The sequence below is a fragment of the Pholis gunnellus genome (genome assembly GCF_910591455.1).
Source record: "Pholis gunnellus genome assembly, chromosome: 1".
Classification (NCBI taxonomy): Eukaryota; Metazoa; Chordata; class Actinopteri; order Perciformes; family Pholidae; genus Pholis; species Pholis gunnellus.
In genome coordinates this window covers 19,726,351-19,954,374 of record NC_136528.1, presented here as the reverse complement: position 1 = coordinate 19,954,374, position 228,024 = coordinate 19,726,351, and the positions used below count along the sequence as shown (strand labels likewise).

At 40.1% G+C, this 228,024-nt stretch overlaps 9 protein-coding genes across 13 annotated transcripts in view; 3 read left to right on the top strand and 6 right to left on the bottom strand.

Moving 5' to 3' along the window:
- The window catches only part of aqp9b (aquaporin 9b), a gene marked incomplete at both ends in the record, with an annotated part of 11,228 nt that extends 1,434 nt beyond the window's left edge, over positions 1 to 9,794 (bottom strand). Inside the window, 5 exons of the mRNA XM_079170362.1 lie at positions 3,709 to 3,926; positions 4,898 to 5,016; positions 5,352 to 5,489; positions 8,783 to 8,909; positions 9,693 to 9,794. Of these exons, the coding sequence (XP_079026488.1) occupies positions 3,709 to 3,926; positions 4,898 to 5,016; positions 5,352 to 5,489; positions 8,783 to 8,909; positions 9,693 to 9,794 (704 nt within the window). The remainder of the gene's footprint in view (positions 1 to 3,708; positions 3,927 to 4,897; positions 5,017 to 5,351; positions 5,490 to 8,782; positions 8,910 to 9,692) is intronic.
- Positions 9,795 to 13,393: 3,599 nt separating this feature from the next.
- On the top strand, positions 13,394 to 35,564 carry aldh1a2 (aldehyde dehydrogenase 1 family, member A2). The gene is made up of 13 exons (XM_079163007.1): positions 13,394 to 13,552; positions 21,376 to 21,480; positions 22,185 to 22,325; positions 22,757 to 22,886; positions 25,060 to 25,121; positions 25,847 to 25,975; positions 28,006 to 28,119; positions 30,483 to 30,585; positions 31,208 to 31,392; positions 31,528 to 31,692; positions 32,243 to 32,400; positions 33,406 to 33,480; positions 33,714 to 35,564. Exons 1-13 carry the CDS (start codon positions 13,436 to 13,438, stop codon positions 33,784 to 33,786), a joined length of 1,557 nt encoding a protein of 518 aa, XP_079019133.1. The 5' UTR covers positions 13,394 to 13,435; the 3' UTR covers positions 33,787 to 35,564.
- Positions 35,565 to 65,723: 30,159 nt separating this feature from the next.
- polr2m (RNA polymerase II subunit M) lies at positions 65,724 to 70,430 on the bottom strand. The gene is made up of 4 exons (XM_079161654.1): positions 70,111 to 70,430; positions 68,706 to 69,296; positions 68,349 to 68,571; positions 65,724 to 66,504 (listed from the first exon to the last, which is right to left on the bottom strand). Exons 1-4 carry the CDS (start codon positions 70,218 to 70,220, stop codon positions 66,361 to 66,363), a joined length of 1,068 nt encoding a protein of 355 aa, XP_079017780.1. The 5' UTR covers positions 70,221 to 70,430; the 3' UTR covers positions 65,724 to 66,360.
- A 1,245-nt stretch (positions 70,431 to 71,675) lies between these two features.
- On the bottom strand, positions 71,676 to 83,929 carry myzap (myocardial zonula adherens protein). 2 transcript variants are annotated; one of them, XM_079161635.1, is made up of 14 exons: positions 83,436 to 83,929; positions 82,666 to 82,740; positions 78,812 to 78,904; positions 77,920 to 78,084; positions 77,730 to 77,822; positions 77,514 to 77,627; positions 77,258 to 77,422; positions 76,749 to 76,874; positions 75,901 to 76,029; positions 75,726 to 75,820; positions 75,154 to 75,259; positions 74,488 to 74,571; positions 74,114 to 74,220; positions 71,676 to 74,010 (listed from the first exon to the last, which is right to left on the bottom strand). In XM_079161635.1, exons 1-14 carry the CDS (start codon positions 83,511 to 83,513, stop codon positions 73,293 to 73,295), a joined length of 2,148 nt encoding a protein of 715 aa, XP_079017761.1. In that variant the 5' UTR covers positions 83,514 to 83,929; the 3' UTR covers positions 71,676 to 73,292. The 2 variants fall into 2 exon arrangements, with proteins under 2 accessions (XP_079017761.1, XP_079017762.1); XM_079161636.1 differs by having other exon boundaries at positions 77,258 to 77,410.
- Positions 83,930 to 89,298: 5,369 nt separating this feature from the next.
- Positions 89,299 to 118,577, bottom strand: cgnl1 (cingulin-like 1). Of its 2 annotated transcripts, none has more exons than XM_079158784.1 (19): positions 118,438 to 118,577; positions 113,982 to 115,668; positions 113,712 to 113,806; positions 111,818 to 111,923; positions 111,209 to 111,310; positions 110,733 to 110,869; positions 109,217 to 109,355; positions 108,376 to 108,588; positions 98,577 to 98,783; positions 98,331 to 98,435; positions 98,092 to 98,244; positions 97,246 to 97,416; positions 94,763 to 94,924; positions 94,555 to 94,644; positions 92,083 to 92,166; positions 91,745 to 91,869; positions 91,240 to 91,348; positions 90,958 to 91,121; positions 89,299 to 90,842 (listed from the first exon to the last, which is right to left on the bottom strand). In XM_079158784.1, the coding sequence occupies exons 2-19, from the start codon at positions 115,614 to 115,616 to the stop codon at positions 90,689 to 90,691; spliced, it is 3,951 nt and encodes a 1,316-aa protein (XP_079014910.1). In that variant the 5' UTR covers positions 115,617 to 115,668; positions 118,438 to 118,577; the 3' UTR covers positions 89,299 to 90,688. The 2 variants fall into 2 exon arrangements, with proteins under 2 accessions (XP_079014910.1, XP_079014911.1); XM_079158785.1 differs by having other exon boundaries at positions 111,818 to 111,920.
- A 5,279-nt stretch (positions 118,578 to 123,856) lies between these two features.
- On the bottom strand, positions 123,857 to 194,819 carry tcf12 (transcription factor 12). Of its 2 annotated transcripts, none has more exons than XM_079178491.1 (20): positions 194,675 to 194,819; positions 193,853 to 193,941; positions 193,538 to 193,610; positions 184,092 to 184,165; positions 176,761 to 176,863; positions 159,182 to 159,243; positions 157,068 to 157,203; positions 156,535 to 156,587; positions 141,532 to 141,631; positions 141,109 to 141,248; positions 140,500 to 140,641; positions 140,241 to 140,311; positions 137,175 to 137,319; positions 133,119 to 133,192; positions 130,966 to 131,157; positions 128,421 to 128,535; positions 128,165 to 128,327; positions 127,571 to 127,815; positions 126,875 to 127,028; positions 123,857 to 126,283 (listed from the first exon to the last, which is right to left on the bottom strand). In XM_079178491.1, exons 2-19 carry the CDS (start codon positions 193,922 to 193,924, stop codon positions 126,886 to 126,888), a joined length of 2,103 nt encoding a protein of 700 aa, XP_079034617.1. In that variant the 5' UTR covers positions 193,925 to 193,941; positions 194,675 to 194,819; the 3' UTR covers positions 123,857 to 126,283; positions 126,875 to 126,885. The 2 variants fall into 2 exon arrangements, with proteins under 2 accessions (XP_079034617.1, XP_079034618.1); XM_079178492.1 differs by having other exon boundaries at positions 127,571 to 127,800.
- Positions 194,820 to 196,198: 1,379 nt separating this feature from the next.
- On the top strand, positions 196,199 to 204,894 carry LOC306695036 (uncharacterized protein). 2 transcript variants are annotated; one of them, XM_079158146.1, is made up of 7 exons: positions 196,199 to 196,524; positions 202,833 to 202,922; positions 203,144 to 203,227; positions 203,360 to 203,419; positions 203,520 to 203,630; positions 204,047 to 204,153; positions 204,483 to 204,894. In XM_079158146.1, the coding sequence occupies exons 1-7, from the start codon at positions 196,283 to 196,285 to the stop codon at positions 204,770 to 204,772; spliced, it is 984 nt and encodes a 327-aa protein (XP_079014272.1). In that variant the 5' UTR covers positions 196,199 to 196,282; the 3' UTR covers positions 204,773 to 204,894. The 2 variants fall into 2 exon arrangements, with proteins under 2 accessions (XP_079014272.1, XP_079014273.1); XM_079158147.1 differs by lacking the exon at positions 196,199 to 196,524 and adding an exon at positions 201,493 to 201,616.
- Positions 204,895 to 206,582: 1,688 nt separating this feature from the next.
- On the top strand, positions 206,583 to 222,067 carry LOC306697053 (zinc finger protein 280C-like; the record flags this gene model as incomplete). The annotated part of the gene is made up of 27 exons (XM_079160795.1): positions 206,583 to 206,723; positions 208,516 to 208,643; positions 208,794 to 208,990; positions 209,090 to 209,189; positions 209,316 to 209,537; positions 209,624 to 209,698; positions 210,526 to 210,632; positions 210,853 to 211,040; positions 212,183 to 212,340; positions 212,441 to 212,541; positions 212,635 to 212,781; positions 213,217 to 213,351; positions 213,449 to 213,675; positions 214,348 to 214,488; positions 214,565 to 214,633; positions 214,727 to 214,842; positions 214,934 to 214,958; positions 215,810 to 216,131; positions 218,679 to 218,891; positions 219,550 to 219,677; positions 219,816 to 219,918; positions 220,129 to 220,358; positions 220,574 to 220,790; positions 220,897 to 221,004; positions 221,315 to 221,572; positions 221,736 to 221,861; positions 221,957 to 222,067. Exons 2-27 carry the CDS (start codon positions 208,523 to 208,525, stop codon positions 222,065 to 222,067), a joined length of 3,945 nt encoding a protein of 1,314 aa, XP_079016921.1. The 5' UTR covers positions 206,583 to 206,723; positions 208,516 to 208,522.
- A 268-nt stretch (positions 222,068 to 222,335) lies between these two features.
- tex9 (testis expressed 9) lies at positions 222,336 to 226,880 on the bottom strand (the record flags this gene model as incomplete). The annotated part of the gene is made up of 12 exons (XM_079160784.1): positions 222,336 to 222,413; positions 222,517 to 222,651; positions 223,468 to 223,602; positions 223,677 to 223,850; positions 223,942 to 224,033; positions 224,427 to 224,590; positions 224,687 to 224,769; positions 224,916 to 224,961; positions 225,210 to 225,286; positions 225,389 to 225,452; positions 225,879 to 226,006; positions 226,824 to 226,880. 12 exons carry the CDS (start codon positions 226,878 to 226,880, stop codon positions 222,336 to 222,338), a joined length of 1,233 nt encoding a protein of 410 aa, XP_079016910.1.
- Positions 226,881 to 228,024: the final 1,144 nt, after the last annotated feature.

Here is a 228,024-nt window from a genome sequence, read left to right as displayed (position 1 = left end):
ATCAGACAGTTAGCTTAGCTTAGCACAGAGACAGTAGACAGAAGAAATTAGTTAGTCCAGCTCTGTCTATAGGTAATGAAATCCACCTGCCGGCACATCTAAAGCTCACTAATTAACATAAAATATATTGTTTGTTTAATCAACCAAAGTATAGAAATGTGTAAAAACATGTTTAAAGTTGGTTACGTGACGTACTACTTTTTTGCTTGTAACAATAACTTCCTGGAATCTTAAACTAAGCAAAGCTAACTGGCTGCTTTATATTTCCCGTATTGACATGACAGTACATGCAGGACACTTTATTTTTAAGAAATAAAGACACTTTAACAAATAAAGTATACTGCCTCTCCAATTTGTATGCTTATGTTAGTATCATCCTACCAAAGGTGAGTTATATGCAGTTATCCCAGATTACAGTAAAGTCTTAAGGAGCTCTGTGTGTCAGACCAACTGCATGTGTCCTTATTTCTCACTCTGGCCAACCTCAAACAGAGCCAGAGGGAGATTAGAGTCCTGCTGGTCAATGTGGCTGTTAGGAACCTTTACTTCAGGAGAAAGGGCTTCGGTTAACAGACCTGATGCACAGGCCTGAAAGTAAACAAGCGCCTGAGCGTGTCATCTCTCTCTTCTGTAGGCACTCAGGAAGTAGACTGGGAGGCGGATAGATTATAGACTTTAATCTATGGTCACCACTAAGATGATCAAGCCAGGAGACAGTGGGTCACATTGACGCCATGTGGACAATGCATGGAGCCAAGTGCCACCCTCCAATGGATTTGACTGCATTTGTAGCCGCTGTATTTATATCATGAATGTATAAGATTACGTCAGATTCAGCACACACGTGCATGATATGAACATGATAGCATCAAGGGCTTACATGTGCATTAAAGCAATCTTGGTATATATCTATAAAGCTATATGAGCCATCTGGTGATAGTAAGCCTTTAGACTGCCTTTAATTCTTCTTCTTTATATTATGTCATCAGGTCAAATAAGTCAGATCAGGAACTCCTTTTTTAAAAGCACTCTGCTTTTATAAAATGGCATATTTATCCAAGTTAGATATATTACTAAGTTTGACGGCCACATACTCTTAATGCATGTCAGCAATGGCGTGCACAGACACTTTTGAGCACATTGTTTAAAAATAAAGAACCAGAGCAGGCCCAGTCACAAACTGAGGGCAACGACAAAAACAGCATAAATGTATATATTTCAACACTTGAGTAAAAGAAGCTTTGATTACCTAGTTAAAAAAGTCAACTATGGCAGTGAATGCTGTAGAAATAAGGTTTCTGAGATCCATCATCAAGCGAAAAAGGTTTCTATTTGTAAGGTTGTACATCTGTAAACGCCTCCAAATTTGAGAGGCTATACAGAGAACATCTGTTGATGTTCAGCTCAGCAACTTGGAGGATCTGGAAGCTCTTAGCCTACAGTATCCCATTGGCAGAGTTCATCGGTTAGTGAGAAAGCTCCTCTGTGGAAAGGTGCCAGGGGTGGTTGAGATCAACTCCTGAAATGCTACCGGCTTTGGATATTTTAGGGTGCAACAGTTAACATGCTTTATTACTGTCACAGAGATTTTGTAAAAAAGAGTGAGAACTGGCACAAGAGTCAGACCGACTGACCGACTTGACCATTGTCATCCTCAGAACTAGGTGACCAGAGGAATGCGTTCCAACTTTCCAGGGTATCACTCTACTTTGCCTCAGTGATAATTAAAGCTTAAATCATGTAGGTTGTTATTCGTACTTCTACGTACAAAAAAATTATAAAATGTACTTTGTATATAAGCCACGTAATCATGAGCCAGGATATGCAGGGCTGCCTCTAAGGAAGTCAGGTGACATAGTATAAAGAGAGACAAAGTCTATTAGGGAGGAGGTTGGGATGGATGGATGGATGGATGGATGGATGGATAGATGGATAGATGGGTAAAAAAACAAACATTTTGATTCCCAACTCGTCAAATACGGCAGCATAGTCAGTGGCCTGTACACCTCAGACTATCCACTCTACTGTGGGTAGCCCGCTAGTGTTAGGACAGCGTGTCAGTTTCCGCTCATTACATGAATAGTGTCTTTTGAAAATCCACTTCCCACTTTACAGGAAACATACAATTTTCCACTCTTTACATGCATACAGTTCAACATACTTCAGATTTAAGTTTACTCAGGTTTTAGAATTACTGAGGCAACAAAACTACTTGGTTACGTTTGGCCAACTAAAGTACTTGATTTGTTACGTAAAATAATGATGTTTGATATCACTTGCTCTGAACAGCTAATAATGACAGAGATGTATTTACAGTGAAGTTAGTTGAAAACCCGGTGCATCTTATACAGATGCCAAAGCATATCAGACCATGAGGGACACTGACCAAGCAACAGTATTGGATGAGTTGGGAGTTGGTACTGGTTGAACAAACATGTGCTTTTCACCTCTATTCGTGTTCTGTGTGAAACCAAGTCAATGTTGACATATTGTACCTCACTTTTGTTTCGAATCTTGCCTACTTAAGCAACGCCATGTGAGTGTGATCTTTTCCTAAACCTAACCAAGCAGTTTTGTTAACTAAACAGGTTCTTCACTGTAGGGGCTTATGCAGTCGCACTAAACACTATTGTTGGTGGACATAACTTTTCAAAAGATATTATACTTTTGTAGAGGGGTACATTGAATCAAGATGCTGGAAAGAAGACTTGACTTCAGAGAGAACGTGTTCTGTGAAATATGTCACAGAACTTTGTGAAAACAACGTTTTAGCCCTGAGCAGACCATCGAGAGGTCATACCACGCTTATCAGCCTATATGTGTTTGTAGATTTTGGAAATGGTCCAAGAGGTATCATAGTATACAAAGTCTGCTGTTGTGAGCCATTTAGTTTATATACATGTAGCATGACAACTTTGTTTGCATTCTTGACAAAGTCCAAAGTAGACGCTCTCTCCAGTTTGCAACATGCAGACAGTATCTGAAATGTACTTTGTGACATTAGAATGCCACCCTTTTCTCCATGTGATATTATCGCTTTTTGTTTTTTTAAATTGCGATCTCACTTCAAAATTTAATATCCAGTTGTCTCTCAGTGAAATATGACACTTAAAACTGAATATAAATTATATAACTTGTTTTTGAAAAAGAAAAGAGGAATCTTAATGAATACCTCTGGTTTGATGAAATTAAATCAGTATGTTTGTACAATAAGAAAGAATAAAAGGGTAAAAGAGAGACTGAGGAGCTCGGGAACTGAAGAATATAGAATTGTGTAATTTGAGTAATGAAGCATTGAATATTTCATATATGTGTGCTTGTATTCTCTCCCTATTCACTTAAATCCCAGAGCCCTTTTTCAAAATGAAGGAAATACATTAAATATTCATTCAGATTGTCAAGAGAGCAGAGATGGAGCTACAAATGCTGCTCTTCATGTGGGATAGAAAAGAGAAGCCACTTGGTTGAACTGAGTTTCTTACATAACACATCTACTACGTCTCAGGCAGTGGTGAGAGTGTGAGCAGCAGTAAATAATGGAAGCCTAGTTCTCTCAGGCAGGCGACAAAAATGGCTTTCCTCTTTCTGATAATAATCCCAACATTGCCCTGGAGGATATTAGAGACTTTTAAACTCTTCCTTTTATATTTTCATCACTGTTCTTTATGTGGAAAAAGCCCCTTTTTGTTTCTTTTTCAGTAGAATTACCTGAATACGTCCATCCCCCACCCAGCTACAGCCGTGAAGAACCGTGGGCCGAGGTCTCGTGCCGGATTGATTGGATAGCCGCAGTTCAGACCCATGGACACTCCGATGGCCATGATGATCAGGGCAATGCACAGAGGCTCCATGCCTTTTGGAGCACCGATATTCCTCTTGTCAGTGATGGCCAGGATGCACAGGATTAGTGCTGCAGTTGCAATTACCTTGAAAAGAAAAGCATCAGACAATTAGCACAAATCAGTAATTTTCACAAAATTCAAGACTACAACAACATTTAAAAATGAAGTGCACAATCTTAGAATATAGACATAAAAGAACATAACAAATCACTCTTTTTGGTGTTGTTGTTGTTGTTGTTTTTGAGTTACCTCAGTGACCTCTGCCCTCTGTTATTTTGTATAAGCTTTTAAGGGGCTTCCCCTTTCCCCTGGTTTCAGTCTGTATTAGGCAGCTTTACTACACAGCCCCATATAGCTATATATTTCAAATTAACATATTATCTAAACATTTTTATTTAGTTTGATTTGACAGATTCTAATTTGACCATTTAAAGGCAAATGGTCTGTGATCCAAATGCCCATTATCAAATGTCCCCATGTTTCTGATGGTGTAGCTGCTTTGTTTATATCACTAATGCATGTAAAAATGGTTTAAATCTTGGCTTTATTGAAATATAATCAGTTAACAAACATAATGCTCTTCATCTAAAATACAACCTCTTATAAATGTGAATGTAGCTCAAATTAATATGATGAAGGGAAACATACTGATCATTAGACCCTGTCTTCACAAATACACAAACTAACATTTGTACCTCGCCTCGTACACTTTCATAACAGATGGCAGCTATTCTCAGCATCGGAGCAGAATTGTTCATACATCAGCAAACAACTCTCATGTCCATTTATGCTTACAATCATCCATGACTGCACTGAATGCACGCTCACATGCATCTCTGTATGCTCTAGTGGATTCCATTTACACAGAATGCTGTTGGAAAATGTCATTGACAACATTAATTCCAAATAAAAAAGGAGCAAAACCATCCAAAGCTTTTACTTTCATGTCATCAGGCAGCTTGTATAAACTGGTTAAAGTGTTGTTATCCATGCGCATATCAGTGTATTTTCCAGGGGAAATTACTTATAGATTGCAAGTTAGCCTTAAGCCCCACCTGATCTACAAACCCATTCAGGACTGAGAGATGTTTTGCCGGATAAGATGCAAATATGTTGGCCGTGGCATTTGCACCAGTAACAGCAAATTCTCCATTGGTATATTCCATCAAAGCATCTGTAGAAAAGAAAATACAACAAAGAAAAGCAACTGTTTACATAGTTGTTAGAAACAAGCTCCTCCAATATTTGTGTTTTATTACTCATAAGTCAGACATAAAAACAGTATTTAGATCAAATAGGGCAATTTCTTTGCAGGAGCATGTCTCAAGTCTTTTATCAAATTCAGAGGGTTCTCACATGAAGCAGGATTATAGCTGGATAACCTCACTTCAGTCAATGTTTCACACTTGATAGGGTTCTCTGTTTCCTCTGAAACGTTATCTGGATAACCTAATAATCCTTTCTGAGACAGTTCTCTTGTAGTGATGACATTTACACATTTACACCCACCATAATACAACCCATAGACAGCACAGGATCCAGCAAAAGCCCCCAGGAATTGTGCCACCACATACACAGGGAACTTCTTCAGAGGAAGCTTCCCCAGGATCACCATGGCCAGAGAGACTGCTGGGTTCACGTGGGCTCCTGGAACAACGCAACAAAAAAAGATGAGCAAAATCTAGTAACCACAACAATAAATGACAAAGACAAAAAGTACCAAGAATGTTATGACTCAAAAATATTTATATAATTTGGGCTGCAATTTAATAGTAATTTCATAATCACTTAATCTTATTCCTTTATTCCACACATGTATCTTCCTTGTCAAAACTTGGTACCTACATTTCCCTTAATGCAACTCTACTGCCAACCGTTTGGTGAGAGATTGAAGTATGTTATTATAGTAGCAGCTAATTTAACTTTGAGCTGGTAAACTCACTTCTTTGTAACTCCATACCTACTATTTGTTTTTTCTATTTTCAAACTTGTAATCTTCAGATCCAACGATGCTGACTCAAGTGACATTACTTGAGGTAATTTATCCGATTTCACGAAGCTTAAATCAACATATGCAGCAGTACTCCCCAAGACTTTTGACCTTTTGTGTGACATAAAGTTATCCTTTAAATAATAGCTGATTATTAAAATAACAGCCAATAATTGTTTTTCTGTCCAATTACTTATTTAATTAAATTGCTAATCATTTCAGCTCTAAATCTAGAGAAGAATGACTTAGCAAAGCATTTTGGAAGTCTCTTGTCTTCTCTTACCAGATAAAGTAAACTTTCAGTTCAGTTCAGTGGATTAAAAGAAAAGCTGTCTACTCATTTAGTGCCTGTGTTCAAACCCTCTGGAGCTCATTCATTTCAAACGTTCAGGATATTTTCAAACAAAGAGTTTGTGTGCCGTCAAAGTGGTTCTGTTTTCCTACATTCTATATTGTCTTTAAGAGGCGTGTTTGAACACATTCCAGTCAAATGTTACTGGGCTGTGATGACAGTGTGGGGTCGTTTATTTAACACTCTGGGATCTTGGCTTTGACCCCACTGTGGTAACACCACTGGGGGTATCAGCCATGCGCCCATTGTTAATCTTCCCGTCCTGTTCACAAACACTAACCAAGACAACCAGCCAGACCAGTCTATCTGAATTGCTTCTGACATAATCTGCCTGAATCTGCTTAAGGCACACGTAGACTGCAGGTCATTAGAGTGACCATGATGTGTCACACTTACGGTACACTGTCATCTAAAATCTGAGACTACAAAGTGAAAACAATTGTGTTTTCGTCTCCTATGGGGCCGTCCTGCCAGGGAAGCCTAGTAAGCCAGGCTTGTCACACCTGACCCCCCTCTCTCCAGAGACCCATGCCCCAGTAAAGCTCATTAGTCCAATACCTATGATCATCTTCAGAGATGTCGTTGGACAGAAGCTTCCCACTGAGCAGTGGACCCCGGGGCTGAATGGCCCAGTCATGCAGCAAAAGCTCTCCATATATTAACCTCCCTGTCCTCAGGCTTTTCTGCTTTTCCTCTGAAGCTTTACAACTCTTCTCATTAAACATGTAGCACGAGTAACACTGTATAGTCGGGACGATCAACAACAACAGCCATCATAAACTAAATGGAGATTGAAATACTGTTTCACTTCTCTTTTTTTCCCATTGTCAATCAAAGTTAAATTTCTCACTGAATCATTTTACATTTCTAGAATAACACGATTTAGTTTCATCAAATCCCTAATGGGCTAGAAGTAAAACACTTGACACTAGAGAAGTTGTGCCACCCTGAGACTGTCAGGTTTTTAAGGAATAGTTCAATATTTTAGGGAAACATGCTTATTTGCTTTGCTTAAGAGTTAGATGAGAAGATTGAAACCACCCCTGTGTCTGTATGGTAAATATGTAGCTAGAGGCAGTGGCCGGTTAGCTTAGCTTAGCTCGAAGACTGGAAACAGCTAGCCTGGCTTCCCCAGCACTTCTGAAGCTCCCTTATTAACATGTTATATGTCTTTTGTTTAATCAATGCAAAAAAATGTGTAAAAATGATTATATACTCTAAGCCTATAATATTTGTTGGCCGGGATCAATAACTGTCTCCTGTGGGTGCCTAGCAACTCCTCAGAGCCAAAAGTGAGTGCAGACACAAAACCCTAGTAAAACCGTGAATTATTGTTTTTACACTAAACTAACAAAACATTGTTAATTAATGAGCTTTACAGGCGCTGGTAGTGGTAGCTGTTTCTCCCTGTTTCAGTCTTTGTGCTAAGCTAAGCTAACTGTCTGCTGGTTGTTACTTCATATTTAATCGACAGATTTGAGAGAATAAGTGTATTTCACACTTTCACTTTCCAACGCTGATAGATATTACCACAAAACAGTCTATGAGCCTGCACAACCAGACTCATATCCTTCAACATAATGAACCCCTTGACTGTTGATTAATTGACACTCACCATTTGGGCTCAGCAAGCCAATGAGAAGCACTGTGACATTTCACAACTATCAGTCCCTATCATTGCTGGCAACACACAGAGGGCTCTCCTTGCTGTAATCCTGGAGGAATGCAACCGAAAAGGTCCCATTTGGACATCAGGACACAATATCTCCAGAGATTAAGCACACTGACACCACTCTTACACTGGAAATCCTTCCATTAGGGACGGTAGAAAACATAGTTTACTCTCCAGAAAAAAAACCAACTCCATGTGTATCAGTAAGTATTGACTCCCAGACCAGAAAAGAGGAGACTATATGCTGAATTTACTCCATTATGTAACACTGCAAGTCCATACCAAACGTCTATGGTCTTCATAAACCATTACTTTATCTAGATCAGTGGGCAGTTATATCAATCATAATTGTGCTGTGAGAGCAAAGAGACAGTCAGACATCCGCGACCAAAGATCGCATCTCCACCACAGACTAACGCTGAGCGATGACCTTTGTTACCAGCCTGTGTTAGTAGCTCGCTACATGCCGATATATCAAATAATTATCTTTTTTTGTTTTTCTTCACTGAGAACCCCACAGACCTGAGAAAAATACTTAATTAATTAGAAAGCATCTTTGGCATTAATGTCAACATGCTTGCAGGTATATCTGAAACAATTAGTCACTCAACCATCTTAATAATTGTTTTCTTATTAAGAAAATGTGCCAAACATCCTTTCAATGCAGCTTCTTAACTGTGAGAATGTGTTTTTTGCTCTCTTTATATCACTGTAAAGTGAATGTCTTTGAAAGCAATATATAAACGTCACCTTGGGCTTTTGGAAACTTGCATTTTTACACCATTTTCTGGAATTTATTGAAAAATGAATCGATTACTCTTCAGAATAATTGATAATGGAAATAATCATTCGCTGGAAAGAGTTGAGGATGATGTAGTATTGTAATGAATGCGAGCTGTGCATGTGTCCATGTGGGCTACTTTTACCTGACACTCCCCCTGCTATGTAGACGGCCATCATGACTCCCAGAGAGAAACCAATGTGGATGGTCAGGGGCTCCCCGAGAGCCCCTTTACTCAGCACCGTCTGGGCCACTGAACCACATCCAAAGAGCTGGGACAGAGACAATAACAAAAACACAAAGGGTGGAGGTAGAAAGACCCATTGTTTTTAATTATTCCAATTATAACAGTCATTAACACTAGCACTCTTGTCTACCGACAGCCTCCGACTGCCAAAAACAATTTGCCATTCTTGGAGCCTGGAAAATAAATAATGAATCCCCCATTTATTAGATCAAAGGCAGAAGTAATTCAGACAAAAACAAAGTGTTGGTAGGAGAGCAGTTGTCCAACAATAAAAAGAGGCTGCTGTGGAAGCTGCATCTCTTTTCTGATATGGCATCAGGCATTAATGTGGAGAGAGGTGACAGGTGGAGCTCAGGGGTGACAGGTGGAGGCGAAGACAGTCCAGACTGCCATAATAAATGAAAAGCTGGCAACTGTTTCAAGGAAGGATCAGGAAACATTATACTCTGGACAGCAGATCATTTGCTATACCTAATTTGATTCCATGTTTATTTTTTCCATAACCTAATAACTGAGAAACAATGACTGATTACAGTTATAATGAATCATCTTTTGCACTTCTGGAAAAGATGTGAGGACGAAAAACAGTCCCACATCAGTCACATCTTGTTATGATTGTCAGGAGCAAATTACAGCTGCAGCACATCAAAGAGAAAGTCTGTTATTCCCATAATATACTATCTGTTAATAGAGACGTATGAGAGACAGCAGTCCCTGGAGACGCAGTTTGACACCTTATTAGCATACTGGTTCAAAGCTTTAAAGCGGCTGTTTAAGCTGGATGACAGGTGCAGAGGGAGGTACTCACTATCAGGACAAATATCCCTAGGAATTCCGCCAGGAACTCCTTAAAGATGTCCCGCCTCAGGCCAAATCTCTCCTTCATCTTCCTCTTGCTTTCATTTTCCATTTTTTTTTGTCTGCGGCTCCTTGATGTCTTCCTCCGATCAGAACAAACAGCTAACAACTATGAAGGAGTCTCAGTGTGATTGTCGGTGCAGGTTGCCGCCTCCCACTCGGTGCGCTCGGGCCGTGCAGGGCTGACAGGCACGTTAAGCTTTCTGCATCTATTTCCCTTTCGAACCACAAGGGGTCTACTTTCTATTATATAAATAAAGGCTCCAGGTTATTGCCCTGGCATCCAGAGCAGTTGCTGAAAGTGTGGCTGACGCCGACCGGTTTATATACATTACCGTGGCAACAGTGGACGTTGATTGACGCGATTTGTATAATTATTAAGTAGTTTATTTATGCAATTATAATACATTGCGTTTACTGTAATTTCGGGTACCTTGTGTTAAACTCTTAACTGTTTTGCCTTTGTTTTACTCGTGATGATAAACGAGCTTTTGTTGTTGTAACGTGACCTGACCCGGAAGTTTAAGCAGAGCTCAGAAAGACGAGAAATAGGTGAAAACGGCGAACTGTTATTTTCCCGTCTGTTATTCTACTGCTGGTCTACCAGGCGAACACGGTAACATTGATTAAGATAACTTTATTTAGTACTGTTATAGCCTACTTGTTGCAGGTATTGAGAGACAGAGTATTTGTTTATTTGTTATTTGTACATGAAGCTGTTTTGTGTCTTCTAGTTTTCACGGTGTTCCATGAGGGGGCATTAATAAACGTGAGCATCAGTAAGAAGCGTGGACTCTTTTATGGATACATGTTTGATTTACATTTATATACATATTAAAAGTATTTTTTAAGTACTTTTTTTTATCAGATACACAAATTGTTTGGCATCTTTAAATGCTTTTATCCTTAAGAAATAACGTGCTTTGGCAATAAAACTATGAAATATAAGATAACATAGTCATCCCAAAGGATATTTTATTAGATCAATAAACTCACAGCCATGAGACACTGATGTCCAATATGAAATGTGAATAAATTAAAATATAGGAAAACATCTCTCACTTAGGATTGATGGCTTGAAAGTCTAAAATGCATCCATTAACCATTATACTACCATCGCCATTTAATTAATGTTAAGCATTTGGCAGTTTAATCCTTCCTTTATTATTGACAGGGAATATATTACTTATAACTTATTTTGTTTTATTGTCCATTCAGAGGTTCAACTCACACTCATTTAGGATGATTTAGAAGTTTTCAAATATAAACTTGGCTCAGTGCTAATTAAAAAAAAATTAAAACTTTCGGGTCCATGTAAAGTTTAATTTTAGAACAACAGTCTGTATATTTCAAACAGATTTTCATGTGGATTTAATTTATTAAATTACTGATGATTGAGCCCCTACCTTTTTGCAATACAGGCAAAGTATTTCCCTCAATTCAGATCATAAATGTACTTATTAGTTTTAGCTGATAATACATCAATGATGTGTAGCTGTGCTTCATTTTGGTATTTAAAACATTTCAAATACAAAACAAAAATAAAAAGTATATACAAATACCAATTCGCCTTATCGGTCTGTTTAAATCTTTAAATAATGGTGGTAAAATATATTGCTGATTTCCAAAAGAAAAACTAATTCGGCATATACATCTATATATATATATATATATATATATATATATATATATATATATATATCAGACTTGATGTGAGTTGGTGTCAGTTTTCACGCTTTGTTTGCCTTTAGGCTATTGTTGTAGAGTCTTTATATAATGGCCTCTCATGTTGAAGTTAACACATAACCAAGTAGCGTATATCGGCCAGAAAACAACTGAGCTAAGACGTTCCTTACGTCGTATCTGCATATTTTTGCTTTGTTGTTTATTCAACCTGAAGGCCTGAAAACAAAGAAGACGAAATTACAAATAAAAAAAAAAGCCACATTTACATATCTAATGGATCATCTTTTTCTTTATCATAATTTTTTTCAACTGCCAACTTCCCAGAGCTCGTTGCATTTCTGGCACTTTTTTTTTTGTCATATCAAAAGGTTTTCTCACTCACCTGTCTTCCTGAAGCTACTGTGGTTCCACTTACCAGTCATATTTCCATTTATCTTGCTTTGCTCATTCCTTGTTGTTACAATTCCATCCCATATAGCGTATTAAACCGCTCTTTGTAAATACTGTTACAACTTTGAATATGTGATATCTGACGTGTCCGAGGCCCGGTCCATCCAACAGAGGGAGCTACATGAATACATTTGAACTGCCGCCTCTAAAGTTTGTCACACCGGTATGTCTTATCTTCCGTTCACTGTGCTTTGTGAAAAGGTGAGGCGACAGGCTGAGGATGGGATGTTTTGAATGCATTAATCAATGTCACTGTTTTAGACACGTCCTCTTTGATGTGAAACAGACACGTTGAGAGTGTCGCCCATGCTGTGAAAAAAGGCTGATGTGCTGATGGAGAAACAGCATCCTCCGGGAATTTGCAAATGATGGGCCTGCATCTGTCTCCACACTCCTTTGTCCTGTCAAGAGGCTCCGATTATGAAATCTAGAATGTAAAGGCCCTTCCGCTGATTGAGTATCAACAATCCTGAGCTTGTTTTAAAACTACATTGTTTTTGCAGTGACCACAGGTAGATTTCTCTAAACCACAAATAAACTTCTGATTTGCCCTCTGACTGTTACATTCGTGTGAGGAAATCGAGATGTGCTTTAATTCCTTTTCTGAGACAAGATCGCCACAACTAATTGGTGGATGTTTATTGAGAGGTTTAAAGGAGGCGCTGTAAGGAATTATCACCTGTAGGACAAATCTCTGCCAACAACACCCCAGCAAGTAGCAGCAATCCCTCTAGTCTGCATTTACATAACATCTTAGACCATGGGGAGGTTGTGTTAGGCAAATAAAGACCACAGGGTGATAGCGAGCCGAGGAAAGTAGTTTGACACCTCTATGTCACTTAGGAAATGGTTAATGATGATGTAAGAATGTGACTTAATATGTTTTAGTAAAGAGTTAATGACTATATGCGGATAACTTGTTTGTTATCTAAGGTCAAGGATGAACTTTCAGTCTCAACTCTTCTGCCAACATGGGCGAGAAAGCCGTATAGTGCTCGTTATAAGATCGTTTGATACCATCAAACGTCCACAACAGCTACTAAATGGACGTTGTGAGATTTATTTTTGCCAGAAAAACATTTAGGCTTCATAAGACTATTATGCTGCAGTAAGGTTTTGCAACGATAGTCTGTTTCACGAAAGGGGCCCAGTTATAAACCCTTAACAAATTGGTCCAACGTCATTTAGAGCCTCATTATTTAGTTCAGATAGCATAATACACAATGTTTAGGTTTACAATTTTAAGGCGCAGTGTTTTCTTTTTTGTAAAACTATGAATTAAAAAAACGTCGACTGCTGGTTGGTGAAAGGAGTGTACCGGGAGTGTTAGGTGGGTGGGGTGGAAGTGTTTCTCCTCCTCAACACGCATGGCTGAGGTCGTTTATGTAAATGCATGAATTTAATTTTCAAAAGGACAACCCTTTTCTTTGCCCAATGAAAATGAACTGCGGCTGACACCTGGCTATAAACCCAGGAAGAAACCCAAAGTCCTAATCAGAAATCTGTTGAAAAAACCCCGAGAGGCGCAGCAGGCAGACGAGTGGAGAGACAGCCGCGATGACTTCCAGTACGATCGAGATCCCCGGAGAGGTGAAGAGCGACCCCGCTGCTCTCATGGCATCCCTCCAGCTGATGCCCTCACCGGTGCCCAACGCGGAGATCAAGTACACCAAGGTCTGTTTCTCTCCACACTCTCGCCGCCGATCGACTCGCTTTGCGCGTAACGACTCAGATTCTGCTCGTAGATGTGGGATCATGTTTGAATCTTTCACTACAACTTTTTTTAAACTCAACTCTTCGTGTGTCAGCATTAGACCGTGTAGCTCACTCAGAGCTGGAGCTGAAAACACTTCTCCTGACTAAACTTTTTCACTGATTAACTGACCATTGTACGTTTTAAAGTCCCGATGAGTCTCTTCTGCGTCCACGTGCTTGTTGTATCTCTGGATTAAATAATCAATAACCCCTGGACAAGATAATTTAAACTAAATAAGTTGATAACAGACTCTTATAAACAATATTGTTATTTTTGCGTTTTAATGGTGTCACGTAACTTGACAAAAAAGTATATTTTTACATTTTCTAATGTGAGTCATTGCATGAAACTGGGACTATCATAAAGACTGATAATTGATTTTCTATAATTTGGCCCCTTATAATTGTTACAACAGCTTTTAGGAGGCACGATAACGTTGTAAAAGACATGCCATAGTTTGAGCTAGTTTAGGAATGTGTCTTACAGTTTATACAACAATGAGTCACGAGGACAATTTTACTTTACTATATCATATTTTTTAAATATTTATTCCACATTGCACCTGAAGACACATACCAACGTCATTCCATGTTACTGCATGAAACGATACTTAATAAAAATGTATTTTTCAATTCAAGTTGAAAGAAAGTAAAATAGCGATATTGCAAGATTAGAGCCAAATCTTTCTCTTTATTTCAATTTTTCATCATGATTATAATGTTTCACTTCAATAATTTTGTGGTATCCAATGAGTCGTAAAGCTCTTAATTTAATTTGTCTTTGAATGCTCTCAATGAGTGGTATCAGTGGCCACGGCTGAGTTTGTGGGCAAACAAAACAGCCCAAATTCTTTCTGCCAGGTCTTGAAGTCTTTTCTTTCAAAAAATCTACAGACATTTTAGTCAAGTCCAAAGAATTGGCAGTAATTTAAGGCGTAGTCTCATTATTACCAGCAAGTTTGTTAAGTGAGTAAATGTATTCAATTCAAAATACACGTCAAAGAGGAAATGTGGTATCAGAGCAGTTTTTGGATTGTCGTTCAGTCAGAAGTGTGTGGGTGGGAGAAAAAGGATGCAGGAACAGCTGGAGAAAGGAGCTTGAGTCAAACAAAGAACTCTATTTGAGTCACGAAACAAATCATGTCGCAGATACAAAAATATGCTTTCAGAGAGATTTTGATTAAAACATCTGGTGAGAATAGTGCAGGTCCTATATTGGGTGGTTAATTGCTTCAACATCTTGTCACCATAATAAAAACATAACAGTACATATACTCTTACATAACTGAATCAATCATTAATCAGTAAATCACAGTCTTTAAAGCATTCGTGCTTTGAATGTGAGTCTTGACCCACCACAAGTCATTATCCAATACACACATGTTGAAAATGGCTCTCATATGTTTGATAACATCTCTGCAAAGTCTCATAGTTTTTTGTTCTTTTTCTTTTCATAGACATATACATATTTGACACTTTGAAGTACATTTAAGTCATCAGTCAAAGATCCTCTGAGATTCTTGTAATATTTACTGTTTGTTGCTACTGAAAGGGTCTTTTAGCTGCAGAGCAAGTGTTTTGTGATTAACAAGATTAAAGGGCACGTCTCATAGAGGTCAGATTCTCGATAGTGCGGTGTAAGTTCAGTCACTGCTATAATTGCGCAGTGTTAACACATACCTCGGTGTTTTAAGTGCAAAGGGCACGCTGCTGCTGCACCGGGAAGATACATATAGTAAGCTCTGTCTTGTTGTAAGTTTTCCTTTGCTTCTTAGTGCAGAGTGTTAGTTAAAGGGTTGGAAAAAACGGTGTACAGGAGGAAATTTAGGGAGCGACTTGGTGAATTAACCCCTTGGAATTTGGATCATCCAGTCCCTGTTGGTTTGGTGGACATAGGGGGCAGAAGGGTCCTGATTTATGGGAACCCCTGGCGTGGGCTCTCCTCACACCCTGTTCCTGTTCTCCACCCCACTGACTGTAAGGGAAACAAGCAACGCTGTTCACTGGCCGACAGGACGTGTGGATAGAGCTGCAAGCTTCCAAACACAGATTTATTTTTCCTCAGATACTGTTTTTACACTGTTACATTCAACTCTTCTCCAAAATGAAGGCTATATTAAGCTTTTCCTAAGTTACATAAAATTTGAAAACAAATCGTTTTGCAATACAAAGATTACATGTGAGCCACCCTGGAGATAGAGATATGGCTGATACAGTATCACTGCTTAACAGTTTTGCTTCTATAACATGATCATGTGATACTGCAGTCAAGGTTTGCCCCTTGTCCTTTTCACAGAGTCATGAACTTCTTACCGTCAGCGAAACGCTGATAGTGTAAAGATATCTTGTGTGCATTTATTTAAGATTGAAGTTCGGTTTATATAGTCTTTTGAAACCCACATATGCAAAATTGTAGTTTTCATACTCTCTCTCTTGAAGCTTGAGGAGTAAAGCTGCCTCTCGGTTGTCCCGTCCCCTACCCCCACATTTCTATCGCTAGAAGGCTCCAACAGCTGGGTTACAAGACAGAAACAGTTTAAAGGTTGATAGGACCACGAAGGAAGCCATAAATAAGAGAGCCATGATAGCTTTTTATTGATGTTTTCCACTTGTGGTAGAAGTAGAGAAGAGAGACTGTTTATTAATAATTAAGGCAAACAGAGAAACTTTTCCTTCTTTTTTAGTGGGTGATACTTCTGGCCCTTGTGGTTTTTCACACCGTTCACTGATGATGAGTTGTTAAACCGTTTAGTGGGACAACTTTTACAGGGGTGGTAATAACTCTTTTAAGCTTTTACTTTGAAGGAGCAGTCTGTAAAATGTTGTGTGTTGTGAAAATGCAAGTGTAAAGTAAAGCTAAATGTTTTAACGACATGATTGCAGTTCAGTCAACTAATAAGAATGTATGTCGAAAAATAAGCTTTTTAAAAATGTGGTTTGTAGGTCCAGTTTGGTTTTATTGTAGCCTAATTCTTTGATAGGGTAATAACATAGAAAGTAGTGCTACGAATAGAAAACTAACAAAGACCAGATTGAGGGGTCTAATTCAGTGGCCTTGTTCGTTGTCTGAGTTACAGATCTCTTAAACTAATCAATAGTTATACATTTTCTTTGTTGCTTTGCTCATGGTGACATTAGTGCACTTTCACCATAGGAACCTTTGCAGAACCTGTCTGCCGAAGACCAGAGTATTTGTAAAGCAGTCTATGCAGAGACAACCACTCAATTTGGATGAATAAGAGGCTCCATCAATCTGTCACTGATTGAGATAGCACAGATGGAGGCTTGGGGCTCCCCGATGCTAGGTGCTGTCCACCAGGGTATAAATTATGACCCTGTCTCACTGTGTGGGTTAGTGGCCCTGCTTCGCCAGACCCTGACCTGCAGTTCTGGAGTTTTTCACTTCAAAACCACCATCTTACTGCAATCAAGATCAAACAGAGCCCAAGTTAGGGGATACTGTGCAACTAAATGATTTATCACAACGAGCACAGTGAGAGCTCTCCCCCTTCTTCTCTGCCTTTGCTTACACAATCTCCCTGTTCGCACACACATGGCCACATACTCTCTAAAACACATCTCTTTGATTGTGACAGGGTAAGTGTGCACTGTCATTAATATGTCCATTGGTGTGAAATGCCTACTTGTGCAGCGAGTGTAAATTATCATCTTAGCAGACACGTCAACATCATGTCCCCTGTCTCTTAATCACTGTTTAAGGAAGAGCAGTGACAGCAAGGTTACCCTGTTAACTTCCCATACCTTCAGTCTGTGGCCCTCTTGACAAGCAGCGTGTAAATCCTTACGGTGTCACTATGAAAAACACTTGGCTTCATAAATCTGTTGGAGTATTGGTTCTTTCTCCACCAAGCACGAGACACAGTAGAGACAGAAGTGCTTTTCTAGATGTTTATTTGTCTGTGGAAAAGCGTCACATTTCTTTAAAAATTACTTCCTCTCTGTCCACTGATCCCACGAGTGAAACTACTGTTCTTTAAACATATCCTTGACCTGAGATTTAGGGGATTGGTTAAATACACAGAAAACCCATCAAACCTCAGATGTTCCAAGGGAGAAAAACACTAGTAGTGAGAGGAGAGGTCAATTGTTGCCTCTTAGCAATTTTAACATTTCATCAAGATTGTATGTATTTGATATATTTTGTGTGGATATATATATATATATATATATATATATATATATATAAAAGTGTTGTTTTCAGTTTTTTTTTGCTCCACTCAGATATTCAAAAATGGAATCTGGATGGAGATTGGATAAATTAATGACACAACTTACTACAGACTTTAAACATGCATTTATCGGAAAATAATCTGCCCAGAAACTTTGCCAAAATGATGTATTTAACTGTAAAATGCTAAATCTAATATCCCTTTCTCAGGTTTTAAAAAGGTGTAAGAAATTAGCATCATATGAACCTGAAAAACTGTCTTATACTGTAGTCTCTCTGACTACTGGAATCATTTTATTTCCTGGGTTGTTTGTAATTACAGCCTTATTTCAAATAAGTACTTCTCACATAACTTCAGAGTCAGAATTAACAACTTTAACCACTTGCCCACACACAACGACGAGAGAAAGACGTTTGCCAGTCAGTGACAGCGAGGCCGCCCTCACCAAACCCAGGAGCGCATGATGGCATTGTCTGTGGGTGTGTGAATAAAAAACATGAAGGCTCCATGGTGTCAGACATGTGGAGAGGAGTAGGAGAAAAAACACCAGCTGGTCTCCACTTTCACATGCTCTCCACTAACTGGTGACAGTAGTAATTCTAAGACTTTTGAAACGCATCCAAAGAGGAAATAGAGTTCCTGTGATAAGGGAAGGATATGAAACTTCCTGTGCAGACAAGTGTTTCAGGTGCCTGGGAAGCTAGGACTTGTCTGGCTGTGGAATCTTGGCATGATGTGAACACACACATATATATATATATATAAACCTTTACATTAAAAGCCCCATCTTACCAAATTACCCCACCTCTCATCCTCAATCTCCCCCCTTTGAAAAGTAGTAGCATAACATATTCCTTCAGCTGTTTGCATCTGAGTTGTGAGAAGAAGCAAAGAGCCAAACAGATGTGTTGTTGGCTGCAGAAAGTATTTTGGCATTTCTTACATCCTATTACAGTTCACTCCCAAAAAGTAAATTATTACAAAAAAATCATGCAAAGTTTTGTTAACATGAAAAAAAAAGTCAAAGACAACAAATCTTGATTTTTTTTATTTTGGGTGTACAAAACCTTTTGTAATGGATGACAATAATTAAGAAACCTGCATTAAATGGCCAAATTAGCAAACGGACAAAAACACTTTGAAACGTGTTTGTGTATATCATGTCTCATCTTTTCATTATCCCCATGGCCAGGCTCTCCTGGTTGAAGTGATTGACAGCTTTTGCAGAAAAGCCTGGGAGTTGCTAAATGTTTGCAGCTGCCCTGTGGCCCATGCAAAAAGTCTTGACCTATATGCTTACTGCTCAGCTTTAATCCACATCAGGCCTCCTCGTTATGCATCAGGCATCACAGATCACAGCTTTCTGTCTGTTCTAATGCGATTTTTTTATCAAAGAAGCAGCACAAAATATTTAAAACCTTTTCATTTTTAAGTTGTGCATTGCAAGAGCAAAAAATATTATTATATTATAAATAAATTATTTTGAAAACGTTTTTGGACACCAAGTTATTTCTTAGTACTTACTGGCAGTGCAGATTTGTATGAACATGAAACCAACATGTGAAGGGATAGTCACGACCCCGCAGGGAATGGGAAAGAAAAAACGATTTGTCATTTGAAAATGTGCACCCTTGCACTCGCTTTTTCATTGTTGTGTTCTTTGCCCCTCGCCCAAATGATCCTAAAAGCAATTTTAAGAAACCTCGAGAGTTGATTTACAACTCTGCCCTGTCATCTTAATCAAGTCTCTCAATGGAACGAGACAAAAGTCTAACACCAGTCCGAGCCCAGAGAGAGGGCCGAGCCAAACGGCGGCTGACATTTGTCCTTTTCTAGCCGTGATTTAGGTGGCGGCCTGCTCCCCTGTTCTCGTGCTTCATCCTTTTTCCTTTAGCAGCGTCTTGTGAGAGGGGTTACGCCATGCATAAAGCTACCCATGGTCTGCATTCTTGCTCGGACTGTTGAGGCTGTCAGGGGGCTCCTCTGATTTAGGGCGCCCCGCTTCAGTGGCCCCTATAAATTTAAAAACTAATTCAGTGCTCTACAGGACTTTCTGTTTTTGTAGCTGGCCCTCTGCTCCTTATCGTTACTGACAATTTTATGAAGTGCTCTTAATGAGCGTCAGATTAAAGGTGGCCTTTGATGGAAGGCGCCTGAGAACGCTGGTCTGGTAGAGAGAAGCCTCTCCGGCCTTGTCTATCTCTATGTGTGTGTGTGTGTGTGTGTGTGTGTTAAGGTGTGTGGGGGATGGTGTGTGTGACCAGTACAAAGGAAACGTAGAGGAATGAGTGTGTGACGTATGGTTCTGTGGGGTGGTACACACAGATACTGAACACCTTAAACGTCTGCATGTGAGTTATTCATACGCAGAGAGACCGCATTATGAGCCTGTGAGCCGTGGGAATGAAGAGGAGGAGGGAGGCAGAGTGATGTGTTTGCTGCGACTCCAACAGTTCTCAGACTCCCTGGCATTTTATACCAACCCGAAAGTAAACACGGGTAACAGTTTACAGCCAATTAAATAGTGCTTAAAACCCAGCGTTTATGGAGGTAAACATGTTGGAGAGTTTAGGGAGGCTTAGGCCAGTGGGATACTTGAACTCTGCTCTCAGGTTTGCTCTCAGTGCATCTGAACTCCTCTAAAGTAGAAGGACGGTAAGAGCATATGTATACACAGAGGGATTTATGCCAGCAGATGTTCTCCCTACACTCTATCTATCAGGCAGACTGACAGCCATTAAAAACAGTGTGAGAGTAGTCTGTCTAATGGATGTAAACATGTCAGCAAGGAAGGAGCTTTTTTCTAATGATATATTTGAAAATTTCAAATCACACCTTGCTTTTTGGTCCACATTTCATCAGCTTATGAAGGGGTTGCTTGTATTTTATGTGCCATAATTCTCAGCGTTGTGACTCTGTAAACATTTTTTTTCCTTTGGTCTTAATAGATGTTAAATATGTCCTGTTTGGAATCCCAGGCGGTTGTTTAACGGAAGACCTGCTTTAACGCATCACAGAAACCAAGAGCGGCACGTGTTTTATGATCTCGTAAACGAGCAGCGATGTTGTGAAACGTGTGTCTGTGTGCTTGGGGGTGGGTTGGTGGGTGGGGGTCTGGTGTCTGATAGGGATTTATCTGCACCCCCCACAACACCCCCACCCCTTTGTCTGGATGGTGGAGCACTCCCCAGAGAGCAATGCAGGACAGGCAGGAATCTCTGTCCAGATTTCCAGAGATTCTCCCATATCCCTTACACAACAGCCTGGAAGAGCAGAGAGTTAGTCTTTCACAGTCTCAACTACAAGCATGGGATGAAATCATTACAAAACATAGAATAAATATTAAAATAAAAAGTAGGATAGTCGTCATCTTCCACTCAGGGCGGTTTGCAAATTGTATTTTTGTAGTCAAATTAAGTTAGTTTGATTAAGGTTTTTAATCACTTTGTGCATGTAATTTATACAAAGGAAACTACATTCATAACCTAACATTCAGATTATTTGTTGCATCTGCTTACTAAAATACTAAAAACTGCATTTTTTCCCCTACAGATCTTCATCAACAATGAGTGGCACGACTCTGTTAGTGGGAAGGTCTTTCCTACCTACAACCCGGCTACTGGAGAGCAGATCTCTGAGGTCCAGGAAGCAGAGAAGGTAAATACTCTACAGCATGACATCTTCCGTCCGTCTTTTTCATTGAAAACAAGGTATTTTTACATATCGGCATAAGTATGAACATATTAGTATCATACTACATAAATACGCCAGGTAAAAGTCGGGTACTTCAAAGTATAAGCAACAAAATGTACTGAAGGTATCAAAAGTAAAAGTACTCATTATGCAGAATGGTCCCTGTCAGTGTTATAATATTATTGGATCTTTATAATTGATACATTAACATGTAAAGATTACTTTAATGTTGTAGATCAAGATGGAGCAAACTTTAACTACTTCATACTGCTGAGTGGCTTAATCAATAACAAGCAGGTACAACATTTCCCTTTGAAATGCAGTGGAGTAGAGATAGAAAACAATCCAAATTGTACTTGTATACACTTTACTTTACTTAGTCACCTTCCACTACTGGATAGTTTGACAATGAAAACCAAGTTTCAGTTGTTCTTCTTACTACAGCCTAAACCCTTGTTTGAGTTGTGGAAACTAGCTGCTTCCATATTGCAGAAGTGCAATTTGAAATCAATCTCTTATGTATTGGTGAGGTAACAGTTGTTCTTTCCCTTCCTTATTTAAATGTTGAGGAAAAGTAAAAGAATCTGAGAAACTATTCAGGTATATGCTACTGTCATACTGAAAAGTGCAAAGCGACACCTGTTTAATGGATGTATATTGTCTCGTAGGCTGATATTGACAAAGCGGTGCAGGCGGCTCGACTTGCCTTTTCTTTGGGCTCCGTGTGGCGAAGGATGGACGCATCTGAGAGGGGTCGTCTGCTGTCCAAACTGGCTGATCTGGTGGAGAGAGACAGTGTCTATCTAGCTGTAAGTTATATGTCTCTAAACTAATTAATGTGAATAACTTTTCAGTTTGAAGCAGCTATGTTATTATCCACATGTATATAATAACAAAACGTCCTCTCATCCACTTCATTGTTACTCTATTCATGTAATCATTTATAGCAGAACTGTAACTGTAGAGTAGTATAACAATTATTCCTTTGTCTGTTTATATCATTTCATATCTTCTACATAGCACTTTGAGTTGCCGCTGTGTGTTTGAAAATTCTAATAAACTTGCTTTGACTTAAAGAGAACATATAACTGTAACTTACGGGCTGTATTTGTAGGTTAGTGTTATCTTAGTGTCACATTTCACCCATGGGAGAGTGTAAAGACTGGAACAGTAAGGAATTATGTGAGGATCACAAGGTTATATCACATATTTCTCAAACGTCTCCCCCGTCTCTCTTCAGACTATTGAGTCACTGAACAGTGGGAAGCCTTTCCTGCCCACCCTGTTTGTGGACCTCCAAGGAACCATAAAGACACTGAGATACTTTGCTGGATATGCAGACAAGATCCACGGCACTTCCATTCCCATGGGTAAGATCCCTCTAAGAGTACTACAGCAGAGTTTTAGTGAAATAGACAAGAGTGTTAGTTAGTAGGCTAGTAGGGCTAGGTATCAACTGAAATACTTTCGACTGAATTTTACTAAGTTTTAAAAACTACAGTACCAAAAGTTTCTTGGTCAGATTATGACAATCAGATATGTCTTAGTTTGAAACTGTGTATTCTAATACCCATACTACCATACTATTTAGTATGCCAGAAAAAGTTGTAGTATATTCCAAAAGATGGTGTGACAAAAATACCAGGATGTCCTATTGCTTTCGGCCACATTTTGTAGCATAAAAGCCAGCATGCTTTTCTGGCTATTACCCACAGTCCTCTGCGCAGCGAATATATGAGCAAGAGGCTCAAAGATCAAAAGTATGGGATTTGGGACCCAGAAATAGTTTTGTTTATTTTTCTTGTACAACTGTTTGTGTTAAAACATTATACAAACATTTCAAACCTGCAATAGCTGATTTTGGCCTATTGGGGTCACTGGAAACATACTGTAAATACAACACTGACATATCATCACCTTTTACGTTGACATGCCAAACTTGGTAGCAAACAGTTGCTTATTAACACAACCAGCAGTTACAGAGCATCATTATTTTTTTTAAAATGTGTTTCTGGTCACCTGACCAATGGAAGTACATTTTTCACTCTCTTTTAGTTCTGTTTTTGGTCTCCACCAACTCCTGGGAGAATATCTGACTCTTAAGCTGCTAAATGCTCCACTATACTCACCAGCTAGTTGCTAACTGTGTCAGTGTCTGTTGTCTGGCATATTATTCAGTTGAATAAAAGAAAAAGAAAAAGCACAGTTATACTCAGCAAAGTAAGGTATCAAATTAGCGATCAATCCAAACACTACATTTATTGTCCTGAGGAGGCTGCCATCAGTGTCCCCTCTCTAAGGCAGTTGAATTTGGGGGTTAGGAGAGGAGAAAGTTGGCTGTCTGTTTCAACAGGAAGCACAAAAAAGGAAAATAGAATAAGAGAGAGGACATGGGAAACCTCCTGATACCACCGTATTGTCCCTCTCAAAGCTTCTCTTGTACACTGCTGCCAAACCAACCGTGCTAAGCATTTTGCCAGGGCTTTGGTTTAAGCTTCAATGCTCTAGTAGACTTTCAGAGGAAATAAACAAGGGTATTCCTGCAGCCTGTATGATATAAGTCTGTCAGTAATTGTGTTTGTTCACCTGTCAGGATGAAGTGCAAGTCATTTCAACAACCTGTCAGCATTTATGCACGTTATGCTAAGATTATTGTGTTAAATTTGTCTTCCCAGACGGTGTGAAATGAAAGAGGAGTGACATTATGTGGAGAACCTTTGGCTTCACAGTTTAGTTTACATTGTTTCTTCCAATTTGAAATATAAGTCATCTTGCAGGAGTCATACTTCCAAACAAACCTCACAGATACTTGAGCTCCTCCTGAAAGTGTCATGTCTATTAGGTTTATGGTTTCATTCTTCAAACAATAACATACCCAACATCCACTTTGGTACTAAGGAGAAAGGTTAAAATATGATAATCTGTACTACAGTTTTGTGTCCATTGTTATACTTTACTGCATCCCATTGAATTGAATTGAATTATTATCTGGCTTGTCATTGACCATTGGTCATTCCAGTCCAAATGCAACATGAGGCAATGTTTCATCAGCTGACGACTGTTGTAACTAATTTAGACACACATTTCTCAATATCAATTGTTTTTTGTGGAGAATGAACAAGCATGGCACACCCTCAGCAAGTACCTCCTTTTACTTAAGTAATGCAAGAGGAATGAGCAAACATTTCCAGCATAACACCCATCTCTATGACCTAAAGCAGTTACACACATGCCTGTGCTGTAGGAGGCTCGAAAAGAAATGTAATCTCTCACCGGGGTAAAGAAACCAGGAATGTTGCGTGTGGATTCATTTACAAATTAACATGTTGAGTCAACAACACCGGGAGTATCAGGTGGTGACATATTTCATGTCTTCCAGGCATTTTACAAACTAACAAAGCTAGAAATGATTTACCCTGTTTTACCTTTGTGTGTGTGTGTGTGTGCGTGTGTGTGTGTGTGTGTGTGTGTGTGTGTGTGTGTGTGTGTGTGTGTGTGTGTGTGTGTGTGTGTGTGCGTGTGTGCATGTGTGTTCCTCCACAGATGGAGATTTTCTGACATTTACAAGATTTGAGCCCATTGGAGTTTGTGGACAAATTATCCCTGTGAGTATTACGCTTCCTTAAAGTGACATATGATGAATATAAATGGACATAAAAGCTTGGAGAAAAACAAAACTAATAACAATGAATTGGTAAAAGAGATGTTGTTGATTTTGAGTCTGTTCTTTACATTCTGCATTTTCCAGTAATTCCCAGACAGTCACTGTTTATACATGTAAATCCTGCTGGTAAGCCCCAAAAGTTACGGTGCTAGTGAGTTTGACTAATAGAGAGCGAGAAGTGAGAAGCAGAAGAGCTAGGGAGGGATTTAGTGGGTTTGAGGAAAAGAGAATGGTGAGAAGAGAGGAAAAGATCAAGGAGAAAGAGACACTGTTGATTGTGCAAGAATTCAGAAAGCGTGTGGTTCTGCATTGAGCCCCATGGGCTCCTGTGTAAAGCAGAAATAACACAGGCCTGTGTTTTGTACAGTGATATGGGTCTATTGCACATGTGTTGCAATTTCCCGGCTTTCTGAGAATACTGTGGGAAGAGAAAATACTGTACAAGTGCCGAGAACATTTTCTCACTTGACTATGTTTAGACAGAGTGAAAATGAGAGTAAGTGACTTAAGAGCGATGAGTTATTGAGCTTGACTTGTGACCACCCAGTGTGTCAGTCAGATGCATCATGTCTTTTTCCGCCGTGTGTGTGTGTGTGTGTGTGTGTGTGTGTGTGTGTGTGTGTGTGTGTGTGTGTGTGTGTGTGTGTGTGTGTGTGTCACGCACAGTGGAACTTCCCTCTGATGATGACAGCATGGAAGCTGGGTCCAGCAATCGCATGTGGAAACACTGTTGTCCTCAAACCTGCTGAGCAGACACCGCTCACCTGCCTCTACATCGCAGCTCTCGTCAAGGAGGTAAATAATCTCTTTGCCAACTAACCACACGTATTCACGTGGCAGTTAGCCAACATTTTATTTGGGCAGTCCAACGTCAATACTCCCTATAACTGAATGCGAACCACTTACAGACTTCAGTTTGCCAAGAACACAATGTTCACTATGAATCTGGCCAACACTTTATTTGGATAATCCATTATTAATGTAACCACAAGGCGACAAAGAACAGATGTTTGACAAAGTGTCACTTGTCAATCTGGATCATCCCTTCAGAGTCTGTAATCCTAATTTTCCACCCTGAGATTAACACCAGACAACATGTGCTCTAGAGTTAAATGGTTAAAAGGTCTAAAACACAAAAGAATACATGTTTTATCACTTACTCGTAATGGTATTTAGCGATGCAGATAGTTCTGATTTTATGAGCTAAAGTGTTGAGATTTTAATCTCTGAGATTTTTCCTGCTACCCCAATACAATGAAAGCCAATAGAATTTTTGTTGTGGTGTTTAAAGCATTGAAAATTCCACTCAACTGCAACATGTCTTTGATGAAACAATGCTCTGGTTGCTCAGGATAATTCACACACTGCAAACACTGCACAAAGCCACAGAAACAATCAGAATGTTATTACTGTTGCAAATAGTTGGCTGTTGAGCTATTGTGCTGCATTCACGTCATATCGATTAAACCACAATAACGAGCTGCTGAGTGGGGAGGAAAAACGTGCACGCCAGTATTCGACTTGTAATTCAGTCTACTGCCAATTTCTGACATTGTGTGGCTAAGGTTTGCACTAGGGCTAACACCTTGGAGTAAAGCGTAATCCTTTAATAGTGCTTGTTTAGTCTAGTGTAGTACCAAACTGAACACTTAAAACCAGGTTAAGACTGAGCGTACTACTCAACTAAGGTTATTCTGAATTAGTGCTGAACGTAGCGACGGTATAAACAGTGATATGTTCACTTAATGATGTACATACTGATGTCTGTTTGAATGGTGATGTGGGGAAAAAAAATGTAACGAGCTTTAAACTGAACTTAACGAAACATTTGGAATCAGCAAAGTGTAAAGCTAGGGTTGGTAATCTTGAGAAACTAGCAAGAGTACGCTAGAAATTATTCAACAGAGAAACCCGGCCCAATGTTGCCAACTCTTTTCCAAAGAAAGAAGCTAGCAGCACTAGCTCCAAAAATAGCTAAATCTAGCATAAAAGTAGAACATAGAACGTTAACAAAATATATGGCTATTGTTAGAACTCACAGCTGTTAAGCTGGCAGTTTGGGGGAGACTCCGGTTACGAGCAATGAGTGCACAGGCAACATATGTGCAGGTTAGCAGGTAGGCAGGCAGGTAGCCCATCCAATCATTTATTTCCGGCCGAATGAAATGATTGGATGGGCTTATTACAGTCTTGAGACAGTCACACATACCAGATCTTTTTTCCTTTTATTTGTCGGAGCATTTGATTCATTGATTGCTGTCAGGATGTAAAGAGAATTTCAACAAATCCAACTAAAATGTATTTGAAGAAGATTACCAACCCTACCTGTAAAGTCAATAGGAAATTGAATAGCAGTGCTGACAAATTACAAAAGAGCACTGACACACAGAGCTTCATTTACAGTGCAGCTAAGACGGTCAAGTCAACACAGTTAAATATGACTAATTATGCAGTAAACCCACATCCAAAATGCGGTATAGCAGTGCATTGTATTGTCAATGTCAGTAGCAACAGGGATAGCCAGTTGTGTACAATACAGGCAAACACTAAGTTAAACAAGATGGGAACAATCCAGTATCTAATGTAGAAAAACCTAATCATGCTGTACAAATCTCAGTGTCCACATCCTCCCCGACTCCCCCCTGCCCTCTCCCGCCTCTTTCTGGAGACTATCTGTCTGTCGCCTTCGTCTTTTTGATGTTCTCTCCGTTCTCTGCTGGTAGGGAGGTTGGGTTGGGTCCGGATTCCCCCACACCGCCTGTGGTTTTGCTTGGCTCTGCTGTCATCTCCACTAAAGCTTGTTTCCTCTCATATTGTTTTGACAGGCTGGGTTTCCACCGGGAGTCATCAATATTTTGCCAGGATTCGGGCCAACGGCAGGAGCTGCGATTGCTTCGCACATGGGCATAGACAAAGTGGCTTTCACAGGATCAACCGAGGTACTTTTCTCTAATAACATAGCTCAGATCAACAGCTGCCTACTGCTCTCCTTTGTCAGCACAAGTGACACAGTGACCAACATGTGCAGAGCATAAGAGCAGGCTGGGTAATTAGGGGACGTTGTGTGCCTCTATTGAAGTCTAGATGACAAACAAATGGGGTCTTATGCTGTGTGCCCTGTCATTACTACTCATGAAAGGGGGCTCTGATTTTATCTGGCACACATGCACATATTTGTGCTGTCAAGAGTATACAAACACATCTCTGTGAAAACACTGCCACTCTTCTGTTTGCCCTCTGCTGTATTAACACACCTTCACAGCAAACTTCATTGAATTTACCATCAAGATAAACCCTAGTAACTTTACAGAACAGGGGGCTGTTAATGGAAAGCTAAATCATCAAGGACATACACCATGTTAGGTGTTGAGCAGTTGGAGGTGTTGCAGTCTGAACGCATTCCTCAGACCAGAGGAAAAAGCCAGACTGACAGCAGATTATTCTACTGCAGATCATTTATAAACATTTGTTATTTCTAACTGCAAGCTAACCCCTCTGATAAAACTATTTGGTGCAATCCTAGTGTAGAAGTTATGTTTTGCTATGTGCAGCCAGTACACCCATGTACCTTTGGTAAATGAGCCAGGTTTACTGTATGTTATGTTCAGGTTAGCCTTGTGGTTTATGGAGATCTCTGTTTTGACTCTGGTGGTGTGTTGGAGAGAAAGTGAGTTGTGAGCAACCCCTGATAAGCTTATACAGGTACAGATTACTGTCCATGAAAAGCCATAACAGAAACAGTAACGAACGCAAAATGAGGCAGCATGATAAGAAATATATGTTCAGCTATAACGTTGTGTCTTTATGATTATCCAGCACAGTATAACACAAAACATTCATTTTCCTATCCCGGTCTGTCACACACACAGACACACCCAATCAGTGAGTGCACGCGAGCTGACATAAATGCACCTTCTAACACAAACATCTTCTTTGTTTTATCATCTCGTCTTGATTGAACATTTCCTTTGTGAGTGGCCCCGGTTTTTTATACTAGTTTTCCTGTTGTTTCATGTGATCTGGAGTCAATTACTGAGAGAATGAGCCAGTGCTGTAAGAGTCTGCTGATGCCCAGACTGTGAGTCACCACACTGTAGTAGGAGTGGTGGGGGGATACTGGCCCCCCCGGCATCTCCTCACAGGGTGGAGGGTAGTGGTATAGCTACAGGTGGATTTTAGGACCACAACTCATCCTCATACTGATTCACATGTGGTTGTGACTCCACATGGAGGAGTCTCGCAGCCCAGCATGTTTCCTTTATCCCTGAATAAACACATGCTAACCTCCCCTTAGTCAGCTGCTTTGTGTTTCCCATCAAAGACAGACAAAACACATCAGAAAAATTGAAGCCAAGCCAAGTATTGTGTTGTGTTGCTTCGGTACAAGTCACAGCACAGCAGATGATACTGTTCTATTCTCCCGTTTTCCATTATAGTCTATTAAAGGGACTCAGACGCAAGATAAGACAGTAAGAGAAGATGAGTCTTTTCCATGCTGGAGGTGGTTTTTTTCAACTGAAGACTGAGAGGGGATGTTTCCGCTTTATCTTGTCAGTTCTCTCGGAAATTTGAACGGACTGTATGAGTAACAGGAAGATGAATACTTGTTTAGGGTGTACGGTTCGTGAGGAGAAGATGTGAGAAGTTTCTCAGGCTTCTAATCTTTTGAGTTGATACAACATTTCACAACATTCAAAACATACCATTAACATCAGCTGATTTGACTCAGTAGAGACTCATGAGAACAATTTTGACAGAGAAAATAACATGAAAAACATTAAAAAGAATCTAAAACTATGTATATATACTGTATACATACACTTTATGCATGGTCAGAACAAATGTACACATTAAAATGAGCAAAAACAATGGTATGGTTCTCTGAAGATGAGTCAACCTTATCAAACAATCCTGTTCTCCAGGTTATTATTTATGTCAAAGAAAAAACACAGCAAATCCCTTGCTGTCTATCATATTGACACACCAGACTCATTTCAAAACACCCTCAGGTAGTTACTTCACCACACACACCTTGCGGTTGCTTCTTCCTGCCCGTCACTAGACATCAGATGCTGTTCCTGGCTGAAACATCGTGATATTTCCCTATTGCTGTCTCCAAAAACCTGTAATAGATATTCATTCTGTGTATTTGCAGAACTCATGTTTCAGCTGGCCAACCGGTGCATTCCCTGTTTGGAGCTAACCAACCTCTCTAAGCTATTTAATGACTTCAGCTGATTTACTGATCTGGCTGCTGGTCTGCATTTCTGTGAGTAAACTACAGATCTGTTTCCTTCGCTAGGTCGGCAAGCTGATCCAAGAAGCAGCTGGGAAGAGTAACCTGAAGAGAGTGACGCTGGAGCTGGGAGGAAAGAGCCCCAACATCATATTTGCAGATGCTGATTGTAAGTGTTCATGTTATGTTTTATTCAGTGCTCCAGTCACCCTCACTAGGTGGTCCGTCACTATCACTATTTAGTTTAGTCATATTTCCCATTCTCAGGACGTCCAGTCTGAATAAACACACATGGAGTGAGAGTCTTAAAATGCTCAGAAGCTTTGTAGTGCTATGAAAACCTGTGGATGGATGGGTTTCATATGAATTCTAAGTGGCTCACCAAACTGGGGGTGCCGAGGCTTTCAAATGCTTTCAGCAGCCGTGAGAGGGGCTCCCTAAGGCCTGTAAATCAGGAGAATGGACCCTGACTCAGTCGGGTGCTTCAGTCGAGACCCATAAATCACAGGGGTCCGTTAACCCTTCGTGCGCAACAGCAGGGTCCTGTCTCTCAGGTGTCAGGTGTCAGATTTGCACAGGAAAGCTCCAATAAATATTGAAGCAAATTTTGTAACAATATACTATGCACATTACTTCTTTTTTTTTCAAATGAAGTTTATGCATATAGATATGATGATAATAGTTTCTGTTAGCATAAAATTCGGATTTATTTCACAAGAAAGACTTGATATTTCTTACTTGATAATTAACCTTTTCAAGCTATTGATTTACAAAAATCCCTTTTTCCCCAGTGGACCTGGCTGTAGAACAGGCCCATCAGGGAGTGTTTTTCAACGCAGGCCAGTGCTGCACAGCAGGCTCTCGCATCTTTGTGGAGGAGCCCATTTATGATGAGTTTGTTCGGAGGAGTGTGGAGAGAGCCAAGAGGAGGATAGTCGGCAGCCCCTTTGATCCCACCACTGAGCAGGGTCCACAGGTGAGGTCAACAGATCTACAGTTGAATCTCCCTTTTTCTTTCACTTTCAAAATGTGTGTTTCTCTGTCTTGTTTTATTTGTCTTCTTTGTCCTGGCCTCTCATATAAGTATATAATTTGTCCTGCACCTCCACAGATCAGCCGGGAGCAGCAGAATCGTGTGTTGGGGTTCATCCAGAGCGGCATCAGTGAAGGGGCCAAGATGGAGTGTGGAGGCAAAGCTCTGGGCTTGAAAGGGTTCTACATTGAGCCCACTGTTTTCTCTAATGTGAGGGATGACATGCGCATCGCCAGAGAGGAGGTACGATAAGAAAGAACAGGGATTTTTTATAACTCTAGGAATGTAAAATGTATTATATATACTATACTATATATGATATACAAAAAGTATCCAAGATTTAATAATTCATTGCATATCAATTGCAGTTGACCAGGAATTTCTTTTGGTGACACGACAGTAACCATACAATAAATTCAATATCAAAAGTAAAAGTTCACATTATGCAGAAGGATCCCTTTCAGAGTGTTATAGTATCATATATATTATATTATTAGAATGTTATTATTGATGCATTAATATGTAAGCAGCATTTAATGTTCTAGCTGGTCGAGGGGAGCTAATTTGAACCGCTTTATAAAAAAATTCAATACGTTAAGTTTGTCTGTACTTGATTAAATGTCACTTTCCACCATTGGTATAAAATACATACTGGATGAAATTTTTGTGCAAGATTGGTGGTAACCCCTATCCTTAACCCTTCACCCTTATTTATATGTGACCAGTAATATATACATATAATGTATACAAATAAGGTAAGTATATGAACCTGTATGTTACTATCTGTTTACAGATTTTTGGCCCAGTCCAGCTGATCATGAAGTTCAAAACTATTGACGAAGTGATAGAAAGAGCCAACAACACAGATTATGGTTTGGTTGCGGCTGTATTCACCAACAACATCAACAAAGCCATGACCATAACCACAGCCATACAGGCTGGCACTGTCTGGTAAGTTTCATTTGTTGTGTTTCTTTAGCTACAATCAGTAATATTTCACATGTGGGAAATATCAACCATTTCAGACACTGGCATCCAGAAACTGTAAACTGGCAATGTGCCACCTTCCTATCATTACACAAGCCACAAAGAAATGTTTTACTTCCTTTTTTCACTTCTTTCCCTCAGCTCAGATATTTGAGATATAAAAGCAAACATACAAAAGCAACATGGCAGTGCAAGACAACAGTGGAGAATGTAAATTGTTAATGTAAACTGAAACTTGTAATTACCTGCAGATGGCTACGAGTAGAGGTAGAATTATATCTAAAATACAGCATCTGCCAAGAATTGCTCACCACTTGTCATACTTGACTACAATCCTCTGCTAGCTGAGACATTGCTCTGCCTTGTCTGTCAGTCTTGATGCCGCCCAATCACTATCCCCCTTCTTTTCCTCTGTTGAGGATTGTGTTTGGTACCAATGGTTTTTTCTTACCATCTTTTTTCCTTGAAAAATCCTGTCTATTCTAAACACTATTACCTCAAAGCTGATACTGACCACAGTGACCGCTTCTTAATAAAAAGTAGCAGACAACCAGGAATCGTCTCCTGATCATATAGATATGATGATTTTTGCATTGTCTGTTGTTTTTAACCTCATGGTCATTTTCTCAGACTGAAAACTCTTTGTCTTCAGGCTGCACCTTTCCCCTGCTCCCACAATCCCAAAGTTTCCCCACTTCTACTCTACCTCAGCCTCATTCTTCTTAGCATCCATTCACCCTTTCCTTCCCAAGCTGGTGCAGCTAGTAAATTCACAAATAGACAACCTGAAAACTTTCAGCTGTGTTTGCTAAACAATAATGGAATTATATTGTTAAATCCAGACGGTTTCAAGAATAGCAACAACGATGAAGCTTGAATACTTTAAACTCAATGAAGCTTTAATACTTTGGGACAAAATAATGCACCATTTTACAATATCAAACCATCAATGTTTTATGTATTTCCCAGGATAAACTGCTTCAACGCTCTAAGCACACAGTGTCCATTTGGAGGATATAAAATGTCTGGCAATGGACGTGAACTGTGAGTATGACTTGTCTGCCTGCCCACTGAATATACACAAATTAACCACAATATTACTAATACTGACTTTGTGTTTTGAAAACCTACTTTCTAAAATTGCTTAACATGTCATAACTCTTAAGAGGATATTGCAATATTTCCAGCAGTGTATACCCTATATTTCAATGCTGCTGTCATTGATATTTTAAACAGAATGAGCAGCATTGTTTATATTTTCTGTGTTCTGTTTCCAGGGGAGACTGCGGCTTGAAGGAGTACTCAGAAGTGAAGACCATCACGATGAAGATGGTCGCCAAGAACTCTTAGGAAGCCACATCTATTTTGGGAGGAGGTAGCATCTTCCTCATCACTGACCATCTCTCATCAGTCCGTCCACAGTGGCAAACCACATAAACCATCCAATCAAGTTATCCCAATGGTAACTACAGGCTGTGACCACTCGCTGCCCTCCCAGTTCCTCCATCCCCGCCGCATTGCTCGCCACGGACAGTCAGCCAATCCCTGTCCAGCTATCCCTACCTACCTTGAGTTTGTGACTGTCTCCAGTCTAACTGACAACCACTGAACTGCCCCCATAATGTATACCTCCTCCACTAACTCCACTAAAGCACTCACAGAGACGATGGGGGAGGCTGCTCTGACTGCAAACCCCAATAACAACCACCCCGTCAGCCGCTACACCCTGATCCTCACCACCCCCCCAGATGCTGGATGCTCAGAGACTCAGTCACCGCACTTGAAATTAACCCTTTACTAGCAACTTGTCATGTGTTGGGAGGAAGTTTCTCTTTGTACTGTGCGGTATGATCGTCAAAAACCTTGTGTCATTTTCTTGGTAGAATTTATGCAAGCATGTCAGCTCATTCAAGACCACTGATGTTGTCAGCCTCAGATATGAATGGATGAAATGTTAATTCAGAATTAAAATGCATTTCTAATTGTCTTTGTTTATATTTTAGCTTGTATGACTTAACACTGTATGTCAACCTTTGACTGATGTAAACGTGAAGAGTTTAACCTCTTAAAAGCATTTTACTCTCACCTGCTAAAAGAGGAGTAGATGTATTTTAAACATTATGTAACTGATTTTCATTGATGTTCATCTATGTTTATGTTTATACAATCATATGCTATAAAATTATAAAATGACCATAGTTTGGTTTTTTTCAGTAGAAACTTTTGTACTGGAAAACAATTTGTTGAGTTTACTACATTATTAGGACTTAGTTATATAAATATTGTATTGATGCATCTCTTTTGGAAAGAAATTGGTCCAAAGAGATGATTTAATTGTTTGAGTAGTAATGAAATACATATTTAAATAGATAAGTAGTAATACATTCTACAATGTTCAGCTCTATCTAAGGTAGCCTTTTTTACAGAAGGCATTTTTGACATAGAACCGTAGGAAAATTGCTGGTGTAAATAATTAAATGAATGTCGGCCGAATTCCATTTAGCTGCTTCAGGTTCAGGGTCCAGGTGTTGTTAATGTTATTAGTAACACCTGTGCTTTTCCTACCATGAAACGCTAATACAGTACTTAAAATTACAACTACAGAAAGGTCAAAACAGCAATAAAAAAATAAGAAATAAAAAATCTTTAGGAGAACTGTAACAAACAAAATAAAAACTAAACATGCAGCAGATCAGATACTTTCAGAAACATGTAGATTGGTTGAACGGGGAGGAGGGTGGTATGAGCAACTTCCAAGGCCAGAAGTTGCTTAGTAACTTCTGACGCTTACATTTATGACCTATAAACCTAGTTACATAACTGCACTGGTGTCTAAATTGAAACTTTGTCAGAGCTACTGAGTAAATGAAAATGAATAGGTAACGTGAACATTGATCACAAGATTAAATACAGATATTTCTACTATACCAAGACCCTGTAACTGAAGTAGCTCAATGGAATTTAACCACGATTCATTTTGTTATTTATTCTTTCCTGCTGTTTCAAAATGTCATCTGTGCAAAAGTTCTAAAACAACGATTTGCCTTTTTAGGCTAAAACATGTTGATTTCAAGTGTAAAAAATGTAAGCATGGCTAATGCTGTTTAAATTAAACTACAAAGGCAACAGTTCAAGACAAATCACTTTTCTTCAGTATGTTGTACAAAAAGATTATTGGTTCCTCCACATTAACGTTAGCGTATTGACACACACGCATGCACAGTTACATTAATCCACTGCCATCTTAAAAGAAGGAGGTGTGGACGTGTGTCCATTGCGAGGGGCTAAAACAACAGAAATATGAGTCTGGTTGGTGTCGGTATGCTTGTTGGAGATGAACAGATATAAAGACACTGCACTGCAGTCTGTCTTTGGCTTACAGCTTTTAAATGATCAGGCTATTTTCCCACATTTCCCTTCCCAGTTGGTATCTGCATTATTTCCAAAGAGAAGATGAAAAAGTGTGCCCTTATTGCAGCACTCAGTTAACACAACAGGGAATGTCAGTGTAGACCATGAACACACACTCTCAAGTTAAAATTGCACATGCATGAACCTTTATGGGTCTTCTGGCAAGATAATAATGAAATAAGGCCGCACTGGGTCTCACACAAGAAAGTCCACCATAAAATGAAAAGTAAAATAGTTGTATCGATTCTTAATTCAAATATATCTATTTTAGCTTCCCCTTGCTGATTGACTCCTCAGCTCCTTAATACCTTCCTTCATTTTTTCCCGCAATTTATTTATGACAAACATATCAAAGAGACTAAAACATTACACATTGCAAATTATTCAAAATCATTAGAATGATATTTAAAAGACAACTTTAAGAATACATTGTCTGCATGTATTAGTGAAGCTTCCTGGATTAATGTTTCAGTACTGAGTGGAAAAGTGCTGTAGAAATCTTTTGCATGCAAGCATTTTGAGAAAAATTAAATGAAATCAGGCCAACATCTCCTTATGAGAACCTTTTTAGAAAGCCTTATTTTCTTAGTGTGTTTAAGCATAACCCTGCAGTTAAGGACATCAGCTTGGAAACAGACCACACACTGACAGGGACACTCACCCTTTGTCCAGATGGATCCTTATCTATCAAAAGCAATGTTTATAGCTTCTGTTAATATTCCAGCAATATAGCGCTGCTTTTCCTATTATCTGTTCTTTCATAATATTCTCTCACATGAGTTAACTGTCCAAACAGACATGTCTCTCTGTGTCTGGTTGATCATGTGTAATATTTGTCACTAAAAGGGCATTTGCTCTTTTGTTTTTGTTTGTTTTCAGAGATTCTTTACAGACATGTATGGCATTATAACACTCCGTGATTGCATGCGTGCACGAAAGGTCTGATTCTTCTCACTGAAATGTTGAGCAAGCGTCTCTGTGCATGCCTCTCATTCCAGTGTAGTATGAGTCAGGAAGCACTGGCTGAACAGATCTGGAGAGCAGAGACTCCTCCACACAGAGCTGCTGTGACAACCTAATGTCTGCAAGGGAGTGAAGATGACAAGACTGTTTAACGTCACAGCAAATAACAGCTTTCTAAATCTGAGAACACAGCCCTCTGCTAATTTAGTGTAAAGAGAGAAAAATATTTAGTCCTCATTCTGTGCAAAAATGCATTACAAGTTCAGCTAAAGCTAATCAAGACTTTTATGGTTTTTACTTAAATATTTAGACAACTATCAGATGGATTGCCATGCAATTTGGTGGTTTGAATGAAGACTGAGGGTTTTGTCTCCCCTCTACAAATTCACATTCATGGTGGGTATGGAGAGGAGGAATGATTACAGCAAATATTAACTCTCTCAACATACATGTGAAAATTGTATTAAGATACCACTGTTCACTAAAATAACTTCCCTGAAGTTAATAGATGTCAATTATGACCATTCTCCACTGAAAATTTGCATAAGCGTAGCCGGCAAATCAGGACATGCCTACCCAAATACAGGCAGAACACACCGCTGCCTGAATCCTTTTTATTCTTCAGCAAATGGCAATTTGCCGACTGTCTGCCTACTGCCACAGATAGAGTCGCCTCTTCAAGAATATTCTCAGTGACTGTCATGTCCTGGCCTCATTGCAGAGACAGATTTTCAAACCGCTGTTTCGAGTTTCTTGGTGCAGACCAAGCAGTGAGCGGTGTTGCGTGACTGGCCCGAAGCGCTGCCCAAGATTTGACAGCAGTAGTGGTGGGACAACTTCTGATGCCTCGCGAAGATGCCTCGCTGAGATACCTCGCTGAGATGCCCCCGCTGTTCCACACAGCCTAGTTGATCTTACATTTAACCAAGCTAGGGTTCACGATCAACTGGGAGAAGAGCGGCCCACTGCCACAGCAACAGGTGGAGTATCTGGGGGTTGTGCTCGACGTTTGCAGGCTACGACTGACAGCGTTGACCGTCATGCAGGTGCTGGGGTTTGCCAGCCTCTGCTTGGATGCCAAGAAGCACAAGTGGCGCTTGGTTGCCATTCCCCCGATGGTAGAGAACAATCTACGCACCTGGGGTTCCCCACAACACCTGTTGAAGGGAAAACCGCTGGTAAGAGAGACCTCCTATGTCAGGTTGTTCACAAATGCTGAACTCACCCTGAGGTTGTGAAGCAGATTTGGACCTGGTATGGGAAAACAGAAGTGGATCTGTTTGCCAACCAACGCAACACCCACTGCTTACTATGGTTCTACCTGGCACAGCAGGACCATCCACCCCTTGGGGTGAATCATTTGTACAGTGCCATGGCCAAGAAAGCTACTTTACGCCTTGATGCCACTCTGCTCATCCCTCTCCTGTTGGAGAGAGTGAGGCAGGAGTAGTTGTCGGTCGTTCTGGTAGCCCCAGAATGGTTATACGGCACCATCCCCCAGTTCTGGCAAGCTTTGTCTCAGAAAGTGCAATAAGCACATTGGCCACTATGGGCCATCCCTTCCAGGGTTCACTCCTGAGAGGGACAGGCTGAGGAGGGCTGAACTGTATGTACAGGTCAATCACAATCCAGGCAGCAAGAGTGGGATGCACCATTGCCTGTTACAAGGCAAAGTTGTAAGGGTTCCAATGCTGGTGCGAGGAAATGAGGCTAGATCCCCTTTCCTGTGCAGTTGGGTCTATTTTCTGCTATGGTGGATAGAGGGCTGTCTCATATTTTGTTAAATTGTATGGAGCAGCCATTTCACAAAACAATCTTTGACCACCCCTTCGTAAAGAGGTCCTTGCAGGGGGGTCAGGAGACAGCGCCCGATGATGCATGCTTCCTCCCTGCAGTGTGAACTGCCATTAGTGCTCAAGGCCTGGGTGGAGGGTCCCTTTGAGCCTCAGAAGGTGTTGTCATTTAGGACAGCTTTGCTACTTGCACTGACCTCAGCTAAGAGAGTGTGTGAACTAACCACCATGTCGGTGCAACCCTTAGACCAAATACCTCCTTTGTTCCCAAGAACATAAGGGGTTCTGTCACGTTGAAGGTTATTCAGCATGATGCTTTATGTCTTCCACCCCACGTCCGGGACAGGGAAAAGGTTACATCTGTTTTGACCAGTTCATGTGTTGGCATGTTATGTTGAACACACAGCCCCCATCAGATGCTCTGAACAGCTGTTTTTGTGCATGGTATGGCCGGTAAAGCCCTATCCAAGAAATGCTTGGCAGGATGGCTTTGTGAGTGCATCTCCCAAGCCTATAGGCATGTGTGAAGAGACCCTTCCACTGCGGTCCACAATATTGTAACCCTAGTTCTATAAGCACAGACAGAGTCCTCTACCAAGGGGTCCTTGTCGCTTCTACAAAACCTGCTGAAGAGGGTGTAGGATGGCAGACTTTGGTGTGTGCTGCATTATTCTGTGGGATACTTATGCACATTTTCAGTGGGCAAATGCATGCTCCTGATAGGAAGAGTGTTGCCCATAGAGGCCTGTAGAGGGCTCCGCCTGTGTTCATAGAACAAAGGTTACAATACCGTAACCTTCGTTACGTCTCTGAGGGATCATGTGTAAGACCACATTCCCCCCCCCCCCCCCCCCCCCCCCCCCCAAAAAATGGTTATACAGTGTTTTGGAATGAAACACCTTCAAATATAATTGTGGCAGGCAGGTTCAGGGTCAAGTGTTGGTTGTGAAATGAGAGCTGGGTCTCTGACAAGAAGCACTTCATAATAATCAACTTTCATATATCAGTGTCCTGCTTTGTTAGTAGGCAGAGCCAAACCTGCTTAACCTGAAGATAAAACATGTTTGAGAAGTGTATTGGTAAATTAATTGTGCTTCCTGAACAGGCAACATACAGTGTCCTTGTTGTTTCATATCCTGTGTGCCATGCACCAAATTCAAAAATAATAATAATCACAGGACCATTGTTATCCAGAAAAGATACAGAAACAACCTTTTGAAAATAAAAGGATTGTCATTCCCTGTCACGTTTACGTCTGTGTGATTAATAGGTCACTAACACCTCCAGTTTAATTTATCACATAAAACATATTTTACATTAAGAAGTGATATCCTTAAAGACTGGTCAAGCCGTTATGGGATAGATAATAGATTGGATGATTCAAGCCGTGTCTTGGAATTACTCCAAGGTTAAGTGGTAATCCCATATCAATCATCACTTGAGTCCCAATACAAATGACCTGGACTATGTATTTATTGGAAGGTGCACTTATGGAGCTTGATAAGTATCATTCACCAGCCATTACCCTATGCTCAGAAAGATGATCTATGAGATCCATTTGCATGCTAATCTCTCCATCTGCTCAATAGCTTCAAAGGTTCCATTTTTCAGCACAGTTTCTTAGATTCAACCACTTGGATATAACTTCCCTAAGAACAGAATTGCTGAAGTGATCTATTGGTTTTCCATGGTGTGCCAAATTCATTCTGGAACTAATGAAATGACTCATTTGTACCTTAAGGACTTAAATGAGTTGGTGACATTGCGGCTTTGAATGTCATCATAAAATTTGTGCTTGACATGTCTATGGCCAAGCGTGAGTAGTGCTTTCTTCAATACAATGGGGGCAGAGAGGTAGAAGATGACGCCTATCATACTGACCTAAAGGGAGGTTTGATACTTCCCTACTCAAGACGAACACACCCAATTTTGTAGGCTTAGCTGGCTTGGAATTATAACAAAGTCTCACATTGGTAATAACAGTGTAGCAGCTAATATATCATATATATTATACTTTACACCATCAGGAACTATTTTTGAAAGTTGGGAGGGGTGTCAATTTGGTCAGAAAGCAAATCCAAAAATAACTAGAAGCCTGCGTCTAGTGTGATGTCAGTGTGATGATCATAATGTTGTCAATGATGTCGAAATAGTTTCCATCTGTCTATAAAATCAAGTATGAGTCAAAGAAGGAAGTATGGATATGATGTAAGATACTCGTCTTTTCTTTCTGTCTGTTATACTTTAAATTACAGCCTGCAAATTATAGTGTGAGGATTGTATTGGTAACTACAGTACCTCAGGGTACAAGGGAAGATGTACTGCAAAGATTATTGCTATTACTGTTGTATGCAGAAAATTATGTCCGAAGCTTCCAACCACATGTACATTATAATGCATACACATTTAATTGTCACGTATCAGTCCTGGCCTTTTATACTGTCAATCTCAAACAAAGGCTGTTTATATATCCTGAAGTCTCCCTCAACCAATCAAATCTGTTTTATAAATACTTTCTCTACCAACTTAATAATTCTGGAAACAGTTCCCAACATGTGCTCCAACCTTATAAAAACTGTAGAAGAAAATGTTTATGGCAGTTTTCAAACAGCAAAGTGAAAAGAAATAAATCTTTCCTCTCAACCTTAAAAAATAACTGCAAACCAAAGTGTATAAACACTGAACCTCAGCCCTTCTAAATGTTTACAACAAATTAGTGTTGTTTACCATGTTTGGTTGTTGCAACAGGCGGAGCTGATCTCCAGTGGATCTTTTATTGTACACAAAACTATTTGTTTCTGTTCATAATACAGCGCTACTGGAGTGTATCATAGAACCAGGAATGGTTTTACAAATAGAACAATAAGCCAATACGTTGGTATGAAAAGTACTATTTGGTCGATTTAACTCTGTTGTTGGAAGAAGGGAAAGTAACGTGGCCACTAGCCAGCTGTTCCGCTCATTTTCTGTAACCAGTGTAACTTCAGCCTGAAAAACATGACGGAATTAGCAAGCTAACGTTAGCTAGCTAACTAGCCAGCCGCTAAATGAGAAAATCAAACAACTAAATGGTTCTTCTACACAGCGCAGGAAAGCATTTTGATATCTCCAAATAATCAGTCATTAACAATTCACCAGATTTTTTGATGTGTTGATAGCTTAATTTCGAGTACACCGATAGGAACAGGCTTATGCTGTGCTGTGATTGTATCAGTCACGTGATGCCATGAAGCCCAAAATACTTTTTTCCAATAGACTTACATCGGGAAAGAGACATCTGTAACTGAGCGAATTATTTTTTTGTTTGGTAAAACTTTCTGGTACGAGCAGTTGAATAGCCCTTATTAAACTAATTACTTCCTAGTTGTAAAATGCACTAATTGCCGAATCCATGAGTGATTTTCCTTCCTCTGTTCATGTGAATGAGCCCGAGAACGATGCTGGACCGAGGGATGGGAGGCGAGTTTAAAAGGACACACTAGTCACATTGGCTCCATGGATGAAGAAGATCGCCGGAAGATCCAGATTATTTGAATTTTATACTCAGAAGTCAAGCTTTTTTTGCTTTGTGCGCCACTGAGCAACTTTCTTGGTTAATGAACAGGGCGCTGCCTCCGACGCGTTCCAGTTCTCTTTATAGGTTCATGGTAGAGGCCAGGAGGGGGGTCTGATTAGCGCGCTTTAACCATTCTTTTATTTCATGACGTAGATTACTCCAAAACTGTTGACTATCTCAGTATTGGCCTTACAAGATCGGGGCTGATTTAAAACAGTAGATGGAGTTTTGAGCCATGTTCAATCATGAAATGCCGATTTTGATACATTTGGTAAGACATGTTGTTGTCAACACCAATATTCATATGTTTCATCACAGTACAGTCATACCATCTAGTTAATATCTTTAAAAAACATGTTTAACTGTGCAGTTACCCTTAAAGATGTCCTTTTATGACTCAAGTTTACAACAATTGATACAGGGTAGTTGCAGGAAGTCATTAAAAGCTATGGTATTAAGTCTCTGCAGGGCCTGAAATCAGTTTAAGCACATAATAACTGCTACAGAGCTCCCATTACTCCTTCCTCTCCAACACTACTGCTCTCTACTACTCTGTACACTGTACATGTACTTAATCACAACTTGTTTGCACGGTATCTGAGGCCTTTTATGGTCCAAGACTCAGATAAGAACATGCCCAAATTACAGTATATTCTGCCTGCAGGTCGCCAGGAACCAAACATCAGCCCTCTGCCAAAATATATCTGCTGGAAGGCTCCTAACATTTATCTTAGTTTCCAAACAAATTAGCATTTAATCAAATTACCCAAACTGACAGAAATGTGGCCAACCCGGGGCCATCTGGAGCCATCAATAATCCAGTCTTGGTATAAAAAGTATCAGTGTATGTCCAATGCTATACAGGTGTACTTCCTCTGAGTGAATTGGGTATTCTGCTAAAATGACAACAATGTAATACCTGCCATAAAAGAATCTCACTATATGGCCTCAATTTAGTATTGTATCTCTTATGCTGACAAACAACCCTCTCTATCTCTATATACAATATCTTTCTCAATCGTATATTGCTGTTTATCACGGCAACAGAAGATAGTACCTCCTCTTCACACCTGTAATGATTGCTTACTCTCAATAAAAGGAGTAAAATACTCATAGTGCTCTGATGAAGGCTTGTTTGCTGAAAATCTTAAGTGTAATAAAACGCTAAACTGAAGCTACAGCATTATCACGGTGCCTTAGTAATCGTGTACATTTTGTAAACCTCAGTGGATATTGGGTGAACCTCAAGGGAAGGAAATACTGGCTCAGTTAAGGTTAGAAACCCATTCCTACACACCCTCACACTCTTGGAATCACTAAAATGTATCTTCTCGTAAGACCAATACCTCATATTCCTCGAATAAGTTTCCAGTGATCAAAGAGTTGCTGTTGTAAGCTGAATTGTGACACATTTGATTGGAGCCAACTCTTTCCCTCCCTCCACAAAACTGAGATTTGAATTTCTAAAAAGTCTTCTATGATCCTTCAATCCAGAAGAGTGATACAATATAAACATCCAAGAGACACAAAACGATCTTTCACGAAATAGATTAGCTGGTGTTGATTTTTCATTACAGATGATGAAAAGCTTGTGTTAATGTAGCGAATGGATTAGTTTGACCATCCAGCCATTTGTCTCAGTTTCATCCATTTACAACAATTCCATCAGTGCAGAGCCATCTCACAGGATGTTCCATTTAAAAAAAGCTGTTATCTTTAACCCCAAAATGACAACTATTACTCTATTATGATAAATCAAAGCTCATAACCAGATATATGCCAGAGGAAGCAGCATCCTGTCCATGCTAGCCATTTGGACAAAGTGACTATGCTTTTAAGCAAAAGGAAAAGAGAATATGTTAAGTCTTTAAGCCAATCTGGGTCTCTGCCAACCTGCCTCTAACCTTTGCTCTTTTGGTTTGGGAGTTAGCTAGTTTCCTTTTTCCTCTGACATCACTCTCCAGGATTCACACAATGATAACATGGCCCAGATTGCATGACATTACTGCTTCCTTGAATGCACATGGGAGATTTGTGTTAAAAGTCCCTCTCCACTACAGGCTAACTGCAGTTTCCAAGCAAGCACCAGCTGCACAGCTAGTGTCCATGGGAGAGACAGAACGGATACACAAATTCCAGACTGTTATGAGGCAGGGAAATACAATTCCCTGGGCAAGATGTATCTTACAATACACTACCCTGTGAGTCCTTATGATTATGGTATCAAATGGCAAATGTTACCCTCTCTTAAACCACAGACATGCAACTGCACAAAATGTAATCTGTGCATGATGTTTTAGCTGTGAAAATATATATATATATGTAAATGTATATATTCCAACAATGTCAAATGTATTTAGCTTCTCTAAATAGATATGTTGGGACTACTATTTGAAATACAGCTCTACATTCAAATTAGAGACACATACCTCTTTATTTACAAGTAAATGGATTTAACTACAAACAAATTGGAGTCATTCCTTGCCAGCTTTGAGATCTGAACCCTCTGTTTTCTTAGTAAACTAGCTTTACATCGCAATAAATCTTACAGAGCATTTAAACTCCTGCATTTAATATGTCCAGACCCCCAGGGAGTCTGGTTTTGAAATTTAAAGCAAATTGCTCTTTAATATAAGTGTTTTTTCTCCATGTCTCAGATCTTAATTTGTTGTTGTAGCCTATTTTAGAAATATAAGCCAAATAATAAAGTAAAGCACACACAAAGAGGGAAGAAAAAAATGCACCTTGTGTGATTTTCCTTTTCTTTTTCTGTAATGCAAGCCAGATGTGCCCGGGACCATGGAAACAGGTGATGATAGCATTACACTGGGATTGCAAACAGATGGAGAAGGGCTTGAACCTATTCTTGTGTCATTGTCGGGGTCATAAATAAAGATTTTTTTTCCTCTGATGAAACGATTTCTGTATAAATAACACGACAGCAACTTTATATAAACAAGAGAAGGCCTCTCACTGGGGTGAAATCCTAATCATAAGCACCAAAAATAATATTTTTTTACTGTAGCTAAATAGAGTGTTGCGTCTGCCTGAGGTGTAGCTTGGCTGGCAGGGGTGCTTGTAGCACCTCATAGTGACAAAGCTGAGGATTAGTTCCACTGAGGCCCACAAGACCTGTGTGCCACCATGGTTCAGTACATCTGTAAGTTCAGAGTGAGCAATTGTGGCTGCGAGTGTGCAGTTATCAGTTGTTGTCAAGCTCTTTCACCCTGTTGTTATGCCAAACTGGACCCTCCTTCTGCAGCAGGGAGACTCCTCTTGTTTCCCTGCCTCAGTAAATGTTCAGGACACAGGCCTGCTTCACATCAGGTGAATATATCACTGGAAGAGGAATGTCTCCAGCAATCAGCCTTGATGAAGCGGCTGGTGGGGCTGTCCTGGGAGACAGAGGAAAGCCACTGTACGAGTTGGACTAGCCTCAGAGCAGTAGAGGACACTGTGCAGACCTGTGCTGAATGGCAGACTGGCCACCCCTGAGAGATGGTTATTTAGTGAGCAATTACATCTTGCGCCATTGAGCGAAGCAATGACCCCCCCCCCCCCCCCCCCCACACACACACACACACACACACACACACACATACACACCTACCTTCCCCACCCCAAAATGGCTTCAGTGTTCATCTTGTGACCTCATCTCAAGAAGTAAAGTTTTGCATGCTAAGTACGAGTGGTCAAAGCTGATCGTACGTGCAGTTACATAAAAAAAGCCCAGATGCAGCTAGACCATTGAGTCACAACATGTGTTACAAAGAGTTGTAAAGTGTTTTTATATCCGTTTAGAGAATAATGAACAGATAGAGTGACTTAAGTGGCTTACAGAAAAGGGAATTTACATTTGAGGTTTTCCAGGCTATCCCTGGAGCTACCACAAGAGAGCACAGCTGGCCGACTCTCCCCCTCACTGCTGAACCTCCCCTGTGTCACACACAGGTGTAAAAGCCCAAGCCTTTAGCACAGATTCATGCTGTCACAGCTTCAACCAGCCACCCCAAATGGGGCCTCCCATTCAGCCATTTGGGAGAGTGGACTTTCACAGTAATGGACACTTAAGAAAGCGACACCTTGGCCCAACATGGTGCCGCAATGTGACAAAAAGCGAGCTCTTAAATCATTACATTACAGAGTAAAATGATTTATTGGCCCCTGTAGCAGACAGCGTTATCCAGGGAGCATTAAAGATGCACTCTGTTGTAGATTTCACACATTCTGTAACATGTTTATGCAGCTGGATTGTTTTATTGGAGCAATTGAATTAAGCTGTGATAAGTGAGCTGAAGTACCATGCTCAAGGGTACACTAGAAATGCCACACCTGTCAAAGCTGTGAGGATGGGCTTGGCTACATGTTATGAAAGCTTTCTCTCAAGTGTTCTAACAAAACACAGAATTTTGCCTTTGAGATTCATATTTCAGTTTCCAAATTCACTCAAGTTTGTAAAAGCTTATAAATCTTTTAAAGACTATGACAACAACCTACTTGGATCTTACAAGACCTGTTACACAAATTCATTTTGTTCCTGAGTTTTCCCTTCTCCTGAAGCTGTGGATTATGTGCTACTACGGTTTAAAAAAAAGGCAAAGCTTAGTTGCGGTCTGCTGAAGAGGATCAGCTCATTTCCCTTACCACACAACACAGTGTGCTGAGAGCAGAGCTTGTCTTGGAAGATCAATGTCTCCTCTTTTGTCGCATCAGTCATGCAGCTTCTGCGTCACACAATGGCATCGGGGTGGTGGGACGCTTGACTGGAGAGCACAGAGGACCACCTGACCGTCTACACACACACACACACTACTGATTGTGTCTTTATCTGTTAAGTGACAGCAGATTTGTTTGAATGTTTCTTTATGTCTCCTCCCCCTCCTATAGAGTGAGCTAACATGCTTTATTCTAATTTGACATACCAAACCACATTCGCTATAATGTGTAATAGGCTGCTACTTGCTCAGAGGATTATTTGAAACACTCAGGTACAGACTTCTTTCTCGGTCTTGTTGAAATGATAAAGCTGCTGTCCATTATTAAGTCTGCACGTTCATTAATCTTGCCATTCATGAGACTATCCCCCCCTGACATTTCCATCCACCTCATCTGCCATGTTATTATAATCTATAAATGTTTTGTCTGTTCATAATACATGTCAGATACGAGGCCTGTGGGTGTAGAAGTTTCATGTTGATTTGTTTATTCTTGGGATATTCATGACTCACGTTGTCCCTGCAGTTTATAAGAAAAACATTGAAAACGGATTTTCAAATTATTGTGCAAATTTAAGTCGTTTGGACTGGATAAAGAACTATTTGAATTTGAATTAAGTGTTTTTTTTTATTATTATTGTATAAGATTCCCAGTTTCCCACATTTCTACAGCTGTGCTGATACAAAAAACAAAGATTATTTTCTATGTTTATCTTTCTCTCATAGCCTCAAAAGCAGTTAACATGAAAGGAAAGAAGATCCGAGCTTAATGCGCAACTGCACATTCTCATTAAAAGGGGTTGCTAAGACAAGATAGAGAAACAAAATAAACAATCACCAGTCAAACCATTTTTCATCCTGAGCAAGAATGCAGAAGCTGTCGGATCGCTGGGATCCAGGGCCTGTTAGTGATGACACTTCTGATCTATTTTCTCTGTGGCCTCTCAGTCTTGACAAAGTCCAGCATCAGTGGATTTCTCTCTTACTCTCACCCTCTCTCTCTCTCTCACACACACACACACACACACACACACACACACACACACACACACACACACACAGGCCATTTGTTTTGTTAAGTACATGCTAAATGCTACAAGGTGATTATCAGGAAAGGGGTGATCTTCCCCAAGTTTTGCAGGAAACAAAGAGTTTTAATGATTCTGGCAGGAACACTTCGGCTCGATGACTTCTCAGGACTCCTTGAACTTCACAGAAGTGGTTCAATGTTGATGAGCCCAAAAGGGACTCGGAAAATAATTTATAGCTACATGTCACAGATGCATTGACATTTTAAATTAAATACAGCTGATGAAATGTGATCAAATCTTAAGAAAACTACCTATAAGAAAATGACCTATGTGACACTTCATGTTAGTTGTCTTGAAAAAGATTACATAACGCCATTTAAACTTCAAAACAGTGCTAAAAAGTCAAGGATATTGTAGAAATGGATGCTGGAAAGGTACTGTTGTAAATGATGTACCTTCCTGAAAATTCTGTGCGTCATATTCAACAAAGTGTTTAAGTGTTTAACAGTACCAGTTAGGAACATTTTTGTAAAAACATTTAATAGAAAAGATAGAAAAGTTTTATGCTTTCTGTTTTTTTACCTCTGAAATCTGTACAAGCCAAATGTCAGTGGATAAATCCAATAAATAAACTGGTGGGAATTGAGAGTTGGATAGATTAGAGTTACTTCTGTTGCCTAAGATGTTTAAAGACATTAGTAGTGCTAGAGAGTCCAGTGCAGGAGGCTGCAGCTAAAACAAGGCCCCTAAAGAACCTTTTTTTCTCTTTTTTTTCAAAGTGCATTTATTCAGAATTGCCAGCGTTGCTCTTTCTACAGGTCGATAAAAGACTGGTTTTACACTGTCTACACGCATTACTCCCATAGTCTGTTGAAGGCTGATCCTGTCACCCACATCTTTCCTGCAGCCGGGCCACCCAGCCAGGATGTGCCTCCAACATGTCATCCCTCTGTGTGGTCCTTCACAAAAGAGAAGCAGATAGAGACAGAGGGAAGCACAGCAGTGCCAACCAAGAGAGAGATGTTTCAAAATATGACAGTGTCATCTCTGGGAAGGGAGTGCAGAGAAGAGAAAAGGAAAACAGCCTTTAGAAAAAAAAAAGTGTGTGAAGAATTGCAAAAAAACTAAGCAGAGCCTGAGGTAGGTTCATTGGGAATTCAAAGGGAATTTTAACCTTTTAACTGATGAAAATATGAAATACATAAAGTACATCAAGAGTAGAACAAGAGGTGTTACATTTCATGAATTTAATTAATCACTTAAAACCAGTTATGGTAATATTTGGGCATTATTCAGCTCATCGTCATTATGTATATTTGCACAATAAAACAACAAAATCAAAGTGTCCAAAAAACAAAGAATGAAAGTCCAAAACAAAGGGAAAATATATATATATATATATATATATGTATATATATGTAAATGCCAAAAACTGTTTTGCATCCAAAACTTATGCGAGTAGGTCACTCTAAGCCAAAGAACAACAGAGAATTCTCTAAAAGTTTACAACAGATTCATAACCAAAAATGGTCTCAAAAACAAAGTGACTATAGAGCTGTGATCCAAACCTGTATTATGTAAAATTCATGGTGCTCTGTTGCAAACGTTTGCATTTTTGTAGTGATTCCAGTGCTTTGTGGTCATTTCTGGTTGATTTATTTGTCAGTTGATGGATATTAGATAACCCTCCACTGCCATCAGGCTGATTTGTAATTTGCAAGATAAAGATCTCTAGGTCAAAAGATAGATATCCAGTGTCCTGAACATGTTTTGTGTTAGGGAACCATTTTTGGGGCTGATTGATACCAGCCCCCTTCTGTGATTTACGCAACACTACATTATAGCACAGAAAGATAAAGAGTGGTGGAAACAAATGATCTGCAGGGCATATCCAACTCGCCATCTGAGCTCCAGTGTCGCGTTGGAAAGCTTTTCTCTCATTATACAGTTGAAGTACTGTAAGTCAGACAATATTCAAACACATGACACTCATTATCAATCCATGTTTCATTTGGCTTTCTGATTTCTGATTAGTTGAACATTTGTTTTCAGCCACACTGTAATTACTACAAAGTTTAAAACAACATTTCAAACTATCTAAAAATACTATACTATACTATAAACTATCTTGAATACTTTTGCCTTTCGACGTAATCAAACAACACTTTGTACAAAATAATTATTAAAAAAATACCATAGACTTAATGCCTCTCCGTAAACGAATACTTTTCTCACCTACAGACATTACATTCCCACCGCTTGTCTTCTCTTTTCTTCCCACTAACTGTAGTTTAGTGAGATGCAGCCAAGTGGAATGAACAATGACTTTATAAATAAAAACACAACACTGATCTGATTGCATGGTCTGTCTGATATAATAATGGCATCAAAGCATACTTCGTACACAATGAGGCAGAAGATGATAAATGTGTGGGAGTTTGGGTGGCAGCACAGTAATTCTGGTTTTGAATCGTATTCTTATTTCTCACACTGCTAAGATACTATGTGCTATATCTCTGCAATGAGTAAATTACTTTTTACAAAAGTAAAATATGAAATTAGGTGTATGCCACAGACGCATCTATCATTTGTGTATGAGCTACTCTGTTGAGTCTGCTACGGGCTTCATTTAAAGATCAATTAACACAGTGGAGATAAACTGCATCCTTGCTAAAAGTAAAGAATTACTCTTAATTGTACCCAAACCCTCTCAATATGGTTTGAAGCAAGAACATTTGAGTTTGGTAAGAGAATATTAAGTAATTATTTTTTATGAGATTGCAGTGTAATACCGCTTGTAAGTTGCATGCTAAAAAATGATTTTGCCACAATAACATTACAACAAAACTGCATTATCAATTAGGTTTTGAGGGAAACCTATTTTCTCCCGGATTCGTTTTTGACTATAGATTTGTATCATAGTCTGTGGAAGTGTCCGAAAGAAGGAGGTCAGGGGAGGTAAAACAAATACAAGACTTTCACTTAGGAGACAGCTGTTTGTGTCCTGTGCGAAACCAAAAGTCAACGTTGATTTATTCTAATTTACATCTGTATCTTAAAGAACGTAACAAACTTACTTATTTTAAGCCAAACCATGATGTTTTACTAAACCTATCAAGTACCTTGACTAAACATAACCGAGTCATTTTGTAGCGTTTTCGTTTTGTTTCACTTTGCTACGTTGGCCATGTGTTTTAAACTGCGACCGTAAACCGAGATAAAAGACGTTTTCCTCAAAATGTAATTGAGAATGCAGTTTATTTGTATGACAACTTCATTCTGTAGGAGACAGGGTTGCTATGCAAGAACATTTGTGGACATTTGTTCTTTAAAGGTTGGTTCAAAGTCAGAAAACTTTTTGTCGTCACTTATTTCTTGTTGTATTTAGCCATGCACTGCTATGTTGCTAAAAAAGAGCACTTCTCAGAAGGTTAAAGGTTTTGGAGCCGATAAGTTTGACGGAGCTGGTAGGATGTTTAGGACACACAATGAGCTCTGCACACGACACAGGTAGCGATGCCACTGGAGCCCAAGGATCTCACTTTCCGTTCATTCATTCCTCCACACATTACTGGTTTTAGAGAGCCGAGTGGCAAATAAAAGATTCCTCACATTATGTGTTTTTCTGGGCAGACTTGGAGGGGTCGATGTAACGGTTGGGGATTACTATTAAATGACGCTTTGCAGAGAGAGTAAAGCTCTTAATTCAGTTTCTTAGAGTGTTTTTTTCATTTTCCAGAACCTGGGACAACCTAATTGAGCCCACTGAACAATAAATAATAACATATTTCCATCATATTTATAACTGGGCAGAAAAAAAATAATGTTATCTAAATAACAAGTATTTCAACTACTTCTACTTCAATGAATGAGGCAATGATTACATGTAATGTATGTTTATTCCCCAAAAAATGAATTTCTCAACATGAAATTTCTTCACTTACTGTAAGTCCTTGCAGTCTTTGGGAATAATTGTGTTTGTTTGGATAGGACAACTCAGCTAAATCCTTTCACCACATGTGAACAGTGTTTGTCCCAGATAATTACTGCTGCTACATTACACAATACAACACATTCAGTATGTCCAAGCCTAAAGTAATTCAGCATGTGGCGAACTCACACACAAGTAATGACATGAGAAAGTGAATGGATGTAAACAATACCATAATATCAAGACATTATGGGTGAGCAGCTGGGCGACTAAACGGTGCTTCTCTGGTCTGCAAGGATCCTGCTAATGATCATTCATGTGAACTCCATATCCTGTCCCAAAAACCTCCAGCCTATTTATCTTTACTGGGTCTCTCTCTCTCTCTCTCTCTCTCTCTCTCTCTCTCTCTCTCTCTCTCTCTCTCTCTCTCTCTCTCTCTCATATTCATTCATTCAGTCACACTCTACTCTCCTGTCTCTTTTCTCTCTCAAACTTGAGACTGAGTACATTAATACAATGAGCATTCACACAGTCTCCTGAGAAGCCTATTCTGTAAATGCTTTCACTGTCAAATTAAGCTATCAATGTGTTTGTGAACAACACACTACAAATGCCTTGAACTGGAAGAGAAAACAGTGTGTTCCCCATCATTTGTTGTGAAAACAGTCCCTCTGGTGGCCTCCCTGCCCCCAGCCTGCATTTCCCCCACTGTAAATCATGATGAAATGGTTTGCAGGTGTCAGGATTAAAGAATACTCTCAAAGGACTTTGGGCCACAGACACAGTCACAGCTGCTTCTCTCCTTTTGCCAGGTCCTTTATTGCCATTTGTTTTCTGTTTAGTGTGATGGTCTTGTAGTACCAGTGCTGGGGTGGACGAATGGCTGACCTCCAGAGGTTTGAGAACACAGTACATGGAGCTTTGCCATGAAGGAACGATAAACAGTCTGATGCAGTCCTTTAAGCTAATGATCTTTTTAAAAACAAAAGGATCCAGCCATCCCAAGATGTTTAGGATATCTGCCTGTCAGTAAACAGTGCTGTACGTAACTTTGTTTTTGTTTTTCTCAGAACCAGTTTTGCCAGAACCATTAAATACCTGTCACTTCTCAGCAGAGAGCAAATACATCACTGTTGTCTTTATGCGATTATGGTGCCCCATGTACTGACTGGCATCACTGAGAATGAACCAACATGTGTCATAATGTTTCCTCGAAGAATCCCCCTTCTCTGGGCAACATCAATGACAGCTAGAACAGCTTAAATGTTTCTGTAAATGGCCTTTTCTTCAAGGAAAATTATGGTTTTTGACAACTTTATTCTCTGTTGTGTAATTTCCGTAGCTCTGGCCATCAGTTCTGTCAGTTATGATAACAATGAAGCTCATGCAACGTTCTCATACTTTTTTTTTTTGTCCGTTGGGTGAGTGTGCCACGTCAGACTCAGTACACGCTCCTAGCATCACATAACTGAGTAAATGACCAGCGTAAACATGATGAATGCCACCTGTGCGTAAATGAGTGTGTATTCATGATACATAAGTAACGCCCCTATAGCAACATATATATTGAAGTCAATCTTTGGTCCAATCAAAAATTGGTTAATGCGGCAAGTAATAAATCATTATAAATTACCCGTACAAGAACAAATCTGTCCTAATGAGTGGCTGCTGCATGAGGCATATTGTATTCACCAAAGTTATTTTCTAAATAATCTCTTAAAATTCAGACAGGCTGTCAGAATATGACACAGGTCAGATAAATTGGTGCGGAAGAAAAAACAAAGACACTGTTCTTTGGAAAACCGTTACGGTTTAGAGATCAACTTCCTGGTTCAACTATGACCTACCCTACTTGTCATAGTTGTGCACAAACACAGTTTTCCTGTACAGTGAGCAGGTGACAACCCCCGGCTTTGAAAAGTGACGCCAGTGCGCCAGTGCTCCAGTGCCTTGGACTTGCATTCTCTCTACTGGCCATCAGGGGGCTCTGGTTGCAAAAAAAAGTCTATGAGAAAATTACCCTATATCTCACTTGATTTATTCCCTCAGTAAACATTGGAAACATGGGTTTATGATCTCAATCGCTGGTACCAAGTCTTCTTCAATAAAGCATGATGTTCATTTAGTAAATTATGGTCCCATTTAGAGTGAAATAGACCATAAAGCAGAGTATGTCCTACTTGTGAAGGACAAATCGCTACAAGAGCCGTAAACGACGTCTCTACCACGGCGTCGTTCCAACGCAGTCCAATTATGGTCACTTCATTCACTGATTGTTCAAATCCAAGATGATTCCTGAGCGAAATGACTGACTGAGTCTTTAGCTGTGAAATGTCCCACTATTTTATTATATTTGCTCACTGTTTGTGTCTGCTGGTAGTGTAGAGTCAGGTTGTTGTTGTTTTTTTCAAACCAACAGCTGATTACTGACCAAATACAACGCTGAAAGGAACAGTGAGAGGGAACCAAAAGAGTACATTTACAGGCCAAAAAAATCTAAACAAAGAGCTGAAGCCGACCGGTAACAGCTGCTGACAAACAAACCAACAAATCAAGCCAAAACAATCTCCTTCTTATGGGAGTTGATATTACAGAAATACATAATCCAGGTTCATTCTGAAGTAAATTCTACCTGACACAACAGTGACCATGCAGCTCAAGCAGGAAATGATCACAGCTTTCTCACGCCAGACAATTTGACTTGTCAGGTGTAAGTAACATTAATGATGGCTCTGTAACATTTCGGTGCCTCAGAAAGACGTGCCGGTGAGCCAGCATGCACATTAACAGGACCTTGGTACTGGAGCTGCCAAATGGAGCGCAGCCAGCGTTAATGTTGATAACTCTGCCTGCATTTGACAAGTCGAAGTGCTGTGAGAGATATTTATTAAAAAAGATTAGTGAATATAAATAGAATCGTGAGCATTACATAATTTGTAATATCACACTCTGTAATCTTTAATGCCATTTACCTATCAAAACACAGAATTAAGTTTGATTACATTACGAGATCTCTAAAGAATATTGTGAAAACAAAATCACTCTTATTAATTAATGAGACTTGGAGGAACGTTCCCTTCAAAACCTCACTGACACCAAAGCAAACCAAAGGAAATATAATTTGTTGAGGGAGTTTGGGTTAGTATGTAGGTGTGCCAGTGAAATGAGATTGTGCAGATCAGGCTGCTGAGTGCTGGACCACTTGTATGTAGTGTAAAGCTGTTCCAAGCACGTACAAGACATACTTTCACATGCAAGTTTGACGCAAAATGAGCGTTTAGAGCCCTAGTTGTATCACACTTGGGCAGCGTTGTAATTACAATTACCTTCCACCTTGGGTCGAAAACCACTATAATGTATTATATGAAGCTGTTGAGCAGTGATGAGCACAACTACTGCAAGGCCAAAGGGAAACTGGATATCCACTGGGATTAGATAGGGTGAGTGAGGTTTTCTTCAGTATACATTCCTCGCAATGGGCGCATTCTGGACGTGTTCTAGTGTATATTGTCCTTCTTTTTTCATTAGTATAAAATATTTTTGCATACTTGTACCGTCTAATCTACTGAGTATTAACACCAGACTTTGCAGCTCTACACCTCTTCTACACCTTTATCCTCTTACAGTTGTTTAGTTTTGTCCACACAGACTGAATGGTTGACTCTCACAGTTCTCATCATCAAAAAACTATTAGCACACATTTCCAGCCAAAAAGAAAAAATGCTTATTGTATCCACGTCACTATACAAGCCGACCAACTAAAGGTAGAAACATTAATAAAGAGCATCACTGGGTGTACATAGTTGGGTTAACAAATGAAATATATTGCCTCGCCACACGTTTAAAGCTTCGGAATGATCGTGGTCATGCTTTTAAAAATATAACAACGCTCTCGCATGTTAAAGTCTGATGTTCTGTTGACCCAAATAACCACCCTGACCTCCTCCCTACGTAGTCCCTCTATAACTACGTACCCTCCAGACTTCTTCCCGTCAAAATTCCTATTGCCACTAGCAAGCTTAATCATCACTAAAACATAAAGATATGTTGTTTGGTGAACTTGATGAAACATCTACATAGGGAGTCGTTTCAAACACTGCCCGTTTGTTACGTTGCACCTGTTTGTGAAGTACAATTTACACTGTAGATGGAGTCCATGCAGTGACTTCATTTGATGGCAGTCATGGCTCCGCCCATCTTCAACCTGTCTAATCAGCACAAGTGAAAACACCTATGTGGGCATGCAGGGCCTTTAAAGTAATGTCATACACGGAAATCATTTGAGCACCGGGCTTTCAGCTGACTCCAATGTAAACCCACTGGGGTCATTGTTGAACGGTCAGAGCAACTGATGTAGTATAAAGAGCGAGATAGTCCACACAGTGCGGGTGGGAGGGGAGGCGGATTATTCAAAAGACTTAGGTTGATGTGGACGTAGTCATCGTGACGTCACCCATTGGTTTGTGGACTACCGTTTTGAAACCTCGAGTTTGGTGATTTCGCAGTCGCCATCTTGGATTAGATCAGTCGCCATGTTTTTTTCGCAACCAATGAATGGAAATTACCTTGCTTGGAATGTGGAAGAGTGACGTAGAGACGCCATATACGACTCTGGTAGCGGCAGCAACCTGTCAATCACATTAAGCCCGCCTTAAAGCATACTACACTTTATGGTCTGTTTTACTCTAAACGGGACCATAATTTACTAAATAAACATCATGCTGTATTGAAGAAGTCTTGAAACTAGTGATCGAGACCATAAACTCATGTTTACAATGATTACTGAGGTAATAAATCAAGTGAGAAGTAGAGTCATTTTCTCACAGACTTCCCTACAATCGGACTTCCTTTTGCAACCGGAGGAGTCGCCCACTGCTGGTCAGTAGAGAGAATGCAAGTGTTAAGACTTCCGCATTGGCTTCACTCGGCAGAACCGGAGGTTGCCGCCTGGTTGGGAGTATGAATGTGCTTTTAGAATACTGTCTGTTTGGAGAAATGACTCCCAGAACATGTTTATGACCAGCTCAGTGTGAGTGGTATAAGAGCAAAATAATGAAAAAAACACATGAAAAAGGACTTTGAAGCGGTGGCATCAAAATTACAAAGGTGATTACACAGTTGAGTCATGTTACATTCACTGTCTATCCCAGCATGTGTCAGTACTAACAGTAATCACCTTTAGACCTGCAAAACACAGACAAACTGCTCTGGCACAGCAGAGCACCTGTTGTGAGATAAAACTCATAAAAAACGAAGGCCTTGAAAATTACGATGATATTGACTAAAACGCATCGATAACAGATTTGATTAAAGCAGTTTGTCTGCTGGTATATTTATGGCTGTCCTTTGAAAAACCTCATGTAGCATTTTTTGCATTTTGAGTATTTCCCACTACCTCAAGCAGTTTACATAATTTCCATTCATCAGATTTCATCATCATTAATCCCTAATGGAAGGAAGATTTTCTAATGTCCCATATCTGATCTAAAAACAATGTGTGTGACTGCAGCCTAAAGAGGACTGAAGCTGAAGGGTGGTCGGGACCGATTGTGGACAAAACTTACCACATTGTGTCTCAATGTTGCTGTTTTTAACTGACATCAATTTGGGTTGCAAAAAGTCAGTGACAAATAAGGTTCAGAAGGATATTCACACTTATAAAAGATCATTCTGAGCATTAGAAAAAAATATTTTAATGTGTGATAGTGTTTTTTCCAAATCAGTATGTCCTGAGCATTAGCAAGAAGAACTTTGAGGTTGAAGGGGTGTTATATCTACAGTCTGACTACGTGCACCTGTCTGAAGACGCACGCCATGCAGCATGTAAAACATGTCACATGGAGCGCAGCCTTGTTCTCTCCTCCACCTCTTCATGCACCCAAAACTCCTCCACACTCTGCTTTTTATTACCCGGTGCCGTGGCACCTGTAGGGGCTGAGACAGGGATGTATACACAAGGCAACCAGGACCATCTGCAGCCTGTCAATGTTTGCCAGAGTGTGATACATTCTTCATTGGTCATGGCCCTCTTTGTAATGTTATGTTTTATGCTGACAGAGAAGAGAGATTAACAGGAAGACAAACAGCCTTTAATGATTTAGTTAAGGTTCTGCGTAGATGACACTGTACAACAGAAATCTATTCTCTTCTGCCCGCTATCACACAGATGTTATTGTAGTTATGTCAGAGGAAATGTAAATGGAGTGTAATTGTTTTGAATTTCAGTATCTGATTGGTAGTTTGGTGGGACATTTGTAATGTGAAGACAATTTTATTTTTTCATTTAAAAAAGATCACAAATACATGGACCCTTTGCTCGACACTGTGGTAGTATGACCGTGTCTGTCAGTTTTAATTTCAGTTTACCTTATGGGGTAAAGAGTTAGAGAAATAAAAACCTACGTGCTCCCTTTTCCCTAGTGCAGAAGGTAAACTTAAATTTGTACAAATTTACATATTTTTTATTATACAGTATATGTATAGCTTATGTTACATTATAATGAAAGACAGAATTGAAGAAGTGAATATATTAGTTGGCTTTATTCCATGTCCAGAACCAGTGGTCTGAACCTCTATCGCATCAAACAACAAACAGCAGCTGAAGTGGCTGTAAGACATACTGTAGAAATTGATAACTTGATCATACTATCAGGTTTTAATTTTATACAGATTAAAAGTGGCATAAAGTCATATGTTACATGTAGCTCGATAACTTCTGGTGACCACTCATTGATATTTCTATTTCAAGAGTGGAGGAGGTTAAACGCAATTCAGAACAGAACAGAACAATCTTGTGTCAGGAGAGACTTCAGAGCTTTGGACCAAAGTACTCTGGAGCACATTGATTTAAGTCAACAAACTTTCTTAAAAGACTTCAACGCCATGTGCGTCTTCACCAGAGTCAAACAGCTCAGAGACTCACATTCTCATAAACAACCTCCCATCATTAGGAACCCATTCAGCACATGCTGGAAAAATAGGGAGGAGACAATGAGATTCTCATATTTTTCTTATTTTAACAATAAATGTAATTAATGCATTATATAAAGGCATCACTCATGACGCACCAACAAAAAAATAACATCCAACCAACTTTGCAGCTTAATTTATCTTGTTAAGCCTCTTTTAGCTGATTTCTTTGGTCTAATCTAATAGCTACACATTTACTGAATGGTTCAGTCTAGTAATAAAATGTTTATGCAGTCTTTAGGAATGTAGGAATACTGGCAGAAACTATGAAGACAAGACAGGTTTCTTACTCCGTAATATTAAAATGTTGCATGAGATATCTATTTCTTTAAATAAAATTACATGGAGGGCATAGACCACTTCTCCCTGAGGTAGAAAAGCCACCACCAGAGGGGGCTACTTTCGCACATTTTCTCCCCACAGCTATAACTAACGCTTAATCATTCACTGGATCGTTTAACTTTGGTATATTGCTCAGAGGAGGATTTTGATGGCAGGTTGCTGCCCATGTAGCCAGAAACACAACTATTGCAGTGACAGCTGAGATGTTTGCAGAAAACAACAACCAGGAGAGGGCAAGAAGGAAGAATGTATCTGGAGGGAAATGTAAAATTGGTGGTAATGTCTGCACCCCAGCAGTCTAAACTAGCACATACAGAGGAAATGTACAGATTGTTTTCAATAGAGTGAAAGTGAAGTCATTGCAGTGTCTAGTCTATTATGTTTTTGCCCCTGAAACAGATTTTTGCCTGTTTTTGCCATAAAATGCAATGTTGTCCTTGTCTGTAGTTTGTCCAAGACATTGGGATGTTACATCTCAGCTGGAATGTATTTACACAGTGACGGAAGTCATCTAATAGGAGGGCGTAGCTGGCCGTCTGTCTGACAGCTCGTCTCAGAGAAAACAAAACATTAATAAATAAATAAGGAAAACAGTCTGGGCCTCCCACTCCCACTCAGTCTCCTCTGGTTTATCATTGTATCCAACCATCCTGTGGGGCCAGAGCCGTAATGCAGAGTCTGCGCTCCAACGTGCTGCACTGCAATCAAAAACACCTGGCCTCGGGTCTTGGAATGGTCACAACATTACAGCATATAAACGAGCCAACTACTTCATATAGAGGCCCCATAATTGTTGGACTGAAGAGGATTTCTGCTTTTTTTTTTTTTTTTCACTGCACGGTTTTACTATTGTTGTAAGACACAAGACCCAGGGCCAGACTTAACCATCCAATACAGACTTTATGAACATCATTTTACAAACAATTAGGGATTACCCAGAAAGCTACGCTGACTCACCAGAGCTGTGAGACTATCTGGCAGGGGAAGTAAAGTGAACTGTCCTTCAGCTTTAGGTGATTTCCAATACCCACACATGTCTGTTTCACACCTGCAACATAAAGAAGGACTTGGCATGAACACTTTTTAAAAATATTTTTATGAACCTGAAATTTGCACGATTTGGCAGGAGTCAGAATGGCTGAATTTACACTTCTGGTGCTTGTTAGTCGGGATATTCTCAAATTAAGGAGCATGATTTCACTAAAGCAGGAATGAAAAACAATATTATGTTGTTTTGGTCCGCCCTTGTTTCTGGAGAGCTTTAGATTGATGTCACAAACAACACTGGCCAAGAAATTATACCTTCACAAACTGGTACTCTGCTTGATTGCAACAACTGACATTACCCAGAGTTTTATAATCCTTCAACCAGGCGTTTACTGAATATAATACACTGAGATAATCAACTTGTATTGAAAAAGGATGGCTCTGACTTTAAGAGTTCACTGAGAACAAGCAGATTCATGTATCGAGATATATAACTTTAATTATTACAATAGATACCTTCATCAGGATGTGGAAGCATATGATATAATTTAACTATAAAAAATGATTCAGGGCTCAAATTTCACTGAATGCAAGATGAGGGGCGTAAACAAAGGAAATGTGTAGATTAAAATGCTTGAGGAGAGAGAGAAAAAAAAAGTTGGACAAAAGTGTATTGTTGTTGTAACATTAATGGGGATGCAAGAATAAGAATTTCCCTCCTCATTATGACCAAGCTGCCGGGCAGGGTCTCTGGTTTCTCCCCCCTGCCGTGCCCTGGCACCCCCGCAGCATCCCCACAGAGACGGCTTCCTTGCCATGATGAGCTTTTGACAGGCCCCAACACAGCCCGCTTAATGCTGTGCCAGGCCAGACATGGAGCGGCTGGGATGCTGGCAGCTTCTTGGCCCACACCATGCATCACGGGCCTCAACCCATTTTCCCCCTAGTTTTCCTCCCCTCTCGCTTTCTCTCTGTCGGTCCGCCCTTTCTTTTCTCGTGCCTCGGGATTGTTATGCAAAGCTTTTCAAGCAGAGATGTGGGAGTTCTTTTCCAGCACAGATGTATCCAAATCATATTTGTACAATCTCCTGTCATGGCGGGATCTGTAGTGTCCGGGCTGAGAGCTGCTGTTATCTGTGGCTGAGCAGCCAGGTGCGAGGCTGTGGCCTCACCTGGGAAATGCACCAGACCTTTGAAACACAGAGACTCACAATCTGGAACCAAACAGTAATTTTAGGTCTTTGTCACAAATGACAGCTGTCGATCCTTCAGATATCCTCAGAGATTGTGACTATGGCTTTACGATTCATAAAATGTGTTCATATCTATTGATAATGTACACAATAACAAATTAAAAACATCACTGGAAGAAAGTGCTGATGACATTATGTCTGTAAAACAACCGTTTTTTATTAAAGATCTAGCATGAAGCAGTTGACATGAGAATAAAACCCCAAGCTAAGAACAATGATACACTACTGCCACCCAGTGGTGTACTGCAAGAACTACCTGCAGAGAGTTCAAATAAACATGTAGTCCATCTGCTGCAAGACGTGACTACACAAGGATAACTCATTACAGCTATACAATGCCTTTTCCATTTGTGGTCAGTTTTATGGCTTTTGAACTGTAAACATTGTTCCAAGGAAAAGGAAACACATAACGTGTGTGTTGTGACATTCTTATCTCATTGGTTTACTGCGCTTATATAAAACCTGGTCGCTTTACTATGGGGGGGAGAAACACACACTACGCTTATAAAACCCTGTCTTATAATCAAAACAGCAGTGTGTACAGTAAAATAACAGTCCATGTGCATTTTATTGAGCTTTACAGATTATTAGAAGCACATGTGCTCATTCTGAAACAAAAACAGAATCCACTTAAAGCTGTAATTCATTGTTGATTACACCTAATAAATCAAATTCATTAAAAAGTGGATGGAGATGATGGAGGCTCTTTTGAGAAGGATGTAAGACATGGGCTGTTGTTATTAGGGACGGAGAAATGGGCCTTTGCTCTAAACAACATTTAAAAGTGTGAAATAAAGCAGGGCTGCTGAGATTTTCACACTCCACAGTTTACCATGTGTAAAAACAAACGCACACGTTGGATACGGCTGCCAGTGACCACACACACTTCCCCTGTGTTCACAGAAAGTTGATTGTTGAAAACTAGGAGTTTATCTAATGAATCTGTGTACCACGAGGGACTACGGAAATCTATTAACTTTATGCATATTTTAATTTACAATCATAATTTAGTTTTCAATAAATAACACACGAGGCACACATATGCAACAGTATATGCAATTTTCTTTATCCAGATGTGGAATGCAACAAAGGATATTTACTGAAGTGCTACTTGAGCACAATTTTGTTGTATTGAAACATACCTGAAACTCTTCAGGTGGAAATACTGCAAACATTAAGACTACGTAGTAAATAATTACCATTAGCAACAATCATGGAAGGAGGAGTGTATTGATATAACATGTATTTGTGTGCAGCAGGATGTTGTACTGAACGGGAAGACTCAAGCTCTTGATTGGATGAATATTTAGCCTTCTGCTGCTATAGAGGTCCATTTACAATCTAACAGATTATTGGAGAAAACCTTACACAGTGACATCTTTGTAGAGAGGGACCAGCGAGACAAAAAAAAATGTTAACAGCATTCATAACAACATTTTACATAGCAAAGACCCACCATCTGCACATCTGATCAAATTGTGGTAAGCATCCAACATGAACTAAATCTGTGTAAAACACCTGGTACAGTTCAGGCTACATAGAACAGAACATGGTCTGATTCTAATATACTGTAATGCCAGTGTCTGAGTGCAGTATTTAACAGACAAACACAAGCTCTGACCACATTCATATGCAATAAGCTAGCCACGTCTGGTGAATGTAAAACAAAACGAATCAGAAAAGTTAATCTTAAGAATGTAGAAATGCAATAAATCATTCCCCTGACTATGTTTTACAACCGGCACTCAGTTCAAGGCACCTCTGTCTTTTCCTTTCCTTCAACAGATTCACCCACCAGTCAGGGAATATTTTCCTATCGGCAGGCAGCTGCAGGACTCTCATGAATGTTGCAGCCACATATCACGCTTCCTCTGGCAGTCAACAGTCATGACATGAACTATGTGCGAGCTTCCTCTCACACACACATTTCACGTTGAGATAAGTGGAGACCTCAGCAAAGCCCTGTCAGGAAAGTATTTACTTTCCTCGTCGCCGCGTCAAGAGAACACACGCACACACACACACACACGCACGCACGCACACACACACGCACACACACACACACACACCAAAAGTTTCTTATTCACAGCTAGAGGCATTTGCATATGAAACATTTGTTCAACTTTCACACTTTAGAAAAACACAAATGAGCCGCGTTGTCTTTTTTTCCAACCTGCTGTGAGGTTTGTCTTCCACATGTTAAGATTTAGTAAAACACATTTCAAAATGTTTAAAAAGAAGTTTCTCTTGACTCGGTTCTAGTCAGTGCCGGAGAGTACAATTACTCAAACACTGTACCTGACAGTTTTAAGAATTTAAGATTCCAACAGTAAAATTCAACTTCAACATTAATGCATCAGTATTATAATAATGTCAGATATAATCATACTAGAGCAAGTATTTCTACATTAAAATATTTTACGGATATTTAGCTGATAACACTTTTGTATTTTTACTTATGTACAATTTGAAATGCAATACATTAACGTGTAGCAGTACTTTTACATTGTTGTATTTGTACTTTAACTGAAGTAAAGGATCTGAGTACTTCTTCCTGGTCTCAGTGCAGTAAGAGGAGGGAGCACTGGTTCTAATTGGGATGAAGAGATAGGCTGTAACCTTATCTGCAGAAAGCTGCTGTGTGCTGCATTATTTCATCTCCTCATGTGCCGTGAAAAAATATGACAAAAACATCAGAGAATGGAAAAAGCATGACCTCAGACTTTGTAACCTGGCAGATATAATCCAATCATTCTGCTGAGGGCCTAACTCGTGTTTAACGCCAGTCTATACATCATACTGTATATCTAGTTTAAGGCTGAGCTGACTGGTCTTTGAAGAGGCAGTTTTGAAATCACATTCCAGTTTCCCCTCCCAAACAGCAAATTATTTATACTCCCGCGAGACGTGTGATTTCGGACTCGGAGTTGGAGCAAATCACTTGCAGACTACTTCACGAGGAGTTTATTAATCTGAGACAAGGGGCCTGGGATTCAAGTTGTAGTATAAACAACCTCATCATCAATGGACAACTTAAAGCTTCGACTAGAGAGAGTGTGTGCTCGGTTCCACCTCAACAACGTCAACATACGTTCAGAGTTAGCATTGAAGCCAGATACCACAGAGAAAAGCTGCAGCAAAAATGTGCCCCATAATTGGTAACAGTCTCTGAATTTATGTAAGCAAGGTAGGCTGTAATTAATCCCAGCACAATGAGGATCTTCTGCGGAGCGTGCTCATGTATTTGTTATTGGACGTCACCACAGGGCCACTCTGGAGCCCATCAGATACAGTGTCTAAATACACAGCAATCAGATGCCCCCCCCCCCCCCTAAAACATCTCCCACCAATAGCTCAGCAAAAATTACCAAAGGTTATCAAGGGGCATCTAGCACCAGAGTCTGACCTACATGAACCCAGGCTCATTTCCCCCAAAACGTGCCTCATTTCTTCCTCATTAAAATCCCTGAATCAGGCTGTTTAAATTAAGATAGCCTGCAGCCTTCTGCCAGAGTTGGAAGAGCGATGATGGGAAAGGCAGTTTGGAAAGACGCTGAATGTAGCTGGCACTTCTTATCTACCACATATTAGCAAAGTTGAGAAATGGTATTTGCCATGTTGCATTAGCCTGCTGCCGTCCCATCATCGCCTGCCATTCCCGGCAACAACATGATCCAAATGCAGTCCAGATGTCTCAGCCATCAAGATTCAATATTTCACTACCTCTGCATTAATCTTATCAAGTGTGTCACAGATCTCTGCTTGATAACATCTCGCAGGGTTCAAGGAAACCAGTGCCTGCAGCTGACCACAGCTTCATCAGAAACTGATGGCACCTATAAATGAGCTAAAGAAGCTGGTTTGCATCTATTTATCACTCAGAAAGTAAATAATCTGCTTTGGATAAACAGGGTCTTATTTTATCTGAATTTGCAAAAGAGTCCAAATGTCAACATCGCTTATAAATATGAAGTTTATAGAAAGCAGATAATATATGAGGAGCGATTGTCGTGTGAAATGACTTGATATTTCCTTATCCAGATGAGAGTTACAAAGCACATAACTCTTGAACTTTAAGGACAATTTTGTCTTAAAATGTTTTTAGACTGGACATCTATTTCAGTGGGCCATAATGCACACTATGTTATAATTAAGAGGTGTGTTAAGCCCTTTAAATACAACACAGTAACACTCTTAACTTGTACTGCACATTATCACACGGTTTCTCTTCCAATTATTAAAACTAGCGTATGATGGTGGCAGATGGATTAATATGAAGACCTACAGATAGATCAGGTACATTAAACACTCAGACAAGGAAACAATGTTCTTTCATCACTAAGCAGTTTAATGTTTCTATATAAAGCATCTGCACTGAAAAGGCTGATGAGGAACTTCAGTGTCTGTAATTCACACACAACAATTTGGGAAATCAGATACATTTATTGAATTCTTTAATACTTAAATCTGACGCAACTATCTGCCTATTTTTTCAAGAGTTTTCAATCAGTCGCCGTTGTGCCAAAACAGTCTGCTCCACCTGCTGATGCATATAAGTGCAAACACACTAAAATAGTAACGTTAACGTTCAACCCTCTCAAGCTCAAAAAGCCATGACATTATTGACTTCAGTTTACTGACAAGAAACATTTCCCTCATGATACATGCTTCAAGTGTAGATTTAAGACTCAGAGTCCACAGCAGGTGTTATTATTCCTGCAGGACACTGAAACAACAGAACCCAATACGATCTGAATGACAATTAAGGAAGCTAGTTTCTCAACCCGCCATTCAATTTCCTGAGACTGGGATACCAACTATGTCTTTACACGGTGCAAAGACTCTTTTCCTCTCTGAACAGTTCTTGTCCTTGGAGTGAAAATCCTGCTTGATGGATCCTGATTGCGAGGTCCAAAGCCTGTTTCTCTCGGGGCCAAGGCCAAACCGGTTTCCCCAGCTCCGGCCTTCCAGGATCAGTCCTCCTCTGAGGAGAGCTGGGCTCCTTCGTCGTGAACCTCTCTGTAGGCAGCCATGGGGCCACTGTCAGGAGTGTAGCTCCCCATAGAGATCTTCAATCCCTCAGACAGTTTCTGGGCTGCCAGCTTGGCCTGCAACTCCTGAAATTAAACACAGAAGAAAACGTTGACATGAATAGGCTGGTAAACAGAAAACAAGCACATTATTATAAAGCAGCACAGCCATAGCTATTAAACCCTCGACAAAAGTAGGACTGATAATGAGCTTAACAGGCCTCCGTGGGTTGACAGCAGCACACTGTTTGACGTTTGGCTCTAAAGTCATTACTTTGGATGTGAAGTGATACACAGCTCCTACACTGCCCTCTAGAGCTGATGGAGGGATCTGATACGGGACTTTCATTCAGTGCATGCTTGGATTCATTATTAATTAATTCTCCATTTGATTGGATGAGAACATGTCATAAGTCACCATTGTATAAACTCCATTTTTATATTTTGCATCCCGGTGAAATATCAACACAAAACTGTAAATACATTAAATTGTTGTAAAACATTTCCATAGAAACTCTGAGTTGCTATTTTCATCTATTACACATAATGATGCTGTATGAACAAATAGTAGTAATCACTGGACAAATATATTTACCTTTCTGTGAGTGTTTTACAGAAAGTAAAATGAAGGCCATGTTCAGAATGACTGTGTGAAAGCACACAGCGCTCTCATTCTTCAGAGGCGCCGACGCAGAGAACTCCAGCAAAACAGTTGAAGCTGCTCAACTTTTGTTAGATCTCAATGCAATGTCAATCAAGTATGTCAACTTAATATATGTCGTTTCAAATTAGGATGCCTCCTGGACGCCTCCCACTGGAGGTTTTCCAGGCACGTCCAACTGGGAGGAGACCCCGGGGAAGACCCAGAACACGCTGGAGGGATTATATCTCCCAGCTGGCCTGGGAACGCCTCGGGATCCCCCAGTATGAGCTGGAAAATGTTGCGGGCGAGAGGGAAGTCTGGGTCAGCCTGCTTGGCCTGCTGCCACCGCGACCCGACCCCGGATAAGCGGAGGAAAATGGATGGATGGATGGATGGATATGTTGTTTCAAGTGTTTGTTTTTTTTCTATCTGTTTGCACTTTATTATTTGTATTCACTTATATGTTGGACTAGAGAGAAAAGTTTTTTCAACTTCTCTGTATGTTAAGTACTGAGAAAATGACAATAAAGCTGACTTTGACTTTTGACTTTGAATGCTGCTTATCATTTAGTCGCATGAGCGTCACATTTCTACTATCGATACAATGATGCTGATACGACCACCGAGAGTGACGTCCTTTCTCATAATACAAAACATTTTATGTGTAAATACATTGAGAGAAAAAGACTTTTAAAAATGATTTGTGAGTCCACACATACTTGAACAAAATCGATTTGCTATATTAAAATTTCATGGATATTTTTTGTAACACAGAGCTGTTTTTGATTTGAACTCAGATGGCTCAGAATGCATTCAAATACTGTCCCCCAACATGATACCACCAGCATAGTGAGAAGTATTATTCCTTCATGTAAAGTAGGGCGGGGCGATATGAAGTAAAATCAAATATCACAAGATTTTTCACCAAATACCTCAATATCGATATTGGGTCGATTATGTAGGGTTGACCACGGGTGCTTTAACAAAATATTTACACAATTATATTTTCAAATAATCATTAATAATGTGGATATAATGACTATGTGAGTAACGGCATATAACAGCTAGAACAGTCCAGTGAGTTTAGACATCACTTTACTGATATGCAGCCTTTAGAAACAAGAAAAGACAACACTTGTGCCATATTACATTTATAATATGTAGTCTCATATCACAATACCGTTATGATATTGATATATTGAGATTTATGACCCCGTCTGTCTGCCTGCAGTTTAATGTTCACGCTGGATCTATAGGATGAGTGTGTGGGGGACTCGGCTGCACTAACCTGCTGCTTCTTGGCTTGTTCCTTCTGGAGGACGGCCGACTCGTCCAGAGACAGAAGCCGGGCCGGACTGTAGTGGAGCGGAGGGAGGTTGGCTGCAGTGATGTCATCCAGGTGTTTCCTGTCCCGCTCCCGCCTCGCTTGTGCCGAGAGGGGCGATGAACCTTCAGAAGACCGGCTGGGTGACGAGGATCCTGAGGGAGAGATGTCACTTCTGTGAGGCAGCCTGGAAACACGGTTGAGAAGATGTTTGTTTATATTAACAACTATGATGTTGCTGAATGAAATCCACGTACTAATGTAAGTATTTTGGGCATAAATGTTTACAAAAGTAATCATAACATCATGAAGTCCACTCACTGATTTGGTTTGAATCTTTGCTTCCTGAGAGCTGAAGTCTTCTCTGTTCTTTCCAGGACAGTGACATAGTGGGGCTGTTTGGGCATCTCCTTTCCCAGAAAGTAATTGTCTCTTGCTGTGCCGTTTAATGGGTCTTTGGACTCAAAACCAGAACTAGTTTCAGACAGTTTGACCCTGCCCAAGGCCTGCACAAGGTCTCCCTCTGTTGTCTCGTCAGAGTTCAAAGAGGCCCCAGCAGCGGCCGTCTCCATCGTTTCACCAGCAGCTGCGCTGGAGACAAACTGGTCCCGTTGCTCATCCAAAGTGTTCTCCAGCATTTGAGCTGAGACAGGTGAGGTCTGCTTCTCCTGTACCACATCACCTGCAGCAGCCTCACTTTGCCCGTTTCGGTGTGAGGCTGCTGGTGTGTTGGGGATAGCCCGTTGTTGCAAAATGAAAGCCTGCCGATACTTGGACTGTAACTCTGTCCTGGCAACAGACTCCAAATTCTGTCTCCTCTCCTCTTCATCGTGGTGTTCAATGGCAAGGCGCAATTTCTCCGCAAATTCTTGTATCTTTTTTCCTTTGTCAGGAAGACTCTGTAAAAACCTCCTATGAACAACACAAATGCATAATTTGATGCTAAATTCAAAACAATCATTCAAGATACAGATGAGAGACAAACAAACCAACACTAGTGTTTTGGACAGACAGATATTTTTGTCTCTCAAAGTCAAACAAATGAACACCCTTCTTTAAGTTATTCTCTAATTGGTTGGCTCCAAACTCTCCCACAGGTGTTCAGTTTAGTTGATAATGGATTCACATCATTTTCTTATTCATGAAACCATTCACTAACCCTGAACGTAATTATCTGCATTTGTTACATTTATCCATTCATTTTCTTCAGCTATCTTTTTTCTTCACCCATCTATCTTTTGGCTTATGTCACGTTGAATCCTACTTTTAAATCGCTGTATAGTCATACCAGTATTGTATATTCTTATGAATATGCGATCTAATACTGCTGTATATAAATATAAGTTGTGTGTGACATATTGACGTATTAGTCACATTTGAAATTGGATGTGTGCAGTTTGAAGGATAAAGCTATGTTGTAATGGTAGTATAGGCTCCATATCATAAACACACTTGTTTTCAACCATAAACATTTGTTGCAATCAGTCCAACAAGGACAGAGAGAAACCTGTACTCTGGTCAACAATACAGCAGGGTGGTTCAGCTCAGTCACGGTGGAGCAGCTTTCATCACAACTAATCAAACTTTGTGGGAGCTTCAGTCTCTTCTGTCATACTGTCACTGCTGTATATGAAACTACGCCACATATCAAGTCACGCATGAACTTAGCACTCCCATATAGCCTAAAGACGGGAGGCACAAACTGGAGCTAACAATGTGAACTCACTTGTTGGAGAGCATCTTCTCCTGTCGCAGGACCAGTTCTTGGAGCTCCTCTTTGCTCTGGTTCCTCAGGTCTCCCACCTGTCCCTGGCGCGCAGTCCACGCCGAGGACATCTCTGCTAGCTAGTGACAGCTAGCTACAGCCATTCACAACCAGCTAACGTCTCAGTGTAACACAGTACATACAAACTCTACATTAACCGTTAACCAGCTCAAAACTCCACCTGTTAACTGACTCTTCTATAAGTTAGAGAGATTTAGAAAGCTCTAAAGGCGGCAGGTTCACTTCTTCAACACACGAGACAACAACATTTCAAAGTGGGATTCTTCTTCTTCGTGTGCGGAAATCCGACATGTTAGATGTGGCTGTACCGCCCCCACTGTACGGGATAGTGTAATGCACCACTTCTTCATGTCACAGCCAGTGAAGGGGATTTGCTGCCCTCTAGAGGCCAAATATAGTCATCAGCAGCAAGTTAGTGCAGTCAGTCTGAGCAGGCCTCAGACTCTCAGATTTTCCATAGCTGCATTTCCCAGTCCGGATGTTTTCCAAACACTGTGCCAACCAATTTCTCATTCAGTGTAACAAACAATGACCCAACTTCAACCAAGAGGTTGCAGCTGTATCCTCTCTATCCCCTCTTAGAGTTCAAAGTCATTTCAACTTTTGGCTGCAGCTGCACAGTTGGGGAAAGAAAAATGATATATATAAATATTGTTTTCCATACATACACAGTATGTATATATATATATATGTGTGTGTGTGTGTGTACCAAGTCAGATCACACCATACACTGTAAAACATTGATGGCATTCTTACATTTTGTAGTTTATTTCACCTGTACCCTATACTCCTCTTTTATTATCAGAATCCAACAAACTAATCAAAACAGGTGTAGCACGTGTACTTTGTGATAGTGCCATCTGAAGCACAGGGTGTATTTTACTGATAATATCGCCTATACTGCACACTTTATATTTTGTCCCTGTAATCCTGCCAAATTTCTATTTTACCTCGTTGTTTTAATGTACTACACAAAGCTTTGGAGAGGTTTTTTTCATGGATCTGCAAATGTTTTTGCAACATTAGTGATGTGAACAAATTCTTGCAACACCATGTTTGGCCTCACTCTGAATTGGTCTATCATCACTGTACAACATATATAAATCAAAATTACAAGTGAGGTTTGGTTCGGTGAAATAGCTGAAATAGCTTGCATTGTGAAGCCTATGTATATAATTTGCAGTAAAGTATCTGAAATCTGCCAACTATACAGAACAGACAGTTCCTAAAATGTAGTCACTGAGGTTTTGCATATTTACATAAAGGTTATCTGGAGTTCAGTGTTTATGCATGACATTAAATGTGAAATTGAATCATTAAAAATGGATGAAATATACAAAACATTTCTTAAAGCTTCTTTTGTGTTTCCAACGAGATAAATTCAGACAGAGTGATCCGAATCGATGAAAAATGAAGTAGTCAGACGTATATACTGTAAGCTTCAGGCTTTAAAAATGTATGAGGTTGCACAGTATGAAAGTGCTGACACAATCAGGATGTCTGGTACTTATACAGTAAAGTCTTTATTATCCAAACATACGCTGGCCTCTTATCATTATTCGCAGTATGATATGTATCATTAAGGAAAAGGCACATCATAAAGCTTTTTCAAACAGTTGTGGCAGTGCAGATAACAGCTGGATAATACTTGTGCCTGTGGCTCAGGAATGGCAGTCACCTAAATAAGGTCAATATCTTTAAAGTGATTGAACAGTCTCATCATCAGCACAGAAATTGACTTAACATTATATTAATACATTACCCTGTTGCCAATTCAAAGGTATTCATCCCACCCCCAGTATCAGATAGTAGGCTGTTCACAAAGGCACAAAGCATGTTAATAAATATGTTGTACATAATGGGACAAAAACTAAATAATATTCCTTAAATTTGTACAGTGCCAATATAAAATGATATGAATATAGACATAATAATTGTATCAGCCTTCATATAAGACTGAATGCTCATAGCTCTGTGAGCAACACCAGTCGGCTACATTCAGTGTATACAAAACAAATATCATCTTTCAGTACATTACTTACAAAATATCTATACAGAGCATCAGATTATTTACACCCTACAGCAAGCAACATTTCATTTTCATAAATCTACGTTAAAACTACATAAGACCTTTTACACAACCAACCAGACTCAAACATATGAAATAGTGTTAGAACTAATATGCATATGTGTCATGAATGGTGATTTCGAAAAACATAACTCACAATAAAAATAAGAGTAAAGACAAGTGAGTTTAAAGGATTCGTTCAATATTTTAGGGATCACGCTTCCTTGATTTATTTAGAGGAAAGGATCAATACCACTGACTACGGTAAATATGTAACTGCATTTAGCTTAGCTTTAACCACATAAACACTTAACTGTACAGTCATGATGTACAGATTAGCTAAATGCTAAGATAACTGCAGCTACATATTGTTTAGCTGAGCATAAAGACTGGAAACATGTCTCAAAATGAATCTACCAGCACGTGTAAAAGTGTAAAAGTATTAATTTTCCATTTGATGGGGGTTTCTGGATCGGACTATTTCTTGACTCAAGTCTCCACAGTCGCTCCCATAACCCCTGTAAAATGGAGAATTGGCGACGTACTTCAGTTACCCTTCCGCACCAGCTTTAGGAAGTAGTTTGAGCCACAACGTGCATCGTGTAATACATCCCCACTATGTGTCTTGTGAGACTTGGATCTTTTTACGAGCTTCTGACGAGGGTTCTGAGGATGTGTGGTGAAAAGTAGTGAAAAGTGAACGAGGTTGCACTGCAGACCCACTCATTCCTGATGCCTCCACTGCCACTTGGGTTATCTTTCCAGACAAAACGTTTTAGAACCCAAAAATACGTCAACAAGCTGCTTCTTAGATGCTTCGATGCAATAGGTCAGACTGATAGTGAATTTCACTTTGTTTGTTACTTTTGAACGACACCTGCAGGCTAGCACTTTCCTCCTGTTTTCAGTCTTTATGCTAAGCTAAGCTAACCAGCTGCTGGCTGTAGTTTTGTAGTTACATTCCAAAATGTTAGTGGTATCAGTCTTCTTATTTAACTTTTGGCAAGAAAGCGAATAAATTAATTTCCCAAAATGTCGAATTATTACTTCAAGATCACTCTATGTTTATATTTTTCGTTATTTCCATAAGTTTCATGAACGGTGTATCAACTTGAGGGTTTCTTGATCTTGGTCGAGAAGAGAGCAGAGAAGCAGAGGATTCCTCAGGATTTGGTCGTGTGTCTGTGTTTGTTTCTGCGTCGACCTCATCTCTGCCTAACTGGACTGGACTCACAGGAGGCTCAGACTCAGACAGACGGGTATGGGGGAACATCCCACTCGATACTGAGGGGTTGTGCTGCAGAAAACGGCTGTACTGGCCAGGAGTGTACCTCAGTAAACTGGACTCCAGCCTGCTTGGTGGAGGATTATTAGACGTGAACGTCCTTGGTTGGGTGTTCGGTGTTAGGTAGTGGAATTGATGTTGAAGGGGAGATGTAGGGGATGAAGGTTGAGTGGGGGATGAAGGTTGTGTTGGGAACTGAGATTGTATTGGGGATGGAGGTAAAGTGGGTGATAGAGGCTGTGTTGGGGATGAAGGTAGAGTGGGTAATACAGGTAGAGTGGGTGATAGAGGTTGTGTTGGGGATGAAGGTAGAGTGGGTAATACAGGTAGAATGGGTGATAGAGGTTGAGCCGTTGATGAAGGTAGAGCAGGTGATGGAGGTTTCATTGTTGATGGTGGTTGAACAGGTGGAGAGTGTTGTATGGGATGGAGATGAGTTGGTTCATACGGAACAGGAGGTTCAACATCATGCCTTTTTGCTTCACGTCTGCAGATGCACAGTCAGACATCAGAGTAATAAACCACCTCTAAATGAAGCACCAAATATGACCTGATGCTACTGAATATGTTTCTCTGACTTTGCTTCTTACCTGGGGAGCAGATCGCAGCCTACTGCAATCTCCCTAGTTTCCAAAACCTCTCGTGGTCTATTCTGTGTGGACATAAAATACTTCAGCTTGTCTTCTAATTCATTATTCTAGGAAAGAAGAAACAGGAAACAACACTGTCAGGTCAGGTACATGCAAAGAACTGCAGGCACATAACATGTGCAAGCGACTAGATAGGTGCAGTGACGCGAGGAAACCACACAGACATTGCGAAAAGTTCAGGTGATCAATTGCTCAGCAGCCCATGCAGACAGATTACCACACCACACCAAAATCAAAAACACACAGTGAACACACAGTGAACACACAGTGAACACAGTGAACACAGTGAACGCACAGTGAAGGATTTGACTTACCTCACACTCCACTATCGCGATTCTGTCCAGAAGCTCTGAGATGAACATGTCCTTCTGAGCAACTTGACCTCGCAGTGATTGAACCTTCACAAATTAAGATTGAAAACAATTATCATGTGTTTTCAATCAGACCTTTTCTCTGCTCTGCAATATAGATTGTTGGCATGATTTCCTCATCATTTTCTTTCAGGAAATAGCTATGTGATTTGGTAATTTAGCTAATTATAGGAAAAGTAGTAATGGAAAGGAAAGCTGCATTTAAACCACTTAGTATTCATTCATTATTCATGTATCAATGGAAACTTGTACGCTCGCCTGTAGACAAATTTGACATAGTTGTATGTCTGACTGACTTTTTAAGTTCAGTAGCAGTTCATTAGAATGTATTGAAAAGTGTACTAATTGAACACTGTCTCTATTTTACTCTACTGTATATTCGAAATAAATCACATAGTTATTTCCAGGAATGTTCTTGGAGCACAACGCTCTACTCTTTATTGACTTTGGGTCTGATTATGTTTCATATTTCTCGTGTGCATTGACCTCATACACTGGTTGGTAAACAAACGTCCTCTACTTCAGCCGACGTTGCATCGCATTGCATCGCAACCCATTACCAAAACACAAGAAGAACAGAGGTACCACGGATAAATAAACTCTCCTCACCTCCTCGATCATTCCTTTGACTTTTCTCTGCTGGCAGAACACCATGTCGTTCAAGTGTTTGATTCTTTCACGGAGATCCACAGATTCAGATTGCAGCTCTTTGGACCTAAGCAGAACCGGAAACCAGGTAAACCCACAAATAAATCTATCACGCTGGTGAAAAGGGTTTTTATTTTTTCTGGAAATGTGCAGCCGCTTCAGCGATTCTCCGATCGAGGATAACAAACTTCAGAAGGAAAACAAGGACTGCAGCATACTGATTGATTTGCAGTCTCTAAAGGAAGAATGTGTAACATTTAGGGGGATTAATTGGCAGAAATGGAATATAATGTGTAAAACTATGTTTTCATTAGTGTATATTGACCGGCGTCACTGGTGTTTTTTTATTCATACTTTTTATGTTTTGGTGTCATTTAATATCACGCTGAAGCAGCATTTCCACAGCTCTCTCTGTCGGGCTGAACTCCTCCAACAAGACCGTTTCATACAGTTTAAATTCTCAGAAAAAAGCTAGTAAGTTGACCTTGAGTTGGGATTCGTCATACTGGTTTATGTGGGAATTATTTTGGTACCTTTTGACAACAGTTGAATCAGTTGTGTCTGTCAGCTCCATCAAGCGGAGACGCTGTTCACATTCCTGCAGCTTCTTGAAGAGTTGACTCTTTTCCTGTGAAAATAAGTGTCATTGTAAATTTTGAATATCTGCAAGAAGTGTAGTGTCTTTGTCATGTTAAAATGTTGCCTTACCTTTCCCATACAGTCCAGTAGGCGCTCCACTTCAATGATCCTCTGGTCTCTCTCAGCAATCTTGGCCTCTGCAATTCTAATGTTTCTCTCTGCTTCCTCCAGTCGCCTGATGTACTCATCGAGTTGAGCCTGTGTGAGCAGACATACATTTGGGGATTAGATTTCAAACGGCTCATCAAACGTCAGTGTTGTGGCATTGTAGTGTTGTAGACTTCCTGAACCGAGACCCAAGTTATGACCAAAACCAGACCAGTGCGAGTCCCTCAATGTATGACACACTTATGATAAAAAAAAAAACAGACGTGCAAACCATATGGGTACTCTTCAAATTGATCCGAAAGATCCACATTCCCATAAAAACACCAACAGAATACAAATACTATTCCTCTTGAATTACCTCTTGTATCGCCATTTATACTGTATATGTGCGTATGTATAAGTGAACCATTAGAAATGTCTTGATAAAGCAGTCAAAGGGCTCTGCAGAGGTGAATTTTATGTGTGGGAATTTTCCTTTGTTTTTTTATGAGCAATCACAATAACGATAAATCTGCACAGGCAGTTTAGTGATGAAATAAAACCCAAGAGCCTTCTTTGTCTGAGACAAGAACAAGGCCTTCAAAAAGTGGTCTTGAGACCAAGACCGATCTCGAGTACTACAACACTGAATGTAGCATCTACAGTTAGAATTAATTTTTTCTCGAGATAAATTTTCACTGCGTCACAATCTTTGTGAAATGTGTCATGGAATCATCACACGTTCATCCTGTTCCTATGAAACATAAAGGCGGGTATCTATTGGCACTGAAACGTGTTCAGTAAATGAATAAGGAGTAAAGAATGCAGACCTGTAGGTTTTCAACCTCCTCTCTGTGTTTCCGTTGCTCCTCCTGCATCTTCTCCTCGTACTCCTGCTGTAGCTTTGCTGAGAGCTCCTGCAGCGCCTGACTGTTGGCCTCCCGTGCAGACTCCACCTGGAAAATTCACAGCACAGCAAAAATTGATTATTCCATACTGACAGAAGAATAGAAGATGCAGCTGATGTGTTAGTGTGCTGCAGTGAGCTGATCTGTTGTCAAATCTGCTGGATCAAAGCGTACTACTTTATCTGCTGATTCTCATACGTCTTAAATCTTTGAAATTGGGGTTGTTTGCTGTCTAATGGAAAGCGAGCGCACATCTTGACCCTCTCTAATGTTACTAACTCATCAGATCATTTTGGAACAGGCCACTTGTAACACCTGCTGGGTGGATTACATCTCAATAAATGTGCCAGTGCAGGTGTTTTTACTGTCATGTATTGAGTTGTGTGGATGCATCAGGGTATGTCTGAATGAGGATGAAGAGATGTAATTACCTGCAGTCTCAGAGTCTGGTTTTCAATCTGCGTGGCTGCCAGCTCTTTCTCCTTGTCTCTGAGTTTTTCTTTTGTTTCGTCACAGGTGCTCCGCAAACTTTTCACCTCGTCTCTCGTGTCCACTCTTCTCTGACAGTTCTCCAGAAGAGATTTCTGCAAAGGAATCTTATTTTACTTATCAAGCCAGCTCTCTCTGTGATGGCATGCAGCTGTCATGGAGCAGGTCTTTACAGACTCAGTGACATTGATTTGTTACCTGCAGGCTGATGTTATCAGATATAAGGGAGCTGTTCATCTGATCGAAGCTTTCCATGGCTGTCGTCCGGACCCTCACCTCTGACTCCAGACTCCTCCGATGTGAATTGGCAGTCTGCATACACACATGGCACATTGCATTTTCACATTTATTCACAGCTTCACAGACTGGAGTTTGATGAGGGAGTTCGGAGCACGGTGTTACATAATTAATTACCTTGATTTCCTGTGAAAGCTTTTGCATTGATTGCTGCATTCCTCCGAACTGCCCGTACATCCGCTCTCTCACCTTCTCCAACGAATCTCTCACCTGTATACACAAAACATACAGATATTAACCACACTACATCCCACACAGCCTTGCATAGATGACGTAAAGGCCCGGCTGTTTGTTAGTTTCCACTCACCTCCCTGATGTACTTCATCTCATCCTGAAGGTGAGTGACTGTCCACTCTCGCGCCATCACCTCCTGCTGTCTGTCCGAACCCGTACTCTGCACTACGCCGTACACTTTGGGCCCTTGATTCTCCTGCCCGGTCTCTGGAGCCCCATTGGCCATGTCTCTGAGGTGCTGAGGGAGACAGGATCGCACCGGTCAGGTTTCTGCAGCCACCCTTCTCTGAGGCTGACTTCTACCGTCTACCGCGTGTTTGCATATTTGTGTGTTCGCTTACGTGCACAAATGCACACTTTCAAGTGCATCCCATGTTTGTGTGTGTGTGCGTGGATGCACATGCCTGCGTATGTACTCTTGATCAAGTATTTCCAGTACTACTGCTGCTGAGCACTGGAAACAGGAGGCTGGGAACAACCAGGGTGTATTGAAGGTGTCATGTTTCTGCAACCCAGTAAATGAGCTGCTGCGTGTCTGCCTATTGTACCTCTAGCAGCCAGGCGACTGATGCACTCCAGCTGAGAAGAAGTGCAGCATTTTAAACAATGCACTGACTAAATAACAAATGACAGTTATAGTCCTGGGCACAAATAAATTACAGAACTGAAACTTAGAGATTAAATTTCTATAAATATTTTAGTACCGTAGTGGAAGGGGCAAATGTTTTGTTTGGAGATTAGAAAGAATTATCTCTATACAGCTACAGAGACAGACTTCAGACGTGGAATTTGTTACAGTCATCGACAAGCATATGCTCATGTTGAATATCCGTGAATACATTATTAATGACAGCCTCAATGTGCATGCACAGAAAGGTGTTTTTACAGAAGGATGTCAGTGACACACATGCTGAAGCAGTGGCGGTGTCATGCCTATTATTCATGTGTTGGATGCGGCTGTCTACCTGCAGAGGTGACTCCCTGCCAGCTGGCCTCTCTCTTTGGATCAGCCCATTCTTCTTCTTCCACGCCCCATTGACATCCTTCTCTTTCTCAGCCTACAGAAAGAAGACACAAATAACAATACAACACTCACACAAATGTTTAAAATAAGTGTTATTATTTTGTGTTGCCATTATGTTGCAATAATTCACTCTAGTCTGTCATTGTGTTTGGTCACATCTAGGTGCCAAGAATGAAGACAAACAAACTGTTTTGGACATTTTTGCCATTTTATTATCTTTCATATTTAAATTATTTTGCCCTCATTCTGTCTTAATTTGTATATGTTGCATCGTTTTCTACTATATGTGTATATTACATGTTTTATAGTGGCTGGAGTCTCTATATATTTTAGTTTAGTTTTAGATCATTTCTCCAAATGTTTTTGTGTATGGGTGTGCATCAGTGTCAGTGCGACAATGTTGACTTAGTTATCTGGAGATCATACTGTGTAGGAAGGGGACCTTTAGGGAACTGTAACTGTTCCACCAATTAAGGTCTGTTGCAGACTTTGAATTGAAAAGCTTTTTCCAGCCAAAATAGATAGATAGACAGACACACAGACAGATATATAGTTAGATAGATAGATAGATAGATAGATGGATGGATGGATAGATAGATAGATAGATAGATAGATAGATAGTTAGATAGATAGATAGATAGATAGATAGATAGATAGATAGATAGATAGATAGATAGATAGATAGATAGATAGATAGATAGATGGATGGATAGATAGATAGATAGATAGATAGATAGATAGATAGATAGATAGATATTGATAGATAGATAGATAGATAGATAGATAGATAGATAGATAGATAGATAGATAGATAGATGGATGGATAGAAAGATAGGCGTCAGTCTCCCCATCTCTCAGAGATAAGAGTGAGGAGGAGCTGGAACAAAGACGCCAGTGTTGTCGTGTGGACAGAGCCTCATATTTCTCCACCTCTTCATCTACAGAGGACTTGCTGTTGAGGAATGTTGAAGGTATGCTAATAAGCAGATGCGAATTCCAGCAGATGGGAGACAAGAAAAGCCATGTTTATGTTTTAACAACACTGCAGCTCAGAATAACAATGCTCTATGTGCTGTCACTTCAGCTCTGACTTTCACAATGCAAATACTTGACCCCACTGCGGTGGACAATGTTAACCTGACTGTAACTGAAACTGCAGCCATGTAATATTGGTGGAAGGAAAACGCTGTTTTTTGTTTTGTTTTTTTGCCTTGAGGAGCATGACCTCCGCACATGTCACTGACTCCCAGAATCAGTAAAGAAGTAAAGACTACTCAAAGATATCCCTTTGAAATAACTATATGTCGTTGTCAAACATTTTACTATGTCAATTGCTAACTGACTGCTTTGTCTTACCACATCATTAAGAAGGACTCGACGGATTAGATTAGCTCTCATGTATCTCTTTGTGCTGAACTGTGTTCACATTGAAGAGACTTTCATCCGTCGTGGAGATGAAATTCAATGTATGTGTAGAAACTTCTATATGTAGCAACTGTGTCTAAGTCCTCTGTGTGTGTGTCCTCGTGCAGATGTTTTGCATCTCATCTAGGCCATAGTCACTGGTTGGATTGTGTCCATAACATTTCAGGTTGCAGGACACACCCTTTCTATTTTTATGGTGAACTACTTAACCCAGCATTCCTACTGATGCATAATATCTCTAGCAGAGGATGTTTCTGTCATATCCTTCTTCCTTGATGAAGTTCACGCCTTCTCTTTTTCCTTTCTTTTCACAAACGAAAATGAAATGAATACAAAAATACACAATCAAAAAGATGCAACTGATCTACATTTGACCTGCCCTCTAGATTACGTCTCAAATTTAAGTTTGAGCAACTTCAGTGGAAATTTGTCAAAACACATTAGCTAAAAAAGAAAAAAAGGACGTAAATGCTCCAAGTGTAAATGAAGGAATTAAAAAAGTGGACCGTAAAATCATTCCTGCTGTGCCACTTTTGAACGTTGTGCTGGTACTTGAACTAAATGCTGTTGCAACAACAACAGAGTTACGTGTCACAGCAATTGCAGGAGCGCCTGCACAGAGCCCTATGCTCAGCGCTGAATGCATAATGAGCACATGAAGAGGACACAGAGAGGTGAGTTTTTAACCTCTTGAACCCTGATATTCTCCTTCAGTTTCCCCTGAAGTGACTTCAAAGTTGTTTTTCCACACTGTTTTACAGTTTTAAATGCACATTATGGTATATTAAATGGTTATACGACTTCAATGAATTTACATTAGGTTATATTGTGTTAGTGGGCCAGCATCATCACACTTTTATGTTTGTGGAAACCTTTGGACCTTATAGCAGTGGTTTAAATTGTCCTTTTGGGAAATACATTTATCCCCTTTCTTTCTGATTCTTAGAGATTGATAACGCCGGCAGCTGGTTAGCTAAGCTTAGACTGGAAACAGGGAAACAGCTGGCCTGTACCTATCCTAAGTTAACAAGCTTCTAAAGCTTATTAATTACACATAACCCTCTGCCATTGAACAGCAATTTGTACAGGTTTTTGTAAGTATAAAACAAACAAGATACAACATAATAATTTGTAAGCTATAAAGGTGCTGGTAGGCATATTCTGTTACTTTTGAACTGAGCCAGGCTAGCTGTTTCCTCCGGTTTCCAGTCTTTGTGCCACCTCTTGGCTGAATGTACCTTTCCCACAATGTTATTACCCCTCCAAGGCCATTTCTTACTATTGTGTTTTTACTCTCTACATTTATTACCACCAATTTCATTGCACCTCAGGCCTCAGTTTATTGTCTTAAAAAAAAGTAAAAGTGCCAATCTGCTGTTAGAGCTGCAGGTCTGTGCAGAATGAGCTGCACAGTTGCAGTGATGCAGAGTTTGTATCTTCACCAAACACACACTGAAGTACACGTCATCATCGAGCACATGGCTGTTACTCCACTTCGTGCTCACTCTTGACCAGACTGTCCTCTGTCATCAGTTCCAATAGTCATGGTCACACCCTCTCAAAAGCAAGCACATTCAGAGATTGTGGTAGCGTGCTATCAGTGGAGGTGTGGTAACTCGACGAATACCATACTTCCTGCCTAAGGTTCATACAAAACATACCACTAGGGTTCTGAAAGGATTCAGCACGTTAAGGACCAGAAACCCTCTCAATGCCAACGATAAGCAAAGTTTCACAATCAGTTCTCACACTCTCCCTGTTAATCTCCGGCCTCTGGACCGCAAACAAAGGCAGAGGCAGAGCCACCTACAGCAAACACCCACACAGCCTGCAGCATACTCACAATCATAGTCCACCCAATGTGCACTAACAGACATGAAGACTGTACTCACGCACTCCAACATGTTTGTTTAGTTACCAGCATTTGTCTTCATACTGTGTCTAAGATGTTTCATGTGGGATACCAAATATATTGTCTTTTCATTTTAAATATGTTTTATTGTATGGAATAGATTAAAATACAGAGTTGGACTTTAGCTTTGAAGTAAATGTGAAACAGCTGTGTGTGCATTATCACACTCACACACCCATCTGTCATGATTGTGTAACTGGTCCAGATGATAAAATACACATAAATCTCGGTGGCTCCACCATCTTTCTTTTATTTGTATCATATGATGAATTAATGTTGTATTTTCAGTGCTTATCATTCTCCTAGATCACTATTTTTGAGAGTGCCTTGGTGAGAGTGGCTTAAGTTAACTCTATTGATTAAATCTTTATCTAAATAGTGGCGTCAAGCAAGACTTATAGGCAGGATGCAGCATGGTTAATTGTAGAATTTCAATGAGGGATTTATATACGACTTACTGTGTCTGAGTCTGTGGTTTTTGGCTCCTTGTGTCCATTATCTCCTGCATGTAGAGTTAACCTGAGGATCCTCCTCTGAGAAAAACAAACAGACAAAAAGCAAATAAATTATGTTCTGCACACAAGTTGATGTTTGCATTATGTCATCGTGAGAAAATATAGAAGGGTTGACATTGAAACATCACTGAAACTGAGGCAGAGAATGGTGTGTTTATTTATAGTCAATGGCAACAGAGCTGTAAACAAAGTTTATGTAAATGCTCCAAAACTGTGCTTACGGATTCATTTTGAAATGTACACCACAATGAGTACTTTGTTTGGTTATTCCCCAAAAAACGTAACAGTAGTGATGAACATCCTCAGTTTACTAAATCATAATAGGTTCTTTCTTCGTTAGAAAACAATGGGAATAATTTTAAAGGCCTGTTTAGTACAAAGGCCTGTTTTATCAGAGAGCTGTTCAAATAAACATGACAGCCCTGTCTCCGGCACACTCAGCTCACATTACACACTCCAGCAAGTGAGTACATCCTATAACAAACTTTTAGATGATTAGGGAACAGAAAATGTTTGTTGGGACTGGGAAAAATGTAACTCACTGTATACAGACAAGAAACAAGTGGCTAAAGAGTTAAAAGGAAACGGTGGACAAACAGAAGAGGGAGGGGAGAAAACACTGGACTGGTTGCAAAACACAGAGGAGACTGAATAGAGAAAAGGGGGAGACAGAAGGAGGGTTTCAGTGTCCTGACTCATCTAGGACTTCTTACCTCACTTAAAGACTCTGGAGAGTCCTCTGTTCTGGTGGTGGTGGTGGAAACAGTTCGTCCTGCACCGTAGCGAAGCATGTCTCCTCTTCTGTCCACTCCTCGTTTGTCTTCCTCTCCCTCTCCGGACCTCCTCCCTCCCTTCCTCTCACTGCTCCTTCCTGAGTTCTGCTTAGACTCTCTGTGCGACCATCTGCCCCCGGGTCCAGCCAGGGACGAGGAGGGAAATTCCACTCTGTCAAGTCTGGTGCTATAGAGGGAGTCCACAGGGCAGAGGTTCCCTCTCCGTCTGTGAAATGATCAGGTGAAATCCAGTCCTACACTCAGCAACACAAATACAACTGTGTCATTGTCTTAATTCCAGCCTGACTGATCCTAACTCCACCTGGTTGACAGGCTGGTCAGTCTATCAGCAACCTCCCTGCCTCTTTCGCTCTGTCTCTCTCTCTCTCTCTCTCTCTGTGTCTCTGCATTCCCATCAGACCTGTCGGGCCACATTTCAGTTGCCTCCCTGGTTTGTGCCTTTCTGCCCTGAGAGCATGACTTTCACAGGGAGGGGCCTCTTTCTTAAGCAGGGACAGGTGGAGCCCTTCTTATCAACAGGAGTGGCTAATAGGAGGCGTTGGTACTTACTGTTCACTTCACAGTTTGACACCTACATACATGCAAAATCGTATTAATGCTAACAAGTATTGTATTTAATTAAGTAGAAATGTATGGAACTTTTAATTTACTTGAGCTTATCCTACTTTACACATTCAGTCCATTACATTTCAGAGGTGAACTATTATTCGGCTTTCGTTACACTTTTCAGATTAGGATTTTACAAACAAAACAGATGATAATCGTATAACACTAGTGTGTTATAACAGATTAAACTATCCAACACCCTGACTAATTAAAAGTACTGTTCACACATTAATACATCAATAATTATGTTCCAGTTATACAATAGAACTGATACTGCAGGGATCATGCTGCATTATGAGTACTTTTACGTGTGATACTTTGAATAAACTTTGCTGCTGCTACTATTAAGTAAATATTTGAATGCAGGTCTTTTACTCATAATGGAGTATTTGTATAGTGTTGTATTGGTACTTTGAATAAGTCTCCCAGCACTGCCGCTGTGAGAATGAAAAGCTCTTCTTCCAATTAAATAGAGGCAGAAAATAATAACCTTATACTAAAGGTACAGGAGGCGTCATGTAATACAGGAGTTGCTTAAGCCAATACATTATTGATACTGTTGATGGTGGATAGCGATGAAAAGTATGACAACACAACAAACATTGTTGTTACCTTCTGCCTCAAAACTACAACGTCACTCAGTTTTACATGATGAATTTACACTTATCAGCTTATACTCACTCATTCTATCAAATATCTTGAAGGAACAGACAGACAATCATGCTAACAGCCAGATCACATTCCTTGCATGAATGGACTTCAGTCACTCCCTTCTAATAGAAACTAGAGACTCACTGGAGTCACAGAGGAATGGAGAGTCAAGTTTAAAGGCTGAAGTTGCCAAGCAAGTGCTTGTTCTACATTATTTTTCAACAAAGATCAGCTGTTAGCTGATGTCAAAATATATGTCAATAAATATAAAAAGAAAATTTTCCAGCACAATATAAGAGGTATTTCTACAGGTCTGCCAGGTTAATCAGTAACCAGACATCAAACAAATGGTATTTCTTTACTTATGAAACCAGTGAGCCAGGCCTCTGGCCAAGTCCAATGGCATGAGGAACTCCTCTCCCATAAACATGTCGTATTTACTTCCAGTTGGGATTGTGCTCTCACTGTTTTGTGATCGGATCTTGATTCAGTATCGGACTAATTCCACGGGGCCGGTCTTACAACAAGACCAGATTCATGTGGAGAACACATGACTGAAACAGAACAATTGTATGTCAGTTTAAATCATGCCAAGAAGCAGAAAAGCAAAATGAAAACCACAGAAGAGGTAGGGAGTAAAAATGTATGGTAATTGTACTTTAATTGAGTACTTTCATTTCATGTTACTTTTTACTTTCACTCAACTTCAATTCAGAAGGGAAATTTGTACTTTTTACTGCACTAAATTGAATTACTGGCTTTAGTTAGCTACTTTTCACATTTAGATTCTACATGTAAAACATATGATGAGTTTCTAAAATATGATGCTGTGTTATAGATTAAACTGACCATCAGATTAGTTGATTGATCATGGTTTCCAACTTCTTAGGTTTGATGATTTGCTGCTTTTCCTTGTTTTAAATCATAGTATACTGAATAATTTGGGGGTTTGGAGTATTTGCTGCAGAAATCAAGCAATTTGAAGGTGTACCTTTGAGCTCTGGGAAGTTATCAAGGGCATTCATGAATATTTTAGTGATGAATCGATTGTTGCGCTACCTCAACCAACTACAACAGTACAATTCAGCAAACACATTAATGCATCAGTTTTATAAACCTTATTATATTATAATAGTTTAACAACACTCACAGGGGACATTTGAGATACTTTAACTTGCAGTACATTTGCGAGTAGTGCTTGTGCTTTTGTGTCTTGTGATATTTTACTTGTAGTGTTATAATAACAATAATATTTTACTATTACTGTGGGGTATAGCTAGTGCTTTCTCAACCACTGAACGATAATAAGTGACAATACGACTAATAAGTGATAATTACGAGTAAGTTGCGTGTGTTGTTTGTTGCTGCATGCAGATCAGGTGTTTGATCTTCTCTCCTGTGTGGGAGCAGTTGCTTGTGTAGGACTAATCTGTTGAAACCAACGACAATCACTGTTGTCTGTTCAGATTTATGTTGACTTGTATTTTTGCTCGACAGAAAAGCACCATTACAACTGCTGACAGACAATGTGCTGTCTGTGATGAAATGGCACAGCTTCACAATGCTGCACTGTTTTCCAGAATGTGTGGAAATCTTAAAAGGCTGCAGTTGTAATAGCTACGTTCTGTTCGCCAGAGAGATAGAATTAGTACAATTTTAAAGGCTGAATATTGTTACTTACTGCTGTACAGACAAATGCGTGCTCTTTAAAGGTTTATATTTAAAAAAATTTTCTAACCTGTCTTAAAACAACAACACTAACATCCATGCTGGCTGCGAAGACATTCCTTCTAAAAACAATTCATCATGTTAAGTGATGAGGGACATACTCCACAGTCCTCATTCTGTGTGAAAATGTCTTCTCAAGTTCAGCTGAAGCTAATATGAAACTTTAGCAAGTGGGGATGCTCCAAAGTTAGTCTTTCCCTCTTTGTCTTTCCACAAACAGACTTTCCTTGTTGAGGGAAAGTAACACTGAGGAAATGTGGGACCAAAAACAGGCACAAAATTAGATCTGTGGATTGTGTTGCCTGAAAGTATTAAAATAGACTTGAACCAAGCATTGAAAAAACCTCCTTGTGTCTTCAATGGAAAGGAAATGACAACAGCTTTAGATAAATCACTTGTTCAGTGATATAAGTGACCAAAAGGGGAGGAGCCCATTGGACCGGCTGGTTGCTGATTGTACAGTAGTAGTTACCATAAAGGATAAATGATCCTCTTCTGTTATCTCTTTTATAGCTCAGGCCTTTGATGATTGATACTGTGACAATGTTGTGTGGAACCTTGCGATCATCTCTTTTTTTTTTAATCAAAATCTATATGTCAATTTGTCAAAAATAATTCCTTCACATAATTGATTTAATTCTGAACAAGATCTTCCTTTGTTACTTTTTAAGAAATGGACTCAGCCATGTAAAACACAAAGCGTGGAGATGCATCAGAGTGACTCAAAACACACGAGGCCTGAAAGCAGGTTTGTCCTGCTGTACTCAAGTATTCACTGCTTGAGGTGCCGAGCGGATGTTTACCTTGGTGTCATTGTACAGAGCCTGAGCAGCATTACTTGTATTACTCGACCCAAAAACTCAAGACAACTTTGTGGGTGTCGATCTACAAATAAGATTTGAGAAGATGAGGATATATTCAGGCCGGACCACAGCATGTAAAGTTGCTACAAAAAGGTCTTATACCTCTTATGAGCACTACATTCTGTAAACGTCATAAATATAATAATCACTCACAAAAGTCTTATAGCGAGCTATTCATCGTCAAGATGGAAGTATTTGGGAGTTACATATTATTTGAGTGGGAGACAGACTCCCCCCTTTATGTCCCTCTGGGTCTGCAGAGGTCTGACAGCTCTGTGATAATAACCAGCCTCCACCCCCACTTATAGACCATTTACTGTTTACCATGTCATTATTAATGCTGTATATACCTGTAGAAACATCATTTAACTCAGAGAACCCAAACTATGAAACCTAGTACCGTTGTTACAGCTAGGGGGCAGCACGGCACTGTGACATTTGAACAGAAATGATCACAAGCTGTTTTTAGTATTTCTGTCCACGTACACTTAACCGCCAGAGTTGTCTCTGGATCCCTGTAAGACTTGTTATACTTGTATGTTTCCTATTTAGAACTGTGAAATAGAGAGCTCCATGTGAAAACGAGAAGCTTTTCAAACCCTGTACATTAGAAAACTCCCACAGTTCCCTCTCTCTCAGCTGCTTACCTCTTTCTTCCTCAGCAGTCTCTCTGGTTGAAGTCACTCAAGCGCATAAAGGAATCCCAAGAATGGTCACCTTGTTAAGCATACACAACTTTCCCCTCTTAAGCCGTCCAGTCTGCAGCCCCTATTAGTTTACTGCTTGGCTTGACACAAGAGAGAGAGATAATACTGTCGCACTCGAAAGGTTGATTTGTTTGTTCTACATAGAATAGCAACAAATGAAGGTCATGCCCTGCAGCCAACAATAGCCAGTAGGCCAGTGCCAATAAGAAAGCCCCGTCTGTTCACCTCCTTGTTCTGCTGTAATCAGCTGTAGATTATAAAGAGAGTTTTTCAGACTTGGAAGTCTACGCCTCCAGCTTTATCATTTTAAAACATGACATCAAAGTAGATTAATGGGGCTTTTTTTGTCACATAAAAACACTCTTTAATATCAAGGTATAAAAAGATCTCGACAATGTGACCCACATCAATCACTTTCAACCGCTTGCTCCAACTATTCACCAGGATTTTTTGTTTTGTTTTAACCCAGAGACTGAAGGAGGGCAAAGCTCTGCACTGAAAGGTGATCAGGCCCAAACACAGGATTCATATGCTTCATATGTTCCAGCAGGAAAAACATTGACACACTGAATACAAAATGAAAGATAAAGAGCCGCTATTGACACAGCTGCTTTGACCCCACCGAGATTTTATCGCAGGATGAATGAAGTCAGTGTACAACACTCACTAGACTGATCCAATCGTCTCAGTCAAAACCTACTTTACACCTCTACTCTACTAGATCTCAGAGAAAATTATTGTTCTTTTTATTCCACGACTGCTGTAAGATTTTATTCACGTATTTTAGGAATAAAACACAAAATTATCGGCATAACATAGTTCAAATCAGCTCCACATTGAAGTAACTGCACACATTTTAATAGGTGATGAACATTCAATGTTATCTATTAAAACACTGAAAAAGGCCATTTAGAAGGAGCTCTTATTTACATTTCGCTGACAATATTTTACTTAAAATGCAGGAATTTTACTTGTAATAAACTATTTTCACACGGCGGTGTTGATTTTCTTTTCTCAAGTAGGGGATCTGAAAACTGCAACTAATTATAGACACATATCTTAATTTATTAATATTTGCATAATAATAAATATATTTTTCAATGACGGAAAATAAGGAGATGTAGTATTAAGAAATGTAAAATATGTATTTGGACCTTTTGTGGAAAAAACCATAACAGACACAAATTATCAGTTAAATTATTCTTCATTATGTAGTTTAACGCCTCTTAAAACATGTCTGGAAGGGATGTTTGAATGTTAAAATCAGCTGCCAGGAATTATTTAACAGGGAAAAGCATGTGAGAGTAACTGGAAGTAACTTTATTTTAGTCTCAGCAGGATTTATGAACATACAAATGTGTACAGAGAGGTAGTGGCAGCAGTTTCTCTCAATCCACTCCACAGTTGTAACACTCGGGCGTATTCAGCACGGAGCCAACAGAGAGTGCAAATCATCACAGTGTAGCAAAACATCGAATGTCAGTTTATCTCATCTGAAGAAATTCCCTTATTCACTTCAAGGAAAATTAGAGGTCTGCACATGTACAAGGAATTGCAAGGCTTTATGTGCAGAGTGGCACAATTCAAACACACATGTATGAGTTTAAACAAAAAGTTAGGCCATGTTCAGTATCAACACTGCCCCATTCAGGAGAGAAACCACCAAAGATAGAAGGTAAATCAAAGTGTTTCCAGTATGAAAATGTCTTCAGAGATTAAATGTTTTTGACACGTGTGGCTTGTTCAGTGATGTAACTGCTAGAAGTCCGATTCAGAATCAATAATCACAGAAAAGACTAGAGAAAGTTAATTTAGGTATTGCCACATGATGTTAAATGAAATTAAAGCAATACTGTGATTTGACTAATATTTGGAGTAACGTGTTCGATAAAATTAAAACAAATGCCTGCTGATAATATTTTCATGGATCTATTATTTGTATCAAACCATATAAAACTGTATAAAAACAGATGTGTACAAAGTCCCTCATTTACTGTTCCCCCAAAACCCTCAATGAGCCAGGATATTGTGTATTAAGCCGTGAATAAATAAGAAAATCATCCTGGCACTCATCACTTCATATACTTGGATTTGATCTTAATTCATAAAAAAAAAAAAAAAGGTAAATATATTTAATTTAATTGAATGATATAAAAATGAATATCCATATACTGTAGGTAAATTTAACATATTTGATAGGCATAAAAACTGAGGGTTAATAACCTCATATTGTTCACAAAGGCAGTACTGGTTGCGTTGCTTTACAGTGCATCAAAGAGTGCATTACAAAGGAAAATCCACTCAGAATAAAACTGGCAAATTTACATAAGACTTCATTTGGGAATGTAAAAATACCAAATTAAACAGTATATACATTTAAAATCTACGGGACAATCTAAAACATCAAACTTTTACGATTTCATACATTAATCTCAAAGCTGCTCAAATAATACTGAGGGGATTTATGGACATTGAGATTGTATACATAATGAATCACACAGATGTTTCGGTGTAATATCTACAGCTATTCTTCAAAGAGCACATGGCACGAATCTCCAGCTGTTAAGACCAACAGTGATGCATATAAAGCAGCTTTATCCTCCACCTCAGGGTTTGTTTACAAAGTGAAGGTGGACAAGATGTTGTCCTGACTCGAGGAGCGCTTGTACCCCAGTGATGAGCTGAAGTACGTCTCCCCGTCAGTGCTGATGTCATCGTCGTCGTCGTCATCGTCCAGAGTGTTGAGCAGCGGAGCAGATGTGCCCTTACGCCTGGATGACACAAAACAATAATAATAATTAGGACACTGACAATGTCTGTGTATTATATTTAAACCTTTTCCTATTTTAGTCTGTTACGGTTGACAAATTGCTTTTATGCATTTACCTGATCTCACTTCGCAGAGCTTTGAGTTGGCTCTGGAGCTGCTCGTTGGCCTCCTGTTGCTCATCCAGGTCTCTCTGCAGCTTTTTCTTGCTGTGCTCCAGTCGGTCGATCTCTTCTTCAGCCTCATCCATCTGCCTTTTTAAGGCCTTTAGACGCAGATTCAACTTCAAGAAGAACCAAAACGTACAGGGTTCAACACAGATCAGCAAATATGTTCACTATGTGGATATTAATCTAATTCAAGGTCTGTAGTAAATTGAGTTAAATGAGTTGGTTACGTACTTGATCCTTTTGATCTTGCATTGAGTTGTTTTCTTCTTCACCTTGCATCATCATTTCTTTTACCTTCCTCTCTAGCCTGCGGTTCACCAGCTGCAGGTTGGCACGCTCCCTGAAACATATACGCCATGCATCATCATACTGTACATGTAGTGCAGCAAATCATTCACCTAGATGTATTAAGAGCTGGTCAGATTCTCCACAAGGTTTGTTTACCCAGAGTTGGACTATTTCTCTCAATAAGAAAATGATTTTAAAGTCGCTGTCACAATTCCGATTGATCTACATCATTGAAATCAATATTCTAGTTGTGTTCCCTCATATAAGCTCCAACATTGTAGCCTGAATCCATCAGTGTCTAAGTTTAACTCTAACTTTTATCTGGAAGACACTACCTGGCTTGCATACCCAACCTAATCCCTCTCTACTTTTCAGTCAACTTTCCCTCTTCCGTCACTTTGACCACAGCACACTTCATCTTTATTCCCCATCGGAGCCTTCATCTCACCTTTCCTCCCCCTCCAGCCTCGCCTCCAAATCCTGTATGCGGTCCTCCAGCTGGGAAACCTGGCCCTCTTTGTTGGACTTGTGGGAGCCCTCTAAATTAACCACTTTGCCCTTCAGGTCTTTGGTCTAGAGAGGTTACAAAGAGAAGAGTAGTGAGTGAGTGTGTTTGTACCATATTATCAATGTATCTAAAATATGAATTAGAAATTGATGTGAGAATGGATACAATCAAATGAAAATGATGAAAAGACATGTGAATGAAATGGGTTGGTGCTTTGTTCTGAGTTTGTCGAGCAACACTGTGTGTAGTTGTTTTCCTCCAGACAGGAGAGTGTGTACCTGTCTCTCCAGAGTCATCTTGTCACACTCCAGGTCCTGTCTGCTAGCCCTCTCCTGCAGGAGTTCATTCCTCATCTGCTCCACCTGTCAAGCCGAGTCCAGACACTGTCATCGCTACACTTCCAAACAGTCTGATGACAATTATTATCAGACAATGTCTGTGTCTCAGTCACACCAAAAACTACTGTAGCGCTCAGTGACTCAAAAGGCTTAAACAATAGAAGAGTTAATGCTCAAAGGGCTTTAGTTAATTGGTGATCTGGTTTTCCTTGTTTGGCACCATTCTATCATGTCTACTCAGTGACACAGGGTTGTAGCAAAAAGGAAAATATATAATAAATCAATGACCATCATTTTTTTCTGTGAAGAAAATATAGCTGTGGACTTGGCAACACTTTTGTCTAAACATTAAAGGAATAGTTAACGATTATGGTTAATGTGGTTATTCAATTTCCTGCTGAAAGTTATGATCAATACCACTCTCATGTGCAGAACATATGAAGCTTCCACCTGCAGGCAGTGATCTTAATTGACCAAATCCACCTATCAGCACCTCTGAAGCCCACTGACATGTTATACATTGGGGTTTTACATGGGGGTTATGTGAATATAGTATGATTATGTCACCAGGCCAGCTGTTTCATCCAGTATCCAGTCTTTATGCTATAAGCTAAGCTAAGTTACTGCTGGCCTTATATTTAACAGACAGATAAGAAAGAGGTACGTAAATCTTCTCGTCCAATTCTCAGCAAGAATGTGAATGAGTGTATTCCTTTAATACTAATCTGGTGTCATCATATATCCACTCTCTGAACACAAAATCAACCCGGAGAGACCTTACTGCATGAACATGACTGCTCAGTGACAGCCTGGTTTAAAAGAACGAAGGATGAAAAGAAATCGATACAGCGGTGATGGTTCTTTCTTTGTGAGGGGAGCTTAGAATTGGAGATATTTTATGCCAATTAGTGGGTGACAGTGGGCTGCTCTGATGAACGATGGCCCCTATAACTGGTGCACCCAGCACAGTGCTTGAGGGAGCTGAATCAGCAGACTGGAACATACAGCGAAACTAATCTGCTTTGTGAAAGACGGCAGGAGAGGAGAGGGGAGATTACTCTCATTTAGACAGGAGAAGAGCACCTGGTGCCAGGAGAGACGCAGGTGTTCTTCCTGCTGCCTCTGCTGCAACCTCACCACCCCTCCACCCCATAGCCATGCATCTCCCCCCCCCCCCCCCCCTCCTCCCCACAGACATTAAAGCACACACACCAGCACATACCCGCATGCATGTGTGTGTGTGTGTGTGTGCACTGACAAACACACACCACTAGCACTCAACCATACTCCACTCTGAGTGCACAAAGCTCAAGTGTTGCCTTGACAACCGACCTCAGCCTCATGCTGAACCAACGCCACTTTGTCCCAACTTTTTTTTAAACAGCGAAAGCATTTAACGAGATTTAAAGCACTCTACTCGACCACACTAAGCTACGCTACGCACATTAATTCATCCTTTTGGTCACAACTTTTGAATCTGTGTCAGTTCCAGACTGAGAGGAACCTGTAGCCAAACCTTACAGGCCTGTGTTTGGATGTTTTACATTTAATATTGAGGAGATACAAAGGTCCCATGAAACTTTGACCACAAGACATAAACATTTGCATAAACCAGTAGGGTTGCAAAAAAGCTGTGTTACTGTATTTCAAAAACTCCAGAACCACCATCCTCCCTCTGATTAGTAAGCGCTCTCCCACAATCAATCAACAATCCTAAAAGCACATGTACATTATAGGAATCTCACTTCATAGTGCTTCTGTCAGCAGCTTTATCGGGGAGAATGGATAACTGGAGCATTTACTTGCTAGGGTATAAAAACTGACTTCAAGCACAAGAACTGTATTTGTTCTCAAGATTACTGAGGGGGAGAGCGTAATTTCCAAGTGAACTCCACAACCTGAAAACTTGAGACATTTGGCAGCTCACATATTTTGGCTCGAGCGGCGCATTAAGAGGGGTCTTTTGTGACTGATGCATGAAAATTGGACAGGCGCTCTTAGACCACACTGGCAGGCTGCCAACCTGAATGATTATGCAAGATCATCTTACAAAGCAATAACCAGTCCACTTTATCCAGACCAGAAATAAACTAGGAATTTTGCAGTGTGGATATTATATGTAAAGAAACAGACACCTGAGAGTGAGCACATACACCATCAACCTGCATTTTAATCGTGTAAATTGAATCTTGCGGGATCATTTTTGTTTTTGTGGGGATCATATGTCTTTTTGTTCAGAGATTAGTGTTTTGCGGTCATGATGTTAGAGGTGGAAGACAAAGCAACAGGAGATCTGGATATCATTTACAGGTTGAGATGGAACAGAGACACGTCTGTGAGAACTAAAGTGGACATGGACAGCAGCAGCAGGTCACCGTGACAGGCGAGCACTGATAATGAGAATGGGTTTACCTGCTCTCTTCCTCGGTCTATCCTGTTCATCAACTGGTCTCCACTCTGACGCTCCTCATCCAGGTCCAACTCCAGCTGAGCGATCCTGTCCTGCAGAACGAAGCAGTTACATCCGTACAGTCAGTGAGTGTTACTATCTAATTCAGTTTTCTATTAATAGTCATCAACAACTGAGGTTGATAGGCTTTTATTTGACATCATTATGCACCTCTAAGAGTTTGACGTGTCGAGCTTTTTCGTCTTTAGCTTGGGCCTTCTTGTCGGCCTCCAGCTCCAGATCATGAACCTTTTTCTCCAGAGTCGTCTCCCTGAGCACGGCCTCGTCTCGTTCTCTCTGACACTGCCGCAGGTCCTCCTCCCGGAGTGACAACTAAAACAAAATGAATCAATATACTTCACACATACAAATTACTGAAACTTGCTTATTGCTAACACATTGCATTGCCCTGTACAAATACATCACATCTGTTTACAGAGAATATTTCATTTTGTCCCCGACGGTCAGTGAGTAGTAGGGGTTCAGTGTCTCATTAAAAGGACCCTCAGCATGGTGATAAATACTTCTTGAAAGTCCATCTCCCTGTTAAATATCTCATCTTGCTTCTTATCTTAGGTAGCCTAAGTATTTTAAGTATCACCACTGTAGCTATGACCAACAATTTAGTTGCTGCTTAGGGAAATTATTATATGGTTCCCCTGAGTGACTAATGAAGCCAGTGCAGCTAGTTTCCCCCTGTGTTCATTCAGCAGCTGTGCCCCCCCACAGCTGGAAAATTGCCCCCATTGCTTAATGCTAAGACAATGAAAAATCATCATCTGCCCTTATGTCTAACCCAGAACAAATATTTGGCCATTAGTGCAGAATAGTTCCATATTTCATCATGTAAATACTTAAGTAAGACATAATCTAAGCCATGGAGCTAAGCATGCAAATACTTAATACTTAGTAATAAGTGTAATGGGATAATTGTGCATCCTCACTCAGGTCCTGAATATCAATAATCAAGTTAAGAGATGAATCAATTACTGTGATGACCTGATAGGGACTGAAACCTGGCAACACAACATACTGCTGTTATTATTCAGCCTTCCCTCTTGAAAAGAAAGACGTTTAAAGAAAAAGCATTCATGTGCCCTGCACTTGTAATTTTAGTGATAGTCTGCCAAGTTCACATGGGTGGAGACGGACGAGGTATTTGAGAGCAGCTGGAAAAGTGGACTCACTAGGCCCAGTCCAGAGCAATCTGTGTCTCGGGAGAGGTGGAGGAGGAGGAGGAGGATGTGAATCCTGCCAGCACAGCTTTCACAACAATGATATCACAACACTGACATCCTCCTCTTCCTGTGCACCAGCTGGATGTAGACAGGAAAAAAGGATGCTGACCATGTCCTTACATACACACTTGCTTAAAGCCCATATCAGGAACAATTAGATGAGTAAATCAGTCAAATCTAATGGCAGCGTGTCAAATATAGGCTGAAGGCGATGACAACAGTTTCCAGTAGATAGTTCCTTTCAGAAAAGGAAATGTCAATAATCTTCTTTTTTCGTTGCCATAAAGCCTCATGAGCTTAATAAGAGCGGGGCATAGCCTGCCAAAACCTCTAACAAAAAGGTGCCCAGTGGAGTTTTCATTATAAACAGACATGGCTTTGTTTACAGGGTTAGAGTTACGCTACATTGTGTAACAAACATGCTGAATGCATTTTCTACCTCAGAAAACATTTGCAAACCCCTTTTTTTAATGTTTTGAAATCTGCAGCGTTTGGATCGGCTTGTTTACAGTTTTCTTCTCTTCCATTATTGGCACATTGCTTCCTTTTGGAGCACATTATCTCTAACAACTGTGCAATCAACAGTACTTTACTACATTACTGACTGCACAGTCATGTAACATTACATTACTTTACAGAACCACTAGTGGTCGAAAACTCATTTTTTTGTTTCATCCTTGTCTTTTAACATGACGTCAGGCACTGAAACCAATTTCCTTTGATGTACCGTTGTGTAATACTTCTTTGTGTCTATAGCCCTTTTTCTTCCTAAACAGCATTATATCTATTATACATGTCCTGAAGAATTTCTGCTTTCGCTAAACTATAATGTTGTTTCTGTGTGGGTCTAGTTAGATAAATGTTATAACATAAGCCATCCTCTTTCTAACATAAATTATTCACCTTTATCTGTTCTTATCTTCAACAAAAACATTCTTCACATTCTTAAGTCCTGACAAGGATGAATTGCTTGAATGGAAACACTGCAGAGTGGTCACAGGTTAAGTTTCACCGTTATGGTGTTGTGGCCACAAATCAAAGGATTATAAAGGATTTCTCCACATTTCCCTTTTAATTCTAACTCTGAGTGTAAACATTAATTGAATAAAGAACAGAGATTTTCGACGGCTTTACTCTGCTCAACTGCTTCACTTTAATACTATGTTTTGGGTTTGAGAGGACAGCAGGGAGCAGAAATACCTAAGTGATGACATCAGGACAGGATGATGTGAGTGGGAGGGGTCAAACAAAACGATGGCTCATCATCTGATGTTCTGCATGGGAGGGCTTAGATGAGCTGACTAATGATGGCCTTGATGTGACCACTCTGACCATGAAAGCTGTGTCAGCATTCAATTCTGTGACTCCTCCCTGAGGGCCCATTACGTTAGACTAGGCTGACGTAGCCCACTGTACCTCTTCTTGCAGGGTTTTGGTAGTCAGTAGGCACTTGTCCAACTCCTGTCCTCGCTCCTTCAGAAGCCTCTGCAGATCAGTCAGCTCCCGACGGTTGTTCTCTTTATAAATATCAATCTGTTCCTGGAGCTCCACAGTGGACGACTGGGACGCCACCACAATATCATTCATCTGTAGGCACAGTGAGGTAGAGCACGGTGAGGTAGAGCACGGTGAGGTAGAGCACGGTGAGGTAGAGCACGGTGAGGTAGAGCACGGTGAGGTAGAGCACGGTGAGGTAGAGCACGGTGAGGTAGAGCGCAGGGCGAGAGACAGAAAGAAATGTGAGGAAAAAAGCAATAAGTCCACATATCCGAACCTGAATCCTTTAGAATCCCTTAATTAAAAAAAAAAAAAGTTAAATACTTCAATGGTTCAAGAAAAGAAAATGTTTTTCAGGCATTCTTACCACTTCCCCCTGAAAAAGACCCTGTGAGGTCTAAATCAGATGGCATTTTAAACCAACTTGCATGACTAAATTAAACTTTTAATATACCCATAGCTCTCAAAGAGTGCCCGAAGAACAATTTATTGTCTGTGACCAGTTATATTTTTCATCTTCAAGAGCAAAATAAGGTCCTGTGAACTGACTGCATGTGAAACTCAAGGAGCACTTGGCCTCTGCATTGTTTTAAATAACTCATTATTTAAGAGCTCGTCAACTCAACTCTTTGATAAGAGACTCATTAGACTCAAAGATTAATAAACGCATTTTACCAAAATGGAGCCTGCCATCTGAGACCACCTCCACTAATGCGTCACCTGCTGGGATGGATGTCACTGTACTATAGACTCGAGTGCACTCACCTCCCTCTGAAGTTTCTCCACTGTGCGGTCCAGCATCGTCCTCTCATCCTCCATGTCGTTCTTCATGTGCTTGAACTGTTCCTTCTGAGTCCTCTCTTCTTGTAACCTCTCCTCCATGTTCTTGTGTTCAGTGCTCACTTTGGAAAAGTTCCTCTGTAGAAGGACACGATTTTAAAGATGTCAAACCGTCCTTGTGAAATTTCTCTACATGCAGTGTAGCACAGTGTCGCTGATCTCACCTGCACATCCTCCAACCGAACGGTCAACGCTCGATTGGCACGCGACATCTCCTCTTCTTGCTCCTTAATTTCATCCAAAGATTCTTCCAATTGCTTTTTCTCTCTCTGTTAAGCAGACATTGTGGCATATAAGACTCTCATAGAGTGTAATATGATGTGTTGGCAGTGTAGAACTAAACCCAGTAATATAACTAAACTAGCAGCGGTTCTGTGACTGACCACTCTTTATGCATCTGGACCCCTTACCTCCAGTCGCCCAGCTCTGTCGCCCTGCTTGCTCTCCTGTAGCTTGGCCTCATCGATGATGCGGTTGAGTTTGGCCACCTCATTTTCCAGCTCCTGTGCACGCCTGCGCAGCCGATCGGCCTCTTGGGTCAGGCGTCCTGCTTGGCCCTCCACTGCACCCTTGGCTGCCTCCACTTCAGCCTTCTCACGGACCACTGCTGCGCTGCTCTGCAGATCACAGCAAGACACAAAGCTTCAGTACAAAGGAAGCAGGAGTCTGTGACACTAAACAACGATGCATGATGGAACATTTGAAAATCTCTCAAACGCCTCATGCAACAAAAGCTATTTGAAGCCCTCAAGGTTCTCACTGAACCTTTGTTGCTGTAACAGAGTAAAAATGTCCTCCTGTAGTTCTCTCACACTACATAATAAAGCACAAATGAAGGCAACTAAATCTGAGCATTCATTAGCCTCTGTTGATTGAGGGCCACACAAAGGAGATCTGCTAGTCTCCTGTGTCACTAGATTCAGAGTTTTTACACCTGACATACTGCTGTGAGATGGCTTTTTAGACAAGTCTTGTGACCAGTGGCGGTGCAGTGGCAGGGACAGAGTTAATGGGGAGTCCTGTGAGCTCTCCCCGTGCCCAAATTTGTGAATAAAGACTTTGTTTTTGGGTTTGACATTTCGGGGTGGAATGCTGTGCAGTAGCGAAAGAGCGGGAGACAGACGGAAACACATTTCTGTGCGACAGGAGACTGAGACAAAGAATGCTGACAACAATCACACAACTCAATCAGTGTGACAGAGAACAGGTTTCAGTTGTGATGACACCCATCCAGTGAACAACAGCGTCTGTAAACAAATGACGTCCAGCACGTGTTTTGGAACGGAGGTGGAATGTTCGGAAAACTGGTTTGCCAATGTCCTGTTGCTCTCAGTACAGTGAGGTACAACACTACGCAAGACTCTTACAAAGTGTATAGTTACTGTTTGATTTTATAACCGAGCTGAAACATTCAATTGAATTAACACTGAAGGTGTTAAAATGTGTCAAAGGGTAAATACAGTTCAATGCTGTCTCTCTGCACAGGCAGGTTACTCTCTCTGACATCCAAGTACGTCACAGCATGTGTACGTGCGCAAAAGCACACACACACACACACACACACCAGCTGGTGAAACACTGATGAAAGCCGGCCCAAAAAAATGCATCAATACAAACAGTAGAACTAAAAACTAGTTTGTATTTCTCGAGCTGTACCTAAATTACATCACAATCAGCAGGTAGAGGAAATCATGAAATATGGGTTCTTTCGTCTGCCATTTATTTATCAGAAAAAAATCACATGCCTCTTTTAAAAAGCACAAATAAACAAGTTATCATAGCAGATTATATATGTCATTCATTTTTAATTGCAGCCGGCAAAAGTGTGTAGTTTTGTGGGTTAAAGCACTCTAGTTAGTCTCACTGGGCAGTTGAAGGAGGTTTTGAAGGCGGTTACTTATTTACAAATGCAGAATTGAGTTTCTGCTGAAATCCAAAGTCTACTGCTCTTCACCCCTTAATTCTCTTTGTGACTAAGTAGAAAGGCACTTGTTGATCAAGTCGTCCTGTCGTCATCATGCGTGAATATAGACACATCCCGTACTAGAGAGTTGACGGGTGCCTCCCTGCTTCAGTGGTAGCGGGCCAGTAAGACCTGTTTCCCCTGTCTCCACAGAGCCGCCCTCATCTCTGCCTGACTGGGTCACTTGTTCAAAGGAGCGAGGAGCCTCGAACAGACACAGTACTGCGAAATACAGAGTTTTTACCTCTCAAGATAAGCCAGACAAATAAGAGGTCATGTTAGAAAACAAACGATACATCTGCAGTTTTCTGGACTGAAGTATCTGCAGTTTGGGCCCAGACGATCTGGTCTCTTGTGTTATGTTGGGCGAAACAAAGCTTTTACTACAGGCCATAGTAACATAGAACAAGGCCATGCTCTATCTCGCAATGGTGATGAAAGTGAAAAATAATTCATGTATCTGCCCTGTGATTCTGATAAATTGAAAGGGTTCTCCCTTGATCTATTCTACACACTTCTAACAAGTTTCATGAAAATCGGGCAAGTAAGTTTCATTTCCCTGACAATCAAACTAAGAAAACGAACCTCTTCAGTGGAGGTAATAAAGCATTGACAGTGTGTGTGTCAGTGCTCCATTTTAACAACATATACAACATGTTCAGCCCTCCTACTACGCTGCCTGTCCCACTTCCCACACTGGGTCATACCAGTTAAACACATGGACAGAGCCACCCAGCCAGAAAGAGGGAGACCCTGCTGCTGCCTACCTCTTTTTCATTACTTTCCATTCTGCAACGCTCATTTATTTGGACTGATTTAAACAGACCTGCATCATGATCTGATGCATATGTCAGAACATGAGCTTGTGGAAAGATCAACTTTCCTTAAATTGTAAGACAACAACATAATTAATCATTAATCATGCCTATTGCCTATTATATTGCCCATTCATATCTTTAAATTAAATTTCTCATTAGGCTTCACTAACTTTTATGCTACTACAAAAAGTAAATCATTTATTAAAAGTGTTAATGTGTTATTAAAGATTACCTAACAACCACTAAAGGTTTAGTGCTAAGACAACAATCACGTTATCAGCTATTAGACAATGATTTGTTTAATTTGTCCATTTAATACAATTCTTTATCACCTCTTTAAAAACAAATCTAACAAAGAGACTAACAACACAAGCTGATTCAGAGTATTAGTACAATATCATAAAAGAATATGAGGTAATATTATACCGCTTGTCTTTTTTCCCTCCTCTACACTAACTCAAAGTTTGACTTGGTCTCTCTTGTGTACTCAAACTGTTTGCATAAAGTTGCACATTAACTAACTTGGTGCAGTCTTTGAAGCGCGCCACAAATGCTGAGGTGAATTATGTGTCCCAAGTCGTGTGCTGTGGTGAAATCCTGGCTCTCTTAGTTGTTCCCACCGAATAATCCTCCAGCATAACAAAAGAGCTGATGGTCTAAAGATAAACACAGCTGCAAGTAACCTGCAGAACAGAAATCTACCACCCGACAGGGTACATTGGTTTCCTCGTTCATTCCATATTTATACAAACTGTATTTTCAATAAATGTCAGCAGGATTAACCCCTTTATCAGATATACAGGTAACGCCATTACAACTCACGATACTGCACATAAACTCCCATAGAAACATTTCAATAACAAGTAACCAAAGGCAGAGTTCAAATGCAACTCTGAGAGACCCACTATGAGCGGGTAAAAAGGTAGCCTAAATATCAATCACAAGTACTGTAAACACACAGGTAGTTTGTCCAAATGAAGTAATTTTCCACAAAGCCAGCTGCTTATATGTTGTCATTTCTCTCCCCTCCCCATTCCCAACGTTTCTCTGCCTGAGCTTTGTGTTTCTTTTTGAAGACCAACATGTTGGAGCCAGAGCGCCATCTTTGAAAAACAAACTGTGAAAACATTTGTTCCACAAAACCCAACAGAGTGGCGGCAAAAAATAACATGCAGTGCACTAATACATTTAAAATGCCACAGCAGCTGCAAAAACATGCGAACTGTGATTTGGCTTACAAAAAGGACAAGACTGATAAATTGATGTCACCAAATGAAGCTTCTGTAAAAGTTTCACAAGGAAGATGTTTTATCTCACATTTGTTCTTTGTGTTGTCAAAGCTCATCTTGTTAACGAAGTGCATACATCACTGATATGTATCTGTGAATTTAACTTTCCTACAACGCACTACAAACCAATCTGTATGATTCTCTCTTCATTCCGACCAATCGTTGCAAAACCATAACCTCCACCTCCATATCACTGGCATCATCTGCCGACTGCACTACTGATTCAACAGGAAGCTTCAACATCCACCTGCTGTCTCTACACTATCACAAGCATCTATAGACTCCAATAAGCATACGGCTATATTATTGAGCTTATGTTACGCTTTCATGATTTAAAAAGAAGTGGACTGGAGTAATCACCAAAATGTGTTTTTTTTCGTTTTCTAGTTGTCATCTAATTTAAATACATGTTATTTCCTCACAAGTCTAAACAAAGAGATTAGAACTTTAAACAGATTACATATGTGTGGCAGGCTATAATGAGCCGTTTAACTCTGAGACCGGCGGCACTGTAAGTGTTGTAGACAAGCATTATATGTTTATTGGCCACTCAGGCGTTTACTCTTTTGATAGCTGGAGATAAAATGTCACCAATCCTGTTTTTCCTTATCGTGGGTTTGAGGTTTTTGACAGCTGAAGCTCGTTGTGTCACATAAAAATGCTTTTGTTGCCTTTGACGGAAGAGGCTTCAAACCCAAACTTCACCTAATTAAATAAAACTGTCCAACGTCATTTGAGAGTACAGGTCATACCTGTGTGGTATGTCACCTTATCTGAACTTAATCCTCTTATCAGGAGAAGAACTTTAATAAAACATCTTTGGCATTGTGGAAGCCCTGATTTCCTTTGCCAGCACAAAGTGTGTGTTACAAATACAACATCATTCTTCATTAAAGAAGTTACCCAGACCCGAGGTTAACTGGAACAGAAGGCCTGCCACGGACTGAAAGGAAGGATTGAAGTAGAAATGAAAATGTGACAGCTGAGAAGCACTGGCATCTCTTTGGTCAAAGGAGGGCCGTAATCAAATCTTGTCCTCTGAGAAATGTAAACAGAAACCAGCTTTTAAAGTCTCTGTGCAAAGCCAAACTGCAAGCTCAGGGGTGTTTGGATATAACATGGCATTATTGAGACTAGTGAGACTGTAACCATGCAGATGCTCTGAGTGACTTGATGATTTTGATATTAGATTTATAGAAACATGGCTTTTTAAAAATCACAGCTGTTGACATCACACACACTAACGTCTGCAATTGTTCAAGCATTGCTGTAAGACATGGAAATGTTTTGATGTGCCTTCATCACAGTGCTTGCAAGATGAAAACAACTAATTCTGAAAGAAAGGGTGACCACCCTATCTGAAGTGAGGTTTTCATGATCTCAGGGCTGCCCTGAAAAACATATTCTCGTAAATTTTAATAGTTTTTTAGTCTTTGACCATCAGTACAGTCACTGACAGCTTTCACCCCCAAATAATGTAGGGACACTTACTGTAGCCAGTGCAGAATTATATCTAAAATCAATCATATATTTTGGGCGTTTACTGGGACCACATTTGATCAAACTGGATTCTGTGATCTCATGCACATTAATTTGGGGTTTCTGAACATCAAAAACGTTAGTATCATCTAATCTATAGCCTTTTTTTCCTTTAAAATATTCCGCATGCATTCTCAAATGTAAAACTGGATCATGCAATGTGACAGCAGAAAATATGGGGTGGAGCACTGCACCAGCTGGAGCAACTCATGAAAATAATTACATTAATAAAGAGTATTTATTTAAATCATGAATGTTATTGAAGTGAATGTGACTCAAGACTTTGACTTTTAGGCTCCACAGGGTCAATTAAATCATGCACCACCATCCTGGCTAAAATTCAAAGAAAGGCTTCGTCTCAGCAGAAAGACAAAACGGGGGGGGGGGGGGGGGGGATCCTGTTCCAGTGGTCCAGGCCTAAGGCCAAAAAAGAAGACTAGTTTTGAATAAACTTGTGAGCAAGAGAAGGAACGCCCAAAATCCACATCCCTCAAAACTCAAACATGGGAGATCTCAGCCCACACTTTACACAGTTACAGTGAAGTCCAAAATGATGTCCTGAAAAGGTCAGCTGGCATAGTTACAAATACAAGATCAAAATGTAATCTAAAATGCCAAGAGGCTGCCAGGTTCTGATTCAATATTTTATGGTCATGTGGATCACAAGAAGGCAGAACATTGAACATAAAATGAACAATCCCCGACAAGTTTACAAGAAAACACACTACCTGCCTTTAAAAGCAGTGCTTGGTGAATGCTAACTCTCAGGTTCTAACCACTAGTCTCAAATGTTATTGGGCATCTCTATGGGAGATGTATATTTAACTTGACACCTGCAAGTTGTTTTGGCAGATTAGGCTCCCACCACATCAGCGCTCACAGGCAGCGAGGTAAAGGAACAACAAACACTAAAATCCAGCAACTGCCTGACTTCACACGGACGTGACCCTCATATGGCCGTGCAGCAAAATGTTCTCAACCAAACCTTTTCTGACTGAACTGCTGCTGTATTTAATTCTTGTTTTTAATGTCATCAATCTATAAAGTTATCATTAAAGCCATTTGAAGACCAACAAGGATAAATGGCTAATTCCTTGCAGTCTCTGTCAGGATCCAGAAACTCTCCATCCTTTCCTTCCTCACTCACTGCCCTGCATCTCCTACCAGCTCCTAAAGCTACGCTTGGAAATATAGTGCTATCATCAAACACACAGACTTGTGCGGGAGTCCTTACTTTCAAAACAAGCCTGAGGGGGAACTCTTCTGTGTGCCACGTAAGTTTGATGATCAGACAGTAAGACTTCAGTTCACACACTGGCAGAGATTACTCAAAAGGCAGGCTGAGATACGAGCGAGAATGGCCCAGGCCAGAAAATGAACTGTGGTGAGCGGGAGATCACTGCTGAGTCTTGTGTGGAAACTGTGGAGTTAGGAAATGAAAAAATACGGCATTTGGGATTGAGGTTACAGATGAGAGCGTGATAACAATGTGGCCGTGTTACACACTGTGCCTCGGGGCTGTAGGTGAAACTTAACAAGAGCTGGAAATGGTGTGATAAGCACAAGGCTCTGTCTTTACAGTTAGGAAGGGAGAGTACAGCTGAGACCTATTAAAGCCTCTAACACTGAGAATCCGGAGCGCTGCGGAGATGGAGATGCAACTGCAGCACCCCGAAGAGACATAAATGAAAAGGCCCAAGCCTCTCCCGCAGGTCAGAGCGGGTGCACTGTAACAGAGCTGGAGTTGAGTGAAAAAGGAGGTCCGCAGGGTGCACATTCTCCACTTCGACCCCGACATTCCTGGAAACAGACCCTTCTCTCTACTCACCACACCTCATCTTTCCACATGTTTTGCATACCAGCCCACGCTGACACACAAGATCAAAGCCACTTCCAAAATGTGCAGACGCCTTTTGCTACAGAGCATTGAGAACTCAGGTACGTAAAACTCAAAATAAGCAAATTCATATCTTCTTAAAAAAGTATGACCAACATTTATCAACCCTGATGACATTCCACAGATTTCAGCTCATTGTAAACACAATGCAGCTTTCAATTTAAGACACAAAACAGGCCCCCCGCTCCTTTCAGGGGGTCAGCCACGCATCCCTTTTTCTACAGCACACTGACCCACTTATTCAGCATGTCCCAACCCCCGCTGCTATTATTGTGTGAAACAAACTCATCATTCATCATCGACTGAGGTCCGCAAATTACCCCCACTCTTTCGGGGCACAGAAAGAAGAGGGGGACACGACGCAACTCAGGAACGGCCGCTCATTAGATTAGTGATGGCTTGCCACTGCAATTAACTAGAATACAGAACAACTCAGTGCTCCAGTTTCCAGCATTCTTCTTCGCATGGGCTGCTCTGGTCAACCCAAACGTTAGGGCCACTCAGAGGGGGTCGGTTTGAGATGGGGGCACAAAAATAAAAGATGCACAGTTCACTCTGGCTCTCTTTCTCCTCTGTCTGACACCCTCATACAAAGTAGAAGCGTACATGAGATAATAAACAGCTTTCCCTTTTAATGCCAGGCTTTCTCAAAACCTGTAGCCCAGCCTACTGGCCACATGCTGTGACCATTTGAGCTTCAAAAGGCTTTGGGTTTCATGGTGATACATGCTTACTATTCTTTTGGAATGTGCATATCACGCAGTATTCTCATTACACAGAAAACCATAATGTCTAGATTAACAGTAGTTATTGCCCACATGCTTTCAATATGCTTATTTTGTAGATATGACGACAAAATGTCTTTTATGTCCTAACTTGTCCGGTCTTATTATCTGTTTTCACATTGCCCCGACATACACAGCATATATAAATAGCTAAATCATAAAAGTGCCACTGTATCGATGAAATTGAGTTCATGTTTCTGCATAATGATTGATAGTCACAGTTTTCTAATCTCTAAATGCCTCGGTGTATCCTGAGGACAGAACATTAATTCAAGGACATAAATGACTGAGAACTCTTTCATATCTGAAAAGAGAAACAAACAATGACTTCATCTTGTCAAGTGTTTACAAAGCACTGAGGGTAAACCCCTAATGACATACTTTCAACCAAAGGAAATGTTCTCATAGACTGTTGCTGCAGAGTGCTGCCGTGGACCCCCACCAGGCCTGCAGGAAGCCGAGAACAAGCACAACTTCCACTCTTTGAGACAAACAGGACACACGTGAGTCACACAGCGACCTACTGAAAACAATGTGTCTTCAGTCCTTTCAGTGTGCCGTCTCCTGACATGCACTGCTGCTCCTCTTATCTTAACTCACCTCCCTCCATTTTACAAAGGCTCTCTGCTCGACCAAAAATGTACTGCAATCATTCACTCTTAAATGATGGCTGGTTCATCACTAGTTCAAGGTTTATAGATCTTGATGTTCAGGTTTTCAGAAGTTTATTTCTTGTGACCGAGTATAACAGGGCCTTTATTTATGACTTGCAACTAAGCTACAATAGTGAGATGCCAGCAAGACAACTTGTAAATATAAATCTCCAGATAAATGTCTCTAAATGTTAATATTAATCATCCTTCCTGTAAAATGTCCCTCCCTATTGGAACAAGCTGAGATAAGACAACACCTCCACACTCCCATGAACAATGATTACGAGCTACATTTAACTGTTACATAGTGTTTCATTTTTATCAGTTTGCTCTGTTGATGCAGCTCAAGTGTGTGAACTCAAGCTGAACTGAATTTCCACTCGCGTCGTTTGAAAGAACTCGTACAGCTTCACACTGCTGTAGGTGAATATCTTATTCTCTGCTGATCAGAGTGTTTAAACTACTTTGTTTATGCAGTGCGATTACATCACCATTCAAAACTAGGATGCTTTTCAGCTCTTTATCAGAAACAAAAACAAATCACAGAATCATGATTTATGACTAACGCAGAAGCAGCAGCAGCAGCACAAAGCCATGTGCTTATGAAATTATGAAGCTATGCATGTACAAGTATTACTGGAATTTACGGGGTTAACAGAAATGTAAATATTGTTTAGTCAACTGCAGGTACATGAGGCTACTTTAGTGCTACTGAGGCATGTTGTTAGAAACTATTAGTCACCAAAGTATTATGCTGACTGCGGGTCTGTGGAATTATGTTGTTGAATGATAATATTTCAAAGTTTTTGTTGTATAATATAAAAAAATATCTCATCTTGCTCATGTTAAACATTTAATAGAAACAAAAAAACAAGACCTCTTTGCCTCCATTGCCTGCTATTTTTGCAAATTCTTTCCACGGAAATAAAGTGATACTGATTTAAAGTGCCATGCTTATTCTTGAAACAGTACATCCTGCCGCTTTTAGAACCAGTGTCTCAGTATTTTAACACTCTTGGGGTTGGGGCTTGTGCCACAGATAAGCCCCAACCTCTGGTGATGAACATATGGCATAACTTAAAATGCAAAACACACACACACACACACACACACACACAGTTACAGCTCCCCCGATGCGCTGCTTATCTTGACTCTCCTCTGTGACAGGGTGTGTTTCTGGAGTGGGGGTGGGCGAAAGCTAAGGAACACAAGCAGTCAAACTGGAAGAGAGGGGAGGGAGGAGAAACTAACGGGAGGCTGATTACCTGCTTGGCCTCCACCAAAGATGTCTGCAGCCTGCTTATTTCCTTCTCATACTGATCCCTCATCTTGTCCACCTCCTGATCATGAGCGGACACTTCCTCCTTCAATGCTCCTTTCAGAGCAGTGAGCTCCCTCTCTCTCCTCCTCAGCACCTCCTCCTGCTCCTCCTTGGCTAGGAGAACTTCCTGCATCTCCACCTTCAGTTGCATCATGTCCTGCGGGAAAAGGAAGATAGTTTGGAAACATTTTATCACTTCAGAATTTGAAGATTCAGACTGGAGTTCACCGTGACCCTTAAGTTTGCTCTTACCTTTGGTTACATAGACATTTCTCACTGAAACCATTGATATTTTACTGTTCATAGATCAAAAATGTAGAGCTGAAGACAAGACAGAATTTGGGCCTTTTGGAAATATAAATAACAACAAATGAGATAGTTTAGTCTGTAGCGTTTCCAAAGAGAAATCTTTCAGATAAAGCCGTCACCATACTGACTTAGGTATAACAGAAATGTTTTCAGCAAAACTAAAATGCATTTGCTGTTATTTGAGTGTGATAATCGCTATCAGCATTGTAGTATAGGATGGTACAAATCATTAAGCCTCTTCCAGACAGGCTGGTCTCTACACTGGCTGCATTACAGTTTAAACTTTAAAATACAGTGTGAAACAGCACCTTAATGTCAACTCACTCCATCGTGGTTTATGTATATGGTTTTAATATTCAAGAGGCAGAGTACCTTTTATCTTTCACGGTTGTTTCAGTGAGGTAGCCACATGTTCTACAAGCTCAGAGCAGAAAAACTCAACAACTTCTTCTCTAGAACAATGAACACTGCATTACCACCATAATGATGTCTCTCTCTTCATCTGCGGCTGACTTCTTGGCTGAGTCGAGCTCGTCATGCATCTCTGACAGCTGGTCCTGCAGGTCTCTGATCTCTGTCTGGTGTTGCTCCCTCTCCATCTTCACCTGGAACAGCCTGACAAACCATGTGACATGTCACAACACACAGTACAGGCACTCTACATGCTGCGTATGTACATGCACATACACACCCGCACACCTGCACCTTAATTCACACATAGAAATGGCAGCACCTGTGCTGGGTCTTAATGTGAGGCCTATAGAGCACAGGGGTTAAAACGAATACCTGAACGACAGCAAAGCAATAATGTGTAAACTGCCTCTACACGACTACACAGAGGAGGAGGGTGATAAGTGATGTGAGGAACCTCAAACAAATCACCACAGTAATGTAGACTGAAGCATATTCCTGCTGTAAAAAAACACTAAATGATGTTTGGTATTGGGTCATTCATCCTGAGAAAGAAGCTCAGTAAAGCTGAAACTACAGATGATAATCAACTGAGACACAAAACTTCAATTAAAACTTGGATTCGAAAAAAGAAATTAAAAATGAAGGTACGACAGAGAAGGAGGCAGAAAAAAAGAGCGTAGCATTCAATAGCAAGGAAATTCACAAAAAGTACCAAGGACAATTTAAAAATGCTCAAACATTATTATGTTTGAGCATTATGCTCAAACATATTGTGTTAAGATATTCCAACTATACCCATCCAAAACATTGACAACTGCCAACAAAACCAGCAAGCTATGGATAATACCAACACTCCAGACATCAAACTGAGCAGTCCAATGACATTTGTATAATATGTAAAGGAGCAGAAATGGAGCTGGACAGTTAGTGCTGTCAGAATTAATAGTAAATCAGTCACCAAGCATGCATTAATATGGAGGATGAAAGATGAACCCAACAAACCAGAGGAGTCACAAAGGGCTGTATAATAAGACAGAGCAACTGACATGGTAACCACTTTAGTAACTACCAACAGTCTGAGTGGTTTCATCAACAGACATCCTACACTGCTTTCGGAGTGACAGTAGATGGAAATTTAGTGTCACGCTTCAGTGCAAAGCAACAGCTGATGAATAACAAGTCAAGCTAATTATTATCATTATTATTATTATTATATGGCCGAAGGAAGGTGTTAACAGCAACATGGTTCTTCTGATACACCACTTCTTCATTTCACCTGTCAACAAGGAGCTTCCCAAGGAGGGCATAAAGTCCCTGTTCCCACCAGCCTGTGTGCAAATCCTCAACAAATCATTAGAGATCAGTAGCGCAGCAACAAGATCATGGTTCGTCACACCACAAACTGCCAGTTGTGTTGGCTGGAGCATGCAACCAAGATGGAGATGCCAGTGAAGGGAGCTTAACTTACTGAACCACCCTGAAGAGTTAAAAATACTGGCACACAACAGAGATACGCTAGTTGATTAATACCGATCATTAGTGACCTGTCATTCTCCAGAATTGTCACTCTGCACTTACTCTTCCACTGTGGCCTGGAGCTCGAACTCTGTTTTGGCAAGCTTCTCCTTCAGACGCTTGCACTCTTCTGCACTCCGCTCCAGCTCCTGCTGCAGCTTCTTCAAACCTGCTACTGTCCTCTTGTCAGCCTGATTCCTCTGTTGGTGAAACACACAAGTATTACTGTTGACGTTTCAGTTTCAGTACACATATCTAGTCTTTTACATCCACTGCAACAAGCTTTCGGCCTTTGGATTGAATTGATCTGATTTGTTTGATAAAAACATAAAGTCATGGTCATTTTTTATCTGTTTGAGGGAATCTGAGAGGGCATGTTGGAAAAATGAACTGAAAAGTAAATGCATAGCAAACAGTGTTTTGAATTTAGTCCCAAAATGCTCTTTAGGATATTCTCAAAGAACAAGTTTAGCTATAAACCGATCGGCAACATAAACAGGCTGGTGTTGGAGGCAGAGTTGCAGTTAGACTGTTGTTACCGTGGTTTGGTCCTCAAGTTGTCTCTTCAGTTCGGCCATTTCTTTCCCCAGTTCCTCATTCTGCTCCTGCAGAGCTTTGGTCTGTGCACCAACGTCTAGAGACTGACAGAAGAAGACAGAAGTTTTAGTGTTTCTTAATTCTTATTAATCCATTATGAATAAAATTACAAGATGAATATTTGGACTCTGGCATCAGCACTCGGTTACTAAATAACGGGTATATATTCAATAGCTGACAGTGTCTGCTATGCCTCAGAGCCTCAGAGATATAATATGTAGTCTCAAAGTCTTAAAAAGTCGCAAAAATCACAGTTTTCTTCACTGTTTTGAATCAAACAGGATGTTAAAGAAGAATTTACAGTAGAAATAAATGTTAACACAAATAACTTTGTTGCATTTATCAACTTATCAACCAGTTCAGCTTCACTTTGGGAAGCTGAACCCCAAACACGCATCTCTCACCCATTTACTGGTAGATAGCTAAATCACTGCACTTTTACAACCCCAAGTTTATGATTCGAATACAAACATGTGCAAAAACTGCAGGGGAGAAGTGGCATACTTTAGTGGTTAGTGGTGCAGAATTACAATGATATAACAATGTCTGACCTTGTTATCGCCTTGTGCGCTCGCCGTGGCCCGAGACTTCAACGTCTGTATCTTCTCAAAGACAAGGTTGACCTTTCTCTTCGTCGTATCATCATTATCGGTGCTTCTGCAGACACACACACACACACACACACACAGACACAAACAAACAGACACAGACACAAACACACACAGGTTATTAAAGGTATAAAAAAACAACTTTGCTCAGTGTTTGGGGGCTCAAGAATTAATTGCAGACTGTTCTGGGAACAGAGTAAGTCATTCCCAGCTTAGAAAGGGTCAGGAAGGATCAAGCTGCTTTGATGTGTCACCTCACATCACAAACAGCTTCATTACACCCGTCCAATAAACTATGAGGCACATGAGGAGAAGAATGAAACGTATGGGCAGTTTAATGGAATTGCTGCATAGTCTCACTTCATCGCCAGGTAAATTAGTAGGAGCCAGAGCTAAAAATGTTTAAAAATGCAGTAATCAATGCATGGGTTAAGAAATATCACCATTTCTAAGGCATCTAATGCTAACTGTAATATCAAATATATGATATAGTAAACATTTTATGGTCAAATAGTACCCTTGTTCATATCATTAGTTACTGAAACAAAACAAGATTTCTTTTTAAGAAGCCTAAATTCACAACATTTGGTCACAAAACCAGCCACACCCACATATTTTCTGCCTCGAGCCCATTCTCTCTGATGGTAACATATTTCATGTCCTATATCTAAAAGATAGCAAAGTGCCAAACATTTACAGTATTGTTTTGCTCAGTCGAAACCTTCCTAAACCTAAACAACAACATTTTCAGAGCTAAGAAAAGCAGCTTTGCCTTTGTCATTAAACACTAAGCATTTCTGAGTTTATCCCCAGTCGTCTGAAAGACCAAAGAAGGGAGGATTTTCTCAACCCCACAGAAGAACAACAATTCCTCCAGTTAAAGTGAAAACATCGGAATTCACAAAACTGGAGTTACACCACTTTCATCGCTGACACAGACAGCCAAACCCCCCCCCCCCCCCCCCCCTCCCAAACCTCTTTTCTCCTCATACAGATGATTTTCATTAAACCTTTATAACCCCTGTTGGTGAATGTTTGTCTTCTTAGGCCTTGGGAATGTAGCTCAGTTTCAGCCCCACTTCCATCTGTGTTTCCTTTCCTTTGTCCTGTGACTCCTGACCTGTGGCCCGGCACACCCAAGCAGTTTCCTGCTCTCTTTCTACATGATCACAAGTCTATGGCACATGCAAGAACTGTAAAAACTGGCAAACTCTTTTTAACTGTGAAATCACGCGCAACTGAATCAACTGCTGTAGAGTACAGTTTAACTGGCATTTGTGCTTCACTTATACATTCTCCAAAAACAAGACGTGGCAGTGACTACCTACTACAAGTTAAAAGACTGTAAAGAATGCATAAACCATTATATTTGGCTGCTTTAAAACCTGAACCACATTTCACCTTTTAAACCCAACATGCCTTTCCTTGACAGGCAGTGAGTGTCTGATTACAGATGCAAACAGAATGTTTTCACACTGCAGCAAAGAGAAAGCAGAGAGAGAAAGAGGGATTCTGTGAAAAAACAAACTCTAGACAGCTGGATCTCTCACAGCCTGGATGGGAGGGTAAGATGAGCACATTCCTTAACTTTTATCACAAACAGTCCAACTCTGATAAAAACACACAGAACAGTCTCTTCCTTCTTGATCATGTTATGTTGTGAACATGATCAATTTGGGTATTCGAGTAAACAATATGCTCAGTTCATGATTCAACTAAGCCAAGGAATTAAGACTAAAAAATGTTCACAACATTCAGTCTTTTTTTATTAATATGAGCAAATAAAGCTAAAAAGTATATTTATAAGATACAGCAACAAAAATTCAAGATAACTCACCCATCCTTCAGGTAATTGAACAAAATTTGTTTTGCTGTTTCTTCGTGTGTTTGTTGTGAAAGCTCCTGTTGACCTTTCAAAAGATCAGGTGTCGCCTGGCAATGACAGGAAAGGAGATCTTAATGAAGTTTTTATAAGACAGAACAGACGATCATCTGTTGGAGAATATTCTTCTAATTCAAGTAAACTAAGACGCATGTTAAAACAAAGACATTTCACATTGAAAAGGTAAGATCCAATCATAATGCTTCAGCGTAGATTCCTTTTTACCTGAGCATCTGCCTCTGTAGGCTTGGATGGCGATGTTGACGATGTTGCCGACACCTTTCCAGCTGAGAAGGCACTGTCCTCGCTTTTGTGGCTTTTGAATGGTAGTGAAGAGGTGCGAGTTTGTGGCTTGCTGTAACCCTGTATGGCGCCTACACCTGTAGAGATGGTGCTCTGAGGGGAGCCAGGCTCGCTGGCCACACGAGATGAAGCCCTTGAGTCACCCTTACCATCTACAGCCGTGAGCCAAGAGTCCTGACTGCCGCTTGTTTTCTGCAGCCGTAGCTGTGAGGGCCGCAGGACATGCTCCATTGATGTGCCTCGCTGGCGGCTAAATCCGTCCACGCAGCTAGAGCCATCTCTTAGGCCGAAGGCACTATCCACACTGCGTGAGCGCTTCCTGTCGTCTGGATTGATCCTGTTCCTGCGGCCCGCCCGGCCCCTACGCTGGTGGCTGCCATCTTTGGCGTCAAACTTCTCAATGAGTTCATCAACACCAGGAATGGAGCCTGTGTCAATGTCTCTGCCTGAACCTGGAAGGAAGGGGATGTAGCGGCGGTTCTCGTGGCGATTGATGGTGTCAGCGTATAGGGGGTCCATCTGATCCTCCACCAGAGCTTTAGAGGTGGAAGATGAGGAGGAGTGGCGGGAACGGGTTGTGGACTGAAGGACTGGACCGCTGGAGTCAGTCCTACGTAGAGGAAGGACATCAGGCTCTCGGTGGGAGCGCTCGAGGCTGGAGTTGGTGCTGCTCACCAAAGTGGGGGATCGAGATGATGTCTTGCTCTGCTCACTTGTTGGACGTGACACGGTGGAGGGCTGAGGCTCGGCTGGAAGCACTGGTCGCTGCTGCGTTTTAGAGCCTAGCTTGGACTGAGGTGGATTCAGGTTGGCAAGACGAGCTTTGGACTGCGGCTGAGCTGCTTGTGATTGTGGCCTGGTCTGAGACTGAGCCAGCTGGGTAGGAGGCAAAGACTGGGGCTGTGACTTCGGCTTAAAAAGGGCTGTCTCACTCAGGCTCTGGGATGGAAGTTGCCTTTTCTCTTGCTGCGCAGGAGCTTTGCTCCTGTCCAGGCTTGATGCCATGGCATTGGACAGCGCTGGTACAGCAGATTTGGAGGAGGAACTCTGGTGTTGGTTCTCAGTCTCATCCAGAGGAAGAGGCCTTGAAGGCAGGCTGTGGGAAGCATCAAGGTTCAGGGAGTTGTTCTCTGGATCATACGGCTGCAGTATCTCAGGGTGCTTCTGAAAGTTCAGAAGGGAGGAGTGTTTCTTTCCTTGTGAATCTGCGACACCATTTTGAGGACCAGTGTAATGGGTTATCTTCTGAGACCTGTACTCCATAAAGGGGCTGTCGGATCCAGCCTCCTTTCCTCCCCTGAAATCATACTCCTGGAAGTTCTCAATAAAAGAGCCCTCTGTGTCGATGTACCCATTACTGTTCGGGTCCGCAAAGGATTGAGGACCCCTGTCCTGGTTGTTGAGAACTACATATGGGTGTCCATCTATACCCTGGACACGGATGCTGAGACCGTATGTACCAGCTCCATTGCTGTGCGGCCTGGAGGGGCGGGACGGCTGAGTGTGGCCCTGCTGTGGTCCACTGTTAGGAATGCCAGTCACTCTGTATGACTCCATCAGGAATGCAGAAGGAAAATAAATCCCACTCCCTGGATCAGGTAGTCCACCTCTGCAAGCAAAGATTCAGACGGGTTCATTAGTCAGAGATGAGACACTACATAATTCAGTACTATCAACAAATGTTTCCCAGTTCCACACTCAGCCACTAATGAAACATTAAAGCCTCACTGCATTTAATTATGTTGTCCGCTTTAATTAGTTTTTCTTGTTTTGCATGAGTCTTAATGTTCTGTTTGCTCTCCACTGAGGTCCCTGTGTTGTTCATAACATCTCAGTCAGAACACATAGTATCTCTGAAAATATGAGTCAACATCAGGCACATTTTTTGCAAAAATTAGCAGGTACTGTTTAGAAAAGCATGACAGGTGTGTGACTAACAGGTATGGCATAACAAAATGACTGTTTGCCATGCATGACAAAGAATGTAGGTTAAACAAGTTAAGAGAAAGGTATTAACAGAAAGAAAAGTCAGACCTGAGAGAAATGTAAGAGCTCTGCAATCTCTCCACAACTTTGAAGGGTGTTAGAGTTGGAGTGAACGTGCAGTGTGTATGTGTGTGTGTGTGTGTGTGTGTGTGTGTGTGTGTGTGTGTGTGTGTGTGTGTGTGTGTGTGTGTGTGTGTGTGTGTGTGTGTGTGTGTGTGTGTGTGTGTGTGTGTGCATACACAGTGTAATCAATCCTTGTAAATGACATTGTAATTGCAGCCCAGGCTCATGGGATATGCCATGAAAAGAGAGCAACAAAATCTTATTTGGCTCAATTTTGTCACATTTATAATAAATGCGGGGCTGTCTAGGTTTGACTGATTTGCGGCACGACCGTGAGAACACAGCTGGCAATAAATATTAAACTCTGTACAAACATTAAAGTAAGCTACTGAATGTTTTCAGACACATTTATGCCTGGAAAGCCAGTGAAGACAAAGTCATCAGCAGCAAACATGTGTTTCTTTGGACAATGGGCTTTGAACAGGTTCCTGTTTGCCTTGCTGATAGCGTCCCATTCCTCCTGATGTTACAATACAAAGACAGGCGAGATGGGGCTGGAAGAAGGACACTGATAAGACAGGCAACAAAGACACAAGCAGGATATATCACATTAGCATGAAATAGGTAAAGGCAGACAATACTGAGCCCCACTGAGCCAATATAATCAAAACATAGCACCATGTAAAGTTTGGAGATATGACAATATACTGTGAGAAGATGTACAGTGGTTAATTGACACAGGCTTGCCATACTGGTTGTCGGGTTTCATTATGTCATTGTGGGAAAAGTAGCAAGTATACAATCAATGAGCAGGATAGCTTGACATCAATATTTGAGTTTTTGTTTTATTGTTTTTGCTTCAATATGAAATAGATTTGTCATGTATTCAATTGGCTGGATTAGCCAAAAATAGGCTGATTTTTTTTCTGCAACAGTTTCTGAATTGATTTTCCCCAGAATGTACTATATTGGGTATATATCAATAGCACAACATGTATCAAAGGTGCATGTACCCTGATAGAAGATGTCAGGGTTTCCCCAGGAAATTGGTTCGCCAAGATGGTAAGACACATTTTATGAAATATATAGAATTTACAGCATGATATAGCACCTTTGCTGTTTCCCCCCCAAGGGTAACATTGAATTTCAATAAAGTGTATTAATCCATTTGTATTAGCAGAGGCTGTCTTTGTTTCATATTAGGTGGCCTGCCTCCGCTATAAAACATAACAGAATATTATAACAATTATTACTTATTTTGTCTATGTCGGTCACTCCTATAGCACCACATGAGAATAATTCATGTCAGCTTGATGTTGATAAGTCAACTGGGTATGCTGACTGTCTGATCCTGGTGCTTCTATTAGTCAGAATCAGTCAGCATCCTACCATTCAGTCTGTACAGGAGGGAAGAAGGAAGCCAAGGTAACGTGTCCCGTGCATGAGGAAGAGCGCTCTCAGGGAAAGATTAAAGCTATCGATGACGCACAATAGATTCTTCCATCCTAAGTGTCACATGTATGTTCCAACAACTATCTTCCTCACATTGTATTTGTCACTGCAAAAGGAGGAATCCTTCACTGAGGCAGTGCTGCCTTCATGGCCCTGTGTGCTGCCAAGCAGGGAGGTCAGCATGGACCACAGGTTGGATGTCAAGGCCCTTGCTTTGATCTGTGCAAAAGGGGGAGACTCTGCAAAGATTTAACAAAGCAGATTTTGTATCTCCTCGTGTGAACTAATTAGTTTTCTGTGTCACAGAGAGTCCAGACACAGCGTCTCTTGCAGCTGCAGCGGCTCACATGACTACATGAAGAAAACACTTCGGTTCACAGCAGCCGACTTTGAAAGAGCGAATGTAAAAGGTGAAGCGAGGATTTACACTGTGGGAAAATATGATTACGTAACATGAATGGGAGTTCACTAATCTGAAGCGTCAGGTAGATGCAACGTGAGTGTACGGGATCAACTTTTTAACAAATAAAATAAACTTACAATAACATGAATGTGTTAGTGGCAGACAGTGATTTAGAGGGAAGTCGTTAAATAGTTAACGTTAGTTGACAGAAGTGAAGAAACGAGTGAGTTGACGCAGTTTCTGGACTCTTTCATCGCTGCTAAGAGCAACAGGTGGCATGAATCACAAGCCAGAGATTTACTTTAAAACTGCTTTCTTTCCTTTTTTAAGTCAAGTTTGTAGCGCGTCAGTGGTCCTCACTGCGGTTAAATGTTCAATTCTTCAGCTTTTTTGTTGAGTTGAACGGCTATTAGCGCTCTCACAGCATGTAACGTTACAATGAATATTGTTAGCGGACGTAACGTAGTTACTCACCAGCGTCGTTCTCTCTCGTTCAGTGATCGCAGGTCATACGCGTTTGTTTAAAATGATTTTCGAAAAGATGAACGGTTGTGCAAAGTGCCCACGCCACTGCTTGCTAACTTATTAAGTTCTGTGTTGTTTTCTGGGAGAGAGAACAGGACAGTTTCTGCAGGACGTCCGACCCTCCGGGCCGCTCCGCCTCCTGAAACAAGCCCCCCCCCCCCCCCCCCCACACACACACACACACACACACACACACGCACACACTCCACACTCACAAACAGTCGGCTGGTCCAAGAACAGATTTCGAAACCGCAAGATGTAGGCGAGGCCTGACACTTACTTCGTAAATTATCTTCCTTATTAGCTCATTATAAAACATTTTAAAATGAATAAACAACATCATAAACTTTAAGCTGACAGAGAGAGCAATGAAATGGTTTGCTATATTTGCTTGTACTTGGAAGAAGCTGGCCCAACACAATAATAAAAAAACGTATCACATATAACCAAAGGAGCCTAAATGACGGAGCTCATGCTTTTTAAGGTACAAGCATACAGTATATGGGTACAAGTCGCTTTTTGGCTATGTGGGAAAAAAGGACATGGTGGACCCAGTAGTCATAGCTTTGGGGGAAATACTACACGAAGCCAAACTCACCCTGCGGAAATATTTCAGAAATATTGGGAGATTCAAATAACAAGTTACACACTTACATGGATAGTCATTTATTGTACAAACACATTTATGAATTATTTAATGCCCTGGAGAATTATACACGTATGTGCTCCGCTCAAACTCGATGTTAGTTTAATTATTAATTACACTCTGCATAAATGCAATTTGCAGCTGCATGTCTTTAAAAACCGAGAGCGTCATCTAGTGGATAGAAAGCTGTCCTGAATGTGGTTAGTTAGTGAGAACCTGTGGCGGCGGTGGTGCTGGTGCATGCATGTTACCCACAGAGGGACAGGGAAGTAAATGCATCACCATAGATATAAGTGTGCATATTGTGTGATGCACAAGGATGGTGGGAGTCCAGGAATACATCGTGAAAGCAAACAAGAGGCAGATATTATGCTGAGTGGGATGAAGAAATGTTGAAAAATGCCCTGCATATACTGAAGAATGGGTATTATTTTGGAAATAAAGCGCTGTGTGTGTGTACTTTAAGAGTAAGTGCAAGACTAAGCAAACAACACTGAGCAGTGATAAATGATGGCTTAAAATATGGTAGTAGCAGGAGGAGGGTTTACAGTCAGCTGCACTGAGAGATGTATACTGTATATAAATATGTTATAGAACAAGAACAATATGTGATATTAGTTTTCACAGCATCTTAAAAGGACCATACCTCTATACTTTGTATAACCTGTTTTATTAAATAAACCATTAAAACAACTTGATTGATAATAATAACCGAATTTGCTTCTGTCAGTATTGTTTTTACTCTCACAAGAAATAAATTACAGTTCAAGCTAAACACTGAGTGACCAGACAGTAATTAACACCTGTATGACATGTCATAAAATCCCACAGTCCCGTAATACATACTTTATGGTAACATGTTTTATTATTGTTGACAATGTGTCAGAAAGATGTTCATTTAACTCCACAGGGATTTGGGAGGCTGTATTTTGTGATGTTGTATCTGAATGCATGATATTGTACGGTGTTTCTAATATTTTTTCTCTTCCATGTATAAATATGAGGTGGCCAAAATATTAGAAACACCTGTCAGGGTGTTGAATTTGAATACTTTTGTAAACTTGTTCCTGCACATTCTTGCATGGCTGCTTGTGTTCAGACAACAATACACTCAGAAAATTTTGGCAACAAAATGGTTTTATTTTTTCTGGCCATTCATGTTAATTTATATTGGATGAAATGACCCAATATAAGTACCTTTAATTTCACAGACAATATTACAATCAGTTTTCCTACTTTCACAATCTCAGCCTGTATACAAATTCCAGTGAAAAGCACTCAGATTACTTGCTTTAAAAACAGCAGCGATACCACATACAGATAAATAAAAATAGCATGTTTATTCAAAATACTACTTTACACACTGTTGGATAGTTGAATCTGCAGTGATGCATTGTACAGTATTTTATACAGTAAATTAATCAAATGTTTCGAATGAGAAATCCTCATGTATTTACCCACAAATTGTACTGAAGTACAGTACTCTAGTAAAACTTAATTACTTTCAAGCTCAAAACAGCACAAAAAAATAATTTGTAATGCTCATTCTGACATTAAGATTTTGAAGCAATGATAAACTGAATGTTTTACAGTAATACACCTCGTCACTGCAGCATGAACTTTGTAGCTTTGTTTATATTTGTGTACGCAGAGAGGCCGCACAGCACCGCAGCCTTTAATCTGAGCTCTTTGCCACTGTGCTGGGTTACAGCAGCACACAATGAGAGCTCTGTACTCCACTGAGGTGCCACAACTGGGACCTCTGGGCATGCTCAGTACACAGCTCAGTCTTATCCTGATTATAAGAAGGACTGCAGGCTTTCCAGCGACATGCACCAGAGATGTCGCAGAGGCACACATTTAGCTCATTAGATTTCATCTTTTACGTTGTTGATTTATGACAGGAAAATGTTGGAAAAGTTTATCTAAACTGGTTCTGCACCAGTGTGTCAGGCAAAAGCCACCACTGAAGACAATGTGGTGGAGCAATAACTGAATGTCCGTCTCTCAGTCTGTTAAGTTGTTTAAGATTGCAGATGAAACCCATTAGAGCAGGGGTGTCAAACTCATTGTTGCTCTGGGGCCGCATCGGCATCATGGTTGCCCCCAAAGGGCCGGTTGTCGGCGGGGGGGGGGGGGGGGGGGGGGTGCTGCTGCTCCTTCGTCGTCGTCGTCGGCGGGGGGGGCTGCTGCTGCCACATACGCTGGTGGAGGTGTGTGCGCGCGGATCGGGGAGGAGCTCCGCCGTGCGCGATTTCCATTTTTTTTTTTTTTGCTGGTAGATTCGCGGGCCACATAAAATGACGTGGCGGGCCGGATCCGGCCCGCGGGCCGTATGTTTGACACCCCTGCATTAGAGGGTCTACATTTTTTTTGAATGAGGCAGCTAAATAAGGCTTCATCCCTGGTGGACTGGTGTGCAGCCAAGAACTTTCCGAAACAATGAAAGTGGTCGTGGACCTCCATATGTTCAGGATCAATGGTCAGGAAATTCAATAGAGGGAGTACTACAAAATTACAATTTCCTCTTTTTCTTCTTTTCAGCATAGACCTTTTCTTTTTAGGACATCTAGAGATTTTTCCATATTATGGTATAATGCAATTTCATTATGCTGGTACTAAGAGCATCCTCACCGTTAACTGTATATGTGTACAACACCTCAGAACAAAGTGGTGCAAACTGCATCAAAAATCATAGGCAAGGAGCTACTGTCCCCTGGACAAAAAGGACAAAAGAGTCTTAAAGACTCACCCCACTAACCATCGTTTTAACTTCCTCCTTTCTTTTAAAACACTGAAAAATTGAACTGGGTTCAGCAACAGCACTTACACAGAGGCTGTTTAACTCCACAACGACCAATATTATTCTTGTCCAAAAGACACTGTAATTGTATCATGAGATTATGAGACAATGAGCCCCTGGGTATTGTCACGTAGAAGGCCCCTCCACCAAGACATCAAGGCTGATAGGGATGCGTCTTTTTGTGTCTCGTTCAGTGACATTTTGCAAGTGAACCAGAACTCTCAGATGCTGATGTTCATTCGGAAAACTGCACCTGATCTCGTATTTAGTTCACACTGGAGATGGCGGTGTGACTCCTGGCCAAAGATTCTTGCAACAACAAATCCACACTGACACTCCTCTGCACAGATATTATACAAAATGCAACAGCACAGTTAACAAAACATTAAAGGAAACCGTCAAAGAAAGCCTGAGATGCAGGTTCTAAAAACAGAGCTTTACTAATAATTTGCTTTGCTAATTTGACTGTATTTGAATGAAATGTTACTGTAGCCTCTGTTTGCTATGCAGCTGTAAAATAATGGGAAAAAAACAAAAACAAAAGGGTAGCACTTTCAGAAGTGCCCATAAAAAAATAACGTGTACAAAGAAATTTGGGACAAATTATCGGGAAAATAGGAATGTCCTTTGAAGATAAGCTCATTTTTAACCCGTGTGATTTTTCAATCAAGAAATCGAAACAACAAAGTGGAGAGAAGACAAAAACCATGTTTAGTGCAACATGCGTCCTGAGATTAGCAGAGAGGCGGATGATCTTACTGTTGAGCAGGAGGAGCAGCAGGCTCTTTGGTCGAGCTTCAAGGATGTGAGCCAAGGACTCTCTGTCAGCTGGCCCAGCAGCCATGACAGGAAGTCAGCCTACAGACATGGTGGTCCCACTTCTACAGAAAACATGCCCACCCTCCACCACCAGCCCAACACACTCACACGTTCTGTTTCTTCCTGCAGAGAATATTGAAAAATGACATCACTGGGCTCACCACAAGCAGAACAGCAGTCAGCAGAGTGTTCACCTCTGTCAGAAAAATAAGCTGGAATCAGACCTCTCAGGATGTAATGAGTGCTCTCATGCTCACATCAGCATGCAAGGATAATGCTGTGCAGATGTAACGGGGGTCTGAGATTTACAGCACAACGCTCCTCCAGGTTTAGAGCATCATTTACACAACACTTTTGGGATTCATTAACTTCAGGCAAAGCACAAGTAGAAGATTGAGAACTGCAGTCGACTGAAAGCTTCTTCCACCAAAAACATACATAAGGCATTACAGTTTGTTCTTTTCACAATGCATCAATGCCATATCTGCACTCTAGTTTCAGTTCATCAATTTGTTATTTATGTTTGCCTCTGTATTAACACGATGTATGTCAAAACAGATGTAAACAATTAGCAATCTTGAAATTAACACTGTAAAAGAAACTTTACCAAACAAACGTATGTGTTCTAAACATTCATTTAGTTTTCCCTTTTGAAAAAATATTGGTGCATTTTTGCTGGAGTAGCTTTCATACAGGACCTGTCCATAGCTGCTCTTCAATCTGCATGAATCTAAATGTTTTAAAAGTAGGACCACAGCACATGTACAGTAAGCTGCTATCACACTTTATTAAAAATAGAAACATATATTCATAGTACTTGTCATACAGATGGTCCACTGATATTATTTAAAATTATTATAAAATGAGTTACATACTAAAAACACTAATTTGACCTAGATCCACTGTAGAAATGTCTTAAAAAACAAAAAACAATGAGGAAGTCTAAATTAACACCTTACGTTTCTGAGCTCATCCCACTTTAACCTTCTTGTGTCTTTTAATAAAATAAAACTATGGAGGGGAAAAATGCAAAGATGGAGCAGAAACAGAAAGAAATGTGTTTTGTCAGTGAGAGAAATAAATGGACATACAACTTTAAAAAAAGATGGCACATTTATTGCAACATAAATGTTATTTACATTGTTTTTCTGTTGAAAGAGACAGAAAATTCTAATTCTCGTTGCCGCAGGTTTTTTTGATGTGCATCGACAATACCTTTTCATTTGAAACAAGAACAAATCTTTTATCAATCAACAACGAGAGACTGAAAAATAAGATGAAGGTCGCCGTTTTAGGAATCCAGAGCTCGTACGAAGCCTTTTGAAGGACTAGACTACGAGCAACAATTCAGCTATGTTCTTGAGATGCCATTCGTAGATTTATTGTAATAATGGACAGGCTATTGTAAATAACCCTACGTTTTACTATCTAATATAGTAAAATAAAGTAAGAAACTTTTTACTCAAAACTTTTGCTTTCAAAAATCTAGAAAGAGTAATATTTAGAATTCAAGAAATATTCTTACGGTATTATTGTATAAAAGACTAACTACAGTGAAAAATAAGCCAATTTTTTTTCTTTTCATTTTCATTTTTCTTATATATTATACAAGGGAAAGCATCTTGGAATACAGCAAAGTCTAACTCGGCAAACAGAGGACCAAAGAAACATCGCAAGAACAGGAAATTAAGAATAAGAGCAGGAAGTACTATTCCCTCAATCAAAGTCTGCCAACATGAATACAAGCTCATGAATACTGAAATGAAGAACAAGGTCACGTTCAGTCAGAAAATACATGAAAATGGTTTGTTTTTTTCTTCTTCACAAAAATGTTTTAAAATCATAAATCTTTAGTGAAAACTCTTAATGTGGCATCCTTTATTCTAATTTAAGTCCCTTTTTTGTACAGAATATTAATGATGAATGTGGCAACCTTGTTTAAGGTGTAGATAATGATAGAAGACAATATACAAAGAAATAAATGGAATATAAAGCAAGTCTTAAGACCAAAGACAAACATAAAGCATGCACCCAAATAGGAAAACAAATTAAAGATATGAACGATGTCTTGAAACATAAAAGACAATCCTATTAAGTGTTTTTGTTCATTATTGTGCTACGGTTCTATGATATTCAACAAAATGCATATAAATATCTAGTCCGGCTCATTGTATGTTTGATGAAAACATAAATGAAAAAGTTCTCTCCACTGAAACTGGACATTATAATGCTGGAAGCCTTAAGACATAACTTGTAACAAGACAGAAATACGCATCAATACAATTTTACTGAATAACTGCATTTGAACTGTAAGGTCTTGAAATATTAACAGAAAGAAAAAGAAGTGACATGTTCATCAGGCCAGGAGAAAGTGTGGTCGTCGTCGTTTATTTCATTTTAAACTAATCAAGCAATCTCTGATTAGCTGGTGGCGGGAAAATGACAAAAACAAGCCAATTGTGTGCTGACGTCAGGAGCGTGTAAATGAGGCTGAACAAAGACAAGAATCTGCTAAAATATGTCACTGCTTACGTTTAACACTATATGGCAAAGGGACGGGCAAAGAAGTCCCCTTTCTTTTAGTTAAGACACTAACAATATGCAGGGAATGCTAAGGTTTGCAAATAGTTTGCTCACTTCATTTCACTGTTCACTACCAAGGAAAGAGAACACAACTACATCTGAGCTTTCAGTAAACCTCGAGTTTGCCATCCGCCTGTCACCTTTTAGACAATATTGTTTATGCTTACGTAGTCGGGCCAATTATTCTGCTGGTTAGCAGCACAGAAACAGATCTAAGCTACACAGACACAATCATAGGTAGTTTTGGTAACACATGTGGCCAGTGGCAGAATTAATAAAATATAAATATAAATAATATCCTCCTTTTTTTAAATGGGGCGCGTCTATCAACTAATGATAATTTTCATTTGGGTATAAATAGTCCTCTCAACTGGCCAATAAATTAATCTTCTCAGTGCCTAAATATTTTCCCCTCATCTCGGACTCGCCAAATATTTACCAGGGTGGAGTGCTCAGTATTAATGGTGACCCTGGCAAACTATAGATCAACTGAAAAGCACCATACTTCTCTTCGAATTTGCTCAACTTTCCCTTTAGACGTACACTTTATAGCTCAATAACATAATAAATAGAAAAAAAGAAACAGACAAACAAAAACAGTTGCTGTTACAATGCATTTGTCAATTCAGTTTAGGCACAAGGCAATTTCCACTAACGGTTGGAGGAGATCGCAAAGTCTCGGATTGTTCTTCTTGCAGACAGTGATATGTGCTGAGGATTTTTATCTTTCAGGTGGGGAGAAATTTGCAGATGGAAACTGGTCACAGGGAGCTGGACGCTTGGCTCTTCTTCAATCTTTTTGGATTCGATTGTGTCAGTCTCGTAGATTTGCTTCAAGTGGTCTGTCTCCTTCGATTGGTGTCACAAACTGTGAGTCCTGTCTGTCACTGGGAAGCAAGGTCACCGACTCAAAACGGGACAGAAATGATGTGGATCACTTTGATCTGGAGAGACGAAGGGGGAAATACGCTGATCAGAGGTGAGGTGCACATCAATAATCAGACAAGGCACAAAACAACTTCGATATACCTTCGGTTCAAAATGATGACGAATGGTTGATTCTAAAGTGCAGTTGGTGCTGTTTCACATATTTATAGAAGAGGTGAGTAGATCTGAAACAATTAGTCAATTAATCCATTTTATCGATGACCATGAATTTACCTGCAACTAATTGATTAATCACAAGTTGTTTATCATGCAGCAGAGCCAAATATTACAACGTTCTAGCTTCTCCAAAACATGCTGCTTTTATTGGTTTATTTTGATTGTAAAGAAGATATCTTCGGGTTTTGGACTGTTGGTTGAAAAAAACAAGCAATTTGAAGCCGACACTGTAGAATTTAGGAAATTGTGATGGACAATTGTTTTCACCATTTTATGACGGAATCAAAACATTTTTATAAAATCCAAATTTTTTTTCTAAAGACAAAATAATAATAAAAATTACAAGAAATTCCAACCGTAAACAGAAAGTATAAGGTAAAAATGATTGACTTTGCTGACGATTGGTTGCAGCTCTTGGGTTGAGAGTATACCTGTCTGCTGCTCAGAGGTGGCCCATGGGGTTAGATGCGTCAGTCAGGCCTGGATGGACCCCTGTGTTGGCTTGTTGGGCGTCACCGGAGCCCCCGGACATTTTCTCCTGCTCCCTTCTCTTAAGGCAAGCTGCTTTGGGGTTCAAATTCCGCTCTGTGGGTTCAAAGAGACAGAAATCAAACTTTTCTGCCACTTTTCTTAAAATAGTGAGAGCTTTGATCTGTTTCTTCTTTTTTTTTTTTATACCACATCATAAGTTTAAACAGTTACATGAACATCCAGCATTTCAGTGAATGAATGAAGCATTGAGAGGCTTTATTGTGACACCATTTTTGACATACCAGTATTAATATCTACAAATATAATGCTACAGCAAACCAGAATGTCATCAGCCAGCGTATTTTCACTCTTGAACAGCTTCCCAGCAGTTTCTCTAGTGTTGTGATATCTTGGCTGATTATCCATATTTGGCAGCTATGTCAGTGAAATAGCTCCCTATAAATCAGAGTGCAGCTCTGTTTACTGCAGTTCTCCTTTTTATACCTCCATATGTGACACTAAAATGAAATGACTGCCTGGAGGAATATTATGTGAAGCATTTTAAAGAATCAGTATTGAGTAAATGTGATGTAGCGTGGACATTTCAGTTATTTGCAATATTGCTATGGAAAAGCTTTCATTAGCTGGACACTGACCTCTGACTTGGTGCTCCAGGTTAAGTATGACGGCCACAGCCTGATGAAGGATGAGCAGTTTAGTCTGGGGCTTCTCGCTTTTCAGGTGCAGCTGGCACATGCGACCCAGCTCCTTGAAGGCCCCGTTGATGTCTCGCACCCTTAGGCGCTCACGGGCGTTGTTAGCCATCCTCCTCTCGCGCTCACGCTCGGCCTTCTGCTCCGGATTCAGGTCCTCGTCCTCAGTGATACTTTGGGAGAAAGAACTGTTTTACAGTTAAAATCACAGCAAAAAACAAACATAAGTAAACTAACAAACTAAGAAGAATAGAAGTCTGAAGATAAAAAATATCTAAATCTCCATAGTATGTAATGCACTATCTGAACAGATTAATGTCACTGATTGTAGACAATGTCCAGGCTACTGCTCAGGCCTTATCCTCTCTTTGCATTTTACATCTTTAGAAAAAATCAAAGTAAATTGGTGGACAAAAAAACAAAATCCTCAAGATTTGTGCTGGTTTAAGCCATTTTTTTAAGTCCAATAATAAACAAAAATTCAGTTATTTCACTTTTAGAAGTAATTTGTTTGTTTGTATCTCAACATGTTCTTACCTCGTACGTGTGCCTGCTCTGGGTGTCCTCATAGCTCTTCTGTCACTCTCATCATCTGATTTGTCATCGATAGAGAGGTTATCATTCATGTCATCCTTGTCCTGTTTCTCTATCTTCAGCTCCAGAGCAGCAGGCAAATGGCCAGCCAGGGCTGAAGCAAGACCTGCAGTAGACAATGTAAACGCAAAGGTAAGACATCACACACATAAGCTGTCAGTCATATAATGAGTTGACAAGACTGAGGGGCGCATTGGACCTCTGAAGGTTTCCAATTGGTGTTCCAAAAGTTCTGTGCTGGATGTGGAGCCGGCGCTGGGAAGACCTCCATGGCTGTTGTTCAGACTGGCAGCATCGTCAGCGTGGGCACCACCCTGTTGCAACACAGACAGGAAGGACATCGTCAAGAAAGGAAGCAGACATTCAGAGGAGAAGATGCATAAAACTATACTTTTGAGCAAGAGAAGAGCGATTAATAAGAGCCAAAAATGGAGTAATAAACTTCATGTGCCATGGCAGATAGTTATCAGTGAGATTCTGTAGTAAAGTAGATCCACACAGGTCAAGGATTTTAAGAGTTTTAAGTGTTTTCAAATTATTTTTAACATTCAGATAGAATACTATTTGACAGCCTGTATATATTGGAATTTGTTTTGCAAACAAAATGTTTATGTGTCTAATATTACATGCAAGCATGTTATTCCCAACGCTGCTGCTTTGGTGACTTGCTTCAACACTTTGCTTCACATGTATGTTGTAGAAAACATAACCATGCGTGCTGTTGCATTTTCAGGCTTAGCTCTCCGGAACCACAACTACAACCACGTCTGTTTCTCACGTTTAAAATAAGACAAATCCTTCTGTGTTGTGCTTCAAAAGATGTCGAACTGAACCCACTCAGCAGTCTGAATATTTCATACTTATTTATTCCACATTCATAACATGAAAATGGACAACTCTCATCGAGTTGTACCACAAAGTCCCTCCTTCCCGAGGTTCAGCACATGTTCTTGAGCTATTTGATTTCCCCTCTGAGAACCAGAGAAAGGCGGGGAAATTGTCACTGAGGGTGGAGGGTGTCCCCTCCTTTTCTTAAAGGAATGTGATCCCCAGTCACTGTTGGCCTCTGTTAACCCCGCCACCCCGAGACCCTCCCCTTCCTCAGCACTACGCTAATCTTTGCTGTGCTCTCAACAGGTGTCCAAACAACTCTTTGTCTGCAGGAGGAGGAGGGAAGCCGGGCTCTGGCAAGAAAAGAACGCTGCCATTTTCATGGCCGGGCCTGATTACCATACAGCTGAGGACCTCTATTTGGGTGGAGGCTGCGGGTTCAGACACACGTTTCCAGCGATTCAGATTTCCTGGGTTGTTAAAAAGAAGTGATGAAAAGGGGTGGAAGGGGGTAGAGGGTAGGGTGTCAGCCGGAGTAAAAAGCCTGTGGCTGTGCCGTGCCGAGGCTGGTGAGCTCTGTCTGAGTGGACCTCTTCCCACACAAGAAGCGCTGTGTTAGTGCAGACACAGTATGTTCTATCTCACAGTCGCAGTCGGTCAACATCACTGCCACCACCGAGCTCTCTGTAACAAATACATCAAACTGAGCTCTTCTGACAACCACAGGGGAATTCTTGTGAGGGGACAAAATAAGTGACTCTGAAAGATCCAACAACTTTAGCGCCAGAGTGAAAACACAGAGCCTTACAACAAACAACAAACATTCAACTGTGTTCAAAATAAATAAATAAAAGTTGACAAATGAGATTTGAGACCACAGACCAGAGAGGGCCATAAAAAATCCTGATTAAAAGTTGGACCAAAATACAGTGCAGCTTTGATGATCATGCCAACAAAACACAAAGAAATCTTTATGCCTCAATGAAAACACGATTCATTCTTCCTTTTGGTTGCATTAAATTTCAAATGGACATCAGAAGAAAATATTTATATTCATCAGCTGAATGCCTGGACTGGGTTAAAAAGGAAAATATAACAGTATTACAGCTGATTGACAAATTAATAATCTGCATCATTCAATTCACTTTACAAGCAAAAATGCTAAATATTCTCTGGTCACAGTTTCCTAGTTGAAGGATTTGCTGCTTGTCTTTGTCTAATACGATAGTGAATTGAATGTGTTGGTGTCCGAAGAGCAAAACTAGAGCACATCGTTTTCATCAGAGGACTTAAAATGATATTAAAATGATTCATCATGTTGATGATTAATTTTCTATGACCTTTTGCTTTCATCATTTCCATCCAGTATCTTTCCAGATACGTAATCTGAACTCTTTAGAGCAGATTCAGCATTGATTTTGTTTGTGTGTGAAAATGATTATTTCCAATCACCTCTGGATTACAGTTGGACGAGCCGCCACATTTTAATTTCCACAGCAGATGTTTTCAAATCTCTTGGCTCTTTAGAATGAAATACTTCAGATTAAGTCATGATTTATAATAAGACCTGCATTCTCCTGTTTCTCAAGAGATTTAGAGCAACATATAAACACTTCCTGCACCAAACTTTACTCGATTATGCCTGTTTTTCTCATTTCTATTTCCCCCTTGTAGCGCCTCTCAAGAGCAGGGTGAGCCTCAGGCCAGCCATGACACTTATGGAAAATATGTCAGGGTAAACTCAACTGTTCAAGTGAGGGAAATGTCTAGTTTTTACACAGCGGACCTGTTTTGAACAGGTGGCGTTGTGAAGTTTGAAATAACATGAAGGATTACACCAATGTTTTCTCCCTCGCGTTCTGCAATATCTATATAAAAATAAAGATATAAACACTTGTGGGAAGTTCTCATACCATCGCTGCTGTCCGACTTGGAACCAAAGCAGAAGCAGGGAAGTTTGCTCCGAGGGCTGCTATTGGCCCATTTTGCGCCTGTCCCAGCAGACTGTGTATGTCGCTGGGCAGACTGGCGGTGGAGCCCACTGCATGGTTCCTCAGAACAAGGATTGCATCATCCAGTCTGTCCAGACGATCCTCCATTCGAGACTGGGAAGACAGGAGGGATTGAAGAGTGAAGGGTTAGGGAGAAGGAGAAGAGAGGAAAAGGAGGACAGAGAAGCTTAGTATAAGCACATTAGGACAAAAATTGAAAACTCTGATTGTATGGTGTGGACTTAAAAAGAAAAAAAAACATCTGAAACACAAGATAAAGTTGGCAATTCAAATGCAAGATCAATTGAGCTGTTTCAGCTTGAGTTGTAAAAGTCAAACAAATGCCTTCATTTCTGTTAAACTGAATAATTGACAGACGCACATCAGGGGTGCTTCAACAATTAATTTAGTATTTAACATTTAAGAATAACTTAAGCTGATTACTGCAAGCTGGAACCGCTACAATGACAATACGGCAACAAAGGCAATACAAATGAAACTGCATTACACAGTGAGGTAAGTGGACTGCAAGTCAAAAACAAAATAAGGAATGCAAAGACGCATGGGACACGTAATGAGTAAAGACTCTATCGGAGGAGTACCTCGCAGACATCCTTTAAGAAAGACATGGCATCCTGGAGATGCTCATGTAACTGCTGATGAACTCTGTTTTTCTGGCAAAGTCAAATAAGAATAAGACAGGATTATGAAAAAAGATCAGTTTCTATAAATACTAGAAACACACTGTGGATAGAGATTGTTTCTGTAAAGACACACAGACAAGAAGGGCAGGATTTGGAAGGAAGCAAACTGATGCTGACCAGTCACTTTGAAAGGATGTTTGCACATTTAATAACCACGTCTACAGTATTGGTCTATTCCCCTTTTTGGGGGGTTTGTAGGAGGTGTTCCACATTATATTAATACAAATCACAAAAATGTACAGCAGTGGCTCCCAAGTGTAACATTTATCTCTCTATTGAAATAAATGTAATAATGTTGTCCAGTATCACCCTTAGGTGATAGAAATATCATGCATAATATTGCTATTGTTATATTCATTATATAAAGCTGTGCCTTTCACTATACTCAAGTGAAATGAAGCAACGGGCCACTTTAAACAAATGTTTTGTGGATTATCAAAGCCGGATACTTTACAGAAATTATTACAAATAAGTTTCAAACTAATGAAAACATATTCACTCACAAGATTACAAATTTCGACTATAATCTAATCCTCAAACCACATGTTTAGACAGTGGAATAATTTATTCATTAAAAACTGTAATGGAATCTTTTTTAATTATATTTAGCCACTTATGAGCCTAAATGGCTCGGGAGTCATTGGGCATAAAGATTAGGCATTCTCACAGCTCAATGTTTTCCATTTTTACAGCTTAGACTTGAAAAATATAAAGTGATTTTCTCACATATTTTAGGATCACGTATCCAAAAGTTGTTGTTTTTCAACAAGCAAGAAGTTGATGCTTACCGCAGTTTATATCTAATAAATAATAATATGTTTACTGTAGTAAACACATGGCTTAATAAGTTAAATGATCAATGAGAACATTTTGAAAATAACCTTGAATCTTGCTTTGACTTAGACCATGGTGGTGGTTTTGAGCAAACACGGTTTTGTATTATTTATCTGTACTGCTACATTTATAGCATATTGTATGTTTAGCAATAATAAATCTCCCAGCAGAAAATGTCAATGCCTGACATTTGCATCAGGTAGTAGGCTGGATGAAAGGTGATCTGCAGTTCTGGTCGCATGGCAGCGAAGGAATCTCGGAGAAATTGTTCAGCAAACAGCTGCCACCCCAACACCAGCAACCTGAACTAAACCCATCCCCCAACTGTCAACCCCGTCCTGGCCCACGGAGTGGAGGACAGATGGCAAGCCCCCAAGGGACAGGTATTGTTCAGTTTGGTTATCCCTCTACCCCCACCTTCCTCAGCAAAACATTTGTCAGGCAGGAATCTCCCTGTAATGCTAGCTCAGTCCTTCCCGTGTAACTTATCCAAAGTGAGCATCGATCATATCAGAGGGAGGCAGACGGGGAGCTTACCAGTGAGTGAAGAGAGTTCTCATAATTTGGAGAGGAGGGTGTTTGTCCACCAGTACGGGGCCACTGGTTGGTACCTGATGAAGAGAGGAAGAGATCTTAAGGAAGCTTTAGCAATCCTCTGATGCAGTTTCATATTAACATGGCTGATGGCTGTATCCTGCTCCACTGGGTACACCAACACAAAAGCTAACTGACACACACAATAACACGCAGTCATAACACACTGACATCCTGATTTTCTGGGTTCTTGTTGTTGTATGTGGGTTATTTTGATCTTTTACTCAGTTGCATCACTTCCTGATGGCTGGACTGCATCCTGACACACGAGCCAGCGGAGGGTTTGTTTAATACCCACTTCCACCCTGAAATGTACGCTGCATCTGCACATTTATAAGCAAAGCTACAAGAGAACAAATTGAGAGATCTGATTTTAGACACTAGTTTTCCTTAACACTCCCTCATTCCAGGAAAGTTTGAGTCTCGAAACACATCAGAGTGATTTAAAAAAGATGCGGTGTGGTTGAGTATTCTTTCAGTTCATGGCCTTCATCAGGGGATTTGATGAAGGAAATATGCCAAACATCTGTGTTCAATAAAGCTCTTAATTTTCCACTACATTTTCCAGTGTTGACGAGTTAACTTTCTTTTTAGTTTTTTGTCAGTCAAACATTGATTTGACTCGTGATGCAGTGGCAGTACAGTCAGTTGGTCTCAATGTATTTTACAGCCTACACATCTGGAAACATTTGGGTTCCATTATTTCATTTATAACAATACATCCCATTTAGCCAAATATTCTGCTGAATTCTTCCTCTTTTCATTCAAAATGAAACATCTTGCATTTTAATCATGTAATTTAAAAATAGAGAAACATAAGACACTCTGCTCTTGAAATTACAATTTACCTTTGCCGGGAGGAACTTCCCAGTGGATTTTGTACATTTATTTGAGCCAAAAAAGTAAATCTACAGGCGAGAACAGGAAAGCAAATCAAGCTGATCTGATCTGGTGTAAATTAGTGCAAAGGACACGGAATCCACATCTGCTCATCACATTTCCAGTTCAACGTTTCTTTCATTCTCTTTTTCGAAAGCTCAATCGTCTATGTAACCTGCCGGCCATTTGCAACAGGAGGCAATGCATTATATAATCAAATCACCTCAGTGGACAATAATGCACCTTTCCAGGTTATTCACAGGATAGGATGTGTGTGGATCTTTCCAACACAGTGCTCCTCTTGTGTCTATAATGGTGGAGGGATGCCAAACCCAACCTACATCCCGGTAAATGGACTCAACTGTAGCACACTCTGCATGATCGAGATTTTCTTTTGGTTATCTATCCTGTAGGGTAAATTTAAAAAAACGAATTCTTCTTATAATAGCAAGGCTACAAGGGGTAGAATGGTATTTGAGTCCCATGTGTGCGCAGACTAATTCAATGTTTGTTTGTTTTTACAAATGAAGGCTTATGTGGACAGACAAAACCCATAATAACTTAACACCATGGTTTTCAAAAGCAGCACAATAACGCTGACATTAAAAGAAAGTAAATGTATATTTGGTTTGAAATATGTTTTTGTCTTAATTCTTTCCAATGAAATGTCTCACTAAACTTCTGTACAGGAGTTTTCATGTTTCTTTACACTCACAGCCTAAATCAGAATTTAATTAAGAAACTATTAAAAGTGGCTCTGACAGAGAAAATTAAAAATCAGCTTTCTCCAGGTGAGTGAGACAGAAACTTCACATGAGCCTCTGCTGGCTGGCGGCTATGAAAAATTAGCTCTGTTCTCCGGTTCCCACGAGCACAGGAGAAGGCTAATTGAACAAACCAGTCTTGAGTAATGTGCTGTTTATTGGTGTAATCCTAATGATGAATGGATTTTCAACAGCAAGCCAAAATGTTGTGCCAATTTGAAAGTATCGTTCTTTTTCTAACCCCAGAAGCATAATAAGAGTGAATAATTAGCGACACAATATCAATTTCCTACAATCCCAGAAGTATTCATTTTGCAGAATGTGTTTTCCTATTTCTTACATTAATTAAAATAAACACTGAACTTGAATATGTTAAATAAAAACACTGATTAGAACATCTAGTAACATTGTATACTACAACATAAACTGGACTATAAATGATATTGTTTTGCTGCCAGGTGTGGTGGCATGCTGTACTGTAAATAGGTCAAAAGGGGGGATCTCCCTTGGTGAGGCCGTCATAGTCCTCATCGTCAACTGAGTCACAGCGACCCTCCTTCATCCATTGGCAGATAAACGAGGCCTTTTGCAGCCTGGTCTGGTTGCTTGTGTGTGGTATGTGTGTGCGTGTGTGTGTGTCTGTGTGTGTGTGTGTGTGGTGCGGACAACAGCTGTCCGTGGGGCAGGGCAACAGCTGAGGATGAGGGGGGGCATACGTAGAGACAGCTGTCACCACTCCATTACAGCACATGACACAACTGCCCGTTAAAACAACACGCTGGGCTTTCCCTTACTGTCTCCCCTCGTTCACTTTCCAATACTCTCTCACCTCTGTCAACATGTCTGACAATCCATATTCTTCTTATACATGTCTCTTTTTACTGTGAAAACCCAGTCTCTCACAAACAGGAGCCTCCACTAGCTGCTCTCTAAACTGTATGGGTTTGTCCTCTTGCATTTGTTGAACAATAAAATTCAGAAGGAGGCTTGTCTGTCCATCCTCAAAAATGTAAGCAGACATAAAACACAAACTGCCAAGCACTTTTGTGTAAAAAAGGATTATGTAATAATAAATCTACTACTACCAAAATAAATAAAAATACATCTTAAAAGCTTACAACATTTTACAATCCTTAAGCACCGTAAAAGCCACAGCCCCAGTCTTTTATTTACACTGTCATTCCAGGACTTGTCATTAAAACTTAATTTCCATCACTTAAAAACAAAACACTTCAGCTAGATCTTACTTCATGAACATGAACAAGGACCTTCTAAAAATCTGAGAGCCAAATCTGGTCTACGATGTCACAGGGTGTCTGTGCGGAGCAGCTCCCTCGGTCATGAAAATAAAGATTTGTGTTGTGGACAGTGAACCAGCCAATCAGGCACCTTTTTAAGGTGCAGGTGTAACTTTTACCTTCAACATGGATTTCAAGCATTTAGTGCAACTCACATCCCTTTGTGAGCTCAGGGACTGCAGATAGAAAGCAGCAAGTAGCCTAAACAACGTACAGTTGGTATTAAGTAGAGATGCACCCATCCGACTTTTTACAATACCTGAGATTTGGGTATCGGATGATACCGAGTACCGATTTGATTTCCGAGCTTAATTGATCAGCTGTATGCCTCACTGTGTGGAGGAGACTGGGATCATTCTCTTATGTGTGCAGCAACAACAGGCTTGACTTAAACAATGCTTTTTTAACTTTGTAAAATAAAATATAACAAATAAGTACATAGATATAAATGTACTGACTTGCTATTTATCAAAATAATGTCATTCAATACCAGATGGGCACATTGTCACATCCAGCTGGATCAGTACATCTCTAGTACAAAGCATCTCTTCTCTTTGCTTGAGATTCATGTTTGTTGTGCATACAAGAAAAATACATTTAATGAAATTAAAAAGCGACATTTTTTGTACAATTTCAAATACTTGCTAGACTAAAGAAAGCTTTCTTTTACAGTGAATTAATGTTGTTTTTTTATAAGGTCATTAACTGCCCTGGCATAGATAAAGCATTGAGAATGAGTAGAGAATGATTAGAGCTCCTTCACAACTAAAAGGGGTATTAAATTAAGTTTTAGGGAAAACTCCGCACTTCACTCTGCTTAGGCTTAATTAATCCAACTAATGCACCACATAGTCAAATTAATTAAATGAATAGAAAGCCATCTTCATGAAAGCCTCTGAATTAGTTTGGCTATTCCAGGTCGAGGCCTACAGTAATTCTGTCTGTCACTGAAACTTATAAAGTAGTTTTAGAGAAGTACATGTTCTATTCTACTGTTAATAGTAGTGTTGGTGCATAGGAGGTGTGTATGTAATTAAAATCCAACATTGGTGCTCTACCTGGCCTTCCAGACGGGGGGCCGGCAGCAGTCCCCACAGTGCCTGCTGAGGCAGCACCCGCTGTGGCTGTCAAGGGTGAAGGAGAACCCACAGGTGTCGACGGGTTGGATGGAAAACTACTGCTAGTGTGGTCAGGAGAGTAAATCTGTAGGAGCAGAGAGCAAGGGAGAAAAGTAGCATTCATCATTAATGCGTTTCTTTTTAATTCAAGTCAACATTTAGTGTCACTTTATAAACAAACATTAGTATTGTGCATATAACTCATATAAATACGACAGTGACACCTTACTTAAAATATAATGTTTAATCCCCCTCATCACTACAGGAAAAAAAGATAAATGTATCTGAAATGCTCATATCTTAATGATTCAATAAATAAACAAATGTAACAGGTTGTTACCCCGTTCAGCCAATGAGAGTAAACCTTAAAGGGCTGCACCAGATATTGTATTGTGAACCATATATCAAAATCTAGTATGATTCAAATGATAAATTTCTGTATGTTTGTAAACTCTATAAAGAGGTCAACTGTGCAGATGGCTTGGTTTTCTGCCACAAGTAAAGTTTGAGTTACTTCAGTGTTTTTTCTACACTAACGTCATTGTGTCAATGCATCCTTTGCTGGTTACACACAAGGTCATTGAGTTTCAGGATGATATGTGAATCACAAGGGACCGAGGAGATTACGTGAATTTCCACAGGGATTTCACTTGTTTAAACAAATGCTGGATTAAAGCACAAACACATCCCTCACATCCCTGTTTTATCCCCCTCCTGTAATAAGAGGATATCGTGCCATAATGGGACCTGTCTCAGAGAACTCAGGGTATTACTGGTGGATCCTGACTAATTAGCAGAGAGAAAAAAACACAGATCCACAGAGGTTTCTCCTCCAAGTTAAGATCAAATTGAGCTTGCAGGAAACTGTTTGACTTCTGCGGGGATGATAGAATGCACTCATTATTAATAATCTCCTTATTCAATCTTGATCTCTGGGCTTAACTTTTTCAATCAACTTAGAGAATCAGGATGGAGGTTACATTGAAGTGTGGAGGAGGAGGGATTGACTGTTGTCTAAAGGGAGAAAAGACTATCTATGCTTTTCTACACTCTGAGAACAAATATATCCCAATATTTCTCAGTTTCTCAAAAGCCAGCTGTTTATTACCGTGACTTCTGACCCGACAATATATGACTTTCTATTCTTTTCACTCACTGGCTACTAACGCTGCATTCAAAATGAAACATGGCTTATTTTACTGGAATAAATGAAAGCCCCGCCTCATCATCAGTCACGCTCCCGCAGGCAGCATGGGGCCAATAAGCACGGCCAATTTAAAAGGGCGAAGAACAAAAGCTCTACAAAGGGCGGCCCGTGGAGTTGAGCCACAGCAGTTATAAACTCCCCTGTGCCCCCTGCTTCATCCACCCACCCCCACCCCAGTCCAACCGGGTCCATTTCACTCCCGCTTTGTCATGCTAATAGAATTGAGTCTGCAAATATAAAGGACTTAATTTGTTATTAGCATCCCCAAACTCTCATAGTTTGTCTTTACACTGATGACAGATATCCCTCCTGAACGTAAAGCTTCTTCTGCTGGGGCGTGTAAATAATAACTTTTTGCAAAATCCAATACCAGTGTCAATGCACAAATTATGTCTACGCTTAATTATTATTATGTTTAACAGAATCTAAGGACATTTGTTTGAAGGTGTAGACTTTTAGATTCAAAAGCAGCATGTAATAAAGCAAATTTGATATATCTGATATCCAATCTGATATATGGAAAGAAATACAAATACAATCCCAGAGACAGAATATTATTCCAATTAGACACTTTGGGGACCTGTGAAGGGAAGTATTGCCCATTATTTTATGCTAACTTCAAGGATACTTTCTACATTTCTATATAATTTAAGACGTTGTCATGTTGATCAGTTCAAAGAGTTACTCCTTGTGTTTCAGCTCTACCTGTTCACTAAAATGTAGGTTCAAGGTTAAATGTTAAACCTGTTGATTTCCTTTTTAATAAATGGGCAAATTTCCTTCTTAGGTGAAAAATGAGGACTGAGTGAAGCGCTCTCCAATCGTATTTGGAAACGAGTACATTGTTATATAGTTTCTCTTATACTGCTACTATGATATGATGGAGCTTTAGGGCTCCGTTGTACATAAAATAGACTGAATCGATCAGCTGATGTGTGTAAGCAAGTAAGCAAGACACAATTCCTACAGCAAATTAAACACTTAATACGATACATGACAGGATGTCACAGATATTCAGGGCTGGTTTTCCAAAGTGAAGTGTAATCCACTGGCTTTAGAAGCATTTCCAATATACAATTCCCTTTCTTGAATGCTCTTAGTTTAAGCCCACAATTATCCAGGCTTAGGCCAAAAAAACATCTACAAACATGTCCTTTGGGCTTTTTTTTTTAATCAGCAGTCAGTATAGCACTTAATTCCCTGCATGATTACTGAGGTCAACTTCTTTAGAGACAGAAAACGGACCATTATTTTATTTTGCATAGAAATCCAAAAAGATTTGAGGGAAGTGCAGCGAAGACATGAGTGTCACACTCTGAGAGCAGGTCAGACTTGAGGTGCAGAGACTTCTGTGTGGTCGACAGAAAATGCTTAAGATAGATTGAGTGTGTATACATGTGTTCGGGTATCCTGGCTATAATCAGGTTTTTCTGAGTGTGCCTGTCACATATTGCCAATGTAAACCCCATACCCTGGTTTTGAGAAACCTGATTATGCTACCTGGAGTACTCCAAAAGAAACCAGGATACTGTGGCATGTAAACACCTAAATCATGTTTCCGAACGTCGTTTGTTGGTGCTGAACATGATGACTAAGAAGATGATTATCAGAAACTTGAATACTGTTAGAATCACATACATAGTGATATGAATCACCAGGTTTCTCTCGTTCCATATAAACATCATATCCTGAACAAGGACAACACCCAAAACCAGGATACTAGTGCGCTTTGAAACACACTCACCGATGGCATGAAAGAATAAACTGAAGTCCAAGTTAAATGTGGGGCTGTAACTCACCGAGGCTAAAGCCTTGCCCAATGCATCTCCAGTCTGTGAGCTTGCAGTGGTGGTCCCCCGATTTGCAGCAGCTAAGAAAACACAGAGGGAGGCTTTGTGACAGCACACTCAGACAAATGACGAGTGGTCACGGTATACAAAGCAGCTGTCTAACTGCCTGACTCACTGCTTTTACAGGATGGATGTTCAGTGATGATTACATCGGGGGCATTGGATTAGTCAGTGAGCAGGTAGCTGAGCTGTTAACACGAGAACTTACCCATGACCCCATCGACGGTATTGACGGACGTGGTGTGCGCTGCGGTGACGAATGGAGAAGTGCTGGGGTTGCTTCGGTGGAAGCTGGACATGGGAGGAAGACTGGCATTGATGTCTGGAGAGACTGAGTGTGCGGGGTAATTCTGGAAGATTAAAAAAAAACGTATAAAAAAAAAGCTATTTTTTCAGGCACAAATGTGTGTGTGAGAGAGAGAGAGAGAACTTATTTATTCCCTGAATTCTATATTCAGCCTGACATCTCCCGCGCTGTGATAAAGCAAAAGTTACTGGGGGGAGGGACAGAGATAAAGAGAGGGCAGGCAGCATCTGCAGGCTCCCTGTGATGCCCAGCCAGCTGAGGCAGGCAGGCGGAGATCAAACACTGACAAAAAGGGTCAGCAGTGTCTTCACTGATAATATCCAGACAACAACTTAAGACGCACACACACTCTTAACTGCGAGCGGGTGGAGGGCTGAAAAATGATTTACATGCTGAACACATTAGATCTCTTATGTTAATGTGATGTAAAATAAAGTTAATAATCATTTATCACTTGCGTTTATATGCTTACAATATTAGCTATATCACCAGCTGAGAGGTGCTGCTTACCAAACGGTCGTGTGAGTGCAGGCTGCCGTAGTTTCCTGACTGTGGCATGTGAGATGAAGATCCGGCGAGCATTCCTCCATAGCCGGGCTGACTGATCCCATTGGACGAGTTCCAAGGGTCAGACGAACTGTGGGTGCCATCTGAAGATAATGCACAAATCATTTCAGTTTATTATTGTATTGCGTTTTGCATGTCACTGTGATAACTGACACTAATGAAGAAATGATGAGAAATTTACAAATTATGATCTTGGAAACAAAAATCAAGCCACGTGGGAAAAAAAACTACTTCATACTTTGCATAGACCTCAATTTTATATAATAACACAAAGCAAAACAAAAACATAAAATATTGGAATATAAGAGTAGAATTTTTAAAACCTGTGGTGTAAGAATCGGATTGCAAACATGCTTATGAACTTACCAAAGAAAGTGCTTGCGAACATACTGCTGGAGGGTTTAGGAGAAGAGTAGGAAGGTGCATCTCTGTTGAAGTCTTCCGAGTTTGGAGATGGTGCGTACACCTGCCGTGAGAACATAAATGTGATTAGTAAGATAGCCTACGGCCCACCACACAGTAACGCCATAATGTAACACTATTGTGAAGAATGATGAGGCTGAAACCTATAAAAAACAAGTCGTGTTTTGAATCTTAATTCATGTTAAATATCACAATTAAGATTTTGGGTACATAAAAAGTATGTGATAAAAACACATGTACTGCAGATACAGCCCTAAAACCACAAACAGACTTTAATGACAAGCAAGCAATCAAGCTGGGGAGAGGAGGAGTGGATTATCAGGGGTATTTGCATTTCAGAGCAACCTCTAATGGAAGTGTAATGATACCCGCTTACATGCGTAGACTAAATGCCTGACAAATTACAGCATTCCCAGAGAGGCAGAAATCAAATGAGTGCTACAAAAACAGCCTGCTCTGCTTTCCTTGTAATTCTACCTGCAAGCTGGTGGTGGTACAGTGAGAGGAGAGGCACAATGGGCATGCTGTTGTACAGCTGTGTGTGTGCCAAGCAAGGCGGGAGGATCAAAGAGACTGGAGGCCAAACACCAGTGATGTGGTCTCTGACTTCATCCACTCCAGATGGAGGGAGGGAGGGTGAGGGAGAAAGACGGAGCACGCGGGAGAGAAGGTCTAAACAAACTCGTCGTCCCACAGACAGGACTGGATGACCCTAATCAGAGCCAGACCTGCCCGCTCGATTCCACCTGCACATTTCCAGCCCGCGTTAGAAGAGAGTTTGGTTTCTAATGGCTGCGGCTGTGATGACGGCCACAAAGGTTGTTTACTTGCTTAACTTGTTTTATGACACAGCGCTGATGGAAAATGTGCCACAAAACCAAAGTATATAAATGAATTTGCTCGCACGCGCAGCACACATGTGAACATAATATCAATACAGAGTGCAGCCTGAGTGAGACGCAGTGCTGTGTGGCTTTGCTGAGTGCTGGACTCCAGCATGTTGTTGCCTGGGAGTGTAATTAAAGTGCTCTGGGAGGGGTGGAGCTCTCATGGGTCTTCTGGTTTACACATGTGCCCAGGGTTGATAGTAGTTCCATGGAGATCTCAGGTCAGGAGCCCGGGCTCAATGTGCAGCATATGGCGGTGGATAATGCTAATTGTCCTTTTTTACCCTGGGCTAACCAGTCAAAGCATTAATAAACCATCCCCAAACACTGGGTGCCTCATTCGGCCAGCCTACGGAAGAGAGGGCCCACCTGGGTTTCCTTTTACAAGACCATTAATTAAAAGCTGTCACTCACACGGATCAGCACACCAACACAGACCTACACCAGTTGTTTGAGCATCAGCAGGTATTTTTTATTAAAAAATAAATTCCCTTCTGTACCCAGTTCACATTTCCTGAACTCAGGCTCACTAGTACAACAAGTATCCTTGTGTTACACAACACCAAGTTAACAAATTAGTCAACACCAAAGGTGCATTAAGACAGCTTATATTTATGCGCCAACACTCCACCAGGGGAAAAAAAACAAGATAAATGAAAAATGAATACAAATAAATAATAATCTATTTATTTTCCTCTCAACAACAACCTGACAGCTATTTATAACGGACTATAAATAACAGTAAGGCTAACAATGGGGTAATCATTTTCCCTCTTGATAAGTGAATGTGACTGTGAGGACTTGTGATTTAAGTTAGTGATGGTAGAAACAGTTTGAGCTGTTGGTGAAAAATAACCTGCTTCAGATTAAAGATACTGTATTGAGTTATTTGTTCAGTTCTTGCCTGTGTCATTCAACAGGACTCGACTAAGTAGTGAATAAATCATGTACACCTTCGCCCCCTGATCAAAACATTTAGTGTTAAAACACTAGCTCTCAACTTGCACTCAGGATGTAACGTAATAACAGGAAAAGAAGGGAAATTCCCCAAAAAATAAAACTTAGGGAAATAAGGCGTATGGCCAAGAAGCTCAAAGAGAAGAGTTCAAAGTGCTGTATGTCATTATTTGGAATCGAACCATAACACTGGGGAATTTAGTTTCAAGTCCAAATCTAACACACTTGCGAGGCTTAGTATGCACGACAGACACAATGCCTCTTCAAACAACTGCTACGCTCAGCCTGCTTGGAGGGGCGTTGTTCAACGTTTGTGCGTAATACTTGCCAGTTCTATCTGGAAAAAAAGGGCTCAGTATTTTCATGCATTAAACTGTGACATTAAAACTATAGCCTTGAAAAAGACCAACATTCACTCGTGAGATGTTTTGATCGATAAAGTTAGTTAGACATGAGGAATAATCTGTTTAGCAAGATGCAGACGTTACCAATGCTATACGTTTATTATTTTTTACTTCACTCCAAAAAGTGTTACTGTCCTAAAAGTGTATTAGTAAGGAAAGGATACCTTATATGATAATAGAGCTCTTGAAATTACAATTATTTCAACCCTGTTTAATTTACCATATGGAACTGGAATATAAATAACACAAAAACAAATGAATAGATCTAGATATTTAACAAGTAAACATTAAACCACAGGTAGGAAACAGCTCACAAGTAGAAATAGAACAAGAAGAAAATATTTTTTAATATAAACAATATAAAGATATATCTTACTAACCAAAAGCCAAAAGCTCATAAATATGAATTTGGATGCACAACGTCAGTCAAACACGTAGTTCTAGCACGTATGGTTGTCTTTCTCTTTAGCTAAGCAGTAATATATTTGAACCAACTGCACATTCTGACAGCAGAGCAGTTTCTCTGAAGCTGGTCCTCTAAAAATAGCACAACCAGCTGACAGAATAACGCCTTCCCGTCGTTAACACCACGAAAATTTGGTTTTGGCATCAATGCAACCTCATTCACCACTTACAACATATGTGACGTGTATATACAGAATAGAGTATATGATAGGCCAACACAAACACAGAGACGGGAACACACCACCACACTGACTTTGTGTTGCACATGCACATAAGCATGCACACTTCAGTGCATGTGCAACACACGTAAGGATTAGCTTCAGGCAATGCGTGTGAACCTGTTGCACTACAAAACAACAACAGGCACCTCAAAGAACACATGTTGTCTGTTTTGCATTTTTCAGATCAAATTTTATGACATTCCACTTTTCTTCTGTTTCTGTTTAGTAGAACAAGGATAACATGCTTTTAACATCCCTGCAGGGCTTTCATTACACTTTTTTCTTTCTGAATGGAAGAAAGATCAGTGAGCTGCTCCATCTGTATTGGTTCTGTGCCACCGGCTCTCAAGCCAATGGCCCACTGTGAATTCTCCCAGTGCTCCAGATGGTGAGCCCGCTATGCAACTCTGCACTATAGCAAATTAATGTGGATCAAGTTGATGCAAAGAATGAGCGCCACCTTTCTTTTTTCCTCGCAAAGAACATGAACAAAAAAAAAAGTGATTTAACAAGTGCTTTTGATCATTAAGTTTGTCCGTTCTTTCCACATGCTATCAATTTTCTCCACATCATCAACTATAACACAAGCCTGTTAATACTTAGTATTAAAAAGATCAAAGTCATCTTTTATGCAGCGGGAACAAAGAGAAAATACCGTAACAGGTTATAAGGAAAAGTTGAAGACAAGCATGAGTAAGATTATCTTTTCAATAGAATAACTTAAAAAGACTGCTCTTTATTTTTCCTTATGTGCCCTTTATGTAACAAAAAACACACAGGCGGAATGACAGGTGGAAATCTGCCTGTGTAGTTTGCTTAGGAGAGGATCATCACTTAAGGATTACTGAAATGCACTACAGACCTCATTCAGCCATCGTCAGAACTGTGTCCTTGAGCAGATTCATACTGTAAGCTCACTGAATTTAACAGTTATATTTACCATACAAACAGGAGGATTCATTTCAAAGGAGAAACTTCCCCACGCCACGAACATCTTTATATCAATACCTTAAGTTTTATTTAAAACTCAGTTCCATCAAGTCCAAGTGCAGCAAACACACACACGCACACACACACGCACACACACACACACACACACACACACACACACACACACACACACACACACACACACACACACACACACACACACACACACACACACACACACACACACACACACACAATGATTCCTAAAGTATTCCTCACACAGAAAACATTTCCAGAGTAACAAAAATCAAAGAGATCTATACAGAGAAGTTCAGAAATCACATTAGGCTCCCTGTGGCGTCAAGAATGCCCGTATGATTAAAAACAGATGGAATAACAGCAACACTCGTGCTTAAAGCTCAATCTGCAAACAGGAAAGTCTAACCTCAACAGGCAGCTTCTTTCCCTTAATCATTCCCAGAATTCCACTTGTTATTATTTCAACAGTCTCGGAGCTGAAGCAACAAGCCAGTAAAAATAAATTCAAGGCTGCAAAAATCTTTTTCTGCCAAAAGGTTTTATTTCTGTGTATGAGAAAAAGTTTTTAAAAATGGCATAACTTTTTTTTGATGTGTTGCCTAGCATATTAACTTGCTTGTACACAGCTATAAAGCAGCATAAAAAAGAGTTTAAAGTTTAAAACAAAGTTAAAACTCTTAAATTAAAATTAAATTGTACTGTCACACAGCATTAACTGATGTATTGGAAAATCAGAGAGGGGAGCCTCAGACACATTCACACACACACACACACACACACACACACACACACACACACACAGCAACACAGTGCTTTTATGTTAAAATAAATGAAAAACTAAAATTATAGAGGCATGGACAATCAATCAGATGGACAAGCACACTGAGACCGACAGCCACACACACACACTTCTTCCAGCTCTTCTCTGTCTAACACACACACATTCCCAAAGAGACTACTCACCGATTTTCCGTTGTAGTAATACATTAAAGAGTTACTGCCCATTCCTGGGACAGGGTAGGCGCAATACATTCTAGCTTTAACAGTTTAAGTGATACACATAGACTACAGCAGCACACTAGCTGTCTCTCTGGACATACATCCAAGCCGTTCAAAAGGGTTTAATAATTCTTCCAGTACTGGCCTCCAAGCACGACCCACTCAGAGGAAACTTATGCAAAGCAGGACTGTGCCATTCCACACTGTGGGAAGGGGTGGCTGTCAGAAGGGAGTGGCCCATGTGGTACATCCCTCTCTTAAGCCTCCAAGTGCTGAGGCAAAGAGGAAAAGGACGGGGGGAGGGGAGGCGATGGGGAGGCGGGTGTAGAAAAGATAAAGGGAAGTGGGCGGGACAGAAAACAAATGTGTGAGCGGATTTAGTAAGAAGAAGAAGAGGGGAAAAAATGAATTCCAAGCATAAAAATTGTAGATTTTCTGCAGGGGAACCCCAACAAACTGGAACTAAAATAATTAAATTCTAAGCAGGATTTCATTAATATGTGGAATTAAAAGGCGTCCAAATGAGTGCATAAATGAGTGTTATCTTCCACACATTTTAATCCATGGTGTCTAATCTCTTTTGTTTTTGTGATGACTAAACGAGTCTACAGGCAGGGAGGTAAAAATACGACTTTTTGTCAGATCCCTTTTCTCGCACATGGCTCACACACAAAGTAGGGAACAATGAGAGAAAGTGAAGGCTCAACATGTATGGCAAAAAAAATATCCATGAATATAAATCCAGGTAATAAGAGAGAAAAGAAAGATGGACAAACTGTATTTATGAAATGTGAAATATGAGAGTGTTGGCACGGTGAGTGCTTTAGCTGAGAAGTGCTAAACACAGAGTTGTAAAGCATGCAACAGCTGCAAAGGGGGCTGGCTCGTGACGTAGAAACATGAAAATAATGCTTAATTTCCTGAACCCTGGGGGCCTTACGGGGGGGGGGCCAAGCATCGACAGCCAATTTACCATGGTTTACTGTCACTGCAAGCCACAGAGCTCCCCATTACCTTTATCATCTGGGGGGGGGGGGGGGGGGCAAAGGAGAGGAGAAAAAAGGAGAGGAGGAGAGGATAGATACCATATTCTAGTGAGAGCCAGGTCTGTACAGTCTGACTGGAGCCTTTCATGTCTGCCACTCGAAGCTTCCTGGACTAAACACAGGCCTGGACCTAGACTCATTGAGAACATTATTGTTATAGAGAGATGAAAGCTTCCACTTCCCTAAGAAAACTAGACCTTTATTATGCTTTACCTTTTAGTACTGTCATTATTTATCCCCCTTTCTTCTCTAGGACTCTTTTAAACTCGTCCAAAACACTGGCTCTACATGCGGTTACTGCTTTATATCCTGCGCCGTTTCAAGTTGATGCTTTAAGGAAAATGGCCATGATAGAAGTGTTTGAAGGGGCCTAAAACAAGTCCAGACACACAGCCCAGTGTTGTGAGGAAAACACATGAAAGCAGGAGGAGATGGGCATTCATTTGGGAAATGATGCGCACATTTCATTCCAGTGCTGGCTGACTCAGGACACTGGAAGCCCATTTCTTTTAATACTGACTCTGCAGGAGACACAGTGAGAAGGACTTTCTTGAGGAGTGAAAAGGTTTAAAGTAATTAAACTGAACGAATCAACGATCATAACGCAATTCACAGGAAACTCAGTCCAGGAGTTTTTCAGACTGTGAGGCAAAGATAGTGCGTGAGGGGAGAGGCACAGGTGCATGCCGGTGCTGTGAAAACAACAGGAAGTTATAGTTGTCGTAGTTTGGCCCGCTGATTTGGCCTGTTTACCTACACAGTCAGCAGCTGGAGCGGCAGCAGTGGCTGTGACACGCAGTCTAACACACAGACATGATGAAGATATTTTTAGATTTATTGGGACTTTTCGAGGATATCATTATCCCTGATGTCCGTCACAAATTAACATCCATAAATCCCCTTAGAAATCAAAGGAAGGAAGACTCTCATAACTCCAGAACTTCTGAGAATCATTATCACTTTTTATTCAGCAATTCAGAGGTAGCTATCTGTACACCTATGGTTGCGTTGCAAACAGGAACTGCTTATAGCTTATTCATGGACATATTTGACTCAGTCTTGTCTGAAGGTGGGCTCACAGAGACAGACTTTGGAAACCTCTTGTCCCACCTGTTCACACTCGCCTCTGTCAAGACACTCGAGTCATCACAAGGTGCTTTTCTTGGGATTTGTTTGGGTGTTGAAAAACACAGAGCAAATCCACAGGCTGAGGTCACCCCCATCTAACGATTGGATTTAGGGATGATCTCATCAGACAGGATCGTTTCCTCTAAGAAACTGGTTCTAATTAGAGAAGGCTGACTCTGTGTGTGTGTGTGTATGTGTGTGTGTGTGTGTGTGGGGGGGGGGGGGGGGGGTACATGGGGAATTCAGACCCCCACCCTCCCATATGTACGACTTTTCAAGACCTTCTTAATGACACATAGAATGCACCTGCTTAACTGTCACACAGCCGACGTGCTAAATTAAGCTTCAATAAGAACTTGAAAAATAGACTGATTAACCAATTAAAGAGGAATAATTCATCGAAGTTCAATAAGTCTTGCAATATGAGATTTTGTGTTATCAGATAATAATGTTTTTCTAAATGTCTCATCTAGAATCATTTCTTACTAAATGTGTAATCATCGTCACTTATTATGTTTATAATTTAATTTCATTTATAGATTTATTTATTTGCATATTCAACTAAAACATATGAGACGATTTAAAAGATAATAATGATAGAGACCCCATAAATCAGTCTTTGCTTACTTCAGCTGAAGATGCTTTTTCCAGTTTGTTTTCCATTCGATCTTTATCAGAAATGTTGAATATTGAACATTAAGTCCAGTATAATGTATCGAACCAGAAGATGAGCTGACAGTGTTGTTAAACACCTCCTCTTTAAGATCATGAACTGTATCATGTAAAATGCTCAATCACTCAATCACTAACAGTTCTGTGACTTCACTCCTGTGAGACACATCTACAACACTGTTTCTGTCCGCGAGCAGACATGGAGATGTTGTGATGGAAGAAGAAGAAGAAGGGAAGCAGAAAGGGAAACCTCTTTGTCTGGACCACAATGCATCACAGGGTATCTGAGTTTACACACAACTGCTGTGGAAGAATGCAGCGGTGTCACAACTGTAAACGATAAATTCATTGCCACTAAACTCTTGACTGACTGACTAACGGTGGTTGATGTGGACAAGCTTCCCCGTATAAGAACTAACAGAGAGAATGTTGAGCTTGTTTGGATTCACATACTTTAATAAACTTTAATAAATATGACATTTAAATGAACTTCAGTGACTGCCACCTCCTTGAGAGGTTAAACACAACATCCTCTTTCTATTCCCTGCTCTCATAAAGCAGACCCAGCCCATTAGTTTGTGGTAAGAGAGTAAGCTGAAGTATATTCTGGGATGTGGGGCCTGTGTTTGAAATGACATGTTAAGCTTAACAACAGGCGAGAGGAGAAAAAGAAAACAACTTTTTAAACTGATTTACTTTACCAACAAATCTAACCAATTTCCATGACTTTCAATTGTTTATGATATTATTTATTACTCTGTCATCTTAACAAGAAACACAGGTATCCTATTTGCATTTGTTTGATTTTTACAAATACATTTTTGAGATGTGAAAACTGAATTTATTTTGTATGGGTTTTGTGAAAGAAATACAGTTACAATAATATATATATATATATATATATATATATATATATATATATATATAATTATACAGTTTTAAACACAATGGACAAGCTTTGGTTAAAAAGGTCCAAATGTCATAAAAATAAAATGATAGTGATGGTGGCATTCATTAGGCAGCAACGTTTTCCCGTTCCTGCCAATTATAATTTAGCTTTGGTGTATATGTTGCATGCATTTATGTTTTAAATCATACTTAAAAGGCTGCAAGAAAGCTATACACAGATTAATAATTGGGCACAGCAGCCTTCAAACAAAGGCTATTTAAAGTGCTCTTAAAGTCTGACGGCAGTAAATTTATGTAAAAAAGCTACCAACTACTTCCATCCCCCAAGCTGGCAGAAATCAAAGTTAGCACATTTGTTGGACATCTGTCCTAAACCATTTGCTGGAAAAACCCTGAAACCATTGCTTTTCCTGACAAACAGCTCGCTTTGTTTACATTCTCATATTCACAAAAACATAATTCTATTGTTTCACATTGTAGAATTAAATGCGACAGTGAAAAACAGAAGGGCATAAGAGACATGTGAAAGAAAGAGATGGAGATTCAGTTGCGGGAGAGCGAGGATGCATTTCTCCAACGGTCACTTCGTCATTGGGGAGCCAGAAATGACAAGAGTGAGGAAAGCAATGACCAGGTTGATTCAAGAAAAGACCCAGTGATACTAACACCGTGTTTAAGTCTCATAAAACTCTCATCTTCTTTGTCGGTGAATTAGAGCTGACCTTTCTATAAAGCAGAAACATCACTTTCATGGCCTTTTACAAAATCTTCTGACAACAAGCTCATTCAGGCTGCTCACAACTCTGTACTCATGTTAGGCCCGTGTGTACTGATGTACTGTACTTAAGCACAGTGGAGCAGAAATGTAAACCCCTGGGAATATTTTAAGAAATGTCTGCGTAATCTATTTTTAAACATATCAGAGACACTAACACTGTTTTTATGAAACCATTTTAAATTGAACTACATGAAAATGCTCCAATAGTTCACTGGCGCTGTTAAAATGTATATTTGAAAAGAGGAACTGGGCAATAGCAAAACAAGAGAAACAACTAACTGACACATCCTGCACTGAGCAGGATGGTCACCCACCATCACCATCACGTTGTCACCATTACATTGGACTGGTGTGATTCATCCCTCACACACATCACATTACACATAACCATCCTGGAGTTAAGAACGTCCGGGACGACATGAACCTCATGTGGTTTGATGATGAACTCTCCAGGTCACAGCAGCCGGGCTTAGATGGTCTCTAAATAACAAACACTCTACCGATTGTTGACAGGCTGTGTTCTTGAGCCTGCCAGCGATCTGAAATCAAGGTTTGCATTAATGCTGTAAACTCACGCAAGCCCTACATGAGTAATTTACAACAGGCCAGAATGTGAGTAATGACTTTAATCTGCGCATTATTTTTGTACTCTTTGTCCTTTTAACTCCTTGTTCTCCTGGTAGATGAAAGGGGTCAGGCCTCTGGCTTGTTTGCCTGATCCATTATCTGCAGCCTCTAATGTCAGTGGTAAATTTCAGCAACCCAAACAAAGATAAACACAAAGGCCAGGGTCCCAGAGGTGGCCGCGACTGTTCAGCATCATCCCTGTCAAACCAGGGGAGTCTATCTAATCAGCCATCTGATGAGGCCATCTCTGGGGAGCTCACTAACTCGGGTCAGTTCGGAGCCTAAAATACTGTCCCCTGACAGTTGCACAGGCAGAGCAAAAAGTAATAACATGTAGAGCACACATCATACAATGTGTAGCACGCACTGAAATCCCATGCAGTCATGTTTCTGCAAAACTAACCCACACAGAACAGTCCATTTGGAAAAATAACCTATTTATCTAGATATAGATCACACACCACATTTAAGAATTTCCACACACACCTAAAATGAATTAGAAATAATTTACAGCAGCATTACAAATGATTAAGTTTCAATGAATAAAACAACAAATTGAATCACTAGTGCTGCATAACAGCTGTCATGTACAAGGGCTGAACTATGTGAAAGCCTTTGTACACTATCTGGGACCTTCTTACACATCCAGACCCAGCACTCACTTACATGTCTGGTGTGTCATCTTGAACTGGGTAGGAAGCTTATACTTGGCTTGTCTGAGCTTGTTTGCTGCCTATGGTTTTATATCAGTGAACTCAGTGACAGTGAGACTCAACCACACAGTGTGGAGCAGCAAAAACAAAAACACTGATCTAAAGGCAGATAAAAGCTGAGACTTTCAGTGTGTTTTAGCAGCATGAGCAACTCTTTCACCGTACATTTGTTTCATTGTTAATATCAAGTTTCTCTGGCACTCTCATATTAACACTCAAACTACACAACGTGTCATTTGTAGAATGAGCATTCTTCTCATTCTCAACTTTCTTTTAAATGATCTCCTCTGCATATTTTGATCAAATTAAGCACAAGTGAATAATGAGCGTTAGTGTACGAAGAATTTCTGTGGTCGAGGTTAGCCCCAATAAAAACTGTGAACAATCCGTTGGCTCGACAGAACATGCACTGCTGTTTCAAACCAGTATAACATCCGTGAACTCACAGAAACTGCATCGCCTAATATTTCCTCTCCTCACTGCTCAACTGGCTGCACTGTAAAATAATGACTGGAGTACCCGGCTCTGCCTAGTGACTCAATAACAGTTATAAATACACTTTTTTGAAAAATGTGTGGATTTTCCAGGATGTAGCGCATGCATGTACATTGATGAATTGTTGTGCATGTGCAGCTTTACACCATTCTGCTGTTTGGCACTGAAATCTAATTTTGCTTCGAGATTGATAGAGGCCTGGGGTGATCCTGGCTGTTTACATGGGGCTTTACTGATGCATTTTATCCACAGTCTATTCACCAAGCCCTGATACTATGTTCTGGCCTGCTGTGGTTCAAAGAAAAGAAACAAAATAGAGCTGCTTCCTCAGCAAAAGGAACATTAGGTTACTGATGTAGTACAATAAAATGATCTCTTGTCTTTGAGCTGTTGCAGACAGATGGAGAGAGAGAGAGAGAGAGAGAACATATATCTCTTGAATGTCATGCACCAGACAGCATTGCAAGGAACATCTTAGCCTAAAGCAGGCTTCCTTTCTTACAGCTCACACAGTACAAATCTCTCAGAAACAAGGGTGTCTGAGTGATCTGTCAAAAGCAAATGTCAATCTATTTTGTCATCGACACTCAGGATTCTTGCTTGCAAAAGTCCCTGAGGGCAGCTGAATCTCAGCCCACCACTTTCTTTCTCTCATCCTGCAGCCATATCATCACCAAAGCCAGGGAGGAAGTGTCACATCAAGCCGCTGTGCCTCTGACAAGGGTTTGTAGGGGAGCGGAAAAAAACACTATTTACACAAACAAACTGACACACACATACACACCATGCCCTTGCAGCTTCCCATAAATATCCTACAAGATGAAACTTTCACCCACAAGCCACAAAACCCTCTCTCTCTCTCTCTCTCTCTCTCTCTCTCTCTCTCTCTCTCTCTCTCTCTCTCTCTCTCTCTCTCTCTCTCCGTCTCCAGTCCTCCCGTCAGACAGGTGCCCACGCAGCTGCCCATCAGCATCCTTCAGCGTAGCAGCCTGTCTGTCCAATGACAACATGCTGTCCTTCGCTCTCAGCGCTCACTTTATACAATCAAAAAATGCAGCGAGCCAATTATAGCAAATGTATCTACTGTAACAAGGGTAAAGCTTTCCAGCTTGAGCGCTTTGAAGACGTTTGTCTGTCACACCGAGATGTTAAGCTATACTCTAAAGTTGTTGGCAACGTTTTTTTTAAACTCCTAGATTTGCCAAGGGGGAAAAACTAGGTTAAAACAATCCTTAGAATAATGCCGGATAACAAGGATTTGTTAAGCATCACACAATTAATACTAAAACTGCAGTATCCCATGTCTGCAAGCACATATCCAGCAGACCACAGAGGAAGGTATTTGTGTGGCTGTGGGAGGAGGGCGTCTGTATATAAGTTGAAGAAACATTTAAATGTTTGCAATCTGCCAGCTGGCCTGTCTAGATAGCCTTCACATCCTGGTGCACTGCAGTGTCAAAGCCTAAATGCACAGAGGATGCGCTCCCGTAAATATTTTGATTCAGCTCCATCATGTAGTGTGTACACACACACACACACACACACACACACACACACACACACACACACACACACACACACACACACACACACACACACACACACACACACACACACACACATCATGCTTGGGCTTGCAACTTACATTGCCCATCTGATTCAAAACTACAACATGTATTTTTAGACTGAGAAGCGAGAATACAAGCTGGAGGAAAAAGGGGATTTGAGACTGAAATAAATAAATAAGAAAATTCCCAGCAGTAGACATAATGATAGGAAGCACTGTGTTGATTTTTTTTTTTTTTTTTTTAAATCAAGCATCTATTCAGGTCTCTGGTGAGGCTCTCACGCTTGCTTACACAAGCAGAAGCTTTCAGTGGCATCTGCAGCTGCATTCATGCTTTACAGGTACGCTGCAGGCTCTTCACACAGCTGCCTCTGGCAAAGTAGCTCTGACTCCAGGTGCGCCTTCCCTCGACACCTCAACACCACCCTCACTGCTTCCAGTGTCGCATGCCAGAGACAGAAACATGGGTCTTGGCTGATAACCATCAGACATACAGCAATCTGAAACAGTCACTTTACACATTTTCAAGGGCCACAAGTAGCTCTTTACACCATCGAATAGTTCATGCCGCCATACCTCACCTACGCCTCTAATACCAATATCCTAACACCTCCTAAAAGCTGCCAGACAACCTCCCACTCAAACATTTCCCACATATACCACCTTTAAAAAAAACAGCTCTATGTTTTCCTTTCTCTGTCGGCAGGTTATAAGAGACCTATAGCCCGTTATTCAACACTAAAATCTTTTTTCTTTCAAATGGGATCAAAGACTAACTGGGACAATTCCTCCGAGCTCCAGGCTTTATCTTCTGAGCAGCACTGAGTGACAAGAAGAAGCTGCATTTCATCTCATGTTTTCCCCCATCTAGCATTGTACTGCTTGCTTGTGAGTCACAGAACAGCACCTGCACCCATGTGTTAAGTACTGTCAAATAAAAGCCCAGCGTCCATTTACACAACAAAGAGATGTAACCCGTGAGGCAACCATTCTTTGCCTCCCTCCCTCCGTCTGACAAGACCGCAAATATATCACTTACTTAAGAGGAAGGCAGAACACGTTCCTGCTGCTGTCAGAGACTGCTTCTCTCCCTCATGCTCTGACAAACTTCTTTTCAAATACAAATCCAGAAACAAAACACATGCCAGCCTTTTATGTTGCACGGCCTGTTCCATATTTGATTTCAGAGTAACAGCAGCAGAGGTGACGATTATCAAAGCTCTGAAAGGCAAATCCTGTCTCAGATTCCCTCAACAAAAAATAAGAAAAGAAAAACCCTTTCATTGTTTAAGGAAATAAAAGGGTGGGATTTTGGTAAACCAGTTGCTTCTTATTAAAAAGAAAAGAAAAAAATCATTGTCTGGTACCAGTTCTAGGAATTTAAGGCAAGGCTTAATAAAACCTTTGCCAATCCACCAGGGTTTTAACCAGGAACGTCTGACTTACTGATTTATGCATATTAATGAACTCCAATACCCCCTGTCTAAGCGAATGCAAGCTGAGCTCCACACTTCTCTGCATCCTAATGGTTTCTGCTCCACCGGGATCATTACCAATAGAAATTTCAGATATTCTGTGCTATTAATCTCTGTCTGTCCTCCTGTTCGGCTACGTAATGACTAATTAAACATCAAAAGAGCAGAGCTGGGGATCTGCTCTGACAGCCTCTCTTTCTCCCAGGAGAGGCTGTGAGGAGGCTAGACTGTGACAGGGCAGCACTGAAAATCAATCACCTCGCGCTGCACACGTGTTTGCAAGCACACACGCACACACACACATTCATGCATGTACACACACGCACACACACATACAAAGACAACAACTGTACAGACAAAAATGTGCCCTACAGAGACATGTTCATTCTAATATTAAACAACAAGCATGAAAAGCCAGTCTTAGATTATCAGGCAGCTCTGGTGTGATTGCACAGCCACAAAAACAACCAAATTCCCATCCAAGAAGTGCGGGTTTGAAGTCAAGAGCGCTCTTTGTGTGCAAGTGTGGAGAGGGAGGGCGCGTAAGTAGCATAGAAGTGTGTGCGTGTGTGTTTGCTTAAGTAAGCTCACTGTGAAATCTATTTATATGAGAGGTAGATGATCTTCCACTCACAGATGAAGGCAGGCCAGCAGGGACCTTGCGAACCTTCTTTGTTTGTAGAGGATCTGTGGAGAGATGAAAGCACATCCAGTCATTCACAGTCCCAAAAAAAGAAGAGGCAACTATGAATGTGTTGTAAACAAGCCATAGATCACTATCAAAAACCTACTTTGTGGTATTGTTCTGTATTATCTGTGATTTAATCGTGACATAAACAACCTTTAAAAGAAAATTACAACTTCAGATACCAATTGTAAATGCCACAATACACTCAATCTAGAGTGGCACTTGGTAAAAGCAAGTTTATCCACTTGTTAATATATGACTACATATGACTGCTAACACATGTTGTCATTTTTCATTAATATCTAAATGAAACTAAAGTTTAAGACTTGAGTGAAACTGGGTCGACGGGAAGTATCCAGTTAGATTTTGTTTCTTGTGAGGTTCCGAATATATTGTGAATATTGCATACACTTGTCCCTGAAGAGAAAATAATATAATTTTCAGGGCATCTTTCTTATAATAATTGAGATGGCACTGACCGATGGGTGGAGGACCTTGCAGAGGACGTCTTCTAGGATTGGCTGCAGTGAAGGAGTAGGAAGGAGCTGCTGACTTCCCTGACGGAGTCACTGGACTAGGACTTGCCAACGAGACGTCTGACCTTACAGAAGAAGACTGACAGAGAAAACAAAAACACAAATGCTTCAAATTAAAGGATAAAACCAGCTTTCGTTGTCAGAAATGAGTGTTTACTTTAGTTGTTTGTCGTAAAAAATAACAATCTTGTAGTCAGCTAGTAATTTCAAGCCCCATCAACTAAATTGTTTTAATTGTCTCTATTTATATCATGCAATCTACATTTAACTTCAAAGACAGTTTTGTCCTAAATAATGCATCAGTAACAAAGCACACAGGCATTAACAGTGTGTTTACTGCAAATATCTGAATATCAGAATCAAACATGAGACAGGAAACATCGCAATGGATGTACAAATTGTTTTTTAATTGACTATCATATCACTTATTAGGTGACATGTGACATGTAACTCTTGTTTATTCTGTGTCACAGGATGGACTGCGGAAGCTCCCCGCATCATCCCATCACCAATATCTACTTAACCTCTGCAACACCGACAAACTGGGCTAAGAGCCCAATTAAGAGCTTGGTCTAATTAGTGTAATCGGCTGCAGACCAGCAGAGCAGGGATCATGTGAGCGAGCAGAGCGACGTGAAGTATTTGGCTTGTAAACTCGCCTCATGTCGGGAATCAGCAGGCTGAGGACTGACACAGTAACCACTGAGACCTTTCCAATACTGACAAAATCAAAACAATTTAAAGATAAACTCTATTCAGTGTAAAGAGAACATGTATGAAATGTTCTATAAAATTAATTATTTCTCTGACCTAAAATGTAGGTCATGAAAAACTGTCAGAGGCAACGTGACACAAATGTAATGTTAAAATGAATCAGGTCAGGTTCAGTAAAATGACAATGTGTCACTGGTGCTACAGCATTCACATGACACAACAGACCCACTTCTGCTGTTGCCTTTGTTCAATGATATTGAATCCCTGCAGCAACATGGCTCTGGCCTCTTTTACACTATTGCAGCTATACAGGGACGAACCACTGAGGAGAGCAAATTTGGATGCTTGTGACTCCCTTTGCGAACACTTCAGCATTAGTTTCATTCATGCAAGAACCAGAGAATCAAACTCTTGCAGATTAAATACTTTGTCATTCATTGAAGCAGCTTGAAACCTTTGCATCTTCAGATTTCATTTGTTAAGTAGGAGACACAAATATTCCGAAATATACCAGGCAAGTTGCAGGTGTGATGTAAAGTCAGTTGTCTTATTTTGCTTAACTATATCTTAATATATTATAGATTAATGTTGTAAGATTATTTCACAATGAATTGCAAAAACCCATTTTCATGAAACAAACATCAGAAATGTATACTATAGGAAATTTACAAAGATTGATCTGAGGAGCTCTGACTGAAGAATCCTTGTCCCCTTTAGTTTAATAGTGGATATATGAATACCTGAAGGGTTCAAGACACTTTCAGTTTCTCAAAAGGTCAACATTTCAAGTGGGAATACATCTTGTTGAGCGCAGTAAACTCTTTGAAAACGAAGATCTGCAGCCCCAAGTTGAACCTTAGAAACTCTTAGAAAGAGTGAGACGTTGAAATCAATTCTAAAATGAACAAGAAGCAAATGAAAGGAGTAGAGTTATGTTAAGAAGTTATGGACTCCCCGTCCTGGCAGAAGCCTGCCTGTTTTGTTTGTGTTATTTATAATGAAGGGAGCTTTTATTTAGAAAAGGATTTACAGTAATCCAACTTAGGTTAAATAAAGGATGGATTCACTTTTTGAAATCAGCGGAAGAGAGGCAAGGTCTAATTTTAGCAACATTTAAAAGCAGTCAAAACTCAGGAGTAAAGTAATGTTTTTTGTCGGGACCTCAAGTGATGGATCTGTTGCGCTTTAACTGTTTAGACCCTCTTTTTGATACACTGATGCAAGGAGAAGACTACATATAACAATTTAGAACATGTTGCTTGATTGGTTTTCAGGTGCACCAGTTTTATTGGTTTTGGGAAAGACAGAAGCTGATTTATTTCATAGCTCAGCTTTGAACCCACCTGGCCACTAGATGCTCCAGGATTCCTCCCGTAGCCAGGAAATGGAGCCCTCTCTGATTTACCTGTAAAAACACACAAAGGACCGTAACAGCAATCGTTTTATCTTTTATGATATTGAACACGCACCTGGTTTAACACAGAATAAAGGACTACATGCAGTCTCCTGATTGTTTTGTTTTGCAATGCTTGGTGCAAGATTTCACTTGCTGTTGTACATTTTTTCTACTTTATTGACAACTATTTGTACGGTATTGTGTCTGTGGGGCTGGAGTGTTTTAACTACATTGTAAAAACCAAGAGGTGTGGTTCCTTTTACTGAGTTTTGTTTGTTTTCTTTCACTTGGATATCATCTGATGCTGGATACAAGTAAAAGCGGGGGAAAGAAATTGCATTTCACAGAAATGCGACTCCCTCAGGTCCCTTAACAATGTATTACGTACTAAATATCCAACAAAGTAGTTGAATCTTAAGTTGAATCTTAAGAAAAGCGAAAGAAAAAAAAATCCTGCACTTCTGTAAAACTGTGTTATTTGTCACCAAGTGTTCAGTTTGCAAAAAAAAAAACATAAATATGATAAGCATAGAAAACAATAAATACAGAGTGATAATTGTCAAGAAGTCCTTCTATAAGTGTCACATTCGATGTGCACACCTCAAAAGGAATGTTCCCGAGCAGCCGTTATGGGGAAAATAAAACACACAACACACAACACACATGAATCATACACATCACAATATTCAAACTCAGCAGTTTTACTCCCCTGGAAAAACAAATGAGAGCTCCTCGGGGAGAATGATGAATAACTTTACCAGCGTTGTACATTATTTTTTGTCAGACTTCCAAATATTACAAGCACAGACACACGCGTTAGAACTAAATTCTGTTTCCTCTGGGGAAAATGTAAAAAAAAATGTTGTGAGTTCATGCTTGCATACCCTGTATCTTTTGTTACACAATGAGTGATCTGAACATTGCTTTCACAAGCGCAGGTGAACAGAGGCACATCTAAGAGAATTCACTTGTGCTTATCTGCGCAGTCCTGCAGGAGACAGTTGTTCTGCATCTGTGCAGACCGTCTCTAGAGACGAAGGAAGCTGAGGAAATCAGGGGAGATGGTTAAACTGGCAAAGCTGCTTCTCTTCTAACAATAATGGGATACAGTTCTGAGCCATCGCTCTTGCAATAGGAAATAGGATTAAGTTGTCGGTTACCACCAACCTTCACTATCGTGGCAGCACGATGAAACATCTCCTTTGACAGAGAATTTTAATTTCTGTATTTAGGTCTAATATCTAAAGGTGGTTTAGTGGAATTCATTTTCACTCCTAACCTGTATGCTGGGGAAAAGGAGTTAAATATTCATTGGCAGCATGTGTTTTGTCACACACACTGTGTCTTGTGTGAATAATTGATGGTCACTGTTGTAGTTTCAGGGCCCACCGGGGCAGACAGATGTGTTTGTGAAACAATGTCTCTATGAGACAGAGAAGCAGCCACACAGCGCTCCCCAAAAAACAGTGGAGCCTGAAAAAAAAAGACGCTCAATCAGCACTGAAGCCTAAATACACAGAAATGCACAGTATAACCAAGGAACCACTGAGCAAAATATCATGCGTAAATATTTACTGCATTGGTAAGCATTGCGATACGGCCACTTTCTTGCCAATGCATCTTCAAGGACACTACTTGTTACAATAGGAAAATGCTCGTATGAAATTACAGAGAAAGACCGTTTTACTTTTCTTTCCCTCATAAGTTGCAGCCATCATATTGCTTAATGTTCATGCAACAATATCACATATGGCATGTCATCTGCTATGACTGATGCTGTTCCTTTTCCTCCAAAAAAGAGTCATCAACAATGTATAAATGTAACTTGTTTCTTTTATAAACAAAGCTTTGAGTGTATCTGGGCATCATTGTGCAATCTATGTCCAAGCTGTGATTCAGTCTATTATATGTCCTTCCTTTCTGTCTCCCACACTGCATACATCTCTCCAATAATTCATAATAGACTTGAAATGTAATAAAACAATATTTTTTATCATTTAAAGTACAGGCTGAACCATGTTCCTCTCCTGGTAATCAGTCTGGATTTGCTAAATAGGGGAGAGAGCATTTAAAATGTGACAGACAGTATTGCTTTAAAAGGCACAAATGCAAATTTTCTAATTATGATTGTAATGACCTACTGTTGTCCATTTAGTGTATTTAGAGGAATTGATCACCACCACTGTATTACTGTGACATTTCTTTTCGTTTCAGCATGATTGAAGCCTGCTATTTAGCATTGAAAGGCTCCTTATCCACATTAATGGAAAGGATAATGTTATTTGTCTATCTGATGCCCAATTTATGTACAATGTCTCTGACAGATAGTTAGTCCCCCCCTCCCCACCCCACCCACCTCAGATGACACGTATTAGCCAGCAAGAAGAGAAGGATGCAGCAGTCCTCAGAGGACCGGCCACGTGGCAGCGTATTTGGGGATTAACTTCAGCTTGTGTACAGAAGTCAGTTTAGTTTGTTTAGACTGTTCTGCTGAAGATCCAGCAGCTCTGACCACTTTATCGGATCGTGCATCTCTTCTCTGCCCTCAGCGGTGCAAGAGCAGTAACTCGTCTCCTCCATTAACTGCCAGCAGGTATTTTTCCTTCTTTAATAGAGGAAACAGCTTTTAAAGAAACAAAAGAGTCAGTCATCCCTTTTGAAGCCAATCCCTTATGTCCTTATGACAGTTTAAATCCCATAGCCTCTTAAACTTAACAATAAAGCAACGACGCGAGAACAACCCCTGCTTGTGAAATTTACAGCTTGCAACAACGTGGCGGGACTGATTTTCAAATTTCAGGAGAATGCATATTTATGATGGTGAGGTAAAGTAGAACAAAGTGATATATCAAGTGGAACGTATTGCTGGGTTGGTCGGTTCTAAAGCCAGGAGCCTAAATTAGCTGAATAAAATATACCCTTATCATGCAGTGACACAATCTCCTCTCTGACGCACACAGACTGTAACTCATTGTGAGGAAAATAGGTCACTGTAATAATCTGTATTTCCCCCAAAAATCAACCTCAAAACAAGTTGTTCAATCACAAATTTCCCGGATTGAAGTATTTAGGCTTGCAACACTAGGTTATAAATCCTACTGTGAGGGAAGGAGAAACAAAACAAAAAAGCAGAATTCATTTTATGAGTTCCAGGCTTGTTATTACAAATGCGTTGTTTTCCCTCCTCCGAGCAGGCCTGTGTGATCACAGCCTCACAACAAGAGCAACACTATTATTGTTATCATTATTTCTTGAGTAGGCCCATTTGTTCTGAGCAGGGCTACACGGGTCTAAGCGGGTGTATTTTTGTGTCACAGGCCTACTAATGAGTCTAAAGTGCAGTGATTGAGTGGAAGCAAAAGTCATTATCTGCCTTAAAACAGCAATGTATGCAAAAGACACAAAATGAAAAGAAGCATCATGAGCAAAGTGGCTTAATTACTGCACCATCAGTAATATCAATTTAAGAAAAATCAATCTAATGAGAGAAGAAATTCCATAAATTCTGATTAAAATATTCTGTGAAGCTGCTAATTAGCATATAACTCGTGTGACAGTGTAACTAAAACTGTGAAACATTTCACTGCAGAAGTATTTATATTCAACTGAATTTTTCGTGGCGGACGGATTACATTAGTTGCTAATTTTCCAGAGGAGACAAACAATATCAGGGGGAAGGAGACAAATAGGATATGCAAACTACATTCAAACAATCAGAAATGTACAAAGATCTGAGTGTCAAGCTAAATCACACAATGTCTCGCCAATCCCAAGTGAAATACCTCATATAAAGTTTCTTATCCCAAGTCAATACATTGAAACTTTTAGCAGCAGTTATAGCTTCAGGTTTTCTCTCACTGTCACTATCACATTGGCACAGGCTCAGTCACGCTTTTTAGGAAGCATCTGTGAACGGCTATCGTGAAGTATATATTGTGCCACTCAAGGACTTTCACATACAGTGTTGATAAAACACTAAGCCTAGAATGCCTGAGGTCAAGGTTTTGTTAGCACAGAAATCGTTGCCCCAATTTAAGGCACTCTGAAGCATGATATACTTAATAATGGGCGTGTGTCTGGTCAGCACAACCTGGTGACATCTGACTGATGCGCTGTGCCCAGTTGTTGCTAAATATAGCACTTTGTATTGGACATCAGCTATTGTTTAACCAGACTAAAGAATCTCATGCTTTTAGTCTTTCATTGTTTTTTCCATACTCCAGACTGCTGTCATGCGTCTTCGTTTCTGACCATACAGCCCAAATGTTACAAGTGTTACACTGACTTGTTCTGGGTGTCTTTGCCTGGTTGCTCAGTTTGGTTGGGATGAGCAGCTCCAGGTCTCTTGTTCCACTTTTTTATTTCCTAGGATGAAACCTGCTGAGCACTTGCAAAACTTTGCATTGTATGACATATACTGACATTGACAACCGTCCCACACACCCGTTACACAGCTACACTACACAGGATGGGGGTTAGGTGCAATCTACAGTTTTAACATAAAGAAGTACTGTTTCTTTACCCAGATGTTTTCTTCTATTGCACAAGTTTGAACCAAAAACCTTACACTTACAAGTCCATGCGTTTATTCTGCAGTAACCACAATATAAAATACAAATGGTTTAATACCACACGATTGACATATTGTTTAGTGAGCATCTTCTCAACAAACTGTGCAGCAAAAGCACTTTGGTGTTAATGTGAACTGTTAGTATTGAGATTGTTCAACTCACACCGAACATACAAAACACCCCACACGCCCCTTCACCGAGCACATAGCAAGCACCAGTGCACCTGTTTGATTTCAATAATTGTATGCAATAGTTTATTATTGTAATGTGTCCACTAACCTACTCATTAACACAGTGTCTACAAAATATAATAGTTTTACTGTTGAAGAATTATTTCAATAAGAATCCATGAGTGACGTGTGTCAGACAAGCTCTCAGATAGAATGTAAGAGAATGCATGCTTCATGCTTTGTTAGTCTGTTGGCTGTTGTATACAACATAAATTGGTATAGTAAAACTAATGAACATATAATATCTAATTGCAGAAACCAAACCATTCAATTGAAATAAGTAACTTCATTTACTTAAAATATGCAATCTAGTTCAACCTCAGCTACACAAACACACTGAGTTAGTGAAGTTAACATTAGGTGCTAAAATCCGACTGAAAGAAAAAGCCTGCTGGCCAGTCATTGGTAGTGTGCATCCTTATTGATCACAGGGCTGCAGTGCAGCCTCTTATTCTGATAATGTGAGAGGTAGTGACCTCAGCACCTCCAGGGATCAATTCAAAATCCTCGCCACAAAAACAGCCAATTAGTGAGCGTGCTTCACCGCCTCTCCGATGCATTCCAAGAGCCTTTTTTTCCATCCAGAAAACAAGTCTATTTTCCTCGCTCCAAGGAAAGTCATGAGACCATGAAAACAAACTCATAATACAGGATGAGGAAATGTTGTTTAGAAACCCTATGAAATGATCACATGTGTTTGCTGTTGTGTGTCCGTGTTCCCGTGTGACGTCTTCCATGGCACCTAACCACGAAACATTAATCCTATCAAGTTAATGGCCCGTTTCTTAATGCCGGACCCCATATCAGGACTAATTTATGGCAAAAAGAAAAACATTTTTATAAATCTTCATTTAAGACCTAAATACTTTCATACAGCTTTTTGTTGTTGATTTCCATGAAAAGGAGGGAAAACAAGGCCCTGATTCTGTGATACTCGAATCATGACCAGGATACTCTACCCTATGTAAAATCAAGTGTACACCCTGGAAGTAAAGCTAGACAGGCTCCACGGCTACTAATACTATTCCTCTGGCAACAAGAGACAGCACAAGGACAAATCAGATGTACACTCACTCATTTTTGCCTCGTACCTTTTATAATGCCTCCTTTTGTTTCCTTTTCTCAAGAGTTTGTGTACATCCATCCTGTCAAAGCTGTTTGATGCTTCCACCATGGTTCTGTTTGACAGTAAATAAAAGCTGGCTGGGTTAGAGGTTAGGTCAGAGTAGATGAGGAAACAGGGAGGAGAGGTAGTGCACCACATCAGCTTCCTCCCTCCCTAGCTGGGGGTGAATGTCTACAGCCCATCCACAGGAACAACAGTAGGACGGAGATACATGATGGAGCCACAAAACACTGAGGAAACATGTCTCCCCTGCCCTGAGCTTGACATTAATGTCTGCGTACAGCCCTGTCAGCAGTGGCATTATTCAAAACAGCAAGAGCAAATGTTAATGAGTTCTTATTTGCATATTTATTTTTTTCTTTGTTGAAATGTCACTGATTATTATGTTCTATGATGATAAATGCATCTGCTCATGCAGCCTGATGTGTAATTAGCCATTAGGTGGAATAAATAGATCAATTAAAGGAGAGGGACCATGATTAAGAGAAATCAAACCAGGAGGAATGCAGGAGTGAGAAACAAAATAACACATAAGGCTTGGGGGAGGGAAAGCTTACCTCCATTGCTTTTAGATTAGACTAGAAATCTGGAAAGGGATCAAATATATTAAAGATTTTACTGCACAGTCTTTAGCCCTGAAGTCAAACTTTAAAAATCAGGAGCTGCTGCCCTTCGCACTAACTAAACAGTTTATTTCCTCCTAAAATCCATCTCTGTGTGAGAGAGGAGATGTGGGTTTCCTGATTGTATTTATCCCCTCCCGGGATAATCAGGCGCCATGGCTCGGTCTATTTGAATTTTTTTCAAAGTCGGTAAAAAGGAAAGAGGGGGAAGTGTAAAGGGGGAAATGTTTTTGTTTGGCCTTTGCCTTTTTTCCGAGCCCAACGATTCTGCTGCCAGCGCTTGTTATTCACGAGTAAGAAAAAAAATGCATTACTGCAGACCAGATGGGAACATTCCACATGACCAAACCAATCAATCACCTTGGTGGGACGCAGGTGTGACACAGCCGTGCAGCAACACACCATTTCACAGTCTATCAGGCACAAACACATGGTCACCAATCAATGACACCCTGAGGACCCATGAGGAGGGGTGCTCCTCCGCAGCCTCAGTGGTTCATGGCTGATGACTTCATAATCACACATCTATTCTCTCTGAGGAGGAAGGCGATGAGCTACCTAATAACGTCTCCCACCATGTGGGCACCAACACTGTAATGGATGCCGCTTTGATCGGGCCAACATGCTCCCCCCTGCATCACACATTCACATGTGAGCTCACCAGCACTGTCCCTCTCGGATTGAGAGGAGGCTGGAAACAAGAGCACATTTAACAAGCTGAAGAAATGTCCCCCAGTCAGATATTGGAATCAAGTCAGTGTGTGACATCAAAGTGGCGTCGTGCGTTTGTTAATAGATGCCAAACAACTGTTGAACAGTGAAACAACAGAGGTGAAGGACAATAAAAGGATACACACATGGGTTAGGAATGCTGATCCAGATCCAAGCACTGTGGGCATATTTCCTTACACAGAAAACCCCTGCAAACCCTTTAAGTACATAAGCCTGCACTAAATAAAACATCAAAACAGCCTGAAGGGGATAAATCTTTTGATGAGTGCTTTCAGTGGGGATGGCATTGTATGTGGGCAAAAAGCGTAGCAGCCATTTAAAAGAGTTTTGTTGATTTTAAGTTGACAAAAAGAAATGTACCTTCCCACCCCCATATTCCTGGCTGTGATGAAAAAGTCTCACAGAGCCGTGCCTCTCTCTACACTTCCCACACCTCACACTCTCAGGGGCTGGGCCAGGCATTGTCAAGTTGGAGTAAAGGCGAAACAAGTGTTTGCGTTTTATTAACCAATCACAATCCACTACAGTCCAACAAGAAAGAAGTGTAACATTATAGAGTGTTTTGTTTGCCAACACACCCAGCATGGACACAGCACGCCTGGGAGAGCAGTTATGACTGTGGAAAAAATGGAGGCGGGGGTTAGGAGTGGTGGGCACGAGAATTAAACAGCAACTGTTGGCCAGGTTTTCTGAGGCTCTTCTCAAAGGACTCAACCTTTGATGTGTTTTCAAAGTAGATGCCTTTAGGTGAGAGAAACTTTACAAAGTTCCCCTAAAACCTGACTTGTCCATGTTCCAGAGATTGTCCAGGACTCAGGGGTCAAGTTCATGTTATAGTAGAGTTACTCCGTTTCAAGAAAAAGAAAGAGAGGAGGGATCCAGTCATCTGTGCTCAACCTGGGTTCACATCACGACCGTTATAAAATAAATTATTCATGAAGTTGGTATTTGTAATACATGCAAGCAGACCACCACCTAATGCTTTTACTTTGTGTTTCACGTTGACACAGTCACGAATCACATCTTCATTAACAAAATCTTTCATACACTTCTGTACATATCAATCTCTTTATTTCATACTATACTGTGCTCTTTTATTCACTTATATAATGCACATCTTGGAGAACCAATAATGTGCCTCCGTCTTGAAAAGACAGTGGGTGGTGTGATTTTTCAAGGATTATTTAGTGTTCTTTTCATTTGCAGAAAGGCCAACAACACTAATAAATAATAAAGGAATTTACAAAGGAAAAACAACCTATAAACGCCCTATGGATCAGCTATGAGGGCAACAGGTGTGTACAGTAACACAGTGCCAGGTAAGATTACGGACATAGCTATTCTTTCAGATTTGTCTCAATTGAAGACAACTGTTGCCTAGCTTTAATGCTCTCAACACAACATCTGGAAATTCCAGAGGTTTTAAAGTCAGTGCTAACACTGCCAAATTCATCAAAGTTGCAATACGATTGCTATAGAGATCATTTGAAAAAATGTCTCCAACCATCCACAAATGAGTCACATACTCACAGGTATTGTGTTTACAGTTCTATACAGTAAGTACTGCTTTCTGCAAAGAAGACAGATAATGTTAAGAATCAATGGTCTCTGGCTTTTTTGGTGTATATCGGAGCTACGCAGAGAATAGATATTCAAAACTGTCGGTAATGTCAGCGGCAAGCGCTGAAGTCAGCAGACTCTAATTGTTCCACTCACAGTAATTCTTCTGAATGAATCATTTCCCTTTTAGCTTTGCACTTCTATTAAATCATCTCTAATATTCTTCTTGGCATCAGCTGCAGGCAGCGTGAGGTGAGAGAAATGAGAGAAAAGGAGGAGGGGAGAAAGAACCGAAGAGAGTGGAAAAGAGAGCGAGATGTGGGATATACAAGTAGGCCAACTTGGATTTATCTTAACTTCTTTTAACCATTACTCAAAAATGTATTTTCAGCCCAAAATATATATTTTTAAAGACAGAATTGTCTTTCTTTTGGATGTGCAAACATCTGCAGATGCACGTGTACACAATTATCCACAATTAACTTATCCTGGACCTTAAAATAAATCAATATACATAACAGACATTCTTTCGTAAAATGCAGTCAAACGATCTGCACAGGGACATCTGATTCTAGATACAATCGTGGTGCATGATGACTTGTTATGTCATCATAGCTTGGCCTTAGCCAGGCTCTTCCTTCCTCTTTGGAGAGACAACCCTCCAGAGACTACAGCTGATCCTCTGCAGCTGGGCAGCGTCGCCAGTCGCATGCTGGGGGCCGGGGCCTCGAGAAGGCAAGGCAAGGGCTGGGCACGGCCGAAACGGGCTGAAAGAAGGAAGAGGGCGGGGAGGGCTGGGATGTGTGGGGAGATGTGGGCGGCATGTGGATGAAGAAAAGGGATTTGCACCCTTTCAGCTTCTTCAGCTCTTCACGCTCTACTGACCCCGGTAATAGATAAGCACACCCTGCAGCTCTGCATAATGACCGGCTCCATCCACTAAACTGTACTGCACATCTCCTCGTCTTTCCATCTCTGCTCACTGTTCTGTTCATATGCTGTATACAGTACATATATACATTTAGCCTTTTTTCAAAGTGAATGTGCAAAAAGTTAGTGCAGTATCAGGCTCCTACTAGGAAAACTTGCAGCGTGTGTGTGTCTGTGTGTGTGTGTGTGTGTGTGTGTGTGTGTGTGTGTGTGTGTACAGGAGTGAATGACAGAGTGGGGAGAGGGAGCAGCATTGGCAGCATGTGACCCACTCTGCAGTGGAAAGAAAACCGAGTGCACACCTGAACAGCACCTGGCCACAATCACAGCCTGGGTCTGAGAAGGGTCCCCCACGGGACGGAGCATTAGCACATGACACCTGCCCCAGTAAAAACACACTGGGGATGCCAATGTGATGTGGGATGTGACACTTCACCAAAAGCCTTGAGGAACAATTAGAAATGAAAAATGAAAATGAAAAATAAATTCTATTCTAGTGCAAAAGACTGCCCAATGTAGCATGCTTGTATGATGCCTTTTTTGTATTATCAAAAAATGCAATGTCACCGAAACAACCCCACACAGTATCAAAAGAAGCAAAACCAACACAAGACAGACGATTTTTGTTGATACAGTTTGCAAACGAGGAGGGGAATCAACTGCACCATCAAACGCTTACGGAATGCTAATATGATGCAAATTGTGGGTTCCAGCAGGGTATTATTACGCTCCCTTTAGCAGCATGCATTATGGCTTTAAACTACCTAGAGAGCACAGACAAATACACAAAATGTGATTAGCATTTTATGACATCCGTGAAATCAATCCAGGCAAATAATATGGATATCAGGTATTTGCAAAATCATCATATTACAACTAACATGTTGGTTAGAAGCATACTGAGAGTAAAACAATAGCAAAAGGACTGCAATGAAATAAATAAGTAAACATTAAAAAATAAAGTTTTCTGAGGTTTTTTAAAAGATTTTTTAAACTGTAAAAACACAAGATACAAAGCAGCATGGACTCCTGAAAGGTTGCATGCCAGTCATATTAACAGCTAAACTATTGTTTAAAATTAGGCATTAACCTATAGTTAGGGTCAGGCCATTGTTCATGGAGTACCTGAACAGATCAGGTTACCGGTACCTCAATGAGCACGGACGCCTGGCCAATCCTGGCGCTTGAATGCCACACAGGGATGGTCTTGCTAAAAAAAGCAGCGGAATACTGCAACATTAACACATGTTGTGGATCCTTTATTTGGTCACATGAGACAAATCTCTGGTTCTTCTCAGTAAATAAATATTTTTTAGACAAATATAGTCAAATAAACCATAAATGCACAGCTTAAACTGATTTTAATTCCAACTTAATTTGCCAATGAGGCCCTCATGAGACTGAGGTAGGATGATGTCTTAAATACATTATAATACAACACAAGTAGGTTGTCTGTAATGTATCAGAACTGCAACATCAGAACTGAGCTGTCTAGACATTTCTTTTTTAATAAATAATCAGCTCCATGGGAACAGAAAACTCCACCTGACTGATGGTAATTAAGACCACAGCAATGCAGCAGTTATATAGCAATAACAGAAAGTAGTCCATTGAGACTTTTAATGTTCTGTATAACTAGCATGTAGGGTCTTTAAAGCTGGTAATATTTTACTGCTGGCTGTGGCAACACCCAGTGAAAGGTGATCTACAGCAGTGGGTGAGACAAAAACACAGGTCGTCACATTAAGGCCACGTGTGAATGCCGACGGGTGGGAGCAGGATGCATGCGGCTGCATGCGTGTGTTGGCGAGAGCGTTAAGCTGATTAGTTTTCATGCAGGGCTAAAACTGCATGAGTAATATGTATGAAGCACAACAAAGAAACGTGAGGATGAAAGTGCGACTCAGCAGTTTTGATATGCCCTCAGGCCTCAGTCACATGGCTGGAAAGAACTGATGCACAACAGTCATCACCACAGAAGAAGTGAGAAACAACATGAAACAACCACCTGTTTATATTGAGTCAATTAAAAAGGGCGTGTTAGAGGGCATGTAATATACAAGAGACAGAGGCTTTATCTCTCACTCTGAACTTCATGAGGACTTAGAAAAATGTTTGTTTGTGTGTCACAACATAAGAAAGAAAGAAATCCAGACAATGGCTTTTCCTGCAACTTCTAGCCAGGCCATTAACTCAGAAAGATTAACACAATTTCAGTTTTTATATTGAAATGAAGAGTAGTTTGCAGTAGAAAGAGAGCAAGTCTGTGAAGAAAGGGTGACTTGAAACATGTACGCATTAAAATAAAGGCAGTAATGTTTGCCTAAAAAATATAAATCAAATGGAAGAATAATGGATAACATAGGTCTTTTGATCTCCCAATAAGACTTTATCCTACGTATTACCACAAAACGCCACAAACTGTGTCTGATGACATCTGTGAAAAGCTATATCAACCCTGTCTTGCTAATTTAAAGCAACAGCAACTTTAAAGCATAGGCCTGAGAATCAAAAGGCTTTCTAGACTTGGAAGAAAACAATATCAGTCCATTAGGTAAATAATGACAAAAATGCAGCGTACACACACACACACACACACACACACATCCAGTCACAATACAGCGAGAAGTAAAAGTGCGGAGTGCAGCTCTTTGAGCTCTTTCAGCTCATCGACTGTGTTAATTGCCCAGATTGCTTGAAATCAACCTCCCCCACTGGCTTCTGCTCAACACCACAAGAAAAAATCTGAGCGGGTAATTAGATGTATCCATTCCTTGTCAGGGCTGTGAACTGTTGGTTCTCCCTGTGGCTACACAATTAGAACAACTGAGTGAGGAACAACCCTACAAGACCTGCAGAAGGCCTTAAGTCAAGCATTACCACCTACAGAGAAGGAAGAGAGGTTCAGTGAATTACATCCATTGAAGTCATCAGCTGCACAGTAACATGAAACAATTGGGAAGAACAGACATCTGTGGGAATTTTAAAGATAAATGTGTAACCCTAGAACAGTTGGAGGAGTGTCTGAGAGTCTGACCCAATCAGGGTTTCAAGTCATATAATGAGAATTGCCAGCTCATCAGTGATGTACGACAGTTACGTAGAAATACTTCAGTGAAACTACGCTCGTTCACAATCACACTACAAAATAAATAAGATTACAATAGAATTGTAATATAATTTCAGCTGGTGTGGATTTACAGGATGTTTTAGGGGAGCAGACAAAGGCCGAGCCGATTTTTGATTTTCTCTCTGATCAAAGTCATTTCCCCACCTCTTGCTTCTCATAATTAAGACTGTACATCTAGAGGTGGAGAAGTTCTTGTTGGTCTATCTGTCTCTTTGAATGAACCCGTGCCCTGAAGGAAGGGGTCAAATAAAACATTTGCTTTCGGTGGCAAAGCAAATTCCCAAATATCACATATTTGCATCACATGGAGTTCAACTTTAGTGAACTTGTGTATATGCGGTTGTCCCCACTTGGCACTGCCCACATTTGCATATGCATTTGCGCATGTGTGACCCTGCCCTGAATCTTTTTTCATTGTCATCACAACGTCAACTTGTGCGATAAACACGTCGCGAAAAGACTGCAATATTGAGCGATCAGGCCAGTGCTTGAAAAAGAGAGCGAGCAAGCGACGATGCTACTTATGCTCCACTCCGAGACTTTTCTCTGCTCTGCCTGAGTCTGTCTTTGCACAAGTAGGGTGTTGGTTATCGCACATTTTCCTCATATCGTGCAGCCCTAATGAGCGGTTGAGTCAGAGGAACGCACATGGCTGAGACTGAAAATATGTTCCAGAGTGTCCTATAATAAGCAGGAACAATGTGGCTGCCACCTGTCCGGCAGCATGCACTGAATAACGTGCGGGTTAGTAAGAGGATTGTGGCACAAGAGGGTGGGGCTAAGATGCACGTGAGGGCCAGACCAGCTGATCCGTACTAACATGGGAGTCGGCCCCTGGTGAAAACAGTGTCATCCTTAAGCAATCTGTGGTTTCCCGGCATTCACCCAAAACCTCATCCAGCTTCAAAGCCTCTCACTCTTCTCTTTGTGAGCCCCTTTTGTCAGCCATGTATTACCAGTGCTAGGACTACATAACCCCTTCAAACCCATAGAACCGAGAGCTGGCTTTTTCTGATTAAATGTTTGTGCTGTAGCTACATACACACTGATGTGAGTCATGTCTTTCATTGTCTCATGTGAGCGTGTCTAAGTCACGTCATTCTGAGCACATTCAAAAATACTGACAGTATAAATGAATGCATATACGAATACTTCAATACTCAAACCACATACTGTATACAAAAACTCATAATTAGCTTTGCATTACGACAAGGATAGACACAGAGAAGCCTATTGATATTGTCCAGTGTTTTTGTGATCAGGTATTATTATCAGGTGTTGAGCTGTAGCTGAGAGCTTTAGCAGTACAGAGGTCCACTGTTGATCTAGTGTTTCAAGAGTACAGCAAATTTAAACCAGATGCAAACCATAATATACAGTACAAGATCAGAACACGGCATAGTTACATATTGTTTGTCTCTGGTTTCTTTGATCTACATTACTACTATTGTTTTGACATTTGGTGGGCACATGTTCGATGCAGCACAGAGGATCTGACTTTCACAGAGGTCCGTTTTCAAATTAGATCTCAAGATGTGGGTTTTTTTTCTTTCCAGACTTAAGTTCAATAAAAACATCTTTAAATAAAAACGTTATTCAATCTTGAAGCTATTTGGCGAAGTAGCAGTTTTATTTGATAATCAGGAGATAAATGACTTCAGGACTGATAGACTTTAGTATTTCTTCCCAAAGAAAATTTCTCATCAGAATTGCATTTTTTTAAGAACAAATCACAGTTTAGATCTACTGTGCTGATGAACTAAACCATGTAAACATGGAAAGTATGTCATTAGGGTTATGAATTGGGCATCTCCCTTCAGGAACAATACATTGAATAGGTGGCAGGAAACAGGAAGAGGTCCTAAGGGCCCTGACACACCAAGCTGACTGTGAGCCACTAAATTACCACCCTTACATTTTCATCCAACATGTTCTACATTGGTTTTCGATGCTTACATTTAAATATCATTTACAGTTCCATCTACAAACAAACAATACTGTGTTAATAACATTAAGGGGCTGTACGTATGTGAGACGGAGAAATACCAGGAAGTCCAATCATGACACAACGTCATTTTATCCTTTGTTGCAAGGATTGTGTACTAAGTAACAGAATTACAAAGTAACTTTTTCCTACATAGAGAATTATGAGGCCACCGTCTCCAACACATTTTGTCCAACTTCCAGCCTTCGACAAAACTCTGACGGGTGTCTTTACTATTTTCTAACAAGTGTTGCACTTGGTTGGATTTCTGTCATTTGTAACTGAAATTGCGGCTTTATGCCGTTGTGTTGGCGTTGTATTGTAATCAGCACAGTGCTGCTAAAACTGCCAAAGAGGAAGAAAAGAGCCATCTGTTTGGTTTTCGGCTGGACCACAGCAAAGCGGGCGCGACAGTGTTTCCACTGGTAACTTCTTTGCAACCACAGCTAAAAAGAAATCTCTAAAGACAACAAAAGTCATTTTCCCTGCCGCTCCAAGCGCCTCTACATGTGTGCCTGAACTACAACACCATGGAGCGTCTCTTTACTCCAGTGAAATGTAAGGAAATAACGTAGTATATTAACTTTTTTCCTACTCTACTGTGTCACAATACACTGTCTTATGATAGTGATAGTGTGAGGGGATTACTAAAAATACTATTATTTTCAAACGGGCAGATCTATCTGTGTAAATACTATTTTCTTTCAGCAGAATAAATTGTGGTCATGTGTTGGCTTGAGCCAGTTGAAGACATGCTGCCACTGTACGATCAGGATGGTACCACCTCCGCCTCATTTTGAGCCGGGAAAAACCCTGATAATCAAGTACAAGTATTTCATTGTCCATCACATACAGCCTCGGGAAAAAACAACTTGCTTAACATCTCACCCACAATTTCCACACACCTGACGGAACGCCTGACTATTTGGCCTACTCAGAAGTTCAGAAACTACCCTGTATGCTGTGTGACAACAACCAGAGATGCTGAGATGCTAAACAACTCATTAAACAGTTTAGAAACTGTATTGACTCACTGGATTCAACCATTGCGATCACTACTGCAAGATAAATTAAAGTGTACAACTGTTGTGTAACTATGAGGAACAACACTTCAGACATGATTTAATAAAGTGCTGAAAACTCCATTGACCTACGTAAGTCCCAGATATTACTGTGGAAAAAACAATTATTGAGCAAACTCATCTTGAATTCCAAGCCTGAGAGAAGCTCAGGCATTTCCAAGTTTACAATCACGCTGTCTAAATCTGACATATCACTGCAATAGATCACATCCATATTCTGCAGCTGTTTAATGTATAACGTATAATTACATTGTGTGCGTTTGTGTCTGAAACAGTCATGTGATCAATTACAAGAAAGATAACATTTTGTTTCAAATAAGCAGCTACCATTTGCGAACTAATCGCTTTTCTTGGAAACCCATCTCCAGGGTCATTGCATAATGAGCTGAGATGTAGTTAGCCATAAAACTGTCGAGTGGTTACACATCACAATGATGCCAGGCCAAAGAGCTGGATAACGCCCAGCTAAGAGAACTTAGTCAGAAATACCAGAGTACCGTATGTAGCTGCAAACGGTATTTTTGTAATCATTATCAAAATAGAAGTTATGATTTGTTAAAAAAAAAAATATGTGTGGAGGAAAATAAAGACACAACTAGGCAATCTTTTGTGTAGTTATTGTCACAAAAGCCAATAAACTACCAGCAGCCACACCGCCGCCAACCTGAGTCAGTTGTTACACCTGAACACCACATGTTCTAATTGAGCGTGTGTGGAAACTAGATCCAAAGAGAGCAGAGAAGTCAAAATAGATCGCTTAAATGGCTAAAAATAGGCAGCTTCTGCAGCTCAAAGTGATAGAAGAATTTAACTTGACCAAACCTACAATACTGAAAAGACAGACCAAGCCTAAACATTGACAACTCCAGAATCATTATGTCTGGCAAGAAAAAAACATTTTCCCTTTTATATAATGAATAGTGTTAAATTACACGAATAACTAACAATTATGGACCTTGACGGATGGTTTTGATGAAAGGGTACTTGACGACTTATCTAAGAAAACATTAGAATAAAAGGGAATCACTGCTGCTCTGCTCTGAAAATGTAATATAAAATGCAGATATAGAATTCTTCCCATTTATATCAGGAAAGGACAAGCAAGAAATATTGAACATTAAATAATCTACAGTAAAACATAATGTTTAATATTATGTTTTACTGTAGATTTTTATATTAAGAAAGGTCTTTGCTACAACAGACTGTTTAACCTTGCACCCTAAAGTCACTACCATGCTGCCAATAGAAGATGCTGAGGGCGGTTTTGATGTCTAGGAGACGGCTTCTTATGACAGAAAGCTATACTGATGGCGTGATTTCTAGCCTGGGGGAGGGTCATCGCAGGAGGAGGAAGAGGGAGATACTGAGAGAGGGGGGGGGGGGATTAAGGGAGAAAATAAAGACAGCAGGAGATGGAAAAAAAATAGCCCTGCAGCCTGGCAAGCCTTTCAGTACTGCTACCTCCAGATGCATGATGTGCCTTAACCTCAATCAGGCAATTTTCAAACAGAATTCCACTACCAAAGGGCATGTGAGTTGAAGAGAATCACTTACTTACCCATTATGTTCGAGTTCACGAAAGGTGTTGGGGACAATCCTTCATGGGAAACTAATCGACTGTCACTCAAATGATTGCCGTAATGAGGGCTGTCAGCGAAACCCTGGGGAAAGAGATCAGAATATTAAGCACATTATCGGGCAACTTCACTAATTGAGTGAGATGGCATTGCACTAATTAGAAAGAGGAGAGCACAACTGGTTAGTTATGCTAATAAATTTAAAGAGCCAGGAAAGAAAAACAGAGCTTTAAATCTCTGTGACTGACATTTTCACTGTTGGTTCACATTAATAATACGTATACATTTATGACCCCATCATTTGCCATGTAGATACAATTAGTCAGTGGAATTGTTTGTTTCTATTATTTAACTTTTAATATTTATCATATCATTTTACTTCTTTCGTCTTACTATTTTGTAAAGTATTTTGAGCTGCATGAAAGGTGCTGCATGAATGAATTATTATTATTTCCCATTTTTTGTTGGAGGAGGCAGAATAATTCTCTCACCACGTTAGCTAACGCTGGCTAGCAAGTTGTGTTGGCTTGTTTTTCAATGATGGCTGAAGAAACATTTCTTTGAATGTGTACAGTCCTTCTCCGGGACCAGATTGTCTGACCCCTATATTCTTACTCAATGGCCAGACATTTACACACCTGATAGAGAAATCAAAGCATGCATAGTAAAGAGAAGCTGAGGGCGCATACATCTTTGCTATTCCAGCATTGGCAACAGCAAAAAAGGAAGACTGACTTAACAAAACGAGAGTTTGTTTGACAAATATCGGCCAAGGGTTTCAGAGATGAAGAGAAAATGTTGCTAATAGTTTGGCTTTTGCTAACAGCAGCCAAGGACTCACTGCTGCGGCTACGGCTAGCTGAAGGCTAAACAAGTAGCAACATTTTCTCTCCATCTCTCAAATAGTTTGGCCTTCTGCGTGAGCTCACCTTTGCAGTGCAGCAGCCATGATGGCTGATGTAAGCAGAAGGTAAAGCTCAATTATGAGCAACATTGTCTCTCCATCTCTGAAACGCTTCACCGATATTGAAGCTCGCTAGAGCCTCAAATCGCAGTTTGTCATCACAAAGGTATCTGAGCCTTACTCCTTTGATTCTGGCACCCAACAACACGATGACATTGTATGTGTGACTGTAGCCAACTACTCTACTACTCTGAGGTGATTTGTGTCTTTCCTTTGTTTTGCGTCCGGTGAACACAGTGATGTTATCATGACGTTGGCATTATAAGGTTCTATAGGCTAGTTGTTTACACCATAGTAAAACCATCTCTTGGCAAACTATCACAAGTTTTGGAATTCAAACACATTACCACTAAATTCTTCAGCATATGAACTTCATATTGCCAACATATCAGCACCAATAAACAGATAGAGTGATGTAAATATGTGTGCTGTTTTTTAGCTCTTAGAAAACAACTGAACAATACGTCTATAAAACAAACATCTAACCCTTGAACAAATTCAGTTGTGTTGACGTTGGAGTTTTCTTCTTGATTCTACTATTTTATCTATATGATAAGAGGTTTATATATATCACCCCACAGTTCATAAGAAGGTGTTGTTACATAGAAGAGAAAGAAACAGAGAGATGCAATCCCATATCATTCCCAGGTACCTGCAGCTTAAAAAAATTGTCTTTTTCTCCTTCAGCTTAACAGTGCCTTTTCATGACAGTTATCAGCTTCGGGGGCTTAGGTCTAAATATCGGTCACAGTATGGTTTTTGAAACTCGGGGTCCTATGTAATAAAAGATAGTCTGTTACAGTGCTAATCCCAAACCCTGTGAAAATCCTCCTGTGCTTCAGTCAAATACATCTCCCCAAACTACATTAACTCCCACCAGAGGGACCGAGTAGCAGAGGGCTTGCATTTCTATAGAGCTATGTTCACCAACTCATACCCTTTGCATTCAACATACAGTAGAAAAAGTAAATCTTATTATCCATCTTTTTTTGTGAGTGGATGGTGATGGAGTAATTTCAAAGGCAGTGGAGTGTTGTGCTGTGTCGAGGGAATCCTCAGAGATTCCCTATTGTGCTGCTGCCAGGCCGCACACACTGTTAATCACACCATGAACAGACTCAATAACAACAACAACAGCCCTGTGAGGGAGGCTCGAGCAAACTAACACACACAGACTTACACAGCTAACGTAAGCAGGCGAAAAAACATCTCCTGTCTTCTGCAGCAAAACAAGGAAAATGCTTCAAACTACAGACTTAGAAAGAATAGTTCAACATTTTAGAAAATACACGTATTTGCTTTCTGACAGTGAATTAGATGAGAAGATTGATACCCCTCTTGTATTTGTCCATTAAACATTAGGCTAGAGACAGCAGCCAGTTAGCTTAGCTTAGCATAAAGACTGAAAATAGGGGGAATCAGCTAGCCTGGCTCTCCCCAAAGATTTCCAAAAACACTATAACCAGCACCTCTAAAGCTAACTAATTAACATGTTATAAAACAAGAATTTGCCATTTTACTGGGGTTATGTGCCTCCGCTTTTTGCCAGGCAAGTGCTTTCAACCAAAGAATAAAATGTCAAATTGACATTAGATGCTTCATTTCTTTTCCAGATTAGACAAGCAGCATATAACGTGTTAATTAGTGAGTTTTAGATATGGCTGTGTCCCCCTGTTTTCACTCTTAGCCCTGGTTATAGCCTTTAGACAAATCATAGAGTGGTAATTGATTGTATCACCAAACTGTTTCCCAAAAAGTCAAACTACTCATTTCACGAAATATTAGAAAGCACTTGATCATGAACCAACAAGTCTTCGAATGTTATGACCGCCGGCTCATTGTGTGTGTGTGTGTGTGTGTGTGTGTGTGTGTGTGTGTGTGTGTGTGTGTGTGTGTGTGTGTGTGTGTGTGTGTGTGTGTGTGTGTGTGTGTGTGTGTGTGTGTGTGTGTGTGTGTGTCAATGCAAACATGGGACTGTCGGATCATCAATAACAGATCCCTCATCATTCCCAAACACTAGCGCCCTACATCTGAGACACTAACACACGCTGTCATCGCTGCCACAGGGCAACGTTGGCACTATCGGCGAAATAACTGTCAGATCACTGTGGCAGCGTGCAGGTCTTTTTCCCCCAATCACTCGCCGCAACGTTTAAAAAGTCATCTCTTCAACACTCTGCGCTGCGTCCCAGGTGAGCACATGGCTGCATGTGGCAGCTTGGGAAGTGATGATATGGTCGTGATGGATGCGTGTGGGGTCGGGTATCAAGTCGGGGCAGGGCACTGGGGAAGTGGGGGTTGTCGTGCGGCGGCGGTGGGCACAGCCCCGACTGTCAGACCGCCAGCCTACAGCCACAGCTGCCCAGGATACAGCGGTTGGCTGGGAGCCAAGGTCAGCACGGCGGGGCTCGGGACTGTTCACAGTTGACTGATCACACACTCGTAGCTCACCCGCTCAAACAAGCTCAGGGACAAGACTCAATTCCCTTCATAACAGACTGAAAGATAAAGCACTGATTTCTTTCGAGAGCCTTGGACAGATATTGTGAAGAGAGTATATTTTGTGAAATAGCTCTCATTTTTTAATCAATTATTTGATTGTCATTTAAGAGAGTAATGGAATGAAACTCCTAAAAACATATTATGACTAAGGGCAATATTTTCACCACAGAAAAGAATAATGCCCAAGCTTGCTCCATAATGTAACACTCACTGTTAGCCTTTTACCACCGACTTTCACAATCAAGGAGAAGAGAATGACAAGAAGACCTCTTAAAGTCTAAATCACCTCTGCAAATATGCAAAAGTAGATATACATGAAGCTTTCATTGGGTGTGAATGCTGAAAGTACGCTTGTATTCGTCTACATTGTTCAACGTAGAAACTTAATTTAAACATCAAGCATTCAGCTTAATTAGGACATTCCAGCTATTTCTATTATTACTGAATGCATTTAACTTTCCACATTCAAATGAATGGACTCAATGTTCAGAACTGAAACATTTTTACACTTCATGCATTCTCAACTCTTATCCAGTCACTCTTATCCTGATCATTCATACTTTCAGCTACAGTAGGAACCCCATTCAAACCTTAAAAATGTCCAAATCTTTCATACATTCTGGGTTTTATTCAACTTTCTTTAGAGCTTAATAAAACTATCTTAGTTGTTTACATATGTCCGTGTGGGATGGAATCCCAGAGGAGCCTTACAATAATAAAAATGATCTTGCTCTCATTCCCACAATTATTACCCTTCATTCATAATTTTAGCTTCAAAAGGTAGGACATTATATTGTCTGTCATAAAATGTAGCCATGGAAGCAAACAGACTTAAACATTTGGCACTGTGAGCCTGAAACTGCCAACGATATCACGCATTGACTTCCATGGAAACTGAGACCAGAAAAAGCAGAAAGTGACAGTTTTCCAACAAATATCAAATTGATATCATTGCGTCATTTTTGGCTCATGAGAATATGTTTGACTGGGAAGGGACACCTCAGCCTAATTTCAGTAAAATGGTCTGACCCAGGAGTCACTTAGCTGTTACCATCACCATGGCAACGTTTGATTACAGCTGGAGACACACAGCTGATTGAGATGAGCTAATTAGTGCAGTTTGACACACACACACACACACACACACACACACACACACACACACACACACACACACACACACACACACACACACACACACACACACACACACACACACACACACACACACACACAGGACATAAATAATCATACTTTTTCAAGCATTTTAACATGTTTCTCAACCTATTCATACTTTTTATTCAATATTGTTCAAGCAAGCAATTCAGATTAGCGTCAGCTTTTCAACATCCAGCATTCACTGCACAATTTCCTTAGAAGTTAGCTTTCTCAAGTTTTGATTAGTTCTTTAAAATATATCTGATTAAAATGGCAATTTAAGATTGCGATTTAAGATTAAAGATTGGTGTAAATTTGAGCGTCTTGCCAAAAGTGTGCAGCAATAACTTTCAGCCCCCCTCTTTTTTATAAATGGGGGGAAAACATGGTTTGGAATTGCAATACAACACAAGACGTATGATCATTTCGCAATACAGAAAGTTGCCTTAAATGGTCTTATCACAGGTTTATATTAAGCCAGTCTGCCCACTTATGTTACACATCATTATACGTTTTGTCAGTTCACTTAAGGCAGAATATTTGTTGACGTTAGTCTGGCGATCTCTCCAAGGTGAACCCCGTCTCCGCCCATTGTCAGCTGGGATTGGCTGCAGCCCCCCACGACCCTGTATATGTATAAGTGCTTGCAGATGATGGATGGATCACGGAGGGATTTTTTGCGTTCAAACCTTTCATACCAAGACGGTCATGATGCTCGCATTCTGTGTATTCCACCGAAAAATTAAAGGTTTACACCATCAAACAATCATCGATTAACTGTGTGTATAGAAATAATTGGTCAGGTTTTATAGTAAACCTTTCACAATGACTACATGGTATTTTTGACACATTTCTAGATGTTATCTTTATGTTTGTTGTCTTTATAAACTCTATTTTGTTTGTCAAAGAGGACACTATTTTGCTAGATCTATATAAATATAGTTGTGAGACAGTATGAACTGAATTATGACATTGACATTAAAGAAAATCTATTGATCACGTGAGTAAAAGTCATTATATTGTTTGGCTGGCTTGTTTTTACTGTCATACAAAACTCCAATGGTCATCAATTAATGATTGACAACCATAATAGGAATAAGCTGCTTTTCTCTGAATATAATTCTGCAGTGTATCTGGTAAAGCACTGTCATATCCGTTTTATAAAACAGTCTTAAAATGCATTTTCCATTGAAAAAACTGAAATAATTTAAACAGATTATTGTAGACTATGAGGTTCATAAGAAATGCAGCTCAGAATATACAGTATGTCATAATGTGTAGGCTATATAAATCAATTCTATATCAATATAAGGTGTATGTAGATGTTTGTGTGTGTGTGTGAGAATGTGGCATGTGCTTGTTTTAGTGCTCGCCTTATGGTGGTGCAAACAGCTGTCTGCTGGCTGATGCTGTGCCTTGCAATGTCAGAAACACTCATTTATATGCACCTGGAGCACAGATATCTCAAGCGTCTCTGTCGTATAATTCAAATCAAGCTGCCTCTGTTACCATAGCCTGTAGATGTTCATTCGGGAAGGGCACAGAGAAATAAACAAGGTAACGCAGCCCGAGTGGCTCTGACATTTAACTGAAATCTAATTGAAAGTGACAGGAGATTGACATTAAATGAAATTCATACAGGGCATCTAGAACAACCAATGTGTGAGGGACAAACAAACAGGGAGAGAGCTGTTCACACTTGCTCACACAAACAGTGAGATGTTCTCACTTTAATAGAACTGAGATGCAGTTTAATATGCACAGTTTCTTCATCAATTTCAATCATCATTATTATTATTATTATATACATGCATTACACATTTATCGCACTTTTTGTTGTGCCTGTTAAATAAAATAATGCTTTTTTAGGTCAATAGCAACAATTCACATTGCATTATACGGTCAATTTATTTAAAAATGACATTCTCATTTTCTTCTTTTGTGTAAATCTGTGATCACTAACTAACACAAATAACATAATTTAATCTCAAGTATTCAGGGTGAACAGAAGACAAACCTTCTCCTAGCACATTGCAGAATAAAATTAAATAAATTATAAATATATATATATATATATATTCATACTTGTAACAGCGAATGTCTGTCTAAACACTATTTTTGAATGTTTTTTCTTGCTGTCTTTTTTAATATATATATTTGCCTCTGGCTGCATCAGTTTTCTTAATATAGTGAAGAGGGTGGAACCATGTTACACTGAATCTAATAAGAGCCATCAAATAGTAACTGGGTGCCATTTGCACTGACAAATACAATTTACTGTAAGTACACTACTGCTATGTCTACAAAGATACGGAGCATGTCGAAACCCTTTGTGAGCACAGGAATACAAGTCGAACAAAGAGCTTTCAGCCATCATGTATTTTAGTTTACGACAGTTTACTCATGCTAGTATTTACAGAATATAACTGGCCGGTGGAGGAACAAAGATCTCAAACAGAGATCAGTGAATCCCTTTTAAAACCTGCTTAAAACCACAAATCACTTGTAGTTGGCTTGTTTCACCACTGAACAGTTTTTAAATGCACAAACAGTTCATACAACATGACTGGTAGTCTGGATAAGGTGAGACTAAAACATTGTGATTGTACCGGTTTGATGTAATAAGTGTTAAATGATGTGCTGTGAAGCAGAAGCCATTCAGAGGCGTTAAGGTGAGGGTCATCTTACCCGGGAGGACTCGTAGGAGGGACTGGACTCGCCACCTGGGGCCCAAGATGCTTGGTTGGTCCGCTCATCCATACCTGTCAGAGAGAGAGATGCACGACTCAGTCAGCAAGTAAAGGTTACTCACATAGTTCAATGTACATACAGTTTATCTACATTCTCTGCTTCTGTCTCAGATAGAGGCGCGATGAAGAACAACAACTGCATCACAAAGGCAAATACAACGCTGGTCATTAAATACACAGGTTTATGCAGTGTCCCTGTGATTTGAGTTGCACATTATGTTTTCAATTTAAAACATCAAATGTAGACAATCCTACACTTGAGACAAAGACGTGTTTTGCTCCCCGAATGTTACTTTACACAAGAAAAGGAGTCAAAAAATGACCTTTTTTACAATACTAAATCTTTTTAAATTCGTGAAAATTGCCAATTTAGCAATTATATTGATAATTGATTAGTCACTTGTCAAGCAAAAAAAAGATTTTTTTTATATAATTGGGAATTAGTTTGGTTTATTGTTGGACAAAAAAAAGATGTGAATTCCATATTTTCTGACTTTTAAAACAAAAAAAAGGATTAATCAAGGAAATAATTGCTGGATTAATTGATGAAAAAAGTCCATGAACATAATCATTATTCGTGGCCCTAATTGGCAAATAAATCAAATCCTGAAATCGACTTGCACTCTTCAGAAGTGATCTGCATACAAGCTGACAGAAAAACTGCAACAGATAATCAAAAGGGGCTTACGTTATATCTGAAGTTTGGTTAACGTCTAATTCAAGTACAAAATGTTATCTGACATATTATCTTAAATAGGGGCGGAATTTTACGGCCTAACTATGTTTTTTTCCAGTTTAGAAGTTGCTCTTCAAAGGGTAAGTTTAATAGTGAAACAAGAATATTTTCCATGGTGTTATTTAGTTTGCTTTATATAAATCATGACTAACAATAGGCACTGTTTATTGCACTTCAATGTACCAAAAAGCAAGTTACAACTTCCTGATTCGGCATTGATGCATGCCGGGCTCCTTCCAGACAGCTGAGCACTAAAACTTGATAAAACTCATTTTTAAATGAAAGAAAACATCTATGCTTCAAAAGTCAGACAGATACAAATAAATACAAATAAAAGTAATAACTCCAACCAACAGCAAAGACCATCTGGCATATATTGAAAAATATAATATCTGATCTTTGGAATCTGATTTATGAGATATAGTCTGAAAAAATATTTGATGCCTCAATTGTTGTTGCTGTTTGGAACAATATTGTGAGCTATTGATTGTCCCTGTTGTAATTTCATCTGCCTCAGTAAAATGCAATACCCTGGTCATGTTCATTTCTAAATTCAAATAAAAAAATATCAGATTTGAAGAAATTGTGTATGCTCTGAAAAATAATAATACAGCAAGCAACAAACTACTTTTTAATATCAAGTAAAAAAAAATGTATCTTAAAATCTAACAAATGATATGCACTGAGGTGGCTCCATGCAGCAAGGCTAGGCATACACAAGCTAAAGAAACACGACTGAAACAAACAACTCCAGTAAAAGCAGAAGTAGAACCTGCACAGTACACGCCTGGGATTACAGATGAAAACACGGGGACTAGTTCTCTGATTCAAGACAAAGTGTCGCTCAGCAAGCAGCTTAACAGAAAGACGATAGCTATTGATTCCCCTCGACCGGGTTCAATGCAGCTTCACGGGGGCTTCGTATGCGTCACTGAGGCTGTTCATTTCAAACTGAGCACTTCAGCACCAGAGGAAAAATGATGAAAAAGCAGTATGATGGGGTTTTCAGCTATCTGTGAAGGTAAAACAATACCCAATCTGAGATGTGATAAATTACACATTTTGTAGACAATATGGGTGACAATTTTATATTATTATTAAAACATGTTCAACTGTCATGCTGCAAATCAATTCTCATTAAAAATCTAATTATATACCTAACCAGAACGTCTGTGACATTTCTCTAAACAGAAATCACGCTCCAGTGAGCAGAGTTATAGATAAGTTTCATGTTGTTTTGCTGCTCGCACAGCAGATTCATTTCCTCTTTAAAAGTCAGAGGCTTAATGGAAAATATATAGTCAATAGTCTCACTTTCTATATTTACTGCAATAGAGAAACTTGCATTACAAATGTAACTTCTACTTATGTTACTAACAGCACATGGGTCTAAATGTTGGTGCTGTGACAACAGCGATGTGACATATTGTAGCCCAACTGAGGTCTTTTTACACACTGAATGCAACAATGGTCAGCGTTTGCTCTCTGGGCCACTGGCTGTCATCTCGTCTAATTACCATCTCCCAACGCGGCTCAAGGGTCCCCTCTCTTCTCCGAGCACAGACAGGCAGCACAATAAGATTACTCACAAGAGGCAGAAGGCAGAAACACAAAGACAATGTCTGTAATTTAGGTCTAATGAATTGGGAGAACCAGTGCTGCTCTGCTGTTAGGTACTCTGTGGCAAAGATGCACAAAATCAGGAAACATGGTATCCATTCCCTTCTCACACATTATCCTCAAAGCTACAATCAATATTTATATACAAGCAATCAATGTGTGTGTAATGTTTGAAATCCCCCCACATAGAACTATTACCCAACTCTGCAGCTCTACTGAGCTTTTCATCTTATTTTAGCAAATAGTTTTTAGTTTTACAGCCACACATTCAGTAGCTAGTGTGTGTCGGCAGCTACACAGCATCATGAAAAGCTCAGATAACTCAAATGTACCCAACCTGCCCAGCACCAAACTACTAGTATACAAGGTTGCTGAATATCTGATGAGCAGACACTCAGTCTGCCAGTTTATTAGGTACACCTCTCTAAAACGAATGCAGTCTAATGCAACAGTACCGTAATAAATCCGACCTTCATGAAGGTTATAATGTTGAGAGATGTGTTGATTCAACTTTATGGGGATTTTAAATCACTGAGGATAGACTAAATATTAGAAGCACCTTGCTATTGTGCTCATTCTGTAACATTTAAAACAAAAACGTAACACTTTTTTTAAATAAAAGAAATAAGAGTGAACAAGTATTGATTTGTTGAATTTAAGGACAGAACTTCACTGTTGGAAGACCGAGAGTGATATTTGCCTGTTTGGCTATTTTGGGTCCGTTCCAAAGGAAGAAGGGTGAACTAGTGAGTGTAACAAAGCCTCACATGAAAGACGGCTGCACTAGAGGGAGACACCTGAGGGACATTTTCTTGCCCGGCCTTCTCCAAACAGTGCTTGAGGATTCAATATTAAGCATTTACATGAATTGTCCTCTCATGCAATCAAGTTTGTGATGGAACTTACAACTGGACGTGCAGAGTGCATGAATATAAAAATAAATACTGAGCTAGAAAAAAAATGTATTCATCCATGTTATTACAGGCCATGTGATTGAACGTCCTGAAAGTACCCTGAAAGTCCAGCATACATTCTAGGGATACCCACAGTTCTTCTACTCTTTGTGAGCTCTTTGTGAGAACAGAAAACAAATATACATGTTAGAAGTATTAAAGAGCAGCATGAAACTGCTGTCATGTCACCAGAATTTGATTTCCCCGCATGGATCCATGTGGCGCTGACGATGCAACAAAACTGTCCAATCAGTGAGTTACCTGTCGGTCTGTACGACTTCATGTCAGTCAGAATGTGCAGATAAGATCTGAACTAAAGAGCAACAATGCAGATTTATTCCCCTTTGGTCCAGACCAAATGAACCAAACTACAGGTGTGAAAGCAGCCTTCTTCACGTCAACATTGTGTATTAAATGATCAACTTACCGCTGTTATTTGTGTTGTCTTTGTTGTTGTTGTTGTTATCAATTAATACAAACATAGAAAGCTGACGGATCTTTTTTTTTTTTACATGAGCATCGCATCAATTTATGATTTGCCACAAAATATCTAAGAATAGATGTTTGGTTTTATTCATTTGTAAGTTGAATTTTTTTTTATCTTAAGGAGAGACAGACAGATAAATTACATATTAAAACCAAATTGGTTTTGGATAATACAGAAAATTATAGTAAAACATAAAAATGATAACAAAGTCAAAAGCCCCAACAAGATATAAATCCTATTACATATACATATTTACAACACCTGCGTTTACATCCAAATTTAAACTGGCCAAACAATTTCTCCCAGGACAAACAGTTAAACAGAACAGAAACTTTACAATTTAAAACCCTACAGGTGTTTTCACATGCTTCCCATAAACATCATTAAATACATTCAGACACAAGGATAAACAGTTAAAACCCCATTCCTTCTGAGATCACATACTTCCCGTCACTCAAAAATAGTTGGCGGTAAAACTACAGGGCTGAAAAAAGAAAGAAAGAAAAGCTTCCGGTCCGGACGGCATCTTGAATAAAATGAGAAATGAGAAATGTCAGACATTTAGAAACTAAATAACCTAATTCGCAGCACAAACAAGTTTCCTATGACCCAAAAATAAATAGATGATCCTTCTGTGCAAATTAAGAGATGGAGGGTTATTACATGTGTTTGATGAGACTATAGACATGTATGTGTAACTACTACTGCACTGTAATTAGTGTAAGACCTGCCTCCTTTATGTCACTATATTACACAGCAGACCACATTCACAGTCGCCTGGCAAGTTTAACTGATGTCCACGTTAATGTAAACAAACCCAAAATAAACTCCTGCCTTGCTGCCTTTTGACCTAATTTAGTTTCCTGTATGAATGAACTGAGAGCAGCACTAATGGTAAACAAGCAGAGACTTGCAACAAGCGCATGTATACAAATAATGCCTGTGAAGTAAAACCTAGACTGAGAAGAACAGAACAGTTTTCACAGCGTTGGTGTCTCAGCCCTCCATTCAAGTGTATCAATTACACTAAGTTGTCTTTTAGAGAAATATTCTGCACCAGGTCCTACATTTGTGAAGAAAGAAGTAACATTACTCGTATTTACAGAGAAACACAGAAAGCCCATTGATTTGGCTGACGTCTGTCTAACTGCACGTCACAACACATTCTAAGAAAAACAAACATGACTATTATGATCTATTATGATGGACGACAGTGAGAAAGAAGCTGAGGTTAAAATATTAAGGATATATATATATATATATATAAAGGTCACCAAGAAACACCACAAAAAAACGGACAAAAAAGGTGTTACCAGAATGAATAGGAAATAGATGTCCATGCACGGCAAGAGTCCCTTTGACTGTGCAGTACGTCTTCTTTACGGCCTGATATTGTGCGTACATAAATACAGAGCAGGGACGTCCGAGCTATTCTCAGAGGATTACACAAACCAAGCTGTTCAGTCTATTTGCTTCTGATATAAATCAGTAAAAAGTCAGAGTGATTTTTACCAAAAATGTACCGAGCAATCGATGTTGTTTCTTTATGTGCTGGAAAACAATAATTGAATTTATCTTTCCTGTAATGGAAGTATTCAATTCAAGATAAGTATGATCCCCCTAAAGACAATATGTATTGATAAGAAGACTAATTTAATTATTTCTAACCAGGTTGAGAAATGATTCACATCACATATGGACCTCTGACCTTTGGTTTACCCAAAAAGCTGAACTCAAGAGTGAGGCTCTTTGTAGCTTTTTCATTCTGGCATCCAACTGACTGACGAACCCGCCTCCTAGCTGCTCGTCACAGCTAACAAATGTTCCACTACAGGAAAATTACCTATTCAACGGCAGCCATCCACTGCCCCGCTGCACTGTAACAGTCAATGGCCTCATCAACACAGCTGTAAGGGAGAAACGATGAATCTCTGTTAGAGCCACTTTAGGTCTATTTTCCAATCCATCTCTCTCTCTCTGGCACACTTTTGAAGGGTCTTGCCAGTCCCACTCTGCCTCAATTATATGGCTCTGCCCAGCTGAGATGCAATAATCCAAACCCTCATTCCCTGCAATTTCCACACTTGTGTCTGCACACTCACTTGCCTTATGTTCACAATCACTTATGTAGGTGCTCCTTCCCTTTCCTTGAGGATCAGAGACACAGGAGCTCATACCGGGGCTGGAGGAAGGAGGGATTTTACCCATGAGGCCCGATACACTGCTGAGGTGAAGCAGTTCATTTGCACATCATTATTTCTGACATGATAATGGTGAAGTTTTGCATAATTCCGGTTCATAACGTTTTTCAAGAAATAGAAAAGTAATGATTACCAACTACCGGCTATATCAGGCCAATGACTGACAGCAAATTGCAGTACAGAAATGCTAAACTACGTCACTACGGTCATTTAGAAAGAGTGTCACCACTACAGAGTTTGTCTTAAGCGAGAACTTCATTTCACTCGTCGTGTCCATAAATGAAATTTTACCTCTGCATTTAACTCATCCTCAGCATTTAAGGAGCAGTGGGCTGTTAGAAAGCAACCGGGGAACAACTTGGGGTTCTGTATCTCGCTAAAGGACACTTGGACATGTGGACATGTGGACATGTGGACATGACATGTGGACATGTGGACATGTGGACATGTGGACAGTGGGATCGAACCGCCAACTTTCTGGTTATTGGATAACAAAGTCTACCCGTGATCACCACATAGCAGGTCTCACGTTTCATTTCACACTGTAACATGTCCCGCTCACTGTATATCTCTGTGACAATTCAGAAAAATAACTACGGGATGAGTTAAAAAGTGTGTTTTGATAAAAGATTATTATAGCAGCTGAAATGTTGAGATCAGATTTCTTAAATTTATTTCTAAATCAAAAACTCAGTATTGGTCAGGCCATGCTATAAACCTTCTGAAAATATAATCCATTCAGAAGTCAAACATAAAAGGTGCTTGTTTGATGAGAAAAAAAAGGGATATTTAATACCTTTAGGTCTTTCGAGTTATTGGAACCCCGGATACAAAAACGCTAAAAACTGAACATAAATAATAATCCCTTTCCATTGTTTTGATGCCTGTCCACACATTTATTTTCTGAACATCTACTCAGAAACAATTTCCATAATTATCCACAAAATAACATACTAACTCATCTTTGATACATTTTAATATTTGGGGTTTCAATAGGGTCTTAAATAAGGACCTGTAATAATTAAGATCCTATTTTCCATTTTGCATTCATTCAGATATTTTTTATATATATTTTTGTTGGTCCTGGTGCAAAACAGCAGCCCACATTTAGACTGTGTTACATTTGTAAAGAACAAAGCTGGTGACCAGACAACAGTCATGACAATGAGCTTTGGCTGCAACACAATCGTCCTGACAGACTCCTATTCTTTCTGCTCCAGACAAAAGGCGCGGCGCTGCTGATGGTGTCTTTTTTAGAAGTCAGTTCAGAGTGCCAGGCCCCGCCTAAGGGGGGCTGTCCACATGATGTCAACGTCTTACTATATCAAATCATAAAGCACACGCAACCATGCTTTCTAAATAAAGTGCATGGGGTACGTGGATGTGGCGGTCGTTCGACAGGGTAGAGTCATTCCATGCAGTCTGGCTATCTGCAGAACAATCAACCTTCAAGAATCAAAAGTTTCACTATCATTTATCAAAGTGTTTCAGATATGACTCGACCTTTCATTATCCACGATTTAAAGAATGTACACTGAGTTACCAGCTTATTAGATGCACTTCTATAAACTGACACAAAAATCTGACTTTGACACTTTCTGTTGACGTTGTTTCAGAAAGGAGTCGTTTGTTTGTTTTTATCTTTCAGGCTGCAGGGATAGTGGGGTTGCTGTTCTGGATTGAATTATATTAAAAAGTGGATATTTTGTCAACAGGTTGATAAAAACACCTTTATTCTAAAAAACAACTACAAAACACATCTACTTTACAGTAGAGTTTACGGAAACTTGTTTCTCTGAAACTACTTGTATTACTAAAGAGAGCACACACACACACACACAGACACACACACACACACACACCTACACACACACACACACACACGGACACACTCACTCCTCACTTGCATGATAAGGTATTCTAAAATGAATCCTCCCAACTGCTTAGTTCATGTGAGACAGCTCTGTTCTAGTTCCTTTGTCTTTTCGTTCAGTTTCCTCTGAGTGTGTGTCTTTAGTTTCACAGATAACTGACTACAACGAGGCTTTGTGGATTTGCACACAAAACATGCTTTCAGAAAACATAATGCTTGATTGTTGATTTTCCCTCGTAGCCCATCGGACAATAGATGTGCTTCGGGTTAATGTCCTGTAGCATTTATAGCTGGGAAGCCGGCCAGAAGCAGGAAATGTGAACTATTGTTATTACAACCAAAACCATCCATCAAGTCAAGATGCTTCATAGATAAACAAAAAAACACCAGTAATTAGCGGAAAAGACAATTCAATGCGTGTGTGTGTGTGTGTGTGTGTGTGTGTGTGTGTGTGTGCGGGCTATCAGAGGTACTTGCCAATAATCAAAATACTACTTGTTCAAAGGAAAAATCACTACAGAATAACTCAATAAGAGGATGTCTCACAAACCCATTTAACTACACTTCAGTTCACAAGCAGCTCCCCTTCTGATTGCATCTCACTTAGACATATTAATTAACCTGATTAAAAATGTGCCTCCAACACACCTCACAGCAAACCCTGAGAACAACAGTATTGCTTCTCTGAACACTTGCTGCACTTAGAGCTGGGCGATATAGCCAAAATATTCTATCTCGATACAGGTCATTTCATATCTAGATGGCAATATATATATATATACATAGCACGTTTTATGTCCTATTTTTGTATACTCCTGTGTGAATACTTGACAAGTGAAAAGTGCTGAGTATTTTCAAATGTTATTAAGAAATGAAGGTAACAGTTTCAAGTGAAATCATAGAGAAGAAAAGAATAAATATTCCCATGTAATACTAGCTATGTTTACATGCATGCACACAAACAGAGAGTAATCAGATTAAGACAATAGTTTGGTTTAACTACACTGGGTTATTCCCATAAGCAGAATTATTATCAATTCAGATTTTCAGAGAAATTTGAGTTAGTATGTGCTTGTTATTGTCAGTGTAGATGACATATTTGTGTATTACCATATCTTGATATGAGTCCATTGAAAGCGGTAAATTATCATATTGGATTATCACCCAGCTCAGGCTGCGCTTGACACTTAATAACAAACCTTGATCAAAGCAGCCAAAACATGCCCGAATTACACCTTATTTATGCATCTGACAGTACCGCTAAACATGATTCACTTTATTGCACCATGAAGCTAATTAGATCAACAACACATTTACAAATGTCCACGACATAGACCGTGCTTTGTTCTTCATCTTTACTCCACTATAAACACACTCCACTATGATTCCAGGTGGAGAGCCCACGTTTTAACCACCAGAGCACACAGAGGAGGGGAAAGCATCACATGCAATGCACGACTGAAAAACTAAGAGCATATCAGACGTTTTACTGAAATAGCTTTGAGGGATCCTACCTGATGCAGTGAACTGACTGCTTCCCAGTGTGGTGGGCCTGTTTTTCGCTCCACTTACAGGTGGAGAGAACATCTGAAATGAAGAATGTGGACCTACAATTAGAGCAAAGTCTCAACAGTAGTGTGAAAGCAAACATTCACATTATTTGCTGCAATTATCCTGAGAGTCTCTCAAATCATATTAGCCAACACTAATATGAACTGATCAACTAAGCATGTTTTTTTTTCCTATTCGGTCGTCACACCTTTAAAAGCCCTCAGAGCTGAATGGCACCAAGAGGTAAAGACCGACAAAAGAGTAAAAAGTCATCCTACCGCACTAAAATCCAGCAGATCACTTAATTCCTTGTCTGTTCCGAGAGCGGCAATCCGCTGCAGAGGATTCATCCTGGCGATCTAGAAACCTGAAGAAAACACAGTCCATCAGGTCACAGCGTGGCTGCTTCACTTATCAGCGGAGCGCCACAGGAAATGACTGCCACGAGAGGTGATTGTTATGGATGCGGAATAAAGACCACCACGGAGAAGTTAAGTTGCCTCTGGCATTGCAGCAAATAGAGACACTGACAGTTCGGCCACACCATGATGGATTCAAATAGTGCAAACGTTGCGTCCGCGCCGTAAGTTTATTCCTACACTGCGTTGATTAAAAAAAGAAAGATGCGCTGATGTCATTGCGTGTTAAAGACCTGCAGCATTAGACTGCTGCAGGAACATTTCTCTCTCTCTCTCTCTCTCTGGCAACACAGACATTTATGTAACTCACTGACGAGGCTGACGATGTTAATGTCGGTGGTTTGTGTGGCTCCACAAGCGAAGCGATGCTTAGCGTTTACTGAGGCACACAACGTCCCCTTTTGCTACCAGGCTAAGGCTAGCTGCAGTTTCTGGTTCATTTGTATTGAAAATAGCTAACGTTTTAGCAATGAGCTGCAGCGGTTAAAGACATTCGTGCAGAGAAGACTCCTTTCTCTAACGAGTGAAACATAAATTACATACTGGTTCAAAATAAGTAACTCAGCCAAACAAATATTTCGAATGACAGTCTGAATCTCCAGCTCCACAATACAAAACGCAGTGATGGTCTTTTCTCAACTCCCAACTTCTTTCACTGGTAAACTCCCACTGATATTTTACCTTTTATTCCGATTAAAATTCCGAATAGGGGGGTCTGGTGAAGACACGCTTTCTTGCGAAACGCCTCAAAAGAGCAAAAATGTGGGTTTAAACGACAATACCTGTGTGAAATGTCCTCTATATTCAGTTACGAGTTTCCCTTAGGCAGACATTTTTGGTTTGCAAAAGCCTCAGCACCACGATGACACTGGTTATGTATCCCTCCGCCGAGCACAGTGACACGATGGTCCCACACAGCAGGAGATGCTGCAGGAGTCAGTGCACACTGTCTCGGGTCACACTGGTGCACCACATGTCTGTCTCTGCTTTATTAAAGGTGCATCTAATGGATTCTACAGACATATTTACACTTTAAATGTAATGTATTCCTTGAGAACAAATTATATTCAAAACGTTCCACGATTGTTGTGTTTTTTTAAAGCGTTGTCGGTAGCTTTTCTCTCAAAGCTTCTATTTCTTCACATCGGCAAAGTAAATGTTAATTCTTACAGCATTGAAGTACATGTTTGCACTGGATTTAATGGGAACTTGGAGTTGACAGTGTACACACATTGCACGGAAGGCAGTGGGGTGGGTGTCAGTAAAGGCCCAACAACAAATTGCACAGGTTAGTCAGCTCACTCCTCTGCTGGCAGCCCTGCAGCCCTCTTCTCCATCTCCGTCTGTATGAATTCATGTTCCATTAATGCACATCACTAACTCTACTTCTTCCCCGGATTCTTTGTGCTTTCTCGCCTCGCAGGTTTCCATGGATCGTGGTCATGTCTCCTGCCGTGGCCCTGCTGTTACACCTTCCTTTGTTATTAGTCCAGGAGCCTACACCATGAGGTTTCTTGGATGCAATTATGTGCTTTATTGGCTGACATTTTCTCAGTAATAGGCATTTAGTGTATTTGCATTCCGTAGGTTAATGGAGACAGGTTTATCTTTCACGCACAAAATTAAAATACAATATACCAATTCACAGGATATTATGTATGCACGTACTAAACATGATGTGATGCCAGTGGCTGATACATTTTATTTGGAGTCCCTCATTAGTGGCATGATTTGGAAACAATGGATATTGTTTAATTTAAAGCAATTATAAATAGCACATCATTGTTCCGTGTTCATTACTTACCATGTTTGAGTCCGCATAGAGTGGTGCACCATACTGAGTTGTTGCTTCATGATTTCATGTCACATTACTCACCAACTTTGTCGCTGGCCTTCAGTAGAATAAAGGTGTATGATGCACCACTTTCTTGAGGTGGAAGACAATTGATGTAATCATGAAGTAATGTTTAACTCAGTATGGATCTCTTTTTATTTCAGGACAGCCACACACGTGGTGAGGTAATCATGAAGCAATGATTCAGTACTCAGGAGTCACAAACATATAAACTGGATGGGTAATAATGAAGTAATCAGATCAATAAGAAACTAAACCTGCCCACTTGTTAACTTTTGTAGGAGACTGTGCATTTATTGTGAAGGGTTCAGACCAGAAGTGGTGTTGGTGTTTGCGGAAATCAGGCGGGCTTTTGAAAACAAGCTAGGTTTAAGTTGTTGCTATTAAGACTAATCTCGTTTTAAAGAGCTAGAGAACCAAGGAGCGTTTTCTCCATGGCTAAACAGCGGGAGAAAACAACACAACCCTCCGATATTAATCAGACTTCAGCTCCAGTGGTGAAGAAATCGAAAGCAGCTCGTCGATCTGAAGAAGGTCTGAGAGCGAGGAAGGAAAGCGACCGTCTGCGAGTGAAAACAAGGATCAACATCTCTTACAGCTTCACAAGGTGGAGGAAACTAAAAGAAGAAAAGAATCTACGAACCGACGCAGACGTCGCTAACTATCTCTTGAACGTGTGAGTATTTGGTGAAAGCCACATGAGGTCATGTTTCTGACTGATAGAAGCACTGCGGGACCTGTATGTCATCAAAGCTCATATAGCAGGTTAGGATAAATATTACAATGTCTGTAAAAAATACACACTGTATCCTCAGTAGTCACGTGTCCAACTCTTCTTCTTTCCGTTATTGAACAAAATGTAAATGTTTAATTTAAAGCAGGAGTTCCAGGACGTTTCTAAAGTGACGTTCAATGACGTTCAATGTATCTACAGGTGTGTTCAGGTAACACGTGTCAGGTTTGACAGCTCGGCTTTGCGATGCTAAAATGTGGCGGTGCCTGCAAACTAAAACAGCCTGTTGAAATATTTGATACGTAGCAATACGGAAGCAGAGATTGCTTAAACAGTTCCCCTTTTTCGTCAAATGCTCTTACAGAGCACAGTCCGTAAAACCGTAGAATGTCTAGCGTAAAACACCGGTCAGCGTTGGGGACTACTTTTTCCTCCGCGCTGGCGAGAAACCAGACAAGAGGATTCTCTGTAAAGTTGGGTTCGTATTGACCATGGCTGTGGCCTGGGAATGTGCAACGTGTTTAATGAAAGTATCAGTGTTTTAGAAGCCTGGTACACATTGTACTTGTCATTACCTCCTGCAGCTGCTTTGTGGATTAATTGTTTTTTAATTAAAACTCATCTTTGGGTGTTTTAATTATTGAAGTTGCATTACATAGATAGATAAATAGATAGATGCACTAATGTTCTTATTTATAGGTACTGTATGTGACCACTTTTAAAACAAGACATTTTGTTTCTCATTGCGATGATGAGTTTGCGTGGCCTACAGTTTAAGTGGGGGTATTCATACGTCTACAGTTGCATGAAGTGAAAGAGGAGGCAGACCGTGACTGAAACTTTTATGACTGAAAATGGAAACTTAAAACTGAAATTTTAAAGAAAATTAGGGTGTGGACTGCGGAGCAGCCATGGGTGGTGGATGAGCTTGAATACTTGCCATTGACTGCAGCGACCTGACTTTGAACCTTTACTCCTACAAAGAGCTCTTCTGCTGTGAGATGGATGTGTCTTACTCAGCTAAGACCAAAACTTAACAACCAACATGTACGAGTTACCTTAACACCCCAAAAGATGTTTCAATTTCAATCAAAAATGTAGTATGTAAATAACTATAAGGAAGCACTTAAAGCAAAGCGAAAAACAAGCTGTGAACCCTTTGAGAAACGAGTGGGATGCTGGTGCATCACGAGGGGTTTCCCCTCCCGTCTTATGCAGATGTTTTATTGAATGAGGCCTGTTACACCTACAGGAGCTTCAGACAACTCTGTCCCAAACATTAATATGTCTTAATATCTCTGTGTGTGAACTCAGAATGAGGTTTTCAGCTGTAATTTAGCAAATGTTAGTTAAAACAGGGTAAGACATGGGGTGCAGTGTGTTGATAATATATTAAAGGTTCTGCTTATTTCAACCTGTTTCATTATGAAAACACACTCTTTATGCATTAAGCTGAAACTGTAGCAAATATCTAACCATTTTCACTGTATACCCTTAGTTAAAATGATAAAAGACCCAATAGTTGAATATGGGAATGTGGTAATTACTAATTATATTTATTATTGGTGCTTATTACACATTAGTTACATAAAGAAGGTGTCCAATCATGTCATATAGACAGACCTCCGGAACCTAGTGTTCATTTTGGCATTACTGTGGTGTCTGACTTGTTAAGAGGTTGTTCTGAAAAAAAAATACCATTGAATTAATAGAAAAAATACTGTATATGTAAGAGGTGTGTGTGTGTGTGTGTGTGTGTGTGTGTGTGTGTGTGTGTGTGTGTGTGTGTGTGTGTGTGTGTGTGTGTGACAACTGTTGGAAAACAAATAAGTTGTGTCAAAATCACATTACTGTTATGGAAATTAATTTTCTGTAACCTCACTCATACAAAGTACAATAGTTAAAAGTGTTTTCGTATAGATTTTGTGCATACTTTAAAGCTACTAGGAGGAACTTTCATTTTGTGTTGATTTTGGCGGTCCCTGTGGACAAAAGCGGAAGTTAAAGCTCCTCCCGCTGAAGCTCTGACTGCAGGGTGAAGGTGGCAGCAAAGCAGGATCTGGGTCCGGTGGAGGTCTGGTTGGTGCTTGAGGCCCCACTGGACTCTGAGCGGAAGGAGTTTCTGGTGAACCTGCATGATTTCATCTGATTTCACCTGAATCTGACCCGGTGACACAGATGACACGCATTAAGAAAAACTATATAGAAATAGACAATCTTCTCGTTTACTTATAGTGGTCATACAGTAGCATCAGTATTAAATTGAGACTGTTTCATAACCAGTAAGATTTCCTCACAGTAACTTTAAGAAATAAAGAGTCCAAGAGTAGCCAGTGGACACTCCAGCAACTTAAACCATGTGGAGTTCAGAGGATGGGTTTGTGTTTGTTCTGTAACTCAGCGCCATTTAAATGTATTAACAATAAAGACAACTCTGAACATAATTTCTACGAGTATAGTGTAATACTTAATGCCAGCCTATTTAGACAACAACAAGGTTTAAACTTTTACATTAACACCTATAAGTCATGCAAGAGGAGATCATTTGTCTTATAAAACCAGTTATCTCACATGCTGAAACATGGACACACAGCATGCACCTCTGCCCTGTGTTGTTGATCCAGACTGCCACCTGTTGGACAAAATCAGATCACACAAAGTTCTTCTCTGATGAAAATATCCAGATAAGCAAATTGTTTTAATACATTTTTCTGCTTTATTTCCAAGATTTCAGAAATAAAAATTATACAAATTAGTAAACAAGAGACAAAACACACATTTATAATTTACTGTAACCAGATTAAATACTTTTTCGTCCTCGGGGCTCTACAGTAAGGGTTGCCAGGTTGCCATTGGCTACCATTTAGAGAAACTGGAAACCAAATCTTGACCTTTGACTTTTTAACGTTTAAAAATTGGAACAGCAAATATTTAAATACTGCTGTTACAGTCGCAACGCTGCATGTGCGTTTGCTCTGGTGTGCGCACAGACAGCTGTTTTAGGGATAATGGTGAAACAAATGAAGTTGTTCGACTGTGTTTCTAACCTCTGTTGTTAATGCAGTGTATGTTGATAATTCAATATGTAAATGTATTGATAGATACTAAGCATTATCTTTAAATTTAAAACTCACTATTGGAAATCTGTAGTTCTGAATGCCTCCAATAGTGGTGGCCTAGATTTCATAGACTAGCTCTTTTAGCAATACATAAAAAAATGAACTCAGGGTTGTCACGTTTCCTGGAAAACATGGAGAACTCTTTAAATCTTAAGTTATCCTGGAAATTTGTTTCAACATTCTTCTATTTTTTTCTCAAGCTGAGAATGAACTACTGGCCTGTCTATCAGACGAGCTCCCTTAAAACGAATAACATAACAATCTTTGTATTTCAGTTCACTAATGTTTACAATCGATACAGCCGAGCTAGATATCGCTATCGTCTCTAAATAGATTGACACCTCCCCAAGTACTAAACTTCCCAGAGTGCATAGCGACAACGTCTGTACGCGCAACGGTCACGTTCACCGATTGCTTGAGCAGACTGTTGGTCGCTGTACTAAAGTCAGAAATGGTGGAAGTCGTCGGTCTATAATTGTGTTATCTGTGTACCGATGACGGGGATGTGCTCCGTACCGGGCTGTAAGGGCTACAAGAAGGCGAGGTCACGGTAGGGGTGGTCTTCCACTCTCTGCCCACCAGAGACCCGGAGCGATGCAGGACGTGGCTGAAAGCCATCCAGAGCCCCAGGTTTGATGAAGACATGCAGCCAGCATTTTAAACACAGAGGATTACGAGCCGGACATACAAGCAGAACCTATGAAAACAAAGCCCAGAAAAGTCCTCAAGTCAAACGTAATTCCAACTATTTTCTCCGGGAGGCAGCGAGAGAACCTCAGCGCGTCTCTGCCAGCAGGAGACCGGAGCCAGCCGGAGGTAAACACTTTATTTTACCTGTAAGATGGTGAAAAACTATGGCGTCGTAGAAGGAGAAAGTTGGCCATAGTTATTAGTCTCACAGCTGTTAGAAAAAGTTAACCTAGCGCGTCATCTCACAACACCTGATGTTCTGAAAGTAACGTTATTTATAATGATTCAAATATATAATGGATTTTTAACACATTTTTGAAAATACGAACTGGTGATTTGTATGAATTGAAATGTAATAAATGTATATTAATGTTTCAATATACTCTAACAAATATATCTGTCAATAACACGTTTGATGATTGTTTCAGGTCAAACAAATATATCATGGACATGTGTCCTCTCAGGCCACTATATTTGGATTAAGAAACATTTTTACAACTTAAAATATTTCTTACTGTGAAGCAGAATACGCATTAACCCAGATGATTTTAAGAGTTTTTACAGGATTCTTCAAATACCTCCTGAACAATAATTAGTGTTTCACTTTGAGAGTTGAATGTAACGTGAGCACTTGTTTAATTTTGTTTGTACATCTTCTCAGGCTTCTTCCTTGAGTGTCCAAGGTACTGGTGTGGATATCGCATCCCCTTCTCCCTCCCTGCCAATTCCTGTGAGTATAACACATGACATTGCTTGCCCGTTTTCTTTGTGAATAAGTTATATTAACACGCTGTCAAAAGTTTTGTATGTGGCCAGAAATTAAACCAATGAACAGGACTGAGCGGGAAGGGATCTTTGCAAAGGAGGTCCACCAGCGGCCTGAAGGAACTCGCCTTCACCGTTCAGGTGATGGTTTCTGTGATTCTCCTGGTTTCAGCGTCAAGAACTAAAAAGTTTGACAACAAGTGCAACTTCTAACATAAAACAGGAGGGAATGTCAGGGCCCCATTGATCACTGTATAGTTGTACACATCGCTTCACTTCAGTAAACAACGGAAATTATTGAGTGAGTTAATCAATAACGCCACAGAATGAAAAAGACCACGACATTAATGAGCCAGAAACAGAAATCTCAGTACTTGTATCTGAATGTCTATTTGTTTTGACTTTGAAGATCCTCTGACGGCCAAGTCGAGGAGAAGAGAGAAGGGAGCTCTATCGTCAAGGTGAGGCAGCATGTACAGCCTGTACATGTCAAAGGGGAACTGATTCTACACAACCAAACCGGTTTACTTTTACTGGAGAGCACTGATTAGCACGTCAAGTGTAACTCCCCATGGGACCATTAATAAATATATATATTTGAAAAAAAGAAAAAACAAGAAGATGATGATGTCAGCCTGACCTCTGATAGATAATGCCGTTTAAAAACGCCTGGTAATTTGATCTCCCAAATCTGTATGTAATATATTTGGTATAGATATAAAGAGTAGTGCTTAAATATCTCTCATGCCTGTTGTATGCATTGCCTTGTCCTTTTTTTTTGTCATATGTCCTTCCATGTATCCTCATCTGTTAGTTCAAAATAAAGTGAAAAAAACATCAATAAAGACATTTATAGTTTTTTTTTATCTACACAACAAAACAGTGTGCCTTGATTTCCTGGAAACCCCATAACTAATATTTGTTGTCATATCTTTGAATATTATTGAGATACTATGAGACTCTTACTTATACAAGGATCAAATAACTAATTTACCATCAAAAAATGACTTATCATTTAAAAGTTTCGTAGGCAAGAAAACTGATTAGTCGTCTAAAAAGTAAAAGATCATTAAAAAGTATGAAGCTCTTTTACTTTGTTGGCTACAGATCAGAACTCTGTGTGATTGTATAGCTCAGTGGTGATTGAAAGCCATGTTTCTCTATTGTGGTTCAATATACAAGCTGGTAATTCTAGTTTTTACAATATCCTGTTGTTATCCTTGTCTTTTCCACTCTGAACTGAATCTCAACTAGGTTTTCAAACAACTACACATAAGGATTTTTATAACTATGCCTTCACATCACAATCTTTTCAGCTGCGAGTAAAATTTTAGATCCTCTATTTCACTTTTGCTCTAAACATTAGGTTTCATAGTATAGAAATCTTTAATATATTTACTATTTTTCAGGTTGAAGACAAACATTTCTGTTGGTACTAATAGTTGGGCGGTTGGTTCACCCAAATAGAGATAGTTGTCTGTTAAAAAAAAGGAGATCTAGTGTTTAGTCTGCAGTTCCTGTGAGTTGACAACTCACTTTTTTACCAAACATAGCTTACTCTCCTGAAATAAACACCATTCCAATAATTGAAAATATAATATAAAGTTGTACTCATGCATGCTTAACATTTCCAGATGAGGTTTTGTGTCTAATGCCAGTGTTTCTTTTTTTTTACAGTTATGAAAAAAGATCCTCGATATCTACTGGAACATGTATGCAAGAGCCCTCTGCACTATCCAGTCTTTGGTGTGTGTCGGCCTCTGAAAGGTAAGCAGTCACAACCTTTGCCTTGGTTTTGTCACTCACCAGTTATAAGAACAGAACACCCTCGGATGGCATTGTATTGCTTTGCGTCACCCTATGGCTTCTGCATTGGATCACATTATATTTTACAGGCGTTCATGTTGGTGTCACACTAAACCGTTAATCTCCACATGCTGTAACAACTTCTGAATTGTGAGAGAATGACTTTCTACATGTGTCTGCAGAGGTAAACAGCGCCAACTAGATGATGGGGAACTTCAGAGTGAAACCACACATGTGGCAACAGAGGTGGACTGGCTCCAGGACAGGTTAATGTTGATCTTTTTGAGAACGCACATTTCCGTAGGTTTATATGTCTGTCAGTACTGTATCGACTTTCCCAAGATACATTGTCACCCTCTGTCTGATCCAAGGCCCTCTCTGTAATTTGTCATTTTCAGCTTTGAGGAGATAGAGGTCACAATTGACGACGTTGACTGCAACAGTGTGAAGAGCCGACTGTAATTGTATACTATATTAGACAGGATATACAGTATATTGTATCTAAAATGTTGCTTCTGTGGCTTATTTTATTCTAGTATCTTTGTTTTTATCTAATAGATCTGACTTGGATAGTGATCTTAAAAACATTGTAGAAACAAGTGAGCTGAGCGCTGTAAAGGCTGAGGACAGCTGTGATGAAGACGTCTACGTACCAATAGTTCCTCAGAGGTACGTAGACGCCTTTGATGAGGCCTCATTTTCCAGGGTCAGGATCTTGAAGTGAATCATATGTACTCTGAATATATTGAATAGAACAAACTTGCTTTTTTGGGGGGTTTTATCTTTCTTTAGAAGACATCTACTTTTTTGTTTTCAGTTGTTCCTTCCATCTTCAAATAATTTTTGCTCACATCTCATTATAGAGGGGAAACACGTTCCAGATACACCTATATAGTAGAGACACAGATTCATGTTGGGTTGAATCATAAATAGCCTACTTAAGATTTCTGAACAAGAATATTGTTTACTATTCAACCATAAAACCATCTTTTAAACTTATTGATTTAGTTCGACAGGGTTCTTTGGCCCAATAGTGCAAAGAGTAAAAAAACTGTCTTTGGATTTTTTTATGTTATGCAAACCAGGTGTGCCTCTGAGCTTTTACTGGAATGTGAAGAAGAGGAGCTGGAGCCATGGCAGAAACACACTTTACGTGTTCACCTGAAAGAAGAGGACGATGCTGGAGAGTTGAGTATGTCACACCACATTCCTGAAGAAACATGTTGGTGTTGAGGTATTCAAACATTGCAGTTCTGTACTCTTTTTAAAAAACGCAAATAACTTTAGAGCCGAGAAATGTCATGTATGCATTTCAAAATGACCTGCTTCTGTTTGTTGAATATTGATAGTTTATCATTATATTCATGTGGTATTTAGAAATATAAAAGGTACTTCATTGATGGATTGAGCTAAACTTATAGAATGTGTGTTTGCTGTAACAAACACTCTCACCAGAGATGTTAATTTGCTAAAGTTAACTTGCATCCTGTTTTGATATGTTCTTCTCGTTTGTTCTCATAGGTAATGACCAAACAGACTGTAAGCCAGATTCTTTAACTCTTCAGAGCTGGTCAGCTTGTCAGCACACAGTAACACCTGAAGCCTGTGGTGTTGTCCACACTTCTGAGGTGCATCAAATCAGCAACAACCCTGTGTCCTTATCCAGTGTCCGGAGTCCTAAAGTATATGCAGCATCATCTAACCAGCTGCTTTCAGACCAGTCCAACTCACAGACTCTCTCGCTACCCTTTTCTCTGCCGTGCTTTACCGTAGTTAAACTTGAATCAACTGGCACATCAAACAAACAATGAATAATTAACTTGAGTGTACCAACAGTCATAATGGGTAAGTTCACAAGGGGTGATGAACATAATGTGCTGAAATTGAATAACATGCAGATTATTATTATTATTAAACAGGTATGTCTGTTACATTCCACATCAAAGATTTTATTGTATATTATTATTATGTACAGTCAAAATAAATTATTAAATCAATGTTCTGGTGCTTCATTGCTTCGTTATTGAAATGCATGGTATGGGTTTATCGTTTCTCCATAATACATTAAGATGTTGTGATATCAATCATTTTCAGTAGCTATGAAGCAGCACAGAAGTGTTTAGTTTAACCATAGCTGTTGAATAAAGGTTGGTCTATATTGGTGGTTCCCAAACTCATGCCTCCATCTGGAAGCCCTTTCCACCATCAAGTAACCTGTTTGCATATTTTTTATTTTATCAACCATAACATTTCTGGTGCAAACTAGAAACATTTAGGAAAAAAATAATGTTTTGCTTTCTCAGTAAATCTTGGTAACTTTAATTTAGACTTGATACTATCAACCACAGTACTACAGTACATGTGAACTACAATGGTGCGGTCTCCTGTTTAATTCAGAACATGTTGGACAATGGCAGCTAAGGCTGTTCAGGAACAAGTCCTACTGTTTAGATTTGTGGGTCCTTGCTCTTGCGCTTGCACATTACTGATGGCATAGTGACTAATGGCCAAATGGTGAAAAAAACATTTGTTAAGTTTGCATACATGAGCAGAGTGTTCAGATGCTATATTTAAATGTGACAAATCTATTAAATTATTTCCTGTACCCTCTTCTCTGCAGGGGAGCTTCTGTAGTCGACAGCAGCCACACAATATATTCTAGACCTCACACCCATAACTACTGACCTCCACCATAAACATGCTTGACGAGTCTAATGAGACTAGTCTTGCGTGACCCAGTGCTTACTGCCACTAACAATCAGGTATGAACAATATGACTTAAGGGGGGGAAATCACATGACCTATATGGACCATGGTAGTTTTGACTTTGGAAAGGGAACTTAATCATAAGGCTTAACTTAGGCTTTTACTTCTGTCAGGAAGCGCTCAACCTTGTTGTCCTTGAGGTGATGGATCCCTTTACACTGCACAGATAAAAAGGCCTGATGATAAACCCTGATGATAAATCCTGAAAAGAAAGAACAGTGTTTTAAATCTCACTGACTCCTAATACTAATATTTGCATCAAATAAAAAAATAAAAAGGCATACATTGTTTAAGTTATTTCATTAATGACTGAATGTGGTTATTTACTTTTTAGAATTTACATTCGTAGTGTGTAAGTTATTATGTTGAGCACGTTAAGAGCTATCTAGGAAGCATTGTCCCTGTGTATGTTTCTGGTGCTTTTATTGTGGAGGATGAGACGGAAGAAGAAAAAGTGGAAAGAGTTTCTGTTAAATGTGTGAGAAGTGAATAAAGTTGCTGCCATCTTGGCGCAAAGTACGGAGCCTCGCCTCGTGTTTACTATTTGATTACTATCCTAAAGTATAGGCGCAACATTAACGCTCGACTACAGTATTGATATACTTTTTTTGGGAAATCATCAAACTAAATGAAATGATAGAATATAACTTTCTGTATGTTTGTAACCTTTAATCCATAACCGAAACAAATTTGAATTGCGTTATTGGAATAAATGAATCTAGAGAAAACATGCGGGTGAGGCCAGGAAGTACTACAAATACACAAAGGAAGTGATAGTACAGAGTGCTCTGATTGGTCTAGACAGTTCGAGCACTTCCGCCGCTTTTGGGGCTCGCGATCTAACATACATGTCTATGCTAGCGATACAATTGTCTCCCTCCTGTGCGAGGTAGACCCGCACTATCTCAACAATATCCTCCTCAGACCGACGTGCGCTGCAGTCGGTATCTAGACACGGCCTTTTCTTAAGACCCAGAGACTGTCTGTGAGAGAGAGGTAGGCTGAAACACACCATGTACACCAAACTCTGAGTGCAGTCTTTGTCCCAACATCCACCTCTCTGTGTGAGCATGCTAACGAGCTAATATTATGGTGCGGGGATCGATAACCGATAACTCCTGCAACGTGCCGATAGGACGACATAGAGGTAAAACTGCGTTGATATCGTTAAAATCCTCAGTGCTTTAACCATGTCGCGTGTTGCAGCAGTTGAAGAGCAGGAGCATTGGGAATCATACATGTTAGCTTGTTAGCATTAGCTACCTAACCCTTGAAAATGACCGAGAGGCTAACAACACTGGTGAATGTGAGCTAGCTACGCTAACATAACATTTGCTCATACAATGTTAAATAGTGTTATCTGGTGACTTTTCAGAGGTTTGGGGGATGCTGATATCTATGTTTATTTATTTTTTAATAACGTTTAATTTGATTGTGAACAGCGTCTTTACATCCTCATATGTCACCTGTCACAGTTAGTTAGTAAAGTCTGCCATTCTATAGTGTTTTTGTGTCTTTATTTGGGCAAATTTAAAGCAGTTATAAATACTATTATTAACATTGGTTAAAATGTCCATATAAAGTGAAGGGTGACGCCTAGAGCTCTGAGCCCACTGGGTATTATCCCCGTCTCTGCAGCCCCACTAACTGAGTATTTTATCTTCTTTTAGCGCATTGTTTTGGTTTCACTGCCCAAAATATTACTACTCTCAACATCTGTTTCAGTCACAGCAGGCAGCTGTTTTCAGTACAGTACCACCACCAAATGACAGAGGGACAGAGTTAGTGACTAGCTGGTGGACATAGTGGAGTATTTAGCACCTAAAGAAACAGATATTCGCCTCATGAGTTGGTGGGAAAAATAAAAGGAAAGTGAATATTCAGTATTGGACTTATGAGTGCCAGGTGCACAGAAGCGCCACACCAATTGAATGGAAATGTTGCTCCATGTCCGTTTAAGGTGTAAATAATATGTAATTTTTTACCAAAGCGTTGGCCATAACATCTGTATAAGAGGATCGTGACGATGTTGTTTGTAGCTTGTTGCGTTGGCAAAAAAAAACAATTTATTATGTCCACTATTATTCATTTTATTGACAATGGAAGTGGGTACATCGTAGTGATGAACCCACAGCGAATTATCATCCATCTGTGCAGTTGTGCCCTTCACACATTCTACTCTCATCAACCTCGCTTCCAGAGCAGCAATAGGTGGTTGTTTTCAGCAAGAAAGTGCTGACAAACTCATTGTACACTACCTGCTCAGCACCAAACAGTGGCGACTTTAGCAAGCTAAAGACAACGATGCCCTTCTCTTGAGTTATTGAGGAATCAAAATGGTTCTTGAAGGAGACTTACTTTTGTCAGGTGGCCAGAAACAAGACCACACATGAATGCCGATATTGCTCTGTGTCTGGTGGAAGTGTGAATAGGCTGACACATAGCCAGAACAACTTGAATAGTGTCTTACTTGTAAAGCGAGCAAGTGTGAACGATTCTTTTTAAGAATGCGTCTTTGCTCCAGCGTTTACGCCCGTGCTCTTCCGGGTGTGACTTGTCAAAACGTGTATTTAGTTACCTTGCCATGTGTTGTGCTTCAGCCTACACTGTTAAACGCTGAAAATGTTGAGAAAGATGGTGTGTTTTTACAATTTAAAAATGTCCGGTTCATAAATTTACAAAATATATTTGATCATTTCTTTGCCGTATTAGTATCTAAAAAGTGTTTTAAAATGTGTTACAGGAAGTGGTGTTCGGGCTGGCTAAATATTGTGTTTTTCTGCTGCAGGTCCACGATGTCTGAACTTTTTATGGAGTGTGTTGAGGAGGAGCTGGAGCCGTGGCAGAAACAAGTTCCTGACGTTCAATTGATAGATGATGACGACGACGATGAACCCATCTTCGTTGGAGTGCTCTGTATGTCATAGCACATTTTAAATATGTTAATGTGTTTAAACACCTCATTTTGTTGATGTTTAAGCTCCACAAACACAAATCACTCTATAATCATATGACAAAATATCCCGTTGAAGTGCTTATTTTGGCCACTTTTGTGTGTTCTTGCAGCTAAGACGGATGTTAAGCCTAACCCTCCACCACCTCCTCAGAGGACCAGTGCAGCCAAACAGGAAATACAGCATCTTGCTCCTAAGCCTGTCGTTGGCTCCTCTCAAATGCTGCCGTTGAGTCTGGCAGCAAAGGCAATGAACAATACAGTCAATCTGACAACAGTGGCCCCACAGCCTGTTATCGTCAATAACCAGGTATTTGTGGTATTCAAATATTTTTCTGCAAATACTGTGCAATAAAAGCAAACAGCTGTTAAGTCAATTATTGTCTTTCTTTCTTCTTTTTTTGAAAAGGGCTTTATTGTCACTTCTCCACAATTAGCAAACAACAGTGAGTTTATTGCCTCTCTTGGGAGCCACTACCCTCCTGGGACTTCATTTACAATCGTACCAGGTAAATCTGAGTATGATATAACATGAGGAGGAAACCTTCCTTCCCCTGATTTTGTTATGTAACAGAAAGGCTTCATCGAAGACATTTTAATCTGGTAATGTTACGTTTGTGTGTTCTGTCTTTCAGCTGGTCAGCAGCATCTATTTCAGCAGGTCACGTCAGCCGCAGTAATGCCTGGTGCTATCCACAGGCCTCAGGTGCAACAAATCAGCAACAATATTGTGACGTTGTCTAACGTGCTGACTCCTGCCGTCTATTCAGCTCAACCCCACCAGATACAACTCAACCGCTCCCCACAATCTTTTCAGCCCTTTTCTATGCCTGTAAAGGCCACGAACAATAACAGAGGTAATTGTATTTTCTAATCTAACATTTAACATTAGTTCACCATACTTGCAGCAATAACCCAAATGTTTATGTATTTTTTCCTACAGATCTAAGAGTAGTCAAACGAGTATTGTTACCGCAGCATATAGACAGCGAGGCAAAAAGAACCAAGATTGATTTAGGTAAGTTTCTGTTACTGCAGTAATTTAAAGGGAAAATTCGCCACCTTTTATTTCGATGTCCAATCAGTGCTGATAGTAAATGTAGTCAAATGAAGAAATAAATTCCCCCGTGCATGCTATATTGACTGAGAATGCAGATGTTTTTCCTGCTGCAGAGCCGTGCTGTATTCTACATGTCCCAGGATGCATTGCACGCAAGTGGCAAGTTCGCTACGTTTGATAAATATACAAAGTAGACTCCCAAAATGTCAATGAAGGAAATATTCGTACACTTAAACTGGGAAAAAAACCCGTACACCTTCTGTATTCGGGCGACTGTGGCTAAGTGGGTAGCAGGGCCGTCCTTCAATCAGAGGATCCCCGGCTCCGCTAGTCTCATGTCGATGTGTCCTTGAGGAAGACACTTGACCCCAAAATTGCTCCCGTAGCTGTGCCTACGGTGTATGAATGTGATAGGATCTGAATTGTAAGTCGCTTTGGATAAAAGCTTTTGCTAAATGGCTGGAATGTAATGTATTCAAGTTTATCTTGTACACCGAACTAAGACAAGCTTAATTTCCATCATAAAAACACAGTCCAACAACTCCAACAAACACTGCTCACGCTGACATTCAAAGCTGAAGTAGCGCTCTGTAGTTCAGAACAACGGATCTATCAGATGCAACACAGAAAATCGAGAGAGCTGCAAGCGTTTTACACACCATATACCTAACTCAGTGAGGTAAAGATAAGGTTGAAAATCGGCAAATTCTCCCTTTAATGATCCTGTTTTGTTGTCTAATTTATGTAAGCACTGTCAATTGTAACATCTAACTGTTTTTCTGTAGGGACGCAAAAAGCAATGCTTCCAGTGGAAAACGGCATCTTCAAGAAAAAGTGCCAAAAGTGTCAAGAAGAATTCCGCACACAAGAGGCCCTGAAATTTCACATGGTGGTGAGTGAACATATTGTAGTATTGTGTTCACGAGTGGAAATTAAGATGAAAATGCTGTGATAAGTATTCACCTAAAAAAGCTCTTACTGGCACACAGTTTGCATATATAAGCATTCTGACATCAGTTTTTTTTTTTTTTTTTAATTGATGTGTTTGTATCTTTGCTTTAACGAATCAGACATCAACATGAAGTCTTCTCTTTAACATCTCTTTATTTCAGAGCTGCTGTGCCATTGTGGAAAGCGCAGCTCAATCAGCCCTGAATATTGGTGCAAACAAGCGCATCATGCTGGTCTCAGAGTTCTACTACGGACGCTTTGAGGGAGACGGGAACAAAAAGACAGCGCAGAAGGCCAGCTCCACTTTCAAGTGCCAGAGCTGTTTAAAAGTTCTCAAGAACAACATCAGGTATGATCAAATGTTTCCTTGACCCCAATAAAATAGGGTTAAAATCCATTTATTTCCATATGTTATGGTTTATTTGTATTTGTTTAACACTGCTGAACCAGTGATGTGAGTTCTGTTTAAACCCAACGTTGTGAGGCGTCAAAAGCTCTATACAGTCGTTAATATGCTCTCAAAAAGCAGACTGGGACTTAAAGGACTTGCTGAAACGGCCTAAACATGAAAAATGACTGCTAGTTGAGGTGCCGAAGGATCTGTTCCTTTGAATAAATAACGTTGCTTTTGAACATTGCAAAAAAACAGCTTCTGTAAGCGGCTTTTAATGGGGAAACCCATTTGTACTGCAACCTCTCATAGACGAGGTCAAAGTTCATCCTCATAAGAATTTCTATTAGGGGAGCTGAGGCAGCAGAATGTGCCGGCTGAAAAATTGGCCATTCCTCGTCAGGGCGGCGGTGGCAGGTAGCTGTGGAGCACTACATCATTAGGCAAAACCAAATATTTGTCTAATTGCTGATATTATAACGGTCATTATACACGCTTAGGAAGTGAGGTGCCAGGAAAATACTTCATTTATCTTTAAACCCTTTGGGACCTTGACCATAACCACTCCACACAAGACATGAATATTATTTTTTTTCCCCACTACTTGACATAGGTTTGGTTTTAATGCGCCACTTTCCTATTTTAAAATGGAAATATTTCTCAGATCACTTCAAATGGGCTGCATTATAGATTATGAGCCCACAGTTGTTGTATGTGTGCGATGATAATGTTACAATCTGGTGAATGTAGAGCTAGAATGAAGACCTTTTTTTTTTTTCCTTCTCACCACCAATTAGCCGATCATTTTCTAGATTAGTTGGGCAATTGTTGAGTCGATGAAATGTCAGACATAGTGAGAAAATGTAAAAAAAAAAAAAAAGTAAGTTCAGAGAGCCCAGCCAGACACCCTCAGATCCAAACCCCAATGATTCACTATCATATAAGACAAACCATAGCAGCAAATCATCATAACTTCATAGCTGAAGCCAGCCAATGTTGACATTTGACATGTTGAGTTAATCCTTTCAGCTCTGTTTGTTGTTTAGTGTCTAATGTGTGTGTGTGTGTGTGTGTGTGTGTACACGTCCCCACTCGTGCAGGTTCATGAACCACATGAAGCACCACCTGGAGCTGGAGAAGCAGAACAGCGAGAGTTGGGAAAGCCACACAACCTGCCAGCATTGCTATCGACAGTACATGACTCCATTCCAGCTGCAGTGCCACATCGAAAGCGCTCACAGCCCGATCGAATCCTCAAGTATGACATGATAGTGGTTACGGCTCAATCTGACAGCTGATGACAGTTTGCTCAAACACTATGGGGCCTTTTGTGATTTTCCTTTTCATTCCTTTTTAAGCCAATTGCAAGATATGTGAGCTGGCGTTTGAGTCGGAGCAAGTTCTCCTAGAACACATGAAGGACAACCACAAGCCCGGCGAAATGCCCTACGTCTGCCAGGTCTGTCTCTTTCTACTGAGTTGTGATTTGGTTTAATCTTGAAATGATGAAAACATTCACTGATACTGAAATTCTGTTTCACCGATTCCACAGGTCTGCAATTTCCGATCCTCTTTCTTCTCAGAAGTGGAGACACATTTCCGAAGTGTCCACGAAAACACAAAAGACCTGCTCTGTCCCTTCTGTCTCAAAGTGCTACGAAGTAGTCATATATACATGCAACACTACATGAAACATCAGGTACGATGCTGCACTTCATTTAGTCTGCTGTAAAGCTACTAAAGACTTTCTAAGAGCTTCATACTTGTCATGGCCGACAAACCAATGTGTTTACTGTGAATTCCTAAGATCGTAAAAAGTATCTATGCAAGAGTTTGAACCCACTTTTAGTTTGTACTATTAACTCCCACGGTTGGATTGATTCGATTGTCTGCCTTGCACCTTACCGTAATACATAACAGGCTGACAATGAAACCTGCTTCTCTTCACCTGCCCTAAAGGAGCAATAAATATGTAGAGTTGGAACCGAACAAAATGAATTGCTGCTCTATTAATAGCAATGAAAGTAGTTTCTCTCATACTCGTTATATTCTTTCTGTGAATCCAAATGAAACATCTTGGTAATTAGCCTCTAGTCGCACCACTTATTCATCAAGGTGTTTTTTTCTATTTCAGAAAAAAGGGATCCATCGCTGTGGAAAATGCAGACTGAATTTTCTCACCTACAAGGAAAGAGTGGAGCACAGGACTCACTTCCACAAGACTTTCAGAAAACCTAAAGCCCTGGAAGGCCTTCCTCCGGGAACAAAGGTCTGACCCCGTCATAACAACATCAGTATGATATTCATTTTAGATATGTTCATACAAATTAAATTCAGTGTCCATGCACATTGTGTCCTCTTTCCAGGTGACCATTCGAGCCTCCCTCGCAGCAAAGACTCCCACATTGCAGACCTACCCTGATCGATCTGGCTTCGTTGTCGGTCCAGAAAGTTTCAATCAGCAAACCAAACCTCCAGCCGGTGTGTCAAAGTCTAAGTCAACCAGCTCCGGAGCAGGAAAAGCCAAGACGACTCAGAGCAAGAAGCAAGATGGCCGGACTACCAAACACAATCTGGCACTCAGGAATCTCAGGTTGTCAACTCAACTCAGCAGCCGGAGACACGACAGCAATAACTAAATCAAGTTTTTATAAACGAACGATAAAAAAAAAAGGGTCAAATCTTTGTTATTAAAAGGTTTCAGTACTTTTAGTTTGAAAACTGCCCTTGGAAATCTCCAGCATGTCCCCACTGATGCAGAGCCCCACCTCCTGGGTATTTATGACGGGGGGGCAGATTAATAGATGTTATTAAATCCTAGTAATACACAAAGTGGCTAATTGCATTTTCAATAATTTTTCCTGACAGTCTTCATTAGGCTGGCTAAAAATAATATCCCGTAAAGAAGATAGAGTGGGAGCTGTTTCTTGAACAAACTAATGAGTGTGATATTTGGTTAATTGGGCTCACTAATCAAAAACACTATACTGCCTTTAGTCACATGATGTGGGCTTTTAAGCAGGTGAGACATAAGATAATGTAGTAGTGTAACAGAAGAGTTCAGACTAGTAGAATATAATAAGGAACCTGCAGACCTCTCAGCACACAATTAACATAAGTAATTGGTGTGCATCTGCCATAATGAACCAACTTAGTCTGGTACCGTTTTAAACATTTATCCCTTTCAGTGTCTTAAAATCTGACCTGACCCATGAAAAGAAGGTGTTCTCAATCTGAATATCTTTGTGTTTTGTGCAAATTTCAGAGTCAGTGGAGGCTGGTTCACGTGCATCGAGTGCAACACACAAGTCGACGACTTCTTTTCTCATTTCCCAATGTTTACAAATTGCGGTGCGTGCAAATATCGGACAAGTTGCAAAGTCTCCATTGGGAATCATATGATCAGGTGAGTGGAGAAAAAAAACGACGTTATTTTAGGCCCAGTGTATTTATCTGACAAATCTTTCTTTGTCCTTTGTTAGATTCCATAGTACCATAACAAAAAACAGATTTTTGAAAATGGATCATAAGAAAAACGTCGCTGCATTAAAGTAAGTATACTTCATTAAGTCTATTCTGCATTCAATAGTAAACAGTGTTTTCTGATTGAAACGGCACAAACGTACAATTTTGTTTCCCCCCAGACTAACCCTGGTCTGTCTCAACTGCGACCTCCTCGTGGACGCGTCAGGCGGTGACCTGATGACCAAACATTTAACCGATAGACCAAATCACATATGCAAAGTCATTCAGGAGAAAGGTACGTGACTTTCTTCCTGTACCACCGTACTCATGGCTGGTATTTAGTTTTGCACCTTTCTTGAAAAGGTTGTTTCTTGTTTTTAACCCAGCAGATATCAAAGCCAAAGATCGAGTGTGAGTAGAAACTACTACCCACATTACATGTTGTCATCCGACTATCTTTAATCTAGAAAAAAATACTGTCGAAGACCAGAGAACATGTATTATATTCTAAGTCCTGAGATTAATTTGCATCGTTGTTGTTTTGTCTGCCACAGCTACAAATCTTCTGTGTAAATCGCATGTCCTCTGTTCTCCTTTAAGAAAATATCTAAATTGTCTGGTGTCACAATGGCGCCCCCTGTCTTTGCATTGGCCAGTTGGGAAACCTCTACCTCCTTATCGATGTAGAGAACTTGTTTTTAAAGAGCCAATCAAATTGTTTCATTTTCAACCTTATTTGCTTAAAGCGGCCTTTACACCGACTAACAGCCAGACAGCTGTTAGCACAAAGACACTGTTTCACATTAAAGGTTACAACATCATTAGAGCTGCAGTTGTTAGTCGACCAATCGATTAGTCGATTGACAGAAATATAATTTCTTATTACTATTTTCATAATCAATTCTTTGTAAAAGTAATTTTTAATGCAAAAATGATTTTTTCAGCCATTCGAATGTGGAGGTTTCCTGCTTTTCTCTGACACTGAAACCCACTTGTCTCACATTTTTCTGACATTTTAAAGACCAAAACATTAATCTAGCAAATACACGGCAGATTGGTCGATAATAAAAAGTAATCATTAACCATCGTTGATTCCTAAACTTCATTATAACCTCTTTGATTTCACTAGAGTACCGGTTAACAAATGTCCGGTACTGCTGTGTAATGTTTGGCCAACTAATTAATAGTAGCATATTGCTAAAGGCTTTAATTATATCCAAAATATGCTTTTTTTTTAATGATGTTCTCTTACTTTTGTGCAGTCAACTCTTCTTGAGGCAGCCTGCTAAAGTCTTGTACGTCTTGACGCCGGCGGCTGCTCAAAGACCAGAGAAGGAAAGTGTCACATCTGGAAGTCTCACTGTTGACCAACCAGAGTCACAGCCGATGTTACCAGAAGCTGATCAGGAAAAGGGTCCCTCAGAAATAACTGTTACTGAAGGTTCCTCTGAAGGACACTCTAAGCAGTCGTCGCTGCCTTCCTGTACATCAGATGGAGTTTTAGATCTGTGTGACGAGTCGGTGGGTAACTCTGAGAGGCTCGATGTCAGAGAGCAGGTTCCTGAGAACGAGACGGGGGAACAACGAACCTAATCACAATGAACCAGTAAACAATGCTCCTGACACGGAGATGACTGCACACTTAACACTTTTAAGAATAACCGCTTCATCAGTTGGCATTGTTTCTTTTACAAAAATCAAACATGATCATGCTGGTATTTGTTACTGATCCCCTCAAGAGTCGTGTGTTTGGCAAGTCGAGTTCAACAGTTGTTGTTTGTTTTCCTCTTCTGCACAACTTCCATTTCCTAAATAGATGTAAAGTGTCCTTGTATTGATGAACAGAAATACATCCACCACAGTCTTCTTAGTTGCCCTTTAAACTACTGAGTTAAATAATTTGTATAGTCACACTTTTCAACATCAGAAGTTAAACTTAAATGATTTTGGCCCATTTTGTAGTTCTTAAAAGTTTCAAAACCTGATTGATGTCCTTTAATTTAAAGAAACCCGTCTGTTATGAAGAGGACGCTGTTCTGCTCCTCAGGGTTTCTAATCTGCTTAAGTGAGAAAGATGAACACTCGTCAATGACTTGACTGTTAAACTCACTCAGTGGTGCAGAATATACAGGCTCACTTTCTCTACGGTGATTTATTGATGCATTTTAAATTCTCAATGCAGTTTGAGTCCCGTTTCCATCTGAGATTTGTTTTGTTGTAATCTTGAGTTTACTTTCATGTTTGTTTTAGTTTGTTTGGGCTTTTGAGACATTTTACTTTCCCTTAATCTGTGGTTAGTTGTCATTGTATAACGTTTTAATTATTTTATGAGAGGTAATCTCTAAGACGCTCCCAGTACATGTAATTTGACGTTCTAACAAGAACATACAATATCCCTGAATTGTTTTACATTGTTTACAGAAAAGCCTGGGTTTTTGGCAGAAGTATTGGTCCATAACTGAGATGGTACAAGTACATTATGTTGTAACCAGCTGGTTTACTAGAGTAACATGTATCTCAACTCTCAGAAAGTTGCTTTAACCATCACAAATTATATAGCACATGTATAGATAATGTAAGCATCCAATTTTATTCTCTGGGAAAAAGAGTGTCAGATTTGTGAAATGTGTGGATAAAACAAAGATAAAGTAATGGTAATGAATATTAGGTGAAATATACCAGAACTATTTGAGGAGTGAGCAAAATAATTTATGAATTCCATTGTGTTCTCAAGTATATTTCATTGTCTTCCTTCTAACATGTTGAAAGTGCAAGCTTGTAAAATAAATGTAAACACAACATTTGGCGGAGGTACTCAGCGCCACACTTCAACTTGATAAAAATATGTCGACCAATTGTTATGCCGCAGCTGCTGGTTGATGAGGTTTCCTTTTAATTTTGTATATACGGTTAAACAAAAAGTCTAGTTCCTTGTAGCTCTGGGAATACTCTATACAATAGGGTTTGTTTACTTTGTCTGACTTAATCACTCAACGTTCATTGTTAATTCCATAGGGTTTTGTAAAGGGTTTTCACTTGTGTAGTGTATATAGAGCCAGTCTGTAAATGCAGCCGTCTATGAGGACACTGTAAATGTAACACCGAGTCTGTTTTGAATACATGCCTCTGAAGATATTGTGTTCTCCGTAGGACACAGTTTCTTTAGATCTATAAAGTACTGGGTTTGGGTCCGTGTTTTCCTGTCTGTTGTGTAAATAAATCTTTAATACAAGAGGTTTGAGTCTCTGCGTGTTCTTTTTCTGAATGTCGCTCTCGAAAGCAAGCAGACTATTTGGTCAACAATGAACTCCAGAGAGCTCAGACATTTGGATATTATGTTTACTTATTCCTGAAACAGTTTTTAAGCCTTTATTTTACTGAGCCATATTCACTCTGCACTATTGTGCTAATAAGCTTCTGCAGAGTTCATATAAAATAAATGTGCAGTAGTGAAACATAAATATTAGTTACTTTACTATTATAGTAAATAAAATATACAATAATTAAGAAAAACAAAATAAACAATTACAGTTAAGGGACGTTGCTGAATGTGGATTAAGAGATTTAGGCTAAATAAAACAAATATTGAATGTAACATAATATACAGTTTTGTTAAATTGTAAGTAGATTGTAGATACGTTGGAATTTTCCAAATAAGTGCATTGCTGATTTTGTCTCCGTATTACTAAATGTTCATTGATCGAGCGATTTGACTCTCACGTGAAGGAGACGTTTAGATTTCCCCGGAGCTGACGTCATTGTCAACGCTCCTTTTTTATTGGCTTAGCACACGGACACGCGGCGTTCCTAGGACAACGAAACCCCAAACAACCGTGGAAACCCCGGCGACACCTCAGGTTAACAACGGCTAATGAATCACCCACGAAGACTGGCATCGAAACGTGCTTTAAGTAAATTAACCCAAAGTTGTTTTAGACATTAGAGAGTTAAGAGGAGTTATAAGTCGAGGAGGCGGGAATCGACGAAACGCACCACAGACATGGTCAGTTAGTTAACTAACCGTGGAGTCAACGTTAGCTCCACTGATACAAACAAAGCAGCACTTGTCACTGCTCATCAGCTCATTCAGTGTGTTCCTATATGTGTCCTGTGTGTGTTTCATTGGGACAGAGTCGTGACTGGGCGCACAGCCAGCGGCAGATGCTGATGATCCAGGAGCGGCAGGAACAGGAGCGGCTCCGGCAGCAGGAGGCCAAGCGTGTGGACAGAGCGCGGCAGATGGAGGCCGGTGTGCGGGACGAGGGCACCTTTGAGAGGAGGAGGTACCAGCGACAGGTGCAGGAGGAACTCAAGGAGAAGCAAACGAAGAGCGCTATGCTGAAGGTATGTGTTGCTCTCTATTGTGCAGGTTGTGTTAGACAAGTTGCCAATTCGCTGTGATGTCATTATAATTCGACGATGATTTAATGTCATTATGCAACACTGGGTGGCACAACGAAATGCAGTTGTAGCCCGTTTGCTACACAAGAAAAACATGACAAAACAATACAAAAACAGCAGTGCATAACTGTAGCTCTGTTTTTTTTAGAGGTGTATAAGGAGGAATGTAAACAGCAGGCACAAAACAATTATCTGTGCAGATAATATGGCCTGCGTCTTAATATTAAAAAGTAACATTAAGGAAACAGTGTCCATCCACTTTGACTATGTAACCTGGTGACAATGTAAGTGTATTTTACTGTAGACTAGAGCTGAACTGCCCTCTTATACTGCTGAAAAACAGAGGAAGATGTTCAACCTTATTACACGGGTAACATGGAGGAGTTGTGAGAAAGCTGTTTTAATGAACAATACTCCAAATTTAGCAATAGTTTTATTGGTAATCACGATTAAAACAGGTCAAATCCAAGCCCATTGGTGGTGTGAGATCCAACCTTTGATAAACACTGCTTTATACAACACTACGCTGTCTCATCAATGTATAAACTGGAACTTACCTAAACTCAGATGCAGATCATCATAATTAAACTGTCACTTGCAGGCGGAGGAGGAGAGAATAAACAGAGAAAAGCAACTCGAGCAAGAGAAGAGAATGGCTAAGGAGCTGGCCCGCATCAACTATGAGACACAAAGAGAGGAGAAAATGAGACAGCATGTTAAAGAGAACAGGTATGCATACTCATTACCTGGACTTACTTTATATTCTGGGGCAAAATACAAATGCAACACTTCTTGCTTTAATGTTATCTTTCTCTGCTTTGGTCTCTTCTTTATTTATGCAACTATAACTATTTAAATACCTTTCAGCGTGGAGCTTCGAGAACTTGAGTCTAAGCTGAAATCTGCATATTTGAATAAGGCAAGAGCTGCACAGATTGCTGAGCAGGAAGCCATGAGGTTTAAGACAATGGTGAGCACCGTCCTCATTGATTTCAGTCATTTCACAAAAACAAGTCTGAACCGCTGGTTGTGAAAGATGGATTCTTCCTTTAAATACCTCTCGATGCTTTTCTTTGCACAATGGCCACCGGGCAGAGATCCAGTGTTATTATTCCAACATTCTAAACACAGAACATTCAATACAGGCTAGATACTGTGCACGTTCTCTTTCTGACATTAGCGTGAGGAGGCAGACTTAGCCCGCAAGATAAAGGACGAACATGAGCGAGCAGACGTTGAGCAGCAGAAAGTGGAGCAGAAGCGCCACGAGGAGCTGGTGCAGTGTCAGAGAGAGGTGGAGCAGCAGCTCGTGGAGAAGGAGCGCAAGAGACAAGAGGCATACGAGGAGTTCCTCAAAGAGAAGCTCCTGGTTGATGAGATTGTCAGGAAGATTTACGAAGAGGATCAGATGTGAGTCCTTCATTACTAATTCTTAACAGTCTTTAAGACGACTGCACAATGCATACATGTATTTTAGTTTTTGCTAAACACAGCAGTCAAGAGATAACATTTGTATGCATTTCAAATAAAGCTTCTAGTAGCATCCGTTTCTTCCAGAGAAACCGTGTAGGCTGTGGTAGTACGATTGATTTATTTAAAAAAAATAATGTTGTTGTTTTCTGAAGGGAGAGAGAGCTGAAACTGGAGAAGGTCAGAGCCACTCAGCAACACATTGAAGAATTCAAGAAACAGCAGGCCGAGTGGAGACGCATGGAGCAAGAAAGGATGGAGGCCGAGAACAAGCGCATCATGGAGTTTGTGATTCATCGGGAGCATATGGAGGAGAGCAATATGGCTAAGATCAGAGAGAGAGAAAAAGGAAAGGAGCATCTTCATAAAATAGTTAAGACAATGTTTTTTTGAATGTATTCCCATACTTTTATCTTTTCATTCATTGACACGTGCCTGTATTTACCACTAACAATCGTTCCTCTCTGTTCTCCTCTAGCTTTCTGACCAGATAGAAGAGGAGAGGCAGCAGCGTGAAGAGACGGAGCGAGTCCGTGAGGAACTTTATTTTGAAGAACAGGAAGAGGCTAACAGGCAGAGAGACATTGTAAGTATCATTGCTTCACTGTTTCACTATTTAAACATCCATACTAAGCAATTCTGACTATAATAAGATAAGAGTTGAGTTGAGACAAAGTAATAACAAATATATTTATTTATATACTGGATATTAAGGGTCCAAGTCATTTAGGAAGTTATTATCAATTCATTTGTCAATCTTTTTTAAATGTATTAATCATTTGGTCTATAAAATATTGTCAAACAATGAAGAATAACCATTATGAGACAAGAGACATACACAGAGTCCTGTGTGCTCCTGAATGATCTTAATGTCTCTCTAAACATTCATCGAACAGGACGAGATGGAGAAGAAAATCAGAGAGAGGCTGATGATGCAGCAGAGCTGCCAGCAGCAGATGGTTTTCAAAGAGATGCGAAGGCAGGCCGAGAAAGAGGAAGACGAGGCCTTCAGGAAAATGATGATGGCCAAGTTTGCAGAAGACGATCGCTTGGAGCAGATGAATGCCCAGAAACGACGCATGAAGCAACTGGAGCACAAACGTGAGGTGGAGAAAATGTTGGAGGACAGAAGACGGCAGCATGAGGCTGACATGGTACGAACTACGCTCGCTGTTTGCATAATCACATCGAGAATGAGGTGGTGCAACACCATGAGTGAGACACAACCTAAACTCTAGTGTATCATCTTTGATTGTAATGTCAGTTGGTTGAGTTGAATGACCTGCTTTGATAATAACATTGATCTCTCTCTTCAAGGAACTGGAGGCTAAAGAAAGAGCAATGGAGCAGGAGAGGGAGGCGCTGCGTCGGCAGATAATTGAAGAGGAGAGGCAGCGACTTCTGAAACGCCACGCAACAAAACTCATTGGCTACCTACCAAAGGTATGGTGTCGTGTATGGATCATAAATAATGTCACACACGTGCGTATCTCCTGTAGGTCGAACAAGTGTATGACCATGAGTGTATCCATTTCCAGGGCTTGCTCCGTGAAGATGACCTGGAGCACTTTGATGAAGACTTCAGAAAAAACTTTAAAACCCGTCAGGCAGATATCTTCTCTGAGGACGGCTGGGATAGCGATGAGTAAATTGCATACTATGCCACTAGATAGCAGTTTAAGGTTACAGTGACCATTTCTCAGCATTCACGATAGCGCTTGTGTAGCATTCAGTAACCACACAGCTATTAATTGACATGTTTTTATTTGGATTGTGCTGACAGGATCTGAATAAAACTCATTCCAGAAGAGATCTGAGGCCCTCTGGTGGCTAAATGTGACAATAATTAGGAGACAAATCTCTAATTCTAAATTATTTTGAACTCAAAGTCTTCTATTTATCTGAACCTCTCCGTGTCTATGACTTCCCCCAGTCTAGAGCTTTCATGAACTCGTCTTCTGTGAACGACAGCAGCTTGGCAGCTTCAAAATGCATCTGCACAAAAATAGAAGTTGATTAAACTCTGAACAGGGTGTATATGAACAGGGTGTATATGAACAGGGTGTGTATGAACAGGGTGTGTGAGACAGACACGTACCTTTTGTCTTTTGAGAATGTCAATCAGCTTGAGCTGCTTCTTGAAACCCACGATGAGTTCTGCTTTCTGCTTTTTTAGCATTTTGTTTTCAGCAAGTAGATTTTCTTTACTCTGATGCTCCTCGCTTATCTTGTCCTTATTCAAAATGATTTAAAAGACTGGAATTAGTAGAAGTTAAACACAGCTTAGCTTTTGGGCAACCCGAGGACTCATTTGCAAACAATTAAAAACATGTTGAAATCCAGTTGAAGCCGGTACTTTATGTAAATCCAAAGAGATAAATGAACTTTCCTCTTTCTTCAAATATCATATTCCACGTTTCCCTCAGATATTTTCAAGTCCATTATGCAGCGTAACATTCAGCGGCCATACATGAAAGCCTCCTGATCCCTCTGCATGCTTCAGTTTTATTATTTACTCTGCAGTTTATTACTGTGTGAAGTTATGGAGCTCCTGTTTCAACATCGCTTTGATCTGGAACTTTTATCTACTAAAAGGATAAATGATCGTTTTACCTTAAAAATGGTAGCCCTTTACGTTACTTTTTTTTTCACAAATACTTTTTGGATCCTAAAACTATAATAATAAGACCCTCATAATCACAAGGCTTTAGAATGATATTAAATGAACCCTGTTACACAACACATGTTGCTGCTACGCCCTCTACAAGTGTAATAGATTTGTTATACTCAAATAAAGATTTGATTCTTTGTGATTGTTATAAATATGTTATTATTTATTTTAAGTATTACATGTTTGATTTATGCTATCATTTTAAATGATTTTAAATGCACACTGAATTGTACACTGTTTAAAAAGAAGTTTAGTTTAGAAAGAATACCGTAGTTAGCAACAGTTCAACAGTATTCTTTTATACATGACAATCTGTAGCTTGTAATAAAACATTTGAATAATTAGATCATGTGTTTATCAGCACTGTAATTTTCAAACCTTGTTCATCTGTTTCATCTTGTTGAGTTGAGTCTTAAACCTCTCCACCTCCTCCAAAGCTCTGTTCAGACGAACCTCCACGGTGCTGTGGACGCCCGCTGCTTGTTTGTGGGATCTATTCAGATTTTCTATTTCCTGCACAGAGCAAAGCCAGTTCACATGAGTAATGGAAGATGGTCTAACATTGTCAGCAGTGACATGGTACAGACCTTGTGTAATGCAGACACTTGCAGTTGAAGACCGTCACATTTTTTGTCGGACTCCTCTGCTAAAGCTCTGTGCTTCTCTATCTGTGTCTGCTGGATGTTTGTTGTTTTCTGCTGTCTGGCTCGTTCCTCCTCCAGCTCCTTCATTTTTGCACTAAGTTTAGCATTTTCATCATCCTGCAACGACAGACACATAATGTTATTAATAAACAATGTGCTGACAGGGCAATAACAGCTCCATCTGAATTGTTGTCTATCAACTAATTACCTTCTTATAATATTCACTTGAGAGTTGGTCCAGTTCCTCTTGCATGATCCGTAGTTTTGCCTTCAGAAATCGTATTTGAGCATCTGAAACGCCTTAATAAAACAATAGAGCAACACAGTTAGACTAATGAACCCACGAAGAATACATTAAGAAGTACCGCATGCTATTACTGACAAACTATTATTTAATGTTAAAGCTCCAATTTAGATTTAATTTAGGATTTCTTAAGTGGCAAGATTTCCTCATGGATAATCATTTCTTAGTAAATTTTGGATCCAACATTAACCAACATAGAGGTCCTCTTGGTTAGAAAATGTAATGAATAATGGGAATATAATATTTATTGTTGTAAAACACATTCAGACTCTGAAGAACGGAGAACTGTAGTGGACCTGTGAAGTTTTTGGGGTAATTCTAAGACAAAATGACATGCGATTAATGAATAAAACTTGGGTTTACTTTTCACAAAGTGACATAAACATTACCTGATCCTACATTGTCTCCAGCGTTAACCTCGTTATCCACAACATTGTCATGAATCGCGCTGTCCTTCATCTTCTCCTCCATGCTCCGTATCGTCTTTGCCACGAAGAAATCCTCCGAGTCTTCTACAGCTGCTAAATCAGCCACATGAGACATCTTTGGGTTTCTGAAATCAAGCGAAAATACATGACCTGCAGTGTTATTTTCTCATGAATAAAACTGGTCGAAAACGACTCTAAAAATGATTTACACTCAAACTCACACTGTGTTACAGTGAGGCTCTTTTCTTTGTTTTCCACTACACATGTTGCGTGATGTTGATGCGACTTTTTTTTTGGTCACCACCTAAAAGGAGGGATGGCAGTTAGAAACAGCATAAGGACATGTAGGCCTAAAACATTAACAGACTATACCTGTGGATTGTAAACTAATGTGTTGAGCAAAGTGTCTTCAGGTTCCAGAAATACAAACTTTATAATCTGAACTGATACCTTCACACCAGGCTCCTGCATGGTGCACTGTTGAGGCTTCATCTTCCTGTAGGTGAATAGATAGACAGAGAGACATGTTGGGAGATAGATACATAAGAAAGAATGAATTATATTAATGATATTTGTCGATTAAGTCCTTGGTCTTACACTGCTTTAATTAGCAATGAATATTTGAATGGTCTGTATGGAGGCTGGAATAAATGTAGACTTTAGAAAATGAACCACTGAAAAGTCAATAGCCATTCTGGTGACATGCCCAAGCCTCCAAAGATCTGAGCCTCAGATATTTATTACCTTGACTCCTCTTCATCCTCAATGTCCGTGACCAGGAGGGTGGAAAAGGGTTTTGACAGAACTTCACTCTGTTCTCTCTAAAATCAGATAAACACCAAGAGATAAACAGCAAGAGCTAGATGCACTTTTTAAAGCAAGTCTTTACGCATCAAAATGTCAACATCTGGATAATAACTTACCATAAGTTGGTCTGCCTGTCTTACTAGATCTGCTGTTTTGGCTTCCAGCTCTGCATTTAGGAGTCTGAAGGAAATAAAACGGAGAATGATATTATTAAGGGGCTGTCTTTAACATATACAAGGATTTCCAGAGCTACAGGACTGCAAGAAATACAATACATCCACCATGTTTTTAATAATATTTATACCAAGATTTAGTCCCTTATGGCATCTTTAATAGATAGGAAATCCAGTTTAGATTTTTAGCACATTAACTCTCTTACTTGTGGTCTTAAAACGCTATGTATGGCTTTTAATTGTAGGTTTACACATGATGAATTTCTCTCTCGGATGGTTTGATGACAAAATGAAGTGACGCTGATGGAGTCAAATAGAGTTTAACAGGTGTATAAGAAGAAGTGTGCCTTATTCAATGTTTTTCAAAACCTGTGGATCACTGCTTCTTGAAAACGTGAGAGAAATATATGTCTATTGGAACAGGTGCTCTTACTTGTATTGTTCTTCCTTTGCTAAAAGGTCATCTGTGTGCTTCTTTGTTGGACCAGAGGCAGATTTAGCCTGCGCTCTCACTTCAACCATCTTGGACCTCACAGCCTTACTGCTAGAGGACGGATGTTTCTTGGGATAAAGACAAAGCAGCAGACTTTATAACATTAATTCACTCAGGAGAAATTTCACATTGAAGGGATGTTTGTTTATGTTGTGTGTATATGTTAGAAACAAATATCTGATATTTTATAATCAGATTTTTAAACTCTCAAATATTGATGTTGTTATTTGCCGTGAAGACACAGTATCAGTCAGACTGAAAGTATGCCTCCTACCCCTGCTCCCACACTTTTCAGGTCAGTGGTCACAGGTCTTCCTGATGAACTGAAAGGCATATACACCCTCTATAAAGGCACTTCAATAGAAAGTGGCACCATATTGGCACATGTTTGTACACCCAGGTTGAAGTGATTTAGTGGTTAGAGGATGTGACTTATGCTAGTGCACATGCATATAGGCACAGCATGTTGAATTCAAAGGTAAAACAAGCACAACAGTTTGGCTCTTTGCATTAAATGTTTTACATATTGGGGGAAATTGAATTCAAGCAATGTGTGACTAATGTTTGGGGACAAAATCCCAACTGAATGTGATTGGCTTGGTGTCCAATCAATTTTTTCAGCAACAGACTGCAGCATTCTCATAGCTTGAGATATTCATTTTCATAACGCTACTTATTTTGTTTCCTTTATCTCAACATTAGTTTCTGTAGTATTTTGGAAGAGACTGAAGTGATTAGAGGTAGTGGAAGTAGCGTGACGAGTTAACGTTAGCTTGTGTTAATGTTTGTTGACAAAGGTCAGCGACTTCACCGGGTGGAAACAAATAATTAAGCGTTTGCTGGTGGCATACAGACAGTTTAGTTTGAAACAATAAGGCTACAAACCTGCGAAACAACGGGCTGAGACGGACGGACGTTTTTATCAAACCTTCTTTCAGCCATTGTGGAAGCAGGGAGACAACGCGGCTCAGGTTGCATAGCAACGACTTTCTCAGTTCGTGCACAGTACGGTAGCCTCCTACGGACATTTAAGGGCGACGAACTTTCAACAAAAGTATTAGGCTACAAATTATTATTTTTTCCAAAATATATTGATTTTAAATTATTAAATAATAATGAATAGTTTGAATTACACAATGAATTGGTATCACTTAGTTATAAATAGTTTGTAGACTAATTTAACACAAAACATATGTCTGTTATTTCCTGAAATACTGGCTTTGTGGCAGTGATACTTGCCCAATAAACCAGCGTACTTAAAGTAGTAATCCAGGTATTTAGCACATATGTCATTAAAGTTGCTGACTCAGTCAGAGTATGTGTGTCATAAGCCTGATCAAATAGAAACGGTTTAAGATTGCTTTTGACTGTAGACACAGTTGTGACTGGTCTCATGTGATCAGGCCCCAAGGCAAAAATGAGCTGCTGAGCCCTATTAACCCCCTGCTCTTCCTTGTCTTATTGCAGCCATAGTATCTTTGTTGTGGAAGTTTAAATGGCCAACGTTTTTTGTGTGGTATTTTGAGGTGCGGTGTGGCCATATAAAACACACAAGAAAGTTAGAACATGCAGCTTGTAAATATAAAATCAGCTGAAATAATAACGTCACATTCTGCCTCTCTGTCTTTTCTTCCAGGCACATTCCCACTTCCTCAAACACACTCATTGCCATTCTCTACCTGTCCACCAGATGCTCTCTGACTTTTTCTCCTGTCCCAAGCACCTCACTTCCACATCCAGCCACTCCCTCATCTGTCCTGCAGTAAAAACCTGTCTCTGCAGTCCCAGTCACCTGATCTTCCCCTCCCACCTGCTCACCTGTTTCCTCTTTCCCTTGTCAGGCCTGCAGTATTTAACCAGCCCTTTTCAATCACTCCCTTCCAGATCGACAACACCGCTTTGTTGCCTCTTGCTTTTGAGCATCTGATATCCTACTGTTTCCTGTGTCCTGCCTGTCTACCTGCTTGCCTCTCTCCCTGCCCCATCCCTGCTATCCTCTGGATTCTGTACAATCTCTGTTTGGACTTGCCAATAGGTATATACGTTTACCTTTGCAATACATCCATAGACTGTTCCTGTCTGTCTG

Excerpts from the sequence above, each read along its gene's own strand:
- myzap (XM_079161635.1), bottom strand. The coding sequence starts at position 83,513 with ATGCTTCGCTACGGTGCAGGACGAACTGTTTCCACCACCACCACCAGA. Across the intron at positions 78,905-82,665 it reads AAACCACAGACTCAGACACA|GCTGAGAAAGAGAAGGATGT; the intron begins GTAAGTCGTATA and ends TTCTTTCTGTAG. Across the intron at positions 74,011-74,113 it reads GGCTGCGATCTGCTCCCCAG|ACGTGAAGCAAAAAGGCATG; the intron begins GTAAGAAGCAAA and ends GTGCATCTGCAG.
- LOC306695036 (XM_079158146.1), top strand. The coding sequence starts at position 196,283 with ATGGCTAAACAGCGGGAGAAAACAACACAACCCTCCGATATTAATCAG. Across the intron at positions 202,923-203,143 it reads TGTGTGTCGGCCTCTGAAAG|AGGTAAACAGCGCCAACTAG; the intron begins GTAAGCAGTCAC and ends ATGTGTCTGCAG. Across the intron at positions 204,154-204,482 it reads GGACGATGCTGGAGAGTTGA|GTAATGACCAAACAGACTGT; the intron begins GTATGTCACACC and ends TTGTTCTCATAG.
- tcf12 (XM_079178491.1), bottom strand. The coding sequence starts at position 193,924 with ATGAATCCTCTGCAGCGGATTGCCGCTCTCGGAACAGACAAGGAATTA. Across the intron at positions 176,864-184,091 it reads CCTCCTACGAGTCCTCCCGG|GGTTTCGCTGACAGCCCTCA; the intron begins GTAAGATGACCC and ends CTCTTTCCCCAG. Across the intron at positions 133,193-137,174 it reads CCCCCCGTCTGGAAGGCCAG|GTACCAACCAGTGGCCCCGT; the intron begins GTAGAGCACCAA and ends TCTCTTCATCAG.
- cgnl1 (XM_079158784.1), bottom strand. The coding sequence starts at position 115,616 with ATGGAGTCATACAGAGTGACTGGCATTCCTAACAGTGGACCACAGCAG. Across the intron at positions 98,784-108,375 it reads CTTTGGTGGAGGCCAAGCAG|AGCAGCGCAGCAGTGGTCCG; the intron begins GTAATCAGCCTC and ends TGTGATCTGCAG. Across the intron at positions 92,167-94,554 it reads TAGACCGAGGAAGAGAGCAG|GTGGAGCAGATGAGGAATGA; the intron begins GTAAACCCATTC and ends TCGGCTTGACAG.
- aldh1a2 (XM_079163007.1), top strand. The coding sequence starts at position 13,436 with ATGACTTCCAGTACGATCGAGATCCCCGGAGAGGTGAAGAGCGACCCC. Across the intron at positions 28,120-30,482 it reads CTTTCACAGGATCAACCGAG|GTCGGCAAGCTGATCCAAGA; the intron begins GTACTTTTCTCT and ends TTCCTTCGCTAG. Across the intron at positions 30,586-31,207 it reads CATATTTGCAGATGCTGATT|TGGACCTGGCTGTAGAACAG; the intron begins GTAAGTGTTCAT and ends CTTTTTCCCCAG.
- polr2m (XM_079161654.1), bottom strand. The coding sequence starts at position 70,220 with ATGTCCTCGGCGTGGACTGCGCGCCAGGGACAGGTGGGAGACCTGAGG. Across the intron at positions 69,297-70,110 it reads GAGAAGATGCTCTCCAACAA|GAGGTTTTTACAGAGTCTTC; the intron begins GTGAGTTCACAT and ends TGTTGTTCATAG. Across the intron at positions 66,505-68,348 it reads AACAAGCCAAGAAGCAGCAG|GAGTTGCAGGCCAAGCTGGC; the intron begins GTTAGTGCAGCC and ends GTTTAATTTCAG.